The sequence below is a fragment of the Prionailurus viverrinus genome, chromosome A2 (genome assembly GCF_022837055.1).
Source record: "Prionailurus viverrinus isolate Anna chromosome A2, UM_Priviv_1.0, whole genome shotgun sequence".
Taxonomy (NCBI): domain Eukaryota; kingdom Metazoa; phylum Chordata; class Mammalia; order Carnivora; family Felidae; genus Prionailurus; species Prionailurus viverrinus.
In genome coordinates, this window is record NC_062562.1 from 115,918,167 (window position 1) to 116,198,348 (window position 280,182).

At 39.6% G+C, this 280,182-nt stretch overlaps 5 protein-coding genes and 1 non-coding gene across 7 annotated transcripts in view; 4 read left to right on the plus strand and 2 right to left on the minus strand.

Annotated features, from left to right (window-relative positions):
- The window catches only part of GPNMB (glycoprotein nmb), a 26,012-nt gene extending 25,863 nt beyond the window's left edge, over positions 1 to 149 (plus strand). For both annotated transcript variants that reach the window (XM_047825937.1, XM_047825926.1), the window contains one exon: positions 1 to 149. This exon is cut by the window's left edge and continues 586 nt beyond it. The gene's annotated coding sequence lies outside the window, so the exon portion shown is untranslated.
- Positions 150 to 14,931: 14,782 nt separating this feature from the next.
- MALSU1 (mitochondrial assembly of ribosomal large subunit 1) lies at positions 14,932 to 25,530 on the plus strand. Its single transcript, XM_047845093.1, has 4 exons — positions 14,932 to 15,331; positions 16,815 to 16,993; positions 23,240 to 23,321; positions 24,741 to 25,530. Exons 1-4 carry the CDS (start codon positions 15,076 to 15,078, stop codon positions 24,920 to 24,922), a joined length of 699 nt encoding a protein of 232 aa, XP_047701049.1. The 5' UTR covers positions 14,932 to 15,075; the 3' UTR covers positions 24,923 to 25,530.
- Positions 25,531 to 27,760: 2,230 nt separating this feature from the next.
- IGF2BP3 (insulin like growth factor 2 mRNA binding protein 3) lies at positions 27,761 to 178,636 on the minus strand. The gene is made up of 15 exons (XM_047845092.1): positions 178,127 to 178,636; positions 176,713 to 176,773; positions 130,101 to 130,149; positions 71,170 to 71,221; positions 71,015 to 71,078; positions 61,490 to 61,771; positions 57,580 to 57,714; positions 56,199 to 56,321; positions 53,960 to 54,095; positions 52,266 to 52,391; positions 35,201 to 35,317; positions 32,000 to 32,074; positions 28,925 to 29,056; positions 28,138 to 28,251; positions 27,761 to 27,859 (listed from the first exon to the last, which is right to left on the minus strand). Exons 1-15 carry the CDS (start codon positions 178,299 to 178,301, stop codon positions 27,761 to 27,763), a joined length of 1,740 nt encoding a protein of 579 aa, XP_047701048.1. The 5' UTR covers positions 178,302 to 178,636.
- Positions 133,295 to 133,398, plus strand: LOC125161344 (U6 spliceosomal RNA). Its single transcript, XR_007150560.1, has one exon. It is a non-coding gene; the product is annotated as a U6 spliceosomal RNA (small nuclear RNA).
- Positions 139,049 to 155,868, plus strand: LOC125158193 (small nuclear ribonucleoprotein F-like). The gene is made up of 2 exons (XM_047845095.1): positions 139,049 to 139,240; positions 155,858 to 155,868. The coding sequence occupies exon 1, from the start codon at positions 139,049 to 139,051 to the stop codon at positions 139,238 to 139,240; it is 192 nt and encodes a 63-aa protein (XP_047701051.1). The 3' UTR covers positions 155,858 to 155,868.
- Positions 178,637 to 214,813: 36,177 nt separating the features above from the next.
- On the minus strand, positions 214,814 to 236,682 carry TRA2A (transformer 2 alpha homolog). The gene is made up of 8 exons (XM_047845000.1): positions 236,482 to 236,682; positions 226,222 to 226,355; positions 222,409 to 222,574; positions 220,204 to 220,392; positions 217,714 to 217,829; positions 216,533 to 216,658; positions 215,973 to 216,040; positions 214,814 to 215,816 (listed from the first exon to the last, which is right to left on the minus strand). Exons 1-8 carry the CDS (start codon positions 236,515 to 236,517, stop codon positions 215,806 to 215,808), a joined length of 846 nt encoding a protein of 281 aa, XP_047700956.1. The 5' UTR covers positions 236,518 to 236,682; the 3' UTR covers positions 214,814 to 215,805.
- Positions 236,683 to 280,182: the final 43,500 nt, after the last annotated feature.

The following is a 280,182-nucleotide window of genomic DNA, read 5'->3' on the forward strand; positions in this document are numbered from 1 at the left end:
CAAATGCATAACTCCAATGTATTCCTGTTCTTAAGATCATGTTCCAACCTAACTGAATTCTACTTCAATGAACATGCATGAGCTCCCAGCAAAACAGTAACAAGCCAAACATGCTTCTTATACTAAAAAATGTGTATATACTAATCTCATAAATAGGTGTGAATATTTTTGTGACAACCTACCTTGCCCAGATGTGTAAAGGAATGGTATTCACCCAAGGGGTACCTGGGTGGCTCATTCGGTTAAGTGTCCGACTTTGGCTCAGATCGTGATCTCACAGTTCATGGGTTCGAGCCCCACGTCAGGCTCTGTGCTGACAGCTCAGAGCCTGGAGGCTGCTTCAGCTTCTGTGTCTCCCTCTCTCTCTCTCTCTGTCCCTCCCCCACTCATGCTCTGTTTCTGTCTCAAAAATAAATAAACATTTAAAAAAAGTTAAAAAAAAAAAAAAAAAGGAATGGTATTCACCCATTTATTCCATGGAAATTTATTTAGCACTTTCTGTGTATCAGGCATGTTGCTAGGTACCCGGCCCTGCACTCAGAGTGTTTACATTCTTGTGTATATATCTGGATTTCTGTACACTCTGGTGTATGTATTTGAAATTATACATTATGATTTTCCAAAAAGGAGGCCCATGCTTTTCCTATTGGTTTTCCTATTTAAATGATATAGTAACTTGATCAGTAAGGGTTTTACCTCCATTTGTAACTAAAACTACCATATGTCAGACAAGGCCTTCTTTTTCTCTCCTTCCTGAAAAATAAAGTGTGAAAAGAGATAAGATCTTAGAATTGTAATTATTTTTCCAATTTGTTGTTTGCCTTTCTAGTGCATTATAGTTTTGACACATAAAAAGCTGTTTAATGCTGCCCCATGGAGTACTGATACTTTCATAAGTATTTTATATTTAAAAATATATAGAGTATGTTAAACTTCAATAAATTTAATATATAAATGTATATAATCAGATAAATCCAAAAAAAGATTTTCTGTGAGTAATTGTTCTGGATTCTTAAACAGTATTAAATTAAAAGTAAAGGCAAGGAGAGGGAGAGGGGAAAATGGGTGATGGGCATTGAGGAGGGCGCTTGTTGGGATGAGCACCGGGTGTTGTATGTAAGCAATGAATTATGGGAATCTACCCCCAAAACCAAGAGCACACTGTATACACTGTATGTTAGCCAACTTGACAATAAATTGTATTTAAATAAGTAAGTAAATAAATAAATAAATAAATAAATAAAGGCAAGAGGATAGTTCTAGGTCACAGATCAGCAAACTTTTTCTGTAATGGGCTAGGGAACAAATATCTTAGGCTTCATGGGCCATATAGTTTCTGTTGTAACTACTCAGTTCTGTTCTTGCAGCACAAAAGCGATCATATATGTAAATGAAAGAGCATGCTGTGTTCCGGTGAAAGCATATTTACAAAGGCAGGTGGTAGGAAATTTGGCCCACGGGCCATAGTTTGTTGACCAATGTTCTAAACTAAAAAAGACCAAAGAGACACAGCAACCAAAAGCAATTTAGGAATCTAGACTGCAAGTTAGCATCAAAAAAACAAAAAACAAAAAACAAAACAAAAAAACCAGCTATGAAAGATATTCCTGTGATAACTGAGGGGAATTTGAATGCATAATGAATACTAAATGATATGACAATTGTTATTGTTAATTTTCTTAAGGAGTAGTCAAGATTTTCTGAAACACTTGGTGTACACCAACATTTAGTCTAGTTCCCTCACTTCATAGATGTCCTGGAGGCCAAAAAGAAGCTATTTTTTTCTGAAATCATCTCCAAAGAATGCAAAATTTGCAGAACATGGACCGTGAAACTTCTCTCCAATGATGTGCTGGCCATAAGTCAGTGGTCCTCAGCCAAAGGTCACTGTGCCCCTCGGGGGCATTGGCAATATTCGGAGACATTTCTGGTTGTCATAGTTAAGGTGGGGGTGCATCTCGTGCGTAGAGGCCAGAATCTACAGGACAGCACCCCACAACAGAACACCCCATGGTATCTGGCCCCAGATGTCAGAAACCCTGTTGTGTACTAAGTGAAGAGGTCCCGGACCTCTTGTAAATGTGTGTATATGGATATAAAGATAGAAGACTTGGATCTGGATCCTGCCCTGCCACTTAGAGCTGAGTAGCCCTGGGCAAGTTTTCTGGCCTTTCTTGAACCCTGGTCTCCTCATCTATAAAATGCACATGTGATCCTTCCCTTACTTACTTCGAAGGGTTGCTCCAAATCCACCTGAAAGAACAAATGGATGTGAAAGCACTTTGTATATGGCATAGTGGTATATTCTCCAAGTGAGGCCTCGGGCCACAAGCAATGTGAAGAGGCTGTATCATTTTGATGATTAGGAGCCCAGAACGTTAGTTCCTAAAGCAGAAACAGAATAACAAGTTATAGCAGAATCACTTGCAGGTTTGTGAAAACACAGACTGCTGAGCCCCACCCCCAGAATTTCTAATTCAGTGTTCCGGGGTGGGGCCCCATAATCTGGAGTTGTCACCAGTTCCCAGGTGATACGGGTCCTGCCCGTCCAGGACCTAACTTTGAGAAATACTGGTCTTGAGATCCGCTCTTCCCTTATCATATCAACAGGGGATATCGGAGAGCCACAAACACACAACCACCTAGGAAGCCAGTGGAAATCGTCAAAACTCCCTCCATTCCAGTCTAACAAATGGCAGAAGAGGGGGCTGAAATCATGATTTTTTTTTAGATGTATAGTCTCCATGTGACCTTGGCAACAAGTCATTTAACTTCTGCTGAATCACCGTCTGTAAAATGGGGGAAATAACCTGAAAGACAGTGGGATGACTTGATTAATGTTTGCTGAGAATTAGAACTTCCAAAGAAAATTGAAATCCATAGGTCATAAATTATTCTGGGAATTCCTTATTCCGAGGACTTTTTACAAATGCCTGCACTTTGAACACTTCCGGCTCATCCATAAACATTGGTTGCCGTCATTGAATTTCCAATTGTTGAAGAGTTTAGAGGGCAATACTTTCAATGCATTCATTATATCCAAAAGGGATAATAACTCTAGACCCAAGTGACAGGCTAAGAGCAGATGAGAAGATAGTCATTCAGGGGGTGAAGGTGACCACCTTCTGATGAGGCTCCTGGTGGGGAGGAATCCTTTAAGATTTTTGTTTGTTTGTTTATTTGTTTTGTGTTTTTTTGTGTGTGTGTTTTTGTTTTTGTTTTTGTTTTTGTTTTACAAAGAAGCATCCCAAAGCTTCTGGAATATGTACTCTAAAAATTCTGAGGTCAGTTCTCAGGAAATATTCTTTGCGGACTGATTTAATCCTTCAACCATCATTTACTGATCCCCAGCATGTTCCAGGCTCTTTTCTGGAGGGGATACAGCTATGAACAAGAGATAAAGACTCTGCTGTCCTGGGCTTGGGTTCCAGATGTTCACTGAAATGAGGGCCCTCATCTCTGGCCTGGGGTCCCCTCCCCCCATCCTGGCCAATCCCCCATTGGCCTCAGTCTAATCTATGAAACTATTCCTCTGCTACTTATAACTGAACTGCCATTCCTTTTTGAAATTCAGGAATAAAATTTGCTTTGGAGATCATCCATTGGCTTTTTGGAATTTGGGTGTCTTAGTGATATTTTAGAATATCACCAGATTTAATTCTCTGTAATTTCCCCACAAGTATCATCATGTCATCTCACTAGGCAAAATTTCTAACGCAGTTGTCACTGCTGTTTGCATTGTATAGGTTTTAATGATACAAATTAAATATCAAGACTTGAGCTTGGTAAGTCCTTAATTTTAAGGTGTTTATTAGAATAAGTTCTTTTGGGATTAAAAAAAAAGATTGATTGCTGTTGAGAAGTGGTGGAAGGATTTTGTGGCTGTGGATATAGTTTTAGGTTTTGTAATTGAGTTGAGGAAGGTAGTTAGGACTTAAATCAAGACACATGAGCTCCAGCCTGGCCTTGTCACTCACTAGCTATGTGGCCTGAGGCCAGTGATTTTTCTCTCTCTGCACCAAAACCTCCTCATCTATAAACTGGAAGAGAGGGAAACTAAACTGGATGAACTCTAAAGTCTAATGCTCTACTGTGGGAAATGAGGAGGATGATATTACCCAGTTTCCTACAGTGATGTCAAGAGGATTGTATTCTAAGTCAGAGGTTGGTGCACTATGGTTTATGGGCCAAATCTGGCTTTCTGCCTAGTCTCCAATGGCCTGTAAGCAAAACTTGGTTTTTATATTTCTTAATGTTTGGGAAAGATCAAAAGAGAACATTATTTTGTGCCACATAAGAATTGTATGAAGTTCAAATTTCTGTGTTTATAAAGTTTTATTGGAACATAGCTACACTCATTCATTTATATATTGTCAGTGACTGCTTCTGCGTGAAAGCAACAGAGTAGCTGGGACAGAGACCTCCGGTCTGCACAGTCTAAAATATTTACTGCTTAGTCCTTTATAGAAAAAGTTTGCTGATCTTTGCTTCAAAGCATTGTTCAAGTCTATTCTGAACCCAATTGAGAAACAAGAATTCTTCCGAGAATCTCAATTACATGAATGTAATTTTCTTAACTGAGGACTTTGAGGTCTTACCCTCAATTTCATATCACATTATTCTGTAATGACAACAAATCTATATTTTCAGACATAGTAAGTTAAGTGTACATTGCATATCAACCACTGTGGGGAAATATCAAAAAAAGATAATCCTCTCAGAAATTTCAAATCAGAGAATCACAAAATGAAGAACCAAGTGATGTAGGATTTCATAAATCCCCAAAAGCATCAACCATAAAGAAAAATATTACTGTATTGGATAATGTTACAATTTTGAAGTTCTATATGAAAAAGGCACCACAAACTTCTTGTTTAAAAACAAGAACGGGGCGCCTGGGTGGCGCAGTCGGTTAAGCGTCCGACTTCAGCCAGGTCACAATCTCGCTGTCCGTGAGTTCGAGCCCCGCGTCAGGCTCTGGGCTGATGGCTCAGAGCCTGGAGCCTGTTTCCGATTCTGTGTCTCCCTCTCTCTCTGCCCCTCCCCCGTTCATGCTCTGTCTCTCTCTGTCCCAAAAAAAAAAAACAAAAAACAAAAACAACACAGAATTCTCCTATACTGCTGGTCGAAGTGCCAGATGGAAAATAATTCAGCTGTTTTGAAAAACAGTTTGACAATTTCTTATGAAGTTAAATATACACATACCATATGAATTGACCCTTTTACTCCTAGGTATTTATCCAAGAGAAATTGAGACATGTTCACACAACATCCTGTACTTAAATGTTCATAATAATGTTATTTGTAACAACCTAAATTTCCCATCACTTGGTGAATGGATAAACCAATGCAATACGTCCATACAATGAAATACTACTTGACAATGAAAAGAAATGAACTATTGATAGATGGAGTAACATGGATAAATCTCAAAGTATTATGCTAAAGGAAAGAAGCCACACATACTGAGTTATGTATTCATAAGACATGTATTCAACAGGCTCATACTTAGGACTCTGTTGATATGATATTGAGGAAAAGGAAAACTGTAGTGACTGAGAGCAGATCTGTGCTTGCCTGGGACTAGAGGGGAGGGGAGAGGATTGACTGGGGGCACAAGAGAACTTTGAGGACAAGGGAAACTTTTTTTTTTTTTAACGTTTATTTATTTTTGAGAGAGAAACAGAGTATGAGCAGGGTAGGGGCAGAGAGAGAGGGAGACACAGAGTCAGAACAGGTTCCAGGATCTGAGCTGTCAGCACAGAGCCGGACATGAAGCTGGAACCCATGAATTGTGAGATCATGACCTGAGCCAAAGTCAGACACTTAACCAACTGAGCCACCTAGATGCCCCACAAGGGAAACTTTTTATACCATAACTGCTGTAATTACATAACTGTATGCATTTGTAAAGTATCAAATTGTAGGCTTAACTTGATTACGTGTGTTTTATATAACTATACCTCAATAAAGTTGATTAACAATGGAAAGGTACAGGGGCGCCGGGGTGGCCCTGACAGTAAGAGTCCAACTTCCGCTCAGGTCATGATCTCATGGTTCTTGAGTTTGAGCCCCGCATCGGGCTCTGTGCTGACAGCTCAGAGCCTGGAGCCTGTTTCTGATTCTGTGTCTCCCTCTCCCTCTGCTCCTACCCCACTCACACTCTGTCTCTCTCTCAAAAATAAATAAACATTTTTAAAAAATTTAAAAAACAATGGAAAGGTACAGACTAGAATATGTTTGCAATACATGTAACTGATGGAAGATTGGTACCCAGATTATACAAAGAACTGTTAGGGAAATGCAAATCATCACGCAATGAGACTTCATTTGCCAGTAGATTGGCAAAGATGAAAAAAATCTGACAAAGTTAAGTGTTGGCAAGAAAGAACACCAGAACACTTCTACTTTGCTGTTGGGAGTTTAAATCAGAACACTGGTTTTTGGAAACAATCTGGCATTATCTGATGAAGCTGAAGATGCGTATACCTGCGATCCAGCAACCTCACTACTAGGTATAGTATGTTCCAGAGAAACTCTTGTGCATGTGTTCCTGAGGACAAGATAAGAACATTCAGAGCAGCATGAGGAACAACCCAAATGCCCCTCAACAGTAGAATGCATACATCACTTGTGACATACAATGGAATACTAATCATCAGTAAAGATGAATGAATCTACAGCTATCAACACCAAGAAGACTCACCAATGTAATATTGACAGAGAAGAGGAAGTTGCAAAAGAATACATGCAATATGATGCCATTTACATAAAGTTTTCAAAAGCAAGGAAAACTAAACAGATGGGAAAGTATAAAAACATGTCATAAACCTACAGGAAGGAAGCAAAATAATCATTACATGAAATTCAGCCCAGTGGTTGTCCCTGGGGAAGGGGAATGAGGTGCTCTAGGGAGCATCAAAAGTGCTAGCCGTGTTTGATTAGTTAAGCTGACTATGGGTTTGTTTTATTCTTCTTCTTTATGTTTTATCTACAATTACGTGTATTCTTTAGCAGTTCTCGAATGTTTTAAGTGGAATAAAATAACTTCTAAAAAGAATTTTAAGATAAAGACAACTTAATAGAAAAAAATTGGTTATGAGCAGATAATTCACAATAGAAAATCTAAATGCCAATACACATGTGAAAGGATGGTCAACCACACTAGTAATTGGGGAAACACAAATGAAAAGAACAAAGCTATGTCCATAATAAGCCATTGGTATAGTATGATAAATAATCAGGTAAAATTTAAAAACAATACTGTAAATTGTTTATGCATATATGGAGAGATAAATAATAGAAATGCATTGGAATGGCACACATCAAACTCAGGGCAGTGGCTACAGCTAATGATTGAGAAAGAGAGCCATGGAATTAGGGAAGATTGTAAAGGGGCTTGAGCTGGATCTCTAACATGTCTAAAGGGGGAAAGATCTGAAACAAATATAGCAAAATGAACATCTGGTAAATCTCAGCTCATTTGTTTTTCTCTCCTCTCTTCTATAGGTTTGAAATATAACTTTATAACTTATTAAAAGAGTGAGTTATTAGCAATCTTTTCATTCCTCACATGTAGTCTGGACAACCCTGTAGAAATGAAATTTAAGCCATTGTATTCAAAACTGTCTAGAGTTTTGAAACTCAAAGCCCTGACTTCCTTGTCTTTTCCTACAAAATCTACCCTCCAACTTAAAGATGTTATTTCTTGTTGGATTCACATTTTTTGGTGGCTAACCCAAAATATTACTTCACCTCATATAGGCATACCCCGGAGAAACTGTAGGTTCAGTTCCAGACCACTGCAATAAAGTAAATCAAATTAATTTTTTGGTTTTCTAGTGCATATAAAAGTTATGTTTACACTATACTGTAGTCTATTACGTGTGTGATGGCATTATGTCTAAAAAATAATATACATGCCTTAATTAAAAGTAGTTTGCTGCTAAAAAAAAAAAGTGCTAACCATCATCCAAGCTTTCAGCAACTTTTTGTCATCTTTTTGCTGGTAGAGGGTCTTGCCTGGATGTTGATGGCTGCTGACTGATCGGGGTGGTGGTTGCTGAAGGTTGGGGTGGCTGCAGTAATTTCTTAAAATAAGACAAAATGAAATTTGCCACATGAATGAACTCTTCCTTTCATGAAGTGCTATGGTGTTTGAGAGCATTTTACCCACGGTGGAACTTCTTTGAAAATTGGAGTCAATCCCCTCAAATCCTGCTGCTGCTTGATCAACTAAGTTTATGTCATATTCTAAATCCTTTGTTGTCATTTCAAACTTTGTTGTTTTTCAAGCTTTGCAACCAGCCACTGAACTCTCTCTGGCTCTGAAAGTCCTAGATGGCATCTTCTTCCAATATTAGGCTGTGTTGTATAGACTGAAAGTCTGTGGTTTAGTGCAGCCACTGTCATCAATTATCTGAGCTGGATCTTCTGGAGAACTTGCTGCAGCTTCTGCATCAGCACTTGCTGCCGCACCTTGCACTTTGATGGTATGGAGACGGCTTCTCTCTTTAAACCTCAAGAACCAACCCGTGCTTCAAGCTTTTTTGTGCTGCTTCCTCACCTCTCTCAGCCTTCGCAGAACTGAGGAGAGTTAGGGCCTTGCTCTGGATTAGGCTTTGGTTTAAGGCAATGTTGTGGCTGGTTTGATCTTCTATCTAGACCACTGAAACTTTCTCCATATCAGCGTAAGGCTATTTCGCTTTCTTACTCCTGTGTTTACTGGAAAAGCACCTTTAATTTCTTCTAGTAACTTTTCCATTGCGCTGACAACTGGGTAACTGGCAGAAGAGGCCTAGCTTTCAGCCTATCTCAGCTTTTGACATAGCTTCCTCACTAAGCTTAATCATTTCTAGCTTTGGGTTTACAGTGAGAGACGTGTAACTCTTGGTTTCACTTGAACACTTAGAGGCCATTGTAGGGCTATTAATTGGCCTAATTTCAATATTGTTGTATCTCAGGGAATAGGGAAGCCCAAGGAGAGGGAGAGAGATGAGAGGGACAGTCAGAACACACACATTTATTAAGTTTGCCACCTTGTATGAAGGCAATTTGTGGCACCCAAAACAATACAATAATAACATAGAAGATTGCTGATTACAGATCACCATGACAAATACAATAATAATTAAAAAGTTTGAAATATTTCATGAATACCAAAATGTGACACAGAGACGTGAAGTGAGCAAATGCGGTTGGGAAAAGGATTCTCCCGGGCTCGCTCAACTCAGGGTTGCCACAAACCTTCAATTTGTGAAGAAAAAAAAAGAGCATTATCTGAGAAGTGCCATAAAGGGAAACACAATAAACTGAGGTATGCCTTTATAACAAAACCATCAAATGCTGTAAATGTTATTGGTCCTTAAGTAATTATACATTTAATGCTACCACCTTGCTCCAGACAGCAGCTTCTTGCATCATCAGCAGGAAATGGCTGAAAGAGCCTGGAGGAAATGTGGTGTCCCCAGAAGCCACTCATATCATGGCTAGACTTGGCCTGAGACCTTTCCCCAGGGAGCTAAGAAAGCCTCTCTGGGGGTGCCTGGGTAACTCAGCTTGTTCAGTGTCTGACTCTTGATTTTAACTCATGTCATGATCTCACGGTTGTGAGGTCAAGCACCGAGTGGGGCTCCTCCCTGACAGAATGAAGCCTGCTTGGGATTCTCTCTCTCTCTGCCTCTCTCTCCTCCTCCCCCCTTAAAATAAATAAACTTAAAAAAAAAGAAAGCCTCTCTGTATTTTAAGTGGCTTGAATGGACCAGCCCACAGGGCTCCTAATAGTTGTGTGTGTGTGTGTGTGTGTGTATATACACATTTCTCAGAATTCTATTCAGCACGGATTTGTGAAGCTCCCAGGGACATAGGAGAATGGATATACCACAATCATGGCATGAATGCCTATTGTCAATTGCTTTCCTTACGGGTGGTCTAAAACTGTGCAGTTGTGGGGCGCCTGGGTGGCCCAGTCGATTGAGCGTCTGACTTCAGCTCAGGTCATGATCTCACAGTTCATGGGTTCGAGCCCTGCATCAGGCTCCGTACTGACCGCTTGCTAAGAGCCTGGAGCCTGCTTCGGATTCTGTGTCTCCTTCTCTCTCTGCCCCTCCCCCACCCACGCTTTGTCTCACTGTTTCTCAAAAATAAATAAATGTAAAAAAAATTTTTTTTAATAAAAATAAAAAATAAATAAAACTGTGCAGTTGTAAGGATGAGATCCTAAGTTCAAACTTGACCGATCGGTAAGCTGTCCCCTCACTGCCTATGAGCACCCTCCTGTAGTGGTGACTTGGCACCAGCCTGGAAACAACCCAAAGCAGAGACCTAATCAGGTCTGCTGAGGAGGAAGCCTGTTTGCTTTGAACCCACTGTCTGAAGTGTAGCCATCAGAGGCTACACTCATCTGCCCTTGAGAATTACTGAAGTCTTGTAATAATTATGGAATAGAGAAAATTCATAAAACTGGGATTATAAGGAAAAGCAAACAGAATTTTTACTGAATTGTCAACAGATCTGAACAGAAAAAATCAGAGTCCAGTCAGAAATTGGGTTTTGGGGAAAAGAAAACAGCCCAAGGTATTGTTCGTGGGGGGTGAAACTTTGATTTACCTTTTGGGTCAAAAGGGCCACAGAGCTTCTGAATCATTATTTAATGCCACCAGAGAAAGTCCATGGATCTGCAGTTCAGTTACTCAGAAGGGTCGTGGGGTCTGGGGAGAAACCATGTCCTGTTGGTAATGTTGTTTTAGGTTCCATTAGGGATGTCACAGTTTCATTACCAGCAGAGCTGAGATGCAGACTCAGGGGGCTTGCTCCCGAGAAATGTAAAGTTGAGATAAATGTGGAGAGTTGTGTCTGAAACCCCTTTATCTAAAGTGTTGTACCGGGGAATGGAGAGAGAGTTATCAAAACTGCTTCTCAGTGCGAAATGACCCATCTGCCTCTGATGCTTCAAGCAAGCGTGAGGTCATGATCAGCTCAGGTCATGATCTCATGGTTTGTGAGTTCAAGCCCCGCATCGAGCTCTCTGCTGTCGTGGAGCCTGCTTCAGATCCTCTCCCTCTCTCTCGGCCCCTCCCCTTGTCACACTCTCTCAAAGATAAATAAATACTTAAAAAAAAAAAAAAGAATTCTAAACAGCAGTTTCTCATAATCTATGATTTCATAGGCAATATTTGTCAGCTCTGTGTCCTTAATGTTAGTTAACACAAGTTTTTTTTCACAGATTTTCCTTCCTACCTGAGGTAAAGACTTGGGGTGGGGGGATATTAGCCATTAGCAGAGCCCACAGAAATACAAAATGCCCCCACTTGAGAACAGGGCTATCTGCTGTTAGGCTTGGATTTTGTTTTCATTCTGTGGTTGCTTCTAAAAGGCAGAATCAGAAGGGGATGACGGCTTGGGGTAATCTCTACCTTTGAGGTGCTGAGAACAGAGGGTTAAAGCAGCTTACTGAGGGATTCAGGAATTATAAATTAACCAGAGCCGATGACTAAAAGGACTTCCTAAGATTATAGACCCTAATAACATCCTTGGGGTGTTGATTCAGGAGCCTCCCGTTTGCCCTGTTTGCCACAGTCAAAAGGCTCCCAAATTTGTTTCCTGAGGCTTCATGGGAAGTTAGGACAGTGGGAAGCAGCAGTCACAGGGATGTCCTCTGCAGCTAGTCTCAGTGGCTGGAGAGGGTGAGGGTGCTTCTTGGGGCGACAACACCTGAGGGGCCTCAGGGACCTGCTTCAAAGAGAATAGAGAGGAAAGAAGAACAGAGCAAGTTGGGACAAAGCAGGGCCCAGGGGCTAAACTAGAGAAAGCCTGAGCAAGTTTCCCTGATGTACACACACACGGGGCACTTAACATCACATCTGACATATCATTGTTTAATAAATTAATGATTGAGGGGCACCTGAGTGTCTCAGTTGGTTAAATAACCGACCCTCGATCTCAGCTCGTGTCTTGATCTCAGGGTCGTGAGCTCAAGTCCCCCATCGGGCTCTATGCTGGGTGTGAAGCATACTTGAAAAAAAAAGTTAATGATTGAATTCATATAGTTTGGGGACTGAGAAGTTTATCAAGTCCAACCTTTGCTGATTCTATGCGTTAATTTCTTACACATCTTTGTTTCCTAATCTGTAAACCATGAGCATCCTGTTGGTTGCAAAGGATCCTCAAATCCATATATGGATCAAACATTGTCTTTGGACAGAATAAACATGTTTCCCACAGCAAATGATGCTAATTGGAATTCAATTCCAATTGGATGCTAATTGGAATTCAATATGATTTTAGTTAAAAATGTTGCTTAGCTCATAGCAGCTTTTTGTCATGCATGTATTCAAAGAGCCACAATTTTTCAAACAAAAGTTTATTAAAATTTAAAAAGTTGGGACCACTACTTTCCAGACTCAGCTGTCCTTCCTGACCTCATAGGGCAGTTCATTTCATCGCTGAGCAGTGGGTGAATATTCCTGCCTCATTTAAGTGTCATCCTTTCCCCTAGATTTCCATTTTCTTTGTACTAATCCTGCCCTCAGGAGACCATGCAGAGAGAAGGGCTAGGATTAAAATGACCTCTCTTACAAATCCCATTAGTTACAGCTACTCTAAGTTTATGTATTTCTATTTAAAAATTGTTTTGTCTGGGTGCCTGGGTGGCTCAGTCGGTTGAGCATCTGACTTCAGCTCAGGTCATGATATCACGGTTCGCGAGTTCAAGCTCGCGTTGGGCTCTGTGCTGACAGCTCGGAGCCTGGAGCCTGCTTCGGATTCTGTGTCTACTCCTCTCTCTGCCCCTCCCATGCTCATGCTCTCTCTCTGTCTCTTAATAATAAGTAAACGTTAAAAAAAAATTTTTTTTTAATTGTTTTGTCCTCCTGTTTGTAAACCTCCTAATCGGAAGGGGGAGCAAATCCTTTTAAAGAGAATAGGAGCACTATGGACTCACTATTTTATAAATGTAGGGATAAGGCACTATCTTTTTTCCCCAAAGTCCCCATGGAGCACAAGTCTGTGTTGCATGCTTTCTCAGATGTTTTGTGTGTTGGTTTGTCTGGCATGATCTTCCTGCTGTAAGGACAGGGAATCCAGTCTGAAGTGGGCATCGATGACTGCCATAAGATGAAGCACTGACCCTGTGGTTTAGGGCATCCCAGAGCACTGCCGGTGGCTTCTCACATGATGGACCATCTGAGAGAGTGGGGGCTACACCTAAATGTTTGAGGTATGTCCTACAGAGTGAGTCTGAGTTCATCATGTGAAAAGGTGGAGGAAGGGCACGCTAAACAATGGAACAGCATGTGCAAAGCTCAGCATTGAAATGTTTTATGGTATTCTTGGAAAACAGCAGGTAGCAGATGAGGCTAAAATAATTCTAGTAGACAGCATGGCATCATGAAGAATGGAAAAAGTAGAGATGGATTGGTGATAGGAGAGCTAGGTAGGAGGCCGTCTTGGTAATTAGATAAGAGCTAATGGGGGGCTCAGACTGAGGAAGTGAGAACGAAGACAAGAAGTTAAATTAAAACCAAAACAAACAAACAAACAAACAAAAAAAACCTTTGGGTGGTGCCTGGGTGGCTCAGTCAATTAAGTGTCTGACCCTTGGTTTTGGCTCAGGTCATGATCTCATTGTTCATGGGTTTGGACCCCACTTCAGGCTCTGCAGTGCTTGGTTATGCGCAAGTGGTTTTTCCTCCCTAGGTCTCTTTTAGCTCTCAAATCCTATGGTTTAATACTTTAACTGGGCCTCAGCACTCCTTGTTCTCACAGAGGTGGGCACCACAGTACAGGCTGTTGTACTAAATACTACAATATGGGGAGTGTACATGAAGGGCGGATCTGCTAAGAATGTTTTCCAAACGGTCCTTTACACCTCTGCTTCCCATCCCACCTGAGCCCAGAATAACAGATTTTCCTCATGAGATTTCAAATTTGCTAGGGAATCTTGATAATTTTCTTGGTAATAGACTTTTTATGTCCTAATTCTAGTGTAATTGTTGCAGTTTCGTTAGCACAATGGTCAAGAAAGAATTCTTGAAATGTTTTACAGTGCACCTTATTAAGTCTATTTAAGTAGCATGGGGACAGGACTCTTGGGCAGAAAGAGCCTCATTTTTGCTGTATGAAACTGGTGGTTATATGCTTAGTGCTGGAGGTGGGGAAGGGGATGTACAGGGAATATTAGATCATAAATGTCTTCTTTGAACTTTCACTCACAAAATTACTTTCATAAGATTTCTCTGTTACTTATAATTCAGCCAGATATTAACCATGGGTGAGAGGTACAGGCAGTCATGAGACCCTTTAAGAATGTAGCAACTAGGGGCGCCTGGGTGGCGCAGTCGGTTAAGCGTCCGACTTCAGCCAGGTCACGATCTCGCGGTCCGGGAGTTCGAGCCCCGCGTCGGGCTCTGGGCTGATGGCTCGGAGCCTGGAGCCTGTTTCCGATTCTGTGTCTCCCTCTCTCTCTGCCCCTCCCCCATTCATGCTCTGTCTCTCTCTGTCCCAAAAATAAATAAAAAAAAAAAGTTGAAAAAAAAAGAAGAAAAAAAAAAAAAAGAATGTAGCAACTAGTAAGCATTTCATCCTTATCAGAACTGTACAGGCCATAGTCAGCCTTTGGGGCTAAAAGTAAACATTTTTCTGCTTCCATCCATCAACAGCAGCATCTTCTAAACATTCAGCCTGTTCCAGGCTTTGTGGAGACAAGAGTTCAAAACAAAAACCAAAACTTTCTGCCTTCATGCTGTTTACATTGCAGTGAAGGAAGATGGACTTTAAAAAAAAAGGGGGGGGGACAACGTGGTGCAATGCACTATGACGAAGGTCACAGCAAGGGTGGGCAGTCAAATTGTCCTTAGACTCCTACAAAACCTAATCCCAACAATCCCTTCCGGGTCATCAGCGTCCCCACTGGCCTTCAGACTCCGCCCATGACCCCCGTATTTGGGTCCTGGTCCCGCCCACTCTCCTTACGTCAATTTTCCAGGCCTTCGCGCATTGGCCTAGCCAATCGAAAGCCGAAGAACCCACTCGGGCTCCATTAAGGCCCGCCCGGTGAATCGTCGCTGGGCTACAGCGATGGGGTCTGGCGGGCTTGTGGCGCGGCGACTCGGGTCGCTGCTGTGGTGCAGGGCCCTTTCCCCGGGAGCTGGGCCTGCGGCGGGCGCGGGGCCCCGGCTTGGGCTGCTGGCCGCGGGGTGGCATAAGGCGGGACAGGCGCTCGACCGGGCCTGCCTGACTCCCGATCACGCGCGCGGCCTGCACGGCGGACCCGGCCTGGAGGAGCGGGCTCAGGGGGCAGCCGGTGAGGGGCAGTCGGAGTCAAGCACAGCAGGTACGGGCTTGGAGGAGGGCGGCGGCGACCCTTCCGGGCAGCCGGGAGTCGGGTCCCAGCGAGGAGGCTCTGAGTTCCCCCGTTTATGCATTTCTCTTGGAGTCACAAAACTCCTACTGCTCTAGAGCTGGAAGGGTTTTCACAGGTGTTGGCGCCAACTGTGTGTTTAACAGGCCAGGAGATGAACTGACGTCTCCAAAACCCCAGGCGTCCGAAAGGCCGCACCGTACCTTTGGCATCACAATCTCACCATCCTCAGCTCCCCTCACACTCTTCTTAGGGTTCCCGAGAATTGGACTTCCCGGAAGTGTTAGGGAGTAAGGATTTTGAGGAAGAGCAAGGGGCTGGGGTCTAAGAGGTGCATAAGAATCGCTAATAGGAGACGGAGCCAATAGAAGTCCTCTAATTATCGCAAGTTTTTAGAAATTTGAGTGGTTGTAAATAGAGTACGTCTGTGAAAAGTTAGGGTGTGAGAGGAAGAGATCTTAGTGGACTTAGATACCGGATTCTTGGGAATCAGCTTTGGAATGTAAGAGAAAGCAATAAATTTACACGTTCTTTTTTTTTTTTTTTTTAACACTTATTTATTTTTGAGACAGAGACAGAGCATGAACAGGGGAGGGGTAGAGAGAGGGAGACACACAATCCGAAACAGGCTCCAGGCTCTGAGCTGTCAGCCCAGAGCCCAACGCGGGGCTCGAAGTCACTGACCGCGAAATCATGACCTGAGCCGAAGTCGGCCTCTTAACCGACTGAGCCACCCAGGCGCCCCTAAATTTACATGTTCTAATACTCCAAGGTAAAGAACAGAAAATATGCACATCTGTACAGAAAAAAAAGTTAAGTCTGCACAGATAACAGTTGCTGCATAACCCAAAGGCCTTTCTAAGAAAAACTTGAGGATTCAAAATGAAAATCACTCTTAAAGTTTTAATTCTTTCAAAATGCAAGAGACATTTGCGTGATCAAAGTTCCTCCAGAGTTGAAATATACAGATTACTTTGTGATTGGTAGTGGAACTTCTGCCTGACACTTGGATGCCATGGCTTGGGGCTGGTGCACTAATTCTACCAGGGCTAGTTTTCTTCATCTCTCAAGTGAAGGTTGTGGACCACATACTACCTAAGAGCTCCTCTGGCTCACAATTGTAGTTCTGTGTATGTTTGAGGTGTATCGCTCATTTCCTCAAGTATTAGTGAACAGAAAGTCATTTGTGGTGGATGTATGGATTTATTGCAAACGGTGACAGCAAAGGATGTATGGTGGCTCTGTGTAACCGGAGCACTCTTCCCATGAAAGTTGAGCGGTGCTGTGCGAAACCACAGGTTTAGTTTCCAGGAGGTCTGGGCCCTGCTGTCTTTCAAAACACTTTAGATCTAAACACCCTCATAGAGGAGCAGTTTCATTGTTAGCTGCTGCGTCTCCATGCATGTAGTGTCGTCTCCTTGGCCACGTGACACAAGTGAATCTTTGTGCATTTCAGATCATACTGGCCCCAAGTTTGACATCGATATGCTGGTTTCACTTCTGAGGCAAGAGAATGCAAGAGACATTTGCGTGATCAAGGTTCCTCCAGAATTGAAATACACAGATTACTTTGTGATTGGTAGTGGAACATCTACCCGACACTTGCATGCCATGGCCTACTACATTGTGAAAATGGTAGGATGCTTTCTTTCCTCTTTGGAGTCATTGACTTAACGGAATAGTGCCAGTGCATCATGTTGAGGAGTAACACTTAAAAAAAGGAAAGCCATATGAGATCATATAAGAAGCCCAAATTCTCAGAATTTGCATGCTTGTTTTATGTTTTTGATAGTGAAAGTTATGGGGATAGATGGATCAGGGTGTTTCTGATCCCTGTCTCTTGTGGTCATAAATGAGTGATGAATGAACAAATGAATAAAAAGTACAAATAAAAACATAAAAATGAAAATAAAAATAAATAGTTTGAGGCAGGCTAGATGACCCAGGGGGATTTCTAGAGCAGCACTGTGCATCGTGGTAGCCACTAGCCATTGTGGCTAATTATAATTTAACATTAAAAATTCACTTCTTCACTTGTATTAGCCATATTTCAGGTGTTCAGTGACCACTTGTGGCTAATGGCTACCATACTGTGCAGCACAACTATAAAACGTTTCCATAATTGCACAAAAGTTCTGTTGGACCTTGCCGGCCTGTAGTTTAATTTAAATGTTTGAATGTATCCAGCGTTTCCAAGTACTATGCTGGGTACTGGGAAGATAAAAATGAAAAAGATTTAGTCCTTACCCTCCAGATTCACAGGCCTAGTTGAGGAAGGGGAATGCCCTTCTTATTGATTGATTCAGAGAGAGCACAGTAGGGGAGTGGCAGAGAGAGGGGGACAGAGAGAATCCCAAGCAGGCTCTGAGCAACCAGTGTGCAGAGCCCGACACAGGGCGCAAACTCACAAAACCGTGAGATCATGACTGAGCCAAAATCAAGAGTTGGACCCTTAACCGACTGAATCACCCAGGCGCCCCAGGCAGTTCATTTTCTAACTGGACCGGATAGGCATCAGAAATGAGGAAGAAAATGTACTTGGAGGCCTTTAGCCGATTCTGATAACACTCTACAGGAGAACATAACCTTTCTGACCTTGTTGAAAACTCGTCATAGAGGGGACAGTTAAGACCCAAACAGTAGCTAGGGTGGCAAAATAAGAGGGGGACCTTTGATGCAATATGGCAAAGCAAAGGAAGATTCCAAAAAAGTAGTAGTTGGAGAGACAGAGAGGGAACCAAGACAGCATGGAGAAGAGTTTTAAGACAGTCCCAGGGTCTCTGTCACGTGTAATAGTGGGACGGAGTAAGATGAAGACTTGGAAGTGACTGTTGGACTGAGAGATCTAAGAAGAACGAGAGGTTTTCCATTTTAACCATTTTTTAGGTGTACAGTTAAGTGGCATCAGTTACATTCACATCATTGTGCAGTCGTTACCACCATCCATTGCCAGAAGGTTCTTCATCTTGCAGGACCGAAGCTTTGTACGCATGAAACAGTGATTTCCCATTCCCTCCATACCCTGGCCGCCACCATTCTGCTTTCTGTCTCTATGAATTCAGCTACTCTAGGTACCTCATGTGAGTGGAATCATACCCTGGTTGTCCTCTCAGGACTGGCGTATTTCACTTAGCATGTTTTCAAGGTTCATCCATGTTGTGGCATGTCTCATAATTTCTTCTTTTTAAGGCTTTTTATCTTATTGGATGCGTATATCACATTTTATCTATTCATCCCTCGAGTTTCATTTGGGTTGCTTCCACCTTTGGGAGACAACGATGCTGCTGTAAACAGGAGTGTAGAATGTTCATGTCTCTGCTTTTAATATCAGAAGTGGAATTACTGGGTCATGGTAATTCTGCTATTAATTTTTTGAGGAACCACCATGATCTTTTCCATAGTGGCCGCACCACTTTACATTCCCACCAAAAGTGCACAAGGGTTCCAATTTCTCCATATCTTTGCTGATATTTCTTATTTTCTGGGCTGTTGATCATAGTAATCCTAATGGGTGAGAAGTGGCAGCACTTTGTGATTTTGATGTGCATTCCTTTAACAATTAGTGATGTTGAACATCCTCTCACTTGTTATTGGCCATCTGTATATCTTTGGAAAAATGCCTAATCAAGTCTTTTGCCTATGGTTTAATCAGGTTGAGTTTGTTGTTGTTGCTGCTGTTGTCAAGTTGTAGTTGTGTATATATTCTGGATATTAATCCCAAAGCAAATATGTGATTTGCAAATATTTTCTCCCATTCTGTAGGTTGCCTTGTTACTGTTGATAGTGTCCTTTGATGCACACAAGTTTTTGCTTTAAAAAAATTTTTTTAACATTTATCTATTATTGAAAGAGAGAGACAGGGCATGAGCATGGAAGGGTGAGGGGCGGGCAGAGAGAGGAGACACAGAATCTGAAGTAGGCTCCAGGCTCTGAGCTGTTGGCACAGACCCCGACGCAGGGCTCGAACTCCCAAACCGTGAGATTATGACCTGAGCTGAAGTCGGATGCTTAACTGACTGAGCCACCCAGGCACCCCCAAGGTTTTAATTTTTTTTTTAATGTTTATTTATTTTTTGAGGGAAAGAGAGAGAGACAGAGCATGAGCAGCAGAAGAGCAGAGAGAGGGAGACACAGAGTCCGAAGCAGTCTCCAGGCTCTGAGCTGTCAGCACAGCTCAAACCCACAGACTGCTAGATCATGACTTGAGCCAAAGTCGGACACCCAACCGACTGAGCCACCCAGGCGCCCCACGTTTTTAATTTTGATAAGGTCCAGTTTATCTGTTTTTGTGCCTGTGCCTTCAGTGTCCTATCCAAGAAAGAATCGCCAAATTCAGTGTCATGTATCTATCATCTGTCATGAAGCCTTTCCACTGTTTGTGAAGGCTTTCCTATATTTAAGCCTGAAATGTAGGTCATTTGTTTAAATCTTAGATCCATTTTGAGTCAGTTTTTGTAGATGGTATAAAGTAAGCGTCCCACTTTGTTCTCTTGCATGTAGATATCTAGTTTTCCCAGCACTGTTTGTTAAAAAGACCGCCTTTTTCCTATTGAACGGACTTGGCACCCTTGTTGAAAATCATTTGACTGACTATATGGGCTCTTTTTTTCATTCCGTAAGTCTGTCTTTCTCACTGTTTTGATTACTGCAGCTTTGTAGTTCGTTTTGAAATCAGTAAGTTGAGAGCTCCAAATGTGTTCTTCCTTTTCAAGACTGTTTTTGGCTTTTTGGGGTCCTTTTATACATATACATTTTAGGGTGGAATTTTCTATTTTCTATTTCTTTGCTGAATTCATTTATTCTAACAGGTTTTTTTATGCGGAATCTTTAAGGTTTTATACATTTAAGTCATGTTGTCTGTAAACTGTGATAATTTTATTATTTTCTTCCCAATTTGGGTACCCCCCCCCCCCAACTTGCTCTGATTTCTCTGGCCAGAACTTCCAGCACTGTGTTGAATAGAAGTGGCCAAAGTGGGCATTCTTATCATGTTCCTTATCTTAGAGGACAAACTTTCATTCTTTCACCATTGAGTAGGATAATAGCTGTGAGCTTATCATACATGGCCTTTATTATCTTGAGGTAGTTTCTTTTATTCTTAGTTAGTTGAATATTTTTATCATGAAAGGGTGTTGAATTTTGTCAAATGCTTTTCTGCATAAATTTGAGATGATCCTGTGGCTTTTTTCATTTTGTTAATGTGCTCTATTGTATTGATTGATTTTCATGTGGAACCATCCTTACGTTACAGGAATAAATCTCATTCAGTCATGGTGTATAATTCATGTAATATGCTGTTGAAATTTGGCTTGCTAATATTTCATTGAGGATTTTTGCATCAGTATTCATCAAGGATAATGATCCATAGTTTGTAGTGTCTTTGGCCTTGGTTTCAAGGTAATGGTAGGAAGTGTTCCTTCTTTAGTATTTTGAAAGAGTCTGAGAAGAATTTGTGTTAGCTTTTGTTTACATATTTGGTAGAATTCACCAGTGAAACAATCTGGTCCAGGGCTTTTCTTTGTTGGGAGATTTTTTTCCCTCTTTGCCACCCCCACCCCCACCCCCGGAGCTTTTTTTTTTTTTTTTTTAATTAAAAAAAATTTTTTTTTCTTAATTTACATCCAAATTAGTTAGCATATAGTGCAACAGTGATTTCAGGAGTAGATTCCTTAGTGCCCCTTCCCCACTTAGCCCATCCCCCCTCCGACACTCCTTCCAGTAACCCTGTTTGTTCTCCATATTTATGAGTTTCTTATGTTTTGTCCCCCTCCCTATTTTTATATATTTTTTTGTTTCCCTTCCCTTATGTTCATCGTTTTGTCTCTTAAAGTCCTCATATGAGTGAAGTCATATGGTATTTGTTTTTCTCTAATTTCACTTAGCATAATACCCTCTAGTTTCATCCACGTAGTTGTGAATGGCAAGATTTCATTCTTTTTGATTGCTGAGTAATACTCCACTGTATATATATATACCACGTCTTTTTTTTTTTTTTAATTTTTTTTTTTTTCAACATTTATTTATTTTTGGGACAGAGAGAGACAGAGCCTGAACGGGGGAGGGGCAGAGAGAGAGGGAGACACAGAATCGGAAACAGGCTCCAGGCTCCGAGCCATCAGCCCAGAGCCTGACGCGGGGCTCGAACTCACGGGCCGTGAGATCGTGACCTGGCTGAAGTCGGACGCCTAACCGACTGCGCCACCCAGGCGCCCCAATACCACGTCTTTTTTATCCATTCATCCATCGATGGATTTTGGGCTCTTTCCATACTTTGGCTATTGTCGATAGTGCTGCTATAAACATGGGGGTGCATGTGTCCCTTCAAAACAGCATACCTGTATCCCTTGGATAAATACCTAGTAGTGCAATTGCTGGATTGTAGGGTAGTTCTAGTTTTAATTTTTTGCTGTTTTCCAGAGTGGCTGCACTAGCTTGCATTCCCATTCCCACCAAGCTTTTTTTTTTTTTTTTTAATTGAGATATAATAATGTTTGGAGGTTTTCAATTAGTGATTCAAACTCAGTTCAGTCTTAGTTCTATGTTTTTAGGAATTTGTCCATTTTGTCTAGATTATCCAATTTGCTGGTATATAATTGTTCATAGTACTCATAATCCCTTTTACTTCTTAGTAAAATGTCCCCTTGCTCTGATTTTAGTTATTTGGGTCTTCTGTTCTTTTCTTACTCTAGCTAAAGATTTGTTAAATAATTTTGTCTATTTTTTTCAAGGCCCAAATCTTGGTTTCATGAATTTTTGTCAATTTTCGTTTTCTCTTAACATTGTTTCCTTCCCTCTGCTAGCTTCAAGTTTAATTTCTTATTCATTTCCTAGTTCTTTAAGGTGTAAATTTAGGTTGTTGATTTGGGAACTTTTTTTTTTCATGGAAGCATTTAGCTATAAATTTCCCTCTTAACACTGCTTTCACTGCATCCCATTAAGTTTTGATGTGTTTTTAATCTCATTTGTCTCAAGAGCTTTTCTAATTTCCCTTGTGATTTCTTGACTCATTGTTTTTGTGGCTTTTCTAGTTTTCCTTCTGATTTCTAGTTTTATTTCATTGTGATCAGAAAATATACTGTGTGTGATTGAAGTCTTTTTAAATTTATTGAGACTTGTTTGGTGGCCTAACATAGGATCTGTCCTTGAGAATGTTATGTGTGCCCTTTAGAAAAATGTGTATTCTGTTGTTGGGTGGAATGGTCTTTAATGTCGGTTAGGTCCAGTTAGTCTCTAGTGTTAAGTCATCTACTTCTTTATTGATCTTGTCTGTTTTTTAAATCCATTATTGAAAATGGAGTATTACGTTTATATTGTGTTGTCATCTGTTTCTCCCTTCAGTTCTGTCCATGTTTGTTTCCATATGTTTAGGAATTCTGGTTTTTGGTGCATGTTTGTAATATATTCTCTGGGTTATATGGCCCTTTATTATAATATAATATTGTCTCTTGTAATAGTTTTTGATTTAAAGTCTGTTTTGTCTGATATTAGTGTATCTGTTGTTTTAGACCATTCATAAGACCTGTTGGGAATAGAGACATGGGATGGTAAAATCCAATTAACATTGTCATTTAGGTGGTGGATATAGGTGAGGACTAGATGTTGAGTGAGCTTGGGTCTCTCTGCCTCAGAGATGAGTCATCACCTTGGTGGATGAGTATGATGGCCCTCTCAGAAGGGTTTGGGCAGGAGGATTCAGTAGAGAGGTATAGGAGGTAGGTGGGGTGTAAGGGGAGAAAGTTTCCTCAAGTTATTTATTATGGAGTATAGTTAAGAGGAATGAGTAAGCTAGTTCCAAAATTAAGATCAAGAAAATTATGCCAACAGACCATCCTTGGTGAGAACAGAGACTTCCTCTTTAATATGTAATCTGGCTTTTTTCAGTACAAATACTTGAAATGTAAAAGCAAACCTCATGTTAAGATTGAAGGGAAGGACACTGATGACTGGCTGTGTGTGGACTTTGGTAAGTTATTTTGACATATTTTACAGATAAATATTTGGTTTTGTCCTAATCTGGAACTGTGTTCACTTGCAAAAGGGTATCAGATTGTGCTTTTCATGTAAAACTTTTGAGGTTTATATTAAGTTTTAATTATAACCCAGGTGGTCTTATTCGCATGTAAAATTCTCACCTAATGTGATGTGTCTCTAACTAGTCATGCAGGTCAGACAGACAGTGGAGAACTGAGCAGATAACATGGCAGAGATGGGAGAGATCCCTTAGTGGTAGTAGAAGGCTTGGGGAGTACATATCTTGGCCCAGGATGACTCAGATGAGGTCAAGTTAAAGGGCATTCCAGGTACTGAGAAGGACAAGAACAGAGGACTGGAATTTTGAAAAGACCTAACAAATTCGGGTATTAATATATACATAGTTTCAAAGTATTTCCCCCTAAGATACTTAATTACAAAGGGAAAAACACTGTCAAGAATTATAAAGGGTCTGAGATTCTTATTCTTAACTAACAAGTTAGCGGCCCAGTTTCATGGGAATTGGTGAAACTCCAGGCTAGTCCTGGGTTAGAGATGAAGAATGGATGATTTTATTACTCATCACAGTAACAGCCAGTAGTTTGTTTTTTTTTTGGGGGGGGGGGGGTGGGCAGGTTCCCTGAGCCCATGTCTATAGAGAGAGCAGCATAGGGCCAGATGACATCTGCAGACAATGTTCTGAGAGAGGAACCCGTAGGTTAGGGTAGCTACATCTTTTATGATGGGCAAGAAACAGACCCGCAATTTGCTGTGATGGAAGACACTTTTTCTGCCAAGGCCATTAAGCCAGGGTTTCTCAGCTTTGTCCTTCATAACATTTTGGACCAGGTGATTCAGGTGTGAGTAGGGACATATACCCTGTGCATTGTAGGATGTTTATTAGTCTCCCTTCTCTCCAGCCCCACCTGTGAAAATCTGAAAGGTCTTTGAGATCCACTGCTGTAAGCAAGCCTGTCCTTTGCTCTAGAGGGAGATGGTATGTTTTTGTGACACTATTCACTGCACAGTCATCCTTAAAAGACCTTCTAGAACAAAAGGCAGTCTGTGTTTTGCTCACAGGATGTGCAGAAATGTGACACCCATGGAGAATTGTCTTCCACTAGCCCACCTTTAATCACTAGGATGAAGTTAATTAACATCACTAGTAATGTTATGTATCGATATCATGTACCTCCTGTATGATGCACGGAGAAAAACACAGCATCATTTCTATGCTATTTTTGTTGGGATGGCATCCAGAATTTGCATTTCGGGCAAGTTCTCAGCTAATGCTAATCTAGGGCCCATACTTTGACAACCACTATTCTATCATAGAGGTGGGTGAGAGCACAAGAATAAAAACAAATGAACTGCTTCTTCGTCTTAACTCTTATCTGTCCTTGATTGATAGGCAGCATGGTGATTCATTTGATGCTTCCAGAAACCAGAGAGACCTATGAATTAGAGAAATTATGGACCCTACGTTCTTATGATGACCAGTTAGCTCAGATAGCACCTGAGACATTACCCGAAGACTTCATTCTTGGAATAGAAGAGGACACTTCATCCCTGACTCCAGTGGAGTTCAGATGAGAATAAAATGATATGAACTGCTTTAGTCATTATCAGATTTGGATTGAGTCACTTAAAAATGTAACTGAATGAAACCCCACCTACTTGGTCAGGTTGTTGTCAAAACAAGTCTTATTTATGGGCACTCATGCTAAATGAATGTGGAAATTGTAGGTAAGTGAGCTAATCCTCACACGAAGAATCAATATGTTCAAATTAAAATTTTAATATATTGTTTTTATTCCTGAGATCCCAGCAGGATTTCTGGGAGCTAACACTGGCCCCGGCCTCTGTGTTCTCTGTTCACAGTTTAATTAATTTTGTGTAAGTGTAAATCTTATTTGGTAGAATGGAATAGCCAGGTTTTGGTTTTTTTTTTTTAATAAAGCAGAAAACACATAACTGCCCCATTGGTGTTGTTACTTAAAACCTACAGTTTTTAGTTCATATGTACCAATATTGTAAAGATCCAAAGTAAGTACTATGGAATGTAGAAAATAATGTACCACTTGATATTGGTACTTGCCTTGAGACTGACGTAGTATTACTAAAAATCTGTTTATAGTTTGACCAAATTTGAACATTCATGTTTATTTGAAAAACCAGAAATAAACGATACCATACACCAAGCTGCACCTAATGATGAAAAACTTTATTCTGCATCAAGGTATCTGGAAAATGAAGCTGCATTTGGGGCACATTACAGATGAGGAATGATCCATGTGCGGTGAGTACAAAACTCAATTACAGAATTAGATACTCCATTACCATTGCTTAATTAAAAGTAAAACATGATTTGCCACACTAAAAGGCTAGAAGTGAAATATGACAAAATTTTAAACCAGCAGATATAAATGCAGCACCTATCTGTGTGTGTGTGTGTGTACACACACACACACACACACAACAACAAATATGGGAAAAATCAAACACTGAGGAAGAGCTCTGGCCTAACCACATCTCACCTGAAATCCAACCAGAAAGCCAGTCTGATTTTAATTTTTGCAATTAATTGTATGAAAACATTATGAATGCTATATGAATCGTGTGACAAAGGGCACTTTTTGGCTAAAACTACAAAATAAACTGGTTTTCTGGAAACATTTAGGAAAACATTTCAAGTCATTTTCAAAATGTCTAATTGTTAACAGTGATCTTCAGAAAAACTTACCTAGTTCGTAGAAATTCATCTTGAAATAGAAATGAGGCCATTATTTTCTAAAGGGTTATAATATATATGCCCTTCAGATCAGTGTAATATAATGACTGATCATTTAATGAACAAAAGCAACACAATTCTGAGAGCAGAATGGCCTTGGAGACCACCCACACCCACATAATTGTACATACCGGGTTTTGCCATCAAGTTAAGGAATGGGCACGTGAGTTCAGTATCAAATATCAAAGGTCAAATGTGTCCTCATAGTCAAATTATATTTCAAAAAGATTTCTGGTATCCTCCACTTTCTGACTTATTTTCAAATAAGTGGTTGCAGAGAACACAGAAATCCTGCTGTATTGTACATAATATTTTAGGTGGCCTTACATTTTTCTTGATTTATCATTGTTTAAAAATCCTCGAAATAGCTTAGCGAGGCTCATGACAGTGCCCGGCCCACGGAGATGGAGCCTGTGCATTGCCTTTAAACACTGTCACACCATCTGAGTGCCCCATTGGTCTTCACAAAGCAATCCTTTTGGGGCCTGCTCCAACCTTAGACCAACTGGTCTGACATGTGTTGGCAAACTAAGCACCCCGTAAGACAAGCTGAAACTTGCTTTTTGCCAGTCAGTTCATGGTCCACGGGCTGCATCTCTTGACTGACACGCTTCCTTTAGGTAGTGATAGTCTAAAGCACAAAGCATTTTTCTGCATTTAATCACAGAGCCAAACAAATAACCGGAGTCTCCTGAAGCCATTTAAACTAGCCGTTCCAAAACCTCCTGCAACCACTTTGCTCTGTTAGTACCATCAAAAACGTTCCCTACCATAAACGAAAAATTAAATGGTATTGCTGCTCTCCAAATATAGGCACTGCTCCATATCACTGAACGTTTATTGGATTTTCCAACTAATGATGTCAAAAGCCTCAAAAAAACCTGAAATTAATTTTCCAGCTTTACTAGTCACCAGTCAGGAGTAAAATTTTTCTCAGTTATTTTCCTGTCAGCTAATTAAATTTTAAGTTTTTTTTTTTTTAAAAAACTGTTGGGCTTTTTATCTTTATAAAGTATATAAAATTCTCCAAAAACAAAAACAATTTTGCTTCCATTGCATCACTGAATACCTGAGGTAGTTGAGTAAAAATGCACGTTTAATACCCCTGCCAACACCATTCAGCACTTCCCTTAGGTTATTCGTGTTAGTGTTAGGTACAAATACAACTGAGAACGGTTTTTCTATGCTAATAGCTTAACACTTAAGTTCCCGTAATAACTCTATTCTGATCCAATTTTAACAAATTGGATTTGGGAGCAGTCTATATTTTATGAATTTAGTGAATGCATCATTAAGCCAATTTCTGGCATCAGGGGGTATATTAAGAAAAATTAGAATATTTGTTACACTGAGAATACAACAAAAGGGAAGTGCAGAGCTCCTCTCTTTCCCTCCCTCCCCATTTTTTTAAATTTTTCATTTATTTTTTTTAAAGCTGGGTGTCATACATTTCAGAGAGCATAAAGTATACATTCTCACAGAGACAGGAGTTCAAAAGTTGCCTGGTCCTCAGAAACAACTGGCTAGGTAAAAACTTGTGCATGTAATTCTGGATATTAGGGGTTCAGCGCCCGTCTGTTGGTTAAGCAATCTGTCTTTGGTTTGGCATCTGCCTCTGTGGTGGGCTGTTTCCTGAGCCTTTATTTCCGTCTTGACTGAGGTGGTCCACTTTGCAGAGCTTTCTGCTGTTGATGCTGCTTTACCTGAGTCAAAATTTCCTGAATTTTTCTCTGGGCAACCTGCGAAAGGAGAAAGCTTTGAAATTTCTACCCGATCAAAAGTTACTAAAATTTATTTTACCCTTCCGTTTCAACAACTTCAGATTTGTAGATTAAAGATCCGTACTAGTTTAGTTTGCTAGTAGAGTCTCTGAAATCACCTGCTAAAAAGGGATTAGCATGTTTAGCACCAAATGACTTTAAATATTTATATGTGGTGAGGGCACACCCAGGGGGAAGACTGCTTCCGTTTGTCAAAGAAGCAAAACAGCTTGTTTATTACATGAGAGCCCACTTGCCTGGCAAGCATAGAAGTGACCAGTTATCTTGACAACTACTTGGTCATTCTCATCAGGTGTCTGGTCACGAGGGACAACTACTTCTGCACTTGACAAATTCTGGAGCTCATTCACCTGGAAAAGATAAATACAGATCTTATTAAATCAAGGTTATTAAAAAAAAAAAAATTACCATTTGCTGAGCACTTACTATGTGCCAAACACTAAACTGTGGCTTTACAAATTTCTTCTAATCCACCAATAATTCTATCAGGTTATCAGTATTATGCCCATTTCGAGATGATTAAACTAAGACTTAGCCAAGGAAATTGACCAGTTAAACAAGTGAATGGCAGAACCAGATTCAAACCCTGAAAGTCTGATTCCCAATTGTATACTCCCAATTACTTCAAAATTGTAAACAGCTTTGAAAACAACTTAGACGTTACAGGTGTTAAAGAGAAACTGGAAACCATTTGCTTGTTATAGTAATATGTAAAGGTAGATGAAATTAAAAAAAAAATTCTTTCCATAAAGCGTGCAAAAATAGCTGACGTTCCATCAGCTGAAAACTGCCAACTGCCCCTACTACGTTAGCCCTCTCACACAGAGTGGTCTCAAGGGGCGTTACTTTTCACTAGTAGCTGATACCAACACTCAGGAAGGACAAAAGGCAGTCTTCTCCAAACCTTGGCCCAGATGATCCTGCTTTTTATTAATTAGCCAAAATTCAGGGACTTGGAACTCCTAAGTACCTTTCAACGCTTTCCCTTTCATACCACTGCACAGGTTTTGCTGAAGTACTTGCCGTTTTGCCTCCTTTTCCAATAACTCTGCCAGCAGCAAAGGATGGCACTCTGATATGAGCTTCAAGTTTCACCTCTTCTTTAGGACTAACAAAGTTTTCTTCTTTAATTTTTCCATAAATTCTTCCCTGAGCCTACAGATGAGAACATATCCTATCAGTGTCATTCATGTAGGAAAAAAGGTCTATTAACTTTAAAGACGGCTCATATCCACTGGAATAGCCCCCTTTGCAGGGACACATCTGCATTTAATAGACTGTTGCAGATGGCCTAAGAGGCAAACTTAGGAAGGTTCACATTAACAACCACGCGCCACAGAGGTGGCAACTGAATGAATAAAGAATATGGTTTATTCTTTGAACAAAAAGAGTTAAAGGCAATTAGTAGTCAGCCTACCTAGGGGCTCCTGGGTGGCTCAGTCAGTTGAGCATCCGACTTCAGCTCAGGTCATGATCTCACAGTCCAAGAGTTTTAAGCCCCACATGGGGCTCTGTGCTGACAGCTCAGAGCCTGGAGCCTGCTTCAGATTCTGTCTCCCTTTCTCTCTGCCCCTCTCCCCCGCCCCCCCCCCACCCGCCCTCAAATAAACATCAAAAAATAAAAAGTAGTCAGCCTAAGTAAAATTAAATCATTTCTGTGGGCAAAAGGCCATTTGCCCTCCTATCCTACTAAACTAGCCAACTAAAAGGTAAAAAACTCTCCTACTGGAGGGAAGAAAGTAACTGCATATTACTTGAGTATAAGAGATGGGGAAAATACAGAGTGAACTGTGGCAGGCTCATACCTGCTGAAAAGGTATTTTTTTATTTAAACACGTTTCTTTATCTTACCCATGTGGCTTCTACTTTTTGTAATAAGGCTACAAAATCAAGTTAACACACACTTCAGATATTTATAGTCAACACATCCTGATACCTACTGCATATCTAGACACTATACCTAAGAAACTTCTCCTATAGGGGTGCGTGGGTGGCTCAGTCGGTTAAGCATCCAATTCTTGATTTCGCTTCAGGTCATGATCTCACAATTCATGAGATCAAGCCCCGTGTCAAGCGCTGTGCTGGCAGTGTGGAACTGCTTGGGAGTCTCCCTCAGCCCCTCCCCCGTTTGTGCACACAGGCTCTCTCAAAACATCAATAAATAAACATTTAAAAAAACCACAAAACTCCTATTACGTACAACCATTAATTTGCTCTAGTATATACCAAAGGATGAAGAAGTCAGAGTTGGTTTAACTTGACAGGCTACCAGGGCAAATCAAAACAAAAGTACCCAACACATTTTCACTTGTGCAGAAATGATAAACTCATTACAGGGTATTACAGAACAAACAAAATTCATCTTGGTACCCTATATTTCCTTCATTCTCAAAAGTCTCAGGCCACAGCTAATAGGTATTAACATAGTCGAACGACATAGGGATATATATGCCTATTTCAAAACAAAAGTTTTTGAATTCTTAAGAAAAAATATGGGTTAGGAAGTTTACCACTCCTTAGATGTCTAAAATAATTCATTTGTAATTATCATTGATCACATAAATGATATTTAAGCATTACAGTTTTTCTTAACTGTTCCATTTAAGATGATTATACCACATGGGCACTGAAGGATGGAAGGAAACAGACTGAATTTCCCAGCATACAATCATAGGAATAACAAGACAGTAGTCCCACTTATAAAGAAGTAACAGCTCAGCACCAAGAAGAAACATGCAAGAACTGATGTTTACATTTATCTTTTAAGATTTCCAACCAAAGGTGACTGATCCTGTAGGTTCAGGATACGAAGCAGTTTGTAACATTTGTGAGTTAGGACTTGAACTGCCTGGACCAGAAGGCTGGTGTGAGGGAGGAAATGTCTTCACCTGAGTTTGAGCCTAGCCAACTGCACCCACATCTCAAAGCACCTCCTTTTTGTTTCCTGTTCTTCCTGTAAAGGAAGTGAAAAAAGCTTTGGATTTTTTGTGGAAAATGTCCCACAGTGGAGAGGTCAAAGAAAGTGACAATTTAAAAGTGGGGAGTTAGGGAGAGGTAGACAATGTTACTAGCCACATGTTAGAAGTGAGGGAACTAAGGCTTAAGTTTGAAGAGTTGTCCTGTTACACAGCTACTACTAGGTGCTAAGAAGAAGACATGGGTTTGGGATAAAATAGTTACATTGTAATTCAGTAGTTGCTTTTACAACACTTGTACTAAGTTTTATGGGAGAAATCATGTACTCCAAAGTATTGAGAATTTGGCAGAGTCTTAGTCTGATTCACCCTGAGTGCTGAACATTACCACCAGCATATTCATATTATGTGATAGTCTAAGCACTGGATATATTCTCTACACTTTACAATCTTGTTTCAACCTTTTGGGTATTCTAATCCCTTTTTTATAGCTAAGTAACTAGCCAGTCAAAGTTAACTTGCCCAAGGTCATACAAAGGCAAATAACAGAGCTGGGATTTGAACCAGCAGCCCAGCTGGCCGGTCTCTGCTCTTCATCAACTCTCAGTATGCAGGGAGGGGCATTCCAGCTGCAACAGCCCCAAACTCGAATAAATATGAGCAATGGTTCACACATCAGGACAAATGCCACAAGAGTTCCTATGATTTTTACTTCTAAAACTGGAAGGATTAGAGTGATTTGTGGTTAGACTATGAACAAGGGCTCAGAATTAACCCAAGGGTAACAAGAAAAGGAGGGCATTTATATTCAAAGTTAAGGTCTTTCAAGAACAAGATGAAAAATTTGGGGTAAGTTTTCTGAGGCATATTAACCACACAGGTTTGTAAATTTCAGTCTTAAAAGTCTCACCTTCATATAGTAACAAGGCACTGAGCACATTCTCCCTTGGGAGATAGTAAACCCAGCAACCATTATAAAATTCTCAAAATTAAAACAAAGTCTGGTTGATTTTTGAAAATTAAATTTGGGTTCTAAGTCTTAGAAATTTCCATTGGGAGATTCCTTCTACTGAGTTTTAGATATATTTAAGGGAGAAGCCAGGTTATGGAGTTCCTGAAAAGAAAGCATTAACATTCTTCGAATCCATTCATTTGTTACCTGTGCACACAGTAGAGCACGTACCTTGAACTGAGCCTCTGGTGGCCCGGTGATAATCACCATCCTCACTTTAGCATCTGGTGCTTCAGCTGGAGCAATCTGTAACAGACACAACAAGGGGAAATGACACTTTCAGGTGACACTGTAATATCATTACACAAACCAGCCTGACATCTGTGTAGGACTTCTTGAAATGTAGAATTAAAGTCTTGTAGAAGAAAGTTGTAGAGCGGCAGTGATTAATCTGGGTTCACTGGTTATGGCTACTGTGGTCAACTATGCACTTAACACCATGACTAGCCTGGATATAAATGTCCACGCCTAACCTCAGCTAATCCTCACTAGATAGTAATGAGGTGCTGCCTCTACAGAGGGCAAAGTGAAGGCTGAACAAGTTCAGTTACGTGGCCCATCCATAATCACATAGCTAATACAGCTGGAGAGAGCCGGATCTGTCTCCACTACCCATGTTCCTTCCTATACACTAAAACAGTGGTGCTCAAAATGTGGTCTTTGGCCCACATGCATCAGAACCCCCAGGCTTTCAGTATTTGCAAGAAGTTGATATGTTCACAAATCTAAGACAATTGGTAAATCGCCCTGAATATGCTCATTAGAGTAACATACGAAATTAACATTAATTTGGCAGAAGCAAAGTAAATGACTTTAATATTTTTGCAGAATATATGAAATCACACAAACAGCCTGAGCTGGGGGAAATGTTGAAAGGAGAGGAAATGAGCATTCTTCCAGAGTTCTAGGATTGGGGACCCAGCTGGTAGGAGTTGTTGTAAAAGAAGAAAAATTTCCTAGGGGTGCTTGGTTGGCTCAGTCAGTTGAGCATGTGACTCTTGATTTTGGCTCAGGTCATGATCCCAGGGTCATGGGATCAATTTCTGCCATCAGGCTCTGCACTGAATTTGGAGCCTGCTTAAGATTCTCTCTCCCCCATCCCATACCCTCCCCTGCTCAATCTCTCAAATAAAAAAAAAAAAATTGCTAGACATAATGCTGTGCAAGAAGCAAATTCTTATTTATAAAATATATTACTATGTAAGAATAGGAAGCAAAGGATATGATAAAAACTACTTCAAATTCTACCACTCAATATGATCACTTTCAGTTACTTATACAAGCTACTAGACACTTTTCCACATATTTACAAAAAAAAAAGTGTTTTTTTTTTTTTTATACAATTCTTAAAAATTTTAGAGCATGCACACAAGCAGGTAAGGGGCAGAGAGAAAAGAGAGAGAATCCCAAGCAGGCTCCATGCTGTCAGCACAGAGCCCGATATGGGTTCAGACTCACCAAGTGTGAGGTCATGACCTGAGCCAAAATCTAGAGTTGGGTGCTTAATCAACTGAGCCACCCAGGTGCCCCAAGAATGTTTTTATTTTTAATGGAGTCAGTGCTTTCTCCCTCTCTCTGTCACCTTAGAGCCATGCTAATATTATTCCTACTTTATGAGGGACACTTACTAATTTTTAGTCTAAGTTCTTAGAATTATTCACAAGAAACCCCTGGAAAAAAGATAGCATTCTTTATCTTTCTGACTAGATTTCTTTTGTTAATACTGGTGATGGAGGCCTGGGCCTACTCTGAGAAGCCTGAAAACACATGCCCTTTGGCTCACCAGATCTATTTTTATTGACTTACAGAATAAGGTTGTTTTTTTAACAATTTGGCAAATTTTGTCCATCACTGCACTATGTGCAGGGTAAGTTAGGAACAATCTTCATGTCCAACAAGTGAACACAAGTAATTATATTAACAATACCAAATATATGTCTGTTACTTAACAGACATGAAGCCCAAAAGAGAAACAAGTGAATACCTAAATACTCAATTCTTGTTCATAAAATGTTCATTGCAGGTTTTCCCCCAAGCCAGTCTACTACGTTCTTTTTGCATGTGTCCAAGATTTCTTTTTAATCAGGAAACTAGCAGGATAGTAAAGTTGGTTCACTGCTTGATTGTTTACCATCTCTTTTCCTTTACCTGTTTATTTTGGCCCCATTTCCTGTTCATGTATTTTGTTATCTTTTGCTACAGGAGGGCACATGGGGACTATTTCTGTGTTTTGCCTTTTTTATTCACTATTTAATTTACATCAGTAAAATTCATTCTTTTGTAACAAATGCATAGGCAGATCACCACATCAATCAAAATAAAAAGTTCCGTCATTCTCCACAATTCTTCCTGCTATCTCTTTGGATTCAAGCCTCTCTTCCACCTCTAATTCCTAGCAACCACTGACTTTCTTTATCCCAGTACTTCTGCCTTTTCCCATATTTTCATAAAAGTGGATCGGAGAGTATGTGCCTTTTGAGTCTGATCCTTTCCCTTAGCACGTGTCATGAGATTCAACCATGTTCTTATTTTTCTATAGTTTGTTCTTAATATTTATTGTATAGCTTCACCACAGTTTATCCATTTGCCAGTTGATGAACATGTGTTTCTTCCCATTTTGGGACAGCTGGAAATAAACACGCTATTAACATCTGAGTGTAGCTTTGTTGTGTACTATATTCTTTTAAATAAAATTTTTATAAGACATTAACAAAAAACACCCCAAAAGATTGGTAATTTTCATGAAGGAAACTGTCACTGTATCCAACTTTTATCAACTTGTGCATTCCCTAAAACACAATGACCTGTACGTCTGATATTATACTATTTCTCAGCATATCAAAACACAGACTCTTCAGAGCACACAATTATCTATTTGGTGGATACCATTAGTTGTTCCCTGATAATTGTTATCCCACTTTCCGCAACAATAAAACATTTAGGTAAACACACATGGACTGCATTTCCCTTTGGCAGCTAGTAAGAAGCCTTTATGAGAAGGGGTCTTAATGTTGTCTTCTCCAACTGGCTGGACCACAGACTGATTGGGAGAGCAGTGAATAGTGTCATCTGTGAGCTTGAGGGACCAAGGCCCTGCCTAGGGATGATCAGCTGGAAGCAATCTAGGTGGAGGACTTGGTGGGGCAAAACCACCATTATCAGTCCTGGATTACTCAACTCCTGTTTTTCCTGGAGACAAAATTCGACTTACTATGTTGAAGCTACTATCGTTTGCGGTTTTGTGTCACACCCTACGTGTAACCCCAGCATACACTGCAATATTTAATTCCAATTATGAAGTGGCAGGACAACTCGTGTTTCTGTAACTTACTGTCATTAAGGCACTAAGAGCCACAGCTGGCAAAAGGGTACCTTAATAGAAGCTCCTGCAAATCGAGAAAGCTGCTTGATGTGCTGCCCCTGCTTGCCGATAATGGCGCCAACAGACAGGGCTGGGATAAACAGGTGAACAGTCTCCGTTTCTGATTGCTGTTGGAAAGACAGGACATACATGTGAATTGGGTACAAGTCAGGCTATTATCATTGGCATAGGGATGGGGCATTCTCATACAGTAGAAATATTAGGAAGTTGGCAAGAGTTTACCTAAAGTTGAGAAGATCTCCTGTCCAACCTGAAAGCACTCAATTTAAAAGGTCACTTTACACTATTTGCCTCAACTTTAGAATGTCACTGGTGTACAGATTTAAAAGATACGTAAATGTTGTAAAGTTTAGGTTCTTGACAAGTAAATGAAATTCTGGGCTACACATCAACAAACAACTGTATCCAAGGGCACCTATTCTACACCTTATCCATGTAGGTTTTGCTTCGTAAACACACACTATTCTCAAAGGGAACAACTCCTGAGTGTCATTACATAGGAAAATAGTGTAAAACCTTACCACTACCATTCAGTATGCACCACACCCAAGCAGAGTACAGGACTAGAAGAAAACTTTATCACTTTAATAGTAAACTGCCCTAAGATTCTCTCCCATATAATTCTTTATTCCTTTTATCTCTGCCCTTCCTTTGCCATTTACACATGGACAAATTGGAAAATCTTTTCTTAAAGATTTGTTTCGAGATAGAGTGTGCAGAGGGGAGAGGGGAGAGAGGAGAGAGAGAGGGGAGAGACAATCCTAAGCAGGCTCTGCACGACCAGTGTAGAGCCTGACACAGGGCTTGAACCTATAAACCGTGAGATCATGATCTGAGCCAAAACCAAGAGTCAGTTGCTCAACTGCATGAGTCACCCTGATGCCCCAGAAAACATTTTGAAGGCTACCTCCTGAAAGATTTTTCAAAAATGGATTTTAACTTCCCCCTTCAAGCCAACTATGTCCTTCCTGAGTTGTCTCCCTTCAAATGGTCATTCTTGTAAGGTTAAAGGACACACTCAAGAGACACAGTAGACTGGGTTCCAAAAAAATAGACTAATCCAAAATTCAGTGATGTTATGGTGAGCTACAGGTTCTAAGATGCCAGAAGCAGTGCACATGTTCACACATTAATACTTATTTTCTAACAACATTAAGAAAACATGCTTCCAGGGAGAATTCTAAGAAATTCAGTCCAAGAAATGTTTTTTTAAATATTTTATTTTCTAACACTTAAGAGCAATTTTCGGTTACAGAAAAATTGACAAGCAGGTACAGGTTTCCTACATATGCCAAGAAATATTATTTATTTATTTATTTGAAGAGAGTGAGAGAGAGCACAAGCAGGAGAGAGGGAGACAGAGAATCCCTGGTAAGGGAAAACAGCTCAATGTGGAGCTCGATCTCATGAACCATGAGATCTTCACCTGAGCCAAAATCAAGAAGCAAACATTTTTATCTGGCTGAGCCACCCAGCTGCCCCTATGCCAAAAATTATTTTAAGATGATACACAACTTAATAAACCAAGTAAAATTTAATACGCATTTAAAAAAATGCAGCTAAACTAAGATTTACAGAGATATTAGAAGATATATTGCAATAAGAAATGTACACATTAACTACTTGGTAAGAAACACTTCACAGAATTCTGTCTTAAGTCTTCCATTCCTATTATGTAGTATACTATAGATTCCATTGTCCAGTACTCAAGTTGGTCCCTCAGTACTGCCATATGTTCACATACAGCCATAAAACAGCTTCCATCTAATTTCTAATTTACAAAACTCTTCCCAAATTGGTAAAAAGTCTCAAACATGCCAAAGTTTTGCTTTCAAGCATCCCAGGAACTAGGAAAATCTTTAGAATGTTCAGTTTCTGAAAATCTTAGTCAAAGAAAACAGCAATACTGGGCTTATTCATTTTTACTGTAAGTGGATACAGATTTTGTGCTATGTAATATTGGTCCACCAGATGACCATCACTCTCACAACACAAAAATTACCAGTAGCATTATCAACTCCATCTTCTCCCTATTAAGCCCAGAGTGCAAGCAGCGAGAATGGAGCACTCAGTACCTTGGGTCTATGGGGAGATAACGATGATCAACAGCAGAAACACATATGGATGCATCAGCCATGCTACTTGGCCCTCAATATGCACTTACCAGAATGCTGTTCCACAGGACAGTTTACTCACATTATTTGGTAGGAATTTTTTTTTTTTTAGAAGTCTTTATAGTTTCCTTCCTCCAAAGCAAAAAATTTTTATTTTTTATTAAAAAAAAATTTTTTAATGTTTGTTTTTGAGAGAGAGAGAGAGAGAGAGAGAGAGAGAGAGAGAGGGAGAGAGAGAGAGAGTAGGGGAGGGGCAGATAGAGAGAGGGAGACACAGACTCTGAAGCAGGTTGCAGGCTCCGAGCCGTCAGCACAGAACCTGATGCGGGACTTGAAGTCACAAACTGTGAGATCATGACCTGAGCCGAAGTCAGACCCTTAACTGACTGAGCCACCCAGGTGCCCCAAGAAGCAAAGATTTTTTAAACACTAAATTAGTAGGGGCGCCTGGGTGGCTCAGTCAGTTAAGTGTCGAATGCTTGGTCTTGGCTCAGGTCATGATCTCACGGTTTGTGAGTTCAAGCCCTGACTTGGGCTCTGTGCTGACAGTCCAGAGCCTGCTTGGGATTCATTCTCTCTCCCTCTCTCTGCCCCTTCCCTATCCACCACTTGCACATGTGTACACACATGCTCTCTCTCAAACTTAAAAATAAAACTATTAAAAAATAATAATAAATTAGTAAACAGTTAACAGTCTGGAAATAACAAAAAGGCCAGACTGGTTCTTTAAAGGAAAACCTTTGCCTATTTACCAGTTAAACTGAAATGAGAAAAAGGAAATATTAGGTAAGATAAAAAGATAAAAGGTCATTAAATCAGAAAATGTAAAAAACTTTTCTTCAAGTTATCAATCAGGAAAATTTACACTGACCCAAATAACTGTTACCTCTACGATCAACTCAATACCCAATGAAGTGCCATGCCCAAAAAGTTCAATTCTTTCAAGCAAAGCTCTCTGGAAGAATGACTTAAATCCAGTGGAAAAGATGACGTGGAAAACGAGGTAAGGACAGGCAGACCCGTTTCATGGGGAGGAAATAGATTTAATGAACTGAAAATAGTAAATAAATGGGAGCATCCTACAAATAATGTGTTCTAGTTTGTTTTTTTACCATAGAGATACACTTTGCATCTCCTCCTCCCACGTCATTCAGATGCCCCTCCCTCACCTATTAGTAGGGCATTCCTCCAGCTAGACTCGACTACTGATTTATCTTGGTGCATGCGTTCGTGTGTACTTAATTTTCAACTAATTCATGTGATGGTGCAATCAAATCTTTGTACAAAAAGTTGTGCCCTTGTATACCTCTGTTACATAAACTCTTATAGGTAAAATTTAGCTGGAGACAAAGGGTCTGAACATTTAAAATTGATAATTATCAAGTTATACACAAAGTTTCCCACTCAGAATGATGGGATTCCAGTTAAGCCATTCATGTAACATCTGAGTGCTACCTTTGTGTTTAACATGGTGGGAGATGTGTAGAAAGCCTGCAAAACTTCAGATTTAAGAAGGTATGATCAGGGAGTGTCAAGAGTTTGTGTTTCCTCTGTGAAAGGTGCATTACCTCATCTACACCTCACAACCCATCCGACTAACATAAACTAACAACATTCCCATTTCTAAAAACATTTTTGAATGTTTATTTTTGAGAGAGAGACATACAGACAGAGTAGGAGTTGGGTAGGGGCAGAGAGAGAGGGAAGATACAGAATCTGAAGCAGGCTCCAGGCTCTGAGCTGTCAGCACAGAGCCCCAAGCAGGGATCAAACTCATGAACCGCAAGATCATAACCTGAGCCGAAGTCGAACACTTAACCAACTGAACCACCCAGGTACCCCAACATTTGCCTTTTAAAGATGAGAAAACTGAGCCAGAGAGATGCACACAGTAATATACTGACTGGTATTGTAACCAGCATTCAAACCTGGGCTTCTCTAGCTCTTGAGCCATATTTATTCTTTTAAAATGGAGGGCAGGGGGGTCCTTGGTGGCTCAGTTTAGAGTCTGACTCCATTTTGGCTCAGGTCATGATCTCATAATCATGAGATAAAATCCTGCGTCAGGATCTGTACTGAGCATGGAGCCTGCTTGAGATTCTTTCTCTCCCTCTGCCCCTCTCCCCACTTGTGCTCTCTTTAAACAAAAAACAAAAAACAAAAAACAAAAAAAAAGAAAGAAAAGAAAAAGAAGAAAAATTAAAGGACATAACTCTACTTCCAGCAGGTATAGGATGTGCTTTGTAAGTGACTCTTAAGAAAAACAGCCCAACAGAACTTTCATTTGAGGAGGTGCTGCCTTATCACTCTTCCATCTGCCTTGGTATGATTTCCTGAGTCAAAACAAATTTCTTATGTTGGCAAAAGCTTAAACCTGTGATCATCAATGTGTAAAAAATGGCATCAAAGATAGCCCCTTGATATGACTATTGTTAATTCTCTATTGCACATTTGAAAGTTGCACCGAGAGATCTTAAAAGTTCTCATCACAAGGAAAAAAAGAATTATGGTAAAGGCTGTTGACTTACTGTGGTGATCATTGTGCAATATATACAAATATCCAATCATTGTGCCCCTGAAACCACAGTTATAGGTCAATTATACCTCAATAAAATTTCTTTCAAAAAACCTAATAATTAAGTAGTTTAATTGAATCACCCACCAAAAAAAAAAAAAAAAAAAAAAAAAAGATGCTCCAAGAGAACAAGCATCTGAAAGCATCCGGTCTGTTGTCCACTGCACACACCCATCTTATGCCTGTTTAAAATACTTTATAACTTAAGAGTTTCGATGTTTGTTTCCACTGTTGAGAATAAAATAACCACATCTCCGAGCAGTTCTCAAGAAAAAATTCAAAATTCCTTCATCTTTATCTGTTATTTTGTTGCAGCTGAAGGTGATACTTTCAAGATCTGCAGAAAGTTTGGTTTCCCATTTTTTCACTAATTTATATAATACTGTAATCAAATCTCTAACATAAATCTTGTGCCCCTGTACAAATACTTCTAAGATTTTATGTCGTGGAAGCGATGATCAGAGTATTAACATTTAAAATTGACAGATGGGGTTGGGGGGCACCTGGGTGGCTCAATCAGTTAAGCGTCCAACTTTGGCTCAGGTTATGGTCTCACAGTTCGTGAGTTCAAGCTGTGCTGACAGCAGAGAGCCCACTTCGGATCCTCTGTCCCCCATCTCTGCCCTTCCTACCCCCTCATAAATAAACAAACCTGAAAAAAATAAAACTGACAGGAACACCTGGGTGGCTCAAGTTGATTAAGCATCTGACCATTGGTTTCAGCTCAGGTCATGATCTCACAGATTGAGCCCCTCTTTGGGCTCTGCGCAGACAGCACAGAGCCTGCTTGGGATTCTCACTCCATCTGTCTCTCTGCCCCTCCCCTGTTCACGTTCTCTCTCTCAAAACAAACAAAAAGATTCTCAAGGGCACTTGGGTGGCTCAGTCGATGAAGCGTCCAACTCTTGATTTTGGCTCAGGTCATGATCTCACAGTTCATGAGTTCAATCCCTGCATTCGGCTCCACACTGGCAGTGTGGGGCCTGCTTGGGATTCTCATTCTCATTCTCATTCTCTCTCTCTCTCTCTCTCTCTCTCTCTCTCTCTCTCTCTCTCTCTCTCTCTCTCTCTCTCTCTCTCTCTCTCTCTCTCTCTCTCTCCCCCCACCCCTCCCTCAAAATAAATAAAGCTTAAAAAAAATCTATTAAAAAAATTCTCTCTCCTCCTGCCCCTCCCGTGCTCACATGCAGGCTCACTCTCTCAAAATAAATTTTTAAAAGGTCAATATAAACAAACAAACAAACCTACCTGACAAGTTATTTCCAAGTTCTCATACTAATAAATTTATCTTATGGTCAATGGATATATTAAGGAAAAGGGAAAATCATTTTATTTTGAACCATGCCTTTCACACTTATGAAAAGTCCAGCAACACAAGATTCTAGACCCTATGCTTAGTTTTCTACAAATGAAAATCATCTAAACTGTGCTCTTCTGTGTCTCTTCCTTGATCTATAACCCACATGTACCTAATATTTGCAGTAAGAGTTAATCTAAAATTCAATTCCAGGAAATATTACTGATGAAACTCATTGGGTTTTGTTGCTTTAGCATATGTAGACGTACTTATATTCTTTACAAGCTGGTATTCCCGGTGTTTCCCAGGACATCCTAACACAATGCAGGTCTTAACAAAGCTGTCAGCTAAACGAATCCTCCCCTGTAGCTCCGTAAGCACTCTTAGAACACATACATGAGAAGAGGGTTTGCCTTCCCACTGAACCCTTGACTGTGGAGACCTGTGAGAGGGGCCTGTCCAGCACAGCTTGGCCAAGTCACTTCTGTTTCTATTCACCAACGAAGAACACTAAATAAAATTATTTCATTCTTTAGCATTTCCCAGTCCTAAGAATAGTGCCTCTGCGTGCAAAGCACTGTATCTCACAGCCTGCCAGTGTTTTATGCAATTACCACGTACCATTTATTCCACAGGGACACTTTAAGGCCTTTCTTATTTTTTAATAACTGAATTAATGTGGACACTGACCATAAACTGTGCTCAATGTTAATACTTTTTCATTCTGGTCCTTATGGTATAACAGACACATTAATCTTAACCAGTTTTTGTTGTTGTTTTTTTTTTTTTAAGTAAAGATAGGACCTAAGTATTTTATCTGAGAACATCTACATCATGTTCTTCTCAATAATATACTTTTGTTTTGAGACGGACAGTCATAAAGACCTTTTTAATGATCAGACTAACCTAATGTGTAACTTGCTCAGATCTGCCCCATTGTGTTTTGCCATGACTGCATAATTAATTGTTTTCTGGGCCTTGTTCCAGAAAGATTTTAGGCTGCTTAGAAAATACAAGTAATCCAGAAGTAAAACAGAGGCAACGAAGAAATGAGAATATAAAGACCTGAATCTAAAAGATGAAGCCAGGAATATTGTTGTTATATACATTTAGCTCTAAGCTTTCCAGCAGCTAATTTTAAGACAAATCAGCTGCATAACTCAGTATACCTCTAAGAGAAAAACTATCCATTTGCTTAGTAAAGAACACTCTTCCTGGGACTGATCCCAGAGAGCAACTTCTGTATGTCTTGAGAGGACCAGCGTTAACAGGCATCATCCTTGGAGTGAAAGTTGCAGAGCCTCCCTCACAAGCACAGCATACGCATGTGTCTTCGCCTAGAAGATAACTCAAGACGGCTCTGTGAGGAGAAAAGCTCCAAGGCAAAACCTATGTTGCAGCCTCGAAAGCTGAATAAAAGCAAAATAATCTTTCTGACACAGTGAAGAAAGGCCATCAATGCTTTTTTTGTTGTTGATTTTTAGGAGCAGAAATTGAGTAGGAGATAACAAATCCAATACTAAGAACAAATTTAAAAGTTGTGTGAGGCTTTGGAAAAGGAATGGTGGTCAGTAGAGAAGGGCCGAAAGGACTATTAACAAAGAGGGGGTGAAGACATCAAGGAAGAATCTGTATGCTGACAGAAAAGTATTCTGTGCTGGGATGAAAACAGAAACAAGAAAACCTATCAAACATAAAAAGCAGTGTTAGAAGCAAACCAAACAAACGAGGAGGTGGCACCCCAGATCGATGGGCAGTGCTGTGTCCCTGGCAATAGCACATTAATAAAAAGTTGACTCACCAGATGTCTGAACATCACCCATTTCCCTCTGTGCCAATTCCTTATTCACCAAGCATCTCCCTGACTGTAGGTTACTTTTCAAGGAAATTTTCCTCTGGGAATATAAGGTACTTTGCATAATCATCCTGTCTATTTGATAATCATTAAACTGTCTCTGTGGTACAAATTACTGCTATACAGACATCTGCATAGTAAGCCATGTTTCCAGGATTTGGATACCTAACTTTTACTTACAAAACTAAGTAGCCAGAACAATGGGTTTTGATAAGCCTCTTTCACCTGTGATTCTTAAGTCTCTGAGCTCAAGCTTGAAAAAATTCATCAGCATCACCCTTTGTTACACATTCTTTGCATTTAAGTTAATGTTCAGCTGCATTATCCTGAATGCTTCTTACAAAACCTTCAGAGGTGAAGGACAGTCACATGACCCAAGCTGCTTCCCAGTGGATTTCTGCCAGATGCCTATCGGCAAAACTTCCTTTAGACTTCTTGGCAGACTCTGTAACTTGAAGTAACGTAAGAACAAAGCTGCTCAATTGAAGGTTGCGTAACTGGTAAAGTCTGCCAATGAGTAACTCCTAATCATCTATCATGAGGAGATACAAGAATGAGCAAACAGTAGGGTTAAGTGCATTTACTTTGTGGGGAACAGAATCTAAGACATCACAAAGGCATGGAGACATGCGTGCCAGCCAACAAAACCAGCCTTCAGGAACCTGGAAGGATGCCAGTGTTTCCCTTTGGTTTGTAAAATAGATACTCCTGGGTTTTTTGTTTTGTTTTGTTTTAATGGATTTGGGTTTGGAACTGAAATTAAGTTTACTCAACTCTATGACCTGAACAGAATACTGAAGTCTTTTTTTTTTTTTTAAATTTTTTTTTTTTCAACGTTTATTTATTTTTGGGACAGAGAGATACAGAGCATGAACGGGCGAGGGGCAGAGAGAGAGGGAGACACAGAATCGGAAACAGGCTCCAGGCTCTGAGCCATCAGCCCAGAGCCCGACGCGGGGCTCGAACTCACGGACCGTGAGATCGTGACCTGGCTGAAGTCGGACGCTTAACCAACTGCGCCACCCAGGCGCCCCCTGAAGTCTTTAAAAAAAAAAGGGGGGAGGCGCCACAGAAAATTTCTCCCATAGCTACATAACCAAGGCCTCTTAGAGGTAATAAGTGTATACAATGAGTGATTTACTTTCAAATATTTTACTGACAAAAGACCTGTACCTACAGTAAGAAATCCTAAGGAGTAGAGCACTAAGAACTGATCTCAAAATCCTTTCAACTCACAAAATATTTTGTTTCTGACGGAGCACCTTGAACTAGCTAAAACCTAAGAAGATGTTTATCTTTCTTGCCTCTTTGATAAACAGAAAGTTTGCGATTTTAAGATCACGCTATTGTTTTGGAGATTTCTGGGAAGATTCCAAAGACGGTATCAAAATTATGAAGACAACAGCACTTGAGCTAACTTCTGCCAAATCAAACGCCAGGAAATACCATTCAGCTATGGATGCTGTTCTGTGCTATGCCAATTTCAGCTCTTGCTCTGTGCAGGAGCTGCCAACTGCCTCTTGCCTACTGTTTGAGCATTTCTGAAAGGAGCATTTCTTGTCATTTCTAAACTCAAAGTTTGCCAATTAAGTACTGCATGAGCCAGCTGCTAGGCAGGAACTAGAGACTTTTTGTCTGTTGCAAGAACCAACTCTGGCTGTATTAGGAAAAAATCTACCTGGCAGGTTCCGGTTAGAATACGTTGAGGGGGGAAGGGTGGGCCAAGTCCTGGAATGGAACAGAGGCAAGGGATTTATCCCAAGTCAAGGCGCATCAATTCTCCTTTCATGTTACAAAGCAGCAGTCGGAAAACATGAGTAGCAAAATGAAACAACCCTAAAAGAGAGAGAGAGCGCTATACATAAAAAGAGAGAGTCTTTGAAACGTTTAGTCATCAAAACCTACTTCTTACCAGGCAATGTACATTGAAAGTAAAAGAGATTCTCTGCTCACCTACAGGCCATCAAGCATAGAGAGATGATCTTGGTAAGTAACTGACTTCCCTGTGAGAACTTCTAAGGAGCAACAAGCTTCTCATCAGCAGCTGTAGATGACGAATGGCAGCTGCGGTGCATCCTCACGTGCTGAGAGCGAACACCTGCCAACCTTTAATCCTCTAACCCAGTTTTTAAATAAATGTATCATAGACCCCCACAGACCTACAATACTAGGTTCTTCAAGAAGAAAAGTGAAGCCAACGGGAATAAAGGGAATATCAGAAGAAATGGTGAGGGAAAAAAAAAACCCATAAAGCTTTAGTAAACAATTATTGCCTTTATTTTTTATTAAAAAAATATTTTTTAATGCTTATTTATTTTTTGGAGACAGGGAGACAGAGTCTGAAGTAAGTTCCAGGTTCTGTCAAGCACAGAGCCAGAGGCGGGGCTCGAATTTACAAACCTCGAGATCATGACCTGAGCTGAAGTCAGACGCTTAACCAACTGAGTCACCCAGGTGCCCCTAATTATTGCCTTTAAAAACAACAGTTCGCTTCTCAAAGTAGTGACTACTAGGTACATTTAAGACTATTAGTGATCGGAGTTTAGAAAAAGAACAAAGTCTAATAATATACAGTGAAGGCAAAGCTATTCCAACTAAGTACTCCCCCACAAAGAGGTTATATACTACAACAGAACCTGGTAAAAGAATTGTTCCCTTAAAACATTAAATCAGAAAACTGCCTGACAGCTATCTGGAAGTACAGTTCACTCTAACTGGTATCCAGAAACACAACAATTCTCTGAAAATGGTGTTTTCCCTTTAATTTTCGATGAAAATTATCTGTAGGAGTGGAATCTGAATCATGGAATTCTGTGCTCTAGAATTAATTTAGATCATTCTGGGTTCTTTTTGTGTCGTTTTTGTTTCGTCTCTGATTGAACTTAGAAGCTCACCTCCACCCTCCCAAAGCTCTGTGAGACACCTTTTACAGGTAATACTGCTCAATTCAGTAGGGCAGATTTATTCATCTCTTCAGTTAGAGACACTGCTTCCCAGCTTCTCTTGCAGGTAGACGTAACAGACATTATGTTCTGGCAAACAAGACACCAGTGGAAGTGTAAAAAGCCATCCTCAGGCAGTGTCCTACGAGGTGGCTGTTGATTTTTTTATCCTTCATCCTTGCTGGCTGGAATCAGACTCAATGGCTGAAACCTGAGCAGTCATCCTGGGCTGGGAGGCGGCATGCCAAGCCAATAGGAGCACCTGTCCTAGATGATACAACATAACTACTACCAGCCTTGGATTATCTACCCTTCAACTCTTCTCATGAAAAAGGAAATCTCATTTAAACCATTTCTTTTCTTGTAATACATAGCCAAAGCTAATCTTGATACACATAGTGTGCCAAAATAGATTTAGAGGCATGAAAACAGACATATGGCAGCATCCCACAGACAGCTTGGCCTGATATTTGCCTGTGAGTTGGAATTAACAGGTGATCCAGAGAAAGGGAGTAGGTTTTCGACCACAGTTTAAAATAAAGCACCAAACAACCTAGAAAGAGGGGCACGCCTGAGTCGTTATGTATTTACATTTATCCCAAATAATATCTATCATGCATTAGCCTTGATAGATATTTTTCCAACATTTGAGTCCATCTTCCCTAGAATAGTATCTGTTGCTTGCACAGTAGCAGTTTGACAATGAATGGACAACAAAAAAACCCCTGATGACCTTTACAAAAATCACAAATTTCTAGCTTCCATCTGTTCCCACTGAGATTTTGATTCGTAGAAGCCCAAGGTGAGGTACAGGTTCTTAACCAGTTACGAAACAGAGCAGCTGGGGCACCTGGGTGGCTCAGTTGGTTAAGCGCCTGACTTCGGCTCAGGTCATGATGTCGCGGTTCGTGAGTTCGAGCCCTGCATCCAGTTTTGCGCTGACAGCTCAGAGCCTGCTTCAGATTCCTCGTCTCCTTCTCTCTGCCCCACCCCCACTCTCATTCTCTCTCAAAAATAATAAACATTAAAAGAGAAGAAGAAGAAGAAGAAAAGAAACAGACCAGCTGTTGTTAATCTTGGCTACCTCCACACTCGGGTCAGTCAGAGCTTTCCAAAATAGTGACCCCTGAGAGTTTCATCTCCTCCCCAACCCCTACCCTAGGGGATTCTAATAAAAAAGGTCTGGGGTAATTCTAATGTAAAGAACAAAAAACCATTTTCCCTCACAAAGCACAAAGTAGAGAAAGTCTTCTTTACAGAACATTGCCAACTAATAAATGTAAAAAAACAACAGACATAAAAATAGTAATAATGTGATTGGGCAAATGGCAGCAATGGATATTATACCCACTTTGAGAAAGACTGGAGGGCAAGATACATATTCTCTTTTAAAGTATTTTGTTTTATTTTGTTTTTTACACTTATTTATTTTTGAGAGACACAGTGAGACAGAGCACAAGCAGGGGAGGGGCAGAAATAGAAGGAGACACAGAATCTGAAGCAGGCTCCAGGCTCCGAGCAAGCGTTCAGCACAGAGCCTGACACAGGGCTTGAACCCATGAACCATGAGATCATGACCTGAGCCAAAGCTGATCACTTAACCAATGGAGCCACCCAGACGTCAGTCTTAATCATAGGTGGGAAAGGTACCTTTACAATGTGGAAACTGGACAGACACTACCTTAGTTGTACGATCAAACAGTATGACCAACAATGAGACACAATGACATCATCTGCTTCCCAGTGAGACACAGAGAAGGTATTCCTTCCCGGAAAAAGGTATAACCTGAGCCTAATCACACAGAGGCATCCGTCAAATCCTAACTAGGTGACACTAACCACTAGCCTGGGTTTTTCAATGCCATAAATAAGAAAACAAGTGGTGGGTAGGGAGTAGGTGACACCAAATGGAAGGGATGATGCAGGGATGGACTCCTGCAAAGATAAGAGGGGACTAGAGAGACATGACAACCAACTGCAATGCATAATCCTTAATTGGATTCTTTACTGAAAACACAGCTATATAATAGAACATTACCGGAGTAACTATGAAATTTAAATACGGGCTGCACATTAAATAATGGTCTGGTGCCGAATTTCTTTCTTTTTTTTTTTTTTTTTTTAACGTTTATTTATTTTTGAGACAGAGACAGAGCATGAACGGGGGAGGGTCAGAGAGAGGGAGACACAGAATCTGAAACAGGCTCCAGGCTCTGAGCTGTCAGCACAGAGCCCGACATGGAGCTCAAACTCACGGACCGCGAGATCATGACCTGAGCTGAAGTCGGCTGCTTAACTGACTGAGCCACCCAGGCGCCCCTGGTGCCGAATTTCTTAAAAGTGAGGATACTGTGCTTAATATCAAGATGAATGTCCTTGAGGTGAAAAGTTAAAAATAGTACAATGCTCCCATTAATAATTACCTCCAAAGTTTGTAAAAATGTGGGTGCCTGGAAGGCTCAGTCAGTTAAATGTCCGACTTCGGCTCAGGTCATGATCTTGCAATTCGTGGGTTCAAGCCCCACATCGGGCTCTGTGAGGACAGCTCAGAGCCTGGAGCCTGCTTCAGATTCTGTGCCTCCCTCTCTCTCTGCCCCTCCCCTGCTCGTGCTCTCTCTCAAAAACAAATGAACATTAAAAAAGTTTTTTTTAAGTTAGTAAAAATATATACCCAATTTCCAAGACAGAATTATATACCTATGTATTTATTTCTAAGAGGAGAGGCAATTGCAAACACGTTAAAACCCACAAAAGCACAGATTTCTTCCATTCTGGAGAAAAGGGCAGTTGTCCTTTCCAAGTTTTCTGGATGATTCCTGACACATTCTTTAAGGTCTAAGACTAATACACAGAGATAAAGTTAGTAGTAGGTTTAAATCAAGAGAGAAATCACAATAACACATTCATCCATAGAAAACACATGCATTATAACCCTAATTTATTAATTATACCAACTAGACAGATGATAGATTTGTCTTTTTTTCTTAGCTTTTTGTGTTTTGAATGGTACCTCCTACACCAATTTAGAGAAATGTCCACATATGAACTTGGGGATTCCATTATATCACTACCCAGCATACATGTAGAATCAAAAGCCTACTTGAATTCTGCAAAGAATGCAGGCTAAGATTATCCACATTTCTTCCCTTTAAGACGAGAATTCCCTTGTCCTGTGCACAAAACCACCAGGTCCTTAGGGGTTCTCAGCTCCTTCCCTTCAGCAGTATTTCTACCTTTACTGCCGGCAGCTTCTCCATCTTCTCCTGATCTCACTGGCTGCTTCTAATTATACCTACTCAGTTTAGTTTTAAAATCTCAGGGAAAACCAAGACCATGTGTTCCAGTGAGATCTTCCTTACATTTACTCATGGTTCACTGACCCCTTTTTCTCCCATTCTTAAAACAAAATCTTCTTGCTTAAGTCACTAAATATTTAAATCATAAAAGTCCTTTGGAAGGGCACCTGGGTGGCTCAGTCCGTTGAGCGTCCGACTTCAGCTCAGGTCATGCTCTCCCAGCCCGTGGGTTCAAGTCCCATGTCGGACTCTGTACTGACAGTTCAAAGCCTGGAGCTTGCTTCAGATTCTGTGTCTCCCTCTCTCTGCTCCTTCCCTGCTCGCACTCCGTCTCTGTCTCTGTCTCTCTCTCTCAAAAATAAACATTTAAAAAAAACTAAAAAAAAAAAAAAAAAAAGTCCTTTGGAAATGTTTTAAATACAATCTCACTTTTCTTAAAACAATCCTTATTTTCCTAAGAACACAAGAACCCATTACACAAAACTATATCACTACATCACAAAATTGACTAACTCTAGGTAATATTTATGTATGTATGTATGTATGTATATATGTATGTATCTATCTTAAAAATAGACACCTAGCAATTCACTTTAGGAGTTTTTGCTACTGAAGCAGCCAGAGAAGTGTAAAAGACAGATGTCCAAGAATGTTCTATAATGTTACCACTCATAATGTGAGAGAGTTTACTGATAACCAGTAAAGGCCTTACCTGTAACCAATAGAGAGGAAAGAATTTATTTTAAATTTTTTTTTTCAACATTTATTTATTTTTGGGACAGAGAGAGACAGAGCATGAACGGGGGAGGGGCAGAGAGAGAGGGAGACACAGAATCGGAAACAGGCTCCAGGCTCTGAGCCCTCAGCCCAGAGCCCGACGCGGGGCTCGAACTCACGGACTGCAAGATCGTGACCTGGCTGAAGTCGGACGCTTAACCGACTGCGCCACCCAGGCGCCCCTAGAGAGGAAAGAATTTAAATGACACCTCAATTTACAAACTGGAAAGTGAGGAACAGAGAGATTAAGGAGTGTGCCCAAAGACAAAGCTAGTTTAGAGCAGCTAGCAGAGATGTAGTTTAAATAAGAGTTTCTTCAGGGAAGCTCAGTCAGTTCAGCGTCCAACTTCGGCTCAGGTCATGATCTCATGATTCGTGAGTTAGAGCCCTGCATCGAGCTCTGTGTTGATAGCTCGGAGCCTGGAGCCTGCTTCAGATTCTGTGTCTCCCTCTCCCTCTGCCCCTCCCCTGCTCATGCTGTCTCTCTCACTCTCAAAAATAAACAAGCATTAATAAATAAATAAATAAATAAATAAATAAATAAGAGCTTCTTCAGCAATGAGTTGTTTTAAATAATCAGCTCCTTGTAGATTTTAATCAATGCTGCTTGACACAGAAATGTCAGAGATACATGTGCCTTAAACTCAGTAATATGACAAATTCATCTATTTATAATAAAGAAATAGGCAAATTAGACCTTAAGTCCATGTTTTCTCAAATTCCTATTTTAGGTTCACTTTTACCCTCCTCTTAAACTTTTTATATTATTGAATTTTGTAAACACTAGTAATGTCTGATTTGAGAGGAGAGAGAGAAGAGTCCTGGTTCAGTTTCTTCATTGTGCAGCGAGAAGACAAACCCAGGGGGAAGAGGAGAGTGACCTATGGTGATACAAAGCGCAGGCAGAGCTGGGCTGAACCTGGGCTCTCATCCCAGGGATCCTTCCCTTAGCCCCTTTAGCATCAAAGTACAAATATGTCAACTACTTCACATCACCTTTAGCTGTGGTGGAAAGCTTCAGATAATGCATAATAGATCTATTCACACTGTCATGAGGTTGAAATTTTGATGCCTATCCATAGATGAATGGGCTTTGTTCTATGGTTTCCAGGACCAAACGTGTTCAGGGTGGCTGGTGAGTTGTAGGGGAAGATGCAAATGTTGCTGACCATAAAAGCAGAAACACTACAAGAAGAGGCCAAAAGTAAACAACACCTAACACAGGTGGTTCAAGACAGGCCTAGGAAATTCTCATTCATACAGGGATAAAATATGAACAATCTCAGCAATCTGTTATCAGTACAATTCCAGGAGCATTTTACTCTACATGTAGTCTAGGCACTGTTATGTTGGAATCCCCAAGCTGTTCCAGCTGGACATTTCCCTGAATTGGAATAGGAGGTACTACTCAAAGCATATAGAAGGAAAGAGTCAAACAGGAAGGGAGAGATGTAAAAACAAATCCATAAGGGAAGATCCTAGAATGTTATTTCCATGATGATTCTCTACCTCTAATTATCATTGATAATGCAACAGAACTGTGAACTACTTAAAAAAAAAAATTACAAGGTATATGTTATACTGCAATTATTTTTATACTATCACTGGTCTCCTATTTCCAACCTCAGAAAAAAATGCTATTTTTAAAAAATAAATATAAAAATAAGGTTCCTTAATAGTCTACCTGTTTACAAAACAAATAAAAGCTGTCTAATGGTTGCACACATACACATGCACAAGAGACCCATGAGCACAACTAGCTGGAGCTCACTGTTTAAAAAGCACAAAGTGGAAAACACATTTTTATTGACCTTTCAAAGCATTTGACTTCCAGGTGAAGTTTAAGATGAAGGAAGCCTTTTAAAAGTCCTATCTTTCAACATTTAAAAATAACTTCTTTCCCCTTCCCAAAGTCTCAAACTTTTCTTTGGAGATTTAAGAGCCCATGGTGACAACCCTACTATCCAAAAACTTCAAAAGAATATTTCACGTGTCCCTTCTACAAAGGGGTAGGTAGGAAGGTTCTACTGATATGAACTAGAGAGCATGTGTTGGCTCTCAACTGATAGATCATATGGGGACCAAGTTTTACAATCAGCATCGAATGTCACCCTACTCGAGAGCAACAAAGTCTAATAACTGTGTCCCTCTGACTGCATCCCGCTCACCCATAAAGAAAGCCAAGGTACATTATCTTACCTCAAACTGTGGGTAAGGAGGAGTCATAGCTGAAGGGGGCCCTGAGGTGGGAGGTGGCATCCCTGAAGTGGGTGGGAACAGACCCAAGGCATTCAGATTTAATCCAGGAATTAAATGTGCTTGAAGCTGCAATAGTAAAAAGGTCCCTCATTTTACATTTAAAAAAATCAAGTGTAATTATAAGTGACAATATTCAGATTGTGACCTTGTCTAGTAAAAAAAATAAAAAAAATCATTTTATGACTCAAATTTTAGAACAGAGCAGATGTTCCATGTTATTATACTTGAGCACATATCTGTTTATATTTCGTGATATGTTAAAATCTGTGTGCTCATTTGCCCCCTCCTTGATCTGAAGCTACACTAGCTTTCTCAAAGCAGGCAACATACCCTCGCTTTCCTTAATGATCAGCTCACAGTGCTTAGACAAGTATGTACTCTGTGTGCTATGGGCACGCAGTAAATACAGACTGAAAACCTTGCATTAGTTGAAGAAGTAAGCAAACGAGATTTGTGCACTGAAAAGCAAACCTGATATACAGAAAAAGGTATTATTAAGAGATCTTTACTCCTTGGATAAAATTTGGCTGTCGTGGGTCTAAAAGTCTAAAACAAAGTCAAGATCTTTGGCAATCAGGTCCCATCCCATACAACTATGGCAACTAGACATATCTTTGGAGTGTATCCAGGAGCCAGAAAGAGGACTTTGTGTTGGCTGAATTTTATAAGGGCTGAGGAAGTGAAGTGGAGATGACAGTTGAGACGTGAGCATACCTGGGAATCTCTTTAAAAGGTGTATGGTTGGATTAACTCGCAACTGACTCTGAAACATCAGATGAGCAGTTATAATGGGAAGGTAGATAAGGCAGCCAGTCATGGGAGGTAAAATGATCAGCATATTTCTAGGTTCCTCTCACAAAGGTATTATTTTTATATTTCCCTTCTTTTACATGTAGTGTTTCAGATGACAGGCCCAACCAAGGAGTGTTTTTTTCATTTACTTGAAAATTCAAAATGGACTACAGACATGTTACATTTTCTGCACCATTCCATCCACTCAGGAAGGTCAGCAATTCACTTTAATTGCCTTCATTGCTCTACACAGATTATTTTGTCATTTTTAGTTGTTTTAATGCCAAGGTTTATGACTAACCAAATTAAAATTAAAATTTGAACTCTTAACAGTTGCTTTTATATACGTGGTATCTATTATAATCCCAGTCCTAATAAGCATTCAATGTAGGCACAACAGCCCCATTTCACAGATGAAGAAACCAATGCTTGGAGAACAGGTAAGTTGTCCAAGAGAACAGAGCTGCAGCTAATCAGTGGTTGAACTAGGACTCAAACCCAGTTCACGTACCTCTTAAGCCCACGTTCCTACTCTACTAATCTTCCAATTAACATTGTGCAGAAGATACTCATCTTTTTTTAGGAAAGTATTAGCCTTATTTAACAGATAAGGAAGCTAAGGCTCCAAGACTATACCATTTGCTAAAATCACAGAGAGCCAAACCTGATGTCAAAGCCTGTGGTCTTCCAAACTACCCCACGACGCACTCACTATGGTGCTAAAAATCAATTAGAAACTACATCTAATGCTGCCACCATTAACGACATCAGGATTAATCCAATTGAAAACATCTTTTAACTGTTCATCAAAATAAAGGCATGTCCTCCATATTAAAACTAACATTCATAGAAGCAATATCATTTTCATAAGACTCCCTGATTTTCTTCATGATCTCTTCCTCAGCTTTGGCACATGTTTCAACGTTGCCTTTAACTGTAATGGTGCGCTCTGGATTATACAGCGTCAATTCCTGCAATCTGCAGAATGAAAAAGAGGGAAAAGAAAAAGAATGGAAATTACAGGAGGAAGACAGTTAATAACAGTCCAGCCACAGATGGCAATTAAAACCCAACTGTGGTGGCTGGCAGTATGTAAAAGTGGGTGGTCAGACATGATGAAAAATGAGTAAGCCCCAAAAGATAGGAATCCAAGAACTGTAAAGCTGCCGAAGAAAATACTTCCCCTCCAGTCTTCTCAACAGAAATTACTGGGTGTACACAGTTCACTTAAGTCCATGTTTGAAACACAGTGTACTTCTTGACCACTTAAGTGAACTTTTTTCACAACAATTCAACAGTGAAATGTAAAGAAAATGATCACAGGGGTGTACGGTTTTAGTGGAAACCAAGAACCAGATGTACAAAAACTTTAATAAGGATGTTCCTAGACTGCGTGGACCAATTCTAAACATAATTGGCAGTCTCATGCAATTGCATTTTCTGGGTCACCAGCAAGAAATAAACATGGAAATATTCCGAAAAGGCAAACCAGAATTCATGTGTCTAAACTTACTTTTTGCCAGTAATTTTAGAGTTTAAAGTAAGCTGGAGAAAATAACATAAATCAATGTGTCTTGACTAAATTAAAAACATGATCCCTTGATGACCATATAGACCCTACATTAGAAGGCCTTAGCAGTATTCAGAAACCCTCTGCTTGACCAAGATTCTGCTGAAGCTTCATAATCCACTGAGATGACAATTGAGACTGCCTTAGCCTGAGCCACTCAACAGCCTTGAGAGGAAAGCAATGGGAGATTCTTAACCATGGAAAACAAGACTAAGTACATAGATTGAAAGGATATGGAAAACTGGTAGAGCTCTCCTTCGTAATTGTAGAGTTAAAATCCTCATTTTCACTACTTAGCAGAATGCCGTAAGCTCAACTTGAGCCAGATGAATGGGTTATTATTCCTTAACCTTTTCTCTTATTTGCTAAAAATGTAAACATCTACACAAGGAAGACTATTTGTCTTAGACTGAAAAAGTGTATTTCTCATCTCTGGTCTCAACCCCTCTCCCTGCCAAGCATTTTATATTAGCTTTTTTCTAATAGCTGCTTTACAATAGCTTTTAAGATTTTTTTCTCTGAAAACCCTCTCATTTGGGTGTAAAATTCAAGACACTCTGTGTTTTTTTTTTTTTTTTTACAATCAAGCAGGACTTTCCTATTTCCTACCACTCCCTTCTTTGAAAACTCCTTGCTGCATGAACATGCTGCCTGTCTTTCCTTAGCATTTTTCCTTAGTTCATCAATCTCCTCTCACCTCATCTTTCTTGGGTACTGTGATGTAAAGAATAGTTACCCCCAGAAAGGGAAACCTTTCCATACAATTTCAGAGCATTCATAGACCCAAGGTGTGACAGCCAGCTTCCAAGATGACCTACTCCCCAGTGGGCCCAGTCCTCTCTCACACTGAATAGAGATGACCTGTGTCAATTATACTAGAAAAATGATAGAGTGTGACTTCTGAGGCTGTGTTATAAAAGACATTGTCACTTCCATCTTGCTCTTTCTTGGATAATCCACTCTGGTGGAAGACAGCTACCACTGTCCTAAAGACACCCAAGCAGCCCTGGGGAGAGGACCATGTGCTAAGGCCTCACATCAACAGTCAGCATGAACTTCTCAGCAACATCAAGTGACCCCAAGCCAGAAACACCCAGTTAAGCTGCTTCTGCATTCTTGACCCACAGAAACTAGGTGAGCAATAAATGTTTACTATTGTTTCAAGCTGTCAAATGTTGGGATAATTTGTTACACAGCAGTGGATAATAAATTGGGTTACTTATTTCAACTGTGGGAGTAGTGATCAGTAAATCTGACCAAGACTTTAGCTAGAAAGTATGAATGTAAAGTTAGTAGTGCTTTCTGCCTCTTTAGGAGGAAAAGATAATGCTTTCAATATGGGTTAGACACAGATAGTAGGTAGTAGATTAAGTTGGAGAAACAAAAAAAAGTATGTTGGTACAGGGTAGCTCAAACTCCTGAAAGATGGGAGCGGCTCTGTATAATACACAACCCACAGCTTCACAGTGCTAGAAAAATTTCTAACTCAAAGAAAGCAAGGCAGCACTTACGGAGATATCGTGATTTTAGTGTCAGTGTCTTGCTCAATTTTTTTAAGATTTCTTCCTTCCTTACCAATAAGACGGCCTACAAAGTTATTATGGGCTAAAATCTTCAAGGGAATCTCTTCTGTGCTGTAAATAAAAAAAGAAAAAGGTCATGCAATCAGGAGAAGTAAACCTTCTCTTGGGTAAAAAGACAATATCCATTCATTACACATTTACTTCTTACCTACGATATAGGAAGCATTATGCTAGGTTGAGTTTAAAGTCCACTGACCTCCATTCTAGCAATGCATGAATAGAGGGGGCAAAAAAAACAATAACAAGTATTTGAAGGTAACTTTTAAAACCATTTTCTTCCATGCATCTCAGGGAATATCTTCCAAGGTAGACTGTTAGCTCATTGAAAACACCTCTTACTCAAACCCACATCCCTAAATCCCCAATACCAGAACACAATGTACAAATGCAAAACAATAGGATTTTATTATGAATTGTGAACTACATTACTAGAGATACATGCACAATTTACAGAAGGAAACAGAAGAAACTCAACAGTGATTACTCTTTAGGGGACGAGTATAAGAGCAGGAAGGGGGGCTTTCACTTTTCATTGTGTACCTTTCTGAATTTCCAAGTGATACATATCACTGCTGAAAAATATCACCGGCATTATCTGGATGGTGAGCCTTTCCGAATTTTTTTTTTTTTTAAAGAATTATGAACTTATAACAAAGCTACATGTAACATCTTACAACTAAAATACTTTTAATACATATTAAAGGTCCCTACAAATTAAGTGCTAGTGATTAGGTCCCCAGGCTAACTCCAGTACCTTAGTCTGCTCTCTACTTTTAGGAGAGTGTTGTGCTATAAGCTCAAGTGGCATAGAACCTAACCTCTGTTCAAAGTTCTTGTGGAACAGGCATTTAGAGTTTCAACCTCAAACACCCAAATAAATCTCCAGTTTGCCTTAGCACAGGATTAGAGATTTCTCCACCTCTATACTCCCTGCTGCTGCAGAGTAGGGCTGGGCAGACAATAAGAACAGAGCTCCCATGGGCTCCGAGTAAGGGAGTCAGGGTTTGAGGCCCATTTTCGGTAAATCCCAAGAAGATTTCTTGGTTCTCAGGTGGGCTTCCTATCCCATAGGTGCCTTCTCCTACAGCTAGACTCTCCCCATTAATACCAACCACCCCGTATCCAAACATGATTGAAAATAAAATACTTAAAAGACTTCTACTTTATAACCAACTCAGGAGTACCTACCACCACAGCTCTTCAGGACAGCACTGCCCTGTTTGTTGACAATGCCTAAGAATTGTCATAGAAGTCCAAAATAAAGCAGCATAAGTATCAACCTCTTCACAGCTTAATCCTCTTTACTCACAATTTTATATCTTGAGCTTCCTTATGCATAATCTCCAGAATAGATTTACAAGCCGCAGAGGTCCCTTCAGGGGTAGAGAGGATAGTAATGGACTTCTCAGCAGCACCTGCATTCTCTTTACGATGGACATCGATTCTTACAGTGAGCACAAGGAGAAAAGGAGAACTGTAAGCATGTATTCACATATACAGAGTCTGGAATATCAACTTCAAAGTAACAGGAAAGCAAACTGGTGCAGCCACTCTGGAGAAGAGTATGGAGGTTCCTCAAAAAACTAAAAATAGAACTACCCTACAACCCAGCAACTGCACTATTAAGTATTTATCCCAAAGGACACAGAAATAAAGATTTGATGGATGCATCCTAATGTTTGTAGCAGCAATATCAACATTAGCCAAACTAAGGACAGAGCCCAAATATCTATCAACTGATGTAGGATAAAGAACATGTGGTACATATATACACAGTGCAATATTACCCCATCAAAAACAATGAAATCTTGCATTTGCAATGACGTGGATGGAACTAGAATGTATTATGCTAAGAAAAATAAGTCAATAGACAAAGACAAATACCTTATGATTTTCACTCATATGCAGAATATAAGAAACAAAACAGATGAATGTATGGGAAGGGGGCAGGGAGATAACAGAGGGAAACAAACCACAAGAGATTTTTTTAAAATTTTTAATGCTTATTCATTTATTGAAAGAGACAGAGCACGAGTGGGGGAGGGGAAGGGGCAGAGAGAGAGACAGACAGACACAGAATCCCAAGCAGGCTCCAGGCTCTGAGCTGTCAGTACAGAGCCCGATGCAGGGCTCGAACTCACGAACTATGAGATCATGACCTGAGCTGAAGTTGGACGCTTAACTGACTGAGCCACCCAGGCGCCCCATGAGAGACTCTTAATGATAGACAGCAAACTATGGGTTGATGAAGGGCGGTTGGTAGGGGATGGGCTAGACAGATGATGGGCTAGACAGGTGATGGATATTAAGGAGGGCACTTGTGGTGATGAGCCACAAGTGGGTACTGTATATAAGTGATGAATCACTGAATTCTACTCCTGAAACCAATACTGGACTGGTTAAAGTTTAAGTAAAAAAATACTTTAAAAAACATGTTGTGAAGTTACAGGTACCAACACAGTAAGAGGTCCTTCATCTTACATGAAAGAAGAAACAATACATATGATAAGGGGTTTTTTTTGTTTTTTTTTTTTGTTTTTTTTAATGTTTATTCACTTTTAAGAGAGAGACAGAGGGCAAGCTGGGGAGGGGCAAAGAGAGAGGGAGACACAGAATCTGAAGCAGGCTCCGAGCTGTCAGCACAGAGCCCGATGCGGGGCTCAAAACCACAAACTAAGATCGTGACCTGAGCAGAAGTCAGACACTTAGCCGACTGAGCCACCCAGGCACCCTAGGATTTCTCTTTTAAAGCTACCCATGTTAGCAGATACAAGGAATAAGTCCTATAAAGACAGATTCCCAACTTAACAATACTTCCAGGGATAAGATGAAAGGTAACTGCCCCCTTTTTAAAAATGTGCACGCTTATTTTTAATTAAATACAAAGTGAGTCTTCTGTCGTTTAAGAAGTACAAGAAAGAAAATTATCTGAAAAAGTGTGTTTGGGGAAAATTAAATACTTGTGAGTCCCTCTGGCCATTCAAACACTAGAAGAGCTACACAACTCCTGGCCTTAAGAACGGCTGCTTCACCACACCAATAAAGTCAAGGTTTGCATTTCATTTTTCTAAATGTTTGAAACCTGAAGATTCATCTCTGAATTTAAAGGGCAATGAGTAGGTGGGGTGATGGGTGAGATAAAGGAGTAATATTAAGAATATATTATCATGATAAGCACTGAGTAGTGTATACAATTGCTCAATCATGGTACTATACACCTGAAAATAATACTGTACCTTAATTATACTTAAATTTAAAAACATTTCCAGAACCTTTAAAAAAAAAAAAAAAAGGCAATGTAGAAATTAAACAAATAAGAGCTGTCTAGAAATAATTTAAAAAAATATTTCAGGTTAAGTCCCAATCTCAGGAACTATCTTTCCAAACCACTATTTCAATTCCCAATCACTGTTAAGTATTGCTTATGTTCTAGTAGGTAAAATGTTAATCTAGTTTATTTCCACCCATTCACCCGTGTTAAGGATTACTAAACTCTGATCCTCTGAGAGAAGGGAATATTGCTTTATAGATCAGGGTAGCCCTCTGAGACCATTCCAGAAACAGAAGATCTAATAATGACTAGTTTCAATGGCCAAGAGTTAATTAAATCCACTGGCAGAACTCTGCAAATGAATCATCGGATATAACAAAAATTGCTTCCCTTCCCTTTCCATCCTCCATCTTCCTGCCTTAATAAAACAAACAGTTCAATTTAATTCATAGAAGCTCTTTCCTCTGACAAGGAAATGAGTAGCTTTAAAAGAATAACTCTAATCTGCCACAGGACAAGGAAGGGAAACCATTTAATAATTAGTTTCTGCAGGTAACAGTGGATAAAGGAAAGCAAGGAGCCCTTCCATTTCAATATTAAAACCAGGCAAATTTAAGATTAAAACTTCCCCACTCCCTACATTATGAAGTCAAAGACCACTGGTTTAACACAAAGGTTACCAGTATCCCACATTTCCTGCTTCAAAGCAGGGGGAGGGAGGGCAGGATCAGACATCACCGTGCAGGTAGAGTGGGCATGCAACCACCACCAAACACAGCTCATTTCGCTTCTGCAGGAGAAATGAGTCAGCTAGTTCAACACTGGCATGGTGCCTGCGATAAATATGAATATCCTGTTAAGCTCAGGGGAACAAACATACATAATCAAGACCTACATAGTACCATAGCTGTACTTTCAGAAAAAGACTGCTTAACTCCATGGACCACATAAAATAAAGTCATTTTCCTTACTTTACTTACAAATTTAAAACACAAAATAATCCATTCATCTTCGTAGCTGGTCCAAGGACATTTCCATTTCCATTGTTGTGTACAATGACACAGCCACCTCTCTCCAGTGCGCTAACTATGGCAGCCACTGTCCCCAGAGAGGTGCTTAGTGCACTTTACAGAACAAGGGGTGAGGACAGTTCATTGTCAAGCTCCTTTGGGTCAAAAGATCCACATAGAGCCTAACAGGATGGTTAATAAGCAAATCAACATATAATGCACTGAAACTTTTAAAGAGTATCATAGATGTATTTTAAGGGCACTAAATGTAATTTACATACAGTCATTTCATTCATTTGATAAATATGAGAGTCTTCTACCTAGCAGACCATGTGCTCAGCACTGGGGCTACCGTCATAAATAAAAACACACAGCTCTTGCTTTCTACTGCTGCAAAGCTAGCTCCAATGTTTAATGGACAATCTCCAATCCCTTAAAATTTGCATATTAAAACTATCAAATTAACATCCTAAAGAATAAGCCAATCCAACCACATGGCTTAATTATGGGATAAATTTGGACCATGAACTGAATGATTCTTTACCGACATAAAGCATGATTGAAAAACTACGTCTGTACTGGACCCAGAAAATTACTTCCAAAAACACTGAAGGCAGGTATCACTGGGGGTAGGACTGGGGACAGGGATAGGGGAGTAGAGAATAGGCAAGTAGTGGCCCTTTTATTCGCCAGTGCCTCCCGCATCAGAAGTGGATTAGGTATCATTTGTTTTCCATTTATGTGTGCAAATTTGAAGTTCTCTTTGAGATTAAGGTTTTGCCTCAGATTATCAAATCACAAGGTTTTTCCAGATTCCCAAATACTGTACAAGGAGGAATCACAGCCACACTCAGAAGGACATCAAGTACCAGAACTTACTGTTATTAAAATTCAAAGGGGAAAATATTAACATCCACTGCAGCCTCACCAATACTCACTTTGACTGAGTCTGTTTGGTAATGTTCCGAATGGTGGCACCTTCTTTTCCTATGATGGCTCCAACAAATTGGGTAGGGACCAGCAGGCGCAGAGGCAAGTCACACGGTTTCTGCTTGGAGATGGATCCTGGAGATCCCTGCCTCGATGAGCCCCTCTGCCCAAACCCACGACGACCCCGGGGCTGCTGTGAGGGGTTCTGCTGGGCAGCCATTTCATCAGGGATGTAGGCCACTTTCAATGTGAAGCTCTCCAACTGGAATCCGTTTAGTTTGTCTAAAGCTCTGGAAGATGACAAGGAGCAGAGTATGGGAAGAGAAACTGAGTTATATATAAACCTTTCAGCAAAGCAATACCCATCTCTTTCCACTCTGGATTACCACTTCTAAAAATTCTGAACAAAGCCACTGAGCAAGTAGTAAACTCCGAACACATACAATCCAACCCCCAAACACACAGACACATGCGCACGTGTAGAAGACCAAGTTTCCAAAGGGAACATATGTGCCACTTACCAATGAAAAATAGAAAAAAGGTTAATCAACAGAGTTTGATTAAAAATGGTATTACGCATGAGGTTAATAACAGCTTATGAGTACCTAAACTTCAAAGAAGTGAGTGGACAGTCTTTGTCTTGTCTGGTTTTTCCAAATCAGAATGGAAAAGATGTTAGAAATATGTACATCCCCCACTTCACCCTCTTGAAAAATAAAAATATTAAAACATTTTAAGAATTGCAGGACAAATATCCCTAAAGCACTCATGGGAGACACATACAAATTAATACTTAGGCTAATCAGTCAGTCAATAAATTCTCAGCAGTCCATGAGCAAGTCTCTGAGAAAAAAGCAGTCCCTGACCCTGTGGAATTTATGATCTGATTTGCGGCAGAGGCAGGGGTGCTAGTGAATCAAAAAAAGCAAATGAAGCTATTTTCTATTTTATCTATCCATGCATGCATCCATTTACCCACCCATCTCTCTATTTTGAGAGAAGCTCTATTTTTTTCTTCATTTTTAAACCTCATTACAGAAAAGTACCCACACTTAAGCATACATATCCAGGTGAATGTACATATCCAGATCCAGAACTAGGATGTACCAATGCCCCAAATGCCCCATCAGGGCATTTTTCAGTAATTTCCCCTCCCCTAGATTTCTAACACCATAGATTAATTCTGCCTGTTTTAAAATTCTATACAAGTAAGTACATATGAGTACACGTTATATAGTATCATGTCTCGCATCTCATGAGACTCATCTACATTTTTGTGTTGTACCTTACCTATTTTCTAAGTGGATAACTCAACAAAAAAATTGATAGAAAAGATATGGCCAAGATTTCAAAAGCACATAAACACTCCTAAGAATATACACTCCCCAGTACACAACAAAATTAAAAACAAAGATCCCACACTTTTTCTCTAGGGTTACTTCAAATTCTTTGCTCAGATTCTGTCCCAATGGGCACGGAGTTCAGCCCTGGTAAGGGAAAAAACAAAACCAAAGAAACAGGAATGAAGCAGTTTCTCTCTAGTTGCCCAGAGTTATCATTTCTGGTTCACATACTGCCTTCCTTATCTGCAGATTCAGTTTCTGACGTGAATGGAAAGGGGGAAAAAAAGAAGAAGAAGATGATGATGATCCTAGCACCAAAAAGGGCACCAGAAGCACGGAATTGCAAGACAGGCCTAGGCAACCAGACAAGGCATGCTGCTTGTTCTCAGGACCCAGAATTCTGCCCTCTGTTCTTACTTGAATCCCGTTTCATGGCTATCCCACAGTGCCTAGCACACGAGTGAACTCGTAAGAGATCACAATCGAACAGAGCTTTGTCTGTCCCCATCACCACCACCCCCCACCCCAGACACTTCCCAGAATCATTGTTAACTATGATAACATCTGCAAATGGACCAGTATTTTCCATACGTTTATACATGTGTGTCTGTGTTCAGTGCCCTCTTTAAAAGCATAACTGAACCTCAAACTAATATAACTTGGTAAGTCAACTATACTCAAATTTTTAAAACATCTTTAAAAAGAGGTAAATATTTCCAGTTTTAAAATAAGTACTAGGAGTATAATGTACAACACGGTAACAGTTATCTGTGCTTTTGGTGTATTTGAAAGTTGTTACAAGAGTAGATTCTGAACATTCTCATCTCAAGGAAAAACCTCTTTTGTGTATGAGATGACAGGTGTTAACTAATTTACATTGGTAATCATTTCATAATATATTTACATCATTGTGCCTACACCTTAAACTTACACAGTGCTGTAGGTCAATTATTTCTCAATAAAACTGGTAAATAAGAAAATTTATGAATTATACCCACAAATACACACATATATATCTGAACACACATAGAGGAAAGAACAGAGTGTGGCTTCTAGATTATCAATAATACTGCACATTCATTTTTTAATTAAAAATTACTTTAAAATGCCTACAAAGTAAAAGCATAATTGAGTTAATATAGTTTTAGGTCTTGCTTTTTTCCCCCAAATACAGTATATCTTAGAATATTTCTCAGTGATTTCTATTACACAGGACATTCTTTTCTTGAGTTTCACAGGGTGATGGCAGATACACAGCACAAATTCTTTTATCAATGCTTTTGTAACAGAACCTTAAATTAACACATTGTTTCCTTCCTTCTCCCTCTCCTCTTTTTTCTTAAGGAAAATGTGGATTAAGGACCATAAAATATTTTGGTTATTTCTAAAGGATTACAACAGCTGAGAAATTTTATCAACAATTATGATGTAAACTTATAAAAGTTGGAACTGCCCAAGTTTCAACCAATTAGGCATTCATTCAAAGCAACTTTAAACCTTTTCAAAGGCCATGGTAAAATAGATCACTGAAGGTTCTTAAAACCTAAGAGAAGCTGAACCTAATGAAGGAATCAACGATATCTATGGGCATAAAGGCAATATAGTTTGCTGTAATACCCTTTTTCCCACTATACACTTGAGTATTGCCAGCTTCAGAAGAAAATAAGTAAAATTTGTGGAAATAAGTCAGTAATGTTACAAAAAAAAAGGTAAAGAATTGATTTTTGGAGAGAGAGGACCATACAGACATAGACCCCTTTTCTAATGGGGTTAAACAGATTATATATATATATGTAAATTACCAGCCACTTCTAAGTATAGAGCTATCTATACTTGTATGGCCCCCAAGAAACCACTCTCTCAACTTAGCAGAAAATAACTCCCAAACTTCTATGTTTTACTTTAAAAGGAGATTTTTCTCAGAGGGAACAAGAAAAATTCTCTCACTCAGAAAGCCAGACAGCACAGGGCTCCAGTAAATCTGTGTACGGCCTAGGTCTCAAACACTCCAGACTCAGACTGCTCCCAGCAGGGAGCATTCAGCACATACTCTGTGTATCCTACTGTCTAATTGCCAACTAAATAGAATCCTGGACCCCTCAAACCACAGTGCTCCAAACTTGGACACAGCCAAAAAGGGATAGGAGTAACCTAACTGTGAGCAATGGCTTCCTTATGATTAAAGATTCTAAGTGTTTGAATTTTAGGTCAACTGCTGTCGTCTTTTTATGCCTGAAGTTTGAATTTCAGCTATGTCATCTGGTAGTCTGCCGAGTCCATGGGGCCAACATTATAATATTTTCACCAAACCTACTATATATGTAAGATGTGTGATAAACAATTATCATAATTACTCAAAACACATCTATTTCAGTTCAACTGAACTCAAAGATGTTTATCCAACAAGTACATTACTCAGGATCCTGTTTCCCATCATTACAAGACTGCTCTGATTCAGAAGGTCCTAAGTAGTTTTGCTAGCTGGTAGCACTTAATTGTATGGATAAAAAGTTTACCGGGGTGGGTCACAGCATAGAGCTGAAAGGACCATGAGAGAGAGAGAGACTAAGTGGTTTAAGTCAATGATGAGGAAGAGAGAGAAAGAAGAATTGAGGCCCAGAGAAGTTCAACTTGTCCAAGGGTAAATGCATACAGTTCTGAGCAGTACAAAAGAAGATGGACCAGGGACCAGAATTCTATTTCAACTTAAACAGTAAGTAGCCAAGTAACCTGGAAAGGTCTTTTTCTTGTTTGGCATTAGCCTTCTCACTGACAAAACTAAAAGATTAGATTTATGGTCTCCTTCAACTCTGAAATTCCAGACCTCACTATTATATATCACACAGTTCCTAACAAAATGAGGTTTAGCTGTTATGAAAAAGTCACACAGTTCTGTTTTTCCCTTGTAGCAAGAATAAGAGTTTGAGGCACAATTCATGAATAACTACTACACTTTGGGGTGCCTGGGTGGCTCAGCTGGTTAAGCATCCAACTTCAGCTCAGGTCATGATCTCACAGTTTCGTGAGTTCAAGCCCTGCATCGGGCTCTGTGCCGACAGTTGGAGCCTGAAGCCTGCCTCAGATTCTGTGTCTCCCTCTCTCTCTTGCCTTTCTCCTGCTCGTGCTCTCTCAAAAATAAACAAACATAAAAAAAAATTTTTTTTAATGACTAAATATCTGGTAATAACATTGCAGGGATGGAACCTAAATATTTATCCGCAAAGGCATTTATTACCAAAATGGTTCTAAAAGGGGAAAGGTAACTGCAAGCAACCTAGATGTGCAGTAGAGGACTAGATACCTAAGACTGCAGCAGGGACAAAAATACTACACAGAGATTACAAATGGTATAAATACAGTTAATGGCAAGACAATCTGCAAAACTCTACAAAATTACCTTTGTCACTTTTTAATTAAGTTAGGACATGGGACAATGTCTACTAAACTTGATGGCAAATTTAACAGTGTTATCTCTGAATGGCAAAATGACAAGAAATTCCACTGTCTCACTGCTTCATCAGTCATTTCTTTTCCCAAAATCTTCTATTTACATAATTTTCATAAAGATAAATTTCCTCCCCCTTAGCCATCAGTCATATTATTTCAAAAACTCCTTCAAATGGATGTAAAGCATCTGCAATGACAGCTTCAAACTATAGACTGTATTCCTATTCTCTAACAAACAAATAAACAGCAGAAATAAGAACCCTAGGAGCACCTGGGTGGTCAGTCGGTTAAGCATCTGATTCTTGATTTTGGTTCAGGTCATGATCTCAAGGTTCTTGAGTTCACACCCACATCAGGCTCTGTGCTGACAGTGCAGAGCCTGCTTGGGATCCTGTGTGTGTCTCTCTCTGCTCCTCCCCTGCTCCTGCTCTCTATCTCAACAACAACAACCAAACAAAACAAACAAAAACTTTTAAAAAATCCTAAAGAGGGGCGCCTGGGTGGCGCAGTCGGTTAAGCGTCCGACTTCAGCCAGGTCACGATCTCGCGGTCCGTGAGTTCGAGCCCCGCGTCGGGCTCTGGGCTGATGGCTCGGAGCCTGGAGCCTGTTTCCGATTCTGTGTCTCCCTCTCTCTCTGCCCTTCCCCCATTCATGCTCTCTCTCTGTCCCAAAAATAAATAAACATTGAAAAAAAAAATAAAAAATAAAAAATCCTAAAGAAAAGAAAGCATAAGAACTAAATGCCTACAAATTCTGAAGGGTTATTTTTTTTTGTCACACATTACAAACCTTCGAATGAGTAAGGTCTGTCCTTGACTGTGTTATCTAAGTGTCCCCAGAACACAGAGGAAATAGGCGATCTAGAGACCCAGATCTAGAGATCTTAGAGCTTGTCTTGCTCTAAGGAATAGTACTAAAATATGTACTTCTGTTTTTAATGGTTTTTTAAAAGTTTTCCTCATTTTTTACCCATTTTAAAAATTATTTTAACGAATCGGTAAAGACTTAAGATTAAAACAAATATATGTATCTCCTAGTAATGTATTAATTATTAACCTTCATTTTTCTTAGCCAGAAGGTGGCAGAGATTTCCATGTTAAATTTTTAGAGACATAGCCTTACTGAAGAATCCTCTTAAAAGTGGCAACCATAGAGGTTTCAGTAATAAAGAGGCAGTCACAGACCTTTTTCAACTAGGATGCGAATTCCTGAGTGTCGGTGGCCAGTTCTGTTTTGGAGGCATTCTGTTGGTTTTTCTCAACAGCCTCATTAGCTAAGGACTGTAATTATTCCCCCTTTACAAGATGGGGGTGAGCTCAAACAGATTAATCTGACCAGAGTCACAGCGAGAAAAGTGGTGGTGCAGAGTCCATTCTATGGAACTGGACTCCGGAATATATCCTCTTAGCCTCTGTGCTCTACTCATACCACATAAGCACATCCCAGTTATGTGGACTCTGAGTAACAGATGATAAGGAATGAAGTCAAATGAGATTATCAATTCAGCTCTGATTACCTGAAGGTGTGAGCTCCGATGGTTGCCAAGGAAAGGCTGTGGAGAAATCATGCCAGGCTAGCGTAAGCAGCAGTCATGCTAGAGCCCAGAGAGCAGGCGTCCAAGGTTCAGTGGGGCCAGTCCTAGAGGGACCAACCTTCCCCAGCTCAAACCACTTCAATCTACTCTAGAAGCAACCCAGAACCAGAGGGCTGAATGTGAGGTCCTGTTTACTGGGTGCCTATGTGCCAGGCCATTTGATGAGACCATTTTCTGTAAGTATGATGTGTATATGCATGAATATATTTGGTTTTTGTCAATTCTCATGTTGCAGCTGAGAAAACTAAAGATCAGAGAAGGTTATAGTCAGAGTCCTGTGACCCCAGAATCCATACTTTCTCCATTATATCCAATGTCTCTCAAATAAAATTCTCACAGAGCGAGAATGTATTCCACATCTTTTTTCAAAACTTACTAAAGAAGTTCAATAGACAATCTTCACAGCATTGCTTCACAAAATTGGTTTTGTCCATTTTTTAAAACTATTAACTTTCTCTAAATACACAATTGTTTTCTAATTCTCTTTGATTTCAGGAATTCTTGATGGGGAGAAAACCCAGTATCTTATAAAGAAACTCAACTTGGTCAGGAATTAAAATCAGGTGATCCCCTTCCATTACTTTTATCACAGGGAGGCCCATCCTTGAGATCAAGGACTTTGCCTTTATTCATTCCTATCTTTTGGTCAATAGCTGGTAATCAATAAATGTTACCTGATTAACTATTAGAATAAGGGATATGATGACTACTTCCCTCATTGAACTGCCCAATTTATTTGTTTAGGTTACCTAACTACCTACATTAGAAATTCCTTAACATTTTTTCCTCTCTCCTTGGGATCAACAGGACCCTGCCAATTTCTAACAACCACTACAAAGTACCTTTAGATTAAAAAAAATGTCTCCACATTCACATTGCTGTCACGTTAAGATTAATGTCCACAGTACTTCTGCTTTGACTAGCCAGTCTACACTTCTTGTGCTTGTACTCTTCTTAAGAAGTTGGAATTTTTTTAAGGGGGAGGGGAGTGCTAAATGTCAACCTGTCTCTACTTAAGGTCCTTCTGTGTCTCTTCAAAGCTATGTAAGTTAAGTCTCCTTATAAGTAAGTAACTGTTGGGGCACCTGGGTGGCTCAGTTGGTTAAGTGTCCAACTCTCAATTTTGGATCAAGTCATGATCTCACAGATAGTGACATAAAGCCCTGCGATGGGCTCTGCACTGACAGTGTGGAGCCTGCTTATGATTCTGTCTCTGTCTCTCTCTGTCTCTCTGATCCTCTCTCATTGGTGCTCTCTCTCAAAACAAACATTAAAAAAAAAAAAAATAAGTATTAAGTATTTCCGCCTTTACCTAGCCTCACATAAGTTTTCAAATAAGACAACTAGGAAAGGCCTCTATCTCTGAATATCCTTAGATTTAGATGTTATCTCATATATTCTGTGTAACAGAGAGATGACTCTACCAAGTATTCATTACAGATCTTTGTAAAGACTGAAGTATAGAAAACAAAATGGAGCTTCTGCGTTCTTACTGCCCTCACTTTGATACCCCAATCTACTTTCCCGTTTTTCCCCTAACATGATTTGGTTGAAGAAAAAGTTTGTTTTACAACTTGCATCATAATTCCTATAATATCCAAACACCTTCTATGAACTTGAATTTTTTCAAATGAAGGAAGGATACAAACAGAAGTAAAAATAATATACCTTTAAACATATCCAAAGTTTCATTATTAAAACATTAAAGGTGAATCCCCTAGATCAGCAAAGTCTGATGAAGCCCCATGTTAGGGAGAATAAAGGGAAATGGACTTTCATAGTGCTGATGAAAATTTAAAGTAGTTCAAACTCTATGAAGGCTAACTTGCCAGCTTTGGTATCCAACAACAAAAAAGTACATACATCCTGACTTAGTAAACTTAACTCCAGGAATTTAACCCTACGGCGATATTCACATATATGCAAAATGACATGCAAAAAAGGGATTCACTATAGCACTGTTCATAACTGCTAAAAACTTAATAAACAACTTAATATCCATTTTGGGACTAAGTCATTCTACCTCCATACAGTCAAATCCTAAGGTATCATGTGTGCAAAAAGGAGGAAATATTCACACATCTGTCTCCTGTGTTGTTAGTTACCTCTGAGAAAGGAAACAAAGTAATTGGGGACAATACTGGAAGGAAGATTTGCACTGTATACATCTTTGCACCTTGTAAAATTTTGAACCATGTTAATATCACCACTTAAAAAAATAAAGCTCCATTTGGGTTATGCAAATTTCCATCTCCCCAGCCCTATCTTTCCTTTCATAGTCCCTCCCTGAGTGGGTACTACTTTTGGTAACCTAGCTCTATTCCCACCCTTGCAGGGGGTTTCATCTTTTCCTTTTAGGGCTCAGGGTCAGCCAGCATGGTCTTTCCTCTCACCTTTCCACACAGAGACAACAGGCAGTCTGTTCCTGCCTGTACTTTATCTGGAGGTGGTTAAGACTTCCATGGTCTATTGACACTCAGCACTTGCATGCCATTCCTAGGCATGTTTGTGCTCTGAGTAGCTCTATCCAAGGCAGTGTGTGTGGCATCCTCACCTTCTTTTCTCTAGTGCTCAGCCAGTTCATTAGATCACTCCCAAGCCTACAGAATTATCTTTTCCTAGGGGAGATTTTTTGATCTGCAAAGTTTTGCCTCTCTCAATTGCACTGGAATATGTTTTTCAAATCAAAAAGCAAATTACATTGATCCAATGTCTGCATGCTCCTAAATTATAATTGTCATCAATAAAAAAAAAATCAGTGACCAAGAAAACTTACAATTTAACACTGGTGGTAGTTTAACACATGATCAACTTACCCGCTTTACATAAAATAGCAATGTTATGTATCATATCAATAAGAACAACAAGTCTTTACGTAATTTGGCAAGGATACCCAGGCCCAGAGCTTTTTGCAAATAGGATGTAATGCAGCGTCATACAATACCACTCTATTATTGGCATTAAAGACATATGAAAAATGTAGTAAAACTTTACTAATACAGATTCTTATTAGACATTCAAATTTAAAAAGAATTGCAGGGTCAAACTGTGCAAAATAAAATTTATTTCTGCTACCCAACAGCCCAAAATGTAAGCACTAAACTTAACCTAGTTATTACGTATAGATTAAAAGTTTCAAACTGCTTACTGTCTAGCTTGGTCCTTACTGGAATAGGTTACATTTACGACTGCAGTTTCCGAGTCAGTGTTCACTAGAGGAAGAGAAAAGTGAAGAAAAAAAAGTTAGTTTTCTTTCTATTTCCTTCCTTTTAAAAATTTGAACGCAATTGAGAAGACATGTACCTTGCTCACAGCTTTCCACCACTCCATACTGGACTAGTAAACTATCCAGCACCTATCAGGAGGGGGAGAAAAAATTACAAATTTTCAATTTCCCAAGTTATTAACAAGGGCAGAAATAGGTTTTAAAATCACAAAGTAACTGTGATGGAAAAGAGCCAAAAAAAAAAGAAATTGACTGGGGTTTTGGGACTAAAGAAGCAAGGGAAGGGCACCGTAGAAAGTTCGTAGAGGGCTTCTCTCTCCTGCCTACTTCCAGATCCCTGACTTTAACCTCATTTCCTTTGGCGAAACAAGAAGTTAAGTGGCTCAGCAAGGTGTTCAAAGACATAACCGCCTGATTCCTGAGGCTGGAGAATAAAGAAGCATGTAATTCTCATACATTTATCAACACATCATCATTTGAGACAAGGCCCCAAGTAAAATGTTCCTTTTCAAAGAACTTCCTTTTACAGCTACTGTGGGCACATCAGAACAGACTACTCTCAAGGCAGACTGGTAGTATGAAGAGAATAGTTGATATTCTACCTGTCTTAAAGATTAACCTAAATGACCTGAAATTAATTTAACACTGTTGGAAAATGTACAATTTGAAACTATGTTTTGACCACTTTTCCTGTAGTTGCATTATTCTGAGCATGTTATTCTAAAGAGAAGCTGTTAAAACAGTAACTAAATTCTTTTATAGTATAAAATGTAGATGTACATCTCATCGTCTCATCAGTATAAACCAAATTTGACTGTCCTTAGCTTCCAAGAACTGTAAAAAGTCTTTCTTGAAAAGTAAAACAAGTTTTTATTAATTCATAGTGAACCACTTATCAGTTTAATTGCAAAATTAAAGGACAGCCCCTTCAGAATGTTTTCTGCCTCCAAGAACATAGTAAACCAGTGAGAAACACATTGAATAAATTTTTATGTTAATTTCCAACTTTATGCAATTTCTTCTAAACAAACGTTCATCTCATGTGGTATCTTTCAGGCATTTATTTTGTCTACAGATTCCAGTTTGAAATTTATAGCAAGGTTTGTCTAGGGGTGAGCTTTAATTTTTTTCCCCCATTTTAAAATAGGGTAAATACTTATTTGTTAATGGAATAATAGTTACCTATTTTTATACTGCATGTGGTGAATTTTGATGTGGTGAATTCCCTTTGAGTGGGGCCTATCACAGAAGCACACTAATCTTTGCCTCTAATTATAGCTATTGTTAAGTCATAAAGCTCAATATTTTATTTTTAATTCAGACTACTTAGCTGACTACATAAATTTTCATTTGCTGGGTCTTGGCCACTAAAATGTACAGTCTGCATCAATAGGGATTTTTCTGTACTATCCCTAGTGCCTAGAATGTACAGGCACAAAAATATATTTAAATAGCTCATAAGTGAAGTGAACACTTACCCAGAGGAAATCCTAGTATAGCTTATTAGAAACAATACTCTTTATAATAGTGCTTACGTGGTTTACAGGTGAATTTCCTGTGCATGTAGTATTGATCACCGACTATTTTATAAAGGACAAAAAACAGGACACCTCTCACAATGCCATCCAAAGAGGTAATAAGCAGCATATAATGCCTTTGAAAACATTTTTTAAGGCAACCTACTTATAATTTTAAATCACAAATTTTTCAATACCAAAAAATTATGGTACGTAAGTTAACAGAATTCTAACAAGGCACTTTAATTCATTCCATCTTAAGTAAAGCAGCAGGAAAGGTAAATCCAGTATTTAAGATTTAGCTTTTAAGTGGAAGGCACTCTAATAGAGATTTATAGTAACTTGGGTATGTTAAATGGCAGGGTTGAAGGTGGAGATGGTGGTGGTAGTGATACAGAAGGGGTGTAGGCATTAGGAGTGAATGCCAGTTTAATGTTAATTTAAATAAACATCATTCTTAATTCTTTCTAAAAACAATTTGTTCAGTAATAGATTAGTCTCCACATAGTTTAGCTTATACCACCTTAACTTGTACTACTATACATATATATACATACATATATTTATATTTAAATATAGAATATATACATATACACAGGCATAAAATAAATACTTTTTTTTTTACTTACAAAAATCAAGGAAATAGACCTCAAAATTTTCAATGCATATATTGTAGAAAGCGTAATATGTTCAAAACAAAATTGCTTGGGGGCACCTGGCTGGCTCAGTTGGTAGAACATGCAACTGATTTCGGGGTCATAAGTTCGAGCCCCAGGTTGGCTGTGGAGTTTACTAAAGAAAAAAAAAGAAGAAGAAGAAAGAAAAAAAAAAACACCAAAATTGCTTGTAGTTGCACCTTCTATTGCTATAATAAATGCTACTGGTTGTCAACGATGTGTTAAAATGTGTAACATCTCTATCAAAGTAATTAGGAACTACAATCTAAAACTAGTGAACTTTATTATATGTAAATTATGATAAAATTAGTGAATTTTATTGTATGTAAATTATACTTAAATAAACCTGACTCTAAAAACCAAAAAAAAAAAAAAAAAAACCCAAAAAACAAAAAACTCTAATCCTTCAAAACAAAACAAAACAAAACAAAACAAAACAAAACAAAACAAAATCAATCAGAGGTGCCTGGGTGGCTCAGTCAGTTAAGTGGTTAAACTCTTGGCTCAGGGCTTCGTGGGTTCAAGTCCCGCATCTAGCAGCTCCCACACTGGCTCTCTCCCTCTCTCTTTCTGCCCCCTCCCCAATCACACTGTCTCTGTTTCTCTCAAAATAAATAAATAAACTTAAACAAACAAAACAAAAAACCCAGGCCCAACATCAATAATTAAGAAGTACTAGTTGAGAAACAAGTTAACAACACAACCTGTAGTTGGATTTCAATGGGTCTTTGTTGTTTTAATTCAAAGCTTTATACACAAATTTGGGGGCTAATCACAAGTGAGAGATGGAGGAAGGACTGTTAATAGCCCAATCAGATTTCCAAATCCCAAAAGGGTTTCCATCCCCCAAGTGATTAGGCAGTGCTATATAGCAACCCGTTTCCCTTCAGTCTATTAGTTAGTCATTTATTTGAATGTGCTATGTCAAGCAGGACTACTGAATTCGATCATGCCAGTTCAACCCACTCGAAGAGTAAATACAACTTACCCTTGATAAGTTCTGACATTTTGATTCACCCTGCATTAACTAGGAAGACAGACATTCCAGTTATCTGTCACTGAAACCACCCACCCCCTAGGTTCTGGTCTCCTCTCAGGTGTTAGAACATCTTGTATTTTCTACCTCTCCCATCTATTTCGGCTACAAATGTTTTAAATTAAACAGCCTTGTCTAAAGGTAAAAAATAAAATAAAAACTTCCATTGCCCATTTCCAATGTTTCCACAAATCTCTTAAATTCCCAGTCCTAAATGAAATTATTTTACTCAAGCCAGAAAGGAAACATTTCTCTCTGCTTCAGTAAGTTTTAAATTCCAACTGGAGGGGAAAGAAGGCATCAAAACAAAGCCCCAGAGAAAATGTCTTAGTGGAATGTCCCTTTTTTATATATTTAGGACTTAAAATTAAATCTCAAATATTCAGCCTTTTTAAAAAAAGTTCCTCCAAATGCAGAAATAGAATCTCATGATAAATGCAAAGATTAGCATTGTCCCTTCACACAGCTGCAGAGAATTAAGATTATTCACAATTGTGTAGGGTGGAAACAATCTAAATGCTCATCACCTAATGAATGGATAGACAAAATGTAGTACAGCCATACAATGAAATAGTATTTGGCCACAAAATGGAATGAAGTACTGACATATGCTACAACATGAATGAACATTGAAAACATTATGTTAAGTAAAAGAAGCCAATAACACACACCCACACACAAAATACGTATTAAGTGATTCCATTACTAGGAAACATCCAGAAAAGGGAAATCTAGGGGCACCTGGTGGCTCAGTTGGTTAAGTGCCCAACTCTTGGTTTCATTCAAGTCATGATCTCACAGTTTGTGAGATTGAGCCCCATGTCAGGCTCTGGGCTGACAGCATGGAGCTTGCTTGGGATTCTTTCTGCCTCTCTCTCTGTCCCTCCAGTGGTCATACTGTCTCTGTCTCTCTCAAAAATAAATACATTTAAAAAAAGGCGGGGGGGGGGGGGATCTATAGAGGCAGAAAGTACATTAGTTGTTGCATAGCGCTGGTGAGTGGGAATGTAGAGGGTGGTAGCAGAAGAGGTTGCTTTTTGAGACAATTAAAAAGGTTTAACATCAACTATGGTGATGGTTGCACTTATCCATTATACTAGAAAACACTGAAAAACACACTTTAAGTGGGTGAACTGTATGTGAATTATATCTCATTAAAGCTGTTAAACAATAACTAAGATCAGTATAACTAGATAGTAGCCTAGGTTTTGGTGTTTGTTTTTTTTTTTTTTTTTTTTAGCACTGAAGAACTACTGAAGTGTAATAAACTGCACAAAATTTGATCAGTTTTGCCATTATGTATACTCTCCTGAGACCATCACCATCATCAAGGTAAGTTTCTTCATGCCCCTCTTCAATCTAGTAGGCTGGTCTATTCATACACAGAACACTGAGATAAAGATAGTTGAAAAACGATCTTGTCTCACACATGATCAGATTTCGTCTGCCACAGCAGCACCACATCCACCACCACCACCCTTGCCCCCAACGAAACTAGCTGTGACTCAGCTGATCCCCTATGGGCGTGGAGTAATTCATGCTCTGCAGACAGACCTTCTGCTGACTACTTATTCTTTATACCCGCTGCTCCTGAGGTCCTATCAGCTCTGAACTATCTGAACTGAGAGTCTGACTGGTATCTTACCTCCGGTCCACCACCCCGTGACTATTCTCCTGGTACAAGTTACTACTCTTCAGTGGCTTCAAACTACTGACAGAAACTGTCACAACTTCAACATGGTACAGGAGATCATCCGTGATCTGGTGCTGCCTACCTCTCCCATCATCTTCAATATACTTCCCACACACCTACTGCTCCAGTCACACCCTGAAGACTGAGTAAAGCACCCTCGTTTCCATAGCACCTGAGCTCACCTAATCCTATAAATGAAAGCAGTGTCATTTTATAATCTCTTCACTGATCTTCATTCTCCCACTAGACTAGTCATTATTAACCATAGTGATGTGATCAGTTGTCAGGTGTGTCACAAATAATCTTTTCCTAATGGTTATACTGACTTCCATACTTAAGCTATTTATGATACAACAATAGAATCTAAACCCTCCTTGTTTGCTTCGTGTGTTTCAAAAGATGATGGGACAGTGCTGGGGTTACAGTCTAGTGCACTAATCTCTTCTCTTAAATTGCCTCTAGAAATGCCCCACCACCTTCATTGTGGTTCCTCCACAAAGAGCTATACTAGCCTCTAAACTTTAGGAGAGGTTCCTGGGTGGCTCAGTCAGTTGAGTGTCTGACTCTTGGTTTCAGCTCAGGTCATCATCCCAGGGTCGTGAGATTGAACCCCATTTATTGGGCTCTGCACTGAGCATGGAGCCTGCTTAAGATTCTCTCCCCCACCCCCTTTGCCCCTCCCCCTGGCCTTGCACACACTCTCTCAAAAAAAAAAATTTTTTTTTCTAAAAAGAAACTATGTACTTGCAATAAAAATTTTTTTAAAAATAAACTTTATAAGGAAAGGGACCATGTCTTTGTTATCTGAGAACTGTGTTTAGCTCAGTGAAGCACAACAAAAACTAAAGGGTTAAAAAAGAAGCCACAAAATAGTTTTTGTCTAAGAGCAAAGGAAACTAATTCCAACTTCCTTTAGAAGTCCATAGTGATTGATATAAGCAAACAAGTATTTATTATGAATTCACATAAAAAAAATAAAGAAGTGTAAAGCCACAGCCATTATAGAAACCAGTTAGGGCCCCTGGGTGGCTCAGTCCTTTGAGCATCTGACTTCAGTTCAGGTCATTATCTCACGGTTCAGGAGTTTGAGCCCCACATCAAGCTTTCTGCTGTCAGCACAGAGCCTGCTTCGAATCCTGTACCCCTTTCTCTCTGCCCCTCCCCCTGCCTCTTAAAAATAAAAAGGGACGCCTGGGTGGCTCAGTCAGCTGAGTGTCTGACGTCGGCTCAGGTCAGGATCTCACAGCTGGTGGGTTCAAGCCCCATGTCAGGCTCTGTGCTGACAGCTCGGAGCCTGGAGCCTGCTTCAGATTCTGTGTCTCCCTCTCTCTCTGCCCCTCCACCTCTCATGCTCTGTTTCTATCTCAAAAATAAATAAGCATAAAAAAATTAAAAAAAAAAGAATAAATAATAAAGAGGTACCTGGGTTGCTCAGTTAAGTGTCTCTTGGTTTCAGCTCAGGTCATGATCTCTTGGCTCGTGAGTTCAAGCCACGCATCAGGCCCACACTGACAGTGCAGAGCCTGCTGCTTAGGATTGATTCATTCATTCATTCATTCATTCATTCATTCATTCTCTCTCTCTCTCTCTCCTCTCTGCCCCTCCCGCACTCGCTCTGTCTCTCAAAATAAACTTCAAAATCAATAAACATTAAAAAATGTTAAATTAAAACTCAAAGCAGGTATTTAATGCTCTCTTGCCCTACTACACACCTTCCGAAATACATGCACATGCATCCACACTCACACACCAATAAAGCTTCCAAATACCAAAACCAGGCTCAGACTTTGGGGAGGGGTTACCAGAAAGAAGTTATTTTTAACTATTCATTATTCAACAAGAGCAAGGGGAAAAAAAAAAAAACCTCCACAAGATAATCTCTGGGGAGCCAGGCATGTGGAGGTCAAGGGAACTTCCTTCAACTACAGGTCAACAATAACTCGTTGCTATTTATGGATAAAACCAATCCAGTAATTTTATTCTTTTATATCATCTATAAGAAGACTACCTACATTAATAAACAAAGAACACCTCTATGTTACAGGTACCCCAAAACGTTTGTAAAATTGGTACAAAATAGATACAAAAAATTTTAAAGAAATATCCACCTTGAGGGGAGTGGGGCGCCTGTGCAGCTCAGCCAGTTAAGCAGCCCCCAACTCCTGATCTCAGCTCAGGTCATGATCTCATGAAGGTGAGATCGAGCCCTGCGTTGGGTCCCTTGTGGGTGTGGAGCCTGCTTAGGATTCTCTCTCTCTCCCTCTGCCCCTCCTGCACCTGCTCTATTAAAAGAAACAACAACAAAAAGATCCACCTTAATGTAAATTTCCCTAAGCTGTTATCATCATACTTATTTGAGTAACAAACCATTTTCTCACATCCAACTCTGTAAGCAAATTTCAACTTCAGAAGGCCAACACACACAGACCCAATCTTCCACAACCTCACAAGTCACGTTGCAAACATCTTTATCACTGATAAAACCCAGAGGGCATCTCTGCCTCCATCATCCCACAAAAACGTCCCAGCATTGCACACAGAGCAAACTCATAACTTTCTAGCCACCCTCAACTTCCGCAAGTTAGATCCCTTAATATGAGGAAGAAACAGTAATTTAGAATTTTATAAAATCATGTGATTAGAGCAACTAAGAGAGACAAGAGGCCAGGTTACCAAAGACACACACAGAGCTCAAAGTCAGAGAAGACAAGCCCTCAGGAGCTCCTACTGGGCTGGACTTTATGATTGGACATCTATGCCCAAACCCAATGCTGTGTTCACTTCTCCTGTTACTACCTTTTAGAGTCAATGGTGACCCCGTCTAGAGTTACAAATACCAGAAACCTTGCTTTAAAGCCTCGAAAATTTCACCTCATCCCCAAGAAGCTCATCAGTAAAAGTCCACCTACACATTGCTCTGGGCCTGCATGCTGCTCTCTTCTGCCACACTAGACCAAGCCTCCATGACCTACCTCTCTGCACTTCTGTAGAATGCTCCAAGATCGTCTCTCCATACTCATTTCTGATTTCAAAGGTTTGTTCTCAAACAGTGGGGCTTGTATTGTCAGTGTGCTAGCCACTGACTACATGTGGCTACTGGGCACTTGAAAAGTGGATTAGCCACATTTGATTAGTACAAAATACATAATATTTCAATTTTTTAAATAATTGATTACATGTTAAAATTGTAATATTTCAGATATATTAAAATACTATTAAAGTTAATATTCACCTGTTTTCCTTTTTACTTTCTCAACACGGCAATTAGAAAATTTTAAATTGCGTAAGTGGTCTGTATTTTCTTTCTACTGGACTGTACTACCCTAAACTGATTTTTAAAAGTTGAGCTAATCAACTTACACCCTACTATTAACTCTAAGAGCTTCCCTTTGCATTGGGGAAAGGATCCAAAATCCCTAACAAGTGCCCTGAAGGCCCTGTGTGACATGCTCATCATCTAATGCCACTCTCTCCAACTACACTGGCCTTCTTTCAGTAATGAATTATGGCTGATAACATTTGGGTGCTTTCCAGTAGAAGCACTGTCTTAAATATTTTATCTATTTTAACTCATCTCATTCCACAAAATCCCATAAGGGAACATCCCATTTAATAGATGTGTTAATTATGACAAGGGGAAGTTAACAGTGTTTCAACTTGGGTAGTTAAGTGATAGACAAATGATTTAAAACCCCCACTGTCAGATTCCAGAGCCCACATTGTTAACCACTTGGTCAACTACATTGCCTCATTTTCCCCACACAAAATAAAATATAGTGACACATACTGAAGCCAGTTCAATCCTTTCAATGCTGGAAGATGAAAATCAGCCTTTGATACAAAAGACCTTTATCAACCCCAAGGGTCAACAAGACTACACAGCCCTCGTTCCAAGTGCTAAATACTGTATTTCTATATATCTCAATCAGATTAAAGTATTAACCAGCATTAATTTGTTCTACATTTTATTAACAGCAATACTTGTAAAACACTCCAAATAATATAAAGTTAGGGTCCCTTTTGACCACCTGCTTCTAAACCAGTTACTTCCCCCAAACATTTAAGGAAATCACTTTCAGTCTGATGCGTCTCTCCAAATGTTTTTACAAGTATGTGTCACATGAAAAGATGCTCAATGCCACCAATCATTAAGGGAATGTAAATGAAAGCCATAGTAAGATTGCTTCACACCCATTAGAATGGGTATCTTTTTTTTTTTTTTTTAAAGGAAAATAACAGAGGTCTTGGCAAGGATGTGAGAAAATTAGAATTCTCATACTTTGTTGGGAGAAACGTGAAATAGTGCATCCTCTATGGAAAACACTATGGCAGTTCCTCAAAAAATATTAAAAACAGAATTACCACACGATCCAACAATTCCACTTCTGGATATATACCCAGAAGAATTGACAGCAGGTACCCAAAGAGCTATTTGTACACCTATGTTCCTAACAAGCATTGTTCACAATTGCTGAAAGGGAGAAGCAACCCCAGTGGATAATGTAGGGTTTACATACAAATGGAGTACTTATTAGTCAACCATAAGAAGAAATTAATACAGACACCTGCTATAGTATGGATAAACCATGGCAACATTACCCTAAGTGCAAGTTGAGCCAGACATAAAAGGTAACATATTTATACAATTCTATTTATCAAAATAGGTATATCCATAGAGATATATCCAGTGTTTTCCAGGGGTTGAGAGAAAGGAGAAATGGAGTGACTGCTTACAGGTAGGGAGGGTATTCTTTCTGGAGTGATGAAAATGCTCTGGAATTTGCGGTGATGGCTGTACAGTCTTGTCAATATGCAGAAACCCACTGAATTACACACTCTAAAATGATTACTTTCATAATTCTGTCAATGGTAGCTCAAGTTTTGTTTTTTAAATATTTATTTGAGAGACAGAGCACAGGCCGGGGAGGAGCAGAAAGAGAGAAAGACACAGAATCAGAAGCAAACTCCAGGCTCTGAGCTGTCAGCCCAAAGCCCGATGTGGGGCTTGAACTCATGAGCTGTGAGTTCATGATCTGAGCCGAAGTCAGACACCCAACCCACTGAGCCACCTGGGCACCCCTCGAGTTTTTTTCTAAGTATGTGTGGATGCTTAGTCACACGTCCACCCACAGAAGAGAATTGTTTTAAGTTAATTTTCATAAAATAGATTACTGTTCTAAACACTTTACATATATTTTCTCAATTACTCCTCACAGTGTAGCTATTTTCCACATTATGAAGATGAATAAACTGAGGCAGATTTTAAGTAACTTAAAGTAGGACATTACTGATCTTGCTTTTTTTTCCTCTCATCTGTCATCTCAGTGGTCAGTCTATGTTGGTAAAGACAAAATTAGCTTATTCTTTTTAACTGCTGCATGGATTTCCACAGTACAGGCTATTAACCTGCTGTCTTTTCTTCAGTCCCCTCAATCACAGCAGCCTCCAAACCTTGAACACTAAGCTATATGTGGCCTACCCCAACATGCCACAGAGTCTGGAGAGAGTCCAGCAGAAAACTAAGACAGCAGTGACTGCCTGGTTATCCTGCCAGGCCTCAGCCCCCAGCTCTCCAAACAAACATAGAAAGAAGTAAACACAAGTCTCAATAACTCACTAATTTACTCCTTGAGCAGAAAGGTAGGGATTATTACTCCAAACAGCTACAAATTACTAGAGGGAAAAAGAGGGCAGTTCTAAATCCTCATTACAATTCCAACATTATCATGGGTGAAGGCACTAAAGGGGTGCCTGGGTAGCTCAGTTGGTTAAGCATCCAATTCTTGGTTTTGGCTCAGGTCATGATCTCATGGCTCATGAAATCAAACCCCAGCATCGAGTTCTGTGCTGACAGTGTGGAACCTGCTTGGGATTCTCTCTGCCTCTCTCCCTTTCTTGTGTGTGCACGCTCTCTCTCTCAAAATAAACTTAAAAAAAAAAAAAAAAAAGAGGCGCAACTGGGTGGCTCAGTCAGTTAAGCATCCAACTTCAGCTCGGGTCATGATCTCGTGATTTGTGGGTTTGGGTCCCAGGTTGGGTTTTGTGCTGACTCCAGCTCAGAGACTGGAGTCTGCTTTGGATTGTGTGTCTCCCTCTCTCTCCCCTCCCCCACTTGCACTCTCTCTCAAAAACAAACATTAAAAACAATAATAAAAAAGAAAAAGGGAAAAAAATTGACTCATCTCATGAGGTGAAAAATACCCAAGATTACAGTGGCCTCCAAAAGTGGTAGATCATCCCAGATGCTGGCATTTTATCCACTGCCCCTATTTAAAGTTTCTTTTAAAATGAAAAATAAAAACAGCTGGAGTAGAAAAAAGAGGTTGGTTCCAAAGTCAATACTGATAAAGACTATTTCCCCTAAGAATTAGTCCTTCAGATATGCATTAGTTATTCTACTGGGTTCTATGGGGCCTTACAATAAAATACCTGCAATTGATAAATGGATAAACAATATATAGTATAATCATACACTAGAATATTGTCTGGCCACAAAAAGGAATGAAGTACATACTATAACATGGATACACCTTCATAATGTTAAGTGAAAAAGACCCTATAATAATTCCTTTTATATAAGGTCTCCAGAACAGGCAAATCTATAGAGACAAAGTAGAAAAGTGGTTGCTAAGGGCTGGAAGAGGCTGCCAAGGAAAGAAGGTCAGTCACTATTAATGGCTATGGAGTTACTTTTTGGAATAATGGAAAATGTTCCAGAATTACACAGTGGTGGTGATGGTTCTTTATACCTCGTGAATATACTAAAAAACACTGAAATATCTGATTTGAAATATGAATTGTATGGGGTAGTTGGGTGGTTCAATCAGTTGAGCGCCCAACTGTTGATTTTGGCTCAGGTCACAATGTCATGGTCGTGGGATTGAGCCTCACTGACAGCACAAAGTCTGCTTAGGATTCTCTCTTTCTCCCTCTCTCTCTCTGTCCCTCCCTGACTCATGCACCCTTTCTCTGTCTCGCTCTTTGAAAATAAACTGTAAAAAATATATGAGTTTTATAGTATGTGAATTATAGCTCCATTTTCTTAAAAAGAATGTTTAAGACATAACGGTATAAACTTCTACGTATAACACAATCCAACCATGTTGAAAAATGCCTATGCTACGAGATTGAACTAGGAGTCATTTAACAATATTGTCATTGGGAAGAAAGACTCTTTTTCTTCTTTCCTTCTCTCTTTCCAAATATTGTACAATGAACATGTAATCCTACAATCAAGAAAAAAAATGACATCAAACTGGATTATATTGGCCTTTAAATTGTTTAAAAAAAAACAAGTAATGCCAGGAAAATAGTGTTCTCCTGTATCCTTAAGGCTCTCACTTGGAGACAGTTCTAGAGAAACAAATGAACAAAGGGTAGAGCCAAATGCATGAATTATTTGGGCAGAGGAAAGAAAGATCCTTACCACACCAACACATTATAACCGACCCGAACCCTGCTAAGACAGTGCTAGAAGAGAGAAAAAGTGGGGATAGAAGTGGAATCCTTCCCTCCGTTGCTATTTGTTTCCTAGGACAGACATACATTTCCTAAGTTTAGTTGCTTTTCAACAGTGGGGTGGACAAATCATCACAATATTGCCAAGCTATTGATAAAAGACACCCAAACAAACGTTCATGGGATTTCTTCTTTCTGAAATTTACTGGTCCAGTGGGGCAAGAGTGTCTACGGGGCAAACCGGAGTTTCCCCACACTCACCCATCGTTCTCAGTCACTGGTAGTGTGTATTCAAGATCAAAGCCTAACCTGGAGCCCAGCTATATAATTGCTATACTTAAAAACTGCTAATTAGCTCTTGAGTACTACTTGTGGTCCAAAATTCTATTGCACAAGCTTTTCACCCAGATCTTACCCCTCTGATTGTAACATAATCCTGCTATGTGCCATTTAGAAAATATTTTATTTCCAACTTGGACAACGCCTATTACTGAAGAATTGGGACTAGAAGTGGGTATGCTCAAGTAATTTTAAACCTTTTAATAGTAATGAAGGTACACATTAACAGTAAAGTAAAAGTTAGAAGACAATGTAGTTAATGGCAAGCTTTTTAGGAAATCAAGTTCACCTCTTAGCAGCTCTATTTACTTGCCAACCAAGTTCATTTAAGATTTTTAAAGATGTTGCAAATAAATAAAATCTCAGTTTGCTAGTCTTCAAACCACTCCTCCCTTAACTGCTTCCATCTCCAACTGCACAGATTCCCAGAGTCCGGTCTAGAGTTTGCCATTCCCAGCACATAGTTGATGTGGAAACCATACGTTCTTCTGGCTTCTACCTGGTCACTTCAAAACATACATCTACTGTATGGAGTTGTTCAATCACTATATTGTACACCTGAAACTAATATAACACTATAAAGAATATAAAACAAAATAAAATTATAAGGGCGACTGGGTGGCTCAGTAAGTTAAACATCCGACTTCAGCTCAGGTCATGATCTTCAAATTTGTGAGTTCGAGCCCCACATTGGGCTGTGCTGACAGCTTGAAGCCTGGAGCCTGCTTCAGATTCTGTGTCTCCCTCTCTCTCTGCCCGTCTCCTGCTCATGCTCTGTCTCTCTCAAAAATAAATAAATGTCAAAAAAATTTTTTTTAATGAAATAATTAACAAAATATACATTCACATACTTGCCATCCACATGGTGATGCCATATCTCTATTATTGCTCACAAATGAATCAGTCTGAGTTTATCTAAGAAGCCAAGCCATGGGCAGCTCTCTACATCCTAGCAGCAGGTGGGACTGGAAATCTGAGCACCAATTTCTAAGAAAGACTGGAATAACTTGTTAAGTTCCTCAATTATATAAAGGCTATTTCCATGTATTCAGCCAGGAACACAACAAAAATCCACTATATTACATGAATTTTGAATATAAAACCCTTGAGTTTACCCAGGGCTCTCAGGGAGAAAAATCCACACAAACTACTGTTTTTATTTACTATTTAGTTCAAGACTATTATCACGTACCTCTCTCCAACCTCACCTCTCACCATTCCCAACTACAGGCTGTCCCTAACTCACAATGATTAGATTTATGATTTTTCAACTTTACCAAGGTGCAGAAGTGATATGCATTTAGTAGGAAGTGTAGTTGGCATTTTTAATTTTGATCTTTTCCTGGGCTAGTGATATGTGGTAGGACAGACACTCTTTTGTGATGCTGGGCAGCAGCAGCACAGGCGGCCTCATGATCAAGAGGGTAAACAACTGATGGACTTCAAACTATTCTGTTTTTCGGGGGTGGCTCAGTCAGTTAAGCATCTGACTCTTGATCTCGGCTCAGGTCATGATCTCACAGTTTGTGAGCTCAAGCCCCATGTCAGGCTTTGCACTGACAGCACAGAGCCTGCTTAGCATTCTGTCTGTCCCTCTCTCTGCCCCTTCCCCTGCTTGCTCTCTCTCAAAATAAATAAACTTAAAAAAACTCTATTTTTAACTTTCAGTATAGTATTCAATAAATTACATGAGGTATTCAACACTTTATTATGACACAGGTTTTCTGTTAGATGGTTATGCCCAACTGTAGGCTAATGTTAAGTGTTCTAACACATTTAAGGTAGGCTAGGCTATGCTATCGTGTTTGGTAGGTTAGGTGTATTTTTCTTTTAAGTCTATGTATTATTGTTTGAGAGAGTGAGAGAGTGAGAGCGAGAGCGAGAGCGAGAGCGAGAGCGAGAGCGAGAGCGAGAGCGAGAGCGAGAGCGAGAGCGAGAGCGAGAGCGAGAGCGAGAGCGAGAGCGAGAGCGAGCAGGGGAGGGGCAGAGAGAGCTGCTGACAGCAGCAAGCCTGATGCAGGACTCGAACTCACGGCCATGCATGACCTGAGCCAAAGTTGGCCACTCAACCGATTGAACCACCAGGCACCCCAGCCTGTTAGGTGTATTAAATGCATTTTTGACTCACGATATTCTCAATTTATGATGGGTTTACTCCCACATAATCCCATTGTAAACTGAACAAGATCTGTAATTGCTTAATAACCACTTTTAAAATGAAGCACATTTTAGATCATATTACCTGCTAGATTGCTATTCCTGATCACCCATAGTCTTGGTTAGCTCCCTGTACTATGTGTGAAATTTAAAAATTCAAGTCCACCAGTATCTGTGAATGTGGTTCTAACTCAATGAGCAGCATCCTTATAAGAGGGAAATTTGCACACAGGGAAAACACAATGTGACCATCTAGGCAGAGACTGGAGTGATACATCTACAAGCCAAACATACCAAAGACTACTGGCAACCACCAGAAGTGAGGAGAGAGGCTTGCCAGCAGCTTGATTTCAGACTGCTTGCCTCCAGAAGTGTGAGAGAATAGATTTGTTGTTCTAATTCTCACAGTTTGTGTGAATTTGTTATGGCAGCCCTATGAACCCTAGTACACGTGTCCTCACCCCATCCACCATAGTAAGCACCTCGTATTTAATCCTAGGGCTTGTCTTTTCTATTCATAGGAAAGTATAGAAGAGAACAGAATGGCCATCCGTCTGTCTACGTCAGAATTAGACTCTACCTCACTGTTAGGTCTACAGTAGGCCTCAGCACACAGTTACAGACTGGAAATCCAGCATGGCAACGGTGATCCCATTCTCACTGGCAGCTCTATGTTCACATGCTCTAATTAGCAGCAAACATTCTTTTGATTCTCTGCATACATTAACTCATTTAATCATCCAGACAACCTTTGGAGGTAGATATTAAACCTGTTACCAAGATGTGAACACTGAGCTTCTAAGAGGAAAAGGCCACTTGCCCAGTCAAGACAGCAAGGACACGGGGAGTTGGGATTCAGAACCCCCATGACTCTAAAGCCAGTGATCATTACACCAAAATGTGCATTTCTTGAAAGGTCACCACACTGAATGGAAAATTATTCCTCAAAAGCTCTTTAACACCAACAAAAAGGGCAGAAAGTAGATAAATGCTGAATGAAGCTGGTTGACAGGTGTAGGAGGATTCATCATCTACTCTCTACTTGGATAAGCTGATATATTAGTAGAGAAAATAGGAAAATAGAAGTTCTTTGTATTCATTAAACTGATGACTGATTTTTCAAATTTACCTCAAAAGTCAAAGTTACGAATTAACATCAGATTTTCTCAACAATTTTAACAATCATTCTTGGGCAAAGATGTATTATTTGTGCCATTCATTAAAATTTCACCACATACGTCATAATCTGTAAATACAAGAACAGGTCCACAGAAAAAATGTTCCTCTATTTCAGAGAATAGTGCAGACTTTCTGAGCAAAATGAAATTTAATCTCACCACATTTTTTCCAAGACTAGATTTCCCAGGATTTCAGCTATGCCATAAGGGGGGGGGGGGGGGGGGGGGGGGAGGGAGGGGGAGTTCTTATTTTATAGACAAAAAAACCAAAATTTTTTAGCAATTTTTCTAAAATTAAAAAAACTCAAGCACCATATCTGTCAGAATTTCATTTATGACCAGAAGTCAAGCTAAATACACACTCACTTATTTCACAACCAGTGCATCATCTGCCACCCCAATAATTATCCCCCACCACTTTTTGTGTGATTGTTGTATTATAACCTCTAAAGTCAAACAAAAATGGCCCTGTTCATTAATGACACCTAAGACAAGTATAAAAATCAAAATTCAGAACCCTGTAACAAAATGACTCATTTTCCTTAAGCAAAGCCAGGTGTGGAAACACTAAGTACATAGATCACTCTGATAAGCTAGTCATTAACACTAATTATTCACATACATTCAATGAGTACTGATGGAGGTATAGGACAAATATTAGGACAAGTGAGTGGATGGGTTTACGTGTTTACATGCAGGCCAACATGGAAACCATATAGCTGGTAAGTGACATGTCTATAATATATAAAGAACTCCATAATAAAAGACAACCCAATTTAAAAATGAGTAGAGGGTGGGTGAGTGAAATGGGTGATGGGGATTAAGGAGTAGACTTGCAATGAGCACTGGGTGATGCATGGAATTGCTGAATCACTATATTGTACACCTGAAACTAATATTACACTGCATATTAATTAACTAGAATATTTAAAAATAAAATAAAAGTGAGCAGAGGACCTGAACAGACATTTCCCCAAAGAAGATATACAAATTGCCAAAAGCACATGAAAAGATACTTGGCATTCATCATTAGTCACTGGAGAAATGCAAACCAAAACCACGATGATAGATCACTTTAAATCCACTAGGATGGCTATAATCAAAAGGTCAGATAATCAAAAAGACAACCGACCAAAGAATGTTAAGAAACTGGAGCTCTACTGCTAAGAATGTAAATTCCAGAGCAGTACAGCCACTCTAAGAAAACAGTTTGGCAGTTCCTCAAAACCTTAAACAGTTACTTCAAGACTCCCAAGAGAAATGTAAACATGTTCACACACATGAATGTTCACAAGAGCATTATTCACAATAGCCAGAAAAAAGTAGAAACAACCAAAATGTCCTTCAATGGATGAATGGGTAAACACAATGTGGTATATCCATACAACGGAGTATTATTTGGCAACAGAAAGGAAGCCAGTACTGATAGATGCTACAACACAGAGATGCCCTGAAAACATTCTGCTAAGTCTAAGAAGCCAGACACAAAAACTACAATGATGGTGTTTTAATAAAATGCCCAGTATAGGCAACTCTATATAGACAAAAAGATGAGTGGTTGCTGAAGGCTAAAGGGTAGGTGAGGGAAAGAGGTGACAGTGATAGCTAAAGGGTACAGGATTTCTTTCTGAGCTGAAGAAAATATTCTAAAATTAACTGTGGTGACAGTTACACATTATCTGTGAATATACTAAAAACCGCTGATTTGTACACCTTAAACAGAAAATTGTCAGACATGTGGTTATCTCAATGAAGCCATAAAAGGGGGGCCTACTTATAAGAATGAGAAACTTGAAACAATCTATACACCAACAAAAGATAAATAAATTAGTCTCTTCCAATTATATAGCTATCAAAAGAGAATGGCCATGAAGGGATCTCTACAAGACACCTGGTAGATACTGAAAACTAGGTCTGCAAAACAGTGCTGATTAGGTCATTCCATGTATGTCAATAACCACATGTGTATAGCCAAAAACTAAAGCATGTTCAGAAACTTCTTCACTAAACCTCTTAGTCAATGGAAATTTTCACTTTGTTTGACCTGTTATTTAAGCAGTATGTACTTTCTTTACAAAAATGAGAGTAACTTTTAGTTTACACGTTGGTGTCGTTTACATGTAGTTAGCTTCTTTGCTTTCTTCACACAGGTGTACTGGCGAAAGGACCCAGGAGTCAACCTGAAAGAGCTCCCACCAGCTAAACACAAGACAAACTATCAGTAAAGCTAACAAAAATAGACTGAGACACAAATCAATATTATAAACTCAAGTACTGAGTATATAAACTCCAATATTTGTAAGTCTCCGTTACCACTGAAGAACCCAGAACTGGTAAATAAACAGAATCAAACATTGCCTTTATTGCACGAAATGAATCTCACAGTAACCAAAGAGTATATCTGCCAAAGTTTCTCTTTATAAAAGTGTCTCAATTAACAAATGAAAGGAGAGAACTGAAATGTCCCTTTTTGCCTCCCTTCATGAAATAATCGATTACTCAAAAACTACGAATGCTCAATTACAAAAAGAAAACCAAGTATGTGCTTCCTCACACACATTTGTACTACCACCTATGAATTATTCTTGCTTTAAAAAAAAAGGGGGGGGGGCAGTGAAAAAGAAAATCCTGCATATGGCCCAACTTTTTGTGGGCAACCCAGTGGAATCACTCGGAGAAGCTAAAATAGCCCTAACCCTGGAGTTATGATTTAATCAGTTATGTTTAATTTAAATATGGCCTGGACATTCAAATTTTTTGTGAGGCTCCCCAGGTGGTTCTAACACGTAGCCAACGTGAAGATCACTGCTCTAGATCTAACTACCACTTCACAAGAATACAGAAGACTGAGAAACCAAACTATAAGCGTAAAATCAACTCATCTATTGTAACAGCATAAAAAATCCAGTTTCTTGCACAAATAGCAAGGTAACAAAATGGAATGAAAATCCAAAGATTTAGGGCTTAAAAACGGGACACTGGCTGGCTCAGTCAGTGGAGCATGGAGACTCCTGATCTCAGGGTTGTGAGTTCAAGACCCATGTTGGGTGTAAAGATAACTTAAAAAATAAAATCTTAAAAAAACGGGGGGGGGGGGGGCACCTGGCTCAGTCAGTTAAGCATCTGACTCTTGATTTTGGCTCAGGTCATGATCTTGCAGTTCATGGGATTGAGTCCTTTGTCAGGCTCCGTGCTGACAACATGGAGCCTGTTCAGGATTCCCTGTCCCTCTCTCTCTCTCTCTCTGCCCCTTCCCTACTTGTGCACATGTGCACACTCTGTCTCAAAATACATAAATTAAAGAAAAAAAAAAAAGGCTTAAGAGAAATCAACCAGCTGCAAAGTATGGACCTTATTTGGATCTAATGTTGGAAGGGAGGGGTAGCATATAGAGGAAATAAGATTGGCCATAAAATGATAATCGAAGTTAGGGGATAGGCTCATGGAGTCAATCATTATACTACTCTCTTTAAATCTGCATACATTTCAAACTACCCATTTTAGAAAGCTTTAAAGATGTGAAACATTTTTTCAAGTTAAAGATCTACCAATATGGCTAAAGAATGAGCATACTGTTGACACAAATCAGTAAGAAAATGAAAATTACTTCCTATATTCTTTAAATGACACTTTTAAGAAAATGAGGAGACACACAAATGACAAGACTGGAAGCAAATATTTGCAAAGTACTTATCTGATAAAAAGCTTGTATCAGAATACATACTTTATAGATTTATATACATATATATATATATATATAAAATCAGAAATCTCAAAACTCAGTAGGAAAACAAGTTTTCTAATGTTCAAAAGATTTAAATAGAACATACCACCAAAAAAAAAAAATCTATGAACAGCAAATACATGAAAAAAATGTTCAATAATTTTAGTAATTAGGGAAATTCAAATTAAAACTACAATGAGATATCTATCACTTTGTATCCTTTTAGGATGGCTAAAATAAGGATGGCAAAGATGCAGAGAAATTGGAACCCTTACTAGTAGCTAGTGGGACTGTATAATGATCTAATCACTTTGGAATATAGTTTGGCAGTTCCTCAAAACATCAGACATAGGGTTACCACAGGAGTCAGCAATTCCTGATGGAATTGCTATACTAGGTCCCTACTCAGGGAAATGACAACATATGCCCACACAAAAACTTGTACACAAATGTTCACAGCAGCGTTATTCACAATATTTAAAATGTGGAAACCATCCAAATGTCCATCAACTGATGAGTGAATGAGCAAAATGTTACAGCTACACAATGGATTATTATTTAGCAACAAAAAGGGATGAAGAACAAGTAATATTTAGTTTACTCTAATTACAAAGAGATATATTCACAGAAGTGTATATATACAGGTCAGTAAGACAAATGTCCATGGAGAAGAATTCCAAATAATTTATGTTAGATATTCTGCCCTAAGGAGGTAGAACATAACTCCCCATCTCTGAGTGTGGGCTACACACAGTGACTTCCTTTCAATGAATACAATATGGAAAGGGGATTGGGACAGGGGTCGGGAAGAGGAGTAGCTTTACAGTGAAGCAATCCAACATGCACTATTTCATCCAGGTGATCAAGCCTTAACATCAACAGTGATAAGTCATGTTGACAGTATACATTCTTAATATGATGTAACAGGTACAGCATCTTACCTCTATGGTTTCCCTCCCCAGAACCCATATATCCAGTCTAATCACGAGATAAGTTTTAGATAAGTCTTCTAGAGACATTCTGCAAAATACCCTATCAACACTCCTCAAAACTGTCAAGGTTATCAAAAATAAGGAAAGCCTAAAAAACTATCAGCCAAGAGGAGGCTAAGGAGGGATGACAACTAAATGTAATGTGATATCCTGGATGGGATCCAGGAACACATGAGTAACATTAGGTAAGAACTAAGAAAATCTGAATAAAGTATGAACCTTAGTTTATTATAAACTAGGACCTCAAAACACTGGTTCATTAAATGTGAACAAATGTACCATACTAATATAAGACGTTAATAACAGGGGAGACTGGCTGGCATGTACATGGAAACTTTCTGTACTACCTTCGTAATTTTTCTGTAAATCTACAACTATTCTAAAATTTAAAGTTTACTTTAAAAAGAAAAAAAAAATGAAGTGGGCTCCTGGCTGGCTCAGTCTGTACAGCATTTGCCTCTTGATCTCAGGGTTTTGAGTTCAAGTTCCACACTGGGTGTGGAGCCTAACTCAAAAAAAAAAAAAAAAAAAAAAGGCAGCAGCACTGATATATGTTACAACACGCATGAACCTTGAAACATATTAAGTGGAAGCAGTCACAAAAAGCTGCATATTGTATGATGTGTATTTCAAGTGCCCAGAATAGGCAAATCCACAGAGACAAAATAGATTAGTGGTTGCCAGGGGCTGGAGAGGTGTAAAAGAGAAGTGAGTCTACATGAATACAGGGTTGATTTGGAGGTGATGGGAATGTTCTAAAATTACATAGTGGTGATGTTCCACAACTCAATGAATATACTAAGAACCACTGAATTTGTACACTTCAGGAACAAAGCTTTCATAACTTGTTGGTGGGAACATAACACGGTACAACTTTGGAAAGCAGTTTGGCAGTTTCTTAAATGTTACACATATATTATGCTCACCTACTGAGAAATGTGTGTACTGAGAAATATTAAATAAAATACACTTTATGAAGCTGCACTAATGATATTTATTTAGCTAATTGTGTACAGGGATCTAAATGTGGTTTCAAGTCAAGTAGACTGTTGGCCATATAAATAAGCCTGGCACAGGTGTGCAGAGTTTTAAAAGAATTAGATAACCTTATGACCCAGCTATTCCACTCCTAGAATTCACCCAAGAGAAATACAAGTGTGGGAGGAAAACCTCTTTTCCTCTACCAACTTAGGTTCCATGACTGGGGAGCCTGTGAATTTAACTGACAACAGACAGATTAATGGGAGGGTGGGGGGGTGGGGGGGGGAGTTTATTTATATACACATGTGGAAACACAGAAGAAGTGTTTCTCCAGTAAAGCTGGGGATTTATATGGCTAACTTGATGGAGAATAAGGAGGGATGAGAAAAGGCTTCATTGCTGGAACCCGTGGGAGCTAAGGCTTGTGATAATGTTTGTTTATAAAGGAGCAAATGGTCTTTTTACAGGCCAGTAAAACTCCCCTGGAAAGGTATTTATGTCAGCCTCCAGAAGTTTCTGTCCTCAGTCAGATAAAGGAAACTCTCAATAGGCTTCTTTCGAAATCTGTTCAGTCTCGAATGTCTTTAGGTTAAAATCATCTTCAAACCAACTCTGGAAGTCCAAGTGTGTCCCCACAAAAGTACACATCCATACAGAGCCCTGCACATGAATTTTTCTATCACCTTTATTTATAATAGTCAAAAACAAAACAATCCAAATGTCCACCAACGGACCAATACACAAATTGTAGTACACCCACACAATGGAATCCTACTTGGATATAAAAAGGAATGAGCTACTGATTCACACAGTTTGGGTAGATCTCCAAGTAATTACGTGGACTGAAAGAAGCCAGACCTAAAGAGTACATAGGACTCTTTATATAAAATTCTAGAAAATGCAAACTAACATAATGACAGAAAGCAGAGCAGTAGGTGCTTGAGGGGAGGAATGGGTGGTACTAAAAGGGCATAAGGAAACTTTTGGGCAATAGCTATGTTCATTTTTTTATTGTGGTGATTGTTTCCCAAGTATATACCTCTGCCAAAACTTAAATTGAATGCTTCAAAACTTTAGGGGCACCTGGTCAGTCAGTTAAGCATCCAACTTTGGCTCAGGTCATGATCTCATGGTTCATGAGTTCCAGCCCTGAATCACGGCTGACAGTGCAGAGCCTGCTTGGGATTCTCTCTCTCTCTCAAAACTAAATAAACATTAACCCCCTCCCCCCAAAAAAGAAAGAAATCTAGTAATACGGTTTAAGTTGTTATAAATCAATAAGAAAATGAGAATTACCATGAACGTTTGACATGAGAAGAGGCTCAAACGTTTAAGAGGGAAGAACAAATGGGAGGAAATTACATGGAATAGTGCCAGTACTGTTTTATAAAATTATAAGCCTACACCGGTGGGGGAAAAAAAGAAATTAGATGATAAATCTTTACTATCTACACATTATAAATACTGCTTGCCCAGGAAGTATGAAAAGTCCTATCAGACATACACTGAGTAAACAGGCCAGAAATAGAACTAACAGCCAAAGACAGACAGTCAACATGCATTTAAAAAGTTTCACTACTGGTCAAAGTTAGGTAAATATGTCAACTGAAATAATACTATCAGTTTTTGCAGATAAGCTTGGCTAAGATTTTAAATTATTTGGCACAAATTATGCTGGAGAGAATAAGGGTGAACAATTATTCTCATCTATTACTAGGATAAGTATTAAGAACTGCAAAATTTCAACAGAAGTTTTGTAACCACAAAGGGCCTAAAAATTTACACTCCAATATGCTAATTCAACTTATGTGTATACCTACATAGAAATGAGAACACACCAAGACTTTTTGTCATTTACTTGCCAAGTTTTATCTAACATATCTTTATTACTTATAATGGGGGCAGAGAGGCATTGTAGGTCATTACTTTAGTCAGGGCTTCTGAAAAAAAGCAGTTCAAAACCAAAGTACCAACTAAACAAAACCTGACCTGTCCTGACTGACCAATAGCTAAAGATACAGATAAAACAACTGAGCCAAAGGCAAGCAAAGAATACTACTTGACTGAGTAAACCACTACACCTGTGCCAAGTAGGGCTGGTTGGAAGATTTGGGTAGCAGGCAACCTCCCTGTGACAACCCTATTCTTGCACAGGAATGAAATCTCTCAGATGCCAGCTAGAACTAAACACAGAATCTCTAAGTACACCACCATGCCTTATCCCTTCCCATCCCTCCTCTTGGCATAAGGTATACAGCACAAAGATGCCAAAGCCACAATTACATGCTGCGTAAGACTCTCACTTTGGCAAAGAAGCCTAATCACCTTGGGTTCATCTTTGCCTTTCTTTAATCTCAATTTTGTGCCTACTAAAACAGCCTCACCCCTCCGTAACACTTTCACTCTGTGCAAGGACAGCTAGGATAGCTGTGATGGGCTTTGAAAGACACTCAGACATTCTGACCTATAACTGGGGGCCCATGAAGATCTATTTTTAACTTCTTGAGAACTGAGACCCAAACAAAACACCAAACTAAGAACTGTGTTAACAAAGACCAAGGTACAACAGAGGACTTCCTTTGGACCAAGTATCATCAAACCAAGGCAAAGTAACTCAAATGGTTCATCCAAATGATTTTAAACAAACACACACTGTGGGTAGAAATAAAATAAACACTGACAGTTGTCTGTAGACATGACCAATACATACTCTTGTTGAATAAATTGTACCATACAGAAGGCAAAATAAAATCAAGGTAAGAACTTGCACAAGACAAAGGAATGTTACGGTTTGTATGTGAATGTTCATTAACCACCACTTCTAGCCCTTACTCTTAAATGCATTCAGGGGCGACTAGGTGGCTCAGTTCATTGAGCATCGGACTCTTGGTTTTGGCTCACAGGGCATGATCCCAGAATTGTGGGATTGGGCCCCATGGTGGGCTCGGCAATGAGCTGGATGGAGCCTACTTGGTATTCTCTCTCTCACCCTCTCTCTCTGCCTGTCCCCACTCATGCTGTTGCTCTCCGTCTTTCTCAAAATAAATAGACATACATTAAAAACTGCATTTAGTGGGGTGTCTGGGTGGCTCAGCCAGTTAAGCATCTGACTTCGGCTCTGGTCATGATCTCACGGTTTGTGTCTTTAAGCCCCATGTTGGGCTCTACACTGACAACTGCGATCCTGGAGCCTGCTTCAGATTCTGTGTCCCTCTCTCTTTGCCCTGCCCATGCTCACACTCTGTCTCTCTCTCAAAAATAAACAAACATTAAAAAACATTTTTTAATGGATTTAGTTCAAGAAGCAAGTACATTCATTGCTAACCATCTCAAAACAAAACTAAAAATTGAACCCAGTAAATTTCATTTATAGTCATTCTAGGATATCATGGCATAAAATATAGTGCTCTTACATTAAATGTACAACACTGGTGTCATCTACTGTCCTAACCAGCTTGGCTAGCCCCATAAAAATAAAAAGACGAGGTATCTGGGTCCAGAAATTATTTGGGGGGGGGGGTGGAGGGAACATACCAAAAAAGGAAGAGATTGCTCTTCTCTACATTCACAGTTCCTGCTTGGTAGTAAATGGATGGCCAATACTGCCCACGGTATGGCAGATGTGGCCAAGAAGGCAGGACCAGCAGTCCCTACCCTCATTGACCTATAAAAAAAAAATTCCCAACGCTTGGCTAAACCTCAAATGAGAAAAGAAAACACTGTCAGTAAACTTTACAAATTTTTTTTAATGTTTATTTATTGGGGGGGGGGGGGCGGGGGGAGGGAGACACAGAATCCGAAGCAGGCTCCAGGGTACGAGCTGTCAACACAGAGCCGATGCGGGCCTCAAACCCACGAACCATAAGATCATGACCTGAGCTGAAGTCGGACACTTAACCAACTGAACCACCTAGGTACCCCTCAGTAAACTTTTCAGAGTCCCAGATAACACAAAGGCTCAGCTCAAGAAATAGCTGATATTGTAAGCATCACAAATGGAAAACCGTTTTAAAGGAAAAATCCAAAGACACTTAACTAGCTCACCCTATACACAGATCAACAAAATACACAACTATCAATAATGGTTACTTACGGATAATAGCATTACAGGTGTTTTAAACTGTGTTTCAACTATATTCAGTATTTTTTTAATTAAAAAATAGAATTAAAATTTTTTAAAAATTTAAATGAACTCCTCATAGCTCCTTGTTCCTTTAAGATGGTGAGTGGTCAATTTCTCAGGAGTTCACAGAGAGGATAACCTGATATCTCAGTACTTTAGGGGGCACTCAGCAAGTCACATCACCTTGCTTAGAGCTAACCTACTTTAACTTCCAGCATCAAGGAGAACTTGCTACTATCCAATCCAGCATATTCTCTGCCCACATGGTCTTCCAGAAGAGCCCTTCCTCTGCAGAAACTCTGTGCCCATCACCTCACTACTCATCACCTTGATTGGTTCTTCAAGTTAACACCAAACAGCATAGTTAAGAAGGCAGAATCTCATTCTTAGAAACCTCTACACCTTTTAACATGTAACTCAGTAATACTTTAAAATTCTTAATACCTAAAAGCTAGTTCAACTGTAATCACAGTGTCATGTCCAGGGAACGCGGGCATGTCCTCTCTACTTCACTGAACAAATGTCAAGAAGAGGACAAGTCCTACACTGCAACAAGTGCGGTTTAGATCCATGTAGGATACTATACTCAGTTGTGAACCCTGCCCTCTCAGAGACTCAAAAACCATACCCCCAAAGGAAAACAAGCTGTGAGAGGTCAGAGGTGTAGAACACAGGCAGGACCGATGAAATGATCTGGACAGGTACATCTCAGATCAACAATGTACTCCCTGTGCTCTCTTCACACAGTGGGACAAGCTGTATCTATGAGCAAGGTAGCAGATATCTCAAGGAAACAGAACCTAATAGAGATTTATAGAAGTTGAAATGGATAAGCTTTTAAAATATCATTTACCTAAGGAGACAAATAATGTTCTTTGTGCATTTTAGCTTCGTGCATTTAGCTTTTGGTTGTGATTATTTCAAATATTGCTTAAGAAGGAATCTGAGGCTTAATCTAGACTCAGCAGGAAAAGAGTCGCTCTGCTGCAGAGTCCCCCTGCTGTGGTAGGAAGGAGTCATGGCAACCCAAGCACCTTGGACTTCCCACCACTGATCCTTGACCAATGGATCGGATCCTTGAGAGGCCACAGTTACTGTAAGGGGTATACAAATCCATTCACTCTTTCATGATTTTTTGTTAAACTGAGTAATGAATTTTACATATGTGCATACCACAATTTCTTGGATGTATTGGATTTTAAGAACTAACTAGTCTTATTAAGAGTCTCGTTTTCAGGGCATCTGGATGGCTCAGTTGGTTAAGCATCTGACTCTTGATTTCAGCTCAGGTCATGATCTCATCGTCGGTGGGTTTGAGCCCTGTGTCGAGCTTTGCGCTGACAGTGTGGAGCCTGCTTCGGAGTCTATCTCTCCCTCTTGTCTCTGTTCCTCTCCGGCTCATGCACTTGGTGTCTCAAAATAAACTTAACAAAAATAAAAAAGGCTAATTTTCTAAAAGGAGAGAACCAACCATCAATCTAGTTCATACACCAAGGTGTTTTAGATACAAAAAAAAACCCTACATGACTTACAAATAACTACTTTCCAAAAGGATGAAACAACTTACAAGAGACAATCAACATAAGAGTTTTGTTTTTGTTTTTGTTTTTGTTTTCCAGGAGAAAAATAAAGCCAGAAGAAATTCAGGGTTAAAAAAATTAAGTATGAAGTCAGGGGTAAAGTTAAAACTCTATACCGTAAGATAGAGGTGACCCTTAAACTCAATAAAAAACAACACTGAACCCAGTCAGCTGAAAATAACTGTTCCAAGTAGAAAGGCTCTATCATGTACTACAAAGCTCTGTCTCTAGCAGCAGAGGGAAGCATATGAGCAAAGGTCCTCTTATTAAACACACATTAATTAAACAGCAAGTCAGGGTAAAATTTTTAGCTTACGGAAACAAAGATGTAGGTGATGAAATATTCGCCCATGTTTAGTTAAGCAAGAAATTAACATGATTTTGTCATGTTTTTTATGGAAAAGAAGTCATGAAGATTATTTGAAATCAGAAATACTTGTTCAGCTAGCCAACTTCAGGTCATGTTCAACAATACTGGAGTATCGGAAGTACACAGAACAGGCTCAGATTTGATGGGCATGAGATTTGCTGAGAAAGGAGAACATAGAGGTAATGATGGGTGCAAACTCAGGAGAGCTTAACATTAATCTATCCTAATGAGGTGAGCATCTGGGGGCAGAGCCTGCTCAGTAACACAGCCATAAGGAGCATCATTCGATGCTTCTGAGTTCTTTGTGACTCATTCCTTCGACACTAACATTTCTGAGGTTTTTCTTTAAACAAGAAAAAAAAAGAGGGGTGCCTGGGTGGCTCAGTTGGTTGAATGACCGACTCTTGATTTCCACTTGGGTGGTGATCCTGGAGTTGTGTGATCAAGTCCTGCATCAGGCTCCACACACTGAAGATATTCATTCACTCATTCATTCATTCTCTCTCTCTCTCCCCGCCTCCCTGGCTCACCTGTGCTTGAATGCTCTCGAAAAGAAGAAAAGAAAAGAAAAGAAAAGAAAAGAAAAGAAAAGAAAAGAAAAGGGCAGGGGGCATCCAGGTGGCTCAGTTGGATTTAAATGTCCAATCTTGATTTCAGCTTAGGTTATAATCTTGCAGTTTGTGAGATCGAGCCCAGAGCCTGCTTGGAATATTCTCTCTCTCTCTCTCTCTCTCTGCCCCCCCCCCCCCACACTCGTGTTCACTCTCTCTCAAACTAAATAAAATAAAACTAAATAAAACTAAAAAAAAATTAACAAGAATTAAAAAAGAAAAGCACTTCCCCCAGAATACAAAGTTAAATTTTAAGTCAAAATACTATTAGAGGCTGTCTCAGTTGGTGGAGCATGTGACTCTTGATCTAGAGGTTCTGAGTTCAAACCCTATATGGGTAGAGAGATTAACTTAAAACAAGTAGCCAAAGCAAGATAAAATATCTGCAAGGTATCTTTTTATTTCCTTTTAGAGAAAGGAAATGCAAGCAGGGAAGAGGGGCAAAGGGGGATAGGCAGAGAATCTTAAGCAGGCTCCATACTCAGCATGGAGGCCAACTTGGGCTTGATCTCACACCTACAACCCTTGGATCATGACCTGAGCCAAAATCAGGAGTCAGATGCTCAAATGACTGAGCCACTCAGGCATCCCACTGCAACAAATCTTTCTAAAAGCACAACCTGTTCCCCACTAGTGAAGAGCCCAACATAGTTCCCTATAGCTCTTCAACTGTATCAAGATTTCAATTTTCAATTTACTCTCAAAAAAATAAACACATCATTTAAGAAAAAAAAAACTTCAGTGAACTGATTTTTAGTTCAATAAAACTCAGTGACCTGGGACAACAAATTTACACTTTTTTTTTTTTTTAAGTTTCTCTACACCCAACATAGGTCTTGAACTCACAACCCCATGATCAAGAGCCACATGCTCCTCTAACTAAGCCAGCCAGGCGCCCCTACATTCTACTTTCTTTAAACCTACCTTCTCTACCCCTTAAATCCAGTGAGATTATTATTTTTTAAATCTATTACAGAGTTGAGTACATTTCCCACCAATAAATGTTCAGGGTGTGGATAGTGATCAGCTAGTCCACACCAAGGAATGTTCTGGTTCTTTGAGAACAACATGTGGGGGACTGGGGGCATGTCCTCTGCCCCCTAAGTTTAGGGTCTGATGTGGGAACAGAAAACAGTCAGAAGGGGCATCTGGGTGGCTCAGTAAGTTAAGCATCTGACTTCAGCTCAGGTCATGACCACACGGTTCAGTTCCTGAGTTCAAACCCCGCGTCAGATTCTGTGCTGACAACCCAGAGCCTGGAGGCTGCTTCAGATTCTTTGTCTCCCTCTCTCTCTGCCCCCACTTGCACTCTGTCTCTATCTCAAAAATAAACATTAAAAATTAAAAACAAAAATAAGACAAAATATGAAGTGCTAAGTGGTACTATAGTGCTAAGTATGGGAGAAATATAGGAGACACACCTAATAATGCAAATATGGCAGAAAAATAGAAGGATTTGTAGAAGAAATGACATCTGGGGCACCTGGATGGTTCAGTTGGTTAAGCATCTGACCTCTGCTCAGGTCATAATCTCATGGTTCCTGAGTTCAAGCCTTACATCAAGCTCCCTGCTGTCAGCACAGAGCCTGCTTTGGATGCTCTGTCCCCCTCTCTCTCTGCCTCTCTCCCACACACCTTCTCTCTCTCAAAAATAAACATTTAAAAACAAAAAAGAAATGACATTTAGTTAGATGGCTAATTAATAGGAATTAAGAAAGAGAGAAAGGAGAGAATGGATTCTTAGAAAACACGTGTGGCAAAAGCTCTGAAACTAAATGCGTGGTGGGGTTAAGGAAGGAAAGTAGTTCACTATAGAGGAGGATAAAAATTCCAGCCAAAGGACATATCCCTTGCATAAGTGCATTTATAATAAACTATGGGGTGAGGCACTGGTTCTCACAAGTATCCTCAAAGGACCACAGATGGGCAAGAGGCTCTGAATGGGAATCATCTTTACACAAAGTCTCAGTCTGCAAGGAGCTGCCCGCAAACTTCCCAGTCTTTCTACTCTGTCGTTCTGGAGCTTGCTTGATGTTTGGTAATGGAAACCCCATCACTTCTGTCTTATATTCTATGAAAACACTTCCCCACATTTATATGGAAAGTAAGCAAGACATTGGAAAGATTTAGGGAAAATCAGGGCAAGGAAGAATCCCATTTTTTTGTAGAGTCCAGAGAAGTTGACTGGATACAATACAAAGCTGCTCCATGCAGTAGATCCAGCTGTGGCACACAGCAGGGACTCCAACAGTTTCAACAAATGCTTATAAAAACAGGTAGGAGCAAAGAAGGGGAAGGGCAGGGCTCAGCAGCTCTGGGAAGGGAGATCACAATAGCACTAGGCCCAAGAGAACACCGTTTTATCAGCTAGCCAAGGTCAAACATGAGATGAGGCACATACTGGCATCATCTTGAATCTGATGCTAGACTACAGCAGTCTTTTCTCTTATGTCTCAAAAGGCACCAAGCCTGACACAAACATGTGTCTCCTTCTTGTTATCTGATGGGGATGCCACATACTCTACACAAAATTATAAGCTATGTTCTGAATAGAGATCACCCAGGGAAGCCTGTGCGGCTCAGTCGCTTAAGCGTCCGACTTCACCTCAGGTCATAATCTCATGGTTTAGGAGTTTGAGCCCCGTGTCAGGCTGTGTGCTGTCAGCTCACAGCCTGGAGCCTGCTTCAGATTCTGTGTCTCCCTCTCTCTCTGCCCCTCCCCCACTCACACTGTCTCTCTCAAAAATAAAAACATTAAAAAAAAATTTTTTTGAAGACTATTTGAATAGAGATCCCTCCAGGTTTTAAGGAATTTAATCTTCATGTTTTTCCCTGTGATTAGAGTCCTCACTCTTGGGATTGTAGCCCTGCCATTTATTTGACATTTGAGTGCTGACCACACCCGTCCTATTGTCATAGTTTGAATAATGGTTCCGAAAGTGTCTGCCTCCTAATCTCTGAAACCTGTGAATGTTATTTCTTATGGCAAAAGACACTTTGCAGATGTAATTTAAAATCTTGAGACAGGGAGATTTTCCAAATGGGCCTAATGTATTCACAAGGGTCCTTATCAAAGGGGCACAAGAGGAATCCAAGTCAGAAGATCATGTGACAAAAGAAGCAGAGCCTGGAATGATACACTCTGAAGATGGTGGAAGAGGCCACAAGCCAAGAAAACCAGGTGGCCTCTAGAAGCTGGAAAACACAAGGAGATGCATTCTCGTCTAGAGTCTCCAGAAGGAACCACCCTGCCAACACCTGACTTTAGCCCACAGAGACTGATCGCAAACTCCTGGCATCAGGAGCCAGGAGCCAATTCTAAGAGCATCAATTTCTGTTGTTTTAAGCCACCAAGTCTGTGGTAATTTCTTACAGCATAACAACAAACTAATATCCCTATGTTTATGTGTAATATGTCCAACAAATTTTCTGTGCCATCAGTTACCCTTGAATTGCTTTAAAATAATACAGAAAATAACAATAAAGTTAAGGGATACAGATGAAACAAGAACAGAATGCTGATCATCTCTGGAGCTGAGTACCTGAGAGCTCATTATACTATTTTCTCTAGGTGTGTAGGTTTGAAATCTTCCCCAATACAGAATTTTGGAAGTCATTTTTAAATTCCTAAGGAAGGTACCACATTCCTACAACTTCATCACCTTGGGATGCTCTAAGAAATACCATACACTGGATGGCTTAAACAACAGAAATTTTTCATAGTTCTAGAGGTAGTAGTCCAAGACTAGGGTGCCAGCATGACTGGTACCTTGGTGGGGACCCTCTTCCTGGTCTATCTCCACATAGCAGAGAGCAACCATCTCTCGTGTCTCTTCTTCTAAGGGCTCTAATCCCCTTCACAGGGCTCTATTCTTTTGCTTATTATCTCCCAAAGGCCCCACCTCCAAATACCATCACCTTGGGGATTAGGGCCTCACCATGAACTCTGGGGAGACACAAACACTCAGTCCACAGTACCCACTAAGACCAGATGAGCCAGTTTTTCTTTTGACATTGGAACAAGTTGTTTCTGTGGTTTAAGACCACACTAGGTTATTGACTGGTGGTTATAGGACACATGATATAAAAAGTACACATCTCTAACCAAGTTCTCAGTATGTAGGAGAGGCACACAGAAACTGAGCAACTGAAGAAACATTCCTATTTCCCATATCCTATTTCTCTAGGATGGAAGATCATGGAATAAAACGATGTATAGTAATTCTCCACCCAGTATTAGTTTGGGTTTTTGTTTTTTGGTTTTTTTTTTTATCATGTATACATAAATCCATCTAAGATGAATACATTTCTAACACAACTCAATTCTGTGAACGTCAAAAACCAAAACAGCCTCTGAGCCATATGTGAATAGGGTTTTGGCTTCAGAACTACAGCTGGCTTTGTCCTGCTCCTCCAGGGTACACATTTTGAGAACATGGCTTCTCCAAAGCATACCACCACCTCCATCACACAGACATCACAACCAAAGGAGGCCATCCCAACAAAGCTGACCTAGCTTGGCAAAGCAAGGCAGGCAATAAAATCACACCCTTCAACCAAATTGCGTTTGTTATACACACCACCTAAAGGCCTCAGTACTTCCATTTCACTTGAGAACAACTTCAAAAGCCACCTTATGACTCTGTGCCTAGGTCCATCCCATAAATACTTCTACAAACACGCCAAAGCCAACCCTATGTATCACAGTAGAAAGACAGCATGTGAATTGAGTCAGCTGGAAGAGGGTAGGTATTCAAGATGCTATCAAAATTCAGATTTTTAACCCACGTTTGGAGGAAAGGTCCCTATGAAAACCCGATCATTGTTCTGCTGTTCTAGAGGAACCCAAAAGTTAAGAAAACAAAGTTGGTCACAGCGAAGACTGAGTCACTCCAGCAAAACTGGCTCGTTTCCACAGCAGTGCTTACTTCCCACGTGCTTACTCCCCAGCTGAGGGGCTCTGCCATCAGCGTCACCAACATGAACTGCTGAAGCACTTTAGGATCCAGGACCCTTCCTGACTTGTTATGTGAATAATCTTCAATCACTATGACACTCACAGTATGAACAAACAGAGCAGGAAGTCTTCTGAAATTAAGGTTAGAAAAGTCACTGCTTCCCTGTGGATTTGCATGCAGAAAGCAAAGTGGATTTTCAGTATATAAAGCTAAAGTGAAATCAAAAACAGTTTGAGTTACGCCTGTTAAACTACATTGCAAATTTCTATCCTGGAATAAAAAAGCATCCCTGATAGTAAGGGCAGTTAAGCTCATTTCCATTATTACACGCTACAGTAGCTTGGTAAAACGTAATATTTACAGGCAACCGAAGAGGTGCGGGGTATGCAGCATTTGACTAGGGAGAATGGGACCAAAATCTTCTAAGAGGAATAATTTTTCTAGGGAGAGAAAGGGGACAATAAAGAGACCACACAGTGATAAGGTAAATTTAGAAATGGAGATTAAACATTTAGAAATTTTATGGCACATTGCCAGAGTGCATTTAAATCTAATAATAAAAATCAGTGCTTGTCTTTTTGATGGACTTTAAATTTCATTTCCCGGGGCACCTGGGTGGCTCAGTCGGTTGAGTGTCCAGACCCTTGATTTCTGCTCAGGTCATGATCTCACAGTTTGTGAGATCAACTCTCATGTTAGGCTCTGCGGTGACAATGCAGAGCTTGCTTGTGAGTCTCTTTCTCTAAAATAAATAAACTTAAAAAAAATTAAAAAAAAACCAAAAGGGTATAGTTCCAAGGGTTGAAAATCCAAGTCTACGTATTTAAATATCCAGGTGCTCATTACAAGTCAAACATAGTAAGAAATTATAGTTTATCTAAATAAAAACATACTGGTGAGTTTGGTGTTCAAAATTCTACGTAGACTTGCATGGGAGTGTAAAGTAAAGGTCACTCTTAGTTTTACCTAAGAGATGACAGAACTACAAAGTTTATATATAGCACTGGCTAAGAAAGGGGGCTTCACACTCAGGTTCCTGGTATGAATCCCACTCTATGTTAGCTCCAAGACCTTGTCATGTATCTCCATTTCTCATTCATCTCAAGTGTTTAGCACACTGCCCTGCCCATGGTCTGGACCCCCATGTGAATGCTAAGTTGACCTAACTTAAAAGCAGAGGAGTAAAGAAAGAGGGGGATGTTAAATAAAAACATTTTAAAATTTAAAAAAAAAGGGGGCGCCTGGGTGGCTCAGTCAGTTAAGTGTCTGACTTCAGCTCAGGTCATGATCTCACAGTTTGTGAGTTTGAGCCCCGCATCGGGCTCTTTGCTGACGGCTTAGAGCATGGAGCCTGCTTCAAGTTCTGTGTCTCCCTCTCTCTCTGCTCTTCCCCCACTCATGCTCTGTCTCTCTCTCCTTCAAAAATAAATAAAAACATTAAAACAATTTAAAAAAAAAGAGGGGGATGAGGAAGAATAAAAAAATATGAAATATCAATTCATTATCATCAACTCAACTAAGCTAATTACACAACTCCAATATTTTCTTATGTTTTTAATTTTTTTTTTTTAGCGTTTATTTTTCAGAGACAGAGCACAAATGGGGGAAGGGCAGAGAGCAAGAGGGAGACACAGAATCTGAAGCAGGCTCCAGGCTCTGAGCCGTCAGCACAGAGCCCAATACGGGGCTCAAACTCACAAATTGTGAGATCACAAGTCTGAGCCGAAGTTGGATGCTTAACTGACTGAGCCACCCAGGTGCCCCTTATTCCAATATTTTCTTATAGATACTTGTACGCAGAGAAGGGGTGACAGAAAACAACCTTAGACCAATCAAGAATCTACCAAGGTGAACACAGAGGTCTCGATTTGGCTTACGATCATGTTCTGGAAAGCTCAGACTCTCAGCTCAACCAGTGCTTACTCAACACTATCTTTTGTTCACCAGACAAGAACCAAAAACTGAGGAATCCTGAAAAGATGGCAGTGCCTATATACTCAACATCTAGGAAGGACCACAGAAAATTACAGTCTTTCTCATCCCTACATGGGTAGAAATTCTCAACTTAAGTAAGACTGTGTTTTGGTTATGACAAAGTAGGGCACTGAGCCATGCAAAAACACAAAGGAGGAAATGCCCTGAGTACTGAGGCAACCTTGCCTTTCTGGTTGCTGATGCTAAAATTACAATTAGGATTAAGAATGCCCTGCCATTCCCAACTGGTTTACTGTTCTAAACCCCTGCCTGGGCCCTCTCCCTCCCCGATGTTGACCTTGTATGTTTTGTTCATTAATTTCAGCGGTAGGAAGTAACAGAAAAAGAGCAACAAGTGGAGTTTTTTTTGGTGGAGTTTTGGTTCTTTTTTTTTTTTTTTTTTTTTAAACGTGTAGTTATTTTTGAGAGACACAGACAGAGCACGAGGAGGAGAGGCACAGAGAGAGGGAGGGAGACACAGAATCCAAAGCAGGCTCCAGGTTCTGAGCTGTCAGCAGAGAGCCCAAAGTGGGGCTTGAACTCACAAACCATGAGATCATGACCTGAGCCTAAGTCGGACACTTAGCTGACTGGGCCACCCAGGCGCCCCAACAAGTGGAGGTTTTTACACACCCATCTCTAGTGCTGAATCACATGGACGGTTTGAATAGGTTTCTTTTGTTAAATGACAGCTAAGGTTTTGTTCAGCCTTAATTCATTTCAACCAACAGCTACCTTGATCCTAAGTATATGAGTAGTTATTCTATTTTTGAGAAATAAGTGATTCAATTCACCACTTTTAAAATTCAAAAGGAACAAAAAACTCTATTCAAAGAAACGATTTAAACTTTAGTTCCAGGTTCTGGATCCAGATAAAATTGAGTAGGCATTTTCTACCCTGTTTCTCTCATGAAACACTGTGAGAAAAGCTGGATAGAATGTATGAGGCAACTATCTGAAGACTGAAAAGTAAATGGTAGCAGATGAATAGGGGAGTGTGAAACAACACTGCACCTGAGGTGATTTATTACTCCTCCCTCCCTCTGGTATGCTTCAGCCTGGACTCAGGACAGTTCAAAACTTGGAAATTGTTTGAGCGCAAAGTCAGAACTTTAAGACAAGCCCTGTGGCTCTGGCACGAGGAACAGGAAAGCGGCACCCAAAACTCTGGAGGAGAAGAGTGTGGTTCTAAGAGAGTAGGTTGAATTACATTGCTTTTTTTCTTCTGTCCTCCTACCATTTAGCCCCAGACATGGGTGCAGTTACAAGTGCACAACTAAGGCCCTAGCTTCTGTGGCTAAAGAACCAAAGAGGGAAGCACTAAGGACTCAGCTCATGGAAAGACGCTAGCTCAGGAAAGCAACTGCATGACGTTGTTTAGGGGTTCCTAGGCTTAGTCTCAATATATGCATGCTTGTATATGAAACTAAACAACATACCTAAGCTTCTGAGAGCTGAGACCTGGGAAAGGTCACCACCCAGGTCCCAAACTGGCCACCACTGGATGGTGTACAGGTGAAATGGATCCAAAGAGTACTTCAAAGGCTTCAAAAATAGAAGTGAAATTGGAACCATAATCCACAGGCTAGTTGCAACTTTCAGCCTGAAGCCAACTGCGTCAACCGCATCTAAAATGAAAATTATTAACCCTCTCCATAGAATCTGAACAAGACCCAGAGTTCATAGTACTGTATGTCCAAGGTGTCCAAGATACAATCCAAACTTAGTTGGCATAAAAAGTAGAAAAATCTCAACTCATATGGGAAAGGGCAATCAACAAATGTAAATGCCAAAAATTCCACAGATGTAGAAATTATGACTTTAAAGAAACTATTATAAAAATGCTCCACAAAGGGGGAGAACTCTTGAAAAGGAAAGATAGAAAATGTCCCAAAAGTACAAAATATGAATACAATAAAAATTTAAAACCTAAATACAATAACCAAAGTAAACTCACTGGACAGATTCAACAGACAACTAGAAACAGGAAACTGCCACTGCTCAGGAAGACAAATCAATAGGAAGTATTCAATCTGAACAAATGAGAGAAAAAAGGTTGAACACATGAAGAGGCTCAATGACCTATGGAAAAACATCAAAAGGCCCACTTTCATGTTATCAGTATCCCAGAAAGTCAGACAGGGAAAAGTATTTGTAGAAAATATTTTTGACTAAATGATGGCTGAAGATTTTCCAAATTTGGCAAAAGATATAAACCTACAGATTTGTAAAGTTCAGTGAAGCCCGGTGACGTAGAAAATATTATATTGGTTAGTCTCTGCCTCATGGCCCCTTCCTGGCATAGAGCTCCTAAAGCCCTTATAGTTTCCTAAGTGATGAAAACACTAGGAGCAGCTCTTGTTTTAACATTTGGTCTTTGCCACCACGGACACAAGGCTCCTGAAACTCTTGTAAATTTCTAAGTGGTAAGAGCGCTAGGAGCACCTTCGACCTACGCAACTCTGGGTGAGCTCCCAGATGGGGGCTGGTCATCGTAGCAGACCACACCAAGATTAGAAACTTGGAATTTTTATTAATGTTTATTTATTTTTACAGAGAGAGTGGGGAAAGGGCAGAGACAGAATCGCAAGCAGGGTTCGCACTGCCAGCACAGAGCCCGGGGCTTAAACCCATGAACTGTGAGATCATGACCTGAGCCAAAACCAAGAGTAGGAAGCTTAAGCAACTAAGCCACCCAGATGTCCCTAGAAGCTTGGAATTTTTAGGACCACTCCCCATCTTCAAGAAAGGGGAGAGAAGCTAAAAATGGGGCTAATAATTCATCGTGACTAACTTTAAAACAAAAAGGGGAGGGGGACACCTGAGGGGCTCCGTGTGTCGGGCTCCATGCTGACAGCATGGACCTTGCTTGGGATTCTCACTCTCCTTGTCTCTTTGCTCCTCCCCCAGTCGCAAGCACTCTCTCTCAAAATAAATAAACTTAAAAAAAAAATTACTGATCATGCCTACATGAGGAAGCCTCTATAAAATCCCAAGTGCAGGGGGTTTTGAGAGCTTCCAAGTGGGTGAATATATCCTTATCAAGAGGGTAACAGACCCCAACTTCATGGGGACAGAAGTTCCTACACTTGGGTACCTCCCAGACCTCACCCTATGTATTTCTTCATCTGGTCATGGGTAACTTTATCATGTTCTTTAATAAATTAGTAAACACTTAAGTGCTTCTTTCCCTGAGTTCTATGAGCTGCTCTAGAAAATTAACTGAACTCAAGGAGGGAGTCTTTGGAACCTCCTACCTATAGCCAGTTGGCCAGAAGCACAAGTGATTGATAGCCTGGGCTTTCAACTGCCATCTGATGGGGTCAGGAGAGCAGTCTTGTGGGACTGAGCCCCTTACCCTGTTGGATCTGACACTACCCCCAAGTAGACAGTGTAAGAATCAAGTTAAAATTGTAGGCCACCTAGCTAGTATCACAGAGAATTGCTTGCTGTAGGACAAACCACCACTCCTTTGGTGACCAGAAGTGTCAGAATCGAGGTCTTCTATTAATAAAGCAGACATATGAAAAAGAAAAACACACAGTAGGGAAGAACTGGGGTTTTCACTACACAGTGAAAAAACTGTGTCGTTTTCCTTCCACAACCCCAAACAGTGTGAATCCAATGAAATTTATCTCCAGACACATCATAAACTAATTGTTGAAAATCAAAGACAAAAGCTGGGGCACCTGGGTGGCTCAGTTGGTTCAAAGTCTGACTTCAGCTCAGGTCATGATCTCACAGTCTGTGGGTTTGAGCCCCGCATCAAGCTCTGTGCTGACAGCTCGGAGCCTGGAGCCTGCTTTGGACTCTGTCTCTCTCTCTCTGTCCCTCTCCACCTCATGCCCTCTCTCTCTCAATAAATACATACATACATACATACATACATATTAAAAAAAAATCAAAGACAAAAGAAAAATCTTGAAAGCAGCCAGAGAAAAATAACACATTACTTACAGGGCAGTATTTCTCAGCTGGGGGATTATGCTGTCCCCAAGGGGGTATTTGACAATGTCTGGTGACATTTTTATCTTTTTTAAAAGTTTTTATTTAAATTCCAGTTAACATACAGTGTAACATTAGTTTCAGGTGTACAATATAGTGAATGACTCAACACTTCCATACAACACCCAGTGCTCACCACAAAGTGTGTACTCCTTAATCCTCATCAGCTATTTAACCCTCTGTTGACATTTTTGATGATCACAACATAGGGAGGCAGGGAGGTGCTGGCATCTAATAGATGGAGACTAAGGATGCTACTAATGAGCTTACAAAACCTGTCTTTAAGAAACTCAATGAGGGGTGCCTGGGTGGCTCAGTCAGTTAAGCATATGACTCTTCATTTCAGCTCAGGTCATGATCTCACGGTTAGTGGAATCGAGCCCCACACCAGGCTCAGCACTGACAGCACAGAGCCTGCTTGGTGTTCTCTCTCCCCCTCCTCCAATTGTTCCCTGCCCACCCCCACCCTTTCTCAAAATAAATAAACTTAAAAAAAACTCAATGCGACTATAATGTTACAGGTAGCCTCAAAGTAAAAGGATACAATAAGATATATCATGCCAACAGTACTCCAAAGAAAGGTGAAGTGATATTTAATCTTGAAGTAGGCAGACTTCAGAGCAAAAAAAGTTACCAGAGATAAAAGGTTCAATTCACTTTGAAAACACAGCAAACCTAAAAATATATAGACCTAACAAAAGAGCTTCATAATACATGAACCAAAAAATGACAGAACTATAAAGAAAAACTGAAAAACCCACGATTATACTGAGAGAGTTCAATACTCCACTCTTAGGAATGGATGGACTAAAGACATCAAAAATAACCAAACACACAAAACTGATTAGCATCAACCAAATGCAACTATTTGACTTTTACAGAACACCCTACCCAACAACATGAAACATTCACCAAGACAGACTCTATCTGTCCTAAAACAAAGACATAAAATAAAAATTAACAGATTTTAAAGAAGCATAAACATACAAGGTATGTTCACTAGTCATAATAGAATTAAACTTAAAGTCAGCAACAAAAAGATAACAGGTAAATCTACAATCATTTGGAAATTTAAACTACATATTACAAAATAAACAAAAACAACAAAAACCATAAGTCGAAGAGGAAAAGTCTTAAGGGAAATTAGAAAATATTTTTAAATCAACTTTTAAATTATACCAAGATTTATGGAATTCAGTGTTTAAAGGGAAACTCACAGCATCACATGCTTGTATGAGAAAGGTCTCAGATTAATAACCCAAGCTTCCACCTTAAAAAAGTAGAAAAAACACAAAATAAACGCAAAACAAATAGAATTAAATAATGAAGAGCAAAATCAGTAAAACTGAAAACAAAGAAAGCAATCAATGAAACAAATGCTGGTTCTTTGTGGGGAGGGGGACGATAAAATGGATAAACCTCTGGCAAGACTGACAAACATGATGAGAGAGAGAATGAGAGAGAGAGAAAAACAGACAAGGCAAAATTATCAATAACAAGAATAAAAAGAGACAGCATTACAGACCCCACAGAATTTAAAGGATAACCATACTACAAAACTTTATTCCCCTCTATACAACAATGTGGGTGAAATAAACCAATTCTTCAGAAACTACAAATCACCAAAACACACCTAAGATGAAAATAGCCAGAGAAGTCCTATAACTATTTAAAAAATTGATTTTGACTTTAATAAAACAAAACAAGCAAGCAAACAAAACGAAAAACAAAAAAACATACCAATAAAAACTTCTGAGGAAGAAATTTCTTTGCTCAGGTGGTTTCACTGGCAAATGCTATCCAACATTTAAAGAAATAATGCCAACTCGGCACTCTCTCTTGCAGAAATATAAGCACAAACACTTCTCAACACATTTTGAGACTGTATTATCCCAGTTACAAAACTAAAGGCAACACAAACACACAAACCAGATCAATATCCCTCAGGAACAAAGACACAGTAAGTCATCAACAAAAGTGTTAGTTAGCAAATTGATTCAAGCAATATATCAAAATGAAACACCATAGGGGCACCTGGGTGGCTCAGTCGACTGGTTAAGCGATCAACTCTTGATTTCAGCTCAGGTCATGATCTCACAGTTGGTGAGCTTGAGTTCCACATCAAGCACCCCAGGACAATGCAGAGCCTGCTTGTGATTTTCTTTCTGCCCCTTCTGTGCTCGCGCTTGCTCTCTTTCTCTCAAAATAAGTAAAATAAACTTTTAAAATAAGTAAAACACCACAAACAAGTAGAGTTTAGCCAAGGAATGCAAAACTGGTTCAATATTTGAAAATCAATGTAATCCATCATAATAACAGCCTTAAAAAAACTTTGTGATTATATCTATTTATACAGAAAAGGTATTTGACACAATCCAACACTCATTCATTATGAAGACTGTCAACAAACCAGGAATAGAAGAAAACATCCTCAACTTGATAAACAACACCTACAAAACATCTACAGCTAACATTTAACTTAATGGTCAAAAAGTGAATATTTTATCTCAAGGACTGAGAAAAAGCCAAGGATGTCTATTTTCATTGAAAGTCCTAGGTAGGGGCACCTGGGTGGCTCAGCTGTCTGGGCGTCTGACTTCGGCTCAGGTCACGATCTCACAGCTCTTCAGTTCAAGCCCCGCATCGGGCTCTGGGCGGACAGCTCAGAGCCTGGAGCCTGCTTTGGATTCTGTGTCTCCTCTCTCTCCTCCCTTCCTCTACTCGCACACTCTCTCAAAAATAAACATTAAAAAAAAAGAAATTAAAAAAAAAAAAGTCCTAGGCAATGTAACAGACATGAAAAGGGAATAAAAGGCATAAAGATTGGAAAAGAAGTGTAACCATGCATTGTAATGACATGATTGTTTAATTAGAAAATTCCAAGCAATCTATTAAAAAATACACAACTTTTAGAACTAGTCATTTGGCAGTGTTACAAAATATTAAGGTCCATATGCAAATTAAACATTTTTGTACATATTAAAACAAATAAAACTTAAGAAAAAAGTAACCTTGGTGTGCCTGGGTGACTCAGTCAATTAAGCACCCAACTCTTGATTTTGGCTCAGGTCATGATTTCATGGTTCATGGAATCAAGCATGAAACTCTCAGTCATGAGGTTGTGAGTTCAAGACCCACGACAGGCACAGAGACTGATTTATATATATATATATATATATATATATATATATATATATATATATATCCTATATATAACCTATTATATATATATATACATATATATATAACCTATATGTATATGAGTGATATATAATGGAATATAATATGTATGTTTAAACACATACAATGGAAATCCCGCTTTTTTAAAAATACATCAATTTTTTAAAAATACACAAGTTAAGGGGCACCTGGATGGCTCAGACAGTTAAAGGTCCAACTTCGGCTGAGCTCATGATCTCCCAGTTCACAAATTCGATCCCCGCATCGGGCTCTGTGCTGACAGCTCAGAGCCTGGAGCCTGTTTCGGATTCTGTGTGTCTCTCTCTCTGCCCGCCCCCCACCCCCCCTGCTGCCTCTCTCAAAAATAAACACTAAAAAAAATTAAAAATAAAATAAAATACATCAGTAAACAACAAGTGTTGGCAAGGATGTGCAACACTTGAGCAATATTGGTAGAAACATAAAATGGTGTAGCTGCTATGGAATATAGTACATCAGTTCCTCAAAAAATTAAAAACAGAACTGCTTTATCATCCAGCAATTCTACTTCAGGATATACCCACATGTACCCCAAAAAATGAAAGCAAGGTCTCAAAGAGATATTTGTACACTTAGGTTCATAGCAGCCTCATAGTCAAAATAGCCAAAAAGTGGAAGCCATACGAGTATCCATCAACAGATGAATGAATAAAATATGGTATATACACACAATAGAATGTTATTTAGACTTCAAAAGGAAATTCTGACACATTCCACAACCTAGATGAACCCTGAAGGCACACTAAGTAAAATAAGTCAGTCACAAAAAGGTAAATACTGTATGGTTCCACTCAGGTGAGGTATCTGGAGTGGTTAAATTCACAGAAACAGAAAGATAGGCGGTTGTCAGGGGCTGGAGAAAGGGAAAAATGGGGAGTTGTTTAATGGGTATAGAGTTTTAGTTTCGCAAGATGAAACAGCTCTGGAGATTGGTTGCACAACAATGTAAATACACTTAACACTACTGAACTATACACTTAAAAATGGTTATATGATCATTTTTATGTGTATTTTACTACCATTAAAGTAGCCTGGAGCCTGCTTCAGATTCTGTCTCCATCTCTGTCTGCCCCTTCCCCACGCGCGAGCGCTCTCTCTCTCTCAAAAATAAAAATTAAATTTTTTCAAATGAAAAAATTAAAAACCATATACAATGATACAAGACCCCTTCCCAAATTTAAACACATAAGTATGACTCTCACAAAAAACATATAGGATCTGATTGCTCCAAGCAGGATTTTTGTGTAGATACATAGACTTCCTTGTTCTAAAATACATACATAAAGCAGAGTAACTAGCACTACTACAACAATTTTGAAAAAGGATAGGGGCACCTGGGTGGCTCAGTTGGTTAGGCAACCAACTCTTGTTATCGGCTAGGGTCGTGATCTCATGATCCTTGGGATGGAGCCCCACATCAGGCTCTGGGCAAACTGCTCCTGCTTGCAATTTTCTCTCCCTCTCTATCCACCCCTCTCCTTCTCACTCATTTTCTGTTTCTCTCTCAAAATAAATAAATATTTTAAAAAATTAACTCAAGGGGCTCCTGGGGGGCACAGTCAGTTAAGTGTCTGAGTCTTGATTTCGGCTCAGGTCATGATCTCACTGTTTATGAGTTCGAACCCCACATCAGGCACTGTGCTGACAGCATGGAGCCTTCTTGGGTTTCTCTCTCTCTCTCTCTCTCTCTCTCTCTCTCTCTGCCCCTTCCTGCTCTCTCAAAATAAACATTTAAAAAGTAAAAAATTAAAATTAAAATAAAAAATTAACTCAAAATGCATCATAGATCTAAGTGTAAAACTTTACCACAGAAGAAAACATTCATAACCTGGATTTAGACAGAGTTTTTAGACAAGACACCAAAAGTACTATCCATAAAAAGGTGCTGGTAAAAATCAATAAATTGAACTTCATTAAAAATTTAAATTTTTTTGATGTAACAATGGTAAGAAAATGGACCATTAGTCACTAGGAGAAAATATCTGTAAATCATATTTGACTACAGATTTTTATCCATAACATATGAAAAACTCTGAAAACCCAATAAGATAGCAACCCAATAAACAGCTAAAGACTTAACCAGACACTTCAAAGAGAATACGTGGAAGGTAGGAAGCTCTAGGTTTAACATGGGGCTGGAACTCACAAACCCAAGATCAAGAGTCACATGCTCTACTCACTCAGCCAGCCAGGCACCCCTGATTACACTATAGTTTACATCATGGCGTTAACAGACCCAAATTCACATTTGATTCAGTTCCACTGCAGTCTGCTTAATTAGCTTTATAAGCAGTGAAAACCTAAATATGGTAAATTAACATGGTAAATTACTTAAGTAAAAACTTAAAATTTTGCTTTGTTTAAACATATTTCTGTGTTTTCACCAAAAGTAATTAAAACAGAAAGCTGAGAAGAGAATGCGAGGGGGAGAAGCTCTGTGGCATACCCTGATTTGCATCCTTTATAAGTAAACCACTAACAGTACAGAGAAAGCAAGAGGGGAAGAAAGGTTAGGAAGGGGAGGGGGCCCAAAGTGCTGTACAGGACACTGACATATGGCTTTTAACCACTTTCATCTCACCACAGATCATTTCTTTTGGCCTCTTTTTTCAACTCATGCTACCTGGTAATCTATTTGATTTATGAATGCTTCCTTCTAAATCACCTGAACACACCTCTAGAATAAATTACATGGTTACCATTAGACTTCTTATTCGACCATTCATTCTTTGAAAAGTTTTATGTCAAGCGATGCCAGGGACTGAAGACACGACAGTCTCCTGAGGCATAATAAGAAATATATCTGGGGGTGCCGGGGTGGCTCAGTCTGCTAAGCATCTGACTCTTGATTTCAGCTCAGGTCATGATCTCAGGGTAAGTGGGACCGAACCAACCCCTCATCGGACTGCGAGCATGGAGCCTGCTTGGGATTCTGTCTCTCCCCTCTCGTGTGCACTCACCCCCTCTCTCAAGTAACTTAAAACACACACACACACACACACACACACACACACACACAATTTGGTCTTTGTCCCTGGTTCTTGACACAGAGTTTCTAAATCCCTTAGTGTTTCCTAAATGATACGAGTGATCAAAGTGTCTTTTGTTCTGATGAGGCAACTCTTGGTGTACTCCTAGATAGCTTTAGGATGGGGGTTGGTCACCACAGAGACCAAGGTGGGTTGTTACAACTTATAAGCCCCACTCCCCCAGTCACTGCAAAGAAGAGAAGTGCTCAAGACTGAATCATGGGCCTGAGTGATTAATTCAATCAACCATGCCCATGTAATGAAGCCTCCATAAAAACCCCCCAAAAAATGGGTTCCGAGCACACCTGGAGAGAGCATGTTAGCTCTGCAACCCTTTCCCCCTATCTTGCCCTATGCATTTCTTCCATTTCTTGAGCTGTATCCTCTATAATAAACTGATGATAGTAAGTAAAGTGCTTCCCTGAGTTCTGTGAGCCATTCTAGTGAATTATCGGGGTGGGGGAGGGCATGCCACTGTGAGACCCTCCAAATTTGTCATCAGGCATAAGTGTAAACAACCTGGGCATCCCATTGCATCTGGCATCACAAGTGGAAGCTGTCCTTGGGGCGCCTGGGTGGCTCAGTCAGTTAAGTGTCCGACTTCAGCTCAGGTCATGATCTCGTGGTCCGTGAGTTTGAGCCCTGCGTCGGGCTCTGTGCTGACTGCTCAGAGCCTGGAGCCTGTTTCAGATTCTGTGTCTCCCTCTCTCTCTGCCCCTCCCCCGTTCATGCTCTGTCTCTGTCTCAAAAATAAATAAACGTTAAAAAAAAAAAAAAAAAGAAGTGGAAGCTGTCCTATTAGACGAATCCCTTAACCTGGAGTTGTGGTACACTTCATTGGTATTGAAGAGTTAGGAGAAGTGGTATTGGAAGAGACACCATGTATTTGGTATAAGAAGTGTTCAAGTAATGACGACACATATCTCCCTCTCTCAGCATTCTTCAGCTGACAACTTCTTTTTTATTTAAAAATAAATTTTTTTTTAACTTTTTTAAATTTATTTTTGAGACAGAGCATGAACGGGGGAGGGGCAGAGAGAGAGGGAGACACAGAATCGGAAGCAGGCTCCAGGCTCTGAGCGATCAGCCCAGAGCCCGATGCAGGGCTCGAACTCACGGACCGCGAGATCGTGACCTGGCTGAAGTCGGACGCTTAACCGACTGAGCCACCCAGGCACCCCAGTTGACAACTTCTTAGCTCACATTCAGGGTACCAACTAGCACAGAACACAGCAAGGATATGGGTATTTTGAGGGCTCCTGAGGGTTTAGAACATAAAGATCTATCAATCCCATGCAAAAAGAAAAAAAGGTTATAGTTTTTAAATAGGCTTTGTAAAAGTTACTTTGTTTAGTTAGCCGTGTGGTCATAAAGCACTAAAGTTTGGATAACTCTTGCCTTATCTCCTACCCCTAGTAGTTAACTTCTTTTCCTCAGTCTTTATTCATAGGATCACACTTATTCCTAATCACCAAACTGAACTGTGAAGCAGTATGGTAATCATGTAGAAAGCTCTGCCTGAAACCCAAATAAATGAAAGAGATTTATTTACTAATTATTCCTTCTTGGATCTGCCAGGACTGCAAGTGAATAGTACTGAAACCAAAGACTCTCTTTACAACCTTTCCTGTTTACAACCATGAACGATCTGTTTGTGGCTGTTGGTAGTTTAATAGGACTGAAACAGAAAGACCAATTGTTTTCATCTGCAGAGTTTCAGGACTCATTTGCAGATTATGAAACTGAAAGAGTAACTTCACAACTTGGCACTAACACTGAATCCTAAAATTAGTGCTCAGGCACTTCTAAAGATAGCTTTAAAGCTTGAGAACACAATGCAGGAGCCCTCATGGTCAGACCTCAGAGGGTGGCTGTACCTACATTCTGTTTTCCCATTTATACATGGTAAGATGCTTTATAACGGTTGACTTAGGACTGGATCCTCTACAGGGTGGTGGCCATTGGTACAGGAAAGAACACCAAAGGAAGCATTGCGGGGTGGGAAGGGACAAGAGACTATGGACACTCAGTGTCCTATGGCAAGAAAGCAAAAGGGAGAGAGAACAAAGGTGACCACAAGACCAAGCCTTGAGCAGTATTAAAATTCACAGAGAAAGCCAAGAAATGATTTGAGAAGGAAAGAAACTCAGTTATAGACACCTTAAATTCAAAGCATATTCCAGGCCATGTTTGCTTCCAAGCAAGAAGCAAAGCAACAGGTAGAAACAAGTAGAATTTCTAAGAAAAAACAAGAGTAAATCACAGAGAAATGTTCACATTTAGGAATGGAAAAACATATGTCAGGGCACAGAAGAGTGGCTATAACTAAAACCTTCAGGGAAAGGAACTGAAAGCATAAATGTTATAAACAAAATGATCAATGAAGCAAAGGCCAGTGACTCTGGTCCCAAGAGGGGCATGATCATTCTGTGGTCTCTCAACACCACTTCCCAAGGAACCAGGCTCCTGAGAGAAAGGGATGATTCTAGACTGTGGAACAGAAAACATACAAAATGAACCAGGGGTTCTTGAACCCCAAGTCAAGGAAGACAATTGAGATAGCATTGAAAGGACACTGGCATGGTCCCAAAGCATTTTCAAGTCTCTCGGGACTAGAATAATACGAGTGTCCATATGAGTGAGTCCAATAATTTTGAAACCCAAATATGTTTAAACCCATGAGCTCATAAAAAACTCATTGGTAAAAACAAAAATCCTCAGTGGTCACCAAGGCACCCATATTTTATGAGAGAAAATAAATGGAAGAACTAAGTATTTTTCCTGTCTCTTTTATAGGGACTTCGTGTCAGGGTGATCAAAAAACTGATGACAACAAGTCTACAAAGGCATTCCAATAAATAAATGAAGCAACTGTAGAATTAAAATGTCACCATCCTATGACCACACAATAACGAATCTAAGCAACGATCAAATGGCATGTCATATCATAGAGACAGACATTATATACCTCCTAATGGAAGAATACATAACCACCTATTATTTCGTTTTGTCTAAAGAAAAAACTGAACTTACATCTAATCCAAGTCCATAAGGGTCAAAGGAACATCGTAAAGGATCACACACGGATGTGGTTCAGCAAAATACAAATGTGTAACATTCTGTAGAGTAAGTCAACTTCCACAAATACACAACACCAAAAAAAGGGGAGAGGGAGGTCCTACTGATTAAATGTCTTAAAAAAGATCTTGTTTAGGGGCACCTGGGTGGCTTAGTCAGTTAAGCATCCAACCCTTGATTCTGGCTCAGGGCTCAATCTCGCGACTCACAAGTTTGAGTCCCACACAGGGTGCTGCACTGACGGCAGAGCCTGCTTGAGATTTTCTGTCTCCCTCTCTCTCTGCCTGTTGGTCTCTCTCAAAAATAAACAAACATAGGGGCGCCTGGGTGGCGCAGTCGGTTAAGCGTCCGACTTCAGCCAGGTCACGATCTCGCGGTCCGTGAGTTCGAGCCCCGCGTCAGGCTCTGGGCTGATGGCTCAGAGCCTGGAGCCTGTTTCCGATTCTGTGTCTCCCTCTCTCTCTGCCCCTCCCCCGTTCATGCTCTGTCTCTCTCTGTCCCAAAAATAAATAAAAACATTGAAAAAAAATTAAAAAAAAAATAAACAAACATAAAAAAAAAAGTCTTGCTTAGACCTTGATTCAAACAAACCTTTTAGAAATTGACATAATTAAATACAAGTGATTAGATTTGTATCGGATATTACAGTTACTATAAATTTAGTATGTGAATTTTTAAGAGACTCTTATGGGTTAAAATGTGTATCCTCAAAACTCATATGATGAAGTCTTAACTCCCAGTACCTCAGACTGTAACCATATTTAGAGACCACATCTTTATAGAGATCAAGTTAAAATTAGGTCATTAGGGGACACCTGGCTGGCTCAGTCAGTAGAGCATGTGACTCTTGATCTCCAGGGTCATGAGTTCATGCCCCACATTGGGCATAGAGCTTACTCAAAACGAAACAGAATAAAAAAAAAAAAAAAAAAAAAAAAAAAAAAAAAAAAATGAGGTCATTAGGGTGGATCCTAATCCAATAGAACTGGTGTATGTACAAAAAAGGAGAAATTTGGGGGTGTCTGGGTGGTTCAATCAGTTAAGTATCTGATTTTGGTTCAGGTCATGATCTCATGGTTTGTGAGTTCGAGCCCCATATCAGGCTCTGCATGGACAGTGCAGAACCTGCTTGGGATTTTCTCTCTCCTTCCCTCTCTGCCCCTGTCCCACTATCTCTCTCTCAAGATAAATAAATAAACTTTTTGAAAAAAGAGAAATTACTTGCACTACAAGGGATACAGGTATGCTGTTTCAAAGGGGCACATGCACCCCAATGTTTATAGCAGCACTATCGACAATGGCCAAAGTATGGAAAGAGCCCAAATGTCCATCAATGGATGAATGGATAAAGAAGATGTGGTGTGTGTACACACACACACACACACACACACACACACACACACACTCGAGTATTACTCAGCAATCAAAAAGAATGAAATCCTGCCATTTGCAACTACACTGATGGAACTAGAGGGTATTATGCTAAGTGAAATTAGTCACAGAAAGACAAACAATATATGACTTCACTCATATGAGGACTTTAAGAGACCAAACAGATGAACATAAGGGAAGGGAAACAAAAATAATATAAAAACAGGGAGGGGGACAAAGCATAAGAGACTCTTAAATATGGAGAACAGGGGCACCTGGGTGGCGCAGTCGGTTAAGCGTCCGACTTCAGCCAGGTCACGATCTCGCGGTCTGGGAGTTCGAGCCCCGCGTCAGGCTCTGGGCTGATGGCTCAGAGCCTGGAGCCTGTTTCCAATTCTGTGTCTCCCTCTCTCTCTGCCCCTCCCCCGTTCATGCTCTGTCTCTCTCTGTCCCAAAAATAAATAAACGTTGAAAAAAAATTTAAAAAAAAAAATGGAGAACAGACAGAGGGTTACTGGAGGGGTTGTGGGAGGGGGGATGGGCTAAATGGGTAAGGGGCACTAAGGAATCTACTCCTAAAATCATTGTTGCACTATATGCTAACTTGGACGTAAATTTAAAAAATAAAATAAAATAATAAATAAATAAATAAATAAATAAATGACAATCATGTCATTATTGAAAAAATAAATAAATAAAATACTAAAAAAGAGAAATTTGAACGCAGACATACCCACAGCGAAAATAGCACATGAAGATTGAAGTTTCACCACCACAAGCCAGGGAACTACTAGAAGAGAGAAGCCTTGAACAGATGCTTCCCTAACAGCACTCCCAAGAATACAAGTGCACTAACACCTTGTTAGACTTCTAGCCTCCAGAACTGTGACATTAAAAGTTTCTGTTAAGTCCCGCAATTTGTGGTTATTTTGTTACAGCAGCCCTAGTCAACTAATAGAGAGACATTATCTTTTGGAGATACATATTGTAGTATTTACTAAATGAAATCACATCATGTCTAGCTTCAAAATAATCTGGAAAAGGGTGAAGAGAGCAGAGCTATCAACAAAACAGGACTGGCTCACCATATATTAACAATGGCTGACACTGGGTATCAAGTCTGGGCATCAAAATTCTTTTAAAGCTCTCTAGATAATTCTAACGCACAGCAGAATTTGGGAACACGAGTCTAAGAATAAGTAAAATTGAGTCCAGTGAAGACTGTCCTAGCAGACGAAATAGCACATACAAAGACCCTGAGGTCAGAAAACGTGGTGACTTATCATACTAGCCTATTTTTATTTTTGATATTGTTTAAATAAAGGTTTAATTTATTATTTAAATAAACCTTTAAATAAAGGTTTAAATAAAGGGCCTGGAGGGGCGCCTGGGTGGTGCAGTCGGTTGAGCGTCCGACTTCAGCCAGGTCACGATCTCGCGGTCCGGGAGTTTGAGCCCCGCGTCAGGCTCTGGGCTGATGGCTCAGAGCCTGGAGCCTGTTTCCGATTCTGTGTCTCCCTCTCTCTCTGCCCCTCCCCCGTTCATGCTCTGTCTCTCTCTGTCCAAAAAAAAAAAAAAACAAAAACAAAACAAAACAAAAAAAAGGTTGAAAAAAAATAAAGGGCCTGGAAACCTTTGAGATAACCATCTCAGAAGATCCATGGAAGCACAGGACACAAGTTCAGGCAACATAGTGCACGGACATTTGTAAACACAGGGAGGTAGAACCTTGGGACCAGAAATACTTGCCTCAAATACTGTTCATATACAGGCAATAGGTTAACTCTGCCTGTATGCCTGTAACATTTCCCTGCGTGCCTCTCACACCAAGTCATTTCTAATGAGGCCAAGTCCAACCCATCCCAGAGCATTGATGCATAAAGAACGCCGCTGTCCACGGTTCTCTAAAAGTTTACCTGTAACTTCTTCAAATAAGCCGTTCAACCCCATTCATCACTCATCACCATATATTTCCTCCAAGCCTGGTAGAATCCTTTTTCTATTGAGTTCACTGTCACACTTTCAGAGGCATGCGGAAAGCAAATAAATGATGATAATTGTAAGAAAGAGAAACTTACCTTTTGGGGGAAGTGTTCTGTTTGAGTAACCTGATTAAGAGCAGAAACTCTACCACTTTCCAGTTGCGTGACCCTGGGCAAGTTACTTCACCTCTCTGTACCTCAGCTGCCTCATCTGTAAAGTGGGGACATGGGACTGTTGTGAAGATAAAACGGGTTAATTCAGCACCTACCACGTAAGTGTTCAATAAGTGTCAGCTATTTATAGGCTAGTGCTCAGAGTCAGGCTGTGGTGAAAAAAGATCACCTGTCTGTGTCAACGGTCTCCACTTGCCTCTTATGGTCCTTCAAAATTTGGTAGAGATCAACTAGCTCTAACAACTGTTCATACTAATTGTCATAGTGATTTTCAAACAGTCCCACAAAACTTCCCCAGGGGCCAAAGAGGGAACCAGCAGACAAGGTTCTATGCCAGCTTTGAAAAGCTCGGTCTTTATATTTGTACACCAGGATTCTGCCATACCATGTGCTTTGAAGAAAAGAGAAAAGCCTGAAAATCACCTACCAAGAGAACACTGCTTATCTACTACTACTTTGTTTACAACACTAAGATATCTGCTGCAAAAGCCAACATTTAAATGGGTTATTTGTAATAATCAACATCAACACCTCCTGTGACTTTTCCTTCAGTTCATGGCTAATGTCAACCCCACTGTGTCTAGAGAGGTATTTTTCTGTTTGAGTATCTTGTATTGTTAGCTTTTCATTGTCAATTATACTTAAATGCTTTGGTCTCATCCAATTTCTGCTCATCATTAATTCACGTATTCACCATGGACCAAACACCATCTGACCAGAGCACCAAACACACATCAGCACTTGGACATATGAAGATGAATCACAATTCCTTCTGCTAAACACATCCACCAGGGACTTTGCCTGACTGACTCCATCCAGGGCCTTGGCCTAAATCTCTTTACTTGGAAGTCATCCCACCTCCCTCCATCTCCAAGACAGTCTTCCAATTCTCAGGACACATTCATCCAAGGCTTACTATAAGGGCTCTTTTTGAACAATTTTAGGTAACTATGCTATAGTTTTGTTGTCTTCCTCCCAGACTAGATAACATGGCATCACTACTTTCTCGCTTACTTCTTTTTTTCTTTCTCAATGAAGACTCCTTTGGTTTCCCTTTTGCTAGAGCCTAGCTTAACAATATGGCTATTTCTACTTCCTAGTAGAACAGCCAAGGTGTCCTCCTGTAATCATTCTTTCTTACTACATTCAGAGTCCATACGGAAAGAAAGTAACAGACTTCACTGAGATGTTACTAGCTTTACAAAGCTAATGGAAGCTAATCTTATGGAAATTTCTGACTCTACAACTTGCCTCCATTAAGCATTCTTCTAAGTGCAATGTGAATTTCTCCATCTGTAGTACTTGCTTCAGCTCATAAAACGTCCATTTTCTGAGGTTTCTACCTTGTTTATAGTAGGTCTTTCATTGTGGTCTGAAATGCAGGCATCTCTCTAAAGCTTTAGCCCTTCTACCACACAATAGACACTACTAACATGAATGTAATTTATTCGAAGTTCTGCTACATCCTCCTACTATATCTTACTATTAACCCAACACTCCCCACCACCCAACTACAAAGGAATAAACTTCTTTCCATCATGAAGGAAGCCTATAAAGTTCTAACATTCCCTATTACCCTAGAAGTCAACTTTCCAAAGCTGGTCACTAGGAATGAGGCTCAAAACAAACTAGCCAAACAGTAGAGTGTTCTGTTAAGGCAGTGCTGTGGCCCTACAAAAGCAGAGCCTCCTAAGATTTCTTACAAGCTACACTCACTTCCAAAAAATTGCTTCAAGCTCATATGAAGCACCACAAAGACCTCTTAAAGATAAAATTAAGAACTCTGCTCAGAGAAGAAAACTCAACAGTATTTTATGCTGCATATTCCAACTTACACCTTTGGTTTTTCATTTTTAGTATAATAGGTACTTGTTTTCCATGTCCAGAACCTGAGATCAACTCATAAATGTCGGAAGACTGGATGCAAATGCAGGATGCTTTTAGTTATAAAGAAACTCCCTTTAATCCCCTATGTTTAGCCTGCGAGACAGCTTCTGCTTCCTTTATTCAATCACACCAGACTACACACATGGCAAAAACAGACCTTACACTGTGGAAATCTCTTTAGTTTCTTCTCAAGATACTCATCTTCCCAGCTCAGTTAAGTCCAGGAAAAACTGGATATCCAATCCCTGAGGTAAAAGCCAGCATACATTCTGGATTTTCTACCAAGACTGTGATTTCAAAGTATGCAATCCTGCTAAGTATTTGTCAGACCACATACATATTCAAATCTTTGCCTTAGAAAATACAGGGTCTTCAGTCATGGCCAATGTCAGGGCATCGTCATGTACAACACCTCAGATGTAGACAGCTGTAGCTGTAACTGTAGCTCAGACTGTTTTCCCAGACAGTAAACCAGTAACTCTGGGAACATCATTCTACTATTACTGCCCAACCCCAAAATGAGAACCTCACTCAACCTTTAAAACATTTCATTTACATAATTATTGAGTCTTACATTTCTTTCAGAGAAGGTACTCCTTTTTGGAGTTCTGTGAGTACTTATTAGGAATTTTGATTATTTAGATTGGACAGTAGTAAGACAATGAAATTGGAAAAAATTCTCCTTGAAAAGTCCTTTTCTGAGGCTTTGGCAATTTTTTTTTAAATGCAGAAAGACATTCTTTAAATTTAGGAAATGGGGCCCAACTGAGACATTGAGTAAGAAGAAACCGAGTGTTCTCAAAGGCTTTTAAAGTCCGGGGTTCTGCTGGGACTCGAACAATCCCACACCTCCATGCTGTTTGTCCAAGAAGGCATCCCCTCAAATCCTTAGCACTCATGTCCACGTCCCTCTGGGCATCTGAGGACCCAGGCCTGTAGGCCATCAGGACTCTTTGTAGATGTGGCCCTTCTAGCATTTTGGTCACACCAAAAATCTTCCAAGTATCTCAAGCAAGGGGATGGGAGGTGGAGAAACAAAATTTTCTTCCACTTCCCTTCTACTGCTACATTCCACATACTGGGGGGAAAACAAAACCACCTAATTCTCCAGCAGTAGGTCCTTCACAAAGTTAGTTTCCTCATATTTTTATCTGCCAAAAACACTTAAGCAGTCAAACAGTTGGCCAATCCAGGGCCCCTAAGTGCTTTATCATTAACCATAACTACATAGTTAGAAACCATTTAACCTCTGCCTGGCATACCCAGGATGCAAGATGCACTACACAGAGAACTTGAAAGGAATCCCCTTCTGATCATTCAGTATATGGCAATATAAAGAAAAAATAAACAATACACGAACACAAATATTAAAAAAAGTCATAATGGAATAAAATAATTAATGATCCAGCAACGGATTTAATAAAATGCCACAGAGCATCACATCCAGTGTTTCTACCAAGGTCCCAGATTCTGTCACCTCTGCAGTGACCTCACAGAAAATGGCTTACAACAGGACTGGCAGAACAGGGGAGGAATTTCACTTGTGGGTTAGAACTCTGGCTGGATATTAAGCTCTTGGTTCCAGGTCCACCTTTCAACTTTTCAATGCTGAGCTTAGGACTCTGCACTCTTTAAAAGCACTCCTTTTGGGCACCCGGGTGGCTCAGTTGGTTGAGCGTCCAACTTCGGCTCAGATCATGATCTTAGTTTGTGGGTTCAGGCCCTGTGTCAGGCTTTGTGCTGACAGCTCAGAGCCTGGAGTCTGCTTTGGATTCTGTGTCTCCCTCTCTCTCTGCTCCTCTCCCGCACGCACGCGCGCACACACACACACACACACACACACACACTCTCTCTCTCTCTCTCTCTCTCTCTCTCTCTCTCTCTCTCAAAAATAAATAAACATTAAAAAAAATTAAAAACAAATAAAAACAAAAGCACTCCTTTGCCTATGGTTCCGTTAGCTTCACAGACTGGAAGACAATGGAGGAGATAAGACAGGCTCTTCCCCCATTTGTCAGCAGTTCGTATCAGCAATGGGTTTCAGTCTCTAAATGCCATGGGCATTCCTAAAACCAGCTTTATCACCTCCCTTCTTTCTCCCCTATGCCAGGGAGCAGCTACAACCCTTGTTCAGAGTCTCAACTACTCAGGGCTCTCTTTCCAAGTTACAAAGATCTAATCATCTCAACGTCTTGCTTCGACACCTCAGCCTTCAGGATGGTAACTACTCCCTGCAGCCACCCCTCTGGATCCTCTGTTTTCCCCTGCAGTCTTCCAGCACCTGTGTAATTCTTTACATTAAATTTCCCCTGATGAAATACCTAGCGTTTGCTGGCTCCAGCCTGGACCTGACCGAGATAAGCACCAGAACTCAAGGTTAAGAGGAGGTGAATTTGTTGTTCATTTACTAGCTAAAACGTAGCGTGCATTTATACATATCAAGCACTTTTTAAGGGCTTTAGCGTACATCAACCTATAAAGGTTTACAGCAACCCAACGAGGTGGCTACTATCCTCATCCTGATGTTAGAAATTAGGAAAATGAGGCTCAGAAAAACCTGCTCAGAGATCACACAACTATTAAGTAGTGAAGCTAGGATACAATTCCAAGTCTGACCCCAAAGGCCACCTACAAAAAAAACTAAGGCTTTTCTAAATACTTCCCACTGCTTGAAGGGACTATTTACATGATTCACCAATCACTTATTCTAAGTATACACTTGCTTTTTTGTTATCCTTTTAAGACTTATTCCTTACCAGTTGCCTTCCGTTTTAACATGCCATTGTTTGACTAGTAGAACAGTATCTTTTGTCCTGTGGAATGTCTCACACTCTGGGCTTGACTAGTTGTTTCTTCGTGGCATCATTTAAAGTTGTGCCTCTATCCTCTCTAGTTTTGGTAATTCAAAGTTAGACTGAAATTGAATACAGTCAAATCTCTGTTTTTTAGACAAGAATATTTCACCCGTGTTTCTGTGTATTTGCTATTTCATCAAATCAGGAAGTACGCAACATCTGGCCATTCCATTATCAGTGAAACTTAGATTAATGAGTGGATTCAAAGTTTAACCCCTCCATTATAAAGGCAATCTGGACTTTTAAATCCAAAATTATCACTGCCTAGGATAAGGCTTTGGCACAAGACAGACACCATACTCAGTATGTACAAATAAAACGTTATAAAAAGTGACTCATCTCAAAAAGGAAGTAACAGATGGTGTTCATTCAAGTCTTCAAGGAAAGGAAACATCACAATAACTCATTCTATTCCTCACCAAATTGGTTTTATCAGTATTTCAAACATTTTTTTTAAATGTAAGAGGTCAAAGGTCAAGAGTTTCAAAGTCTAGTTCCAAGCTTACAATTTAGTATTCATTCCTACTTAATTCTTTGAATCCTGTGCCCATATTTGTCCACCTGAAAATGGAGTTAACATCTCCAATTTCACCTTACCTCAAAAGATTAGTGGGAGGATAAAATGAAATATAAAAGAAAAAGTTGTACATGGCAAATAAAGATTTATTCTCATAAATTAAATTTTATCCAGAATGAGAAATAATACAGTAAACTAAAAGCTTGAGAAGCCACCAAAAATACAATAAAGTAAATGCTTCAGAAGTCACTGTAATCTAAATTTGAAGAGATCTTATGAATGAACTGCCACTTGCCTACAGCTGATGTGCTAGTACACCAATATTCACTCACTTAAAATTGACGACTACCATTTTGACGATTTCATTGAAAGCTACACTAGATTTAGTTCTCAAACAGAAACTCATATTTAACATGGCCCATGTTAAAATAAGGGGATCCAATCAGTAATCTTGATTACCATGACACTTGATTTGGGTACGCATGCTCCAAGCTACTCAAGTTCCTAAACCAATGTTAATCTAAAACAGGAAATCCATTAGGTTTAATCTTAAAAGTCACTGTTTCCATCTACAAAAATACACTTTCTATACATTATATAACTTGGAAAATATTCAGTATATATCAAAGAACCACCTCTTCCAGCAAAGTTTAAACCAAATTATATTGTTCTGAAAATAAATGCTGTATAAAATATCATGAGCATAAATGATTTGTTACCAACTGGGACATTGGACGAATCATACCTCAGACCAACACACCTTAATTGACCATAAAAGAAACCTTTCAACCATCCTTTGCATTTTGGTGAAGATTCTGGTTTAGTGACTGACTCATCAAATGTCATTTCAGAAAACTAATATGAAACACACAAAGCTAGTTACTCTTTGTTTTTATATTAAAAATACACGCAAGCTGAGGAGTTTTCCCTGCACCATCTCTCCCAAATAAATTTTAAGAACTTTCAGGTTCCATCATCAGCAAGAGTCAAAAGACATTTTATTTCTTCAACCACTGATATCTCAAATTCTCACCATGACGTCATTATTATCCTTTGGAAATTACGGACACTGGCTATTCAACTGTGCTACATGGTTTGTTTATACAGTTACTACAGTGCCACCATCTGAGCAAAAGAAAGCTGAGCTCACATTTTAAAATAAAGTATAAATAGCAGCTAGGTGTCTTTAAAAAATGTGCCAAGGAGGGAAGTTCATATTTAAATATAACTGGGGAACTCATCAGAAAGATCCCAAACAAGATTCTGTTAGGATGGGACTGAATGAGGAAAACTACCCCATTAAAGTATATCAAAGAGCAGATTTTTTTTTTTTTTAATGAGCAGATTTTTAAGAGAGACACTATGCTCCTGCAGAGAAAAGCCCACAGCAAGACATACACAAGAGAGAAGAATTTTGTGTTTTAGCACAACGCAGAGTTGAGGGAACGAGAAAAACCCTTCGAGAAACTAAAAACAATAAGCTTAAATACAGAAATCTTAACTTTAAATATAGAAATTCTTACCTCCCACTGTAAGTGAGGCGGAATATTCCTTATCTGAAGTTTCCGGATCCTGCAGAAGAATTAAAATGTTTTATAAAAGAAAAAAGAGTATGAAAGCCAAAGACATCAATAGCCACCATGGATGCTTTAAAATATTTACATTAACTACAAGGCAATACGCAGTAGGAAAACACAACCAAAGAAGGAAAAAGGAGACAAAGTTAATCACAGAATGCACACTGAGACCATTTGGAGATCCAGCAGCATTGGATTATTACAGCTTATTTTAAAAGCCACACTGGGGCGCCTGGGTGGCTCAGTCGGTTTCCAACTTCAACTCAGGTCATGATCTCACAGTTGGGGAGTTCAAGCCCGGCATTATGCTCTGTGCTGACAGCTCGGGAGCCTGGAGCCTGCTTCAGATTCTGTCTCCCTTTCTCTCTGCCCCTCCCCTGCTTGTGCTCACTCTCTCTCTCTCAAGAATAAACATTAAAAATATTTTTAATTTATGGGGCCGTACTACAAATGTTCTTAATCTGAGATCACAGCCAAGGGGACCATAGACTGATTTGGGAAATCTGGATGGGTGGAGGGGGAGTAAAAACCACTGATTTATTTTTTCACTATCCCCTACATGAAATTTAGCACTCCTTTAATTATGAATGTTGGCATGTAAGTTTAGTAGAATCACACTACTTGTAATTTTGACATTAACATCAGATATTTTTGTATCACTATAACTTGTTGCAGACCTTTATCATCTACACCCATTACTGTGAAACTTAGACATGTTGCTAGAACTTACTATGTTAAGTACGTATTGTAACTATGAGTTTTAACATTTTACTAAATGTATTTCAAAATAATTAACTTCCTATCATCCTATGTATTTTATGCCTTGAAAAACATCTTAAGATATCCCTAACTTTCAGGCTACCAAAGGACTCCATGGTACAAAAAAAAAAAAACATTAAAATCCTGACCTTACCACTGTATGTTAACTAACTCAAATTAAAATAAGAACTTAAGGAAAAAGTCGTTTGAATTTTCTAGCTAGTAGTTATATAAAAGATCTTAAATGAAATATGCATTTAGCTAGATATTACTTTTTGATTACACTTAAATTGATGGTTTCTATTGTCATTGCACAATACTCAAAAATATATTTAAGATTTCTGCCTTCATCAGTTTATGGACTTTGTTAGGCCTAAAACCTTTCCAAGTGAGGTTATTTTGGCTGCCATTTGGAAATGTGCATCATGTCTTTATTCATCAAAAATGCTGTCAATTTGTCTCCTTACGTACTCAAACTTGCTATTAGAGTTATTTAGCATTCTTTATATTCACTTGTTATATATACAAAATATTACTACATGGTTTTACTGACACCTAACACAATTGTAAATGTCTCAGCATCTTACATATATGAATCTTTGTGTTGTCCATTAAACTCTTTGGTATTATATGTATGTAAATCGTTTGGATACTGCTTAACTCATTGCATGTGTCATTATTATTAACCACTCTGATTCATTAAATTTTCTTATCACAATACCAAAAAAAAAAAAAAGACCTCAGTTCACATGCCCACATATGTAAATATGTAGGTCACATAATATTGATTATATACAATATTTACTGTAATGTATATATCCTCTCTTCTTCTACCCTTTTTTAAATGTTGTCAGAGGGAGGAAGGGAGGAAGAGATATCAATTATGTGAGATTGTATCATAGGTGCCACACACAAAATCACCTCCTTAGAAGGGAAAGGAATTTATAGTCAACTAGGTATTAAAAAAAAAAAAAAGAAGAAAAAGAAAAAGATTGGCAACTGGGCTTAACATATCAAGTGAAATAATTAAATTACTTAACTTCTAAAATTAGAAGTTTCCTTCCTGGTCAAATAACCCACTTATTTTGAAGTACCACAGCAAACCACAAGATCAGATTCATAACCTAGTCCTTTGTCTCTTGCATTCCCCTCAAAGCAGGAGAACAAACACCAGATACCACCTATCCCTTAGGGAACTATAAACAACATGTAAGTTAACCCAACTCAGGTACATCCTGTTTGTAAACTAAGGAGGAAGAAAAAGCAGTTTTAAATTATTTTTATGGGACCGTAAAGCAAAGCACAATCATCAGGGACAATACACCATAGAGATGGTAAGACAGCAGGTCAATTTAAGAGAAAAAAATTTCAACTACCACCTTAGTCTCAGAATTTACACATGAAATGCTAAGCCTAGGATTTCTTTCATAGTAACTCATGTGCTATTAATTGTTAAAGCTGCAAGACGCATGTGCTCTCTCTGCTTCTGTATATATAAATTTTATATTTCCCATAAAAGCCTTTAAGAATATACTCTACTAAGGTGTGTAATACACAGATTACACAATTGCTATATATTGCTGTAGGGAGCAGAAATATTACTCAACATTATGTAATTATTTATCCTGAGTAACCAAGGAAGTTAAGATTTACTACACACATCCAACTACACATATGCAAGTACTAAGTTTTATTCAAGCACCTGACAGTAAGAATTAGCAGCACAGTTTTAAGTAACTAAGTATTCATCCCCATTGGACTCTTTTGTGGGTATACGTATTACCGAAAATTTTCTCCACAAGTACACCTGTAAGTGTACATACAGAGTTTAGGTCAACTAGCAGGTAATTATTCTTATCACAAAAACAAGTATCTACCTCACAAGGCTCCCAAGAAATTCTGTGAATAGAATACCATCTTTCATATATTAGAAGTAATCGTTAGCCATGTTTTCTCAACGCATTCTTCAAAATGTATATCCAACATCCATTTACTTATTGGTAGTTACTCCAAAATAATTCTTTTTCCTAAACGGCTGTCTAGTTTCCATTATCGGATTCTCTCAAGTTTCATTTTAGACAAACATCAGGATTATTTTCATATAGTTACTGTTCTCACATCTAGAGTTCTTTCCCACTTAATCAGTCAGTAACTTATTTAAAACTCTGCAGTTTCTCCTCTGCTCCTAACCCCATGCTCCCTTCTTACCAGTTTAAGAGTCAAAAGGCTCAAGATTACAAGCGTCCCAGCAAAGGTATGAATTCTCACCATCCAGCTCAAAAAAACAAACTTCTGACGTGGGAAGTACTTGAGAAAATCCATCCCACCCCACTGTACTTATCAGGTCGGCTGTACACAAAGCCCCATCACTTGCGTGATCCATGCTCCCTTCGGCAGCACATACACTAAAACTGAAACAACAGAGCAATTAGCATGTCCCCTGCATAAGGATGACATACAAATTCATGAAGCATTCCACATTTTTTATATGTAAATTTGCTATATATAAGTTTTCCAAGTGATTTTTCTTTTCTTCCCCCCCCACCTCAGTATTAGGTTTTCCCCCCTATTAATACAAGTAAATCCAGAGGGCACCTGGCTAGCTCAGTTGGTAGGGCATGCAACTCTTTATCTCAGTCATGACTCTGAGCCCCACATTGTATGTAGAGATCACTTTAAACCAACAAATAAATGAAACAAGTTTAGATTTTATGAAAAAATAATATAAGTAAATCAAGTTCATTCATTTTTTTGTTTTTTTAATGTTTATTTTTGAGAGTGAGAGACATAGAATGTGAGCAGCCAAGGGGCAGAGAGAGAGGAAGACACAGAATGCAAAGCATTCTGTCAGTGCAGAGCCCGAAGCAGGGCTCAAACTCACAAACCAAGAGATCCTGACCTGAGCTGAAGTCAGACGCTTAACCGACTGAGCCACCCAGGGGCCCTGTCAAGTTCATCCATTTAAAAAAGAAAAAAAATAGTATCACTTGCTTCACTCATCTCCCATCCCAGCTTTTAACATTAGGTTATATTTAGGTTTGATCCTAAATAGTTCAGAGTCAAGAAAATAGATATTGATACATATCTACCGTATGATTACCTAATCATTAAAGTTCAGTTTAACTATCAGGAAGCAAATTAAGTTGGTGTTCTACCTCCACCTGACATACACCTGAAAAACAATAGGAAACACACACTTTGAGAGCAGAGACCAATTAGAGCGTCTCATTCTCAGAAACTGGAACAGTGCTTGGCACCTGAGAAGCAATCAACTGATAGTTAAACAATCAACTGATACTTAAATCTATATAAATATAGATTATAGAATTTATTATCATTTATAAAGGGGAAGAAAAACACAAGAATTCACAGCTCTAACCAGAAACTACTAGCATTTCCACTGATTTTCTTACACCTCATAAGGAGAGAGAAAAACCGGAACATTTAATCAACTATTGTTTAAAAAAAAAAAAAAAGCCTTAACAGAATTTATTTTATCATATAGAATTTAAAGGTTTCCCCCACAAGGAAAAATGAGGTAAAGTTTAAGTTCTCAGATAACAGATAAAAATCTTCAAAAATGCTTACTGTGCTTGAAATACTAGTTATAATGACAATTCAATACTCTTTACTAGGAAAAAATACTATTAGAAGCAAGTTTAATTACAGAATAAAGGAGCAACAGAGAAGCTCCCATAGATTCCAAAGAGCATCTTCAAGATCTTTAGTAATCAATGCAACTGATTTAAACTGATTTTGTAACAATTTTCAAAATTACATAAAACTAGAAAAATATCAACCTCCATATGCCATACCAGGTTCATTTATTAAGTACGATCAGCTTATCTTGTTTATCTATAACTCAAACCAGTAGCAACCAAGTTCCACTTACATGGCCTGTCATGCAGAAGTACATCAGTAAACAGCTATAAAACGACTTTTGTTTAAAAATAACCATAGAGGGGCGCCTGGGTGGCTCAGTCGGTTAAGCGTCCGACTTCAGCCAGGTCACGATCTCGCGGTCCGTGAGTTCGAGCCCCGTGTCGGGCTCTGGGCTGATGGCCCAGAGCCTGGAGCCTGCTTCCGATTCTGTGTCTCCCTCTCTCTCTGCCCCTCCCCCGTTCATGCTCTGTCTCTGTCTCAAAAATAATAAAATAAACATTAAAAAAAAAAATTTTTTTTAATAACCATAGAGGTGTCGTGATGACTCAGTCCATTAAGCTTTTGACTTCAGCTCAGGTCATGATCTCACAGTTCGTGAGTTCAAGCCCCGCATATGGCTCTGTGCTGACAGCTCAGAGCCTGGAGTCAGCTTCAGATTCTGTTTCTCCCTCTTTTTCCCTCTGCCTCTCTCATGAAAGCATGTGCATGCTTTCAAAATAAATAAAACATTAAAAAAATTTAAATAACTATAAAACTGGCTGACTGCTGACTCAGTCTGTAGAGCACACAACTCTTGATCTTGGGATTTTAAGTTCAAGCCCCATATGGAGTGTAGAAATTACTTAAAAATAAAATCTTTAAGGATGGCTGGGTGGCTAAGTCGGTAGAGCATGCAACTCTTCATTTTGGGGTTTTAAGTATGAGTATAGAGATTGCTTAAAAATAAAACATTTAAAACTTAAAAAAAAAAAAAACTATAAAGCCATCACTGCTCCTCAAAGTGTTTAACAAAAATTCCTTGATATCATATATCCACTCTATTTCCAGTTGTTTAATAAATATCTTTGTACAGCTGGCTTATTCGTATCAGGATTCTGATGAGAGTTAAGGGGTGCATGGCTAGATTAGTTGGTAGAGCATGTGATTCACGAACCTAGGGTTCTGAGTTCAAGCCCCACATTGGATATGGAGCTTGGGAGGGGAGGGGAAGGAAAGAAAAGATCCCAACCAGATGTACATATGTGCAGAGTTCTTTTTGCCATTTACTTGACAAGTCATAAATCCTGCATGATTACTCATTCTGAATTTTATCCACTGTATCCCTTTTGTGTCGTTTTCAGTGTTTAGTATGTTGAATTTCATATACAATGATATGTAATATTTTTATATTATAAAGCATAAAACATCTAGGACACAACCACCCAAATAATTAGAACAAGACAATTGAAGCTACCCATGCTTCTCTCCCACTCCAAATGCCTGCCTCCTGGAATGTACTCATTGCACCAAATTTGTCATTCGTATGCCTTTTATTTATGAATATTCATCTCTTTTAAAATGATTAAGTAGGCAAAATACTATTATCAATCCTTAAAAATGAACAAAAATTTAATATTAAATATCTAGTCACAGTTCTACAATTTAAAAAAATTAAATTTGTTCCATCAGTATCCCCAAAGAGCTATACACTGCATTTGGCTGATTATGATTCTAGTCTCATAACCCATGTTTCCTTTTTTTTTCCCCCTTGCAACTTATTTGGGGGAGAAAAAACCCAAATCCTGTCATTTGTCCTATAGATTCTTCACTACGTGGATTTTGCTAATTACACCCCCATGGTGCTGTTTAGTATTCTCCTCTGTCCCCTGTAAATGTAGTAATTAGATCTGAAGATTCAATTTGTTTTTTGTTGTTGTTTGTTCGGGGAGATACAATAATTTATCACAAGCAGTGTTTTATACTTCCACAAGGAGATGTGTTATCTCTAGCTGTCTTTCTGTGATACTGCAATCATGAATGATCACTACCTAAATCCATTATTTCATTCAAGGTTGAAACTAACTTTCTCATTTTATCATGGCTTCTGTATTTTTATTTATTTTTTTTTTTTTTTAGCTTGAGTTCTTCTATTAAGAACAACTTTCTCAGGTGCCTGAGTGGTTCAGGTGTTAAGCATGACTTCGCTCAGGTCATGATCTCATGGTTCATGAGTTTGAGCCCACTGGGTGAGCTCCCACTTCGGGTAGAACTCAAGCCCCATTTCGCTCATGCATGCTCTCTCTCTCTCTCTCTCCCTCTGCCCCTCCAGGGATTAACTTGTGCCCTCTCTCAAAAATAAAATGAATGAATAAATAAATGAACCGATCCATCAGTATTAAAAACAAAACAAAAACTTTCTCTTAGGGTGCCTGGGTGGCTCAGTCACTTAAACATTTGACTTCAGCTCCGGTTATCAGGTTATAATCTCACAGTTCATGAGTTTAAGCCCCACATCGGGTCCTCTGGTGTCAGCACAGAGCCCATTTCCAATCCTCTTTCTTTCTCTCCCCCTCTCCCCCAAATAAGTAACAACATTAAAAAAAAAACAAAAACCTAGCGTTATTTAAAAACAAAAAAACACTTTATCTTGTCAAATATTTGGAACTCTGAAGCACAGAAGGTACAGTGAAGACAGGATAAATAATTGATTACTTCCCTTCTGCAGCGGATGGTTTTGTGCCCCTTATCACAACCCCTCACTTGGGTCTGATTTCATCCACAGCTGTGGCAGACAGGCCTAGGTACAGTGAAGTTTGCTCTGCCTCCTTCCACCCCTAAGCACACACTCAGACATCTCTGTTTTACCTCAGGGCTCTCTCCAACGCCTCAGAAGAGTAGAAGAGCAGCCTAGAAGCAAAGGAGATGAAACCCTCAAGACAATACACAGTTTACAAGGGAAGGGTACTAGCCAGGACATAAATGCCTCTCTTCATCTGCAAGGCATTCTGTACATTTCTCTAAGGTACCATTTCGTTTCAGCAATTTCATTAAAGCACCTTTCATTAAAGCACTTCTTGTTCCAAAATAAATCAGCTTCATGAAAATCCTCATCTCCATCTCTTCTTTCAGCAGTTCAAAGGCATTGTTATTTCACAATTGTATTTTCAGAATAAGGAATTGGAGTTCTGGCATTGTCCAAAGAGGACCAAATGTTTACTTCTTTTCAGTATCATAAATTCACAGTCATAGATATTTTGAGTGTATCAATCTAATGCATTAATTCCTTTTGATGCTCCAAATACCTCATCTTTAGTCAGTCAATGCACGCTTCTTCATATTGACTCCTGCATCTTGTGACAGGACTCCAATAACCTAGGAGAACTCCTTTGCTTTCTGTTCCAACAGAACAATCCAGGTTCTGTTACAACTGAACAATCCAGGTTCAGCCGGCACAGTTCCTAGCCCCATTTGCAATCAGCTTTTTCTATATAAAGTGCTAGTCCTTTTTAATCAGAAATAATACACTGAGACACAATCTAGTCACTAGAGTGTTCATTATTATTGGGTTGGTCATTACTCCTAGGCCACAGCTGGAAAATATATACATTTTGTGTGAAAGAGAAATAAACCATGTGTTCATGCTGATTACTTTCAATTCAAATTTTAGATTACTAGGTTGTTGCCAAGTGTCTTTGATATTTGCATCTTTTCTTCCACTGTAAGGTCTGACAGCAGGTAAGAAAGTAAACAAGAGGGGCCTAGATGGCTCAGTTGGTTAAGTGTACGACTTTTGATTTCGGCTCACATTACCATCTGTGAGTTCAAGCTCCACCTTTGGCTCCAAGAGACAGCAGGAAGCCTGCTTGGGATTATCTTTCTCCCTCTCTCTGCTCCCCCCACCCCCCAATTGCTCACCTGCTCTTTCAAAATAAATAAATAAACTAAAAAAAAGAATTTAAACAAGAAAACGCTTCATGTCTGTTATGGACAGAATACTTTTGTTCCTGCACCTCCCACCTCCCAAAATTCCTATGTTGCAGCCATAATCCCCCTTGTAATGGTACTACGTACGAAAGGGGCCTTTGAAAAGTACTAGGATGGGGGCGCCTGGGTGGCGCAGTCGGTTAAGCGTCCGACTTCAGCCAGGTCACGATCTCACAGTCCGTGAGTTCAAGCCCTGCGTCAGGCTCTGGGCTGATGGCTCAGAGCCTGGAGCCTGTTTCCCATTCTGTGTCTCCCTCTCTCTCTGCCCCTCCCCCGTTCATGCTCTGTCTCTCTCTGTCCCCAAAATAAATAAACGTTGAAAAGTACTAGGATGTAGATGAGGTCATGAGGGTGGAGCCTCCATAATACAAGTATGCTTTTTTTTTTTTTTTAAGAATTTATTTATTGAAGCTCCGTGATTCGCACCCAACCATAGCTACTCCAGTCATGAGGGACAGACAACAGCTGGATCGGCGGCGAGTGGCCCACAGCATTTGCTTATAGTAGCGATGAGTTTGCCCCTCGACCCCAAACATTTCCTGAATGGATTAACAAGAAGGCCGGTAATGGTGAAACTTAAGGGGGAATGGAGTACAAAGGCTACCTTGGTATCTGTAGATGGCTATATGAACATGCAGCTTGCAAACACAGAAGAACACATAGACGGAGTATTGTCTGGACATTTGGGTGAAGTTTTTTAAGTCCTTTATACCAGGGGTGTTGAAGAAGAGGAAGAAGATGGGGAAATGAGAGAATAGCATCTTTTGTGAGGAATTTTTTATATTTCTAGACAACAAACTTTTTAAAAAAAAAAAAAAAAACTTATTTTTTAAGTAATCTCTTCCCCCAGTGCAGGGCTCACACTCACAACCCCGAGGTCAAACTCACAATCCCGAGATCAAGAGTCACATGCTCTTCTGACTGAGCCAGCTGGGCACCCAGGATTGCGATCTCTGCAAAAAGAAAGACCAGGGGTCTCTCCACCGGCACATGCTGAGGAGAGGCCATGTGAGTCACAGCAAGGAGGTATCTCTCTACAGGCCAGAAAAAGCAGGCCCTTATCAAGAACAGAAAGAACTGCCTGCACCTTGAGGGTTTCCCAGGCTCTAGAACTGTGATGAATAAATGTCTATTGTTTAAGCCTCACGGTCTGTGGTATTTTGTTATAGCAGCACACACTGCTTATGACAGTGTCTGCGTTCAACCCTCACAGCATTTTATCGATTAGGAAACAACAGCTTAAGTTTAACTTGTCCAAACACACACTGCTGATGTGTAGCAGGGTCAGAATACACCTCTGGGCATTCTAGCTCCAGAGCCTATCCCCTTTATTACACTATATTCCATTTTATTGATTTCACTTATAATCCCACCAATAATGTAACCACATCAAATGACTTCAGAAAAATTACAGGCTATAATTTTTGTTAAACCCTAAAGGTCAAGTATAGGTTAATCCTACACAAAACTTTCACTTTTCCCTACAGCTTTAAACCATATGATGATCATTTACACATCAAGACTCAATACTGACATTAAAAGGACAAGGTTACATATTAATAACAAGAAAGGAAGGCAACAATGCTGAAAACTTGGCTAACTCAACTGCCCAGGACAACTGTATACACACGCCATCAGGCACTTCTGAAGCCAGTCATTTCACAGTAAGTACTAATGCAAGAAACAAAAATGTATTAAGGCTTGCAACCTTCTGTCCAAACTACCTACAGATCCTGAATGTGTATTTTCTTCATCTTATTTCTTCCAAAAGGCTCTGTCACACCCCTTTCCATCAATACTTATACAAATTAAGGGAATCACTAAATTCCCACTTCATAAGGAGACTCAGGCTCTCATCACAATCTAAGGGGCTAATACCAGCAGAAGGCAGGAAGAGAAAACCAAGTCTAATATTAACAGGTTTCTCTTTGCCTTGTTTTCTTACTCAAACAAGTGGAACACATCGTCCACATTTGGACCATTTTTAAGCCTCTTAAATCCACCACTTGGAGGCACTCTGTACTAGCTCAGATTTTCATTCCAGTTGTGCCCAACCAATTCAATCTATATGTAAAAAGCAATTTTACTCAGCCAAAATCAAAACTGCTAATTACCTGTATTAATAGTATTCAATATTTACATACAAGTATCTCCTTTTTTATTTTATACAGTTTAGAATTTTAAGTAGCTCTTTAAAAGGTCAACCTCAATTTTTAAAAAGTTTAATATACCTTGCTGATGCAAAGGGGCAACTGGCATAAATAACCATGACTCATCACTGACTTGGTCATCTCTTATCAAAGCCTCTGACTAGAGATGTAGCCTCTAACTCAAGTATTCTCTTTTTTGTTGTTGTTATTTCCTTATATAAAGCTGTAACATGCTCAAAGACCTTAAACTTGTAAATAGAGAAAACTACAAAGAACCCAGAGATCCAGGTAAAAGGGATCATTCATTACACACTCTGGCTGGTAGAATCATGGGCAGTTTTCAAATTTTGTTTTTGTTTTATAAAATAAACCTTACTAATTGTTATGGGGGAATCAGCCTTATTTGCAACCTGTAGTATAACATAAAATGAAGCAAGAGAAACCAGTTCTAGATTCCAACAGTTCTAACTAGTGTTGTAATACCAGTTTTCTCTTTCCCAAACATTTTACAGTCTAGCAAAAGAAATCAGACATTTTAGGACAGTCTTAAAAAATGGTCAGTAGAAACAGGAAGGAGGGAGCAACATGGAGATTTAGGGGTAAATCAGGTACATCTCAGGTAAAGAATTTCTGTGAAAGGGCTCTATACTGGTCGTGGAGCCTATTTAAAAAAAGAAAAAAAATAATCTGTCAAAAATTGAATTCACTTACAGAATTGACAGAAGGTCACAAGTACTGTAAAGAAAAACATATTTGCTCCAACAGTTAAAGAGGATGCCAGATCCATGAACTGAATACTGGATGGAAGAAAGGAAAATAAGACAAAGTATGTTGTCCCCTCAACTATAAAGGTAAAAAGATATGATTCCAAGTGCGGTCTAAGGATCAATTACGTTAGACCCAGGAGGGCTTTCTTAAAGCTTTCAGGGCCCCAATGAAGACCTAAATCAGATTCTCTGGGGACCACTGATAATCTACTGCTATCAGTAGGGGGCAAGTTCCAGGAGGGCAAAATTATTTCCATCTTATTCACTGTTGTATGTTCAAGTGCTTAGCAAATTGCCTGGCTCATAATTTGCAATTTACTCAACATTGCTCAAACAAGGAATAAACAAAAATTCTTTTTTGCGTTAAGTTTATTATTTTGAGAGAGAATGCACACACATGTGAGGGGGAGAGAGTGCGCATGAGAGAGAAGAGAAGAGAAGAGAAGAGAAGAGAAGAGAAGAGAAGAGGAGAGGAGAGGAGAAGAGAAGACCCAAGCAAGCCCCACACTGAACTGACACATGGTTCAACCACACAACTACGAGATCATGACTGAGCTGTTATCAGGAGTCAGACGTTCAACCAACTGAGACATCCAGGTACCATCAATAAAAATTCTAAGTAAAAATCTCAAGTGTTTCTTCTGTCACCCCCTCACTCCCAGATCCCCATGGGAACACATCCATGTTTTAGTCCCCTCAAATAAAAGAGGTGTATTTGTGTTTTAAAGTTGCACACCTTGGGGAGCCTAGGTGGCTTGGGATATTCTCTCTCTCTCTCTCTCTCTCTCTCTCTCTCTCCCTTTCTGCCCCTCCCCTGCTTGCACACTCACATTCTCTCTCCCTGTCAAAATAAACTTTTTAAAATAAAATAAATAAAACAAAACAAAACAAGGTGGCTCAGTCAGCTAAGCGTCCAACTCTTGATTTCAGCTCAGGTCATGATACCAGGGTTGTGGGATCGAGAGTCGCACCTGGCTCCGCGCTGAGCCTGCTTAAGAGTCTCTCTCTCTCCCTTTCCCTAAAATACTAATACCAACAATAATAATGTAATAAAAAAATTAAGTTGTACACCTGATCATCTTCATCTACGTACAACAGTCTCATAGCCCTAAGTATATGGATGGGGTCCATATACTTGGTGGGGTCCAAGAAAGGCTGAATGTCTATTACTAATGCTTGCAAGTACACACTGCTCATAGGAGACAATGTCCCATCAATAGGGGACAATGTCCCATCGATAAAGGACTACAAAATTCTTACACTTCTTTAAGATACATCCAAAGCAATATGACAGAACAGTTCGAAAATTGATTTGATCCTTGATTCCTGAATAACCAAAGATTTCTGTAGTCTTCATAACTAACTTAATCTGAAAATGAGCCTTTAACCAAAGAGTCATCACCAGTATTTCAACCAACCATAGGAACACATGCAGTTGAATATTAGGGAGTCACTATTTAAACAAAAAGCTCATGGCCTGTATAACTCTAAAGTACATTAACACAATAAAGCCTATTACACATATCTTCCTTGAAAATTAGGGTGATCACAAGGGAATACTTAGGTACAAAACCTGTAATATGTTTGAGACACACTGAAAATTAATCCTTCTCTTAAAAAAGAGACAATCATTCCATATTTTTTCACAGTTAAACTAATTTTATAAATATCAATGCATTTTTTCCAGCAAGACTCATTTTTAAAAAGTTATTTTAAAAGCTGTAGGTCTTAAAACTGTCCAATGGAATAGCCACTAGCCACATGAGGCTTAAAATGTGGCAAGTCCAGTCTGAATTATTCTGTGAGTATAAAATGTAACAGATTTTGAAGATTTAGTACAGAAAATATAAAATTTCTCAACAATTTTTAATACTGATCACATGTTAAAAGATTAAAATTTTAGATGAATTGGTTCATATAAAATACAAATATTAATTTTACCAGTTACTTTTTACTTCTTACTGTGGCTAATAGAAACCTTAAAATTGCATATATATACAGTTTACATCTTTCAGCTGGACTGAGCGGTTTTAAAATTTGGTATACTTGATACTGAAAGGTAAAACTAATTTACCAAATTTTGCTTCTCAATGTAATTTCAGGATCAAGAAACAAAGTTTCATATAGATTAGTTATTCCTCACTTAAAAGTCACCATCACTAAGTGAACTATAACTGTATCTGCAAGAAGAGGTGTTTTAAGGTGACTAAACTTTTTTTTTTTGCAAGTAAATTGTACCCTCAATGTGGAGGTTGAATTCATGACTCCAAGATGAAGAGTCACATGCTCCACTGACTAACCCCAAGGTGATTAAACTCTTAAGCATTGTATTTAAAAAAAAAAAAAAGATGCTAGATTTTGAATATATGGGTATCTCTACTTTAACTTTTTTTTTTTTTAATGTTTATTTTTGAGAAACAGAGAGATTGTGAACAAGGGAGGAGCAGAGAAAGAGGGAGACACAGAATCTGAAGCAGGCTCCAGGCTCTGAGATGTCAGCACAGAGTCCGACGCAGGGCTTGGACTCACGAACTGTGAGCAAGACCTGAGCTGAAGTCGGACACTTGACCAACTGAGCCACCCAGGCGCCCCTCTACATTAACGCTTTTTATTTTACGTTACTGCGAACTGGATGTAGTCCTTATCTAAGGTAAATCCTAAATCCTTGGATTTTTTTTTTTTTAAGTGAAAAGGTTAAAGTTTACTGTTATTAAGTTCTATCCCCTACTCATGAATTTTAGAAACTGTAACAATCCAGGGCACCTGGGTGGCTCAGTAGGTTAAACATCTAACTCTTGACTTTGGCTCAGGATATGAGATGTCACAGTTACTGCATTTGAGCCCCACACTCAGAACCTGAGTGAGGTTCTGCACTGATAGCACAGAGCCTGCTTAGGATTCTCTTTCCCTTTCGCTCTACCCCTTCCCTGCTCCCGCTCTCGAGCTCTCACTCTCTCTCTCAAAATAAAAAATAAAAAGAATTCTTATGTAGCAAGAAAATGAAGACGCTAAGTTTGATGTAAATACCTTGATCTGACATTCCTTGCCCTAGGTAGGCAACCCAACTCTTGCTTTTCTCCAAAGATATAACCTTACTCAACTTTGCAGATAATCAATCTTTCTCTCAGCAGGGAGTACAAACAACAAATAATATAAACACGATGCTACCTTGCCAACCTGATAGTGGCCAATTTTTTCCTGCTTAATAAGATACTTTTCTTTCTGTTTAGACAAAAAATAAACAAAAAAAGTACGTTTATACTACTTAAGGAAGAATACATTGAAGAATCTATGGTTCACTTCACTGCAACATGCTTCCTCATCTATATCTATCCTTGAATTCACAGGAAAAAAACTATTTGAATCTGTTATTCCTTTAAACAAATAAAACTTGGCCAAGATATTAAAACATTCTCATGTCTTGCCTATGACATGTTTGCCAATTAAAAAAAAAAAAAAGGCATACTGAATATGATTAATTCTCTAGAGCTACGGTGTCCTCTGCAGACAGAGGTACATGTTAAAAGACACCACATCAGCAAAAATCAAGACCCTGGGAAACTCTCCAACACAAGTATCTAAGTTTTCTAACAAATTTCAAATAAAAGATGGGGAGCCTAGGCATTAAAAAAAAAAAAAAAAAAAAGACAAAAAAAAAAAACCCAAAGACATATCAACCAATCACAAATGTACAGAACTTAACATAAATCCTAATTCAAATAAATTCTTAAAAAAATATTTAGGGGACACCTGACTGGCTCAGTCAGTAAAGCATGTGATTCTTGATCTCAGAGTCTTGAGTTCAAGCCCCATGTTAAGCTTACAGCTTACATTAAAAAATAAAATCAGAATGGAAACTTAAGGCTGGCTCAGTCAGCAGAGCATGAGACTCAATCTCAGGGTGGTGAGTTCAAGCCTCAGTTGGGTGTGAAGCCTATTAAAACACACACACACACACACACACACACACACACACACACACACACAACTGGGAAAAATGAGACTTTTCATTATCAGTGAATTAGTGCCATTGTTTTTTATAATTATGGTATTGTCTATTTTTTTTTTAAGTCCTTGTCTTTAAAGATGCAATCTGAAGAAATTAGGAACATAATATACTTGCTATCTTGAATTTGCTTCAGAAATCATCAGAGGTATTAATATCCAAAAAGGCTGGTCATCAGCTGGTGATTCTTGAAGCCAGGTGGCAGGTAAGAAGGATTTATTATATTGTTGTTTCTACTGTAGTACTTTTGAAATTTCCACATTTTTTTCCTGCTCTCTAGTATCTGGAAGTCACTATCTTTGAAAATGATAAATTCCATCAAAATCAAACTGTGGGCTTGTTAGTACTTGTAACATGAGAAAGGAAGTTTTAGATGAAAAATATGATTTAAGTTGATATAACTGTCTGAGAGTAAAGAAACTTTAAGTACTTTTCACTCACATGACCTTCAACCACGCTAGCATTTCCCATACTTCAGAAACACTAAAAGGTTCTAAAATTGTTGCTTTAGACAACAGTCTCTTTTTGCCTCAGGTGGATAGTGCAAGATTCATTTTGCTCTAATAACTACAGTTAAACTTCAAATATAGAATAACCACAAAACTCTATCTTATAACAATGTATGTTAATGAAATTATCTGTACTATTCACTTAAAAAGAATCGCTGCACTGTGCAAAAATTTTATACAATGTGCATTTATGCCAATTCTGATACAAACAAGAGATGCCACAGATGAAATAGAACATTAAAAAAAATTTTTAAGTTTATTTTATTTTGGGAGAGAGAACATGCAAAAGCGGGGGGGGGGGTTGCTGAGAGGGGGAAAAGGAGAATATCAAGCAGGCTCCACACTGACAGTGCGTAGCCTAATGTGGGGCTCGAACTAATGAACCCACAAGATCATGACCTGAGCCAAGATCAAGAGTTCAACACTTAACTGAGACACCCAGGCACCCCAAAAAGTTTCATTTCCTAGCTAGCCAGACTAAAGTCAGAAATACCCAGGGAGGTTAATCATTTACAGATTATTTCTGCCCCAAGTACAACTTAAGAATCAATTTTTAAATTTCAACAATATTGATAATTAAAATAACAGATACCATTTATTCAGTTACTCCTAAGGGGTAAAAGATCATGTCAGGCACTTGAAATATATTTACGCTGTGTCCTTATACCAACAACCAAGCTCAGTAGGCATTAATACTCCCACTTTATAGATTAAGGAAATTGTCTCAAGGGATTCTTTTAACCAAGGTCAAAAAGCAGGTAAACGAAAAGCCAAATTCAAATTTGAACTCCAATTTCCATGCTATTTATACATTAATTTTACAGGTCTACTATTTAGCTTCTGTGTAAGAAAAAAATCACACAGATCTTCAAGAAAACTGTCCAATATAATCATAATAATATAAATCTCAATCTCTTGAAGAAAATACTCGAAATTGTCTAGTTTACATCCACCTTTCAGAGGAGGACCAAGGAGGTCACACCAAAACAGAGTAAATCATTTCAAGGTAACCAAAACATCCAGCCTCACCCAGCAGCTAACAGGACACATGAGTAAGACAAATAACTCTGACAATAAAAGATGTAATGAATTTGGCATTTCAAAAAGTTCCCTTCTGGGAAGTCCCTTCAAGGGCCCCATATGCTTAGATGGGATAGTCGCTTGATAAAATAACATTAAAGTATTAGGCATTAGTCTTTTAGGGGCACCTGGGTGGCTCATTTGGTGGAGCGTGCAACTCTTAATCTCAGGGTTGGGAGTTTGAGCCCCACACTGGGTGCAGAGATTACTTAATAAAACTTAAAAAAAAAAAAAAAAAAGCTCTATGATAATCTAGTTGTGTTTTTTTTTCTTTAAAACTTCAGTAATATATTTCATGTTTCCAAAACATATTCAGACTTCCAATTATGTTCTGAAAAAAAAAAAAAGATGACAAATTTCCAGCAGCAGTAATGGTAAAATCTATTTAATAAATTTAAACCAAGATGCTAGAAAATTCAATAGCTCCACTTTCAGCATCATAGTTAGAAAGTAACATGTTAAAACTGTCTATCATGGGCACCTGGCTGGCTTAGTCTTGACAATCTAGGATGTAATATCATGCTTATAATCAGTGCTATTAGGGGCACCTGGCTGGCTCAGTCATTGAAGCATGCAACTCTTCATCTCAGGATTCTGAGTTTGAGCCCCACATTGGGTGTGGAAATTACTTAGAAAAATAAAATCTTGAACAATAATAACAGGGGCACCTGGGTGTCTCAGTTAAGCATCTCACTTTTGGTTTCGGCTCAGGTCATGATGTCACAGTTCTTGAGACTGAGCCCCGCGTCAGGCTCTGTGCTGACAGCACAGAGACTGCTTAGGATTCTCTCTCCCTCTCTCTCAAAATAAACACATTTTAAAATAAATAAGTATCAGTGTGATTATCTACAAAAACACAGTACCTATGACTAACATCTCCAAATCTATGGAGGACATAGTCTCTCAAAGGTTGTTTGGTCCTCTTTACCACGTTAATGTAACTGGCCAAAAAGTTTAGCATAAACCAAAAGGAGCCGGGGCACTGAGCACCAAAGGTATATAAGGCTCTCACCTTTGCACAGAACATACCGTCAAACGTACCCACAGCACATCTACCTACCCTCAGCCTTTCTCTATAATATAGACATCAACAGTTTAAAATGGCCCTTTCCTCCCCTGCACCCCCAGCCCTTTCCTCAATGCTCTAATCCTTCTGAAAGCTTTTCTAGTAGAAAAACCATCACAAACTAAATCTGTCGTTAACAATCTGCACAGAGCATTAAAATTTTAGTGGGCTGGGCTTTAGACTTTAACACCTTGTAAAAATGTTGAAATAAAAGCTTATGCATTTTCAAAACACTTAAGAACGTGTTAAGCAGCCAAGCACTTTAATTAATTGCCTCAAGACTGACTGGTAGAAACAAATGCAAATAAGCTATCAAGACGGACTATCCACCAGGAGGCAGCACGCCAGAACACAAACACACCACCCATTTCTCCACACATCAGGTCATTTTAATTTTTACCCAGGCTTCAGAAGGGCTGGGAAAGAACCTAGGTCAAAGTTTTAATCTTTTATTTCTAAGAGGTCCTACATCATACACATACACTTACATTTAGCATACTCAACTGATGATTAAAACCCCAACACATCTTAAATTTAATACAATTTCATTTACAAATATTTGGGATTCTAATTCCTTTCCCTGCAGAATTGTTTGTTGGATATCATTTAAATATTTATTTACTGCTATGTTTAGAACTGTATTTTGGGACCTGGCAAGGCTTTATAATAAGTAACTAAAAAACTAGAATTATTTTTAAGTTTATTTATTTTGAGACAGAGACAGTTTATTTATTTTGCCCAAGTCGGGAAGGGGCAGTGGAGAGAGAGAATCCCAAACAGGCTCCACACTGTCAGCACGGAACCCAATGCAGAACTCGAACTCATGAACCAGGAGATCATGACCTGAGCCAAAACCAAGAGTCAGACGCTTGACCTATGAGCCACCCACGTGCCCAAAACTGGTAGAATTCTATCTTTATTCTCATACAAGTAGAAGTAAGCAACAGGAAAAAAATGCTGTATGTGCAATTTGGTCTATCTTTTCAAGAGCCTATAAGTTCAGAGTCATGACAGGAATCCAAACAAATAGCTTGAAAACAACCAAACAGAACTAAATCTGATTTACTTAGAACACACACACCTTAAAATCCTGTAGACTAAAGAGATTTCCAGAATCTTAATAGCTCCCACCTCCTCCAGAAACTGCAAAGTATCTAATCAGTCTGAAAGACTAAGTCCAGCTATGCAATTAAAGTTACTGCTGATTATGGACAATGGCTAAAAAGATGCTAATGTACGTTTCATATAAATTTGTTTCAAATGAATAAAATTACCATAAAATGTTAATTCTTCTCTTTCACAACTGTAGGTTTAATGCTTTTCTATCTCCCTACCATCTGGGCACATTGGTTACCATTGGCAGGGCTCCACAGAAAAGTTGAAAGAAAAAAAACGCAAATAAGTCAGGAAGTCAACCTGCAAATACCAACAGCCTTAAAACAAACAAAAACTTTTTTTGTTGCTTGATTTATTTTTGAGAGAGAGAGTGCAAGCGGAGAAGCGGCAGAGAGCAGGAGACACAGAATGCAAAGCAGGCTCCAGGCTCCAAGCTGTCAGCACAGAGCCTGACGCAGGACTCAAACCACGAGATCATGACCTGAGCCCAAGTTGGACACTTAATTGAAACTGAGTCACCCAGATGCCCCTAAAACAATCTCTTGAAACAGACTTATTATCAATTGGCTATGGGTTCATGTCATCTTGGGAATTTTAAAGTTTTGTTCAGATAATGAAGAATTGTAGTTTCAAAACTTTTAACTCAGCATTATCCTGTTTTCTTTATGACTGTAATAACAAGGATACATAATACATACTCAAACTTTCCTGACACCCAACCCCAGATTTCAAGAAGCTGTACTATTTCAAATTAACTAAAAGGTTTAAGTATTGGTGTCTGGCTGCCTCAGTCAGTAGAACATGCAACTCTTGATCTTGAGGCTGTGAGTTCCAGTCCCACAGTGGGTGGACAGATTACTTAAAAATAACATCTTTAAGGGGCGCCTGGGTGGCGCAGTCGGTTAAGCGTCCGACTTCAGCCAGGTCACGATCTCGCGGTCTGGGAGTTCGAGCCCCGAGTCAGGCTCTGGGCTGATGGCTCAGAGCCTGGAGCCTGTTTCCAATTCTGTGTCTCCCTCTCTCTCTGCCCCTCCCCCGTTCATGCTCTGTCTTTCTCTGTCCCAAAAATAAATAAACATTGAAAAAAAAATTAAAAAAAAAAAAAAAATAACATCTTTAAAATAATAAATAAGTAAAATATTTCCTTCCTTAAAATCCTTCCTTTAGGCTTACAAATCAAATTGCAGTCTTTTCCAGTTATGTTAATAAGATTTTTCTGCAAAAATTCTAATTTTAAAAATAAACAGCAGTTTAGGAACCCAGAAAAGTAGTTTAAGAACACCATTAGAGGGGGGGAAAAAAACAGATTAAAAGTAAAATATTTCAACTCCTTTTAAAAACAAGAATTTGGAGGGTGCCTTGGGTGCCTTAATGGTTTAAGCATGTGACTTCAGCTCAGGTCATGATTTCACCCATCCTGAGTTCAAGCCCCACATCAGTCTCTGTGCTGACACTGAGGAGCCTGCTTTGTATCATCTGTCTCCTTCTCTCTCTGTGATCCTGTCTCCCTCTCTCTCCGTCCCTAATAAACATGCTTGAGCATGTGCTCTCTCTAATAAACATTAAAAAAAATTTTTTTTTAAACAAACAATTTTGGGGGAAAAAAACACTAAGAGAATTAAACTTAGAACACTGAACTAGTTCCAGTTAATGTAGTATTTTATGTACATGTTCTTTAAAAGGCCTGCTCTGAAATTTTCAGAGGTTTGTGGGATTTTTGTTCTTTTTATATTTTTGGTAATTATTGCACAAAAAATTTCTTCCTTCCATAACTGATGATGGAAATAAACCACATGCTGGAATTTTCAGGAAAGTAGAATGATCTTGGGTACCTGGGTGGCTCAGACAGCTAAGCATCCAACCTCGGCTCTGGTCATGATCTCACAGTTCATGAGTTTGAGCCCTGCATCGCTTTGTGCTGACAGCTCAGAGCCTGGAGCCTGCTTTGGATTCTGTGTCTCCCTCTCTCTCTGCCCCTCCCCCACTAGCACTCTGTCTCTATCTCAAAAATAAACCTTAAAAATAAAAAAATTAAAAAAAAGAAAATTATAATCATCTGTAACAAGTACTACTAAGGAAACCTAGCATATTATTAATATCCTACTAGTAAACAAAGACCTTTAAACAAGTTTTAATGCATTATCAGGCCAGATATAGGTAAATATATTCCTCAATCAAGACTCCACTATTTTGCAGGTGCCTGGCTGGCTCAATACACAGATCATGTGACTCTTGAATCTTAGGGTTGTGAGTTCGAGCTCCACATTGGATGTAGAGTTTACTTAAAAAAAAGACTCCACTATTTTTAGTAGTATTGAACATACTGTATTACCACAACTTTCCCTCCTTCCAGCTTCCAAAGCACTCTAAAAACTGCTTTTTAAGGAGCAACCGGCTGGCTTAGTCTAGGGGAGCATGTGACTCTTGATCTTGCGGTTTTGAGTTCAACCACCACATTCAGTGTAGGTTACTTAAAAAATAATAATACAATTCTTAAAAAAAAGAACTGTTTAAAACTTCTAAACAGTAAGGGGCAGAACTAAGTCGTTTTTGTTTTCTTTTCTAAAAAGTGCACATTCATAGATGTTTATGTATATGTATACAAACCTCTCCTCCAAAAACACAAGAAACTACACAGTGGTTGCATTTGGAAAAGGGAAAAAGATCACTTTAATCATGTTTATGGTTTCAACTTTGCCATGTGTATTGTCTTTGTTTTTTTAATCTTCCAACCTCTTTAAAGATTTTATTATTTTTTAAATTTTTATTAATAAGCTCTATGCCCAAGGTGGGGGCTTGAACTCACAACCCTGAGATCAAGGGTCACATGCTCTACCAACTGAGCCAGCCAGGCACCCCTTAAATCTTCCAACCTTTTTAATTAGCATAGAAAAAACTAGTTTTACCTAATTCTTGTGGGTGTTCTGTATATAATATGTTATCTAAAAAAAACAGCTTAAGATTATACTTGATTTGTTTCAGTGTGCTCATCACTCACCAAGAGACATAAGATTAAACAGAAACACTGAAGAAATGTATGGCAATGTTCTACCAATTTCACACTATCAAGTTAGCACATCAAAATTTACCTGACTGGGAAAAAGGAATGATCATGAGCTAAAATTAAGTTAGGCTGGTATGGAAAAAAATAACGTACATCTGATTAACAGTTTTTATAAGTGATGTGTACATTAGACAGTACTTATTAACACATTTTCAGGGGACACAGTATCTGAATTTAGACTTAATGTGTCCTATACATGAAGAATGACCTCATTTTCACTAGTTTTTTTTTTTTTTTTTTTAACGTTTATTTATTTTTGAGACAGAGAGAGACAGAGCATGAACGGGGGAGGGGCAGAGAGAGAGGGAGGCACAGAATCGGAAGCAGGCTCCAGGCTCTGAACCATCAGCCCAGAGCCCGACGCGGGGCTCGAACTCGCGGACCGTGAGATCGTGACCTGAGCTGAAGTCGGACACTTAACCGACTGAGCCACCCAGGTGCCCCTCATTTTCCCTAGTTCTAAGACATCCCCAGTGGAGAGAATCAAAAATATTAGATTTATTGCATTTAGGCACTCAAGTGTTCAAAATTAAGTACAAAGCTGCTCCTCTAAAATGAAACACTAGGGGCTCTGTCTCTCTCTGTCCCAAAAATAAATAAACGTTGAAAAAAAAAAATTTTTTTTTTTTTAAAATATAATGAAACACTAGACTAGCATGTAAGATTTCATCTAGTATTTTGGACATTAGATTATCAAAATCATTTTTCCATCTGTGCTGAGTCATGCCTTTAGCATACCACCACCATGCTAATACCTCTTAACCTTAAAAACCCTCACTTCAACAGAACAACAAAATAAGAGTAACATGCTATAACCTGTAAAATACAAACCAGTGAGTCCATATTACTGGAAACAAACAAATGAAATGAAGAGGGGAAAACTCTTCCTTAGAGTAAAATTCCAACTAACAAATATAGGACAAGTAACATTTCGAAAGCCATTATAAGGCAGTCACTACAGTAATAATGGTTTCAAGCGAGAATCCTCATTGAAGGCTAAAACTAGTGAAAGTATAAACTGAAATACGATCTTTTCACAGTCTAAAAAAAAAACCCCCACAAGATTCTTAATACAAAGGAGAAAATATTAATTTTACACTAGAGAAGCCTAGCAGACATAATTACTCTCACGGTATTCCACCGAAAACCCATAACCTGATGCTAACAATGGGAGGAGGGGCATCAGACCAACCAATATTGAGGGACATTCTACAAAATAACTCACTTATACTCCTCAAAAACATGAAGGTCTTAAGAAAACAACAGCAACAAAAACATACAGGAGAGGAAAGACAAAAGACTAGGGAATTGTTCCAGATTAAAAGAAACCAAAGAGGGGCACCTGGGTGGTTCAGTCAACTCGGATCGTGATCTCAAGGTTCCTAAGTTCAAGCCCCAAATGGAGCTGTCAGCACAGTGCCTGCTTCAGATCCTCTTTCTCCCTCTCTCTCTCTTAAAGGGGCACCTGGGTGGCTCAGTTGGTTTGTGGGTTCGAACCCCGCGTCTGGCTCTCCATTGACAGCTCAGAGCCTGGAGCCTGCTTCGGATTCTGTATCTCCCTCTCTCTCTGCCCCTCTCCTGCTTGTGCTCTCTCTCTCTCAAAAATAAACAAACATTAAAAAAATTTTAAAAATAAATAAACATTAAAAAAATTAAAAGAAACCAAAGACACATCACAATTAAATACAATATGTAATCCTGGGTTCAATACAGGATCAAAGAAAAAGACATTAGTGGGACAATAGGCAAAATCTGAAGAACATCTACAGATTAAACACTATTGTATCAGTGTTAACTTTTTTATTTTGATACTTTTACTATGTCATGTAACAGAATGTTGAGAGTTTTTTGTTTGTTTTTTAAGATTTTATTTTTTAAGGGGCGCCTGGGTGGCTCAGTTGGTTAAGCATCTGACTTCAGTTCAGGTCATGATCTCATGGTTGATGGGTTTGAGCCCACGTCAGGCTCTGTGCAGACAGCTCAGAGCCTGAAGCCGGCTTCAGATTCTGTGTCTCCGTCTCACGCTCTGTTTCTCAAAAATAATAAATAAATACATAAATACATAAATACATAAATACATACATACATAAATAAATAAATAAATAAATAAATAAATGCGTTGTATGCTCCACCAACTGTACCAGCCAGGTGCCCCTAGAATGTTCTTGTTTTTAAGAAACACACACTGAAGTACTTACAGGTGAAGAGCAGTAGTTCTGCAACCTACTCTTAAATTTTCCAGAAAAAGTAGGGGAGTCAAAACCAACATTTGAGAAAACTAGATAGAGGGTATATGGATAATCTGTACTGTTTTTACATCTTTCCTGTAAATTGAAATAAAGTTTTTAAAGCCTTCCCTTTAAACCACAACTCCTCCAACTCCCATCCCATTCCTCTGATGTCTTTACAGCAATCTACTTGAAAGCCTACCCACGTTTACTGTCTCTACCTCTTCCCCATCTATCCATTCACAAACCCACACCGTTCAGGGTTTCAGTCCTAACTGCTCCATCAAAACTCCACCTATCAGGACTCCAATAATGGTAACATTGCCAACTCCATTCTCACCCTATTCTACATTATTTGTCACAGCTGATGACTCTTACTACTTTAAACACTATGGTAAGTGTATACCTCCAGGTACTTTTTCAAGATTCTTCTCCTACCTCATGGGCCTGTCCTCAGGCTCCTTCACTGGTTCCCCCTTCCTCCATTTACTATCTAGTCACTGTCCTATCTCCACGTGTCTAATAGGTATCTCAAACTTAACCTGGCAAAACTGAACTGTCTCCTCTATCCCTCATCATACTGCTCCCACAATCTTGCTCATCATGATTAGTGGAAACTTCATTTTTCCAGGTGCTTTAGCTAAAGCAATTTATAAACTGTCGAGGTATCCTTGGTTCTGTCATTACTCCCTACACCCAGCCCCTGTTACTTTGCCCAAACTTTTTTTTTTCCCTCCAAAGTAGAAGATTCTAACCACTTGGGGTACCTGGGTGGCTCAGTTGGTTGAGCATCTGACTCTTGGTTTCAGCTCAGGTCATGTTCCCAGGGTTGTGGGATCAAGCCCCACATCAGGCTCCACGTTGAGCATGGAGCCTGCTTAGGATTCTCTCTCCTTCCCTCTGCCCTCCTCCCCTGCGTTCTCTTTCTATCTTTCAAAAAAAAAAGTAGATTCTAGCCATTCATCGCTACTACCACACTACTACCACCACACCTCAATAGCTGTGGTCCCACTACCACCATCTCTGACTTGTACAATTATAACCTCCTAGTCTCCTTGATCCCATTCCATCCCCACCTCCAGCATCAACTGTTCTGAGAGAATTCCCTTTTAAAGATAAATCTCATCAGGGGCACCAGGATGGCTGAGTTGGTTAAGCACCCAATCTTAATTTTGGCTCAGGTCGTGATCCCAAGGTCGTGGGATCAGGCTCCCCACTAAGTGTGGAGTAGGCCTGAGATTCTCTCTCTCTGCACTTCCCCCACTTGTGCACACGTGCACTCTCTCATTCCCTCTCAAAAGTAAATAAACATATAAAGATAAATTTTATCAGAACTGTCTCTTCTAAAAACCTTTCCATGGCATCCCCTCATTCCATTCCTATCCACCAACATGCATACTCATCTACAGCTCTCCTGCTCTACTCCAGACACGATGGCCTCCTTATTGACTTAAGGCAATGAGAATGCATGGGCTTTGGCTGTCCCCTGTGCTTAGGTCACTCTTCCCCACTTGGCACCTACCTGCCCGCTCATCTCACTCACTTAGCTCTAATAAGCCTCTGTTCATGCAGCACCATATTGGTGAGGATTTCCTTTACCATCTGATATGAAATAATCAAAACCAACCCCCTGCCAATTGTTTCATGCTTCCTTACCCAGGTTTATTTTTCTCTGTAGCCTTCAACACACTTCACATCTGTCCATCTCTCCTCTCTACATCTGTGCTGTCCAACAGAAATAATGCAAGTCACAAATGCAAGGCACATACATAATATTAAATTTCCCTGTAGCCACATTCAGGTAAAAAGCAGTAAGTGAAACATAAAAATTATCAATGAGGGGCACCTGGATGGCTGAGTCAGGTAAGCGTTAGGACTATCGACCTTGGCTCAGGTCATGATCTCACAGTTCTTGAGTTCGAATACCCACATCGGGATGTGAGCTAATGGAGTGGAGCCTGCTTGGGATTTTGTCTCTCCTTCTCTCAGCCGCTCCCCCACTTGTGCCACACACACTCCTCCTCTCAAAATAAACAAACTTTAAAAAAAATTACCAACAGAGGGATGCCTGGCTGGCTCAGTCAGTGGAGCATGTAACTCTTGATCTTGGGGTTATGAGTTCAAGCCCCACATTGGGCAGAGATTATTTAAAAATAAAACTTAAAAAAATTCTCTTTTTCAACAAAGTCTTCAAAATCCGGTATGTATTTCACACATACACAGTATCTAAATTTGGAGTACACACATTTCAATTGCTTAGTCACTGTGGCCAGTGCTGCTCCAGTGGGCAAGACAGCCCTACACCTACACCTATGCTTCACGACTGTTTGTATGTTACATCTAATTCTCTCTCCCAAGAACCTAAAGCAGTCCAGTCCCTAGTAGTAAATACTCAGAAATTTGTTGAATCAATCTTTTTAAAACTGCTAAGATCCAAGACCAGCAAAACAGAACCATTTGCAAAAAGATAACATAACAGCAAGCTACTGAGCTTTCTCAAACCAGAAAAAAAATATACAGAATGGAAAAGACTTAGTGAAATACACGAAAGGTCACTCGTTGTATTAAAATTCTTACAAGAAAAAAAAAGAAAAGTATCTCTCCTGTGATAGCAACACAAGTAGTTATTTTCTAAATTTAACCCACAGTTACTTCGGGCAAGGAAAGCTGGCTGAAATAGGTCAGAGGCAGGACTCTTCGCTCGGTCATCACTACAAACACAATGAGTCACCACAAGCTTCTAGCTTCAAAACACCCCAACTGTCAGAAGAAACTGGGAAACTGTGATGATGCCCTGAGATTCTAACAATTCTATTTCAATGTTTTAGGAATAACTAAGGTACTGAGATTATTCATTTCCTGAGATAAGCCGTGTAGCCAACATGTGGGGTTCACTTTGGCTTAAACAACTTAAACCATGACGGAGGGTCCCTAAATGTCCAAACACACTTCATTTTGCTCATATGCATTTCTGTGAAGTGCTCCCTATTTACGCTAAATACTCTATCCTTCGTGCACCTGGATTTTTCCTTTGTGCTTAGTTCGTTTTTTTGCTCTTCCCACACCTGTTTGTCACAAACTGACTTGTGTAAGACTCCCTATCGAGGCTCACGTGCCATGGAGTTGCACAAAGTCCTCACTTGTTCCTGCCATCTGTTGTGTTATGATATAAATACATATTCACAGGAGAACCTAATCCAAATAATTTCAAACATCACATTAGTGTACAGCAGCCATTCTCAACGTACGATATGTGGACCCCTTTTGCGAGTCCCTGAGGGTTCCCTGAGACACTTTCAAGAGGTCAAGAAGTCAAAACGATTTTTATTACACTAAGATGTTATCTGTCTTTTTCACTATGTTGACATCTGTGCTGAAGCAAATGGGACAAAAACAAATGCTGGGTAAACTATTGGCACCCTAGCATGAACCAAAGCAGTGGCACTAAACTGTAGTCGTCCCTGCATTCACAGGCACTAGCTGCAAAATACAACCCAAGTTTCTTTTTTTATATGTATACATGTTTTTTTTGTGAAAGAGGTAGAGTGAGCAGGATAGGGGCAGAGAGAGAGGGAAAGAGAGAATCCCAAGCAGGCTCCCTGCTGTCAGTATAGAGTCCAAGGTGGGGCTCGAACCTACACACTGTGAGATCATGACCTGAGATAAAACCAAGAACTGGATGCTTAACCAACTGAGCCACCCAGGTGCCCCAACAAATGGTAGTTTTCTAAAGGCTAGCTGAAATGTGAGTTATCACATTAATGTGAAATCATGTCAGTGAGGGGTTTTTTTAATTTTTTATTTTTTTTAAATAAACTTTCACAGGGGCACCTTGGTGGCTCTGTCAGTTAAGCATCTGACTTCGGCTCAGGTCATGTTCTCACGGTTTGTGGGTTCAAGTCCTGCGTCGGGCTCTGTGCTGACAGCTCGGAGCCTGGAGCCTGCTTTGGATTCTGTGTCTCCCTTTCTCTATGCCCCTCCCCTGCTCACTCTCTGTCTCTCAAAAATAAATTTAAAATGTCAAAAAAAATTTTTTTTAGTTAAAAAAATAAACTTAAACTACCACTTGAGTTTTGGTGTAGGAACAAAAAATATCCACAATTATCTAAAAAGATGATTTTTTTTTTAATGTTTATTTTTAAGAGAGAGTGAAAGCGAGTAAGGAGCAGAGAGGGGGAGACAGAATCTTAAGAAAGCTCCAGGCTCCCAGCTGTCAGCGCAGAGCCCTACATGGGGCTCAAACTCATGAACCAGGAGATCATGACCAGAGCCAAAGTCGGATGCTTAACTGACGGAGCCACCCAAGCGCCTCTCTAAAGAGATGATTAAAAATATTCCTGGGGCGCCTGGGTGGCGCAGTCGGTTAAGCGTCCGACTTCAGCCAGGTCACGATCTTGCGGTCCGTGAGTTCGAGCCCCGCGTCGGGCTCTGGGCTGATGGCTCAGAGCCTGGAGCCTGTTTCCCATTCTGTGTCTCCCTCTCTCTCTGCCCCTCCCCTGTTCATGCTCTGTCTCTCTCTGTCCCAAAAATAAATAAACGTTGAAAAAAAAAAAAATATTCCTTTCCTTTTCTAACTACACATCTGTGTAAATTCCATGAAGTAATTGAGTACCCAGCTATTAGGCCAAACACTAAAGAAATTTGCAGAAACTGCAACTAATTCTATTTTCCTCATTTTTATTTTGGTTTTAGAAGTTTTTTTAAACAAAATTCGTATGTTAATATATAATGGGTTTATTAGTTATTCGTTTAAAAATAGTAATTTTAAACATTATTCGCTTTATTGCTAATGAATTATATATAGATCAATAAAAAAAACAAACAAGAGCTCTTTGGGGGTTCTGAGTTTTTAAGTCTTAAAGGGTCAAAACGAAAAACCTGACAAGCATTAGAACACGCTGTAAAACCAAGGGTCCACCATTAGCCTCTCCCCTCAGCGATTAGTTTCCTTTTGAGCAGATAACCACTCTTTATGGTGGGCAATCTTCCAGACCTCATTCTATGTTTTTACACCAACATGTGCATATCAAAGGTTTGTTTCCAAAAACCTGTTTTTAAAAAAAAAATTTTTATGTTTATTTTTGAGAGAGGGGAGAGAGAGAGAGAGAGAGAGAGAGAGCGTGCGCGCATGCAAGCAAGCAAGCATAAGCAGGGCAGGGGCAGAGAGAGAGGGAGACACAGAATCTGAAGCAGGCTCCAGGCTCTGAGCTGTCAGTACAGAGCCTGATGAGGGGCTCGAACTCATGAACGGTGAGTTTATGACCTGAACTGAAGTCAGACGTTTAACCAACTGAGCCACCCAGACGTCCCATCAAATACTTGTATTTTATGAGTTATCCCATAACTGACTTTTCAATTTCTTCTTCCAGAGTCATCTCATATAAATCTTTATCATTCTTTGTAACTGCTACAACATGTGCCACAGTATAGTTTGTTAGAATACGTACGTTTTCAGGGCACCTGGGTGGCTCAGTCAGTTGAGCATCCGACTTCAGCTCAGGTCATGATCTCACGGTTCGTGGGTTTGAGCCCCATGCCAGGCTCTGTGTTAACAGGTCAGAGCCTAAAGCCTGCTTCAAATTCTGTGTCTCCTCTCTCTCTCTGCCCCTCCCCTGCTTGTGTGTGCTCTCTCTCTCAAAAACTAATTAAAAAAATAAAAGACAACAGTACATTGTCTTTGGATGGACATTTAAGTTACTTCCGATTTTCCATTAAATACTGCAAAACTGGGGTGCCTGGTTGGCTCAGTCAGTGGAGCATTCAATCTTGATCTTGGGGTCATGAGTTCAAGCCCCATGTCTGGTATAGAGCTCTAAAAAACAAAAACAAAAAAAAAAAAACAAGGGGCACCTGGGTAGCTCAGTTGGTTAAGCATATGACTATTGATCTCAACTCAGGTCATGATTTCACAGGTTTTTGAGTTCAAGCCCCTCATCAGGCTCTCTGCTGTCAGCAAAGAGCCCGGCTTTGGATCCTCTGCACCGCCGCGCGCCTCCCCCCCCCCCCCCCCCCCCCCCCCCGCTTTCTCTCTGCCCCTCCTCCCAATCATTTCCTCGCTCTCTCAAAATAAACTCTGGTATATGTGCTGCCGAAGCAAGCACTCTCAAAATAAACTATAACAAAAAAATCTACCTTCTAAACCTCAGAAATGGTTAACTGTTAAATGTCCCAGTCAAATTAAGGCTAGAGATCCTCTCTGCTTGAAAAGTAGGCAATGTTAAAAGATCCAGATTATCTGTATATAACACCTATTAAAATGTAATGAGTTATATAATAAAACCAAAACCTTTATCTGCAAGTAGTCTGGACTCCTACCCAGAGATTTTTTCACCAAGACCTGTGATTTGGAGATCTTTTACAATATTATTGAAAACTATGCTTACAAATTGCAGAAAACCATGAGAACTGGGTTGTTTTCCATGAAATTTGGTTGAGAGGTATTCCCATTTTAAGTTCTACTAACAGATACTGCCAAATAACAAACCAAGAAGTCTCTGCCAATTTACTCTCTAGCATTCCTCCACACTCTTGCCAACACCAGGCATTATCAACCTTGTTTTCTTCCCAAACTGACAAGGAAGTGACCATTTTAATAGGCAAGTTCTGCCTATTAATTACCAAGATTAAGCGTCTTTTTAGATATCTCCTTCTGAACTGCCACTTTTGTGTACTTTATTTTTTATACATTTTTTGTACTATGTTTTCTCCCTCTTTGAAAATAATAGTTCTTTATCTCCTAGCTATTTCTGTTTTTATTTTTTTATTTTTTTTATTTTTTTTTAAATTTTTTTTTCAACGTTTATTTATTTTTGGGACAGAGAGAGACAGAGCATGAACAGGGGAGGGGCAGAGAGAGAGGGAGACAAGATTGGAAACAGGCTCCAGGCTCTGAGCCATCAGCCCAGAGCCCGACGCGGGGCTCGAACTCACGGACCGTGAGATCGTGACCTGGCTGAAGTCGGACGCTTAACCGACTGCGCCACCCAGGCGCCCCAACTATTTCTGTTTTTAAACAGTATCTCAAGACAAGTTCACAACTAGATACAGATCTTTAGGGATCCTAAAACCTATACATCTAGATATAAAGTACAAAGTCTTATTCACAACACACAACTCATTCTACAAAGAAACGTGAAACCTTTCTATGTACATATGAGACATTAATCACGGGATTATGCGAGAATAATTACCTTTTATTTTCAATTGCCATATGCAAACATACAAGCTTATTAATATGAGACAATACCACTTAGGTGTCAGATACTCCAAGGAATCCTTTACAAATATCAGTTAATTCCCAACAACCTTGTGCAATAGGTTTTACTGCCCCTATTTATAAACTGAGAGGCTCGGAGAGTTTAATCAGTTTGCCCAGGATCACAGAGCTGAGCAAGGATTCCAACTGAGGTCTTGGTGATTCCAAGCAAGATGTCACTGGCCCTCCCCACTGTTGTGCTTTACTGCGGCCCCTCATTTTGCTTAACAGTATGTGCACAAAGAAAGGTCTCAATTTTCTCCAATGGTTCATTCTATCATTTGATGCCTTAATAAAAATCAAATACCAGGTGCTTTAATCATCGCTACTCAGGACTATCTTGTCATACATAACCTAAAAAAGGTAGTAACAACAACACTGGCTCAGACAGCCTTAGTAAGGGTTCCTAGTCCTATCATGATTTACCCTAATTACCCCATCAGAAGGCTAAAAACAGCCCTAAATCCCATGGAATGTGCTGGGGCACAGTTGTTCTCACAAAGCACTTCAGAGGTAAAAGCATTTCTAGATGATCTCCGGTGACCAGAACCTAACATTAACCTAGGCATCAAGTCTTGCATAATGATCCCAAATAACCAACTGAGCCCCTAAAGTTAAACACATCAAAAATTAAATAATGGTCGCTCCTCGAGCACACAGACTGCTCTCAGCACTCCTGTAGGCTCAGTCTCCATCACTACGCTGCCTCACAGTTGAGCCTCTCTAATCCCAAACAGCTTGTAGTTCCCCTACACAAACCAAGATATTTCACACTTACATGCCTTGGCTCCTGCTGTCCCTCCTGCCTCTTCCATCTCCACTGGACACAGTTAGCCTCTGTCTACCTTAACGTCTCTCCCTGAACCTGTCTCTGGCTGGCTGTACCAATACCCAGCTAAGCCTAATACCCCCCCCCATAATTCTGGGGTATACCATATATACCCCGTGACATATTTACACCTTCTCTTTACCTGCAGAGGTATTCATCCACCCTCTGCCATAGTGAATCACTGCTGGTGTCCAAGACAAAAATATCACCCAGGCATTGAAACAGCAAAGCAAAAGCTACTATGTTCCATGTACTTTTTTCTTCAGAACAAGTATCTTACTCTTCTTTCTAGCCCCTGAAACCCAGCACTGCACTAACCACGAGCCCAAGTGCTCAATCTATGCTTGTTAAACTAAAAATTTGTAGAAGTTGCGGCACCTGGGTGGCTCAGTCAGTTGAGCATCTTGACTTTGGCTCAGGTCGTGATCTCACAGTTTGTGAGTTAGAGCCCCGCATCAGGCTTGCTGATGTGATGCCGGCACAGAGCCGGCTTCAGATCTTCTGTCCCCCACCCCTCTCTGCCCCTTCCCCTCTTGGACTCTTTCTCTCTCAAAAATAAATAAGTCTTCCAAAAAAAAAAAAACAAAAACCATTTGTAGAAGCCACGGGAAATAAACTCATTTCTGAATCTCAAAAGAAAAATGCAGAAATAAGTCAACTAGGGGCGCCTGGGTGGCTGAGTCGGTTGCACATCGGACTCTTGATTTGAGCTCAGGTCATGATCTCACAGTTCCTGAGATGGAGCCCCCAATGGGCTTCTCATTGACAGCAGGGATCCTGCTTGGGATTCCCTCCCTCTCCCTCTGCGCTTCCCCCACTCAGATGCTCACACTCTCATGCATACTCTCTCTCAAAATAAACATAAAAGAAAGGTATTCTAGCACCCAAAAATACTAAAATTACATTAAAATTTAAATTCTAAACCACACTTATCTCAAAAAAAAATATCAACACAAGAGCCTCTGTATTTTTGCAAAAGCAACTGTTTTTAATTTTTTCCTAATGTTTATTTATTTTTGAGAGAGAGAAAGAGACAGAGCACAAGCGGGGGAGGGGTAGAGAGGGAGATTCAGAATCTGAAGCAGGCCCCAGGCTCTGAGCTGTCAGCACAGAGCCCAATGTGGGATTCGAACCCACCAACCGTGAGATCATGACCTGAGCTAAAGTCGGATGCTTACCCGACTGAGCCACCCAGGAGCCCCTGACTGTTTTTAAAACAGACATTTGGGAATCACAGGGGAGAACACAATCATTTCTTGAACAGCTTTACCATCACAGGTTATTTGCTAATTCATTATATTTGACACACAATGTTACATTAGCTTCAGGTGTACAACATAGTAATTCAACTAGTCTATACATTATGCTCTGCTCACAAGCACAGCCATCATCACTCACCATACAAGGCTATCAGAGCACCATGGACTACATTCTCTGTGTTGTACCTTTCATCCTCATCCCATGACTTATTCCATAGCTGAAAGCCATCACAGGTGTTTATGGTCTGTTTTCTGTTTTGACAGAGGTGGGGAAGAGAGGAGGGGAGAGGGGGAAAGGGGGAGAGGGGGAAAGGGGGAGAGGGGGAAAGGGGGAGAGGGAATATGAATCTTAAGCAGGCTCCACACTCAGTGTGGAGCCAGACACAGGGCTAAATACCAGGACCCTGGGATCAAGACCTGAGCTGAAATCAAGAGTGGGACACTTAACCCACTGAGCCACCCAGGTGCCCCATCATCATAGGTTCTTTCCATCAAGCTCTCCAATCATCATCTGCCCAGCTAGTGTGGCAAGATGAGTAGCACTTGGTTTTGGAAACTAATTTTTAATCAAAATTTTCCTCAAAATAGGTCTTAGTCAAGTTCTCACAGATTATTAGTCTCTGAGGTAAAACCCAAAGTTCAAAATGCTATGGTTCTAAGTCTAGGAGAACATAAACCCTAGGTGTTCAAGCTACAAGCTGTCACAACTTAATCCTCATAACTTTTACCTTAATTTTTACAAACATTGGGCTCTGTGCTAGCTGGCCACCCGGAGCTTGCTTGGGAGTTTCTCTCTGCCCCTCCCTGACTTGCTCTCTGTCTCACTCAAATACATAAATAAATTTTAAAAAATGTTTATCAACACATACATAGAAGAATTTCTGTAAAATAATAAACCAAATTGCCAGCTGGAAGACCTGGGAAATACATGGAGATGGAGAGGATTGAAAAACAAGTCTTTTCACATTTTATTTCATGTGTTCTGAATTAATTTGAATGTATACACAGGTAAAAATTCAAGCTGTTAATATTGTGTCTAGGTTACACCGTGATTTTTTTTTATTTTTTTTTTCAACGTTTATTTATTTTTGGGACAGAGAGACACAGAGCATGAATGGGGGAGGGGCAGAGAGAGAGGGAGACACAGAATCGGAAACAGGCTCCAGGCTCTGAGCTGTCAGCACAGAGCCCGACGCGGGGCTCGAACTCACAGAGCGCGAGATCATGACCTGAGCTGAAGTCGGACGCTTAGCCGACTGCGCCACCCAGGCGCCCCTACACCATGATTTTTTTTTAAAAAGGTCATACATCACCAAAACCCATAAAATACCTAGGAAGAAATCTAACCAAAGAGGTGAAAAATCTATACGCTGAAAACTATAGAAGGCTTATGAAAGAACTGAAGATACAAAAAAATGGAAAAAGATTCCATGCTCCTGGATAGGAAGAATATTGTTAAAATGTCAGTATTACCCAAGGCAATCTACATACTCAATGCAATCCCTGTCAAAGTAACACCAGCATTCTTCACAGAGCTAGAACAAATAATCCTAAAATTTGTATGGAACCAGAAAAGACCCTGAATAGCCAAAGCAATCTTGAAAAAGAAAACCAAAGAAGGAGGCATCACAATTCCGGACTTCAAGCTATACTACGAAGCTGTAATCATCAAGACAGTGTGGTACTGGCACAAGAACAAACACTCAGATCAATGGAACAGAATAGAGAACCCAGAAATGGACCCACAAACATATAGCCAACTAATCTTCGACAAAGCAGGAAAGAATATCCAATGGAATAAAGACAGTCTCTTCAGCAAGCGGTGCTGGGAAATCTGGACAGCGACATTCAGAAGAATGAACCTGGACCACTTTTTACACCATACACAAAAATAAACTCAAAATGGATGAAAGACCTAAATGTAAGACAGGAAGCCATCAAAATCCTCGAGTAGAAAGCAGGCAAAAACTTCTTTGATCTTGGCTACAGCAACCCCTTACTCAACACATCTCTGAAGGCAAGGGAAACAAAAGCAAAAATGAACTACTGGGACCCCATCAAAATAAAAAGCTTCTGCACAGCGAAGGAAACAATCAGCAAAACTAAAAGGAAACCGACAGAATGGGAGAAGATATTTGCAAATGACATATCGCATAAAGGGTTAGTATCCAAAATCTATAAAGAACTTATCAAACTCAACACCCAAAAAACAAATAATCCAGTGAAGAAATGGGCAAAAGACATGAATAGACACTTCTCCAAGAAAGACACCCAGATGGCCAACTGACACATGAAAAAACGATCATCACTCCTCATCAGGGAAATACAAATCAAAACCACAATGAGATACCACCCTACACCTGTCAGAATGGCTCAGGCAACGACAGATGTTGGCAAGTATGTGGAGAAAGACCATCTTTTGCATTGTTGGTAGGAACGCAAGCTGGTGCAGCCACTCTGGAAAACAGAATGGAGGTTCCTCAAAAAACTAAAAACAGAACTATCCTATGACCCAGCAACTGCACTACTAGGTATTTATCCAAGGGACACAGGGATGCTGTTTAGAAGGGGCACATGCACCCGAATGTTTATAGCAGCACTATCAACAACAGCCAAATTATGGAAAGAGCCCAAATGTCCATCAATGGATGAATGGATAAAGATGTGGTGTGTGTGTGTGTGTGTATATATATACATATATATACATATATATGTATATATATGTATATATATACACAATGAAGTATTACTCGGCAATCAAAAAGAATGAAATCTTGCCATTTGCAACTACGTGGATGGAACTGGAGGGTATTATGCTAAGTGAAATGAGTCAGAGAAAGACAATCATATGACTTCACTCATATGAGGACTTTAAGAGACAAAACAGATGAACATAAGGGAAGAGAAACAAAAATAATATAAAAATAGGGAGGGGGACAAAACATAAGAGACTCATAAATATGGAGAACTGAGGGTTACTAGAGGGGTTGTGGGAGGGGGGATGGGCTAAATGGGTAAGGGGTACTAAGAAATCTACTCCTGAAATCATTGTTGCACCATATGCTAACTAATTTGGATGTAAATTTAAAAATAAATAAATAAAACTAAGTAGTAAAAAAAAAAAAAATGCTCCTCCATTTGCAAAAAAAACCCCAATAACACACAACTCACAGATTTCTACTTACATTTCTACTTACATGAATCCACATTCAAAATCAGAACAAAAGTTTTTCTTATTTCTGTTATCACTAATTGTAATCTACATCCAGCATTCGTATTTGAATCTCAAGTGGAAAAATACAACATCAACCAGAGGTTACTACTGAATGATAATGTACATTGATGCTTTAAACATTGTCCCCAAGATCCTATCAGGCATCCTTTACTATTATTCTAACCTCCCCAAGCTTTAATTTCCTCATCCTTAATCATCAACATGCATTTAAACTTTTTTTTTTTTAACGTTTATTTATTTCTGAGAGAAAGACAGAGTGTGAGCTGGGGAGGGACAGAGAGAGGGGGAGACATGGAATCTGAAACAGGCTCCAGGCTCTGAGCTGTCAGCACAGAGCCCAATGCAGGGCTCAAACCCACAAACCACAAGATCATGACCTGAGCTGAAGCTGGCCGAGCTGAAGTTTAATCAACTGAGCCACCCAAGCACCCCTCAACATCATGCATTTAGAACATGGAGTTGGGATTCAAACCCAGATCTTAGACCTCATGTCCCACATTCTTCTGGTGATGCCCTTCAGTTCACCAAGGGCACATGGTAAAAGCATCAAGGCTCCTAATCAGAAAGTTCCAGCACAATTCCTCCCCCCAGTCTCCTAGTTCTTAACAATATCCCAAGTTTAAACAACTTCCTTCTGCAAGCCAGGATCCTACTAAACTTGGTGAAGAGCTGGAACAACCAGGCACCATGGACGCCATTCCGGACACGTCTACCTCTTCTGCAATCTAAAACATACCCCAGGAGTCACGATCACATGGCTGCAACAAAGCCATGGCATCTACCTCCTCATGCCCTCTGTTCTACTCTCATACCTCGTTGGGCCCTCCTTCAACTTCTCTGCAGTTCATTTATATCAAGATGAAGCTGCTAAAAAAAATTAAAAAAAAAAATACCTTCAAGGAAGAAGCAGTTCCTCTTTCCATCTTGAAACAGGACACCCAGATGTTTTTACTCTATAGTAAGCCCCAGATTCCAGAATACCTATACTTGTCTTTTTCCTACAGGAAGACAATAAATCAACCCTTCAAAGAAGCCAAACAAGATTTCTTTTTTCTTCAGAGAAAGTAAGAAAACAGGACATCTCTGCTCCAACATGCCACTGCAAACATGAGCAAGTTGCTGTGTAAGCCACTTTGAGGATTTGACAACTTAAATGAGAGGAATGAAGGCAGGGCAGAGTCAAAGGATGTGGAAAATGGGTTCCACTAATTACCTGCAGTGCCCTGGGCAAGTCACTTCTCTCAAATCTTTATGGAGAATCCTTTGGTAGAATAACTAATACCACTAAAAAATCTATTGTGCTATCTCATTTTCATTGGTTTTCCTTTCTTAAAATAGAAGATATTGGACACATTCTGAAAGTAGTACTTTACTGATCAAAGGACTTGCATAAACCAAGTCTTAAAAAGTATTAATCAGGGGTGCCTGGGTGGCTCAGTCAGTTGAGAGTCCGACTCTTTATTTTGTTCGGCTCAGACCATAATCTCACGGTTCATGGATTCAAGCCCTGTATCAGGCTCTGCACTGACAAGTGCAGAACCAGGTTGGGATTCTATGTCTCCCTCTCTCTCTGCCCCTCCCACCCCTCCCTCTCTCAAAAATAAATACACATTTTAAAAAGTTAATCAGATCAAGTCATCTGTGTCCAATCAACTGATCTAACACATCACCTGGTTTTGGTGACTTCTGTGACCAAAACCAGGATTCACAATTTGAGGAGAAAGCTGCTTTACTAAGGACCGGGTTTTTAAATAAGCGAAAATGAGGCAATTTAGGGTACTTTATACAAAAGGTTTCTTGTATTTCTTATAGCTAAAATTGTATGAATAAAATGGAAGGAATGCTTTACTTATTCAGCATCCTAAAATAACAAAATGATTCAAGTATTTTAAACTCAGCCCATGATATCCATAAATGTTTTGGCCAATAGTTTCAACCCTGCTTGTCAAATCAAGTCTTTTTGTTTTTGTTTTTTAAGTTTTTATTTTAATTCCAATTAGTTAACCTCCTCAAATCAAGTCTTTAGAAAACCACAGAGAAACACTGGACTTGGTCTACGCTGCCTTGGAACCTAAGCCAGCTTCACAGAATTTTCCAAATGCATATTAATAAAAAGTAGAATGGGTTATCTAGAAAGTGAGCTCAGTCACCACAACTGTTGAAACAGATGCCAGAGTAGGTCAACTCAAACAAACAAGTCCTGTCCACGGGCAAGAGGATCTACTAAACTTAGGACTCTTCCATCTCTAGCAAGTTATAAATATAACATGATCAGAGTCGTTTCTGGAAAGTTAAAAAATTAAGATAATGACTTCTGAAAGAAAGGCTACAGTCCAGGTTGCTCCAAAATTTGTAAATCACTCTCCATCTACCTACTGCCCAACGAGAAGACGGAGACTTAATACCAATCCCATTCACATTCATCCATCCAAATCACAAACTCTCACTGACATTCCACAGTGTTGACTACACCTTCCTATCCACAGGCTTTCTCCATGAATCTCCCTCCCAGAAGCAGTTCACTCTGCTTGCTTTCCTCTACCTTACTGGCCTCCCTCATTCTCCTTTGCTGGTCCTCTCCTCCCTCCTAAAGCCCCATACTCAGTCCCTTAGTAATCTTGTCCAATTCTAGGATATTAAATATCACAAGCTAATAACACCTCTAATTTTCACCTCCAATTCCTACGCTCGATTGATATATTCAACTACCTACTTGACTTCTTCACTTAAATTTCTAACCAGCATTAGAGACATAATATGCCAAAAATGAAGCTCTTGATTTCTACCCAAGAATTTGCTCCTTCCCCAATACTCTCCATTGTGGTAAATGACACCACTCTCCATCTAGCTTTTCTGACCTCCCCACCCCCGCCAAAAAAAAAAAAAAAAAAAAAAAAAAAAAGGTTTTTATTGAGAGATTTTTTAAGTTTATTTATTTCGAGAGAGAGAGAGAGAGAGAGAGAGAGAGAGCACAAGCTGGGAGAGGCAGAGAGTCAGAGAAAAAGAATCCCAAGCAGGCTCTGCACTGACAGCAAATAGCTTGACGCAGGACTCAAACTCACTAATCAATAGTGAGATCACAACCTGAGCCAAAACCAAGAGTTGGATGCTTAATCAACTGAGCCACCCAGGCACCCCGACCAAAAAATCTTATCATGCTTTACTTTTCTCAAAGCTTTCATCTAATCTATCAGCAAATCCTCATAACTGTTTCTTTCAAAATACACACTGACCACTATTCATTACCTCCAAAGCTAATATTATCATCTCTTGCCAAAATATTACAATGGAAACTGGTTCCCCATTTCTAGTGCTAAATGCAATTTTCAGATATTTTAGGTTCCCATCACTTTGAAGCCACTACTCCTCCCCTCCTCTCATGTATGGAAAACAATCTACAAAGACAGTCACACTATCAATTCCTTCCCCTCTGTACATTCATACCACTCTACCATCAAGAGATGGAGACTACTTCCATATCCCCCTTGAATCTGTGCTGGCCTTGTGACTTGCTTTGGTCGACAGAATGGGATAGAATAATGTGCCAATTCTGGGCCTAGCCTTTAGGAGGCCTAGCAGTTTCTACTCTCACTTGGCAGCCAAGGGCTACTACCAAGCGTTCAGGTATCTTGTGGAGAAAAGTCACGTAGACCAGCACGAAGAGGCCAGCCATGTTAATGAAGCCTCCTTAGACATTTTAGACCAGCTCAGTAAATGACCCAAAATGACACCACATGGAACAGAAACTATCGCCAAGCAGACCCAGAGAATCATGAGGAAAAATAAGTTGTTTTGAGTCACTAAGTTTTGGGGTAGTTTGTTATGCAGCAAGAAATAACTGGAAACACCAAGATAGCAGTGGAATCAACTTCTAAACAACTAAGTGATAATGCCAGCTATCCTAAGGACTTAAGCCTCTCTTAACTTAGAGAGATCCACTTGGGAGGGGGCTGACTGGCTCAGTTGGTGGAATGTGTGACTCTTGATCTCAGGATTTTAAGTTGGAGCCCCACATTGGGTATAAAATAAAATCTTTACAAGAAATTTCTAGTTCGATTAGATTTCTCAAAGAATCCATGTATAATAACTTCAAACTACCTCCTAATCAAATTAAATGGTTTCAAGATACCTCTCTACAATGCATAATTTATGTACTATGTATTCCCCTTCAGGGCAAGAAAATCCACATACTATATTAATGTTTACAACTGTGTTTATTTACCAATACTTGGCCAATAGCAGTTTCAGACCGCGATAAATTACACCCTCAGTTTTAATAGAGCACTGAAAAGTATTTGCCACCAGCTTTCAAGCAAAACCCTGGCGATTCACGCCAATTTTTTAAACATCAGATTTATGGGGCAGAGTTCTAACTAAAACGCCAATCCTATCCCTTGGTCACTGCTACCACACTGCCACCTCCTGTCTTGTGACTCTAGAAGCTTGAATCAGAGGCAACAGTTAATAAAGGAAACTTGGCTAAGAATAGCACAGCCTTTCTCCATCCTCCCAGACTAAACCAACTGCCAAAGTTGGTGGATACATAAATCATATAATAAAAAATAGATAGATCCTACAATTCAAAAATTAGTCACCGCTAGGAAAGTTTATATCTCAACACTGTTAAAGACAATTACAAAGAGTTGCTTCAAATGTATATCCAGGTGGTTCAACAGCTTCACTTTAATACAAAATCCAAGACCTATAACAACACATTAACTGCAATGGTATGGCTCACAAAAGGATTTCAAAATATGACAAAGATCATTTCCCTCTTGCTGACTGCCCTAAAGGGGTACACACGCAAAAGTGACTGAGCTACCAAACAACAGCAAATACAAGCTCCTTACAGGGAAAACCTCATATCTAGTTCCAAAAGGTATTTTTAAGCCTTAGCTGGTAACTCATTTCAAGCAGAACAGCAAACCTCAGAACTATGCCCCGTTAGTTTATTATAGTGGCATTTGGCATGGACAGAGAATGTAAGTGATCACACAAATAAATCAAAAGGAAAGCCAGAAACAGAAGCCAAGATTCTCAATTCCCACTGGCTCCAGGCACATGTCATGTTTCCATAATGTCTTCCTTGTTACTGTGGACAGCCACACAGAAGCTACTTATCAACATTCACTTATATGTTTTAATTCTAATAATGCCAAAGTAAGAAATCTTTTACTCTCCCTCAAGCTGTACTGAGGAAACAACATGAAATCAAGAAAAATCTTGTTGGCTACTATCACTTAAGCAGTCATGCACTACTGACCTTAAACTGGGCACTCCAAAGACACTGCTTATGATTCTTTACCAGCAATGAAGAGTTTCCTAACATTCAGAACCCCACATCTCTGTAAGAGAAATCTAACTCACAATATTCACCTGTATGAAACTAATAAGCAAGGACCAACACAACTGTTCATGCCTACGTTCAAATGTTCAGCATTAAAGAACAAGCTTTTGGGGCACTCTGATTTTGGCTGGGGTCATGATCTCACAGTTTATGAGTTCGAGCCCCACACTGGGCTCTGTGCTGATGGTGCAGATCCTGCTTGGGATTCTGTCTCCCTCTCTCTCTGCCTTTCCCCTGCTTGTGCTCTGTCTCTCAAAATAAAATAAATAAAAACTTTTAAAGAATTAAATTAGAAAGCAACTTTTCTTGGCCCGGGACAACAGGATCATATGCCCTAGCTAATGTACACATGCACACCATCCCAGTCTATACCGAACAGTGGTTAAAATGCAGCACTAGCTTTTAAATAGCCATTCAAAGTAAGATACATTTAAAACTCCAGTAACTTTTTTTTACTATGTCTCTTTGGGGAGCCTGGGTGGCTCAACAGTCAGTTAAGCGTCTGATTTTGGCTCAGGTCATGATCTCATGATTCAGGAGTTCGAGCCCCCGCATCAGGCTCTGTACTGACAGCTCAGAGCCTGGAGCCTGCTTTGGAGTCTGTGTCTCCCTCTCTCTCTTCCCCTCCCCTACTCGTATTGTCTCCAAAAAATAAAAAAATAAATCATTAAAAAAAGTTTATACTATGTCTATCTAATTTACATGTTAACCTCAAGATTGTAATATGGAAATAAGTTGTTCACTTCATTTTCATTTTTTAAGGAAACAAAAAACACCGACATGTGAGCTGAGACACCAGTCTGGTTTAATGGATCCTTCCTGGAAAAAAATATTAACTATAATATCCTACTATTTTTTATCCTTTATTCACATATATTTTGCCTTCACATAATCTTAATACTGACAGCTAAATCATAAGCAAGTTTAAGCTATAAAAAACCAAAAATGTGAACAATTTTCATAACTTAAAAAAGTCATCACAAACCAACTAAAACTACCATCCTCTCTGTTCCAAGAGTGTCAGAAACTTTCCTATTCCCTCTCCCAGGCCCAACAGCCCACAATATAAAAAAGGAAATCGATTCGATTTACATCACAGATGGGCACCTATGAGGTCCCACAAGATACCAGTGGTTCTTCCAATCCAAGAGAGCTACAGTCTTCAAAGCCACACAATTTTTACACCCACCCTTATCCAACAAGGCAGAGCGGGGAGGAGGGAGTGTTTAGGATTATACCTCAGAAGGAAGCCAAGTATTCATGTGCTAGAGCTTTTATTTTAGAAATCGAAAGCGCAACACTATCACAGATACTCAGTGCAATTTTCTCTTCATTCTGGACACGGGGCTCTCAAACTCTGTGAAATAGTGCTATAATCCTCCACAACTGAGGGATATCTGAATGCAGCAAAGCAACATTCCTTCCACATTCCCTGGAGACTTCAGTAAATCAGGAGCTAAGCTTGGTCAGAACCAAACTCAACAGTGCCCCTTCCTGAAAGGTTCCTTACCCAGCTCAGCTCCCAGTCAGAGTTGGGCCAGCACGTCAAAGCTTCAAATTGCCTCCTGGGCCTTGTTTAGTTGCTGCAAGCCCATTCATCCATCTCAGAGTGCTGCCATAAGCATTCTTCAGCACCAGGCTCCCAACATGCCTTGCACAGCAGGTATAAAGGTCACTACTGCACAAGTGGGTGTGTCTGCCTCAGATGCCCACATGGTGATGGGATGGAATGCAAGGGCTGCTCAGCACAAAGAACTCCACCCAGAAGTCCAGCAGGCTCACTTGGCAAGGACTGGTCTGCAGCATTCAACGCACGGTCACCAGTACAACTGCTTGACCCTTATAGGGGATAAGCATGACTCACCAGGGTGTCTTCTCAGCCCTCTCCCAAAGCCTATTCAGACAGGGGAACAGTCCAGATAAGGGAAACTGTATCACAGTTCCAAGGTTCAGTTACAAGACTGTAATACAGATTTCCAGCAAATTTCCCTCAGAAAAAGAAACCTCTACTTTTGTTTTTCACCATCTCAACACTAGAAAAGGACTTACTTGGTTGTTCCCCCATCTGTAAATAGTTGTCTCCAATGTACTCATTCCTACTTGCTACTAACATAGTTATTTAAAATCCTGAGCATTTTAAGGGTGCCTGGGTGGCTCAGTCAGTTAAGCGTCCAACTTTGGCTCAGGTCATGGTCTCACAGTTCCTGAGTTGGAGCCCTGCATCTGGCTCTCTGCTGTCAGTGTGGAGCCTACTAAGGATTCTCTGCCTCTGCCTCTCTCACAAATGTTAAAACATTTTTTAAAAAATACTAAGCATTTTAAGGTAAGCCAAAATAAAGCCTGAAATTTTAATCTACGTTGTTAATGAAACGAAAAAGCATCCATTGATATAAATACTTGCTGCCACTGGTGGCATTTTACCTTATATGCTTTCCTAAGAGGAACCCCTGTTCGTTATAAAGTAACAAGTACGTTTTTTAGGTTGGGCAAAAGTCTTTAAGAATAAAACAGGCTGTTACCAGATGTTTTTAATTTAATTCACTACACATGGGGAGAAATTCACACCAGGCTAGAAAAGAAAATCAGGAGAGCAAAGCTAAGTAATCTGCATTTACATGCAGGTCCATAAATTGTATCTGAAAAATGCCAGACATTTAACATTTAAATTTAGAAACTCTCAAATGCTCAAATGCCAGTCCGACACAACCATTTGCCTCTTTTTTATTCAACATTTGAAGAAAATTAGGACACGCAGGCTAAACATGAAACCAATTAGAATTTGCAGAATGTACTTACATTTTTTTCCCTTAGGTATACAATTTAGACTATGTCTTTAAATTTTTTAAGGAGATAGGACTTTACCCTCAATTTTCTAATTCCTATTAAAGAGAAATCAATTTAGATACTTTTCAGTACCTTTCTATTGTTTTAGAAACTTTTAACAAAGAATACCCCTCTATATGTGAAATAACTTGACCCCACCAAAACTCCCAACTGGAACTAAACCTATCTCATCCAACAAATGTCTTCTCAACTGTCCTAATGAAAATTAAGTACATGAACAAGAGAAATCCACAAAATTCCAGCTAACAAAAAACAAGGTTTGTAAAAATGCTTTACCTGAAAGAGAGCTCAATATAGGAATAAGCAGATGACATTTTATACAGCTATCTCTCTCTGCAGAGCACCAGAGAAATGCACAGCAAACCTCTCCTGCCCTCCAGCACACACACTCTCCTATATCCAACCAGACACATGCAGTCCTAGTTTATTTAGATTAACTTTCAGCTTATTGCTTAGCCCAGGTTTAGAAGCGGGGAGAATGGGAGGAGAAAAGCAGAAACTCTAACCTCACCTTGTAAAACCCAGAAAAGCACAAGCTAAACCCAGCACCAGTTAGGGAACATCGCCTTTCCAGTTAGCGACAGAGCGAGAATCTGGCCTGCTCTGGAGAAAGGAGCCATTTCTTCAAAATACTCCAGAGGTTAAAACAGTCTCCAAACGTTTTGTAAAGTGACACACTACACATGCTCTCCAAAAAGTGCAATCCCAGTACGTAAGTAGTACAGATCTTTAGTCTTTGCTCTCTTGGTGGTTATTTCTAAGCAAAAATATTGTGCGGGGGAGGGGGGGGGGGAAGGGCGGGAAACAAAAGGCTGGTATGCAGCAACCTGTGTAACTCTAGAATGACTGAAAAGGCGCTTCTGGGCAGGAGAAGCCCAGGCATTCACTCACGTGTTCCAATCAGCAAATTTCACTCTTCTCAGATACACAGACCACCTCCGAGGCCTCTCTGACTCCTTGCCGCCAACTGGGGGCAGAGAAGAAAAGGCACTCCACACCCACGCGTGTCTGCAGCGGCTTTCCCCTATCCTGTACTTGTAGGTGGGTAGTGGGGGTGGAAGAGGGTCACCCACTACTTCCTAATTCCTACAGAGTCCCCAAATCACCCTTCAAGACTTTGATTTCCTATTGCAGCACCTTAGAAGAACATACAGCTGTGAGGGCTTCTTTGAGAGACTTCTTCACCAGTAATAATCCAGTGGCAAGAACCACACACAAGACCTTTATTCCTTAGCAGCGCGCACGCACACACCTGCCATAAACTTAAATGCAAGGAATAAGAAACGCCGAGCCATCCAGCAATAAAATAAAGCCATCCAAAAAGCATGGGAGAAAAAGAAGTTTTCAGCTGTGTTGAATCTTTCCTCCCAATAAAAAAGTGAGAAAAGAATTAATGAGAACATGATAAATAAGCTCACCTTTGTCTTTTTGGGACTGAGTGCTCAACTTCCATAAATTTCCCGTGCAGTTCCACTTTACCTGCGGACAGACAAGAGGTGGAAGACAGTTGGCCGGGTTTAGCCGCTCTTCCCGCAATAAGGACCCGCCCAGCCTAAGCGGCGACACAAGTGACCAGAGACCCCCACGGCACGGATGCGTCTCAAGGCCGGAAGGGAAGCCCGGACCCGCGCGGGTGGAAAGCTGACCCCTCGGGGCTGTGTGTACAACTTACAGTTTGGGGGGGGCGGGGGTCGACTGGCTAGCCCACCACCTGGGTAACATTCTACCCCCAGGCCGCCTCCGCCCACCTCAGGGGGTCACCCAACCCCACGACAGCCGCAGAACCGGCGGCCCTTCCACCCACCTCCCTGGACATTCCCATAAGACAAACTCCGAAGAGCCGGCTACGCTGGCTTTTTTCAGGGAGGGACGCCGGGCCCTTCTCCGGCTTCAAGCCCAGGCCCTCTAGGAACAGGGTAGGCGCAGAGTGCACCGCCAGAGATACACCTCCGCACAGAATGAACAAGGCGCGAAGGACAGCGCAGCGCCCGCCACGCAAAAAAACACGGGCTCCTGGAGGGACTTGGGCGCAGCCCCGCCACGCAAGGTCCCGCGCGCGCGGAGCATGCCCCGCCACCCCCCGAGGCCGGGGCGAAGAGAGAGGCCGAGGCAGGGCGCCGCAGCTGGGGCCCCCTTGCCCGCGACCACCCGCCGCCCTCGCCCACCTGCCCCTCTAGCTCGTGGGACGCGGGGAGGTTGAGCGTGGAACCCAGGTCGCACCAGCCTGCGTCCCGCAGGATCTAGAGGAAGCGCCGGGCCGCCTGTTTAGGCACCAGCCCGCGGCCTCACTCTGCAGCAGGGTCGAGGCCACTTTGTGTTCTCCCGCGCCTGGGGTCTGGGGGGAGACGGGGGAACTGCGAAACCAACACCGTAAATAACGTGCAAAGAGAGAAAGGAAGGGAGGGAGCGAGGAAGAAACGGGCGTCCGCGCTCGGCCCCCAAGGCCCGGCGTGCCGGAGACCGGAGCCCGCGCCTGGGCCCGGGCGGGGCAAGCGCTGAGAGTCCGGCGCTCGCGGTCGCGCCTCCCCCAGCCCAGCTCCCGTCCGAGCCCGCACCGGGGCTTTCTGGACAGCGCGTCCGCCGTCTGCCCGCAACGCCCCGGGAGGAGGGGAGCCGGGTTGGAGCCCAAGCTGAAGCAAGCACCCTGGACCTCGCGCGCGTGGGCGCCCGGGCCTCGCCCCACCTCCCCGCCCGCTTTCGCCTGGGCCTGGGGCCCTGTGTGGACGTCCCGGTGGCAGCCGCGGGCCTAGCTCCGGGTGCGCGACCCTGGCAGGCCCGGGCGGGCTGCGCGGGGCTGGAGCGGGCGCGCCGGCGGGGCTGGGGCGGGCCCACCTGAAAGCGCCTCGATGGCCTTAAGGGCCCAGCTTTCGTCCGGACAGTCCACGAACGCGTAACCAGTCTTCACCAGGAAGGGTCCCGACACCGGGATCTTGGCGTCCTTGAAGATACTTTCCAGGTCCGAAGGGACCGCATTCTCGCTGAGGTTTCCGATATACAGTTTGTTCATTGTGAAGAGTGGTTGTTATTTAAAAAAAAAAATTCACAGGAAAACGAAAAATTAAAACCACCCACAGTGATGGAGGGCTCCGGCGGGTTTTGTTCTCTTCGTTTTCTCGCCGTTAAAACACACCAACACAGTTACAACCAAGAACAAGAACGACGAGCGAAAAATCAAATCCGAAGGTTCTTGTTTTTCCTTTTCTGAATATTAAAAAAGAAAGAGAGAGAAAAGAAAAAGCCTTGCTACAACCCAAACGCATCAACGAGTCTTCCTAACTCTGAGGAGGAGGCGGGATTAGCGAAAAAAGGAGAGGAGGAGGAGGGGAGAAGAACTACTTTTTGTCTCTTCCTCCCCAACCCCTTTGGCATCGGCCAGCGGACTGTGAAAATATCACACTACGTGAGGGCAAGCGCCGCCTCCCCTTAAAAAAAAAAAAAAAAAAAAAAAAAAAAAAAACCCAGAAGGGTGACTGGCAGGAGGGAGGGGGAAGGGGTGGGGGGGGGAGGAAGGCGCAGGAGGCGCAAAAAAAATCCGCTCCGAGTGTCCGGCTTTTTGAATGAGCCACGTGTTCAAACTACAAATCAACGTCTCACGTGAGGAATCCCAGCGCCTGAATTAGAGTGGGTTTCGGGGGAAAAAGGAGGAAGAGAGGGGGAGGGGAAACGAGCTTGAGCGAGAGACCCTGAGAAGGGAGGAGGAAGAGGGAAAAAAAATGCTAAAGGAGCCTCAGCCGGGGCGCGGAGGGGAGCGCGGCTGGCGGCGCTGATTGTCACAACAGAGTTTAGAAAGGGTTATCTGGTCGGGGCGGATCCTGAGGGGGAGGGGAGGAAGGGAAGATTTTTTTTTTTTTTTTAATGAGATTCGGGTGGAGGTGCTAATTAGGCAATTTCTCAGCTCTAGTTACCAGAGTTTTAAATATTCGATTTTTTTAAATAGGTAATTAACAAGCCCAAAGAGTCGCAATTTCGAACTCGCCTTGTGGCTTTGATGACATTTGAAGTATAACCTCTGCAAAGCCGCAAGCACGTTTCCAGAGCTGGCAAGGGCGGAAACGCAGCGAGGGGGTGGGATGGGAGGGGGCGAGAGAAGCGGGCAGACGCGCCCCACCTTATGCACCCTTCAAGGGCCCGGGCCCGGGGGAAGTGGGGCGGCCCCGAGCCAGGGCGGTGGGGGATGGGAGCCCGCGGCGTCCTGGGCGGGTGTCTGGGCGACACCTCCTCCGCCTGCGCTCGCGTTGGCTCTCGGCTTCGCGTTTGCGATTGGTTGCGCGATTCAGAAAAGGCTCAGAGATAAATGAGGCCGGGGGCGGGCTTGGCCACCAGTGGGGGAGGGGAGCGTAGGGGCGGAGGTATTTGGCGTGGGGATGGGGGGGGGGTCCCCGAGCCTCGGAGGCCGGAGGAGAGAAGTCATAGTGGGACAAGTCGGTATCTAAACGGAAACCATTTCTTCCTGTAGTTTCCAGAGCAGGAGGAGTGGGGTAGGCTGGTACTTTTATTTAAAGAATTTTAGTTGGAGAACTTGGGACTCTTAACACAGGAAGACCGCTCTGCGTTACCCCTAGGTGATATTCGCACTTGAAAAATTGTTGAAATCTTTTTCTGCCTCGTTTTTGCCGGCATTTGGCCATGAGAACCATTCATAATTTCCCCTGGATGTAACGAGTACAATGGTGGGTGTGTGGGGGAGGGTCTGGGCCCGGTGAAGCCTTTACTGGGCCAACAAAATGTAGACTGGAGAAGAGGAATACGGAAATGAACACAGTGCTCGGGTTCTTGTGGAAATCTGCAAGTGCCGTTTAATCATTGTGCACTCTACTCAAAAGCTTCATTTCCACCAGTTACTTGTGGTATATTTTTCACAGGTATTCCATGGAAAAGACGAAAAATGATTAGTTTTAAAAAAGCGAATGAAATTCTATGTAGCAGGGAAATATAAACAGGAATCTTTAATGACCTGGTACTCTTAGTAGAAAATATATTGTGTGATAGAGAAAATATGATTTAAGTGGAAACATTTCAGTATTTAAAATTGATGAGTTCGTTTCTCTGTCAAATCTGTGTATGGCATTTAAAAGTGTATGTTTTCCAATTAAAAGATGAATGACAATTTTTTCAACATGTGGAAATTATTGCATGAAGCATTTACATCTTTTCTTTTAAAAGGAACTTATAATTTTGTGTTAAGGAACCGGAAGGTGTCAGATCATCCATTTTAAATGCAACTGTTCTAACAGGTTTTTCTTTTTCTGCCAAGCAAATCCAACTTTTTAAATATAAAAAATATAAACTCACTTTCACAGTATTTTCATTGACATTTAATTTAGTGAAATGTTTTTACTTTATAAGATCGATGTGCTATTGTGTAATAATACTTAGAACTATATTATGAGTTCTATAAAGAACATTTGGATGGTGAGATTTTAAGTTTATGGTTAGGTTTAACTTTTACAAAAAGAGCTTAATTTTCCTTTTCATGTTTTTAAAAAGAAGCCCTTTGCTCTAAAAAAGAAAAAATATGTATTCTTCCTTTAACTTACATAGTACTCAAAATGTAAATATCAAAAATGATTAATTTTTTTTCATGTACCTGTCGCATTGATCAAAAGCTATTTGGAGAAATGTGTTTTCACTCAGTAATATTTGCTTTTCTAAGTATCTCTTTAAATATTGCAAACCAGCCTTTTGATCATTTAGCTTTTAGTAATTTTTCATTAAGAACAAATCTTCTATATTCAGCTTGCTTCCAAAGTCATTTGAATGGTGCCTTCTGGATTGGTCACTGTATTTGCTCTTACTAAAACTGCGACCTAAGGAAGTATCCTACTTCTAAAGCATGGGATAAATTGTTTATTTTCCATAAATACTAGCCCGTGCTGTCGGTCACTATCAAACACATCTAACAGCTGGAATTTAAGACAACTGTGTGCTGTTTTGATGAAATATGTTCCTGGAACTCGTGAACTTAATCTGTGTATTATTTTAACAAACTGGATACTCCGTCTTGGACCTTAGAAACATACAGGAGTTCTATAAGCTCAGACATCAAAGGGTGGTGAATACAGTGCACTCCACTTCCAGTCTTCCAACCATTTAAGGGGTAACTATGTATTCACTGGCTGAGTAAAAAGAACATGGGTAACTGTCTTTTTACTGGCATTTCAAGTGCAAAAGTATCTTTAGTGGATTTTCAAAAATGAATGTAAGGTTAGTCTAACTTCCAGTCTTCCAAGGAGTCTCACACAGGAAATTAACACTGCATATGGGCTACTCGAGTTCTTGCCGAAGCAGTTGCAGCTCCTAATTTTAACCCCACGAGAGAATCCCACCTATTGTGTGTGCTCTGATGCGGCTGAGTGTCACCAACTGCAGCCTGTTTACTCTTTGGACAGCTGCACCTACTCCTTATCTCCTGAAGGCAATAAAAATGTTTATGGATCAGTGTACTATTAAAGGAGAAAAACTGTTTAGAAGGTCGGTTACCGTTGCTGTATCCACAGGTTATGAGCGAAGGCTGAGCAGGTAGAGGCGAAACAAAGGGCATTCTTAATGCTACCCCTCCTAACACCCGGCCGCTTCTGGGACCACCGGAGAGCCGAAGTCCTTACCGCGGGGTGGGCACGCAATGCCCGCCGCGTCCTCGCCTGGGCCCCATAGGTGTTTTTTAACATACTCTTGCTCCTTCAAACAGCTCTCCTGGACTTAGTGTTTAAACCAGATGCATGATAAGTGATAACCTAACTCTGCTCTCCAGAATCTGCCTTCAGTAATTTTTGTTTAAAATCAGAAATAGTGCCCCAGGAGATGAGAAGATGGGGCTGTTTCCTTTTGCCACTGGCTCTGCCCGGAAAAAGAGGGAGGGATTCTTGCAGCTCCCACTGTGAAGATCCTTCGTCGATCGCCTGCTCGCCTCGGAGGGCCTCGATCACTGGCCCTGTGGCGGGACAGGCACTTCCTGGCTCCGCCTCGGGGTCTGTTCCTCCGCGCCGAGCTATGGACGAGTTGGACGTAGGGGTCAGGGGAACCTCTACAGTTCCCCTCGCCACACATCACCTGAGGTCCTCCTCCTCCAGCGTGCGCCCGCCCGCCCACGGGCCGCGGCAACCGACCAGGCAGCGTGTGTTCAGGCCTATTTCGAGTGCACGAGAGGCTGCCTGGCGCTGGGGGAGGTTTGGTACCCACGGAGAGAGACTGCAAGTAGCCCTGGTTCAGCCCTGAGCCTCGGTCCGGGGCGGGGCGGGGCAGCGAGACGGGGGCACGCGGCGCGCAAACGCGGCCCCGGGGCGGAGTTTCGCGCTCCGCGGGGCCGACTCGCCGAGACCAAGTTGAGCAACCGGCGTGGAGAGAGACACCGCCCCTGGCTGGGGAGGGGGCGGGGGGGCCTTCTTCGCTCACCCGATTGGTGGACGGAGGGAGCCTATCACCGTCGGCTGCCTCCGCCGGAGCTGTTTGCTGGTTTCCATTCATTGGACCCCGAGCCTCCCTTGGATTTCCATCTTTTGTGGCGCGAAAATAACTCTTTGCTCCCTCTCATTGGTTTTGTTGTTGAGGGGTGGGATTGAGTTCTCTTCGTGTTCTCATTTTTCCTGCCCTTTAACTTCGAGCCCCCAACCCCAACCCCCAAGGAGGAAAAAGGGAGGTAACTAAGGAAGAGTAGAAAATAGTTCGTGTGCGTGTGGAGCCCGCCCCTTGGGCTGACCGCGTGGTGCCCGCAGAGTCCCCACCCTTCCCCCAACGTCCAGCACCCGGAGGTCCTCGGTTTGCGCCATGCTCACCAGCTGGAGTCACATAGGCTCCCTGCCCCTTTCCAACATCTTAGAATTTATACCTCTTTTTTAGTTAAAACAAGAAAATGCGTTTTCAGATACCTGAATTTTCCTGGGCTTCTAGAAAAACCGACTCTTTCTGCCCCCTCCCTTTCTAACCCCCTTTTGTGGTCCACAGGGTTGTTTTAAGCAAAACCAAACAACCCCTCCAAAAAAAGCAAACGAAAAATTCCGGGTAAAGTCAACTATGCCGAGACCACGTTTTCGTTGAAGCTGCCCTAAGACCAAAGAAGCTGAGACCGACCTTGTAGGATTAGCGATTTCTGTAACTGAAATGTTCTAATTTTACTGAGGTTTGGTAGAGACGGTGAGAAACATAAATAAGCGTTTGTCTTGGAAAAGGACAAAACAAACGAATAATCCTATTTAATTTGGTTAACTGAAAGAGCTAACAGCTGTAGTGCTGTATTCTAGGTAGTGGTGTCTTTGGTGCGTTTGTATTTGTATACATAAGTTGCTATTGTTCTTCTCAAAAATAAAGATCAGAACTCTGGCCATGACAGAAAAGAAGGAAGTGTGAATTTGTTTGTTATATCTAATTTCATAACAGACTCAAATTATTTCATTATCTAAAGAAAATGAAATGTACTAATCAGAAATACAACATAATTTATTCACAAATAATTGTTCATTTTTTAAGTCTTGACAGAGTACTTGATTTGGTTAAAAAAACAGTAAAACAATAATTGCTCAGTAAAAAAAAACTTTGAGAGAATCGGTTTAAATCTGTGAGTTCAAAATTTGTCTATATTGTTAACTCTTAGCTAGTAGGGATGTTACATCATCCTCCTAAGTTCTTTTGGAAAAACTATATTTGTTCTTTCGTTTTAATCTCTAAAAGCCAACTAATTTAAGTAATGTAAATGACTACCTACCATAAAACTAAAAGGTATTTGAGCAACTCTTTAAAACAAAATTTTAAAAACTGACTTAATCAGGAAAGAAAAACTTCTAAAATACAGACCTATTTTGTTTACATTTTGTATATATATTTTCACTACATTTCAATACAGTGGTTAATAGATATGTATTTTTGAAATTTTCATGTAAAATTATTTCTCAGAAACTGAGTAACTTACAAATGGTTTCTCTTGAGTTGAACAAATTAAAGCTTAGAAGCTACATTTATAGTGTAATGCTGAAGATTATAGAGTTAATAATTTAGATAACCCTTAAACACCTAAAAAATGTTAAATCCGAAGAGGATTATTTGTAAAGTGATTTTGAGTTGGGACTTACATATTCTGTAATATTTATATTTTGAAAATGACACAGTAGAAAAAAACATTAAAGAATTTTAAGAGAAAATTTCAATTTGTAAAAAAAAGTTCCAAATTTAATCTGGACAAGTCAAAACTCTAAAACCTGAGATATTTTCAAATGTTTTCTTGAATTCAAAGATTTCTATAACCAATATTTTTCTTTTAATAAACTTTGTTCTGGTTGGGAGAAATTGATTTATTAAATTTTCAACTATTATGTCAGGAATGAGAATTTTAATCTATCTGGTAACTTTATACATGATGTTAAAGTGGTAGATAAACATGATTCCTTTTATTGCAATTATATCCTTTATGTTATTGCTTCACTTGAGCGAAACTTTAAAATATTCATTATTATTACTATTCTCCTGGGAGGAAGGAGGAATGAGACCTTTAGTGGAAAGAGTCTTTGGTAATTGGTGTGTGTACATAACTATTTGCTGACCGGCCACAGAAAACAAAGAAGATAGGCATTTGTCTGTGGGGGGAGGGGTGTGGAGAGGCTGAGAAGAGTTGGGCATTTAAATTGGTTTCTGGGTTGTAACTCATTTATCCTGCAGGTTTCCTTGCTAAAGGTGGAGGGAAGGTGGTAGAGAGTATGTATTAACTAATGGAGCAAAATGGGACAGTAATCCAGGCATGAAATCCCACTGGAAAGAACAATGAGAACCTACTGTCCTCTCAGATAACCGGAAAGCAAAGCACATGCTGAGGTTATGGCTAGTGTTCAGCGTTTTCTAACACGTGCATTTAAAAGACATATCTTAAGTTACCATTTTCTTATTAGAACCCTTTGTTTTCCTGACCAGTTCTTTTCCAGAATCCCATTCCACAAAATTTGGGAACTAAAAGTCCCTTTCATGAAACAGCAGGTTTTGTGACCTGTATATACAAATCAGCTATAGACAAATCAGCTCCTAGATGATTTTAGAGATAAACTGAGGAATTCCTCATGTTGTCTATAAATAGAAAGTTAATTTTTAGATTTTAATAAGACAGTATATTTGTAAATTCCTTACTTGCAGGAATAATGGTATAGACCATTATTACCATTTCCACTTTGACTCATTAAAATTCATTCCCTCTTGAGTTCAGTTTACATTTTGGTCCTGAGCTTCTTAGTATGATGATCCCAGTTTTAAAGATGGAAACAGCAGGCTAGGTGAGAATTATCATTACTTCAAAGAACTTCAGCTGAAGTTCTTAAGAATCTGAAACCATGAGACATAGCAGAAAAGAAAACAAAACTAAAGATCTGAAATCTTTATCAAAATTGGCACTATAAAGATTTGTCCTAAAATTTGTGCCTAACACTTGTTTGGAAATTGTTAACTCTTTTTTGGGGGTAGCTTGCTTAAAAACAAAAGTTGGTGGTATTTTTTATTGCTTTTTTCAAATGACAAATTTACAATAAATTATTTTTAAAATGACAGTTGCCACTGCCTTCCCTAAGGCAAAGTTTTATTTGAGCTGAGGTTTAATATCAATAATTGGACCTGTGTGATAGTTTTCCCTTATTTAATTTTGGCAAGGGGGTGTCCTGTGCCGGTCATTGAAGTAATTTCTCTATTTTTAATGTTATTTTTCTTTGTAAACGATTCATATCTTATTTATAATCTAAAAATGTTTTTCCTAGCACTTTCCAAGACTTGGAGAATAATTTAAAACTAACTAAATCTTACCCCCCAAAATATTAGTAAAGACTTCTTAAAATGTGTATAATTTGATACAAGTTAGAAATATATTACTATTGAATATTTTTCATTAAGCTAACATAACTGTATGCTTCTTTCTAATTCTAATACATTCTATTTCTAATCCAGCTATTAAAAATCTAATTCATGAAAGGACACTAACAAAGGTCACCAAAAAAAAGAAAAAAATATCAATTCTATTACTTCAGAAACATGTATGGTCTCTGTTATGTTGACACTTTGTTCTGGGACAATTCAATGTAGAATGCTGTCACCTTGTTTTGTTTTCGTTTGTTGAAAATTGCCTAGAATTTTGCTCCTTGATTCTTTTACCATACATCTTATGGTAATTTTTTTGCTCTTATATTTCTTTACTACCAAGAATAAAATGACATTTTTGGTTTTGATTTAAGTGAATGGTCATCTATAAAAAGCCCAATAAAAAACAATCTAAAAAATCTAAAATTTTAGTGTAATGCATTATATGTGCTTTCCCCTGGCAACAATAGTTCTGTTCAAATTTTATTTTAATTTAGAACCAATATTGTGAACTTTTAAAACAAATTAATTTGAATTTTGTTTTAAATATTAATAAACAAAAAAATTGAGTATTTTCATCCATTGAAATAGATAATAGAGTCACAGATAACATTGCTCTTTCCCCTCGACAGCAACAAATCCAGTTGAGGGCAGTTTTGTTGGGTATGGAATGCAGTCAGTGTGTGCAATTGGACATGAGAATATATACACATATTCCTGCTGAGAAGCCTTTTGTGGAGATTTGTGAAGCAAGATAGAACTTGTGTTCAAATTCTGAGGCTGCAGGTTAAAACAGGCAAAGTAAGCACAATTTTATCATTAAACTTTTTTCTTCACCATCAGAATTCTTCAGTTTATTTTGGAAGCTGGAGAGAGAAGAGTAAGTACAGATTGAACTGGAATTAGGATGCTATTAGTACATCAACATTAGAATTTAAATAATTCAAAATGTTTTCATGTTTCTGTGCCTTCTTTTCTATTTTTAAAAGACTATTCTATTATATATGTTAAATACCCAATAACATCTTTAAAACATGTATGTGATCAATTTTAAAAGTTACAGAATAAGATGATGACCTGTTTTGAAAGTGGTGTTGAATTTATTTACAAAATATGAAGTTGTCACAAAACTCTTCTGTTGGATTGTCTACCACTTCTGTTTGTACACACAATCTATATGTTGATAATTTGTTTTAATCAAAGTAGCATTATTTGACAAAATGTCTTTACAAAAAAAGAGCCAAAGATATGGTCTGCTGCTGTTTTGAAGCATGTTTTGAAACCTCAATGTGGAGAGGAAACTCAGATTTTAAGTGAAAGCTGGGTCCTGTTATTTACTGCTCTTTTGATATTTATTGACGGACAAGGAAATGGATTAAACTGTAATGTTGCTTCAGAGATGACCACCAATAAAGTTCTCAGTGGCTCTAAGTTAAGAATGTTGTTTCAATCAATGATAGTCCATTCCTATTACTATTTTACTATTGTTGTAAGATATTCTCTTTCTTTGATTATTAAATATCCTTAAATTATTTCATTACCAAGAAGATAGGGTAGGGTCACGTTATGTTAGCATAGCCAAACATTTTAACACTTAGAGATTTTAAACAGATGAAGAATAACCATTGCTTTTTAAATAAACAAAACAGTTTATTATCATTTATTTTGCAATAAGTAGTGCATGTATTTTCTTACCTATACCAGTGTTCTGCTAATGTTATAATAAGCTGAATTACTCTCACACATGGCAGTTAATGGAAAAATCTCTTACACCCAAAGACAGAAGATACATAAGCAAGAAAAAAGATCAAAATCAGCATGTTTGTGAAACTCTTTTTGTTTTGTTTTTTGTTTTTGTTATTTGTGGAACTCTTGATTAAGCCAAAAATGAAAGTATCTTCCCACAACAAAATCTAGTAATCAGGTTTCTAGTTTCCATTGATTAAACAGTTAATGGTTAAAACTTGAATGTATGGTTAGTATCCAGATATTACTAATTAACTTGGGAAGAATCTCTTTAATAGTTTACAGTTTCATTTAATGTAACTTTGTGATATAAAAAAATGTTTACTTAATTTGCTAAATTGTTTCCTTGAGGAAAAGTCAAAAACACGAAAGTTAAGCTGAAGACTATTAATTATTTTGTTAAAATCTATTATCTATAGGTTAAAATACGTTTATTTTCCTTCTAATTTTTCCATGAAAGCTTGAAATGTAACCTATTAAAAGCCAATATATTAGGGGTGCCTGGCTGGTTCAGTAGGTAGAGCATGCAACTCTTGATCTCCAGGTTTTGAGTTCAAGCCCCACATTGGGTGTAGGGATTACTTAAAAATAAAAAAAGTCTTAAAAAGAAATAAAAGCCAACAAATTTAAAGGCATTTATAAACTCATAAAACAGGTTTTACTGATATTTTAAAAAATAAACCAAGAATTTAAGAATATTGGATAATTTGATTTTATGTATATATAACTGATTAGAGGTTGTATATTCAAACAGAAATTTGAAAGCAATACAGTTCAAGCACCTTGCCACATAGTGGCATTATCAAAGTGATTGTGCAATGTAATATGAAGTTATAGGATTTTGAACTCAACTATGGATATACCAATATAATATGCAAATTAATTATTGTTTTCAAAAATCCAGGCTAGAGTTGATGTAAAGTTAAGAAAGCAGACTCTGTGGTATAGAGTGAAGTCGAAGTGTTTACAGTGCTTGTAACAGGAAAAGGCTGTATGAACCAGAAGATCTAGATTCACTATTGTTAATAGTTACAGTTTCTCTAAACTATAATTTTGGTAGCTAACATTTTGTCTTTGGAAGTATAAACTAGTAACACATTTTATTTAATAGAAAGAGAAAGAGGTTGAGGCAATGTATGTTGCAGGCTAGCACTATAAGACTCAATATAGGAAAACATTTCCCCTGTTTTATATATATATATTCCGAATTCTTGGATACTTTGTATAAATAAATTTGGATTTTTTTGTTTATGTTTTTAATTAGGGAATTATACAAAGTATCTTTTTTAATATGACTTTCAGTAGAAGCTGTTTCATAGTAAAACAATTCTATAATTTGCAGACTGGAAGGACTATTAGGTATTAGGGATTATTAGGTAAAATAGTTTCCCATTTTACAGTTGAGGAAATTGAGGTCAGGGAAGGTCCAATGCACATAGACACACAGCTAGTTCAGTGGCAGGGCTGAGATGTGTTTCTCGTGGAATGAAACCATTTAATAGTTCTGAGTGGGAGATAATAGCAAATACTTTTTTCCCTATTTTTGGTGGTAAGTAAACAGACCCAGGGGGAGGTTTGCCCAGATCCAATACATTACTTTAAAACAAACAAACAAAGAAAAAACACCTACATTTATCCTAACAAGAAGTTCTATACATCATTGAAAGTTAAAGCAAAATCCTTGAAGTAAAAGAGATGTTGGGGGAAAAAATAATGGCTTATCTTAGTAATTTTGCTCAGAATCTCATTTAAACGATCCCAAACAGGTAAAAATCAGTTCAATGTAAAAGGCTGGTAAGGAAGAAGATCCCATGATTTCTTTCACCCAGGATTTCTCTTGTGTGCTCTCAAAAACTGGATCCAAGACCCAGCTAGCTACATCAGGACCTCTAGGGGTTAATAACCACCTCACATATTCTTAGCAGCAAGCTAAGAAATTCCTCCTCATATTAAACTTCAAAAATGGGATGTTCCTATTTACTCTATATTAACAATACTTTAACAGTGAGCTTGGATTTTTTCTTTTTGCCTTAGGGAAATTTCAGGGGTGGGGGGAGCTGTGTATTACCACACACACACACACACACACACACACACGCATGCACATGTGCATTCACATCTCCCCATGGTGTAATCCAAACTCTTCCCTCTTCTCCTATGTATTGGATCCTTGGAGAACAGTTTGCAGAAGCACAGCTGCCATGAGCTCCTACTTGCTGACACCAGTACAGAGTGTGGTCATTGGTGATAAATGCTCCTGGCTTCCCACTCCTAATGAGATGCATGAACCTAAGAGCACAACAACCAGTTGGCTGTGTCTTTGAATGAGAAGTGGCCCTGGGACGTCTGGGTGGCTCAGTTGGTTAAATAGCCTGACTTCTGCTTAAATCATGAATCCATGGTTTGTGAGTTCAAGCCCCACATTGGACTCTGTGCTGACAGATTCTCTGTCTCCCTCTCTCTCTTCCCCTCCCCCACTTGCTCGCTCTTTCTCAAAAATAAATAAGCATTAAAAAAAAAACAACACCTGTGCTTACACTTAAACTTCTAAATCTGTTGATCTTCATAAATTGTGGATACTACACTGGCACCTGTTTTCTATGTATATAGCTGAACCTCCTGTGACCCTGGGTCAGTTTTTTGTTTTTGTTTTTGTTTTTGTTTTTGTTTTTGTTTTTGTTTTTAACCTCCTTGGCTTTTGTTTCCACAGCTGTAAAGACAGTTTAAACTATTTACACCATTCACCATCCTTTACCTTTTTCACAACAACAGAGCACTGAGTAGGCTTTCTACAAATATTTTTGGAATTTAGTTTTCAGGAAAAGGAGTAAGACCAGATACATCAATGAAATTATTGTACCACTTCAGAAAGTTCTATAAAATCCAAGAGGGGAAGAGATTACTGCTGGAAAATAATGCAGAGAACCGTATTTTGTGTACATGTAATCAGTTTCAAAGAAAAGAAAGCTTATTCAAATACCACAGATCAGGGGCCCCTGGGTGGCCTAGTCAAGCATCTGACTCTTGATTTTGACTCATGTCATGATCTTAGGGTTCATGTCCTCACTGACAGCACAGAACCTGCTTGGGATGCTTTCTTTCCCTCTTTCTGACCCTCAAGTGTGCAACACATGCTCTCTCTCAAAATAAACATTAAAAAAATATTTTTAATAAAGTCTTTTTTTAAAGATTTTATTTTTAAGCACTCTTCATACCCCAAAAGGGGCTTGAACTCGCAACCCCAAGACAAAATATCACATGCTACACTGACTTAGCCAGCCAGACACCTCCACAGTCTTTTATAATCAATGGTTTCCTTTGTTAGAATCAGATCCTCATGCTTCATATGAACTTTGATAAGAAATTATTACCATTTTACAGAATTTATGGGCTAAAGAGAGTAAAAAAAGGAAAAAAAAGGTCAAGAATTTAAAAATTGATGAGTCAAATGTCAAATTAGTAGATGATCAATTGGTATGAATGTTTACTAATAACTATAGTTGGCTTTTGAATTAGTTTTCTAACTGCTTCCTTTAGATTTCTGAAGATATATCAATTTAGATATTTTAATTGTATAGAAACAAATTATAGATAATTAGAACAACAACTGGAGCCTCTTCATGTCACTCTTGATCTTGGGGCTCTGAGTTTGAGCCCTGTGTTAGTGTAGAGATTACAGGAAAAAAATAAAAATAAAAAATAAAAACTTAAAAAAAATAACTGCAGCTTCTTGAGACCAATTGGAAGATATTCTAGATCAAATTAAAGGGAAACGAAATATCATTACATTTAAATCATATATACTGAATTTAAATAATTTAAAGTGCTCACTTTAAATATTTATGTTTACTTGTATTCTTGGTGGTTTCTTGAAAAATTCTGCAAGAATAACTTAGGAAAAAGACATAAAATTTTCATTTGTGCCGTAGTGACTATCTCGGGCTTGGGCTTTTCCCCTTTAGAGTTGAAACATTCATCTGTGCAACTTTCAAAAGGAACTTTTCCAAAGAATTAAAAAACTTCAGCATGGTTGCTCCTTGCAAAATAGCTTTAGCAGTGGTGCATTTGAAAACCTAGCAAAAATAATGGCAATAGCAGGGCTCAAAGAAAAAATTCTGCCGATGAAACTTGATTTTAAATATTTAACATAAGCACAGTTATAGAACTCAAGCTTTAATATCTGTGATTTGAGTATCCCTGTGCATTTTATGTGTTTAATTCATTCTCATGAAATGAAGGAGGGAGAAGTTTGATGGGTCAAACTGAGTGATTTAGAAAACATTTTTTAGTTTTCACTTGCTTAAAATAATAAAATTTAATGCCCTCAAAAAAGCAGTTAACTGGAATTTATCAAAAGAGATTTGGGTGGTGCTTTCACCTATGACATGTCCATTTTTTTCAAAGACTAAAAATTTTAAAGTCTAGGCAAATTGAAAGAGTATTTCGTTAACACAAATTTTTAAATGTGAAAGTAGATGAAGACTTTCAATGATAACTTAGCAGAAAAGATTATTTAGCTTATTTAGTTTATAGTTCCCAGTGCTTACCAAAATAAAAGCCTTTAAAAAAAATAAAAGTCTTTTAATCTGGTTCTGCTACTTTGGAGTTATTAATAATGCAATATAAGAGATTTTTATTTGATAAAACTTTTATTTCACTGCAAAATTTTAAATGTTTTTAATGAGAGAAGTCATTATGGTTAAAATCCAGAACTAATAATTCTTTGAAAACAAGGAAGACAATCAAATTTGTGTTTATTATTTTTTTCTTTTAATTCATAAGCTGTTATTTTTTTCAGGTTGAAAATGTTTCACATTCATGACACATTCAAAGGTAGACATATTGTGCACTTTATATTTTAAACTTACCTCTTTTTTTCTGTTCTTTTTGTTATGTAATATAATGAACTTAAAATAATTATATATCGATTATTCAGAGCTTAGACACATATAGGTTTGGCCTCAACTGAAACATTATTTTCAATGAAGGTGTCTCTGATCCTTGAAACTAGAAACAATCTCTCTCTCCTCTGATATGAGAACTTTAAAGTATGAATTTGGGGGTGCCTGGCTGGCTCATTTGGTGGAGTGAGTGACTCTTGATTTTGGGGTTGTGACTTCGAGCCCCACGTTGGGCAGAGAGATTACTTACAAATAAAACATTAAAAAAAATAATAGTCAAAGGCATGTGGTGACCGAGTTTCAAAGAAAAAACAAGCCACTGTGGGATTGAGATTATAAACTAATTCTGAACCAAAATATGTTGGAGCTCTGTACTTTTCAGTTTTATAAGGGTGATGAAAAATCTTTGACCGTAATTCATTATCAGTACAGTCAGATCAGATAAGGTATCATGAAGTTTATTCATACATAAACTGGTAAAAATTAAGAATAGAGAGAATTTAGGGGTGCCTGCGTGGCTCAGTTGGTTGAGCGTCTGGCTTCGGCTCAGGTCATGATCTCACAGTTCGTGGGTTTGAGCACCGCATTGGGCTCTGTGCTGGTAGCTTAGAGCCTGGAGCCTGCTTCTGATTCTGTGTGTGTCTCTCTCTCTGCTCCTCCCCTGCTTATGCTCTGTCTCTCTCTCTCCTTCAAAAATAAATAAAAACGTTTAAAAATTTTAAACAAAGGATAGAGAGAATTTAATTCAAAGGAAACCTTTTAAAGGCTTAATATGAATGATTTTCATCACGTTTGGCAAAATATCCTGAGTAAACATGAAGCTTTTATGATGTAGTCCTAATGAGGTAGTCCTATATGAAAAGAGGAAATGGCAAAATTTTCAGAAAAAGAGCCAATCTGATTTAAACTCCTTAAACAATAGTTCTTGGGTTAAAAAATTAAAGTTGCTGAGAACTTCATATAAAATATCAAATGGGGTTCTAGGAAGTTACAGTAAACTCATTTTACCTTTCACTTAAAAATAGCTATGATTTTCAGATGGTGAAATATATGCTTTTATTTTTATGGAATCCTTCATTTTTACATTAAAATTTTTAAAATTTATTTATTTTGACAGAGAGACAGAGACAGAGCACGATTGGGGGGAGGAGCAGAGAGAGAGGGGAGACGCAGAATCCCAAGCAGGCTGCTCAGAGTCTGACATAGGGCTCAAACTCACAAACCGTGAGATCATGACCCAAGCCAAAGTCAGACGCTTGACCAACTGAACCACCCAGCTGCCCCATTTTATGTTGTTTTTTTTTTTTAAAGTCATCTCTATACCCAAAGTGGGGCTTGAACTCACAACCCCAATATCAAGTGTTGCATGCCTTACCAACTGAGCCAGCCAGGCACCCCAATTTTTACATTTCTTATTTTATGATAGGCAATATCAAATAGTTAGCATCATCCAAAATGTAGTAGTATAATGTCATAAGGTTTCATTGTTTGGTTAGCTTTAAAAAAAAAATTACATGTATAATCACTACATTCTGAAAATGATGTGTATGGCAGATACATTTTTCTGTAAAGACTTTTATGTATTGGGTACACTTTGAACTGGATTTGTTCAACTCTGCAATTCTCTGTTTAACAGTGTCATTAAAAGACATTTGAGAGGTGCCTGGGTGGCTCAGTCAGGTTAAGCCTCTGACTCTTGATTTTGGCTCAGGTCATGCTCTCAGGGTTCATAAGTTTGAGCCCCATGTTGGATTGGGATTCTCTCTCTCCTGTCTCTCTGCCCCTCCCCCTGCTCACGCAGGCACTCTCTCTCTCAAAATAAACAAACTTAAAGAAAAAAGCAACATTTGGTGAAGTAGTGTTTACTTATTTTTTCACCGAATATTTCGGCCCCAAAATGTGTAGGGCACTGTGGAGTATAGAGATTGATGCATACGGTGTGGTCCTTGCCCACCATCCCTTAAGAGGCAGCATATAAATGTCATTCATGCAACCCTTAAAAATGTCAGTGATGTGCCCAAAATGCCCTTAATTTTCTTTAATGGCCCATTTTAAAGCTTTTACTTAGGAACTTCTGTAAACCCTTCTTGAACATATCTGAAATGAAAATACCAAAATGCCTTCATTAAAATAAAAGTGCCTTCATAAAACAACACTTCTTTATTTTTATTCTTATTATTTTTTAAGTAAACTCCACGTTCAACATGGGGCTTGAACTCATGACCTTGAGATAAAGAGTTGCATGCTCTATGGACTAAGCCATCCAGACACTCCATAAAATAACTTGTATCAAATAAAATATATATTTTTAATGTTTACTTATGTTTTGAGAGAGAGAGAGAGAGACAGAGTGTGAGCAGGGGAGGGGCAGAGAGAGAGGGAGACACAAAATCTGAAGCAGGCTCCAGGCTCTGAGCTGTCAGTACAGAGCCCAACACAGGGCTCAAACCCATGAACAACAAGATCATGACCTGAGCCGAAGCTGGACGTTTAACCAACTGAGCCCAGGAGACCCTCAAATAAAATATTCCTTAATTTTTTGTTGTCACCCAGAGGTTTCTTGGTTTTTCTTGTCATAACAGAAATTGGCAGTCAAGGGACCACAAGAACTTCACTATGTACTCTCTAAAGAACTCCCCCTGAGGTGCCTGGGTGGCTCAGTCGGTTAAGCATCTGACTCTTGGTTTCAGCTCAGGTCATGGTTTCATGGGTTCGAGCCCCACATTGGGCTCTGCGCTGGCAGCACGGAGCCTTCTTGGGATTCTCTCTCTCCCCCCTCTTTCTGTATCCCTCCCCTACTCAAGCTGTCTCTGTCTCTCTCAAAATAAATACATAACACTTAAAAAAAAGAAACAGAATGCCCCCTGCCCCCCAAACATCTCTCATGATGGAAAGCACGCTTTCTAATTTTAAATATGTAAGCGATGAATCATGAGAATCCACTCCCGAAGCGAAGAGCACAGTGAATACACTGTATGTTAGCTAACTTGATAATAAATTATATTAAAAAAAAAAAAATAGGGGCTCCTGGGTTGCTCAGTCGGTTGAGCGTCCGACTTCAGCTCAGGTCATGATCTCATGGTTCGTGGGTTCAAGCCCCACATAGGGCTCTGTGCTGACAGCTTGGAGCCTGAAGCCTGCTTCGGATTCTGTGTCTCCCTCTCTCTCTGACCCTCCCCCGTTCATGCTCTGTCTCTGTCTCAAAACTAAACATTAAAAATTTTTTTTTAAATAAAAAAACAAATAAAAAAAATACCTGGATTTAATTAACTAGTTCACACTTGTCCCCCCTGTTTCTTTCAGCAATTTTTTGAAACTCAGTCATATATCCTCTTATTTTGACTTTCTAGATTATAAATATCCTGGTTCTTCCAGTCTTATCTCTTAAAATTATTCATTGGTGGATGCCTTTGATCATGTGTTGCCTTCTCCCAGACTTCTGTCTTCTTTCCATTGTTTTGGAAGTAATATTCAACATCCAGGCATGGATTCACTATAATTTGTGAAAGTAAAAGTTGTTGTCTAAAGACTTCTTCAGTAATTTGTGAGTATCAGCCAGGGTGAGTAAATTTCAGGCTTCTTGGGACTGCATTTCAGGCTGCTGTTTAAATGCAATTATACATGATAACTCCTCAGTCTCTTTCCAGGGTAATGGTTATTGGCTTAGAGCAAAGCCCCTCATTCTTCCTCTTCACTCTTACCTAGGCTGAAGCTTATTTTGCACTCTTTATGTTCTTGAGCAAATGGACGGAGAAAAAAATAGAAAATTGTTGATCGGTGTGTTGATTGGTGTGTAAAGTGGTTAAGTAGAAATTATCATATCAGCACGTTGTCTTATTCCCAAATGTAGGATACTCTTACCTAATGATTAATTACTCTTATTAATGATTAAATAAATTGAACTCACCTAAATGATATCACACACAGGTTTAGCCTTATACGTTTTTTTTTTTTTTTTAATTTTTTTTTTCAACGTTTATTTATTTTTGGGACAGAGGGACAGAGCATGAACGGGCGAGGGGCAGAGAGAGAGGGAGACACAGAATCGGAAACAGGCTCCAGGCTCTGAGCCATCAGCCCAGAGCCCGACGCGGGGCTCGAACTCACAGACCGCGAGATCGTGACCTGGCTGAAGTCGGACGCTTAACCGACTGTGCCACCCAGGCGCCCCTAGCCTTATACGTTTTTATCTAGCTGTTCCCTAATTTGAAAATGAGTGGGCTGGACTAAGTGATCTTTAAAGAAAGCCCTTTCCAACTGTAAAATTTTACCGATTCTCCTGAAACAGGAAACTGCTACCCCAGGATGACTTTCTTTACTGCTTAGTTTTTGCCATTTAGTATTTAAATATTGTTTGGAGAAACATATGTCACAGCTAACAGGGAGATATAGATCGTAATTAAGTTATTCTGCTGGGAAGAAATGCAGAATATGATAAGGATAATACATTTCCATCTAAAGTTATACTTGTGACAGGACTCATGTTTTCAAAAACCTCACTTTTTAAAAGGTGAGAGGAGGGGTGAGTGGATTTTTGTCCTCAGGCACCAATCTTTAGAAATTCTAGCATCAGGGGTGCCTGGGTGGCTAAGTTGGTTAAGCATCCAACTCTTTTTTTTTTTTTAAACATTTTTAAAAATGTTTATTTATTTTTGAGACAAACATAAAAAAATGTTTATTTATTTTTGAGACAGAGAAAGACAGAGGATGAATGGGGGAGGGTCAGAGAGACAGGGAGACATACAATCTGAAACAGGCTCTGGACTCTGAGCTGTCAGCACAGAGCCCGACGTGGGGCTCAAACTCACAGACCGCGAGATCATGACCTGAGCCGAAGTTGGATGCTTAACCAACTGAGCCACCCAGGCGCCCCGAGCATCCAACTCTTAATTCACTCAGGTCATGACCCCAGGGTCATGGGATCAAGCCCCATGTCAAGCTCCATGCTGAGCATGGAGTCTGCTTAATATTCTCTCTCTCTCTCTCTCTCTCTCTCCCTCCCCCCCTCCTCCCACCTTGTGTTCTCTCTCTCTCTAAAAATAAAAAATCATTTAAAAAAAGAAATCCTATGGGTGCCTGGGTGGCTCAGTTGGTTAAGTGTCCGACTCTTGATTTCAGCTCAGGTCTTGATCTCATAGTCGTGAATTCAAGCCCTGCACTGGGCTCCAGACTGGATGTGGAGCCTACTTAGAAAAGAAAAAAATCACATGGGGCACCTGGCTGATTCAGTTAATTAAGCATGCAACTTTGGCTCAGGTCATGATCTCACGGCCCTTGGATTCGAGCTCTGCATTGGGTTCTGTGCTGACAGCTCAGAGCCTGGAGCCTGCTTCAGATTCTGTGTCTCCTTTCCTCTCTGCCCCTCCCCACTTGTGCTCTCTCTCTATCAAAAAAAATAAACATTAAAAAAATTTTTTTTAAGTCACCATTTTGATCATATTAAAATGTACATGTTAGTGGTGCCTGGCTGGCTCAGTTGGTAGAGCATGCGACTCTTGATCTCAGGGTTGTGAGTTGGAGCCCCATGGTGGGTATAAAGATTACTTAAAAATAAAATCTTTAAGAAAAATAAAATGTACATATTAAAATGTACAATTCTGTGGCATTTAGTATATCCACTATGTCTTGTGACCATCACTACTGTCTAGTTCCAGAACATTTTCATCACCAAGAAGAAACCCTATTAAAGCATCACTTTTAAGGAGAGAGAGAGCAAACATATTTCATGGACCTTTGGATATCATTTCCTCTTCTGATTCTACTACCTATAAAATGAAACCTGAATTCTAGTCAAAGGTTCAAAAAAATCAAAACTAATGAAACTAGTCCTTAAGAATACAGAGTATTCAATAATGAGACACAGTCCTAAGATCAGTGTATTCTTGTCTAGTATGGTACAACTGTATCTTATAGGTGATCTTTCAAAATCTTTTTAACTTCAAAATCTTTTTAACTTTTCTGCCTATGTACTAAACAATATGACACTAGTTTCTTTTTTCTTACAATATGATGCCATCATTTGTTTTCCAAAGGATTAATCTGCTGAAAAGTATTCTTTTTGTTTGTTTTCTAATGTTTATTTTTGAGAGAGACAGAGTATGAGCTGGGGAGTGGCAGAGAGAGAGAGGGAGACACAGAATCTGAAGCAGGCTCCAGGCTCTGAGCTGTCAACACAGAGCCCGACACAGGGCTCGAACTCACAGGACTGCAAAATCATGACCTGAGCAGATGTTGGACACTTAACCAACTGAGCTACCCAGGCACCCCTGCTGAAAAGTATTCTAAGCCTACTTGCACTGTAGTTAGCTAAGTGATATTCCATATGCTCAACAAGCCCAGGAGTAGTGATTCATACGACATACATTATAGAAATGTACTTATTGTTGGGGCACCAGTTAAGCGCCCGGCTTTGCTCAGGTCATGATCTCACAGTTCGTGGGTTCCAGCCCTGCATCAGGCTCTGTGCTGACAGCTTGGAACCTGGAGTCTGCTTTGGATTCTGTGTCTCCCTCTGTCTCTGCCCCTCACCCGCTCACACTCTGTCTCTCTCAAAAATAAATAAACATTAGGGGTGCCTGGGTGGCTCAGTCGGTTAAGTGTGTGACTTCGGCTCAGGTCATGATCTCACGGTTTGTGAGTTCAAGCCCCGCATCGGGCTCTGTCTCTGACCCTCCCTCCGTCTCTGACCCTCCCCCCACTCGCATTCTGTCTCTCTCTCTCCCTCAAAAATAAACAGTGAAAAATTAAAAATAAATAAACATCAAAAAAATTTTTAAAGATGTTCTTATTTTTATTTTATTTTTTTGATGTTTATTTATTTTTGAGAGACAGAGAGACAGAGCGCAAGGGAGGGAGGGGCAGAGAGAGAGAAGGAGATAGAATCGGAAGCAGACTCCAGGCTCCAAGCTGTCAACCCAGAGCCCAACTCGGGGCTTGAACTCACAAACCACGAGATCATGACCTGAGGCGAAATCGGACACTTAACTGACTGAGCCACCAAGGTGCCCCTAGAAATGTTCTTTTTTTTTTTTTTTTTTTAAGTAGGCTCCGCGCCCAGCATGGAGCTTGAACTCACAACCTGGGGTTCAAGAGTCACAAGCTCTACCAACTGAGCCAGCCAGCTGCCCCATTATAGAAGTGTTTTTGGAGGAATTGGGTCACTCATTCCTTTCTTTAAAAGAAAAAAGAATTTATTTTATTTTATTTTTAATTAATTAATTAATTAATGTATTTATTTTACAGTGGAGAGGTCTGGTGGTCAACACATTAACAAAGTAATCAAACCTACCATCACCAATAGTGGAACAACACATGTGTCTCCATGAGGTTTTGGTGCCTAAACCCAGGATCATTCTTATCATAAAGGTAAGATTTTTTCCAGTTTTTTGCTTATTATTATTGAATATGCTTTAACCACAGTGCTCTCCTTTCAAAATATAGTTTTGAAACATTTTGACATTTTATTCTCCCCCTAACATGGGGCTCAAACTCATGACCCCAAGATCAAGGGTCGCATGCTCTACCAACTGAGCCAGGCAGGTGCCCCTATTTTAGTTTTTGTTTAAATGAATTTACACTTACAGAAGATTTGAAAGAATACTTTATAAAAAGGGATCAATGTCTTTTCCTGGGTTCATTTTAAAATAAATTTATCTATTTCTTCTAGAAATTGCTCTGTTTAAGCTTTCTGTCTCTCTGGAGGGAGGGCAATACTGATAAAAGGAAATGTTTTTTTAATGTTTATTTATTTTGAGAGAGAAAGAGATAGAGAGCAGATGTGTGAGTGGGGAGGGGCAGAGTGAGAGGAAGAGAGAGAATCCCAGAATCCCAGATAGGCTCTGCACCATCAGCTGGACGTGGGGCTCCATCACATGAACTGTGACATCATGACCTGAGAAAAATCAAAATCAAGAGTTGGACGCTTAACTGACTGAGCCACCCAGGAGCCTGAGGAAACATATTTTAACATAAGAAAGCACCAGTTGATAACTTCCAGTTCAAGTCCTACCAACAGAGATCTTCCTCACCTTCCCTTATTCCATCTTTCTATCTTTCTTTTCTCACAATGAAAAATATGGGCTCCCAACATCCATTATTTCCACTCATGATTTTCAAACCAAAACATAGCTTCAATTCTGTTCTCTAAAAGACCATGATTTTTTATTTGGGCAGGGTTAGGAATAAATCCAATAGGAGTATTAAGCTGTTCAGAAAAAATATCCACACATACAAACACATCTAGTTCTGAGTATATATTCAAATGTTCAGTCTCTCTAAAGTTCATCCATTGTTTCTAGCCATGGACCCTAGGTTAAGACTCATTTCCTTAAACTACTTAATCTAAGGGGTATCTTGTTCTTTTTTTTTTTTTTTTAACGTCTATTTAATTTTGAGACAGAGAGAGACAGAGCATGAATGGGGGAGGGTCATAGAGAGGGAGACACAGAATCTGAAACAGGCTCCAGGCTCTGAGCTGTCAGCACAGAGCCCGACGCGGGGCTCGAACTCACGGACCGCGAGATCATGACCTGAGCCGAAGTTGGATGCTTAACCGACCAAGCCACCCAGGCGCCCCAGGGGTATCTTATTCTAAAGGGGATTTTATTTTTATTTTGTTTTTAAATGTTTATTTTTCAGAGAGAGAAAGCATGAATGGGGGAGGTGCAGAGAGAGAGAGGGACAAATGATCCCAAGCGGGCTCTGACCTAACAGCATAGAGCCTGATGAGGGGCTCAAACTCAATGACCTGAGCTGAAGTTGGACATTCAACCGACTGAGCCACTCAGGCGCCCCTGTTTAAATTATTTTAAATAGGCAATAAACATTGATTTTTTAAAAATTGAGATAGTGCTAAAGAATGGACTGTGAGGGGCGCCTGGGTGGCTCAGTCGGTTAAGCGTCTGACCTTAGCTCAGGGTATGATCTCACGGTCCGTGAGTTCGAGCCCCGCATCGGGCTCTGGGCTGATCGCTCAGAGCCTGGAGCCTGCTTCCGATTCTGTGTCTCCCTCTCTCTCTGCCCCTCCCCCGTTCATGCTCTCTCTCTGTCTCAAAAAATAAAAAATAAATGTTAAAAAAAAAAAAAAGAATGGACTGTGAAAATTAAGTCTTCTTTCAATATGCGACCTGCAATAAACTTATTTCCTTCCCCAGAGGAAACTGCCATGTCCATTTCACATGTATTTCCAAAGTATTTACAGCAAATATGTACACATCTGCATTTCATGCATGTACGTATATACACCACACACAAAATCATAAATGGCAGCATAGAATACATACTACTATACACTTTGATGTTTTTCACCTTATGAATATGAATATGTACTGGTTTTATCAGTACATATAGATTGTATCGTTTAAAAAAATTTTTTTTTAATGTTTGGGGCGCCTGGATGGCTCAGTCAGGTGTCCGACTTCAGATCAGGTCATGATCTCGAGGTCTGTGAATTCGAGCCCCACGTCTGAGCTCTGACAGCTCAGAGCCTGGAGCCTGCTTCAGATTCTGTGTCTCCTTCTCTCTCTCTCTGCCCCTCTCTCACTCACACTCTGTCTCTCTCTCTCAAAAATAAATAAGCATTAAAAAAATTATAAAAATAAAGGAAATAAAATTATTAAAACATTTTAATGTTTATTTATTTACTTTTTGAGAGAGAGAGAGAGAGAGAGAGAGCGCAAGTCAGGGAGAGGCAGAGAGAGAAAGAGGGAGAGAAAATCCCACGCAGGCTCCAAACTTACAGCCCAGAGCCCAAAGCGTGGCTTGAACTCACAAACTGTTATTTCATGACCTGAGCCGAAAACAAGAGTCAGACGCCTAACAGACTGAGCCACCCAGGCACCCCTTTAAAAAAAAATTTTTTTAGGGTTTATTTATGCATCTTTTTTTTTTTTTTTTTTCCAAACTAGGTTCCGTGCCCAGCATGGGGCTTGAATTTTCATCCCTGAGATCAAGAGTCACATGCTCCATAGACTGAGCCACTTAGGTGCCTTAGATTATATCATTTTTAAAGTGTTTTTCTTTTGCAAGTTTTTTTTTTTTTAATGTTTATTTTTGAGAGAGAGAGACAGAGAGTAGAGTGGGCAAGGGGCAGAGAGAGAGGCAGACACAGAATCTGAAGCAGGCTCCAGGCTCTGAGCTGTCAGCACAGAGCCCAAGGCAGGGCTCCAACTCACAAACCTGGAGATCATGACCTGAGCCAAAGTTGGATGCTTAACCAACTGAGCCACCCAGGCGCCCCTGCAAGGTTTTTTTTTTTTTTTTTTTTTTAAGTAGTAATAATCATGCTATTTTTTTGTTTGTTTATTTATTTTGAGAGAAAGAAAGTGCTCATGTGAGTGGGGGAGGGGCAGAGAGAATCCCAAGCAGGCTCCCTGCTGTGAGCATGGAGTTTGACATGGGGCCCAAACTCCCTAATGGTGAGATCATGAGCTGAGCCAAAATCAAGAGTCAGACGCTTAACTGACTGAGGTACCCAGGAGCCCCTCTTTTGCAAGTTTTAGTAACAGTATTCCATTGAATGGATTGCCATTATATGATTTTACTAGTCTCCTGTTGATGGACTTCTACGCTGCATTGATAAGGAATGTTATACATATTTTCATAATACTTTATACATGTAAACATTTTTATACATATTTATGTATATTCATGTATATGTGCCCACATGCACGTATATCTAAGGTATATTCCTAAAAGTGGTTATTTAAATTTGAGACCAAATAAATAAATTTAAAACCAACCTTTTCATACTAGTTTGGCTATTATTAAGTAAAAAAATATGGTTAAAAAAATTTTTTTTTAAACATTTATTTATTTTTGAGACAGAGTGAGACTGAGCATGAACGGGGAGGGTCAGAGAGAGGGAGACACAGAATCTGAAACAGGCTCCAGGCTCTGAGCTGTCAGCACAGAGCCCGACGCAGGGCTCGAACTCACGGACCGCGAGATCATGACCTGAGCCGAAGTCGGCCGGTTAACCGACTGAGCCACCCAGGCGCCCCCAAAAATATATGTTTTGTGTATATTCTAAGATATATAAATAATTTAAACTGTCAATTAGGTTTTTAAATGTATTATTAGTATTCTGTTGTCCAAGAGATGACTGAGAATTCTAAATCTAAATGTCCAATTCGGATTTGAAGTGCTATATAATATCAACATAACTTCAACTCAAATTTAGGGCCGTTTCTATGAGCATTCATGTTGAGATAGTAAAGTTTAGATCATGTGTTGGAGTGATCTGGTTAATTGAATTTTCTCAATTGACTTTTGGTTAGAAAGTCCTTTTTTTTTTTTTTTTAAAGTTTATTTATTTATTTTTGAAGTAGAGAGAGTGGGATGGAGGGAGGGGCAGAGAGACGAGGAAAGAGAGAATCCCAAGCAGGCTCTGCACTGCCACATGGAGCCCAGTGTGGGGCTTGAACGCACAAACCGCGAGATCATGACCTGAGCCGAAATCAAGAGTTGAATGCTTAACTGACTGGGCCACCCAGGTGCCCTGAAATAGTATTTTCTTTTCTTTTCTTTATTTTACTTTTTAAATGTTTAGTTATTTCTTTTGAGACAAAGAGCCTGAGCAGCGGAGGGGCAGAGAGAGAGAGATTCCTAAGCAGGCTCTTAACTGACTGAGCCACGCAGGTGCACTGACCCTTTATTTCAACTCTTGATGTAAAAATTTTAAATGTGTTAGCCTCCAACTTTTAATCTAATAAACAACTTTTAACAATCTTCACACACCTTAAAATTAAGTCTAATTGTAATTTACTGTGGAAATTATAGGACCTTTACTAAATCTCTACAGACTAAAAGGCCAAAGAATTAAAATTATTTTACTAAATAAAATTTTGGTTATCACTGTTATCACTTTGTTTTGTTATAACACATCTGTTACCTAAGAGTAGATTAACCCTTAGTTTACCAAGGACTTACTTAACTTTTAAGATTAAATTTAACATTCTTTTCACACTAATTCAATCTGTCTGGAAAGTTGATTCAAGAATTAATAAGTACTAAAGAAGTACTAAGTGTAACTGATGATATGAAAAAGTTTCTGTACAGCTCTCTGTAACTGTTGAAGTAGATTATAAAATTAATGTAAACCCCAGCTGTATACATTTAGTCAAAAATCATATTGTACACTTAAATATGGTGAACTGATTTTGTGTAAACTATACCTCAATGAAACTGATTTTAAGAAGTGCTAGAAGAATGATTAATAAATAGTATGAATCCTTTTGAGTGAAAATAAACCACTTAAAAATATATACTTTTTAAATTTTGTTAACATTTATTTATTTTTGAGAGAGAGATAGAGTGTGAGCGGGGGAGGGACAGAGAGAGAGACACAGAATCTGAAGCAGGTTCCAGGCTCTGACCTGTCAGCACAGAGCCCGACACGGGGCTTGAACCCATGAACCATGAGATCATGTCCTGAGCCAAAGTTGGATGCTTAACTGACTGAGCCACCCAGGCACCCCCACTGAAAAATATTTTAAAAAGAAAACAATAAGACAAATCATGGCTTGCTTTCGTGTCTTTTCAGTCTCCTTTAATCTGGAATCTTCTGCAATTTTTCTTTCATGACATTGGGAATTTTGAAGCATACAGATCAGTTACTTTACAGAATGTCTCTTGACTGGTAGTTATCTGTTTTTCCTTATGATTAGAATCATTATGTATTTTTATGGAATGCAACAAGTGATATTGTCCTTAGTTCATCCCATCAGGAAGCATATAATGTCCATTAGTCCCACTACTGGTGATATTAATTTTGATCACTTAGGTAAGGGGAGTTTGCCAGGTTTCCCTGGTATAAAACTATACAGATTTTTTCCCTTAGTAATTAGCAAGTAGCTTGCAGGGAGAGATTTTCAGACTGTGTTTCTCATCTTTCCTTAAAACTTATACCTTTGGGGTGCCTGCGTGTGGTTTAGTCAGCTAAGCATCTGACTTCAGCTCAGGTCATGATCTCACGGTTTGGTTTGTGACTTTGAATCCCACACTGGGTGAGCCCTAGCCCTGCTTTAGGGGGGCCCCATTCTCTCTCTCTCTCTCTCTCTCTCCTTTTTCTCTGTCCCTTGCTCACTTGCGCCCTCTCTCTCTCAAAAGAAAAAAAAAAACCTTATACCTACTAGTTTTAGCAACCACCGAGGAGTCTTGCTTGTCTTACTACTATTGTGGTTGTCAAATGGTTAATTTATAGCTTTATTTTTTATATTTACACATTTAATTCACCTGTCATTTATATTAATGTAGTATAAGGCAAGAGTGTAAATTTATTTCCTTCCAAAGAGTCAATTGTACTATCTTCTGTCCTTTTTCTACCAATATGAAATGTCACATTTATCATGTACATTCTCATAGGTACTTGCATCTATTCTGGACTCTATTCCTTTAACAAATCCTGCCCCCTCCTGCATGAGAATTTGACCTTTCAAATGACCTTTCATTTGCATTTGTTTTGTTGCATTTGTTTCTCTGGCACCCTGATAACTGTCAAATCTATTACATTTATTTATGGCAAAAATGACCTGATTAGTAAATTGGACTTCTAGACTAGAACTGTATCTGATGGGGACACTGTACTGTGAAGCTCTTCCAAGTGCAATAACATAACAGGGCATGTTTTCCAGGAATTTTGGAAGCTATACCTATGGAGTTGTTACAAGAGATATTGGGTGCCGATGCATAAAACTTTCAAAGCGAGGAGAGTCCTGCACTTGCAGGATGTGGATTTCCTTTTTTTTTTTTTTTAAGAGATGTATTTTTTTTCCCTTTATTAAAAAAAAAATGTTTATTTTTGAGAGACAGAGCACAAGTCGGGGAGGGGCAGACAGAGAGGGAGACACAGAATTAAAAGCAGGCTCCAGGCTCTAGCTGTCAGCACAGAGCCCAACACGGGCTCCAACCCTGTGAACTGTGAGATCATGACCTGAGCTGAAGTCACCTGAGCCATCCAGGTGCACCCCTCCCCCTTTTTAAAATTTTTTGAGAGAGAGACAGAGACAGAGATACTCACAGAGAGAGAGAGAGAGAGAGAGAGCATGGGCGGGGCAGAGAGAGAAGATGACAGAGAATCCCAAGGAGGCTTCCTTCGTGCTGTCTGTGCAGAGTCCAACCTGGGGCTTGAACTCAAGAACCAAGAGATCATGACCTGAGCCAAAATCAAGAGTCAGACGCTTAACCAACTGAGCCACCCAGGTGCCCCACACAGTGTGGATTTCATCACCTTGCACCAAGTTGTACTGCTGTGTGGACTATACATGAACTTGTGGAATGCCATACTGCCCTACTGCATTCTGCTTCCCACTCTATATTTTCCAAAATATGATGCCAAATGTGGGCTGATAGAATTTTCTGTATCTGAATGTCTGCCGGAATTTAAGATGACACCTTGATGAATGTAACAAGAGCATTCTGAAACTCCATTTAAATGTATATATAAATTTGGGATTTATACTGTAATGTTTATATCAGGCTTCCCATTCAGTAGTGCACAAATGGAATCAGGATCCATGTATAGAAAACAACAAATATTTTTTCCTCATGTCTTATACTTAAATTTATGGTATTAATGGGGCACCTGGCTGGTTCAGTTGGAATTCAACTCAATCTCGGAGTCATGAGTTTGGGCCTCACGTTGGATGTAGAGAGGACTTAAAAATAAACTTAGAAAATATAAATTTATGGTATTTTTTTTTTTTTAATTTTTTTTTCAACGTTTATTTATTTTTGGGACAGAGAGAGACAGAGCATGAACGGGGGAGGGGCAGAGAGAGAGGGAGACACAGAATCGGAAACAGGCTCCAGGCTCTGAGCCATCAGCCCAGGGCCCGACGCGGGGCTCGAACTCCCGGACCGTGAGATCGTGACCTGGCTGAAGTCGGACGCTTAACCGACTGCGCCACCCAGGCGCCCCAAATTTATGGTATTTAAAAAAGTGTAAACCCTAGGGGCACCTGGGTGGCTCAGTTAAGCATCCAACTCTTGATTTCTGCTCAGATCATGATCTCATGGTATGTGGGTTTGAGTTCCCATTAGGTTCTGTGCTGACAGTGTGGAGTCTGCTTGAGATTCTCTTTCTGCTCCTCCCTGCCTCAAAATAAATACTTAAAGAAAAAAAAGGGTAGGGACACCTGGGTGGCTGTCAGTTGAGCGTCTGATTTAGGCTTAGGTCATGATTTTGCAGTTCATGGATTCAAGCTCTGCATTGTGCTCGCTGCTGTCAGCTCAGAGCCTGCTTTGGATCTTTGTTCCCCCCCTCTTCCTCTGCCTCAACGCCCTTGGGTTCTTTCTCTTAGAAGTAAATAAACATTAGCACTGGGTGTTGTATGGAAACCATTTTGACAATAAATTTCATATATTGAAAAAATAAAAAAGCTTCAGTATGAAAAAAAAAATAAATGGAACCCCTAAAAAAAAAAGTAAAGAAACATTAAAGAATGTATTTTTTTTTTCAACGTTTATTTATTTTTGGGACGGAGAGAGACAGAGCATGAACGGGGAGGGGCAGAGAGAGAGGGAGACACAGAATCGGAAACAGGCTCCAGGCTCTGAGCCATCAGCCCAGAGCCCGACGCGGGGCTCGAACTCCCGGACCGCGAGATCGTGACCTGGCTGAAGTCGGATGCTTAACCAACTGCGCCACCCAGGCGCCCCAAGAATGTATTTTTTTAAAAAAGGGAAAACACTAAATCCTGAGGAACCAGAGCATATAAATAACTTATATTGTATTAAAAGTTAAATTACAAATACATGTATGCCTTTACAAAGAGGTTAGTGAAAATAACTTTTTAAAAAGATTTTTATTTTTTTAAGTTATCTCTACACCCAACGTGGGGCTTGAACTTACAAACCCAAGATCAAGAATCCCATGCTCTACCAACTGAACCAGCCAGGCACCCCCAAAATAATTTGTTTTTCAAGTTTACTCATTTTGAGAGCAAGAGCAGAGAGGGAAAGAACTGCAAGCAGGTTCTGCACCACCAGCGTGGAGCCCCATGCAGGGCACAAACTATGAGATTATGATGTAAGCAGAAACCAAAAGTCTGATGCTCAACTAACTGAGCCACTCAGGTGCCCTGAAAATAATTACCCTTTAAAAGATTTAATTTTTACTCCCGACGTGGTGCTTGAACTCACAACCCTGAGATCGAGTCACAACTCTACCAACTGAGCCAGGGAGGTGCCCGCTTGAAAATAATCTTTAATATACAGTACTCGGAAAACAAAATTCATGTTTTTGTTTTCAAAAACAAAAAACAAAAAACAAAACACAACATTTTGGAGACGCCTGGGTGGCTCAGTCAATTGAACGTTGGATTTCAGCTCAGGTCATGATCTCATGGTTTGGGAGTTTGAGCCCCACATCAGCTGTCAGCCCAGAGACCTCTCTGCCTCTCCCCCCTGCTTGTGCTAAACCTCTCTCAAAAATAAACATTAAAAAAAATTTTTTTTTTTAATTAAAAAAGGGGCAGCTGGGTGGCTCAGTCTGTTAAGTGTACACCTTTGGCTCAGGTCATGATCTCACAGACTGTGAGTTCAAACCCTGCATCTGGCTCTGTGCTGACAGCTTGGAGCCTGGAGCCTGCTTTGGATTCTGGGTCTCCTTCTCTCCCTCTGCCCCTCCCCCACTTGCTTGCTTGCACGCGCTATCTCAAAAATAAACATTAAAAAAAAATTTAAAAAAAGAACATTTTCCACTGACATCTCTGCATTTGATTTTGTAAATATCAGAATGCTTCACTTATCTGACATCAGGAATCTCAGTGTTCCATACAAATGAACTTTCAAGGTGACTTAAGCACTCAATCCTTTGCATAATTGTTAAATTGTCATTTCTCTTCCTTTATTAGACAGGTTCAAAATAAAACCAATTCTTTTTTTAGGGTCATCATGATTGAATACACTTTCAGCCTAGATCCCTTCTGTATACTCCTTTTATGCTTTAGTTCTTTAACTTAATGGAACTTTTTTTTAATTAAAAAAATTTTCTCTTAATGCTTATTTTTGAGAGAGAAACAGAGTGCAAGCAGGGGAGGGGCAGAGAGAGGAGACACAGAATTGGAAGCAGGGTCCAGGCTCTGTGCTGTGAGCACAGAGCCCAACGGGGGACTTGAACTCACAGACTGAGATCATGACCTGAGCGAAAAGTTGGGCACTTAACCAACTAAGTCACCCAGGCTCCCCTAAAAAATATATTTTTTTTAATGTTTAATTGTGAGAGAAACAGAGTGTGAACAGGGGAGGGGCAGAGAGGGAGTCACAATCCAAAGCAGGCTCCAGACTCTGAGTTGTCAGCACAGAGCCTGATGCAGGGCTAGAACTCACGAACTGTGAGATTATGACCTCAGCTGAAGTCAGGCGTTTAACCAACTGAGCCATCCAGGCACCCCTAACTTGATGGAACCTTCTGACTGGGAAGTTAGCTTATGGACCCCACCAATCTTTTTCCCATGTTACTATTCCCATCCATTCATAAAAACATTTATTGGGCACTTACTCCACACCAGGCACCGTTCCAGGCACCAACCATGCAGCAAACTTCATGCCTCCTTGGCTACCTAATCATTTTATAACTATCAAATGGCAGGATACATCAGAGAGAAATAATACCAAATTAGATATGTGTGGATCTTTAAGGAGTTTCAATTTTTTACTATGTCTGTGTGTGGTAAACTACATATTTTTACCATTTTTTTAAACAGCTTATTTAGAGAGAGACAGCACAAGTGGGTAAGGGCAGACAGAAAATATCAAGCAGGTTCTGCACTGCCAGTGCAGAGTCCAATGCAGGGCTCAAACTCATGAACTAGGAGATCACTGACCTGAGCCAAAGCTGGATGCCTGACCCACTGAGCCACCCCAGGCACCCCATACTTGTTAACAGTGCACAGATCTATGGCATTAAGTACGTTCACATTGTGCAAACTTCACTACCATCCATCTCCAACCTTTTCATCTTCTCCAACCAAAACTATACAAATTAAACACCAACACTCCAATGTCCCCTCTGTACATACTTAAAATTTTCCCAAATTAACGTGATCAGAACACCACTGTTAGAAAACTGTAGCACCTGTACCCATGTGCTCATGCTCGCCTCTGAAGGGAGAGGATAGCCTATTTAGGCCCCCTTTTTATACATATTTAAATAAAGTAAGCTCCACTCCTAACATGGGGCTTGAACCCACAACCCTGACATCAAGAGCTGCAGGGTCCACCAACCTCATGAAGTAGCCAGGTGCTCCTAGGCCCTCTTTTTGATAGTCTGAATTTTCCCAAATTTGTCAACTTTATCCCTAATTCACTGTTCAATGCATCTTGACAGTTACATTTCCTGCATCAAGAGAGTATCCTCTCCTCTCAGATTTACACACAAAAATGCAGTATTTATATAACCCTGAAAATTATGCCATAAAAATTTATCCCTGGATTAAATTACCATCAGAGACATGTAAATTGCACAGCACAGTATACCATTGGGACTCATGACTGGTTTGTGCTAAGCAATAGCTTTCTTTCAAATTTTATAAACGCCATGTGTGGGTTTCTCAAGTGGATAGGCTTTTGGGGATCAATTACCCAAATGCACAGAATTAGTGAAGAATCATTTCGAGTATACAGGATTCCACAGTACGCATTTTTGTTCTAGCATCATGTAGTGTTACTTTCTCCCTAGTTTCAGTAGTTTTTTCATTAGCTCTTTCTTTTAAACTGTATGCCCAACCTAGGGGTCGAATGCACAACCCTGAGATCTGGAGTCACATGCTTTACCGAGCCAGAGGAGTTCCTCCATTAGTTCTTCTGGCCACATTGTTCATGTTTTTATAAAGTGGTAATTTCATTTTGAAACAATTTTGTTGTGTAAATAATTCAGAGTATAGCTTATTTTCCTTTAGTAAAATTTCAACATTTTGTGTCAAGACCTCTCTCTCTCCTATATTGTTGATGGGAGGTTAAATTGGCAAAGCTTGCTATTCTATTTGCACCTGTTTGCTTTCTTGAAAGTTAAAATTTTCTTGTTGTCTATACTCATGACTCCCATCAGTGGTACATTTGAGAGAGAGTGTGCTCCAGCTTAAGCTTGGGAGGGTCAGAGAGGAAGAGAGAGAATCCCAAGCAGGCTCTACGCTGTCAGCACAGAGCCTGATGTGGGGCTAGATGCCACAAACTGAGATCATGACCTGAGATCAAAAGTCAGATACTCAACTGAGTGAGCTACCCAGGTGCCCTCATCTTACCTTTCAATGTATACTTCATAGCACAAAAATGGAGACTTTTTTTTTTTCCCTAATGTTTATTTATTATTGAGAGACAGAGACAGTATGAGCATGGGAGGGGCAGAGAGAGGAGGAGACAAAGATTCCGAAGCAGGCTTCAGGCTCCGAGCTGTCAGCACACAGCCTGACGCAGGGCTTGAACCCACAAACCGTGAGATCATGACTTGAGCCAAAGTCAGATGTTCAACGGACTGAGCCACCCAGGCGCCCCTAAAAATGCATGTTTTGATCATTCAATCCACTTAAATTACTTGGGTGGGAAAAAAAAAATTCATACATGCAAAGCATTGTTTGGCATTGGTATGAAAGTTTTTTGTTTTGTTTTTTAAGTGTATTTTTGAGAGAAAAAGAGCACACAGAAGGGGCAGAGAGGGAGAAATAAAGAGAATCCCTAGCAGGTTCTGCACTGTCAGTGTGGAGCCTGAGGCAGAGCTTGAACTCACCAACTGTGAGATCATGATCTGAGCCTAAATCAGACACTTAACTGACTGAGCCACTCAGGTGCCAGCATGGAGCCCAATGTGGGGCTCAATCCCACCAACTGTGAGATCATGACCTGAGTGGAAATCAAGCCACCCAGGCCCTTTAAGGATTATATCTTTAAGTAATTTTTACGCCCAATGGGCTTGAACTCACAACCCCAAGATCAGGTTACATGCTCTATCAACTGAGCCAGCCAGGTGCTCCTAAACCTTTTCTAATTGTACATTTACACAATTTAACACATCTAGCCTTTAAAGTCCTTGAGCCTAATATCTATCCTAGTATTCAATACATAACATTACACCCATGCACTCACTACTTCTGATAGAAGTTCCCCTTTTGCAGCACCTGGGTGGCTCAGTTAAGTGTCCAACTTTGGCTCAGGTCATGATCACACAGTTTATGAGTTCAAGCCCTGTGTCAGTCTCTGTGCTGACAGCGCAGAGCCTGGAGCCTGCTTCGGATTCTGTGTCTGTCTCTCTCTCTGCCCCTCCCCTGCTCATGCTGTCTCAAAAATAAGTAAAAACATGAAAAAAAAAAAGTTCCCCTTTCTATAAAGGAATTTGCTTCTTGACTGTTGAAACCACCCCTCCCACTCTCTTCCTCTCTCCAGCAGCATCCAGCCCTTGGTTACCATCTTGGTCTTCTCTGGCCTCCTCCTCCAACATTTTTGGGTATGCTACTGCCTTAAGGCTATTATATTTGCTATTCCCTTTACTTAACATGTTCTTCCAGGTATGCACAAGGCTCCCTCCTTTATCACCCTTAGATTTTACTCAAAATTTCACCTCAGGGAAGCCTGCAAAGACTACCCCATTTAAAATTGTGTCCCCCTTACTCCCCTATTCTCCTTCCCATTAGCATGTACGTAACATCTACGTTTTGTTTCTGATGTTTACTGTCTCTTCCCCAAGGTTTTTCTCTAACAGATTGTGGCTAATGTTTTTATTTTTGTTGGTGATAATGCTGCTTAAATCTTTAAAGTACTTTTACAGTCAACAGATTAATGGTTCTTTCAGGGCAATTCCAAGTCTTTTAATAACCTTGCTTAAGGGCATCTGGGTGGGTCAGTCCGTTAAACATCTGCTTAGTCTTGGCTTAGGTCATGATCTCAGGTTGGTGGGTTTGAGCCCCGCATCAGGCTCTGTGCTGACAAGTGTGCAGCCTGCTTGAGATTCCCTCTGCCCCTCCCCTACTCAGTCTCTCTCTCTCTCAAATTAAAAAAGCAATAACTTGAATTAAAAGAGCTAAATTCTCTAGGAACCAGCAAGAGATTGATCTCTGGCTATTCTTTATTGGCAAAAACTTTTAAAAAGACATTTTGAAAAAGCTTTAAAAAAATTTTTTTTTAACTATTTATTTTGAGAGAGAGGGGGAGGGAGGGACAGAGAAAGAGGGAAACACAGAACCCAAAACAGGCTCCAGGCTGAGCTGTCAGCAGAGCCCGATGTGGGGCTCAAACTCATGAACCGCTAGATAATGACCTGAGCCGAAGTTGGACGCTTAACCAACTGAGCCACCCAGGCACCCCCGAAAGTTTTTTTAATAGGGACACCTGGCTGGCTCAGTTGGTGGTGTGTGTGACTCTTGATATTGGGGTTATGTTTGAACACCATGGTGGGTGAAGAAATTGCTTAAAACAAAATCCTTAAAAAATAGCCCAAGGCCACTTCAATCTCATAGATTTCATCAGTCTACTACATACATTAAAATAATCTAATTTTATCTCCACTGTTTGAGGGAGAAAACAAAGCTCATGCTATCATTTTTTATAAAAGTTGCGTGAAACATAATCCACCTCTTTGCTAAAACACTTTCACCTAACATTAGAATATGTTCCCTATTAGAATGTGGGACATAAACCATATTATCTTTCCTTCACCACGGTGCTTGGTATTGAATACTGTTAATATCAACAACTTGGCTGACAGGAAGGGAAGCAGGAGGAAGAGGAAGAGGAAGCACCTGGGTGGCTCAGTTGGTTAAGTGTCTAACTTCAGCTCAGCTCATGATCTGATAGTTCACGAGTTTGAGCCCCCAGTCAGACTCTGTGCTAACAGCTCAGAGCCTGGAGCCTGCTTCAGATTCTGTGTCTCCCTCTCTCTCTGCCCCTCCCCAGCTTGTACTCTGTCTCTCTCTCTCAAGAAATAAACATTAAAAAAATTTTTAAAGACTGAGGAAGAGACAGAATTATACAATCAGGTATAGCAAATATGTTAGGAAAAGGGACTGGTTCCCAAATCAATCCAGTTATAGTTTCCCATTCTACCACAATAAAAGAGACAGTCTGATTTTCAAAGAAATTAACTTTTATTTGAAAGGAGACTACTTTTCCTCACACTTATCTTCTAAGGACTCTATACTATACAATAATAGCCTGCTTAACCATTGTCCCAATACCAAAATTTCTAACAGCAAAGTATACAATTGCTCTAAGTAATAAATAAGAGTTGTCCTTCACTGATTAAGGGAATACTTAAAACTTCAATAAATTCAACACAAAAATCACACTTTAAATTTTAACAGATGTATTTTAAATACAACATGTTTTGTAGGAGTCCACAAGCTTTTCATCTCTTAAAAAAAAAAAAAAAAGAAAAAAAAAAGACATAATTTTTAGGGTTCAAAAATTTCGTTCTTCAAAAGAAATGACCAAGTGTTTTCTTTTATAGCTTCAAACTTTCTACACTATTTGACTGCTCCATGCCACCCCAGACAAACTTGACATGACTGAACTACTTTATGTGTTACTATCTTTCCCAAAAGAAGTTAAAAAAGGAGTTTGTTTTAAATGCAGGTCTCTAGTACAATGTGTAATACAATATCTAACACAAAAGAAGCTTTAAAAAGATCATTTCTTTCCTCATTTGATTAGCCAGGAGTTAATTTTCTGTAAAAGCAAAGCAAAGGAAAAAAAAAAAAACATTTACAAAGTGTAACACTGGGGATTCCTTTTTTACTTAAGATGTTTAACTACTCAAAATGACAATAATTATATCTTTAAGAGTATACTAAAAGGGGTGGAAACAGCAATACAACTGACAAAGTGTAGATGGTAAATAAACCGAAGATTTTTTTTTCCCAAAGGTTCTTTTTAAAGGAGTAAGAAGGATTAGAAGCTTGGGGAAATCCAGAATTAAACAAAACAAAAACCAAACCAAAACCAAAAACAAACAAAAACAAAAACAAAAAACGAAACACACCAAACTAAACCAAAGAAAAAAAAAAAAAAAAAAAAAAAAGAGAGAGAGAAAGATGTCCTCATCTGCAACCATTCTGTTTATCAATAGCGTCCTGAAAGAGAGCAAAAAATAAAAGTCAAAATGACAATTATAGTTTGACTTGCCTAGTATTCGTCCAACTATGAACAATCTCCACATATGCTGATTTTCTAAAATAAACCATTGATTACGAATGGTTCTTAATGCCACAAAGTAAAAGTGTACATACGTGGACTGTAGGAACGAGATCTTGATCGTGATCTGTATCGACTATAGTAAGGAGAAGGTGATCTTCTTCTGTAGGAAATAAAAGATTACTTTGCATACCACATAATCACTGAGGCAGATGAAAATAACCATTACATTCTCTGTGTGCCAATTAATACTAGAACAGCAAGCATATGACACAACAAAATATTGGCAAATACAGATTACTGACCTCTGTTCTCAATCTTGAGAAGATAATTTCCCCCTTCCTCAAGAAATCATCATATAAAATCTATTTTTTTAAAGTTACTTAATTTTGAGAGAAAAAAAGCACAAGTGGGGGAGGGGCAGTGACAGAGGGGGAGAGAATCCCAAGCAGGCTCTGCAAAAGTGCAGAGCCTGAATTTATAAACTGAGATCGTGACCTGAGCTGAAGTCAGTTGCTTAACCAACTGAGCCACCTAGGCATGTCCCTGTAAAATCTATTTTAAATATTTTATTAATGTATACGAAACAAAAATTAAAAGTACTAAATACTATTATAATCTAATTTAGAATGAAAATTACAAATTAAAACATTACCTGTACCGGTAATCATAGTCTTCATATCTGTCATACCCACGATCATATCCTCTATCATAGTAAGAATCCCGACGCCTGCCACCTCCTCCACCTCCACCACCACCTCCGCCACCGCCACCGCCACTACTACAGAAAAATATAAAAATTTTACATCAATGTGATTTTCCAGTATCATTTAATACCAACTGGTGCTTAAATAAAACGGAGGAAGGAGGGAAGACAATGTAGAAAGAAAGATTATCCCTTTTCGCGTCGGTTACCTCCACATCTCACTTTGCTGACTCCCATGGTATTATTCTGCTTTGGCTTCCTATTCATTACATAAATAACCAGGAATGATTTCCCAAAACTCTCCAAATTATAAACTGCTCTTTTATACTACTCAAACCAGCAGGACCTTTTCAACAAGGTGAAATGAAGCACTGTGCTAGGAAACAGTACCAAAATGCTTAAGATGTGAGTCCTTAAGACTAATTCAGATGCAATTAATAAACATCATGAATTAAAAAAGGTTAACCAACCCGGAACAGCAAAAAGAATTAACTACCTTACACTGAGGTGCATCACTACAACAATTTTGAGATCTGGTTTATAAGACTTTGGCAGTGAATTTAAACTCTAAGCACTTTCTCCTGTACTTTTCCCAACTCCTAACCATAGGTACATTATTTTCACTTTAGTTTTCTGTAGGCTCTCCTTGCCAACATTTTCCTCAGCAAGGCTTCAAAATAACTGAAAGTAATTCCTTCTTTCATTCTTAGCAATACTGTCTTTGGTTGTATTATATTAAAAATATATATATATAAAAGCCTCTGTTTATTTTCTGCAATGTGAAAACTGACTTAAACAAAATATGTATCACTATCCAATAACGCTTCCCTATTCACAAGGCTTCCAAAGTCACGTAAGAATAGAAACAGAATAAATGCTTAAAAGCATACACTATTTTTCTCATCTTTAATAAATTTTCTATTTGTATTAGCATCAAGCAAAGAGTCAGGAACAACTTTGATGGCTTTAATTTGTCCCCCTCAAACAGATATTAGAATATGTACAAATTAAGCTTTCCATTCTAATTATAGGAAAAAATCATTTTATCTGCTAATTAATAAAAAAATTTGCATGCATTTCTGGTGAATTTCTGGCTCTTACAGTTTAGCTTAGAAAACGTGTTATCTTACTGAGTTGGTCTGCCCATGTAGATGCCAGGTGTAGGTGTGTGCGCTCTCTTGGTAATAGAATAATCCACACGAATTCTTCGACCATCCAGCTCCATTCCATTTGCTCTTTCCATTGCCTTTAACAGAGAACAGGCACAGAAAGTCATGCATATTTTACTAAGAAGAAACTACTAAAACTGCCAACAAATTTAACACATTTTCCATTTGAAGTTAAAAAAAATTAAAATTCTCTAAACACTTCTTTCCTAAACAATAGGGACCAGGATTTTATATTATTAATTCTTGCTCTATGCATGTCAATAATATTGAGTTTTCTAATGTACACACAGACACTTAAGCATCCCTCTGCTGAAACACTGGGGGCAGCTACAGAGAAAAAAAACACACAAGTTGGGAAGCCTGCATAACTCTTGAGGCTGCAGTTACTAGTTTCAGTCTAGGCAACTCAAAGCAGAAACTGCCATTCAGCTCACCTAAAACTATTTCTTAGGTAACACACCGCCACCTAGTGAACTCCAAATATAAAAGAACTTTTAAACCGGCCAACAAATGCTCCTGTCTTTATACCTGTGCTCACATTCCCTAACATTCTGCCCTTTGGCAAGAATACCAATAAATGTGACAATAATTCAAGTACATTACAAAGTTCTTTGGAACTACAGTAAAGTTGCCAATTTCATTTTATCTTATAAAGGAAATAAACCAGGTGGAGTGGTTGTGGGAAGAATCAAGAGCTAGGACAAATAAGTTTCATATTTAAAGAAAATCTTAATTGTGGTATTGTTTTATACTTCACAACCTTCACTTCAGGTCAGATATCCTAGTATTTTTATTAAAAAAAAAAAAAAATGTTTACTAATTTTTTTTTTTTTTTTTTTTTGAGAGAGACAGAGCACACGCAAGAGGCAGAGAGGAGAGAGAATCCCAAGCAAGCTCCATGCTCAGTACGGAGCCTGACACTGGGATGAACCAGGAGATCACCAACTGAGCAGATTATCAAAGAGCAGGCTGCTTAACCAAGTGAGCCACTCAGGCACCTCCTCCAACTACTTTTTAAGTTTATAACTTTATCCCTTGAGACCAGAAATCACAAATATGTAACCAAAAAAGGTAATACTTGACAGATTAAAACATTTAGAGAATGCTAATTAGAACGTCTATTACATAAATGATTTACAACCTGGAGGATTACTTTGTTAGAATTATCTGGGGTTTTTCAACCTTTGCACTTTGGGACTGCTAATTCTATGTTGTGGGTGGCTAGCTTGTGCACTATAATTGTAAGATGTTTAGTATCATTTTTGGCCTCTATCCACTAGATGCCACTAGCATCTATTATTTTTGAAAAATATGCGAACTTTTATTATGACTGTTTATGTCGCAATCAAATACTGTTGATACATAGAGCAACAACCCATATCCAACTACTATCACATGTAAAATAGTAATTGGATAACTGCTATAGGTAAAATAGTACCAACGTGAGGCTCAAACTCACGACCCTGAGATCAAAACTCAACAGTGGGCTTCAAATTCCTTAAAATGGAATTTTCTAACCCGATCACTATGAACTCTAGTATAGAGAAAGTAAGCCTACTGCTCCCTTTATATTCCACTATCAAATACATTAGAATAGCACAACTTCAGGGGTGCCTGGGTGACTAAGCTGGTTAAGCATCCGACCATTGGTTTCGGCTCAGGTCATGATCTCGTGGTTTTGTGAATTCAAGCCCAACATCAGGCTCTGTACTGGCAGCACAAAGCCTGCTTGGGATTCTCTCTCTCCCCATCCCCAACTTACACTGTGTCTGTCTCTCTCAAAATAAATTTAAAAAATAATTAAAAAAGCAATTTCTTAAAAAAAATAGCACAATTTCAAATCATTGATATTGATTATGATCACTGTTAGGAAAATGAAGAATGGCAATAAAAACAAGAAATGAAAAAAGACCAATTTTTTCTAGGTATATTTTAATTATAGAACAAAAATAGATGAGTATGAATGGAAACACACTCTATACATGGGGAGCTCATGTGACACAAAATTAAACAGATTAACCTAAATATTATATAGTTTCTCTTTAACTTTTAAAAAAAGATTTTATTTTTAAGTAATCTCTACACCCAGCATGGGGCTTGAATTCACAACCCCAAGATCAAGAGTTGCATGCTCCACCAACTGAGCTTGCCAGACAACTGAAAATACCATAGAATTTCTAGAAAGTTAGTTTAATCACCTTCTTGGGAGTATGAATAAGACTTAGTCAAAGAAGAATATTCATATGCTTTATTTTTTCTATTAACTCAAACACATACATCTCACTTTCCAAACTGTTAACACTGAGAGGAAGAGTTTGAATAGACTCAGGTCAGGGAATGAAAGAGAACATGTTATGGAACTGGGAGACTATCAGTCAACTTTTAACAATAACCTGACATTATAATCATGTACCTCAAAAATGTCAAATTGACAGATAATTATAAAATTACCTCCTTTGAGTCATCTATTCTTTCAAAATAAACAAAAGCAAATCCTCGTGATCGTCCAGTTCGCTGATCATAAACCACATTGACACCACTCAATGGTCCGTATCGAGAAAATACTTCACGAAGATCTCTCTCTGTTGTGTACAAACTGAGGCCAAACACTCCAAGGCAAGTGTTGGGATCTGGATTTGCCTGTTGAATATTTAAGATGTGATTTAATTTCAAGCTCCAAACTGAAGTAAAAAGCCACACAGAAATACTTTGAACACCTCATCTAATACACAAAGACTATACACTACTTCAAGTTACTTGGAAAGAAGAATTTAAGAGGAAAAAAACCCAGATGAGTAATATTTTACAGTTTACATACAGTACACTCACCCCTTCTTTGGAGTATACATCCAGTTGTATCCTAAATAAAAACATCCCTACTTTCTATTTCTAGTCCTGCAATTTTCAGAATGTATCCAAAGAATCCACCCTAGTTTAAATTTGAAGCCTTATTCGTGGCTTATTCAAATGTTTTATACCTTACAGATTTGTACTTAATATGACTTCATCTGTAAGTGCTTTCTCCATTTTCATTAAGGACATTCTTTCAATTTTCCCACAATCCTAATTTGAAAAATGTATTTACACATTTCAAAGCATCATTAAGTAACAGCAGATTCCATTACAGTTAAATGATTCAGTATCACACAGAGGGAAAACACAGCATCAAAGTTAAGCACAGGAAGTTTGAGGCAAGCAGCCTGGATGAAACCTGGACTCTGCCAGTTAGCCAAAATCCAAACATCAATGTCACATATCCAAGGCTCAACTTGCTTATCTATTACATGCATTGAAAACCTCTGCACAGTGCTGAATGTGTTAGCTATTATTATTACTACATGTATTTCCCTGCCAGCTTCCCTCAGCCTCCACCAAGTTTTTTTTTTTTTTTTTTAATTTTTTTTTTCAACGTTTATTTATTTTTGGGACAGAGAGAGACAGAGCATGAACCGGGGAGGGGCAGAGAGAGAGGGAGACACAGAATCGGAAACAGGCTCCAGGCTCTGAGCCATCAGCCCAGAGCCCGATGCGGGGCTCAAACTCACGGACCGCGAGATCGTGACCTGGCTGAAGTTGGACGCTTAACCGACTGCGCCACCCAGGCGCCCCTACCTCCACCAAGTTTTTAATCTCAATATTTTCAGCTCAGTTTTTCATTTTAATTCGTAAAACATATATTTTCTTCACAAATTTCAACTTTTCACTCAAAAGTCAAGAAAATAAAATATATAAAAAATATATTTTTTTAATATTTAATTTATCTTGAGAGACAGAGAATCCCAAGCAGGCCCTGCAGTTGGGGCTGAAACCCATGAACCATAAGATCACATTTTGAGCTGAAAACAAGAGTTGGACATTTAACGGACTGAACCACCCAGGTACCCCAAGAAAAGAAAATATATTTAAATGAATATAAATAATATTCATATGCTTAAGGATGTTTCTGGAATATCACTTTATTTATTTTTTATTTCCTTAAGTAATCTCTACACACAATGAGGGGCTCGAACTCATAACCTGAAGATCAAGAGTCGCATGCTCCACCGACTAAACCAGTCAGGTGCCCCCTGGAGTACCACTTTAAATTTTTTTTTTTTTTCAACGTTTATTTATTTTTGGGACAGAGAGAGACAGAGCATGAACGGGGGAGGGGCAGAGAGAGAGAGGGAGACACAGAATCGGAAACAGGCTCCAGGCTCTGAGCCATCAGCCCAGAGCCCGACGCGGGGCTCGAACTCCCGGACTGCGAGATTGTGACCTGGCTGAAGTCGGACGCTTAACCGACTGCGCCACCCAGGCGCCCCTGGAGTATCACTTTAAAATAACGGTCTAGGGGTACCTGGGTGGCTCAGTCAGTTAAGTGTCCAACTTTGGCTCAGATCATGATCTCACTGTTTGTGAGTTCAAGTCCTGCATCAGGCTCTGTGCTGACAGCTCAGAGCCTGAGCCTGCTTTGGATTCTGTGTCTCCCTCTCTCTCTGTCTTTCCTGCGCTCATACTATCTCTCTCAAAAAAATGAATGTTAAAAAAAAAAAAAAAACAACAAAAACCCAAAAAATCCAAAAAGACTGTCTAGTCTCATGAAATCAAGATATTATGCTATAACTAAACACCTAAGACAAAATAAGTTTTCATTAATTTTTTAAAACTACATACCCTGCTGCCTGTATGTCTTCTCCGGTTAGACATTGGAGAGTGACTTCGGCTTCTACGACGCCGGTATTCAGGTGTATATGACCTACTTCGAGATCGTCTCCTATGAGAGTGAGAATGGGATCTGGATCGAGTGTAACGTCTATGAGAATGCCTCCTTGACCTCGACCTGTGAGAGAAATAAATTTAAGTGAAAATACTGAAGCAAATGGGTAATGCCAAGGATTTATACATGTACCCCAGCTCCTTTTTACTTTCTGAGGCAAGTATATTCTTCTTGTTCTCTTAATCATACAATCATCTTGTTCTCAGTCTATCCCTTCTACACTCTTTTCACACTATACCTTACAAGCATGTTACACCTCTATCTTCTTTTAAAAGAAAAACACAAAACAAGCACTAAGGAAACCCTGCAATATTCTGAGACATGGATAAACCCTGAGGACATTATGCTAAGGCAAACAAGCCAGCCACCAAAAGACAAATACTGTGATTCCACTTATATAAGGTTCTTAGAATAGTCAAAACCATATAGCCAGCAAGTAAAATGGTGGCTGCCAAGGGCTGGGAGAGGGGGAAAACAAGGGGCCACTGTTCAATGGGTATAGAGTTTGTTTTACAGGATGAAGAGTTCTGGGACAGATGGTAGTGATGGTTGCACAATGTGAATGTATTTAATAGCACTACTCAATAGCACTCTTAAACATGGTTAAGACTGTCAATTTAAAAAAAAAAATTTTTTTTTAAATGTTTACTTATTTTTGAGAGACAGAATGTGAGTGAGGGAGGGGCAGGCAGAGAGAGGGGGAGAGAGAGGGAGGGGGAGGAAGGAAGGGACAGAGGGAGAGGGAGAGGGAGAAAGAGACAGACAGACATAGAATCTGAAGCAGGCTCCAGGCTCCGAGTTGTTAGCACAGAGCCCGATGCGGGGCTTGAACCCACGAACTGTGAGATCATGACCCGAGCCAAAGCTGGAAGCTCAACTGACTTGAGCCACCCAGGTGCCCCAAGACTGTAAATTTTGTTATGTGTATCTTACCATAACAAAGACCAATCATCAACTGCCATTATCACCACAGTAAAATCCTTTGATTCTTACCATCTTCTCAATATAGTTCTACCTTCCCTTCACTGTTAAGTGTCATTTCCTTTCCAATCTTTCTTTAGCCCACTGCAATCCAGCATCTCCTAAATTAACCCAACAACCTAAATGCCCATGTAATAGTCTTCATGTCTAACAGTCTTCATTTCTTCAAGTTTACTACAGCATCTCACTTGTCTTTCCCCTGCTGATTCCCTAGCTCTTCTCCTTTCTCTATTTCCAGCCACTCTGATTATTTCTTTGCCTCTTAATGTTAACTATTTATTTACTATTCACATGACCCATCTTTGATAAACACACAGACCAGGAGCGAGCGATCAGTCTTTTTTTTTTTTTTAACGTTTATTTATTTTTTGAGACAGAGAGAGACAGAGCATAAACGGGGGAGGGGCAGAGAGAGAGGGAGACACAGAATCCGAAGCAGGCTCCAGGCTCTGAGCCATCAGCCCAGAGCCCGACACGGGGCTCGAACTCACGGACCGCGAGATGGTGACCTGAGCTGAAGTCAGACGCTTAACCAACTGAGCCACCCAGGCGCCCCATGGAGCGATCACAGTCTTACAAAATAATTTGTTTAAGGCATTCAATAAATGTTATACATGCTAAGGGCCAGAGTGTCTAAAAAGAGAGCACGTGCATGTAGAGAATTAAACTAACAAGGGAAGATTATTCAAAACAAAGAAGGCTAACAATGAAGCTGGGAGACATATTTTACTAGGTAGACAGGGGAAAAGTATTCTAGGAACAGCAAAAGCAAAAGTTCCTTGGCGAGACCTGGAGATATAGTTCCTAGCACATTTAAGATACAGAGATTTCCCATTTTCCTTAACACTAATTTACAGCCTCACTGTAAAAGATAAACAAACATTAATAAGAAATCCTGTCACTTAAAGTATCAATTGTTGGGGCACCTGGGTGGCTCAGTTGGCTTAGTGTCTGACTTCGGCTCAGGTCATGATCTCACGGTTCATGGGTTCGAGCCCCGCATCAGGCTCTGTGTTGACAGCTTAGAGCCTGGACCATGCTTTGGATTCTGTGTCTCCCTCTCTCTCTCTGCTCCTCCCCTATTCATACTCTCTCAAAAATAAATAAATGTTTAAAAAAATGAAAAATGTTTATTTTTTGTGGGGCGGGAAGGGGCAGAGACAGCGAGGGTGACAGAGAATTCAAAGCAGGCTCTGTGCTGACAGCAGAGAGCCTGATGTATGGGTAGAACCAACGAACCTTGAGATATGACCTGAGCCTAAGTCAGACACTTAAGACAACTGAACCACCCAGGTGCCCTTCAACTGTTATTTTTAAACAGTAATGATAAATGACATAAATTAAAAACCCTTCAGGAGTCCCTAAGCTTTTCTCTGAATCAGATAGTGGTAAGTATTACGAAAAAAAATTAAGAGTAAGGCAATAAAGTGTGTATGCTCTTTAACGTTCTCAGGTGGCACACAGAGAATGAATTAAGTGACTGAATATCTGAGGGAGGAGAATTCTAGGCCGAGAACAACAAGTGTGAAGGTCCTAAAATGAAAACATGCTCATTTCCATTTGCACACCCAAATTCTACACAGTGCTATTCTGCACATGATTTAATTAGAGTGGTTAGTGAATCAAGTTGGATCGTGGATAAGACAGAAAAGATAGCTGTGGACTCAAGAAAAGTATAGCCTTTTAATGGATTTTTTTTGTCTCATGCTCCCTTGCAAACAAACTCTACACAAAGAAATTATGTCTCCAATTAAGAAATTATAGGGGCGCCTGGGTGGCTCAGTTAATTAAGCATCACTATCTGACTCTCAGTTTTGGCTCAGGTCATGACCTCATGGTTTTCTGAGTTTGAGCCCCACATGCAGCCTGCACTGACAGTGCAGAGCCTACTTGGGATTCTCTCTCTGCCATTCCCCGACTCATGTTATCTCCATCTCTATTAAAATAAATAAACTCAAAAAAAAAAAAAGAAAAAAAAAAAAAAGAAAAGAAAAAAGAAATTACATCGACAAGCGTTCCAACCTGGACCTACTACTGAGTCACAATCCTCAGGTAAAGGATGTAGCTGGAATATGAATCTTGAAACAGCTTCTCAAATCATTGTGATAGCCAGTACAACATAGACACATCAACCTTCTCTGCTCTAAATTACATGCCAAGTATCCAATGGAGAAATTTACCTTTTGGTTGTACAAATACTGAAATAAAATAAAAAACCAACCCTCAGATGCCAAATGCATTTAAATCAATCAACACATATTGAATCTATATTAACAGCCAGCATCTGATAGGTTAACTGGGCTAAGAGAGGACTCTGCCTTATCTAAATCTTTATCTAGAACACTTAAAAAAAATCTTTTATTTATTTATTTTGGGAGAGTGTACATGCATGAGAGTAGGGAAGGGGGTAGGGAGAGAGAGAATCCCAAGCAGGCTCCACACTCAGTGCAGAGCCCAACAGGAGCTAGATTCCATGACCATGAGATCATGAGCTGAAAGGAGATCAAGAGACTGACACTTAACTGACTGAGCCACCCAGGCACCCCTAGAACATTCATTTCTAAACTCCACAGTTTGAGAAAAACTACTTCATGTTTTGGGTGAAATTTCTTTGGTCTTTGGTCTAATCTCTATACAAAATGCAGCAAAAACAAGGAATTTAGTAAAAAACCACTTTGCTCTGAAAAATCCAAGGAAAGCATCTTAAGTACTATTTTAAGCACACTTACCTGGATTTTGATCTTGATCGAGAATGGGATTCAGAGTGTTTGGAAACCCTTGATGGACTACGAGATCCTGACCTGCTCTCCGATTTTACACGAGCAGGAGTTCCCGTTGGAGATTTTGACTGAGAGCGAGACTCCTAACAAAGAAGACAGTATTACAAATGGCACTGGTCACGTAGATGCCTAACACCTAACATTTAAAGTACCGTAATTATTTATATTGATTGCTCCTGAAAAACAAATGGTTAGGCAACACCCTCCAGAAAAAATTTCAGCTCATTAATAACCCATTGTTAATACTGCTAACTGTCCTCAATAATTCCCTACTTGAACCAGATCACCAATTCTCTATTAACTAAGTAATCATGCAAATTCATCTACAACTTGATCATACAGACACTGGAACATAAACCATACATTTACTTAACCTAGGACCCATTCATTCTTCCAGATTCTTTTAATTCTACTTCACTCTTGCTTTCTACTTCTCTTCATTCTTCATTGAGTTTTTCATTTTTCATACTTCGTGTATTCTTCCCCAATTCAAACAATTCAAAATAGCCTTAAAAAAAATATTCAAGTGCTTCTATCTGACCAATCTTCTGTTCAATTTTTTCCCCCATTCAATTTTAATTTTCTGATCTTTAATACTTTTCATTAGCCTTCTTTTATCTTGATTTATCTTCCACATTCTTGGAAAAAACTCTTCAATTTCTTCACGAACATTAACCTTAATGGAAAAAGAACATTTAGTATATTTAAGCACGTGGGGATTATAAAACTCTGCTGGAGTTCAGAATGTTATCTACCAAATGGAAAAGCCAGCAGGTAAAGTGCAAATAACTAGTTTATTAAAAAACAATTTTATAATCTTTAAAATTTTTCAAAAGTCTAGTTTCTAACAATTAAAGAAAATTTACTGAATTTCTCTAAATGTTTTTTACCATATTCTTCACCCTCCTCCCCTTTCATGTTTCATCCTATTTCCTAAAATGTGAACAATTTTAATATAAATAATTAATCCAAGCATAAATCTAACATTAACTGTAATCCCCCCCACGTATGTCTTAAGTATTTACTAATTTATAACTTGAAGTCTTAGTTATCTTAAAATGAGCTTTCACTAAGCCATGCTAAGATACCAAGATACAGTTAAAGCAAAGCATTCTGGGCTGAAATTTGCACACATCTACCTAAACTCAATTATTAGAGAACACATGCTGATGTTCAAAGTAAAAAAAAAAAAAAAAAAAAAAAAAAAAAAAAAAAAAAATTAGTGAAATTACTAACATCTTTTCCCAATTATGTTTGACCACTATCTTTGCACACTCCAACTTAATCAGAAACATATGTTCTGAAATAAAGCACAAAGATAAACTTACGGGGAAAAGAGGACATGAAATTCTTAAAATGCCCCCTTTGGCTTATAAATTACTAATACATGTAATTTTTCAACTGCGCCATTTTAATATTCTGTATTATCATGAAGTATCATAATGTACAAAAAATTATACAATTAGTATCATGGTCTTTATTTTTTGATCCCACCAATTTTATTAATAGTTTTCCATATTTTATGCAGTTACACATACATATATTCCCTTCAGTAACTATATCCTGTATCAGAAAACTGACTGGCTTCTGAAAAAGTTGGATATAAATCAAAACTTTCCAAATCAAATGATTTAAAACTGAATAAGAGACTGTTTCTTAATCTGACAGATATATGATTATGACCAAAGTAGGATGGGACAGTCCGGTTTCTCTGTCCATTTACGCCTTGATTATCATTGTAAATAATTACCCCAACCTCACACCCATTTTCATTTATGCCATAAGACTATCATGCAACTTCGTTAAAACTTTCTCTTTGAGTTTAATGTCCAAAGATTTACTTATCAAGAACTGTACAAATGCTGCCAGGCCTGTTTATTTTTTCAGATGCAAACAAAACTGAAACATATAGCTACCTTTTCCTTCAATATCAACCTTTCCCATTTAGCTACCTGTAAGTCTTTTACCACATCTCTCTGAATTCTCTATAGTCTCTAAATTCCTGGACAGATGCCTGGAGCAGGCACAGCGATTTAGGCTTTTTCTTCACTAAAACTGTAAAAGCAGCATATTCTGTACTTCAAAAAAAAAAAAAAAAAAAAGTATGGCCAATTTGCTTGTAATTGAAGCATTACACAGGCTGGTTCATTAAGGTGAAAAGAGTATCTTCCCCTCTCTGCTTTCCCTTCTATAACACAGATCCTATGTTATTCATTTATGCTGTTGAACAGCAGTAGATGAAACACTATGAATATGACCACAGTTCATATTTACATACATATCAGAATGCTCTATGACACCGTAAAATGTTTAATTTTACAACTGTATAAATCAGTCTTATATTAAAATCTAAGTTTTTTCTTAAATGCTTATGTGAAGCTTTCTAGTACATGGGAAAAATATTATGGTCCAAATATGTGTATGTTTGATTTTCAAGTCTTCCCTCATAAATAAATATAACAACTGAAAATTATTCAATAGTGCTGAAAATCGCCATTTCTTAGAAATTAATGTAAACAAGCTAACTTAGTAACATCTTAAAATTTAAAGTTTCAATCTCAGTTCTGGCACAGAACTTACTGGAAAAAACGAAACTTTCCTTTTGGTTTGTTAAAACATTAAGACACGACAGAGTATTTTTTCAAAAGACATTAGGTTATTTTAAAAGAAGTCTTGCTGGGGCACCTGGGTGGCTCAGTTGGTTGGGTGGCCAACTGTGGCCCAGGTCATGATCTCCCAGCTCATGAGTTCCAGCCCCTCTTCGGGCTCTGTGTTGACAGCTCAGAGCCTGGAGCCTGGTTCCGATTCTGTGTCTCCCTCTCTACCCCTCCCCTATTTGCACTCTGTCCATCTGTCTCTCTCAAAAATAAATAAACATTAAAAAAAAATAAAAGAAGTCTTACTTTTTAATTATCTAAGGTTTCACAAACACCTAATACCTCTTTTGTTGCCTATCCTTCAGTTTTTCTATCATGAAAACTTAAATCTGCATAAATTTCTTCATGGAATCATTCAAGGTTAAGAAACAGTCCTCTTACCTCCCTTGTTAACAACTGGTTACAAAGTTGTCACTATCATTTTAACCTCTGAAAACAATTTAGATACAATCTAAAAAGGTAAAATTAATAACTGTCAGTGAACTTAACTTGAAGAATAAACTACTAATTCTTCAGAATTTTTACTGTAATACAAAAAAAAAAAGGCTCCTCATTCTAAGAACTGATATAGTTAATAGTCTTCACAAAGAAAAATGGTCATATCAATTAATATTTGCTATTTTTAAGTAACTTATTTGTCAAAAGCTGGTACGAAGTACCATTTTCACTAAATTGTGCATTAGAAACCAACCTACAACCTTTGTGGACAAATACTAGATTATCCTTTTCTACCTTTGAGACTTATCTTTATTACAAAATCATAACTTCAACTTTTCCCCCGGAGAAATACATAAAACTTAAATAAAATACTGAGAAGGGCTGTTATCTGTCCTGTTTCACTTCATTACACTGAATCGACTCTGAAAGCTGCCCAGTCAAGAAATTCTGCAAATTCTTCAGTAACCTGCATTCGGATCCAACAACCATTAAAATAAAAGAAATGGACAGAATGACTCAACCAAGTCATATCCAAAATTTTATAAGCAATCTTAAACAGGCTTCCAGTATACCTTACCTACTATAAACCAGAAGCCAGGCAGAAAGTTCTCATAGTACAACCTGCTTAAACGGTGTCGGTTCTTTCAACTATTCTTTATTATCAAGGTACCTCTGGTGGCAGCTGAAGGACACAGCCAAAAATAAAAACGAGAGAGCTAACCACAATACTAGGAATGTACCACGGTATATCCAATTCAAGCAATCTGTGTTAAAATACAGCAGCATTTTACACACCGTACATAACTACAACAACCATGTACTATTCTTTTAATCAAGAAAAAAAGGTTATTAAACATATGCACACATTGCTGCAGAACATGAACAATTCCTAAGGTAAGCAATAATTGCGGTCTTTTAATACAGCTAGTATCATAATAGATGGAAGAAAAAAATGTCAACATATATGTTTAGTACTTGAAAGCCCATTAAAATGAACACATCACAATATAAATGCTAAGCTGTAACCCATTCTAATATTATGGCAATGCAAATTCCATACCAATAGTGCCAAGTTTATACAAATTCAAGTTTCTATAATAGTATAAACTTTAAAAAACAAGCTCTCTCAAAATATATTTTCCCACTACTTTATGAAATTGGAAATCTATGTCCATAAAAGTACACTAGTGCATTTAGGCAAATTTTATGTCCCAAAGCAGGGGGTGGTGGTGGTGGTGTACTTAAAATACTCAAATAGCTTATAATATTTATTGTACCAAGAACTTCATTTTTTAGGGCTTATTGGAAACCTGTGTTTATCCAATTCTTTAATTTCAGTCTACATAAACAGCTGTTCTGCCTCCTTCCTCTTGAGTATGATAAGCTGCTTCTCTTAGACTCTTAAGCTTATAAAAGAAATACTTCCACTGTCTTAACCCATAACTGCTATCAGAGTAATTCCTTAAAAAGAAAACACTTGTGTGCTGCATTCTAAGTGAGGTTAAAGTGGTCTTTCCATCTGCAAAGGCTCACAGATATACTAACACTTTGTCTTTACATTCTCTACAGTTTGGAATAATTTTGGAGATGCTTAAAGAAATTTAGAATTGTTACTTATGCATAAATAATGAAATATAAACTAGTCACAACCATGAAATCACCTGAAATATTTATAGCCTTTTCTACAAATTTTAAGTGTGGTCAATAAACTGGCTAGCTGATATGTCATGACCAATTTTAACATGCAAAAAATTTAGTTATATTAAAAGCCAATAAATAATAGCTAAAAAATTTTACTAAGAACCTGCTATAGAATTTCTTAGGTTCTCATCTTCTAATATCATGGGAATATTTATGAATCTTGAGTAAATTACAGGGCCTTAGTTTAAAAAAAATAACTTTTCTTCTACCTCAGATTGGTCAGGCCTAGTCACTCATAATTCAAAATTTCATTTTGGTGAAAATCATGAGACAATAAGGATTATATACAACTACATATTGGCAATAATCTAGAGGAGGGAGGGGAAACCACATTTCCTTCATTATTCCCCTCTTAACTTTTTTTTTTTTAAACAGTGTTTCCAGATTCTTTTCCCCATCTGATCATTAACACTTCCTCACCTGCACTTCTGTCCTGCTAAATCTGGTAGGACAGGTGAACAAATAACAATCAGTATTAACTAATTTAGCATGTGAATATATACCTTTTACAAAGGTCCCAGGGTTAGTTATTTGATGCCTGAGCACCCAGTGATAGTATCAAAGAGTAGGTTTTCACACTGTCAGGAAGGTTCTAAGAAACTATTGATTATCCTTGGCCATTTCACACTTGTTACACTACACAGACCATAGGTAAATAAATTCTGTAAATCCATAAACAAAGCTCATTCCTAAATATTTAAATCCCTTCACATTCTTTCAGATCTCAAGATTTTTTATTCTCATTTTTGGAATGGCACAAATCATTAAGCATCTGTGACAAATCTGTGCATTGGGGGTACAATTAGTTACATTGCTCCCTTTAGAAATCCTACCTTCTACCTATATTGAGCAGCGAAAGAATCTCAAATATTAAAATTTGAGCATTAAAAATGTTTCCTTAAGCTTAGCAATTCCTTGCTTAAAAATCCACAGAGGGAATAAAAAAAGCATTAAAACTGGATGAAAGCACTTAACTTTAATAAATAAATTAAACCTAAAACAAGACTGTCAAGTTTAATATTGTCACTACTATGGGAAAGAAAGTCTTACCCTTTTGTAACAAGTTGATGTGATGATATATATGAAATTAAATTGCTTAAAAAACTGAACTAAGTATTTTTAAAAGCTAAACGCTGACATTCTTATCTGTAAAATAGAGATTCTTTTTTATTCGTATTTTTTTAAAAGGAAGGGAGAGTGCAAACCTCCCTTGTACTCCCACATTTATTAAAGTTTCATCAATAGAAAAATTTTAAGCCCAGTTTTATTTTATTTTTAAAAAGAAGCCAGTCACCAAGATGGGTTTTGAATAGCTCAATCATCACCCCAATTATTACAAATCAGGATTCAGAGAAGAAAAAAGCTTCCGCTATTTCTGCTATTCTTTAACAAAATATCTTAACGCACACACATTTTAATTCCAAACTGGTACAGACAAATTTTTATTTTGCTCTTTGCTTCTGTCATCCAGTCAAACCATATCATGTGTTAAGAGGAACACTAGGAGTCACTTAAAAATATTCTAGCTACTCAAGAAGCTCTAACAAACTCTGAAAAGGAGACAAGTAGCATTTTTCCTCTTCAACTGTGGAATTATAAGATAGACCCTACATGAAAATCTTTAACCTCTATTAAAAACCATGGGCCAATGAATGAGAAAAAAATGGACTTAACGTTATTCTAAGTTACGTTAAAAAAAAAAAATTAGGGGTAGAGGGTGAGTAAGTAAAATGAAAATTTCCATTCCCCATTATTTCTATGAAGAAGTCTAAACATTTTTTGGAGACCTAAATCCTAACTTTAATCGAAGCTGTGTGAAGCAAACAACTTTTTATGAAGATGACATGGAAAGGCACAGCTCAAGTGCCAGCCTCACTCTCAGCTCAGAAAGACATTTCCATTTAAAATATTTCTGTAAACGTAATATACATGTCCCAAGCAAATTGTTTTAAGGAACGTACTACTTATTTTAAAGTAAAAATGTCTCATTCTTTACATCCCACTGCTGTCCTGTTTGGACCAGAGTCTTCACAATTTCCTTCCTTAAATACCTCGTGTGCCTTGCTGCTCTTCTTGTACCAGTCCCTCTGTTCTTTGCTAAAATTCCTTTCATTATGCCACTCCCAGAATTAAGAATCCATACATGCCTTCTTATAGCATATTGGATTAAGTCCAAATCCCTAAATCTAGAATTCAAAACCCTTCATTATCTAACTGCGTATCTAGTCCAATCTATCATCTATTACTGCACCAGCAACCTCCTCATTGTCATCTATTCCTTAACTGTAAGATCCAGTGTTAGGTAAAGCTTTCCCTTTCCCCTACCTCACAAAACCACCCAGCTTCATTTTCTGAATTCCTTATTACTTCTATCACAGGGAACGTGATTATATACTTTTACCCAGATTTGAGCTGACAGTCATCTCAAATTAGAATCCAAGTTCTATTTCCCTCAAGAACACCTGACCTTTACTTAAAAGGCAGCAGATGCTCGACAGTTTTACCTTAGGCAGAAGGGAATTTTGATTGGGTTAACTATTAGGGTTACTTATAACAAAATTCAGCCAGTTATATTTTCCTTCCCCAAATTCTTTTATTCCAGTCCTCTACAATGGAAGAAACATTAATCTACAGTGGAAAATTAAGCTCCTGTAAACTGTTTCTCACAAACTCTATTAATGTCTGAGATGCTCAAGTACACGTGCTCCTTTTTAAAAAGTAAATCAAAATATATACAGCATAATGTATGCAATGAGCAATGGACTGGGACCTGTAAATCTCAGATTCCTGGCATGGTCTTCTAGGCCTGCTTTACTTTCTAAAATGGCTAAGAATACTCTAGCCCTCGCAAAAGTATCGTGAGGAATAAATTAGAAAACATGTAAAAAATCGGGGGAGGAGGTGTGGTGTGGTTAAGATTCTGAAATGCTATAAAAAAGTTGCCCTCTAATTCTAAATATCTTTTCAGTAACATGGGGTTAATATGTGCTATTTATTCTAAAGGTAAAGCAAATGAAATCTCAACTGACCCGTCAATGTTTTCTCTACTTCATTTTAGTTACAAAATTTGAAGTATAACTACTTAAAAACCTCAAAAACATCATTTGAAAATCCTTTTTTGAGTGTTTCTAAATGGTCATTACGTTTAGATACAAAAATAACATGACAACTATATTCTTTAAAAACTTTTTTAAACTGCTGGTTTGTGGCTAGCAGTTAAGAAATCACAACAGTTTAGAAACCAAAAGCACTAGTGAATGTTAAACTGTTGTAAGAAACAATTTTAAAAAAGAAAAAAGCACACCCTTAGAAAAGCTTCTGGCATTCTTCTAATTCTTTAACCAATAACAAATAAAGACAATTACCCCAACCTACAAAAGAAAAAAAAGATGTAACAGGTAACGGTAGGCGAACGCATTATTCAATCTACTGAGTTCATTTACACTAACATACACTTGGGTATCACATGTCAAAAAATATTTTCTATGACAGTAAACACTGTAAGGGGCAGGGAGGAGGAAGAACCCGTTTTCTATTAACATAAAATGTTAATGCCTACATACATTTTAGCTTAAAATTGGGTGGGGATCTTACATATACTGCCTTCTTAGGTGGGTAAGGTGTCAATTACCTCAAACTTGTTCCATTCCTCAATTTGATGACTAATTAAAAAGTAAGAACTTAAAGGACAACAAGGTCCCAGATAGTAGTCCTCTTCACTTCCCCACAAACCAAATCAAAACAAACATTAACAAAAAATAAATTTCTGTACTAAAGTCAACGGAAGGAAAGATTAATGGGCAGCCAAATTTCTTCCCACAACTACCTAATGTTATCAAAACAATCAGCTTATAATTATCACCACATATTTTTATTAGAAGATTTTTAAAAAGTTTTGTTGGGACAATCAAGACGCCACACTAAAAAATAAGCAGGTTCGACTACTCACTTGTATCTGTGACCCAGATTTCATTTTAAAACTCCAATCTTACAGGCATTAAAAAAGTTTTGTTTCTAACCTATTTAAATCTCTTTCCTCACAAAGAATAAAAGCCTAAATCAACCTTCCGATTTAACTGTCTGCTTCTAAGTACTTTTATTACGAACTTCTAAAAAAGCCAAAATTCATTCCAACCAGCACACACCTTAAAGGCTTTTATGCGTTTCCCCTAGTAACTAGAATACCAACACAACAGCAAGAACATGCTGCCTGGGGATTTTCTTTTCAGGGTTTAACACTAAACCACTTCCACCAATTACCACTGTAAGGTAACTTCGGAAGTAGAACTCAAACACTGATTAACGTTCTAGTGTATTTAGGCTGAGGATAACGTATCTTTGTGATGTTTATATTCATCGACCCCAAATAGTGAAAATCCCTGAGGCCCTCTTTGCTGGGGGATGCGGTGAGGAGAGAAATGGGAGAAGGCCTGTAATTTTCAGGTAACGTTTTGAGTAGAGAACAGTATAAACTGACTAGCTATTTTCAAAATACTGAGCCACAAAATTTGTTCAGTTATGTAAGATTTTTTTTTTTTTTACCGTAAAGACCTGTAAAGAAGTGGTTTTTAGATGAAAGATCATAGGAAGGAAAGCATTAGAAGTTGAGATATAAAGAGAGAAAAAAAAAAACCCAACATCAAGGAATTAAAAAATCAGGCGTTATAGCATTTCCACATTCATTTTGAAGTGAAAAGAAAGTAGAAGGGACATTAAGGGAAAAGGGCTCCTTGCGTAGTTTTCCCCTCACAGCTCTCGTCTTAAGAACGCTTAAGGGTCGGTGCGGTCGTTGACTAACCACTTCATTAGGCTCGTCCCACCTTCAACCTCAAGGCTTTCGCCTTTATAGACGCAACGCCGCCGGTTCCAACAGAGACGCGGCCGCTCACTGCAATAGAGAGCCAAGGAGACACAGGCCCCAGCTAGTCCCACGCCAGCTTCTCCCCGCCCGGACAACAGCCCCGCGCAGTTCGACCCCGAGACCCTCTACGATGCTCGGGGTCGCCAGAAATGCCACCGCAGGAAGCACCTACCACTATCCGGCCGGAGGGGAACTCCCTGCCGTCTCCTCCCGCCCCACCGCGACGGGGACCCACTCCTCGGAACAGAGATAAGGAAGCCTCAGGGGTGGGGAGAAGGGAGCGCGCCACTGCGGGGGGAAATCGGACCTAGGAGTCCAGGTATCAGTCAGTCTCCAAAAAAAGGGGGAGAGGGGGTTATCCGTGGTGTTTGGGGGAAAGAGTGGAACCCAGAAGCCATCTTGGTATGTGAGGAAACAACCGTGATGGCTCCAGAGGCTGCTCCCCGCGGGACCCCGCAGGACTCCCCGCAACCCCGCCCGACCGCGCTCGTCCCCGTGAAACCCCGAGCATCGGGCCGCCGCCGAAGACGGCTCCCGCGGCTTTGTACTCACTCTGCCCTCGAAGTTGTTCTCCTCTACATCACTCATGTCGGCCAGACGCTCCCCAAAACTAAATGAGAGACAAGTGTCGGCTTGAGGGCCGATGGCCTAATCAACCGCTGACTGGACCGTGGGGAGGAGGAAAGAGTCGGCAACAACGGCCGCTCCACTCCACTCCCACTCGGTCGCAGGCTCCGGCAAAATGGCGCCGGCCCCGCCAGAAACCTTCTGGCCTCCTAGTGCGCGACGTAAGGGGGCGGGACGTCTCTGTGACGGCATGGCCCCGCCTCCCGCGAGGCTTTGTGGCGGTCCCGGCCTAGCGGGTGGGGGAATGGCGTGTATTCTGAGCCTTGGCGCGTTGGAATAGACTCCTCGGCTGAGTGGTCTCAAAACTTAGGACCCCTTTTTAACGTCAGTTGTTTTGAAGATTTTCAGTCGCCAGATGAGCTTTTATTGATCTTGGGCCCTTTAAGTATTTTCAAAATGGATTCTGATGGTACAAAAAAAAACCGGGAGCGTATACAGTATTTAATTAATACGGGTTTATTTTGGGGTATTTTCAGCACTTCTATTATTTTTCTTCAACCTTTTGCCCTTTGTAATGTTATTGACATAATACATGCGCAGGTAGTTTATAATGAAAAATCACAGTTCCTTGCCTCGCTCCTGGCTGGCTCCAGTCTCCACGCAAAGACAACTGTGTCAATTTCTTTTAAATTTTTTAATTTATTTTGAGAGAGAGCACTCTGCACGAATGGGAGAGGGGCAGAGAGCTAAGGAAGGAGAGAATCCCAAGCTGACTCCGTGCTGTCAGCGCAGGGTCTGATGAGGGTTCAATTCCACCAACCATGAGATCATGACCTGAACTGAAATCAAGAGTCAGACCACTCTCTGTAATAAGTTCAGTTTTGAATTCCATATCAGACTTTATCAAACACTGTCTCTCCTTGATGCAGTCACTTACTTTGCTCCTCTTTTTCTGCCCTCTTCAACACTGCAGCAGTCTTAAACTCGGTGGTTTCACTACCCATGTAGATGCGTGCTCCAACATCCTAGACTCTCAGTTCCTTGTGTTCCTTTGCTGCAAGACTCTTGCTCTCCACTCTCCGTCAGTCACTTGCTTACTTATGAAGTTTGTCATTGACTTTAACTGCAACCCTTCCATCATCCCAATTCAAGCAGTCCATTTGATTTATTTATTTTTGGTGAGAACACTTAAGTTCTCTCTTAGCAAATTTTAATTATATGATACAGTATTATCAATATAGTTATCATGTTAGATCCTCAGATCTTATTCATAACTTAAAGTTTATACCCATTTACCAGCTTCTCCCTATTTTTCCTGACCTCTTAGCCCTCGTAACCAATGTTCTTTCTCTGGGTTCAACTTTTTTTTTTTTTTAAATTCTGTATATGTGATACTGTGCAGTATTTGTCTTTCTTTGCTTGGCTTATTTCACTTAGCGTAATACCCTTAAACTTCATCCATGTTGTCACAAATGGCAAGATTTCCTTCTTTTCAAGGCTGAATATTATATATATATATAGATATATTATATATATATAGATATATATAGGTATATATATCTATATATATAGCTATATAATATATATCTATTGATTGATTGATATAGATATATCAATTGATATAGATATATCAATTGATATAGATAATCAATCAATATAAAATTGATATAGATATATATACAGCTGTATAGATATATATGTAGATATATATATCTATATATAACAGCTATATAATATATATAGATAATATAGATATGTATATATCTATATATATCACATTTTCTTTATCCATTCAGGTGTCAGTGGAGACTTAGGTTGTTTCCATACCTTGACTATTGTGGATAGTGCTTCAGTGAACATGGGATAATACCCAGAAGTGGGATTGCTGGATCCTATAGGAGTTCTAATTTTAATTTTTTGAGGAACCTACTTAGTGTTTTCCATAGTGGCTGCACCAGTTTATATTCCCACCAACAGTGTACAAGTATTCCCTTTTCTCCACATCCTTGCCAGCATTTGTTATTTTTTATATTTTTGATAATAGACATTCTAACACATATGAGGTAATATCTCATTGTGATTTTGATTTGCATAAGTTATGCAAATCTTGATGATTAGTGATTTTAAGCATCTTTTTTTTTTTTTTTTTGACGTTTATTTATTTTTGGGACAGAGAGAGACAGAGCATGAACGGGGGAGGGGGAGAGAGAGAGGGAGACACAGAATCGGAAACAGGCTCCAGGCTCTGAGCCATCAGCCCAGAGCCCGACGCAGGGCTCGAACTCACGGACTGCGAGATCGTGCCCTGGCTGAAGTCGGACGCTTAACCGACTGCGCCACCCAGGCGCCCCTTGAGCATCTTTTTTAAAAAAGTTTCTTTGAGAGAGAGAGAGAGAGAGAGAGAGAGAGAGAGAGAGCACATAAGTGGGGAAGGGGCAGAGAGAAAGTGAGAGAATCCCAAGCAGGCTCCATGCTGTCAGCACAGAGCCTGATCTGGGGCTCCCATCTCACAGTCAATCGGATCAGCTCATGACCTGAGCCCAAATCAAGAGTCAGACACTTAACCAACTGATGCACCCAGGTACCCCAAAGCATCTTTCCATATACCTCTTAGCCATTTGTATTTCTTCTTTGGAAAAATGTCTATTCAGGTCCTTTGCCCATTTTTAAATTGGGTTCTTTGTTTTTTGTATGAGTTCCTTGTATACTTTAGGGATTAACCGCTTATCAGATACAACATGGTTTGCAATTTTTCTCCCATTCCATAGGGTGCTTTTCCCTCTGGTTGATGGTTTCCTTTGCTGTGCAAAAGCTTTGGTATGAATTTGTTAAATCAACATTTGTTAAGGAGAGCCCTGGGGTGGATATGGGTCAATAAACTACCGCAAGAGAAATTGAGATAGAGAAGTTTATTACTTACAACCCTAGACAGAATACATAATATGACACCTCACAGGGCCACATGAGAGGTCAAGGCAGATACAGGCAGAGAGAGTAATAGGACCTGGGGCACATGCCTTTATTAGGGTCTGAGGGTGGAGAGGTTTGAGGCTCTCGGCTCACATTTTGTTTGTCAGTTCAAATAAAAAAGGGTGAGGTTTTAGTAAACTCTACGTGTGTGTGTGTGTGTGTGTGGGGGGGGGGTGTTTCATCTAAGGTGTGCATAAGAGGAGGCCCTGGGAGGCAGGGGAAACTGTTTATCACAACAGCTATTGGAAGAGTCACAAAATTTGTTGAAATATTTTGGTTACATGATGAGTGATATATAAATCTTGACACATCTTCTGGAGGTTGGCCTGTACCTGTCCTGAGTTGTTAATGTCCATGCAGCAAGAAGTGCCCTGTAAAGAACAGATTCCACCTCCTTCAGCCAATAAGAAATCTAATGCCAATTGGTTATACATCACTACTTTGTACTAGTGAGCATTACTACTGCTGCATCAGACTCAGAATATGATGTAGTGTCTGCATGTGGTTGGTTAGGGTAGTTGATAATTGCTGAGTGTGTGTTTTTTTTTTTCAATATATGAAATTTATTGTCAAAATGGTTTCCATACAACACCCAGTGCTCATCCCAAAAGGTGCCCTCCTCAATACCCATCACCCACCCTCCCCTCCCTCCCACCCCCCATCAACCCTCTGTTCTCAGTTTTGAAGAGTCTCTTATGCTTTGCCTCTCTCCCACTCTAACCTCTTTTTTTTTTCCTTCCCCTCCCCCATGGGTTTCTGTTAAGTTTCTCAGGATCCACATAAGAGTGAAACCATATGGTATCTGTCTTTCTCTGTATGGCTTATTTCACTTAGCATCACACTCTCCAGTTCCATCCACATTGCTACAAAGGGCCATATTTCGTTCTTTCTCATTGGCTTGTAGTACTCCATTGTGTATACAAACCACCATTTCTTTATTCATTCATCAGTTGATGGACATTTAGGCTCTTTCCGTAATTTGGCTATTGTTGAGAGTGCTGCTATAAACATTGGGGTACACGTGCCCCTATGCATCAGTACTCCTGTATCCCTTGGGTAAATTCCTAGCAGTGCTATTGCTGGGTCATAAGGTAGGTCTATTTTTAATTTTCTGAGGAACCTCCACACTGTTTCCCAGAGTGGCTGCACCAATTTGCATTCCCACCAACAGTGCAAAAGGGTTCCCGTATCTCCACATCCTCTCCAGCATCTATAGTCTCCTGATTTGTTCATTTTGGCAACTCTGACTGGCGTGAGGTGATATCTGAGTGTGGTTTGATTTGTATTTCCCTGATAAGGAGCGACGTTGAGCATCTTTTCATGTGCCTGTTGGCCATCCGGATGTCTTCTTTAGAGAAGTGTCTATTCATGTTTTCTGCCCATTTCTTCACTGGGTTATTTGTTTTTCAGGTGTGGAGTTTGGTGAGCTCTTTATAGATTTTGGATACTAGCCCTTTGTCTGATATGTCATTTGCAAATATCTTTTCCCATTCCCGTTGGTTGCCTTTTAGTTTTGTTGGTTGTTTTCTTTGCTGTGCAGAAGCTTTTTATCTTCATAAGGTCCCAGTGATTCATTTTTGCTTTTAATTCCCTTGCCTTTGGGGATGTGTCGAGTAAGAGATTGCTACGGCTGAGGTCAGAGAGGTCTTTTCCTGCTTTCTCCTGTAGGGTTTTGATGGTTTCCTGTCTCACATTCAGGTCCTTTATCCATTTTGAGTTTATTTTTGTGAATGGTGTGAGAAAGTGGTCTAGTTTCAACCTTCTGCATGTTGCTGTCCAGTTCTCCCAGCACCATTTGTTAAAGAGACTTTTTTCCATTGGATGTTGTTTCTTGCTTTGTCAAAGATGAGTTGGCCATACGTTTGTGGGTCTGGTTCTGGGGTTTCTATTCTATTCCATTGGTCTATGTGTCTGTTTTTGTGCCATGCTGAGTGTTTTTTTAATATTTAATCTTGTTGGCTAGGATGGAAACAGTGTTGCTATGCCTGTCATCCAGTGGTAATAGGGATAGGGATAAGAATGGCTTTCTTGGCACAACAGCAGGACATATCTAGTGGAGAGGTGCCAGTAGCATAAAGTGTAGCAAAGTGTAGCTAGAATATTAGAGGTAACAATGTTGCAGTAATAAGGGTCATCTCTGGACTGCTTGCAGACTGGACAAGGTCAAGTGAACTTGCTCCTGGTCCCTTGAATTAGGTACACAGTAGAATTTGAATGGGGCATTGCTTATTATTATTATTTTTAAGTTTTAACTTTATTTAAGTAATCTCTACACCCCACATGGGACTTGAACTCACAACCCCGAGATCAAGAGTTGCATGCTCCTCTGACTGATCCAGCCAGGTGCCCTGGGACATTATTTATTATTAAGGGGTTGTGAGTATACAAGGGTGAAGTCCAGCCTTTTGTGTTTCAGTATACTTGGTAGCCTTTAGAAAGTACTGCTGTGGAGAGTTCATTATTTTGATGCTTACCCACAGGGTGCCCTGTTTGGGATCTATATTAGGGTTTGGTTTAGCCTAAATGAGGTTTGTGATGTTTGGGGGGTGAGGGTTAGGATGAGGGGCTGATCACTAGGAAGTGGGATAGATAGTGGGATAGATAGTGACATGGGGCTGTAGGTCTGACCCTGAATGGTAACAAATCTAATACCGTTTTACTTGAAAGGCTAGGTTGCTATGTTGGAGGTTTGTATGAGTAGCCATGTCAGGTCTGGATCACTAGGTTGTGGTGTGGGGCAGGGTCGTGGCATATAATAGGGAAGGGCTTATGGATAAGATGTGAAGAGGATCGTAGGTAGCAATTTCAGGAGTTGAGAAGGTGCCGGTGATTGTGGTGGGAAAATTGAGAGTAGGGTCTGTCATGGATGGCTAGGGTGGAAAGCAAAAGCTGTAATCTAGTACACTGAGCAGTGAACACAGCAGCAAGATGTCCCTAACCATGGGATCTGAGCAAGTCAAGTTAGAGATGTTGCAACCAAGTGCCTTACTGTGGCTAGTGTTGTTTAGAATGTTTGGCCTGCCATAAGGATGAAGTGATGTCTAGTACTGCCAGGGCCATTTACAGTTTTGCAAACATTTTGACAGATGCAAAATTCGCAGGGCAAGCAGTTAGCTATTTCAGAAAAATAGTACTCTGTGGGTTCTCAGGGTTGATCAGCTGGAGGTATTTTTGCAACTCGGTTTTGAGGTTAACAGTCATCACAGTCACTTCTCCCCTGGTGTGGAGACATTCTGGGAGAGGAAAGTCCCAATGTCCATTGAGGCTGGAATGCTTTATCTTCCTTGTCTGTCTCTTGGGTTCTCACATTGCCATCTGAGATACAGTCAACTCCAAAAGTGAGCTGTCAGGCTGGGGCCACGTAGTCTGAGGTGTTGATGTGCTGGGGGTGGTAGAGGCCTGCCCGGGGAAGGATGGTCTTCCCAGGTGGGAATCTATAAAAGGGAGTGGCTGGCAGGTGTTAAATTCCAAGTATATATTTTAAAAAAGACCCTCATTTTGGGGTGCCTGGCTGGCTCAGTCATTATAGCATGCAACTCCTTTTTTTTTTTAAGTTTATTTATTTATTTTGAGAGAGAGAGAGCGAGAGAGCGAGCCAGTGAGTGGGGGAAGGGTAGAGAGACAGAGGGAGAGAGAATCCCAAGCAGGGATGTTGGGTATAGAGATTACTTAAAAATAAAAATCTTAGGGGTGCCTGGCTGGCTTAGTCAGTAGAGCATGTGGCTCTGGATCTCTGGGTCCTGAGTTTGAGCTCCACATTGGGCATAGAGATTGATTATATTAATAAACTTAAAAAAAAAATATATATATATTAAAAAAAATCCAAGTGAATATGCTAGAGGCCTGCCTTAGAATGGAACTACCAGTATGGGCTCTGCCACTAGGTGAACAGATCTCTGTGAACTCCATGGAGTTAGGAATGCACCTTGCAGGGGTCATGCAATGTCCATGACCAAGATTTTTGGAGACTTCATTCACAGTTTATATAGATTATGGGCACATTGTACATTAATTGTAGGGGCATTTTGTGGATACCAGCTTTACAATCCAGAGATTATCCCTTTACGACTACAGGAAATTCATTAGGGCACAACCAGAGGAGTCTAATTTAGCTACATTGGGAAGGCCATTCTACCTGGGAAATAATGAGACATAGTGTCAGGATGGAGTGATTCATTTAAGTATCACTTGCATTGGCACCTTTTAATGTAGATGGAGGTAAGCCTTGGGTTAGAATCTATGTCCCATGAAACACTGGTGAAAGCCCTTCCTACAGGGCCCACCAGCATCAGTCCTGTGACGCAGTTGTACACCTGGCTGATTCTATTCCAGCACACCTAAAATAGTGTTAGACCTCAGGGGTCTACTAACAACACCATTATCCGGGTTTTGCACAAGAAGAGTAATAGCCACAGTGGAAAACATTTGCATTTAACTAACTAGCTGGTGGGGCCTCCTTCCATCAAGCGATCTAGATACTGACCAAAGGATGAGTGTACTTGCTTTGGAACAAGAGGTCATTTCCCTCTTCCCTTAAGGTGGGGTAGGGGCCTTGTCTTGGTCTACTGATAGCATCTGTAGATCCCAGGATTGCTGTTTGGATTTCATTTCCTAATGTGACTGGCACCCACTAGGCGAAGGCCTTTTTTCTTTTCTCTGAGATCTAAACAGTTCTGCTAGTAAGTCCTGGAGGTATAGGTTTAATCTTTTGCAAAATTTTTGATGAATTTGGTTTAATTAGCCAGCCTTTATAACCCAAATAGTGAGGCAAAGCTGGTGACCTTAGCTTTGCTGCTGGTACTAAACCATTGTCTGGGCCAATGATATTTTGTATAATCGTGATTGCTAAGCAGTTTGGTAGAGGTTTGTCTCCTTGGACTATCTTATAATAGGGTCATATTGCACAATCTGCCCTTGATCAAGCTGTCAGCATGTGTAAGATGGCAAGGTGTTAGAAAAATCAACATGGTAAAGAGAACATTTATCTGGTGAGCAGATGAGTGATATCCTCTCTGATATGAAAGGAGTGGATGTTCCCTGGAAATACTATCAGGGGAATCTTTGGAGGAGACTGATAGTTGATGTGGGAGATTTAGCAGTGTTAAAATTATAAAATTCCCAGTATAAAAAGTCTGGGAATTAAGCGGTATTAAAGCCTGGGGTAAATTTTCTATCTATTTGGGGACCACTTATTGTTTAAAAACTTAAGAAGTGGGGCGCCTGGGTGGCTCAGTTGATTAAGTGTCCGATTTCAGCTCAGGTCATGATCTCGCAGTCTGTGAGTTCAAGCTCCATGTTGGAATCTGCTGATAGCTCAGAGCCTGGAGCCTGCTTTGAATTGTGTTTCCCTCTCTCTCTCTCTCCTTCTCCCGCTTGCTCTCTCTCTCTCAAAAATAAACATTGAAAAAATGATTACAGAGATAAATTTTAAAAGCTTAAGAAACAAGTCTTTGAGTAGGTAATTATGGCTATCTCTATAACCCCTTGGGGCCAGTAAACTAGGTTGAAATTCCACAAGATTCCATATTCCAGAGCCTGTGACCAAACAACTTTGGAGGTGAAATGGGTACCTTGATCTGAATCTATGATGTATGGTAAGCCAAAGGGGATGAGCATATACCTGGTTAAGAAGGAGATGACATGCTGGGAGGTGGTCAGGAGCCTAGTGAAGGTATCAATGACCGTGGTTGTGTACTTAGTAGCTTCAGCAGAGACTGGCATCAGCCCCCCCAAGTCAATTTACCATTGTGAGTGGGGTCTGTTTCCCCAGGAGATACATGTTTTCCAGAGCCTTCCAGAGTTTTCTTTGGGAGCAAAGGGAGATAGTTGTTTACCACCAGTTTGGTTAGAGCCAGGATGAGGGAGATGTAAGAACAATATGCCCAATCAGTGAGTGCTGTCACTCCCCTGTGGTCTGATGTAATATGGACCCACTCTGCTGGTGGGTATGACATCTTTGGAAGAATAGTTGTGTCCAGAGCTGTGTCTGATATTTTGGGAGGTCGCTCATGCAGGGCCTTGGAACAGACATGTAATTTGGATAAAGAGTCTGCAATATTATTATAATGTGCTCCTGGTGTTTGTTGGGGTGTGTGTGTGTAGAGACATGACTGACCATAATTGGCATATGTGAGTTGGTTATCTCTCTCCAGGTGGATAGGCTTTCCCTGAATCATGAAATTATCTCTTTGTTATTGTCCAGACCAGACTGTGAGCCTATTAGCTACCATCCAGGAGTCAGTAAAAATGTGAGCCCTTGGGAGTCTCATTTTTTTTTTTTTTTTAATTTTTTTTTTTTTCAACGTTTATTTATTTTTGCGACAGAGAGAGACAGAGCATGAATGGGGGAGGGGCCGAGAGAGAGGGAGACACAGAATCCGAAACAGGCTCCAGGCTCTGAGCCATCAGCCCAGAGCCTGACGCGGGGCTCGAACTCCCGGACTGCGAGATCGTGACCTGGCTGAAGTCGGACGCTTAACCGACTGCGCCACCCAGGCGCCCCGGGAGTCTCATTTTTATGGCCTATTATAGAGTCAGGCACCTGTCACCAACTCTGCTGGTTGGGCTGGGCCAGGAGAGCTTTTCTGGACTAGGGATATGCGGCCAGCAGGATGATATGCTGCAGCCTTTCAGCAGGCTGCATTGTGTACCATGGTGCTGCTACCCACTCCCTTTCCATGTTAGACAGTTGCTCCCAAAGGGCTCCCCAGACTGTTAGAGTGACTAGCAGTGAAGGTGCCTCTAGCTGCACCTAAATGTAAGTGGACAGGGGGCTAAGCATGGGGGAAACCTTGGAAAGGCCCTTGATATTGTGTCTAGCCCTTTCCTAAAGGTATGATTTCCAGTGGCCATGCTGAGTCTCTTTTGCATTGAAATCTGGACTCAAGACAAGATGGGGACTTGATGTGTGAAGCTGGGAGCCTGTTAATATTTTTGTCTTTAGGGGTACCTGGGTGGCTCAGTCAGTTGAGAGCCTGACTTTGGCTCAGGTCATGATCTCACGGTTCATGGGTTTGAGCCCCACATGGGGCTCTGTGCTGACAGCTCAAAACCTGGAGCCTGCTTCTGATTCTGTGTCTCCCTCTCTTTCTGCCCCTCCCCTGCTCATGCTCTGTCTCTCTCTCTCTCAAAAATAAATAAACATTAAAAAAATTAAAATATTTTTGTCTTTACAAGGGCCTGGTAGCCTGCCAAAATTTGGTGTTTGTTTTGTACCTGGCTGCTATTTGGGGCAGATATTTGGTCCAGAACCCCATGGGCAGAGCCTATGCTTACTCCAAAGACTACATGAGGTATAATGAAGCATCATCAGTGATTCAATTCAGAAGTCTAGCCTTGAGAGACTAAGGGCAGGACCTTCTGCATGTCTTGTTGGGCCAGCCATGATGCAGGTTGTTGAGTTTCTCCCCAGTAGAAAAAATCCAATTTGCATGTAACAGCATAAATAGGCCTCTGTAGTGTGGATAAGTGTGAAATGTGTTGTCCAAAGATGAAGAGACCTTATGTGTGCTGTGCCTGCTATAGTGTAGTGGGAGGCTTGATTGTGAGGAGTGGAGGCAAGGGGAATTTTGCAGCCTTCAGCTGACCAACCATGTTGAGAAACGTAAAAGAAGTGGTCAGTCCTTCGATCTTATGTGGGACAATTGTCCATTCTCTTTGCTGTAAATGCTGTGTTACTAGGTGTAAGTCTTCCCAGACTTAGAGAATGTCATTTATATGATGTTAAAGGCAGCAGTGGGTTAGTTTGAGTGAAATTTATTTATTTATTATTTATTTTTATTTTTTTATTAGAGAGATTGGGGAAGAGGGGCAGAGAGAGAGAGAGAGAGAGAGAGAGAGAGAGAGAGAAAATCTTAAGCAGGCTCCATGCTTACTGTGGAGCCTAACACAGCGCTTGATCCCATGACCCTGGGATCATGACCTGAGCTGAAATTAGAGTCAGATGCTCAGCCAACTGAGTCACCCAGGTGCCCTAGTTTAAGTGACTTTAGATCTTGTCTGCATAGGGTATGTACAATGGCAGGGCTATTTAGATAATCCCTGAGCAGCTGAGTAAAGGTGTACTGGGTGCCCTCAAAACTGAAAGCAAATTGAGGTATGGGGCTTCAGTTTTGGGGACAAGATAAAACATGTTGGCTAAATCTTGGACAGCCAAGTAGGGTCCCTGAGCCCTTTGGATGTCATCTATTATCTTTATAATATTGGGAATGGGAGCTATAGTGGTGGCAACCTGTGCTTTTAGTAGTCAATTGTTAATAGTCAATTTTTTTTTAAGGAGATAGAAGTTTATTGAATATACTGCAAGGGAGTGGTGGGCAGGACACTAAAGGAGAGGTTATTTGCCAATAGTTAATTTTTAATAGTCAACTGTTAATCCTCATTCATTGGTGGCTGGCTTTAAAACTGGCCAGATAGAATAAATGAGTGATGAATGAATGAATGAATGAATGAAGTGTCCCTGGGTAGATCAGTTAGTTAAGCGTCTGACTCTTGATTTCAGCTCAGGTCATGATCCCAGGGTGGTGGGATTGAGCCCTGCCTTGGGTTCCATGCTGAGCATGGAGACTGCTTAAGATTCTCCCCTTCTCTCCCTCTGTCTCCCCTGATCATATTCTCTCTCTAAAATAAAGGAAAATAAAATAACTGGCTGGATAGAACTATAAAATGGAGAGATGGTGGGCCTAATGACCCTGATGTCGAGCATATCTCTAATGATGAGCCCACAGCCCCCTGTATCTTGCTTTGGCCAAAATTGTAGTGTATTTATTATTTTCACTGGAGGAAGCATTTGGATAGGTTTCCATTTGGCAGCTATCATAAAAAAGGGCAGAAATTTAGGTTTATTCCTCCAGGTGTATAGTTGGGTGAGGGCATCCATTTCTACAACAGGAAAAGAGAGCTAGGGGGCCATCACCATTGGTAACTGTTTCAGAAATACAGATACATCTCGCTTAGTCTGTACTCTTTTTACAGTTTTGCCTGCTGTGCCTTATAGGATACATGAAGTTCCTCTAGGGAATTTAGAAAGGTTACCAAGAATTACTGTAACTTGGACTCCTGTGTCTAATAGAGCCAGGAGTATTTTTTAAATCTTTTTTTTAAAGTTTATTTATTTTGGAAGAGAGAAAGCATGAGTGGGGGAGGGAGAGAAAGAGAGAGAAAAAGAGAGAGAGAGAGAGAGAGAGAGAGAGAGAGAGAGAGAATCCCAAGCAGGCTCCACAGAGCTCGATGTGAGGATCGAACTCATGAACCACAAGATCATGATCTGAGCTGAAATCAAGAGTCAGACACTTAATCGATTGAGCCACCCAAGAGCCCTGAGCCAGGAATATTTATATTAGGCCATTGGATCTTGTGCTAGTATGTGCCAGTGATGAGATCCATGATATCCCATAAGATCAGGGAATGAGGTGTGCCAGCAGCAAGATATGCAGTGACAGAAGGACCTTGCCCCAGTCATACTTACCTTTGCAAGAAGCCATGACTTCCTGAGCAAAGATGCCCCTATCATACTGGTTAGGACTCTGAGTCCTGGTGCCATCCACAAACACAGTGGTCAGAGAAGCAGAGTCTCCTTCTTCTAAAGACAATGCCTGGTACCTTGGAAAACCACACTAGGTGGGAGTTGCCATTAATGCAAGGGACTTGTGAAAATCTTAGCCAATTGTCCTAATAGTCAGTAGCTGGGTCTGTGCTTGGGGTCAGGAAACATGCTGGTTTAATACCCAATGAGGAAATTTACCTTCTGTGGGGTAATTAATAGACTGAAAAACACATTTGAGGCACCTCAAAGTAGTTTTAATGAGCGATTCTCTGAGATTTGGGAAGAATCTGATTGTTTCTTTTGGAGCTTGCAATTTGGGTTGGGAAGCTGCAGTAGCATTCTGCATAGGCAGTATGCTGCAGTGCAGTGGAAAGTAGCAGAAAACATGTGATTCAAGGTGTGCTGTGTACATTTTGCAGGACCTGTGAGTATAAACTTCTTTATCTCAATTTTTCTTTTTTAATTTTTAAAATTTTTAATTAAAAGTTTGTTAATGTTTATTTTTGAGAGAGAGAGAGAGTGTGTGAGCAGGGGAGGGGCACAGAGAGAGGGAGACACAGAATCCAAAGCAGGCTCCAGGCTCTGAGCTGTCAGCACAGAGCCTGGCGTGGGGCTTGAACTCACAAACTGCAAGACCATGATCTGAGCTAAAGTCGGATGCTTAATCAACTGAGCCACCCAGGCGCCCCTGTCTCAATTTTTCTTATGGTCCTTTGCTGAGCCATGGCTCACCAGGGCTTTTACTTAGCAAATGTTGATTTAACAAAATCATAATAATTGATATCACAAGCAAGATGGTAGAGCTATGCTTGCGATTGACCACAGGGAATGTCTTTTAGCTGCAAGACTGGCTCTTCCAGGTGGATGATTCTATCTGGGAAATGTCCACTCTTTGCTGGTGTTCCTTTCTGCTACTTTGTGGAAACAGCCATGCAGTTTAAGTCAAGTGTTTCCTTACTGTTTTTGTTTGAATGATCTGTCCTGTGTTGAAAGTGTAATACTGAAGATTCCTGCTATTATTGTATTGATGTCTATTTCTCTCTTCAGGTCTGTTAATGTTTGCTTTATATATTTAGGTGTTCTGATGTTAGATGCAGAAATATTTCCATTGTTATATCCTTTTGGGAGGATTGACCTCTATATTATAGAATGACCTTCTTTGTCTCTTATTACAGATTTTGGCTTAAAGTCTATTTTGTCTAAAATAAGTATAGCTACCACTACTTTCTTTTAGTTTCAATTTACCTGGAATATATTTTTCCATTGCTTCACTTTCAGTCTATGTGTGTCCTTAAAGCTGAAGTGAGTCTTTTGTAGGTAGCATATTGTTCAGTTTTTTTTTAAATCCATTCAGCCTCTCTATGTCTTTTGATTGGAGAATTTATTCCATTTACATTTAATTATTGTCAGTATAAACTTGCAAAATGTACTATTGCTATTTTGTTGTTTTCCAGCTGCTTTGTAGTTACTTTGTTCCTTTCTTCCTCTCTCATTCTCTTCCTTTGTGATTTGATGATTTTCTATTAAAATTTTCAGCTAGTTGTATTCTTCAGCTCTGTAATTGCTGTTTGGTACTTTTTTATATTTTCTATCTCTGTTGAATTCTGTTTATGAATTGTTCTGACTTCTTTATGACGGTTATTTTGAACTCTATTGGGTAAATCACTTATCTTCATTTCATTACAATTTATTTCTGGAGATTTATCTTGTTCTTTTGTTTGGAATACATTCCCATTTCTTCATTTTCCATGACTCTCTGTGTTGGTTTTTGTGCAGTACATAAGACAGCCACCTCTCCCATTTGACAGACTGGTCTTGTGCAGGAGATGAACTTTTCCAATCAGCTTGGCTTGAGCTCCTGGTTGCCTCTCAAAACGTGATTGTCCAAACTACCATTTTTGTTCTTACTGGCTCCCAGTAAAAGGTGTGTCAAGAGACTCAAAAGGAAGGATCACAGTTAGCACCTAGATGCAGGCTTATTAGAAGCTAGACTCTTAGGCAGTAGCTGTGAAAGTTTGAAGTTAAACCCCTTTCAGGGAGAAACTGAAAGATGGGCATTTTTATCTGTTCCCTCTGTGCTGAGTCCAGGTGTGGGGCTCAAGGACTGGGGGCAGGGGAAGTTCATCATTGCATATTTGAAAACTAGTTCTTTGCTGTGAATATAAGCCCCATTGACTCTCAGAGTGAGGTGATTTGGGGGCCCATTCCTTAGGTGGAAGCCTTAAAAATTGGGACACTAGATGTGTGATCCAACTTTTAAGTTGGATCCTCAGGGATATGCTGGTTCTCCTCAATGAGGACTGACCTGAAAGAAATGGAATTGGAGTTTCCTCCTGATTGTGCGGCACTGTGCCAGGGTGGAGTTTATGATGAGAGTGTATCTAAGCCTTTCCTACCCATTTTTATATGGGTATTATCTCATTTGCCTGATGTGCAATCAGCTAATGCACTCACCCAATTTCTGGATTTCTTTCAGAGGGAATTGCTTTGTGTGTAGCCGTATATCTGATGCATCCATGGGAGAAGGGAAGTTCAGGAGCCTTTTATGTCACCATCTTGGTCCCTCACTCCTCTTTCTTCTTTCTTTAATTTCAAAACTTTTCCCTCTTCAACTCACTTTCTTCCTATATCATTAGGAAAACAAGAATTTTCATAAGCTCCTACTACCCTATCTAGTCACCCAACAGTAGTTCTACCAATTACTCTTTCGTCCCTTCTGTTACCAGGCATGAATCATCCATGCTCTTAGACGGGGTCAACTAATCCAGCAGTAGGTGCTGGAGCATGCTCATACAGGCTCACAAGGGCTGATTGTTAACATTGTAGGAATATTGTGAGCTGGTTCTTAAACCACCAAATAACTCAGAATTAGCCACAACAGTAGTATATATATTACAGAAATAAGCAAATGCTACAAACTGGTGTTTTCCTCTTCCTCTTCCCAGAGGTGGTTAACATGTACTCCTTGCCTATTCATACAATGTACCTTAAGTTATATATACATATATACACATACACATTTACGTGTTTATGAGATGCATTCATGTTGATATTTGTAACTCTAGTTCATTAATTTTTTACTGTCCTGCCTCACTTCACAAGAATATGAGCTCCATTTTCATCAGTTATATTCTCTGTTACATTTTTAGGGCTTTGAACAGTGCCTGGCACAAAGCAGGCTCAATACATATTTATTTGATGGAACAATGGGGTGCACCTGAAATTCTACCTCTGTTACCTCTCTGAGTTAATATGTTGATCAATTATTTGGAAGTTTAGTAGATCTTTTTATTATTTTTTTAAGTAAACTCTACACCTCATGTGGGGCTTGAACTCACCACCCTGAGATTAAGAGTTGCATGCTGGAAGGACCAAACCAGCCAGGTGCCCCACAGTTCAGTAGATCTTAATACGCTGACCCACTTGGGTTTTCAAACCTTGTCAAGGAATTCATTTTGCATGTCCTTTACAACAAGAAGAGGGCAAGCTTGGAGGGAAGAGTGGTTAAGAGATGGCCAGTCATAAATATGGGACCTTACTTGGTATGGGGATTCAGAGATCAGGCTCCTTCAGGGTGGTATGGCAGTAGACAGATTTGGGGATCCAAAGCCACCAGGTGGCAGTGTGAGAATGCTAGAAAGCCAACGTCAAGGATTGAGGCCACATCAGGTCCCTGAATGCAGGTAGGTGCCTCAAAGATTCATGTTTCCTTCTTTTTTTTCCCCCTTTGGCCAACTCACCTTTTATTAACATTAGTCTCCTGCAGCTTTATATAAGTTGCTTTATATTTCCCCTTACATTTGACAATACTAAATTTAAAATATTAGAGCAGAACAAACAAGATTTAAAAATAATTTTTTTACGTTTTCATTTTTTATTCATTTTAAAAATAATTTTCCTTTACAGTTTATTTATTTATCTTGAGAGAGATAGTGACAGTGCGAGTGGGGGAGGGGCAGAGAGTGGGAGATAGAATCCCAAGCAGGCTCCTCATAAATATGGAGAACAAACTGAGGGTTACTGGAAGGCATGTGGGAAAGGGGGTGGGCTAAATGGATAAGGGGCATTAAGGAATCTACTCCTGAAATCATTGTTTCATATGCTAACTAATTTGGATGTAAATTAAAAAAAAAAAAAAAAAAAAAGAATCCCAAGCAGGCTCTGCACTCTTAGCACAGAGCCTGATGCAGGGCTCGAGCCCATGAAAACTGCAAGGCCATAACCTGAGCGGAAACCAAGAGTCAGACGCTTTACTGATTGAGCCACCAAGGCGTCTCAATTCATTTTTTAACTAATCTCTACATGCCACATGGGGCTCAAAATCAGGACCCCAAGGTCAACAGTTGCATGTTCTTCTGACTGAGCCAGTCAGGTTCCTACTCCCAATTTTTTTTATTGAGATAAAATTCACATAATGTAAATATCACTATTTAAACTATTTTATACTGCATAATTGAGTTTTAGTTTATTTATAATGTTGTACAACCATCATTGCTGTTAATTCCAGAATGTTTGTATCACCCCAGAAAGAAACCCTATACCAATTGTGTCGTCACTCCCTATTCTCCCTTCTCTCCATCCTCTAACAGCCATTAATTTACTTTCTGTCTCTCTGGGCTTGCCTATGCTGGGCATTTTATATAAATGGAATTTACAATACACAGCACATTCAAAAAAATTTTTTTTTGATGTTTTTATTTATTTTTGAGACAGAGAGAAAGCATGAGCTGTGGAGGGGCAGAGAGAGAGGGAGACAGGAATTGAAGTGGGCTCCATGCTGACAGCAGAGACCCAGATGTGGGGCTCAAACTCATGAGTGATGAGATCATGACCTGAGCTGAAGTCAGATCCTTAGCTGACTGAGCCACCCAGGTGCCCCATGAAGCACATATTTTTAATGGCAAGAGTCATCTATGGTGTCAAAATGAGGCTATCTTCCATCTAATTTTTAAAAAATATTTATTTCTGAGAGAGATAGAGCAAATGAGTGTGCACGTGTGCGCACAAGCATGGGAAGGGCAGAGAGAGGGGGAGACAGAGGATCCGAAGCGGAGCCCCATGTAGGGCTTGAACTCATAAATGGTGAGATCATGATCTGACCCAAAGTTGGATGCTTAACCAACAGAGCCACCCAGGTGCCCCAAGGTTATGTTCCATCTAAAATATCAGAGTTTATACAAGATGGGAAAAACATACAGTTTTGGAACAATTAGTAACTCTAACTTGCCTTAATATTTTATAACAGTTTTAGGGGCTCCCCAAATTGGGTTTGCCTGCCTGCTTAGGCAGGAACACACCTTAATTCTTTTCATTACAATGAGATAGAGACTAAAGGATGGAAGCAAGGAAGACTGATTAATACAGTTTAAGTCCCCTTAATTCTTTAGCAAATATAAAGCAAAGCAATGTCCAGACATTACCTGTCATGTCATCAGGCTCCTGCTGAAGGCAGGATTCTTTCAGTTGTCTTCATGGCCTTAGGTCCAGACTGGGTACAACTGGTCCTTGATGGGTTATGCCCACAGCCCACAGCACCTAAGGGGACACCTAAAGGGACAGCTGAGCTATTACCAGCAACAGTTGAAGGAAGCAGGGAGAAAGGTTTGTCCTTTTTATAACTTTCCCAAAGGTAGAAATTGTGAGTTAATGGCAACATTTAATTACAACATCTTTCTTCATCTTATTTGGGATACACAAAAAATAGATTCTCTCAAAATGTTTCTATAGGCAACTATATCAAAAAAGCAAATAAAAATTTTAACCCCAGGGGACATAAGCAGGGGACTTAAAGGTGCTTTAAATTCCATCCTGATATGGAATATCACCTTAGTTTGCAGAGGGCACAGATCTTTCCTCAAAGCAGTTGTCACTGGTTGTTAGTCCTTCTGCTGACCATGAAAAACAAAATCATTACATGTAGGTGTGAGGGGTGTCAGGCCCAAGAAGGCTTTTTCTGAGCAGCTTCCATAGTCCTAAGTTAACATCTTTAGTAATTATAAACACAGAAAGATGTGTACATTTTAAAAATTGTAGGGGCGCCTGGGTGGCGCAGTCGGTTAAGCGTCCGACTTCAGCCAGGTCACGATCTCGCGGTCCGGGAGTTCGAGCCCCGCGTCAGGCTCTGGGCTGATGGCTCAGAGCCTGGAGCCTGTTTCCGATTCTGTGTCTCCCTCTCTCTCTGCCCCTCCCCCGTTCATGCTCTGTCTCTCTCTGTCCCAAAAATTAATAAACGTTGAAAAAAAAAATTTAAAAAAAAAAATAAAAATTGTAATTAACTGGGGCACTTGGGTGGCTCAGTTGGTTAAGCATTCAACTTCAGCTCAGGCCACGATCTCACGTTAGTGAGTTTGAGCCCTGCCTTGGGCTCTATGCTGGGAGCTTGGAGCCTGGAGCCTGCTTTGGATTCTGTGTCTCCCTCTCTCTCTGTCCTTCCCCCTTTTGCACTCTCTCTCTCAAAAATATATAAACATTAAACAAAATTTTTTTTAAATTGGAATTAACTGAAATAAACATGACGGTAATGTAGGGAGAAAGTGACTCTACCTAAGTCGTAAATTTTTATAACAATATCCAACCATATTTTAAAAATTACAAAAAAATTCAGATTATATAAAGTTCAAAGAAAAGACAAGCATAAATCCATGGAAGAGATTTTCATTCATTTATTATTATTCATTAAATATGTATTTGCCCTGTACTATGCTAGATGTACCATGATCAAGAGGATTGGGTTGCCCTTAAATTCTCAATTCTGATTACATAATTTTATTTTATTTTTATTTTATTTAAAAAAAAAATTTTTTTTCAACGTTTATTTATTTTTGGGACAGAGAGAGACAGAGCATGAACGGGGGAGGGGCAGAGAGAGAGGGAGACACAGAATCGGAAACAGGCTCCAGGCTCTGAGCCATCAGCCCAGAGCCTGACGCGGGGCTCGAACTCATGGACCGCGAGATCGTGACCTGGCTGAAGTCGGACGCTTAACCGACTGCACCACCCAGGCGCCCCTGATTACATAATTTTAAATGGTCTTGATGAAGAAGAAAAGAGGGGGTGTGTTGAAGCTAGTGTGATAGCATGAGATATTTTCTTTATTTTTTAAATTTATTTTTATTGTATTTAATTTTAATTTTTAAAAAATGTGTATTTATTTTTGAGAGACAGAGACAGAGCGTGAGCGAGAGAGGGGCAGAGAGAGAAGGAGACACAGAATCTGAAGCAGGCTCCAGGTTCTCAGCTGTCAGCACAGAGCCCGATGTGGGGCTTGAACTCACAAACTGTGAGATTATGACTTAAGCTGAAGTGGGATGCTTAACTGACTGAACCACCCAGGTAGCCCAATTTTTATTTTAGAAAGTGAGAGAGCCTGAGTGGGGAAGAAGGGCAGAGGGAGAGAAAGAGAATCTGAGGCAGGCTCCATGCTCCGTGCAGAGCTCAACGTGGGGCTCAATCCCAAAACCCTGGGATCATGACCTGAGCTGAAATAAAGAGTTGGACACTCAACCAACTGAGCCACCCAGGCTCCCCTAAAGTATTTTCTGATTAGTTCAGATTTTAATAGAAAATTTACAAATGATGGAAATAAGGAAATATGACTAAGGATGAATAGAGAGAATGTCATAAATCTGTAAAAACACTAAAGCCCCAAATGAGTTGAGAATTGAAAATCTGCTGAGGACAAATAAAAAAGCTTCATAAATCCTCTTTAGAGGAGTGCCTGGGTGGCTCAGTTGGTTGAGTGTCTGACTTCAGCTCAGGTCATATCTCATGGCTCGTGAGGTCGAACCCCACTTCAGGCTCTCTGCTGTCAGTGCGGGGCCTGCTTTAGATCCTCTGTCTTCCTCTCTCTCTGCCCCTCCCCCTCTCATTTTCTCCCTCTCTCTCAAAATAAATATGAAAAAAGTAAATCATATTTAGAGCAAAATGATGAAGGAAGATTAGGTCTGATGCTTGGCACTGACTGTAATGTGAACAAGTAGCAGAGTAAGCAGACTTCTTTGAGTCTGTTTCTATGTCAAGGAGAGTGGTCTTCATACTTAAAAGGTAAAACAAAAGTGGGCTGGAAGAAACTGGAGCCTAAGGTGGATGAGAAATGAAGCATCCAAGTTGTGCAGAGGTCTCAATAATTTCAATCAACTAGACTGCATGAATTGTGTCCAGCACACTCCGATGGTCTAGAATGAATAGTTGAACAGGGCTATTTTGAAAGTCAAGGAGAATGAAATCAAGATCAGGTATAAGCAAATACAAAAGAAGAAGTTAGAGGACTCAAATCTGATTTTCCTCCTGAGAAAGATTCAGAAAAGGATTATTCAAGGATTCAAAGGATTATCACTTATGTGCTCTTACCAAGTAAACACATTTGGTAGAAGTGAGAGTTTGCTAGGGACATATATTTTCAGGTTATCTAACTTTCTTTCTTTTGATAGGATTAATGAATTTGTAAAAGAAGAAGTGAAAATGACAGTAAATTTTTTTTTTCTTTAAGTTTATTTATTTTGAGAGAGAGACCACATGTGAGGGAACCGGGGAGGAGCAGAGAGAGAGGGAAAGAGAGAATTTCAAGCAGGCCCTACACTATCAGCATGGAGTACAATGAAGGCTTGAACTTACAAACCATGAGATCATGACCTGAGCTGAAATCAAGAGTCAGATGCTTAACCAAACAAGCCACCCAGGCTCCATGAAAATGACAGTAAATCTTGACTTCTACAAGGTTTTGGAATAGTTTTCTTTTCTTTTTTTTTTTTTTTTAATTTTTTTTTTCAACGTTTATTTATTTTTTTTTTTTTAATTTTTTTTTTCAACATTTTTATTTATTTCTGGGACAGAGAGAGACAGAGCATGAACGGGGGAGGGGCAGAGAGAGAGGGAGACACAGAGTCGGAAACAGGCTCCAGGCTCCGAGCCATCAGCCCAGAGCCTGACACGGGGCTCGAACTCACGGACCGTGAGATCGTGACCTGGCTGAAGTCGGACGCTTAACCGACTGCGCCACCCAGGCGCCCCCTCAACGTTTATTTATTTTTTGGGACAGAGAGAGACAGAGCATGAACGGGGGAGGGGCAGAGAGAGAGGGAGACACAGAATCGGAAACAGGCTCCAGGCTCTGAGCCATCAGCCCAGAGCCCGACGCGGGGCTCGAACTCACGGACCGCGAGATCCTGACCTGGCTGAAGTCGGACGCTTAACCAACTGCGCCACCCAGGCGCCCCTGGAATAGTTTTCTTATTACATCTTCTAGACTCCAAGGTCCTTGAGTGTAAGGGATTATGCCTCATTTGTCTTTGGGTTCCCCCAGTGCCTGGAACAGTTCTTAATAGTTTGCTAAAGTCTGTGTCTGGATAAACAAATATATTGAATGAAGGATGCAGAAATATGGCTCAGATGCTGGTACAATTGAGTGGTTACTGCTTAGACAATTTTGCCTAAAAGATCCAGCCAATGGATCAGTATCAAACTAGACAAATGAGAAGTTCAAACTGTGAAACAATAGGTAAAGGACCATACCATTTTGGTTTTGAAAATGATGAATTTGTATGGAATAATAGGGAATATATGTATTTCAGAAGGAGTGTCAGCTAGTATAGCTGTTCTAGAGAGCAATCAATATTCAGTGAAATTAAAATGGGTTCTATTTTATATCCCAACAATTTGACTCCTGAGTATGTATCTCAGAGATACCCTTCACAGATCCTTAAGGAGACAGAAATGAGAATGTTTATCATAATTTTGTTTGTAGCAAAAGACAGGCAGCAACATAGGGGCAGTACCTTAGACATGGGCAAGAGGCACCTCTGCTATGCACCTGGTACTTTAGAAGTCTTCACATATCACAAAGATACAAAAAGTATATTTCTTTTATTTTTTAAGTTTATTTATTTATTTATTAAAAAAAATTTTTTTTTCAACGTTTATTTATTTTTGGGACAGAGAGAGACAGAGCATGAACGGGGGAGGGGCAGAGAGAGAGGGAGACACAGAATCGGAAACAGGCTCCAGGCTCTGAGCCATCAGCCCAGAGCCTGACGCGGGGCTCGAACTCACGGACTGCGAGATCGTGACTTGGCTGAAGTCGGACGCTTAACCGACTGCGCCACCCAGGCGCCCCTTAAGTTTATTTATTTTGAGAGAGAGAGAGAGACAGAGAACGCACACACGTGCATGTGGGGGAGGGGCAGAGAGTGAGAGGGAGAGAGAGAATCTTAAGTAGGCTCTGCACTGACAATGCAGCTTAAATTCACGAACCATGAGATCATGACCTGGGCTGAAGTTGGATGCTTAGCTGACTGAGCCACCCGGGATCTCCCCAAAAGTACATTTCTTAAAGTACACATGGGCAGCTTGGTCAGTGACGTGGTACTTAGGGCCAGCATGGGCTGACCTGTAACTGAATGTATCCTCTGTTGTTACTCATGCTATTTAGGCTTTAGGGAAATGCATTCACGTATCTTGTCCTATGTCCTTAAAAATGGGTATGAACACCTTCATGGTTGTGTAGGTCTGTAGGTTACACTGCTGCCTGCCTTGGAGATGGACATGGCTTTGGAGGACAGGGAACACTGGCGTGACAAAAATGCTTATGTAAGAGAGAAAATGAATTACTTGACAACTCCTTCCTCTCAGATGCTACAAATGCAATAGGTTCTTGCACAATGAAGTGTCCTTTCCCAACAGCCCTGAGTATTCATCTGTTCGCTTCTCTCTTGGTATTCCAATTTGTGGTACTCATATATTAGCACTGTATTGCAGCAGATATATATAGCAGCTGAGGAACTTCTGCAATAACGAACAACTCATATTACTAAATGTGTATATGTGGTTTAGACATAACATGCTTGAAATGGAAAGCTGATGCTTTAAGTTGACAACTAAATGGACACTGAGTGATAGAATATGAGTAGTTTTACTTTCATAAAAATGTGTTAAAAGGTTTAGTTAAATTTTTAGGAAAATAAATTTAAAATTCAGCTCTACTTAAACTATTTTGGCTGAATACTCTAATATCTATTGTAATTTATATATTGCATTTTACTTTTTTTATTAAAAAATTTTTTTTTAATGTTTATTTATTTTTGAGAGAGACGGAGACAGAATGCAAGTGGGTTAGGGGCAGAGAGAGGGAGACACAGAATCCGAAGCAGGCTCCAGGCTCCAAGCCGTCAGCACAGAGCCCAATGTGGGGCTTGAACCCACAGAGCTGTGAGATCATGACCTGAGCCAAAGTCAGGCGCTCAACCAACTGAGCCACCCAGGTGCCCTATATTGCATTTTAATGTAAGAAATAATTGTGGATACTTTAGAAGAAAAACACTTTTTTGAAAATAGTATATGAAATTTCAGTTAAATTTTTACTTTTACATGTAGTTTAACTTTATGTATTTAATAATCTTTTCTTTTTTTTTTTAACTTTGTTTTAGAGAGAGAAAGAGTACAAGGAAGGGAGAGGGGCAGAAGGAGAGAGAGAGAGAGAGAGGGAGAGAATTGCAAGCAGGCTCCATACCCAGCCCGAACTGATGACCCTGGGATCATGATATGAGCCCAAATCAAGACCTGGAGGCTTAACCAACTGAGCCACCCAGGTACCTCCCCCACTCCCCCTGCCTTTTAACGTAAGCTCTACAGACTGTTAAAAACTGAGAACAAACTGAGGGTTGATGGGGGGTAGGAGGGAGGAGAGGGTGGGTGATGGGTATTGAGGAGGGCACCTTTTGGGATGAGCACTGGGTGTTGTATGGAAACCAATTTGATAACAAATTTCATATATTGAAAAAAAAATAAAGTAAGCTCTACATTCAACATGGGACTTGAACTCATGACCCTCTGAGATCAAGAATAGCATGCTCTGCTGAGTGACCCAGCCATGGGCCTCAAAATAGAAAGTCTTTAAAAGAAGAAGTCTGCTTAAATTTATAAAAATTGGAAACAATGAAAACAAACAGACTTCTGTTGAGAATAACTCACTTAAGATTCCTGAAGAGGAGATTACAAATTGTTTATTTAATGAGATTTAGTAACTGATCAATGCAGTGAAAGCAGGAAGAAAATTATTCTTTTCATATCACTACTTGAACAGGTCAAATTAAATCTCTGTAATTTCACATTCTTTACTAATTAAGGTTTAGCAACTGACTGAAGCAAATAGAATTATTGAGAATTATATATGAAATCAGCAGGTTGAATGAATAAGAGAAACCCTGAGGTTTTCAATGTTTGTTGAACAATGGTCCTGGACAATGACTATCACATTCTTCTGTTCCAACTGAATAATTATAACTTTGAATTTTTATTTTTACTCAGAAAAAAATTTAGTAATTTCCTTCATACCAAAATGCTTCTAAATGGAATATAGAACTGTAGAATTTATATTTTATACTTTAAGTTTAAAGGCTATATATTTTGTTATACTGTTACATACTTCACAACCAGTTTTCAAGATCAGCTTTGGCCAGCAAAAGTTTTTGTGACTAGAAATATTTAGGTTTCTGATGAAAAGAACAAAAATGTCACTGGCACACACAAAAACACACATGCTATTCTGGAGCTGGGAAAAGAAAAGGCTGAGTAATCAGCAAACAATGATAGCATTTATCAACACAAGTAAACACTGACATAGGACATTATTGTAATACTCTTAAAGTAATATTATTTTAACAGCATAACATTTACAGAAAACAGTGGAACTAAATTTAGAATAAATTATTTTGAAAGTTGAAGCCAGAATGGGTAAACATTTAAGACAGGTAACTAATGATCACTATCTAGGATGGAAAATTCGGTATGAGATTATTAATATAATGGCTAGTAAAGGGAGAGAAGAAATCATATATAAAATAAAAACTTAAGTATGTACATTATCAACTTCAACTAGATTGTGTAAAGTTATGTTGAATAATTACACACACACACACACACACACACACACACAATTACTTTTGAACTATGTAAGAAAACAAAGTGAAAATTTAATAAATATTTGATTGGTATTACCCCTGTTGTAAAAAAAAAAAAAAGTATAGACTTTTGGCTTAAAAGACGGACTGAGAAAATATTTGTCAATTTTAAGCATTGATTCAAAAGATTGCTGAAGGTTAAGTCTGCTCAGAAACAAATTTGGATGGCCCTGGAAGAACATTTTCTCATTTGGTAGCTTACCAGAGAGCTGGCTCAGTGGAACTAAACCTGTCTGCAGTGGAATAGCTAAGCCGTTGGCTAATGCCAGGGTTCCTAGCAGGTAGAGACTCTTCAAAACTGTTCCCAAGGCCCTGGGTGGAAGAACTCAGCCTTGGATTTACATACTTCTAGTGTTCTTCTTGAGCCTGAGATGCCTTGATATATTCTTGTTTCTTGGAGAAACTAGATCTTCTGTACACTCTTTTAGTCCAGTTAATAAATATGTAAAACAGGGGCAGGCAGAGTCCTTCTCATTGAGTGTTTGTGGAAGAGCTAGTCCATTGCCTTAGGCAGGCCCTGGGACTTTGACCAAGATGCACTGAGAACATCTACATCAGGCCTATGTCATAGGGTAGTGAGAATTTAGGAGACTGTGTTTGCTTTCCCAGTAAATCCTATGTAATAGATGTATTAGTGGTATATGTACCACTATTGGTACATGTCTGTGATGGTGATCTGGTCCATGCATGATGAAGCCTTTGTGGTATATGTACCACTATTGGTACATGTCTGTGATGGTGATCTGGTCCATGCATGATGAAGCCTACCATAAAGGCTTCGCTAAAAGTGTACATACCATAATTTAGCACCAAATCTAGAGATATTCCTGAAACCATTTATGAACTTTGTTTGAATCTGTTTTTTTTTTTTAATGTTTATTTATTTTTGAGACAGAGAGAGACAGAGCATGAACGGAGGAGGGTCAGAGAGAGAGGGAGACACAGAATCTGAAACAGGCTCCAGGCCTGTCAGCACAGAGCCAGACGTGGGGCTCGAACTCACGGACTGTGAGATCGTGACCTGAGCTGAAGTCGGCCGCTTAACCGACTGAGCTACTCAGGCGCCCCCGAATCTGTTGGTCTTAATCATGTCAATTGTAGTGATATTCTTTGGATCAAATCAAAGATCACATACAACATTCTGAATCTGCCCAAACATTGAACATCTTGAGGAAGCATATACAAAAATCACTTTTTCTCTTTTTTAATGAATTGTTATTCAGGGACTTTTTTTTAAGTTTATTTCTTTATTTTGAGAGAGAGAGAAAGAACAAGTGGGGGAGGAGCAGAGATTGAGGAGAAAGCAAGGGAGAGAGCAAGAATTCCAAGCAGGCTCTGCATTGGCAGCATGGAGCCTGACGAGGGGCTCGAATTCACGAACTGTGAGAACATGACCTGAGCCAAAGGTGGTCGCTTAACCTACTGAGATGCTCAGGCACCCCTATAAAATTACTCTTGAACATGTGAGGAAAATGTTTCTAAATTTTGTCAAATTGGATTTAATTTAGATAAGATACAAGATGCATTAGAAAAGTTAAAAAATAGAAGATTTCAAACAAAGAGCAATTTGTGGCCTTTGTAGGAAAATGAACTTTATTTTGAAGTTGAGCTGGTCACAATTATTTGGTATAAACTATTCATTGTTATTACTAATTTTAGCAAAAGTTTACCAAAAAAAAAAAAACCTTACATAGCTACATTTCACTTTTGAAAATAATAATTTCTTTAATTTTAGAAAAAAGTTTTTCTAAATCAAAAGATCTTCAACAACAATACCATTCGAATGAAATATAAGGAAATTAGGCCAAAGAAACAAAAAGGTTTTATATAAACCTTTCATAAATAAGAAGATTTCATAAATAAGAAGATTCATGTATAAATAACCATCAGACTAATTTCCATAGAGCATGTTTTCTGGCCATGATAGATTAAGATATAGTCTCAAATGAAGAGATGTTGAACAAATTGATTAGTATACTTGTTTTGGTTTACTTTGTAATATCACAACATTGAAATTTTATTTTTTTATTATTATTTTTTTAAAGTAGGCTTCATGCCCAGTGTAGGGCTTGAACTTATGACCCTGAGATTGAGAGTCACGTGCTCCACTGACTAAGCAAACCAGGTGCCCTACAATGATGAAATTTTTAAAAAAGAACTTTAATATTCTAAGGATCTACATGGCTTTAAGAGATGAAGTAGCAATATAACTGAAAGCCATTGTATGGTAAAATGAAAGTACTTGTTATGTTTTCTGTTATAACAATAATTTATCATATGCATTGCAATATTGCACTGTGATGATATCATTTCATTATCATGTTATATAAGGATGGAGGTAAGAATAGTGGTCACTTTGTGGGGGTACAGATTGGAGAGGGAACCAGCGAGCCTTCTGAGGAGCTGATCTATTTCTTGATCTGAGTGGTGTGTACATGTGTATAAGCACATAAAAAGGTATTGTGTTATACACTTAAGATTTGCACATTTATATTGCATGCAAGTTATAGCTCAACATAAAAGTTGAAAATTTTCATGGTTCATTTGTTTTGTTTTGTGACAGAGAGAGAGAGAGAGAGAGAGAGAGAGAGAGAGAGAGCACGAGCAGGGGAAGAGTAGAGAGAGAATCTCAAGCAGAGCCCAATGCAGGGCTCGAACTCATGAACAATGAAATCATGACCTAAGCTGAAATCAAGAGTTGGATGCTTAATCCACTGAGCCATCAGGTGCCTCTCATGGTTCATTTTTTAAAAATCTAAGTATGGCTTCAGCTGAGTGAGATTTCTCCAAGTTAGTAAAAATCTGTAAAATAACTATAACCACTCAAGAAAGTTTGTTGACGTTACTGCCAGTAGAAAACAAAATAGGGGGGAATTTTAATACTTTATTTTTTTAAAGAATCAAATTGGACCACTTTCTTACACCATACACAAAAATAAATTCAAAATGGATGAAAGACCTAAATGTGAGATAGGAAGCCATAAAAATCCTAGAGGAGAACACAGGCAACAACCTCCTTGAACTCGGCCACACCAACTTCTTACTAGACATGTCTCAGGAGGCAAGGGAAACAAAACTAAAAGGGAACTGATGGATAGGAGAAGATATTTGCAAATGATGTATCAGATAAAGGGTTAATATCCAAAATCTATAAAGAGCTTATCAAATTCAACACCCAAAAAACAATCCAGTGAAGAAATGGGGAGAAGACCTGAATAGACGCTTTTCCAAAAAATACATCCAGATGGCTAACAGACACATGAAAAGATGCCCAACATCACTCATCATCAGGGAAAGTTTATTCATTTACTTTGAGAGAGAAAGAGAGGAGGGGCAGAGAGAGAGGGAGAGAAAATCTCAAGCAGGCTCTGAGCCATTAGTGCAGAGCCCTATGTGGGGTTCAAACTCAAGAACCGTGAGATCATGATGAGGGGAAAATTTTGATTATTATTATATAACGATTTTGTTGAAGTGAAGGCGAGAAAAATTTTGGAATAAATTTCCAATTTTATTTTATTTATGTATTTATTTTATTTTATTTTATTTTTTATTTTTTTAATGTTTATTTTTGAGAGAGAGTGAGAGACAGAGCATGAGCGGGGAAGGAGCAGAGAAAGAGGGAGACACAGAATCCGAAACAGGCTCCAGGCTCCAAGCTGTCAGTACAGAGCCTGTCGCGGGGCTTGAACTCACAAACCGTGAGATCATGACCCGAGCTGAAGCTGGACGCTCAACTGACTGAGCCACCTAAATATCCAATTTAAAAATTACACATGTCATTATTACTCCTCCAGATGTCACCAGTCCACCAACAGAATAACCAGACATGGGCAAAAAGAATTAAATTTAGTCCTCTTGTTGTTTTTGCCAAATCTAAGTCATGTAAAAATCAGAGTTGTACAGATATGTTTCTATTTTGTGCTTAGGAAGGAATATTTGTCAAAGACAAGGAATAATTTTACAGTGTCTTACCTTCACTTAATGTTTTTTAAAATGTTTAGACATATGGTGTATAGGCCTCCTGGGTCTTTTGCCTTGGTCCTCACAAACACTAAGGATAAGCCTCATGAAGGGAGTGGACAGGTAAAATGCGGCATGCAGTTAGATTTATATATCATGATATGGTTGATTTAAAAAAGATAGCATCGAGAGAAATAAACTGAATGCCAGTTATGTTTTTCAGTGATACACATTTATTTGACATTCATTTAGCACCTACATCACCTAATACGTGCTGGACACTGTTCTTGGCATTTGATAACTATTAGCTCATTTAATATAACAATCCTATGAGGTAGGTATGATTTCTTTTTTCTTTCTTTTCTTTTCTTTTCTCTTCTTTTCTTTTCTTTCTTTCTTTCTTTCCTTTTTGATTTTTTTCTTTATTTTTTAGGTGACAAAACTGAGATACATAGAAGCTAGTTAACTTGCCCACAGTCACACAGCTGGTAGTGGCAGAGCTGGGATAGAACTCAGGAAATCTGGCTCCAGAATCTTAACCTGTAGTCTATGCTATTTACCTGAGTAAATGTAGGGAAGTATGTGGGAAGAACCTCCAGTTAATTACATTGGAGCGTATTCCTGTTGGGAGAAGGAAGTAGGATTGGAAGTGAAGGAATAAATACAACAACACCAGAAGAGAAGTCTTGCACTGACCAATGTGATTATGGTCACATTACTATAACAAAATACTATAGACTGGGTGCCTTGCAAACAGCAGAAATTCATTTCTCACAGTTCTGGAAGCAGGGAGGTCTGAGAGCAAGGTAGCAGCAGGTGAGAGCCTGCCTCTTGGTTCACGGGTGGCCGTTTTCTCCTTGTGTTCTCAGATGGCAGAAGGGGCAAAGGAGTTCTCTGGGGTCTTTTCATAAGGCTACAAATACCATTCATGACCTAATCACCTCCTAAAGGCCTCACTTCCAAATTCCATCACATTGGGGATTTGGTTTCAACATAAATTTTGAGATAGAGGGAGAGGAGGGACACACAAACATTCAAATCTATGGTATTGATTTTCAGTTTCCATAGTCTATATTTCCATGTTTGATATATATTTTTTGCAATCAATGGTTACTTGTAATAATAAAAAAACTGCTTACATATGCTTACTTACACATATATGGATATATAGTATTTTGGAAATTACTGAACTGAAGGGAGGTTTCTTTTTATTTATTTTTGTTTTTAATGTTTATTTATTTTTGAGAGAGACTGAGTAAGCAGGGGAGGAGCAGAGAGAGAAGGGGACAGAGGATCTGAAGGGGGCTCTGAGGTGGCAGCAGGGAGCCCGCCCGATGCAGGGCTCCAACTCAGGAAATGCGAGATCATGACCCAACCTGAAGCTGCATGTTTAACCAACTGAGGCACCCAGGCACCCCTGAAGAGAGTTTTCTGACTCTAAATCTCCCAGGCTCAATCCTTGAGACTGTCTAACATTTTTGTCAGTTACTTGGCTTAAGAAATTTAGGGCTGGCCCATTGAGATGACATACAGATTTTTAAAAGTCTAAGGACTCTATCTCAAAAAATAAACATAAAAAAAAGGGGGGTGCCTGGGTGGCTCAGTTGGTTAAACTTCTGACTTGGGCTCAGGTCATGATCTCACAGTTCGTGAGTTCAGGCCCCGCAAAGGGCTCTGTGCTGACAGCTCAGAGCCTGGAGACCGCTTCAGATTCTGAGTCTCCTTCTCTCTCTGCCCCTCCCATGCTCATGCTCTGTCTGTCTCTTTCTTTCTCAAAAATAAATAAACATTAAAAAAAATTTAAAAGTCTAAGGAGAGTACAGGAATATTTATGTGATTTTATGACAAGTATGTTTAAAATCTGCCTTAATTTTTCAAGCAAAAGTTAAGAGCACAGACTCTAGAAACAGAAGGTCTGGATTCAATTCCTCTCTACCACTTGTTACCTATAGGGCTTTGGGAAAATTACTTGACTAATCACTTTGAGTTTTCTCATCTGTAGAATGGAAATCATAATAATATTTATGTTTTAGGGTTATTGTGAAAATTGGTCGAGGGGCGCCTGGGTGGCGCAGTCGGTTAAGCATCCGACTTCAGCCAGGTCACGATCTCGCGGTCCGGGAGTTCGAGCCCCACGTCAGGCTCTGGGCTGATGGCTCAGAGCCTGGAGCCTGTTTCCGATTCTGTCTCCCTCTCTCTCTGCCCCTCCCCCGTTCATGCTCTGTCTCTCTCTGTCCCCCAAAAAATAAATAAACGTTGAAAAAAAAAAAAGAAAATTGGTCGATTTAATTATTTTGAGCTAATTCTTTTGAGCTAATTCAAAGCTATTTTTAAAAAAATGTTTATTTTTGAGAGAGAGAGTGCAAGTGGGGGAGGGGCACTGAGATGGGGATAGACAACCTGAAGTGGGCTCCGTGAGCACAGCAGCGAGCCCACTGCAGTGCTGGAACTCACGAACCGTGAAATCATGACCTGAGCTGAAGTCAGAGGCTCAACCAATTGAGGTGTCCTCAAAACTACGTTTTTTTTACCCTTATCTGTGGAGAAATACAAGTCAGTATCCTTAATTTGCATATTGGAATATAAATCTTGCTCCATGCATGCTAGTAGCTGAAGCCCTTGGATGCCCTTTCAGTCTGTGAATCTCTGCTTCTGGGTTTTCACTCATGTTGTGAGCCTTGTTAAACAACAAGGGCAACAGCAACAACACCATTCTTTCTTATTGTAAAAGTAATACATCTGCATTGAGAAACTCTGGAAAATATAGACTAGCAGAAAAAAAAAATTGCCATAATGTGAGCAACCAGATATGCCAATTTTATTATTTTATTTTATCTCATTTTATTTTTGTTAATTTATATTTTAAAGTTTATTTTTTGATAGAGAGAGACAGAGAGCCAGCACAAGTGGGAGAGGGGCAGAGAGAGAGAGAGGAAGACAGAGGATTTGAAGCAGGTTCTGAGCTGACAGCAGAGAATCCAATATGGGGCTCGAACTTATGAACCGTGAGATCATGACCTGAGCCCAAGTCAGATAGATGCTTAATTCAATAAGCCATTGAGGTGCCCTATTTTATTATTATTATTTTTTCCTATTTTACTATTTTTTAATGTTTATTTTTGAGCTGGAGAGAGAATGCACATGTACGGGTATATGTGCACAAGTGGGGAAGATGCAGAGAGAAGGGGACAGAGGACCCCAAGCGGGCTCTGCACTTACAGCAGAGAGCCAGATGTGGGGCTGGAACTCACGAACCTCCAGATCATTACCTGAGCTGAAGTTGGACTGAGCCACCCAGATGCCCCCAGATATGTCAGTTTTAATATTGTTGTCTATGTTCTTTCAGTCTTTTTTCTATGCATGTGTATGTATAGCTTACCAAACTATAATTACACTATAAATACTGCTTTGTAATCAGTCTTTACACTAACAATATAGGGAACATTTTCATATGTGATTAAATATTCTTCCATTACACCACTTTAATGGCTGTATAGTATTCCATTACATGGGTACACAATACCCGAAATTATTATACCAGTCCCCTGCAATTAGACATTAAGATTATTTCCTTTTCTTTTTCCCTGCTATTACACTTGAGACAGAGGAAAAGAGCCCCTGATGTCTGGGTGCTGGTTTGGTACTAACAGCTGGTGATGTAAGTACTATCAGCACCTGATGTTGCTGTGAGCTGGCCTGGCACTCACAGCTATGCCTTGATGTTCTCCTACTGAACATAAATAATTTCACAGAACACCAATATCAGACAAGGCTTCTCTGTGATTGTGATGGACACCTGTCCAAACAGAGACAAAATATGTACAGTACATTGTCCAAAATCATGAAAATGACCAAATGTCTCCGTATCCTGGAAAAATATGAGTGATTTTTGCTTCTTTAGCAATTTCAACTTTAGCCTCATGCTAGCTTTAGCCTCTTTCCTGTATCTAGGTAAGGCTTATTAAGATAGTAAGTCATGGGGTGCCTGGGTGGCTCAGTCCATTAAGCATCCAACTTCGGCTCAGGTCATGATCTCACAGTCGTGGGTTTGAGCCCTGCATTGGGCTCTGTGCTGACAGCTCAGAGCCTGGAGCTTGATTCAGATTCTGTGTCTCTCTCTCTGCCCCTCCCCTGCTTGCATTCTCTCTCTCTCAAAAATAAAGTAAAACATTAAAAAAGTAATACATCACATAATTGTCCTTTTTTCATGATATCTAATATTGTTCAGCCCTGGCTATATTTCTAATGATCTTTTGGTTGGAGAACATTGGTACAGTCATCCACTAGTTTTAGAATTATTACCTATTGTACCTGCAAAAAATATTCCCTCCTAAAGCAATAGATATTCAAGTGGGATAACCCAAGGGAAATGTTAACCATCTATTTCTATAAATTCTCTTTTACCCCTATATCAATTCAAATTATCATTAAGCAGTATGTTTGCAATGCATTACCCTGGGTTTCTTCAGAAATACCCTTTTTCTCAGTTGACATTATATTTTGACTTTCTTCAGAGTCACTTTAAAAAAAAGAGTCACATAAAAAGTCATGGTAAAAGGTAGCATGCCTTGGTATTTTTTTTTTTTTAAGTTCTATTTATTTGTTTTGAGAGTGAGAGAGATACGGGGTGGAGGGACAGAGAGAGGAGGACAGAGAGAGAATCCCAAGCATGTTCTGCACTGTCAACACAGAGCCTGATGCAGGGCTTGACCCCACAAACTGTGAGATCATGACCTGAGCCGAAACCAAGAGTTGGACGCTTAACTGACTGAACCACCCAGGCACCCCACCTTTGTATTTTCTATAAAATTTTAGTAAAAATAATATATGTAATAATTTCATAGTAAAATTCTAGGGAAAAAAGTTGATCTCTGTCTGTGGTAGCTATTCTCCAAAGAAGGCTCCAATGAATTATGTTTCCTGATATTTACACCCTTGGGTAGTAGTCTCTCCTACAAGGAATCTGGCTGGCCTGTGACTTGTGTTAACAAATAAAATGTGGCAAAAGAGAGAGTGTGTCAGTTCTAGGCCTACCCTTTAAAAAGACGGGTAGCTTCCATTTCTACTTTCTTGGAATGCTCACTTTGGGTAGCTCTGAGCTCAGGTCAGAAGTCCAGTTGCCATATTGAAGAGGCAACATGAAGAGCTCATGTGGAGAAGGCTACATGGAGAGGAAGAGGCAGAGACAGAGGCCCAGAGACATATGGATAGAGAGGCCTAGCCCTCCTACTATTCCAGCTGGGCAGTTCTCTCAGGGGTCCACAGGGTGCCAGAATTGTGTGTCATCTAGAACCTCTCCAGACCATTTGAGCCCCCAGATGTGGAACACCAAAATCACCCAGCTATGGAGCCCAGTTGACCAATGTCACCATGGGATCAAAAGTGGGCCATAATTAACTGGTTGTTGTTTAAAACCACTAAGTTTTAGGGTGGTTTGTTATGCAGTAATAGACACACCTCCTAATGATCTGGTAAGAATGTTGACATTTCTTCCTTACCTTGAGAACTATGTGATTTTCCTGTCTGCCTTTGCTTCCAGAAAGCACTCATTTTGTACTCATTTTGAGTTTCTTCCTTTTGTTAAGTTTTGTTTTTTTGTTTGTTTTGGTGAGATCATCCTCTCCATCTCCATCATGTCAGTTGGCTGCTACCCTCCCACTTCTGGGTTAAATGTTTCTCTCCTTTGCAGTTTGTGACTGATGTGCATCCTTGCATTTAAATAAAAATAGTTTCAAATCCTTTATCAAAGAGGTGAGGTAAAAGCTGGAGATAAGTTTATACAGTGGGGAGGTGAATAGCATTGTGACTATGAGGATGAGTTTGGAGTTAAGATACAGGTGGCTTTGAATCTGGGCCTTACTAGCTGTGAGATCTTGGGCATGCCATTTAACTCCTCTGAACCTCAGTTTTCTTGTCAGTTAAATGGGAAAAATAACTACCTGATACAGTTATAAAAAGTAAACTGGGGAGCCTGGGTGGCTCAGTCAGTTAAGCGTCCAACTTCAGCTCAGGTCATGATCTCAGAGTCCGTGAGTTCGAGCCCCGCGTCAGGCTCTGTGCTGACAGCTTAGAGCCTGGAGCCTGCTTTGGATTCTGTGTCTCCCTCTCTCTGTGCCCCTCCCCTGCTCATGCTCTGTCTCTCGCTGTCTCAAAAATAAATAAAAACATTAAAAAAATAAAAAAAATGTAAACTGAGACTATGTAAATCACATCACAGTAAGTGCTTGATAGACAAAAAGTAGAGCAAATTCCTTAAGTAACCTAATTAGGATCTAAAAAGATCTGCCCAGAACAACAGGCTAAATCTACTAATGTGAAATTTGTGAGAATAAATTTAAGACACTAATTTTGGAATTCCAACTCTCCTTTTTATTATCTATGACCTAGGACAAATTATTTAAACTTTTAAGGCCTTAGTTTCCGCATGTAATGGCATGTTAAAATAGGACTCTTCTTGTCCCCATTTGGAATGAGCCCCACAAAATGATTATAAACTATCCCAAATTCTAAAGTGATGCGTAAGATCACCAAATCAGAAGTTGAAGAAAGGGTAGTTGAACATTGGTTTCCCAATACTTAGCTGACAACACCCCTATCCTGAGGGGAAGGCTGGAAATTAGAATAGGATATTTGGAGAGAACTATTGTGCTAGGTATTCTTGACCCTGAAGTGGGATCCCACTCATGCATTACATTTAGTGTCATGTGTCTTTTTTTTTTTTTTTTTTAATTTTTTTTTTCAACGTTTATTTATTTTTGGGACAGAGAGAGACAGAGCATGAACGGGGGAGGGGCAGAGAGAGAGGGAGACACAGAATCGGAAACAGGCTCCAGGCTCTGAGCCATCAGCCCAGAGCCTGACGCGGGGCTCGAACTCACGGACCGCGAGATCGTGACCTGGCTGAAGTCGGACGCTTAACCGACTGCGCCACCCAGGCGCCCCAGTGTCATGTGTCTTCAATCTCCTTTAATCTGGGCAGTTCTTCAGCCATTTTTGTCTTTTACGACCTTGACATTTTTAAGATTATAGGCCATTTATTTTGTGGGATATCTCTCAATTTGACTTTATTAGATGTTCCCAATGACTAGATTGAAATTTTGCATTTGTAGCAGGGTTATTTCATAACTGACTCTCTGTTCTTCTTAACACTTTATATGAAGAGGCATATGGTGTCAGTTTGTTTCATTATTCATGTTAACTTTTTTCCTTCTTTTTAAATAGGCTTCATGCCCAATGTGGGGTAGAACTCATGACCCTGAGATCAAGAGCCTAATGTTCCACTGACTGAGCCAAACAGGCATCCCTCATGTTGACTTTGTTTGGATCGTATGGCATCTGCCAGATTTCTCTACCATAAAATTACAATTTTCCCATTTGTAATGAATAATTATTTTGAAGGAAAATATATTGAGACAACATAAATTTCCTTTTTCTAATCAAACTTCCACCAACTATGCTTAACATTCATTGATGATTCTTGCTTGAATCAATTAGTGCTATGACCATTGTAGAATGAGAAGTTGGAAGCCATCCTATTACATGGGACTGAATAATTAAAATGTTTAAATGCTGAACTAAGACTGTTTTAGAAGCCTATAAACATACTTTATTACCTGAGTGACCAGAAAAGTCATAGGATTTATGTTGGATTTCATCCTTAAAGAACTGGTGTGAAGGGGAAGGGGAGAAAAGAAAGACAGTTGTTTTTCAAATTATAACTAATGAATCCCACCTGTTCAGTGTATCAGCCTTACTCATATGTAATATGACATAATAACAATAGTGACTACTCAATAGGTTGTTGAGGAAAGTAAGTGAGATGATGCAAATCAAATGCTAAGTGCCTCTTGGTATGCACATCCCTTTGTGATTTTGCTGTTCCTCCCCCAAAGAAGTGGAGTCTATTTATCTACCTCCTTTATTTTATTTTTTTTAATTGTATTTTTTATTTTTTTTAATTTACATCCAAATTAGCAGATAGTGCAACAATGATTTCAGGAATAGATTCCTTAGTCCCTTACCCATTTAGCCCACCCCCCCCAAGCCCCTCCAGTAACCCTCAGTTTGTTCTCCATATTTATGAGTCTCTTCTGTTTTGTACCCCTCCCTGTTTTTATATTATTTGTTTCCCTTCCCTTATATTCATCTGTTTTGTCTCTTAAAGTCCTCATATGAGTGAAGTCCTATGATTATTTGTCTTTCTCTGACTGACTCATTTCACTTAGCATAATACCCTCCAGTTCCATCCACATAGTTGCAGATGGCAAGATTTCATTCTTTTTGTTTGCCAAGTAATACTCCATTGTATATATATACCACATCTTCTTTATCCATTCATCCATCGATGGACATTTGGGCTCTTTCCATACTTTGGCTATTGTCAATAGTGTTGCTATAAACATTGGGGTGCATGTGGCCCTTCTAAATAGCATCCCTGTGTCCCTTGGATAAATACCTAGTAGTGCAGTTGTTGGGTTGTAGGGTAGTTCTATTTTTAGTTTTTTGAGGAACCTCCATACTGTTTTCCAGAGTGGCTGCACCAGCTTGCATTCCCACCAACAATGCAAAAGAGATCCTCTTTCTCCACATACTTGCCAACATCCGTTGTTGCCTGAGTTGTTAATGTTAGCCATTCTGACAGGTGTAGGGTGGCATGTCATTGTGGTTTTGATTTGTATTTCCCTGATGATGAGTGATATTGAGCATTTTTTCATGTGTCAGTTGGCCATCTGGATGTCTTCCTTGGAGAAGTGTCTATTCGTGTCTTTTGCCCACTTCTTCATTGGATTATTTGTTTTTTGGGTGTTGAGTTTGATAAGTTCTTTATAGATTTTGGATACTAACCCTTTATCTGATATGTCATTTGCAAATATATTCTCCCATTCTGTTGGTTGCCTTTTAGTTTTGCTGATTGTTTCCTTCGCTGTGCAGAAGCTTTTTATTTTGATGAGGTTCCAATAGTTCATTTTTGCTTTTGTTTCCCTTGCCTTCAGAGACGTGTTGAGTAAGAAGTTGTTGCGGCCAAGATCAAACAGGTTTTTGCCTGCTTTCTCTTCGAGGATTTTGATGGCTTCCTGTCTTACATTTAGGTCTTTCATCCAGTTTGAGTTTATTTTTGTGTATGGTGTAAGAAAGTGGTCCAGGTTCATTCTTCTGCGTGTCTCTGTCCAGTTTTCCCAGCACCACTTGCTGAAGAGACTGTCTTTATTCCATTGGAAATTCTTTCCTGGTTTGTCGAAGATTAGTTGGCCATACGTTTGTGGGTCCATTTCTGGGTTCTCTATTCTGTTCCATTGATCTGAGTGTTTGTTCTTGTGCCAGTACCATACTGTCTTGATGATTACAGCTTTGTAGTATAGCTTGCAGTCCAGGATTGTGATGCCTCCTGCTTGGGTTTTCTTTTTCACGATTGCTTTGGCTATTCAGGGTCTTTTCTGGTTCCATTATCTACCTCCTTTAATCTGAAATGGCCTGTTTTGTTTTTGGCCAATAGAATGTGGGAGTACTTAGGCTGGGTCTTAATAGGCCTTGCAGCCTCTGCTCTCACTTTCTTGTTTTCTTGACACTAGTGTTAAAGTAGTCTAGACCTGTTGGGGACAGGAGACCATTTGGAGAGACATGAAGCTGACAGGCAGGCCAACCACTAGACATGTGAGTGAGTCCGTCTTAGACAACCCAGCAACAGTCAAGTTGCTAGATGATGCATAGTGATTCCAACTAAGACCAGTAGAAGAGCCACACAACTGAGCTCAGCTCCAATTGTTGACCTTCAGAATTGATGGACCTTGGAAAAGAGAAGACACAATGTTGGCAGGGTGTGGGTTGGGGTAGGCCACAGGTAGAACAAAGAGTGATTATGTTTGTGAGTATAGTCCTAAAGGATAGGACTCAGGCAGAGAGGTGGATGGCATAGGAAGTTATGTTTTATGTTCTTGTTATTTTTAGAGCATTTTAAAAAATGTTTATTTATTTATTTTGAGAGGTGGGGGAAGGTGGGGAGGCAAAGAGAGAGGGAGAGAGGAGAATCCCAAGCAGGGTCTGCATGCTACTAGTGCAGAGCCTGACATAGGGCTCGATCCCACGATCTGTGATATCATGACCTGAGGTGAAATCAAGAGTTGGAGGTTTACTGACTGAGCCACCCAGGATCCATGTTGTTGTTATTTTTAAACATGTGGAAGAACTTTAAGCAGATTTCCCTTAGATAAATTTCCTTTGAAAAAATCTCTGCAGATCAGTTTGGCCTGGCAGTTCTGAAAATGCTTTCCTTTTAGAATTCACTATAGTAACAATTTTAACAGTTTTCTAAAAGTTTACAGCAACAAAGATGATTCATTGCAAACATCTGTCAAAGCTATTCCTTTTTGTCCTTTCACTTTATAAAACTAGAGTTTGAACTCCTGAACAAACTCCTGTCATCTTCTGAGTCCCTTAAAATTATATAAATTCTAATAATTTTATAAATTCACATGTTAACATCTATGAAATCAGGATATGTCTGCAATCACTATCAGCCAGGTGCAGTTACGACATAGATGTAATTGTCTGGTCAGAGGTAAATGTGGTCATAGCTGTTCAAATTGTCATCACTTCAACTGAGTTAAACACATTATTGGTACCACATATGTTGAATGTAGTTGATCTTCAGAATGACCTACAGAATGGATGCCAGTAGTTTGGTAGATAATCCCAGAGATCATTGAGAACACTTTTTTTTTTTTAAGATTTTATTTTTTTCAAGTAATCCCCATAGCCAACATGGGGCTCAAACTCATGACCCCCAGATCAAGAGTCACATGCTCTGCTGACTGAGCTGGTCAGATGCCCCAGGGAGCACTCTTAAGCAATGCTGCGTCACTAACATCCCTGATGGCACGGAGGATGAGATTATGTAGAAAAAGTCTAAGTTATAGAAAGTATTGTATCCGAGTTTGATCATAAGTGATTTTCTTTCATTATAATTCATAAAATAATGATGTATTTTTATAACCAGTAGCATTAATTGATACTGATGAAATACAGTAGCTATTAACTTAGCTTATTATGTGTTAATGTTGGTGCTTGTTATGTTTTGGCCAGGCATAGTTGGAAGGGTTTTATGTGGATTATTTTAGTTTAATCTTCACCAGAACTCTACAAGGTAGGTATATTTATTATCCATGTTCTTACAAATGAGGAAATTGAGCCCAGAGAAACTAACATTCCTAGGGTTTTGTTCCTCATAAGGGATGGTGGCAAGATTGGGGCAGTGTAGTTCTAGAGCAAGGGTTTTAAGCACTACACTGAACTGTTTCCTATTAGCAGTAACACTTTTTGGCCCATGGCATATGCTATCTTATTTTGAAATTTCTTTTTTATGTGTTTTGTCTCCTCACCTAGACCATGTGGATCACTAAGCCTAGAAAAATAAATATTTTTATTGGTCTCACATTTGGGTCTTCAACACCTTGGCATTGTGCCCACTTAATGCTTATTGAATGTCCTGGGATAGAACAGAATTTTACATTCTATGTTCAGACTTGGTTTTAGGGTATAGCCTTCCTCTGGGGGCTATGTCACAGCTGATTACATTGCAAGAAACAGAAACATATAATGGATTTTTTGCCTTTTTTGTAGGCCATTATCCAAGGCCTTACCTGCATGGTGAATCTCTTATTAGATGGCAACTTTTGGGGATACTGTGCTGTGCTCCCCTCCTTGGTTGCCCCAGAAGGGAGTTCCCTTCTCTTCTACTCTTTGTAGCTGGAACACTGGCAGGTGACCACCTTAGGACTGACCTTTCAGTCTCTTAAACCTGGAGCTTTAAGTCTGGAGCAAATGATGCCTAGGTGAAGAGACTGTTTTTGTTTAAAAAAAATTTTTTTTAATGTTTATTTATTTTTGACAGAGAGAGAGAGAGAGAGAGAGAGAGAGAGAGAGCGAGCATGAGCGGGGGAGGGGCAGAGAGAGATGGAGACACATAATCTGAAGCAGGCTCCAGGCTCTGAGCTGTCAGCACAGAGCCTGACGCGGGGCTCGAACTCACAGACCGCGAGATCATGACCTGAGCAGAAGTCAGATGCTCAACCGACTGAGCCACCCAGGTGCCTTGAGAGACTGTTAAGATTCACTAAATGTACCTGTGAAGCTAGCAATGTCACAGAGCAGTGGTGGAGGTGTTCTGACCAGGTCATCCTTGTTAAAAGACAGTCATTGGCCCCCTGGCCACTCCAGTGAAGCCTCAATTCTTATCTATCTTCTCACTTTTGTTTTATAGTGTTTTATTGACTCACTGAATCCCTGATATATTTCCTTTTTTTTCTTAAGATAATTAGAATCAGTTTCTGTTGCCTGTGATCAGGAAATCCTACTGATGCCTTTAATCAAGATGCCTTCAGACAAGGTACATTTGTTATAGGGATACAGAAGTGTCTTATGGAACTCATTTCATATAGACCTTCTCTGTATAAAATAGTTCCCATGCCCCTTGCCACTCTCCATCTTATCTTGATTTACTGTTCCTCATAGTATTTATCATCCTCTGCTATAGCATCCATTTGTTTATTGCCTTCACTGGACTGTCACTCCAGTAGAGCAGGGACTACTATTTTCCCAGAATCTGGTTTATTGCTGAATAAATACTTAAATAAATGAATCCAAAGGCTGAAACCAAATTTAAGTTCATAAGGGACTGGAACTGAAAACCATCAGGACTGGGGCAGGTCTCTCCCAAGGGTTAATCTTTAGGCCCATGTGTTTGTCTTTCTCTTCCCAATTACTTTTCTTGTTTTAGGTAAACTCTATGCCCAACATGGGGCTTGAACTCAAGACCCCCAAATCAAGAGTTACGTCTGGCATGCTCTTCTGACTGAGCCAGCCAGACACCCCTCTTTCCATCTACTTTTTTGCTTTTCTCTACAGACTAATCTGAGGGGAGGGAGGAATAAAGAGAAACAAGATGCTTTAAACCAGAAGTTTCCAAATCTGGTGGCTCATGAGAATTTTTGCAGAATCATTTTATTTTTTATTTATTTATTTATTAAAAAAATTTTTTTAATGTTTATTTATTTTTGAGACAGAGAGAGACAGAGCATGAACAGGTGAGGGGCAGAGAGAGAGGGAGACACAGAATCTGAAATGGGCTCCAGGCTCTGAGCTGTCAGCACAGAGCCCGACGCGGGGCTCGAACTCACGGACCGTGAGATCATGACCTGAGTTGAAGTCAGACGCTTAACTGACTGAGCCACCCAGGCGCCCCTGCAGAATCATTTTAAAAACATTGATTCTTGGGCCTCACTCAAGACCCCCTGAATAAACATTTCCATGAATTGGGTTCTGGAAACTTGAATAATTTTAAAATCCATATTTAGTGAGTCAGGTAGTGAATTATAGTTTGGTTGAGAACCTTTGCCCTGAGCAAATCAATCTTTCCCCAAAATATTGTATAGGATTGACTTCTTTTTTTTTTAATGTTTATTTATTTATTTTGAGAGAGAGAGAGAGGGAGGGAGAAAGAGAGAGAGAGAAAGAGAGTGAGTGAGTCAGGGAGGGGCAGAGAGGGAGGAGAGAGAGAATCCCAAGCAGGCTATGCACTGTCAGCATGGAGCCTGATGCAGGGCTTGGCCTCAGGTATTGTGAGATCATGACCTGAGCCCAAATCAAGAGTTGATGCTTAACTGGTTAAGCCACCTAGGTGCCCCTAAGGTTGACTTCCTTGACAAATGTTTATTTGGAACACCTAATATAAGTGAGGCACTGGTGTAGATAATAGGAAATTGTAGGAAAGAAAACTAAAGTCCCCAACATTCTTATGGTTGCTCCCATACACAGGAAAAGGGAGGGAAATGCTTTTAGTTTTTCATCCCATTACACAGCTATTCAGAAAACAGACTGCTACTATTATTGAAAGAGTAGAGTCCTCGAGATGTCAGCAAGCATGTGCGTACTTGCACATGGTGGATATGTGAGCAGGAGAGGGGCAGAGAGAAAGGGAAAGAGAGAGAGAATCCCAAGCAGGCTCCACACTTTAAGCATAGAGCCCCACATGGGGCTTGATCTCATGAAACATGAGATCATGACCTGAGCTGAAATCAAGTCGGATGCTTAACTGACTGAGCTACCCAGGTGTTCCTCAAAAGATCTAATTTCTAATCTTGACTCTGCCACCAGCAGTCTGTGTCTCCTTGGGCAAGTCATATTTCTACTCTGAGCCTTTGTTTCCTCAACAAAGAAACTGAGATAATATCTTCTTTGTGTACCTCTCAGAGTGTTATAAAAATT

Excerpts from the sequence above, each read along its gene's own strand:
- MALSU1 (XM_047845093.1), top strand. The coding sequence starts at position 15,076 with ATGGGGTCTGGCGGGCTTGTGGCGCGGCGACTCGGGTCGCTGCTGTGG. Across the intron at positions 16,994-23,239 it reads CCTACTACATTGTGAAAATG|TACAAATACTTGAAATGTAA; the intron begins GTAGGATGCTTT and ends GGCTTTTTTCAG. Across the intron at positions 23,322-24,740 it reads CTGGCTGTGTGTGGACTTTG|GCAGCATGGTGATTCATTTG; the intron begins GTAAGTTATTTT and ends CTTGATTGATAG.
- LOC125158193 (XM_047845095.1), top strand. The coding sequence starts at position 139,049 with ATGAGTTTGCCCCTCGACCCCAAACATTTCCTGAATGGATTAACAAGA.
- IGF2BP3 (XM_047845092.1), bottom strand. The coding sequence starts at position 178,301 with ATGAACAAACTGTATATCGGAAACCTCAGCGAGAATGCGGTCCCTTCG. Across the intron at positions 35,318-52,265 it reads CTCCTTACCCACAGTTTGAG|CAATCAGAAACGGAGACTGT; the intron begins GTAAGATAATGT and ends TCTTTCCAACAG. Across the intron at positions 27,860-28,137 it reads GTCACTTCTATGCTTGCCAG|GTTGCCCAGAGAAAAATTCA; the intron begins GCAAGTGGGCTC and ends CTCCTTTCGCAG.
- TRA2A (XM_047845000.1), bottom strand. The coding sequence starts at position 236,517 with ATGAGTGATGTAGAGGAGAACAACTTCGAGGGCAGA. Across the intron at positions 226,356-236,481 it reads AGAACAACTTCGAGGGCAGA|GAGTCTCGCTCTCAGTCAAA; the intron begins GTGAGTACAAAG and ends CTTCTTTGTTAG. Across the intron at positions 217,830-220,203 it reads GAATAGATGACTCAAAGGAG|GCAATGGAAAGAGCAAATGG; the intron begins GTAATTTTATAA and ends TCTCTGTTAAAG.